The following is a 246,302-nucleotide window of genomic DNA, read 5'->3' as shown; positions in this document are numbered from 1 at the left end:
TCTCCCTCTCTCGCTCTCACACACACACACACACTCTCTCTCTCTCTCTCACACACGTAATCCAACTTTCTAGATGGCCCCCAAGCAGAATAAAGTCTGCCAGAAGAAGTTTATGTTTCTGAAAACGAGAAAAGTGCACTATGATATTTTATTTCTTCAAGATAGTCCCCAGTGGATATGGAAACTATTTCAGTCACTAATTCAGTCTCCCAATCAGTTTTGTGATATGTTTACTGGTTATTTATTATAAAAATATCACTACTCAATGAGATGAAGTAAGACACATAAGGAAGGGAGTACAGAGCCTGATTCACCATAGGAGCAACAACAGATAGAAGGAGAGAGGAGGAGGAGAGGAAGGAATCTTCACATTCCACTGGTAAGAGAGGGAGCTGATTTAATCTCTTTGGAAGATGGTTTGTCATTATCTAATAAGTTTATGCTGCATACACCCTATGACCCCAAAATTCCACTCCTAAGTAAACACTCTAAAATATGCACAATATTCTATATATGTATCATATTTTACCACTTAAAAAAAGTATTTATTGCTTTCTAGCTAGCATTGAGAAATTCACAAATAAATGGAAAACATTGTGTCTGGCATCGAAAGATATAGATGGATGGCTGAGGAGTCATGATAAAGTATCTAGATGTCTCCAGGTCATGTTTTCTTCCAGAGACTTATCTCTGATGCCTCTCATTCTCTAAAAACTCAAGTCTCCATCTGTTGAACTCCTGCCATACTTTATACCTCTTCCTATGTTTTCATGTCTCCTTATTAGACAGTGAGCTCTTCAAGAAAAAGATTTATTTTTTTTTAATTTGTTTTTATTTTTATTGGGCTCTAGGGGATGGGATGGGGAATACCTCTGTAAGTTATGTCCCACTAGGAAGATGTCCATTCTAACTTTCCTGGGATAGCTTTCAGAGCTTTTTCTTTTTCTTGGAGCCACTGCTCTTGCTGGCAGCAGCCTCTTCAGGTTCACTGCTGAGTGGCTCCTCCTAGCAAGAAAAAGATTTGTATCTCTTTCATTTTTGCATCCTCTGCTGAGCGCAGTACACTTGCTGGATATCCGTAGGGGGTAGGGCAGAGCTTACGAACTGAAAGGAAGAACAAAGCTGGTGGAACACATAAAGCCAGGCAGGAAGACTTGATCCTTGAGGAAGTAAGAACCAGTTGTTATTTTCTTATTCTTTTTAATTCACGTGAAGATCCCAGTTTTAGAAAGGAAAACCTGCAAACTCTAGTTCTGCATGCAGTGGGAACTCTTCCTTACTAAAAGATCTATATTGTACAGTTAGCACAGTTCCAAAACTACTGATAAAATCTCCTCAGACACTTAGATTTGCTCTTTTGCCTGGGGCAGGGGGTTGGTGTGGCGGGGGTCGCAGGGAGAGGTTCAGCCAAGGAGAAATGTAACTGTTACTAAGGCATCAATAGAGTACTTTAAAATAGAGAAGTGATCGTCTTAGAAGTACAACCTTTGGTTCTGTCATGTAAGCACAGGACCCAAGTTCTTACATTAAATTATTGGACCCAAGACTCAAAAGGTTGAAAACTCCAGAGACTTCCCTGGTGATCCAGTGGCTAAGACTCCATGCTACCAATGCAAGGGTTCAATCCCTGGTCAGAGAACTAAGATCCCACACACTGCATAGTGCAGCCCCCCCCCCAAAAAAGTTAAAACTTCAGAATTGGTGAGACTGAGTTTTGTTCACAGAACCAGGTAATATTTTTCAGTTATTTAAGTGGTTATTTGGACATCAAGTAGACTTAAGCATTAATAGTTTAGACCTTCTGCACTCTTGAATTAATGCATTCAGTGCCTAGAAAAACTAATAACTTTAAGCTATTATGCTAATACCAGTAACACCACAGAGAGACGCCAACATCTGAGGGATATGCTGACCCGTAATTTTGGTCATCTCAGTGCCATTGTTCTCTCTGAAAACTTTCTCATTACTTTTTTGTCTCTTTAGACACCCGTGGACTCTTGATACAGCTTTCTTAACTCTATAGTTTTTTTCTTTTCATTTATTACATTCATAAAAGAAAGATAAAGCAGCCCTCCATAATTGAATCCTGTATTAACAACAAAAAAAAGAGATGGAATTAGGGAAAAGCAGAGAAGATGAGAAATAAGCAAAGTGTCTGAACAAATGGTTGAAATCATGGGCAATTTTCCAGCTTGATTTATGCCGTTCTTAATTGCCAGTTCCCAGGAGCCTCTTCTGCTTGTTCTTAAATAGGAGAGAGAATGATCTATGCTTAGACCCAGAGTGAACTTGAAATAATGGATGGTACGGGCATTCAACAACGATGTTCTGTGTGTATGTGAAAGAACTGACTCCTGCCTGGGCTGAAAACTTAGCTCAGTCAGTTTGCAACATCCATAAAAGTCAGAGCCCACACTCCATGTGCATTTAAATGCCGCAGTGTCGCTTCACCTATTTTCAAGGATGACATTTGTTGTAAATTCTTTGTCCTGAAATTCATTGAAAATGTTTCCCACTTCAATGCAAAACCAAGGGAGAAACACATTTGGAGGTCATCATTCAACTCTGGGGGCTTCCCAGGTGGCTCAGTGGTAAAGAATCCACCTGCCAACATAGGAGACAGTGGTTCGATTTCTGGGTCAGGAAGATCCCCTGGAGGAGGAAATGACAAACCACTCCAATATTCTTGCCTGGGAAATCCCATGGACTGAGGAGCTTGGCAGGCTACAGTCCACAGAGTCGTGAAGAGTCAGACACAACTGAACACACACTGAGTGACCCCATGGACTGTAGCCTGCCAGCCTTCTCTGTCCATGGGATTCTCCAGGCAAGAATACTGGAGTGGGTTGCCATGCCCCCATTCAGGGGATCTTCCCAACCCAGGGATCAAACCCAGGTATCCCGCATTGCAGGCAGACTCTTTACCATCTGAGCCACAAGGGAAGCCGAGCACACACACACAAATTCAACCCTGAGATGTTGTAGTAGCATGTGTCCCCTTACGTAAAAGTTAAATTTCTTATGAAAAAGACTGCAACCAAGTAAAAACGCATCCCCTCTTCTCCTGTGACACAGAGATAGCCACTGTTCACTTATGCAGAGTGTTATTCCAGTGCATTTTAGATGAGGGTGTTGTTATGCACTGAACGTGTATTCTTCCAAAATTCATGTGTTGAAGTCGTCATTCCCAGTGTGAGGGTATTAGAAGGTGGGCCCTCTGGGAGAATAATTAGGGTGTGGGGCCCCCACAATGAGATTAGCATCTTCACAAGAAGAGGAGAAGATCATAGCTCTCTTTTCCTCTCTCCTCATGTTGCACACAGGTGAGATCAGGTGAAGACACAGCACGAAGGCAGCTGTCTACAGGCTGGCACCCAGGTTTCACCAGGGGCCAAATCAGCCAGAACCTTGATCTTGGACTTTTGGACACCAGAACTGTAAGAAATACATTTCTGTTGTTTAAACCACCCAGTCTATGGTATGTTGTTATAGCAGCCTGAGCAGACTAAAACAAGTATATAATTTTTGAATGTGGACCAAAATTTTTCCATCCCTGTTAGTCCCAGCTTTCTTTCTTAGCTGACTTTGCCCAGATATGAAGTGATCTATAAAGAGAGAAAGATATGTCTGACAGATGCCCCTCTCTGTAGCAGAGTGGATAAAAGAAAGGCTCTAGCCTGTCTGCATTCAAATCTAACATTCACTAGCTCTGTGACATTACACAAGCTATTTAACCTCTCTGTGCCTCAATTTCCTCAACTAAAATACAATGCGTACTGTGCCTTTTTATCCTGTTCATACCTTGGCCACCTGATGAGAAGAGCCAACTCATTGGAAAAGACCCTGATGCTGGGAAAGATTGAAGGCAAAAGGAGAAGCGGGTGGCAGAGGATTAGATGATTAGATAGCATTACCGATTCAATGGATATGAATTTGAGCAAACCCTGGGAGATAGTGAAGTACAGGGGAACCTGGTGTGCTGCAATCCATGGGGTTGCAAAGAGTCTGATATGATTTAGCCACTGAACAACTGTGCCTACTTCAAAGGGTTCTTGTAGGGATTAAATTAGTAAATTTATTACTGTTGTTCAGGTGCTCAGACATGTCCAACTCTTTGCAACCCCATGGACTGCAGCACGCCAGGCCTCCCTGCCCCTCATCATCTCCCCGAGTTTGCCTGAATTCATGTCCATTGAATTGGCCATGCCACATAATCATCTCATCCTCTGCCACATATTAGTAAATATGTGTATAGTGTTCAGAATATCTGTTTTATGGCAATCACTCAACAACAAGTCATGGCCACTATTCTCATTAACTACAATGGAGTTATTGGATGGAGCACCACCAGCATGAGGCTAAAACTTGAGGAAGAGGTCAGAGAGACAAAGAAGAGTATGAGCAGAAGAGAAGAGGAAGAGATACTGGGTCAGGGGTGGGGGGTGGGTGTACTCAAGGCAGCCACCTGACACCACAAAGACTAACAAGCAATGTGAAAGGAAAATTGTCCTAAGTCCAGCCTGGAGCAGGGCCTTTTGATATGATGTAATTCAAACTCATTCTGAAAAGAAATTTCTGATCAAATGCTTGAGCAATTTTCTGATAGACCTTAATGGGATTAAGACTTGTTCTGGGAAACCATGCTTTGCACTGTCAGTCGAGAGTCTAGAGGTCAGGCATCCCTGGGTGCAGGGTAAAGTCCCGGGCTATCTCAGTGTAATCATTAACAGCGTGCCCATGCTCTCTCAAACTATGCCAGCTGGGACAATAAACCCTTTGGACAAGTATTCCTTTCTTTTTATCTAGTATAACATTTTGTGTATAGTTTAACAATGATTAACTAAACATTCTTTTTTCCTTTAAATGTGTCTCCCAAAAGTGAAATCTTAGAATATCTTAATTAACCTTTTCCTTTCAGCGAGATTAAAATAAAACTCTGATTCAAGATCTTAACTAAGTTGTCAGAAAAATATATTTGCTTAAAGTAACTTGGTAGGTAAGAGAAATGGTATCTGGTCTTGTCCTCCTGTATGCTTGTGATCTGTTGGAAATAAGCTTATTAACAGCAATGAACAACTGGAATTTGGAATTAAAAATGCAATAGTATTTACATTAGCACTAAAAAAAAGTGAAATACTTAGGTATAATTCTAAAATATATATATATTAATACAAGACCTATAGAAAAAAACTGTAAAACTCTTGATGAAAGAAATCTCAAAGGAACTAAATATTAACAATTGGAGAGATAATTCATGTTGGTGAATAGATCCACTATTGTCAAGAGGTCAGTTCTTCCTGACTTTATCTATAGTTTTAACACTGCTGCTACTGCTGCTAAGTCACTTCATTCATGTCCGACTCTGTGCAACCCCATAGACGGAAGCCAACCAGGCTCCTCCGTCCCTGGGATTCTCCAGGCAAGAACACTGGAGTGGGTTGCCATTTCCTTCGCCAATGCATGAAAGTGAAAAGTGAAAGTGAAGTCGCTCAGTCGTGTCCAACTCTTAGTGACCCTATGGACTGCAGCCCACCAAGCTCCTCGGTCCATGGGATTTTCCAGGCAAGAGTACTGGAGTGAGGTGCCATTGTCTTCTCTGATAGATTTAATGCAACACCAAGCAAAATCTCAGAAAGGTACTTTGTGAATATTGATGAATTGATTCTCAATTTTATATGGTGAGGCAACAAACATAACATAACCAACACAGTGTTGAAGGAGAAGAACCAAGTTGGAGGGCTGACACTACTTGACTTTATGATTTACTAAAAACTACAGTAATCCAAACTGTGGGGGTGTTGGTGAAAGAACAAATAGATTAATGGAACAGAAAAGAGAGCCCAGAAATAGACTCACATAATTATGGTCAATTGATCTTTGACAAAGAGCAAAGGTAATTCAATGAAGTAAGATGGTCTTTTCAACAAATGGAGATGATGAAACTAATGGACTTGCAGATGCAAAAACAAACCAAAAAAACCACAAAAACAACATCTGGACAGACATCTTTCATAAAAATTATCTCAAATGGTTAATAGACCTAAATGTGAAGCACAAAGCTATAAAACTCCCAGGAAATAACATAGGAGAAAGTCTAGGTGACCTTGGGTTTGGTGATGACTTCTGAGATACAACACAAAAAAACACAATCCATGGAAGAAAAATACTGATGATTTAATGTCATTAAAATTCAAAAATTCTGCTCTGTGAAAGGTATTGTTCAGAGACAGAAATAAGCCACAGACTGGGAGAAAATATTTGCAAAAAAATATTTGATAAGGGATGTGATCCAAAATATACAAAGAAATCTTAAAACTCAACAGTAAAAAAAACAAGCACCAAATTAAGAAATGGGCAACAGACATCTCATCAAAGAAAATATACAGATGGTAAATAAGCATATGAAGAGATGCTCAACATCATATGTCATTATTGAACTGCAAATCAGTTAGATCAATAAGGTACCACTAACATACCTATCAAAGTGGCCAAAATCCAAAACACTAAAACACCAATGCTGGCAAAGATGTGGAACAACAGGAAATTTCATTCATTGTTGATGAGGATAAAAATGGTACATACACTTTGGAAGACAGTTTGGTGGTTTCTTACAAAACTAAACATACTCTTACCATAAAATATGGTAATCACACTCCTTGGTACTTATCCAAAGGAGCGGAAAATATGTCTACCCAAAAACCTGCCGAAACTTGGAGTCAACCAAAAGCCCTCCAATAAATGAATGAATAAACAAACTGTGGTATATCCAGACAATGGATTATTATTCAGCAATTAAAAGAAATGAGCTATCAAGCCACAAAAAGACGAGGAAACTTAGATGCATGTTGCTAAGTGAAAGAAGCCTATCTGAAAAGCTACATTGTCGTATGATTACAACGATATGACATTCTGGAAAAGGCAAAACTGTCGAGACAGCAAAAAGATGAGTAATTGCCAGGGGTTCAGGGAGAAGGAGCAAAGAAGGAATAAGTGGAGGACAGGAGATCTGAGGGCAGTGAAATTATTCTGCATGATCCCATAATTACAAACACACGATGTTACAAGTTTGTTAAAACTCATAGACTCTAAACAGAAGAAGTGAACCCTGATGTAAGCTATAGATTTTATTTAATAATAAAATATTAATATTGGCTAATCAGTCATAACAAATGTACCACTCTAATGGAAATTGTTAATAATAAGGTAAATTAAGGCATTGGGGTGAATGGGCATGAGAACTCTCTATGATTTCTGTTCATTTTTCTATGAATTAAAAGTACTCTAAAAAATAAAGTCTAGAGTATTCTCTGGTGATCCAGTGGTTAAAATTCAGTACTTTCACTGCTGTGGCCTGGGTTCAATCCCTGGTCGGGGAACTGAGATCCCACAAGATGCATAGCATAGCAAAATATAAGTTAAAAAATTTTTAAATAAAACCAAAAATGGTCTACTAATTTATTTTTTAGTTTGTTTTCTTTCTGACAATAAACTGTGCCTGCACACCCTTCCAGATTGTTTTTTACATAAATGAAAAATTTAGTGAACAACAAAGATTCATGTCATCAACATTCTTTTGTAAAGTTTCTCTTTTTTGTAACTGTTTATTATGAGGATTTTTCCAAGCTACTAAATATTCTACAACATTATTTAAGCTATACTGATTTCCATTCATATCTGTGATAAGTGATTAAACAAATTTCCTATTTTAGATATTTACATAGGTGCCAACAGCTGGTAAAAAAAAAAAAAAGAAAAAAGTAACAGTGATTATATTCTTTCAATTACATTCTTTCAAGCATGAGTGATTCTTTAGTTAGGATAAACTCCTAAAAGCAAAATTATTTGAAAAACTCATACACAGAGTTAAGGTTTTTTATATTTATTGCCAAATTTTGCTCCAAAAAGGTCACAGTTTTCACTTCCACCACTTTGTTGTCTTGCCAGATTGAGTACTATCATTATGTAAAATCAATTAACGTAAATGAGGTAAACATATCTAATTATTATTATTTTTAATTTATACTTTACTACTAATGAGCATAAATATATTTTAATATGTCTGACCATTTAGAAGTCCTTATGATTTTATAGAAAGGTCAATGGTAAAGAATCCACTTGCCAAGTAGGGGATGCAGGTCCAATCCCTAGGTTGGGAAGATCCCCTGGAGGAGGAAATGGCAGCCCACTCCAATATTCTTGCCTGGGAAATTCTGTGGACAGAGTAGCCTGGCAGGCTATAGTCAATGGAGTGCAAAGAATCAGACATGTCCTAGCAACTAAAGAACAACAAAATTGTTTAATTAGGCACTGTATTAAAGGAAACGAAGGCTAGGGACCCAGTTAATTAAAAAAGAAAAAAACGAAATCTCAAAATCTAGAGTCCCACATATTTAATACTGGCAATTAAAGAATGTTTTCAAGTGGAAGAAAACTGGTGATATTAATTTTCTTTAAAAAAAACTTTTATAATTTCTGATTTTGTTAGTAGCTATCTACTGACTGAAAAGCAAAGCATAGCAATTGTAAAGCGTGTCCGTCTAACTTGGCAAGGACCAGAAACAGTATCAATATGATGCCTGCTGCTGCTGAGTCATTCAGTCGTGCCCGACTCCGTGGGAGCCCACGGGCTGCCGCCCGCCAGGCTCCTCTGTCCATGGGATTCTCCAGGCAGGAAACTGGAGAGGCTTGCCATGCCCTCCTCCAGGGGATCTTCCTGACCCACAGAGCGAACCCGGGTCTCCAGCACTGCGGGCAGATTCTTTACCACTGAGTCACCAGGGAAGCCCATATGATGCTTATGAACATTTTAATACAATGCAATGCGATATGTTTTATATAATTTTAATGAATTTTCTCTTCAGAATGCCAATTATGGATTTAAATCTGTTCTCTCTAATACATATATATATATATGTACACACACACATATATATATGGCCAATATCTAAAAGTGGTTAATTTTCCATTTCTTTACTAGTTTAACATGGTTACTAGAAAAATTTTAATTATATTCCTGGCTCACATTACATCTCTCTTGATAGTACTGGTTTGGGCTATAAACTCATAAGTAATACAAGTTGACTAATGAAAGTATAGGTAGTTGTATCTATCAGTAATTAAAATGACTATTGGAATTTTAAAAAATTTTTTGATATCTGATGGAGATTTTTTAAACAAGATTTTGTTATACAGCACATGTGTGTGCGCTCAGTCCCCAAGTCCGACTCTTTGCGACCCCGTGGACTGTAGCCCGCCAGGCTCCTCTGTCCATGGGATTTCCCAGGCAAGAATACTGCAGTGGGCTGCCATTTCCTCCTCCAAGGGGTCTTCCTGACCCGGGGATCAAACCCACATCTCCTGTGTCTCCTGCCTTGACAAGCAGATTCTTTACCACTGAGTCACCTGGGAAGCCCACATCTGGTCGAAAAGAATCAATATGCAGGAAGACAATAGAACAAAGTAAATGCCCAAAAGCATGAAGGCTACTTCTAAAATCCCACCATTTTCATTCCCCTGTACCATGGTGAAGTTGTGCTAATTGATTTGAATCAAGTATGTTTGCTGTGGAGAGCTGGCCTGGATTCCTGAAGTCTGAAAACCATCACTCAGAGTGCAGTAGAATGATAAATCTTTCATTTACTTACTTTGAAACCCACCATTCTGCTACTAATAGGCTTACTGCCAAATCTGTAAAGTTTATGAAAGGAATGGAAGTTCAGCCGTAGATAAGAGATTGCCAACACATCTCTGAAAGATGGGGAGTAAACAGAAGTGGGTTACCAGGGAAGCCGAGCTGAGCGTGGATGACTTGGAACCCAGCCCTGAAAGCCTCAGGCTTGCTCTGCAGACAAGCAGGATGTGACCAGAAACAGAGGCTTTATGGAAGGTTCGTGGACATAAAAGTTCTCCACCCATCCGCCCTGACAACCGACACAAAGCAAGCAGAGAAAATATAAGTAGGTGTCCCCAGTCTCCTCCCTAACACACCACCAGAAAAGACAGAAAAAAGAACAAAACATAAACTAGGGACACTCTTTTTAAAAATGAGGGACTTCTGACGCCCAGAGGTTAGGACTCTGCACTTCCACTGCAGGGTGTACAGGTTCGATCCCTGATCAAAGAACCAAGATCCTGCATGCCACAACTAGAAGTTATCATGGCGCAGGGTGTGACCAAAAACATTTTAAAAAAATACACAAACTGCCTGCTTCTCAATCAACTAAGAATAAAGACACCATTTGCAGGGCACTTATGTAACGACTTACCCTCTCTCTAGTTAGCAGGTCACCTCCAAATCAGTCATTTTATTGCCTTGTTTATATGTAAACAAGCAGTCAGGCATTCAAGGAAAACATACGACACAAAAAAGAGAGACAGACAAAGATAGATGTACTAATGGCAAGATGTCATGGGACTAGCTTCCTTTTATCACACTTGCTCTGAACCATGAGCAAAACTACAAGTTTGCTTGCAAATTTCAGATAAACTGCTGGTGTTGCGTCTCTAAAGATACACAGAAAGCCAAAACTGACAGTTTCCTGGGGACTTTCCTGGTGATTCAGTGGTTAAGACTCCTCGCTTCCAATGCAGGGGGTGCCAGCTTGGTCCCTGGTCAGGAATCTAAGATCCCAAATGCTGGATGGTTCAGCCAAAAAGAAAAACAAATATTGAAAAAAGATTGACAGTTACTGTATATGGAGCCTAATAATAAACAATGTCAACCGATTAGAGTTTTCTACTAATATCTGTGGGGTTTCCCTGCTGGCGCAGTCAGTCAAGAATCCATCTGCAATGCAGGAGATGCAGCTTTGATCCCTGGGTCTGGAAGATCCCCTGGAGAAGGGCATGGCAACCCACTCTAGTATTCTTTCCTGGAGAATTCCATGGATAGAGCAGCCTGGTGGGATACAGTCCATGGGGCTGTAAGAGCCAGGAGTGACTTAGCGACTAAGCCGGCACTAATATCTGTAACTACTACAACTCGAGAGCATGGTAGTTCACACATACCTTAACATCCATTTCATCCTCTATGGAGTCAGTGTGGTACTTGTGAAATGTTTGCAAGAACTGGACTCTTGTTCAGTTGCTAACTGCTGTTCATACTCTGAAGTTTGGGAGAAAACTAAACACTATTATTGAGAACTTGTTAGTAGAAAACAAAAGTGGTTTGGATGTACCTGTGTTGATACTTACACTCATTGGAGGAGGAGATGTTGTCTAACAAAGCTTCATCTCCCTTGCCTTAAGGCTCACATGCTCTACCATTTTAATTACAGGAAATAAACATGAGATGCTGGTGTGTATCCCTTCAAGGTTCAGGGAGAATTAAGCCTCCACACTCCCGTAATTAAATTCATGTCCCAGGCAGGCACCTCAGTGCACATCAGAACCCCTAGAAGAGAACAGAGGCAGACCACTCTTTGACATTACTTGTTGAAATAATCTTTTTTGAATTGGCCTTCTAAGGCAAAATAAATAAATTTAAAAATAGTGATGGGTGGGAGCAAGGGTCACGAGGGAGGGGACATATGTATACTTGTGTTTGATTCATGTTGTTGTATGGCAGAAACCAACACAGCATTGTAAAACAATTATAATCCAATTTAAAATAATTTTTTTTTAAAAAAAGCAAAAATAAACAAGTGGGATCTAATTAAACATAAAAGCTTTTGCACAGCAAAGGAACTCATCGATAAAACGAAAAGACAACCTACTGAATGGGAGAAAATATTTGCAAGTAATATGACTGATAAGGAGTTAATATCCAAGCTGTATAAACACTTCTCACAACTCAGTATATCATAAAAGCAAACACCAATTAAATATGCATAGAAGACCTCAGTAGACATTTTTCCAAAGAAGATATATAGATGGGCAACAGGCACATGGAAAAAAAATGCTCCTCAGTGCTAATCATCAGAGAAATGCAAATCAAAACCAAAATGAGATAGCATCATACTTGTTAAAATGGCTATCAGCAAAATGTCTACAAGTAACAAAATTAACAAGGTTGTGGAGAAAGGGGAATTCTAGTACATTGTTGACAGGTACGTAAATTGGTGGAAAACGATATGGAGGTTCCTCAAAAAATAAAAATTGAACTACTATATGATTTAGCAATTCCACCTCTGGATATTTATCCAAAGAAAACAAAAACACCAATTCAAAAAAGGTATATATGCACTCCAATGTTTATTGCTGCATTATTTACAATAGCCAAGATAGGGAAGCAACCTGTGTCCATCGATAGATAAATGGATAAAGATATAAATATATAACAGATCACCAGCCCAGGCTGGATACATGAGACAAGTGCTCAGGCCTGGTGCACTGGGAAGACCCAGAGGAATCGGGTGGAGAGGGAGGTGGGAGGGGGGATCGGGATGGGGAATACATGTAAATCCATGGCTGATTCATGTCAATGTATGACAAAAACCACTACAATATTGTAAAGTAATTAGCCTCCAACTAATAAAAATAAATGGAAAAAAAAGATATAAATATATATATTTTAATGGACTATACTTAGCTAAAAAAATCTTTCCATTTTCCACAACATGGATGAACCTAGAAAGTATCATGCTAAATGAAATAAATCAGAGGAAAACAAATACCATATGATTTCACTTATATGTGGAATTAAGTTTAAAAAAAAAAAAAGAGGACCCAAAATAGATATACAAACTCAACAAAACAGTACAGAGTAATAGGTACAGAAAAGAACCTAGTGGTTGCCATGGGAGCCAGAGAAAAAACAGGTGATTCAGAGGCACAAACTCCAGTTACAAAATGTAAGTCATGCCCTACGTTGCCCATCTAAAACTAATATAATATCGTAAACCAACCTTGTTCCCATTATAAATTGTTTTTTGTCTGTGTCCTAGTCATCGAAAATGATGGCTGGACATTTCTAGCAAAGGCCATTATTTTTGAGGGAAGCCAGAAAATGTCATTCTATTGGCTCTTTCAATTCCTTTTCCCCCCTTTTTAGGAATTTATAAAGCTGTTCTATTTTGCTTTCAAAAATAGAACTTGAAGCAAGTAGCTGGTGTGTTTCTTTGACATTTTATAGAGAACTGTCGCAAACAAACTCTTGGATTTGCAGTTCAGTACTGGACATTCCGGAGGTTCTGCCAGCACTCAGTATAGCTGTTGCTAGACCATGTTCAATACAATGATGAAAACTTCGTTAAGTTGGTGTAAACATCGCAATCAGGATACTAATCTGTTTATAGGAAGTGGACTTGTAGCAATTAGAATGAGTTCTCAGAAAGAAGAATTGAAAGGCACAGTCTCCAGGGTCTTGATTCTAATCTTGGAAAGCAAAAGGCACTTTTCAGAGGCTTCAGGTTACCTTAGGCCAGAAGGAACGCAATTCATGAGTCACCCCACCCTTGTAACTGCTAAGGAGAATATAGTAGTAGCTGTCATATTCTTTAAGAAATATCAATACATAGGGGCATGAATGCATGAGCATTAAACTTGGCTGCATTTCAACCCTGGGCCATACAGCATTAATTGAGAACTTGGCTGACACTGCTATCAGTGTCAAGAATCAGAATCCTTGTGTTATTAACAGAGTTCTCACAGGAAGGTCATGGAATTCACACCAGACACTCCTTTAACACAAAGGGAATCCGCCTAAGAGAAAGCGTGGTGATCTGTATCCTTGACTCTGATCAACCCTTATCAAGTTAGAAAGGGCACAGAGAGACACTATTCCCCAATAATTAACATTCAGAAATGACTCCCAAGTCCAAGTCCTACAGGACAGGTACTATTGTATTCCCCAATAATTAGCATTTGGAAATGACCCCCAAGTCCAAGTCCTACAGGACAGGTGCTACCGTATTCCCCAGTAATTAGCATTCAGAAATGACCCCCAAGTCCAAGTCCTACAGGACAAGTGCTACTGGCGGCATATGTCTATGCAGCAGGGTAATGTTATATATTATAATGTGCATGCATGCATGCTAAGTTGCTGCAGTCTTCAACCCTATGGACTGTAGCCCACCAGGCTCCTCTGTCCATGGGATTCTCCAAGCAAGAATACTGGAGTGGGTTGCTATGCCCTCCTCCAGGGGATCTTCCCGATCAAGGGATCGAACCCATGTCTCTTAAGTCTACTGCACTGACAGGTGGGTTCTTTACCACTAGCAATGCCTGGGAAGCCCATATTGTAGTATGCCATGCTATAATATATAGCTTATATATTATAGCATAGCTATATTATTTATATTATAATTATACTATATTATATATTATAGTATAACTAATCTAATTATAGATTATAAGATAATCCAATTATAGATAACCTAATCTTAGTATAATATATTATAAAATATATATTATAGTTATACTATTATATATAAATAGTATAATATACTATAAAATATACATTATAGTATAATATATAATATAGTATTCTGTAATACTATAAATATATTATAATGTACTTTAACATTTTAGTATAAATTTCATTGCATTTCAGCTATAACCATATTCACCAAGGATAAAAACTTCCAAACACTGATTTCTCAAATCTTTCTTAAGTTATAAGGATTCCATCTCAGATATCCCAAGTGAATGTACTTCCTAAGAGCTAAGCAGAGACTCATCTCTGATGAGAAGGATGAGTCTGTTCACACACTCTAATCTGAACTCACCACTGACTCGTGTTAGTACTCATGGAAGTTCCCAACATCGGTCTGGATTTCTAGAACTAGAATTTAAGTTCTACTTGTAAGCTCTAGGACTCTACGGGAGCAAACAATTCAGTGTTAGCTATTTGCTCATTTAAATATCAAAACAAAAGTACTTGGGGCTTCCCAGGTGGCTCAGTGGTAAAGCCACTGCCAATGCAGGAGATGCAGCAGAGGAGGGTTCAATCCCTGGGTTAGGAGGAGGTTCATTTCCCCTGGAGGAGGAAATGGCCACCCACTCCAATATTCTTGCCTGGGAAATCCCATAACAGAGGAGCCTGGTGGGCTACAGTCCATGGGGTTTCAAAGAGCACACGTACTAATGTATCTAATGTAAAATTCGGTGCCTTAGTAAGAAAACAGATGCAAGCCAGAGCTGAGAGACGAGCCCTATGGTCTCAACAGAGCGCGCTGGGATGTCCTCTCCAAAATGAAAACAAGATGCCGCTCCTCTCATCTCATACCGCTGACAAAGACATGATAATGCTTAGTGGGTCTTTTTTATTTTAAACGGAACATATTATACTGAATATGCTATTTTGAGACATCAGGCTTCCAGTTTTGAGGGAGTCTCAGAGGCCGGTAGGGTACCTGCAGCAGGCTCCAGAGTTAAATGCTGTGTCATTTAGGCCTTGTGACCCAGAAGATCCGTGATGCGTGAGGTTTCTATGGAAACTGACGATGTGGTATGAAGCCTCTGACAAGCTTCAATAGGGGAATCACAGAGCAGAACCTTAAGGTTTAAGAGCAAAGCCTTGTCCTCATCCACAGATTATTCTCCTTTTGAGAATAAGACCTGGACTTTTACTGGGCCTGACAGGCACTGAATCCTTAGCCATGGGATATCCTAGGGCCATGGGGCTCCAGTGTTCTATCACGGACTGACGTTACCTGATGCCCTGTGTCATAATGGCAGGGATGCTGGAGCTCAGAGACGCACATTTCCCATCCAAGTACTAACCAGGCCTGACCCTGCTTAGCTTCCAAGATCAGACCAGATCGGGCGCATTCAGGGGGTATGGTCATAGACAGAGACGCACATTTCCAGGTGGAAATGGTATTATGCAATCAGGCTGAAGCAGGCTCAGAAGGCACAGGTAATTTGCATGAGCAGGTTTCTCAGACTCTCTGACATCTCTTCCTGTTCAGTCCATGTGCGTGGCCTCACAGGGTTGTTTAGGACTCGCTGATGGTGGGGAGAAAGGCCTCGCCCTCGTCACAGATGATGATGTATTCTGCATCACACACAAAGCAGAAATGGCATGCTGCTTACTAACCCAATCGGGAGTGCCCCTGAAGGACAGCAGGAAGAGCTCTAATCAGAACATCTGTTGTTCTCTGCAGAGAGGGAATCAGAGGCACAGGTCCACACTGATTCCCGGGGAGGGGCTGATGGTTTGGCAAGTGGTCAGACTTAGGGCCTTCCCAGATGGCGCTAGTGGTAAAGAAACCGTCTGCCAATGCAGGAGACCTAAGAGACATGAATTCGACCCTGGGTTGGGAAGATCCCCTGGAGGAGAGCATGGCAACCCATTCCAGTAATTTTCCCTGGGAAATTCCTTGGACAGAGGAGCCTGGTGGGGCTGCAGTCCATAGGGTAGCAAAGAGTCAGACACAGCTGAAGTGACTCAGCACATGAGCATGCAAGGACTTAGAACAGGATTGGAAAACTGGTGACTAGAGTGGTCTGATGATAACGAGGTATGTGGATAGATCTCTGACCATAACCATGGGGTGTGGAGATACATGTGCCTGGTGTGAATGTTAACCATAGGACTCACTGCAGTGGACGCTCTTAAAAACTAGGTGTAAGTGACCCAGCCTCTTCCCAGGGACCCATTTCTCTCTGCGAACATACCTGTGCGTGAGCTTCCCAGTTGGCACAGTGGTAGAGAATCCACCTGGGTTTGATTCCTGGGTTGGGAAGATCCCCTGGAGGAGGAATCGGCAACCCACTCCAGTATCCTTGCCTGGAGAATCCCATGGACAGAGGAGAATGGCGGCTACAGTCCGTGGGGTTGCAGAGAGTTGGACACGACTTAGAGACTGAACACACAGGTGTGTACTTGGGCTGGAGTCTCTGGTGCCAGGAAGAGGAGCTCTCCTAGTTCAGGCTGCCACAACAAAAGGCCATATGTGGGGCGGCTTAAACAACAGACATTTATTTTCCACAGTTCTGGAGGCTGGAAGTTCCAAGATCAAGATGCTGGCGGATTTGCTGTCTAGTGAGGGACCTCTTGCAAGCTGCAGATGGCCACCTTCTTGCATGTTATCATATGGTGGAGAGAAAGAGCTCTCTCTCTGACCTCTTGTTGTTGTTTAGTCACTGAGTCGTATCCAACTCTTTGCAACCCCATGGACTGCAGCCCACCAGGCTCCTCTGTCCTTGGGGTTCTCTGGGCATGAATACTTCAGTGGGTTGCCCTTTCCTCCTCCAGGGGATCTTCCCGACCCAGGGATCGAACCCACATCTCCCGCATTGGCAGGTGGATTGTTTACCGCGGAGCCACCAGGGAAACCACCTAAGGAGCGGTAGGTAGCGGCTCCCTACAACATCTTTCTCTATGTTGCCTTTTGGCTTTTTTGAGTTCTCCAACTCCTGTTTAGACAATTCTCTATATTAAATTTTCTCTGTTAAAACAATTTGATTTAGTTCCTGCTTTCCTGCCTGGATCCTCACAGATAATGAACAAAATACATAAACGTGGCTACGAAACCACAAGGCAAGGTGAAAACTGTTGCTTCAATGTGCCAGGCTCACGGGTGCTTCTGTATCTTTCTCCAAATATTTCTAAAGTCCTGGTATGATTTGGTTTCGTAACTGTGCCCTTCCTGGGGACAGAATGTACCCTACGTATGAGGGCCAGCCACTCCTATGCATAATGATAGGTAAGGAAACCAATTTATGTAACTCACTGGTAATTGCCAGATGGGAGGGGACAGAAGGCAAGGGCTGGGAGAAAAAGCAAACAGAACACTGAAAGAGATGCTATCTAACAGAGGGGAGAAAAATGTTTTCTGATTACAGGACAACAATCCCACAGTTCAGAAAGAGAACATTGTTTTATTACATTAAAAGTTGTTGCTTTTTTTCTTTCCTTGCTATTTGGAAGTAGCTGGGGTAACAAGTGAACTGGGGTACTCCCAGGAGAAACGCACTGTGTTTCTGGAAGCATTCTCCCAGGGAGGCTGAAGATCTGGTCATCACTGTCCTGGGAGCTGGACTGCAAGCATCATCGCCCTCTGCTGGACAGGACTCTGCAGATGGGTGGCCAGCACCCCGCATGTTAGCGACTGAATGGTGCCCCCTCCTGAAATCCATGTGCTGAAGTTCCCACCCCGCTACATCGGAACATGATTTTATTTGTAGACAGGGCCTTCAAAGAGGTAATTAAGGTTAAACGAGGTCATTAGGGTAGACTCTAATCCAACAAGACTTCTGTTCTTAAAAGAAGAGGAGATTAGTGCTCGCTTCGGCAGCACATATACTAAAATTGGAATGACACAGAGAAGATTAGCAAAGGCCCCTTCACGCAAATTCGTGAAGCGTTCCGTATTTTTCAGCAAGATCTTCTGTGACCCAACTCCCAGAATATTGGAAATAAAAGCAAAAATAAACAAATGGGACCTAATGAAACTTAAAAGCTTTTGCACAACAAAGGAAACGATAATCAAGGTGAAAAGACAGCCTTCAGAATGTGAGAAAATAATAGCAAATGAAGAAACAGACAAAGAATTAATCTCAAAAATATACAAGCAACTCCTGCAGCTCAATTCCAGAAAAATAAATGACCCGATCGAAAAATGGGCCAAAGATCTAAACAGACATTTCTCCAAAGAAGACATACAGATGGCTAACAAACACATGAAAAGATGCTCAACATCACTCATTATCAGAGAAATGCAAATGAAAACCTCAGTGAGGTACCATTACACGCCAGTCAGGATGGCTGCTATCCAAAAGTCTACAAGCAATAAATGCTGGAGAGGGTGTGGAGAAAAGGGAACCCTCTTACACTGTTGGTGGGAATGCAAACTAGTACAGCTGCTATGGAGAACAGTGTGGAGATTTCTTAAAAAACTGGAAGTAGAACTGCCATATGACCCAGCAATCCCATTCCTGGGCATACACACCGAGGAAACCAGATCTGAAAGAGACACATGCACCCCAATGTTCATCGCAGCACTGTTTATAATAGCCAGGACATGGAAGCAACCTAGATGCCCATCTTCAGACGAATGGATATAAAGCTGTGGTACATATACACCATGGAATATTACTCAGCCATTAAAAAGAATTCATTTGAATCAGTTCTAATGAGATGGATGAAACTGGAGCCCACTTTACAGAGTGAAGTAAACCAGAAAGATAAGGACCAATACAGTATACTAACACATATATATGGAATTTTAAAAGATGGTAATTACCTATATGCAAAACAGAAAAAGAGAAAACAGATGTACAGAACAGACTTTGGGACTCTGTGGGAGAAGGCGAGGGTGGGATGTTCAGAAAGAACAGCATCGAAACAAGTATACTATCAAGGGTGAAACAGACCACCAGCCCTAGTTGGATACATGAGACAAGTGCTCAGGGCTGGTGCACTGGGAAGACCCAGAGGGATGGGATGGGGAGGGAGGCAGGAGGGGGGATCGGGATGGGGAACACGTGTAAATCCATGGCTGATTCATGTCAATGTATGGCAAAAATCACTATAATATTGTAGCGTAATTAGCCTCCAATTAATAAAAATAAATGGAAAAAAAAAGAGATTAGGGGTTTCACTGGTGGTCCAGTGACTAAGACTGCACTCCCAAGGCAGGGTGCCCCAGTATCAATCCCTGGTCAGGGAAATAGATCCCACATGCCACAACTAAAAAAAGGTATATATATCCCTCACGCTGCAACAAAGACCTGGATCAGCTAAATAAATAAAAATAATGTGAAGAAAAAAATTTTTTAAAGAAAAGAAGAAAAGGAGATTAGGACACAGACACACACGGAAGGAAGACCATGTGAGGACACGCGGAGAAGACGGCTGTCTGCAAGCCAAGGAGGGCATCCTCAGGAGAAAGCTTGACACCTCGACCTTGGATTTCTAGTCTCCAGGACTGTGAGGAAATAAACATCTGCTGTGTAAGACCCCCAACCTGTGTGCATTGTTACGGCAGCCCCGTCAAACGAATATACCTGGTCCTTGATACCTTGATCTTGGCACACACACCCCCACCCCAGCTTTGGCTCCACTCCAGAAAAGTGCATATCTTGTTACGACATAGACCTGCGCTCCCACACCTCTATCAGGTCTCCTTCAGTGGTGAATTGGGCTGGGCAATGACCTGCAAGAACTCATCCATTCCTGGGCTGTCTCGTGGCCGATGCGCACTGGCCTTCTGAAGAATAAGGCGCAGGAGGCCATGTGGCATTGCGGGAAGAGCACCAGCTCTGAGTCAGGCAGGTCTGGTTCCAATCCCAATCACAGCACTCATTGCATGAGAAAGAAAATCAAATTCCTTACAGTTTCTTCCTCTGTAAAATTAGGATAATGGTATTTATCTCACTGTTATGGACTGAACGTTTCTCTATCTCAAATTCATGTGTTGGAGCCATAACCTCCAGGGTGGCTGTTTTTGGAGAACCACTAAGGAAGTAATTAAGGTTTGTTGTTGGTCCATCACTAAGTCATGTCCAACTCTTTGGGACCCCATGGACTGCAGCACACCAGGCTTCCGTCTTCCACTGTCTCTGGAGTTTGCCCAAACTCATGTCCATTGAGTTGGTGATGCCATCCAACCATCTCACCCTCTGTCACCCCCTTCTCCTCCTGCCCTCAATCTTTCCCACTATCAGGGTCTTTATCAATGAATCGGCTGATTGCATCAGGTGGTCAAAGTATTGGAGCTTCAGCTTCAGTATCAGTCCTTCCAATGAATAGTCAGGACTGATTTCCTTTCGGATTGACTGGTTGGATCTCCTAGGCGTGTAAGGGACTCTCAAGAATCTTCTCCGGCACCACAATCAGAAGGCCTTGATTCGTAAGTGCTCAGACTTCTTTATGGAGCAGCTCTCACATGTATATGACCACTGGAAAAACCATAGCTTTGCCTAGATGGACCTTTGTCAGCAAAATGATATCTCTACTTTTTAATATGCTGCCTAGGTTTGTCATAGATTTCCTTCCTAGAGGCAAGTGTCTTTTAATTTCATGGCTGCAGTCACCACCTGAAGTGATTTTGGAGCCTCCCAAAATAAAATCTGCTGCTGTTAATTAAGGTTAAACGAGGACATGAAGACGGGGCCCTGATCCAGCAGATTACTGTTCTTTGAGGAGACACCAGAGAGCACTCTCCCTCCCTGTTCACACACTCTGAGAAAGAGCCACGTGACCGCACAGCAGGACGGCGGCCGTCTAGAAGCTGGGCCAGAACTCTCAGCAGAGACTGAACAAAGCAGAACCTTTACCTTGGACTGCTAGCCTCTCCAACTGTGAGAAAATCAATTTGTTTTTAAGCCACCCAGTCTAAGACCCTTTATAACGGCAGCCGAGTTACCTAAAACTCGGTTTCGAGTTTTAGAGAAGCTTCAGGGCAGTGGTCCCAAACCTTCTTGGCACCAGAGACTGGTTTCATGGAAAACAATTTTCCCATGGACTTGGCGGGTAGAGGCATGGTTTCAAGTGATTCGAGCACACTACATTTATTGTGCACTTCATTTCTTTTATTATTACATCAGCTCCACCTCAGATCATGAGTCATTAGAACCCGAAGGTTGAGGACATCTGCTTTAGGGGATAAAACAAAAGAACATCTAACCAGCTCCCAGGGTTCAATAAATACTAGCAGTGATTGCTAAAAATCTGAAACCAGTGGATAGAAATTAACGGTGAGTACCCAAAATAGAGGGGGATGCTTTGGCAGGTATGATGGCCACCATGGAGAAATTCAAGCATGAGTCAGAGAACCTTTGGGGAGTATTGTCACAGAGATAATTCAAGCATCAAAAAATGGTTGGACAGGGAATGGATAAAGACACAATGACACTGAAAGTCGCTCAGTCGTGCCCAACTCTTTGCGACCCCATGGACTATAGCCTACCAGGCTCCTCCGTCCTTGGAATTTTCCAGGCAAGAGTACTGGAGTGGGTTGCCATTTCCTTCAATGTGGTACATATATACAATGGAATACTACTCAGTCATAAAAAAGAATGAAATAATTCCACTTGCAGGAGCATGGAGGGACCTAGAGATTATCATACTAGGTGAAGTAAGTCACACAGAGAAAGACAAATATCATATTTCACTTATATGTGATATCTAATAAAAATGATACAAATGACTTAAGTAAAAACAGAAACTGACTCATAGATCTCAAAATCAAATTTCTAGTTACCAAAGGGGAAATGTCGGGGAAGGTGATCAGTTGGGAGATTGGGATTAAATATACACACTACTGTGGATAGAATAGATGACTAATAAGGACTACTGTCCAGCACAGGAATTCTACTCTGTATTCTATAATAACTTACGTGGGAAGAGGATCTGAAAAAATGGATATATATATATCTATAAATAACTGATTCACTTTGCTATACACCTGAAACTAACATAAGATTGTAAGTCAACTACACTCCAATAAAAATTTAAAAAATAATAAGACATTATTTTTCAAATGGTTGGAGGACATGCCTTTTCAGCTCCTTTTCAGTCACAAGAGCTTTGGAAATTTTGGCGTGGGATTTTAAAGTCCTACCAAAATGCCTTAGTATTCATTTTCTCTGGATGATGCATTCACAAACCTGTAAAGTGACAGTCAACGCTGTAAAACGTTATCAGAAAAAGTGTTCCTGTTGTGTTACCCACTTTCGTATGTGTACATGGTGTGTGCATGTGAATATATGTGTGTGCTGAAAATCCCTGCTCTTATGCTTCTCTGACATCAGTGTAGCAGATTTTTCACAAACCACCTGCCAGATGACAGCAAAGTCATATACGCACCCACAGGAGGGAAAAAGCCAACAAGAAAACAGCTGACTGTGGCTTCCTCATCTATGTGAGACACAGCAGGCCAGCCCTAGCAAATCCCTCCCTGATTGGCATATCAAGGAAATGCTTTTACATTTTCACTGATTCACAGGAATCAGCACATGGGCATTGCTATTGTTGTTTAGTCGTTCATTCGTGTCCAGCTCTTTGCGATCCCATGGACTGCAGCCCGCCAGGCTCCTCTGTTCGTGGGATTCTCCAGGCAAGAATACTGGAGTGGGTAGCCGTGCCCTTTTCCAGGGGATCTTCCCAACCCAGGGATCGAACCCTGGTCTCCTGAATTGTTCGTGGGATTCTCCAACCCAGGGATCTTCCCAACCCAGGGGTCGAACCCTGGTCTCCTGAATTGGCAGGTAGGTTCTTTACTGCAGAGCCACCAGGGAAGCCTGCGTGGGCATTAAGAGCTGATTTTATTAGTTAGCAACCCCAGGGTCTCAGTCAAGGAGCCCACACTTGGCTCCAAATACGTCCCAACATTTTCCCCTGCAGGGAAACCCCTGCTTGGTCTGGACATGCCCCATCACTCCGGCCAGGGGTGTGCCTGTGGAACATAAAGACTGGCCTCTGATCCTGGGATATCCCTCACCAGATGTAAGAATCACCGTGACTCAGAGACCTATGCCCTTGTCAGTGGTTTCCTCTCCTTGAGAAAAGCCACAGGACACGACAGTGAGCAGAACTCCTTCTGTTTTAGTATTTGGAAGTAACGATTATTTCGTATGTGCTTTGTCAAAGATAGACAGCTATGTGAGGCAGGCTACTGATGATGGCATGAACTCAACGTGTTTAAAACCAGAGACCGAGAATCCTGAACTCGGGCATTGTGCTGGCAGCGCCCTCTGGTGGACAAAGAGAATGCTGCCTCTTGCTCTCTGTAAAATACTAAAAAATTGCGGTGGTGGTGGTGTTTAGCCGTTAAGCCGTGTCCGAGTCTTTTACCACCCCATGGACTGTAACCCACCAGGCTCCTCTGTCCGTGGGACTTCCCAGGCAAGAATACTGGAGTGGGTTGCTATTTCCTTTTCCATAGGGTCGTCCCAACCCAGGGAACCCACGTCTCCTAATTTCTTTAGCAGTGAGACACCTGGGAAACCGCCCCAAATTGTGTTAAACCCTGTTAAACCCATTTGATAACGTTAATAGAGTCAAGCATATTTTCTTGCTTTCCAAAATTAATTGGAAACGTTATTCAGTGTTATTGAAGGAGCATAGTGATAGGAGTGCAGGATTGAAAGGCAGACAGCCTGGGTTTGACTCTCAGCAAAGCTACTTTCTACCTGTATAAAAGGCAAATTATTTTAAGTCTTTATGCTTCAGTTTGCTATTCTCCAAGATATATCATACCATGTTGTAATAATTAAGTGTGTAAAAACATTCAAAGTACTTAGAACAGCGCCTAGCACTAAATAAATGCTTATTTTTAATCTTAAAACGTGCTGAGAAGTCAGGATTTTGGGGGACTACCCTGGCAGTCCAGTGCCTAAGACTCCATGTTCCAATGCAGGAGCCCTGGGTTCAATCTCTGATCAGGGAACTAGATATTGTTGCAGTGAAAAGGGGGAAAAAAGGAATGGGTTTTTTTTCTTTCCCTTTCCTGAGAACAAAGATGATAAAAAGAATAGTGAGCAGGCCTGAGCATTCTTCGTTTTCCTAACTCTGCATGTGCATAAAAAATAAACCAATTTCAATTTCAAAAATTTATCCCAAAAGTTTCAATAAAATTCTTACAAATTGATATCAGCCCTCTGGTAAAAATAATAATAATATGCCTGAATTAATTTGATCATAGATCAAAAAGGAAAAATCACAGAATCATGCCAATAGGATTTCTTACAGTCTGGCCACCATTCTTTACAAAAAAAGAATTTTTCCTAAAATAAGATTTAAAAAATACATTCCTAATGTGATAAAGAATATCTGTGTGAACACAATAGCCATATTTGGTGTGCTTAAAATGTGTTCTAAATAATTTTAGCTCTGAGGGATTGGTATGAGTAAATAAGTGTAGAAATGGTACAGTGTCAAATAAGCCTGCGCAATGATTAAGCGAATAAAACAGGCTTTTATGTGTTTATGTGTATTCTAACTGTCCATATGTTCCATACCCCTTTGACTCTGTAGGACACTGTGTTGACAGAGCATCTCTCCAGACTAGCATTTTATAGGAAGTCACTTTGGGAAATGTTGGGGTAGTGGTCTTCCCCCACAATACGGAAAAGAAAATCACAGTGTTACTGGCTCCACTCTAACGTTGTCCTAAAATTTTAGGTCAAAGTGTTCTCGGCTAACATGCGGGCAACCCAGGAATCAAATCTTTGTCTCCTGAGTCTCCTGCATTGGCAGACAAATTCTTTACCACTGAACCACCTGGGAAGCTGGCAGTGAACTGCTTTAGTAACAAAAGAAATCTACACACCCACTTTGCTTTAATACGTAAATCTCTGCTAACTTGGAGTCATCCATTGATCTTTTCATGGACAGAATGCAGCCCATGCACTGGGGAGCTGGAGGAGTGCTTGTTTAGGAAAGGATTATCACTGATTCAGTGCTGCATTCCATTCTCTGTGCGAGCTGCTTCAAGGGCGGGGGACCTCGTATTTGCACAGTTCATGCTCTGCTGCCATCTATTGGGAAATCTGTGCAACTGGCCAGAGCTAAGTTTTAAACCGGCTTCCCTCCAAATTCCTCAACCAATATTTTGTCAGCCGAGATTATCCTCTTGTCATAGGTCTGCCATCTAGGAGGGATGGTAAGCATTTAAAGGCAATCGAGTGAAGGACCATTTTAAGTAAAAAAGTGAGAGAGAATGCCCACTCGAATGGGTGGAAGCAGAGTGGCCAAGCAGGGTGTGGAGAAGATGGAGAAGTGGGAATGAGGAAGAAGAGCAGTAATAATTCCAGAGAAGTACAGTAAGACTTTCACACACCTATGAGTTCCGTTCTGAGAGCTCAGTCACTAGTGCAATTCATCTGCCAGTCCAGCAAGGTTAGCCTAGGTACCCACCCGACACAGTTGCTAATAGTGTTGTACTGGTGCAGGCTTATAATACTTTTTACACACACAAAAAATACATAAAAACAAAAATTAAAGAGAACATTTTTAATCTTACAGTACAGTTCCTTGAAAAGTACAGTAGTCCAATACAACAGCTGGTATACAGGGGCTGGCATGGCGTGAACAGGCAAGAAGGGTTACTGACTAAAGGAGGGAGCAGAGGTGGGAGACAGTAGAGCTGAAGGCTCGTCAGCAGTAGGGAACAGAGGGCCAGCTGCGAGCCTGAGGCTGATGGAGCACACGTTTGCATCTTTGAAAGCCCGCAACATGAAGGTTCATGTGTAGGGGTTTACTGTAACCCTTTATGAACATTGCAGCTGTCCAGACACCCATAAAATTCAATTAAGTGTACACCTAAAACCTGCACCATTGTTTGTCTCTATTCTACCGTCAAGAATAGTTAAAACTAAGAAAAATAGATGCAACAAAACAGTTATCTAGGAGAGTAATAATGGTAGCTGAGATACAAGCAAAGGAGCAGAAAAGGGGATCTGGTTTTCTTTTAAGGCAAAGATGTAGGGGACAATGCTTAGTGAAGATGGGAGTTTATGGAATCATGTAAGTTTGTTGATCATGAAGCATATATATAGAGAGAGAGTTTGGGAGTGGGAGACTTGGTCAAGGATAGAAGTTCAGAAGGACAACATGTGGGAAGATGAGGTACAGTGAACTAGCTTTCCATGGTCCTGTGAAAAAGTAACTGAAACCTCAATTATACACAGCTAGACCACCAGAAGGGGGCGCTCTCATGCCCTGAGATAATCACAGAGCCAACAGGAAGAAGGAAGACTTCTCTCCTGGCAAAGGCTCAGCCAACGAAAGCCATGGACTCGTTGTTTACTTGAGCTTCCCAATTTCCTTCTCCTCGATTAAAAAAAAAAAAGAATTGTTCTCCTTCCTTGCCCTGCCAGAACTTGCACATGGCTTGCCCTGGTTGCAGACCCCGTGATGACCTAGAAGGCTGAGATGGGGAGGCGAAGGGCAAAGAGAGGCTCAGGAGGGAGGGGGTATTGGAATACACGTGGCTGGTTCACTTTGTTGTGCGGCAGAATCTAACACAGCATTGGAAAGCAGCTATACTCTGATAAGAGTACTGCTAATGTTTGATCTGCCTGCGACGCAGGAGACCTGGGCTCCATCCCTCAGTCAGGAAGATCCCCTGGAGAGGAAATGGCAACCCACTCCAGTATTCTTGCCTAGAGAATCCCATGGACAGAGGAGCCTGGTGAGCTGCAGTTAATGGGGTCACAAAGAGTCGGACACTGAGGTCATTAGGAAGTTATAACCCTCTGGCCTCTGACACCTCCCATGATACCAGACAAACATAATTAACATTGTGCTGGGACAGTGGATTTCCCCCCAAAAAAAATGAAGTTAGTTGCAAACCCTGAATGGCAATTCTCAGTTGATCCCGAATAAATCTATGTTTGCTAGAGAAATATCGGGCAGTCTGTTTCAGGTCAACAGCCCTGCGTTGCACAGTAGCACATAGGTTTCCCAGAACTCAAGCCAGGAGGGAGGCCAAGCAGTTAGGAATGGGTCAGGAATTTGCATTTCTCGTGATCTGTCACATGGTGTGGATTGCCAGGGAAGAACTAAGCAATCAGCAGGAAGTCCTTCATCTTGATGGGTTGTGTCTGTTCTTTGGAGTTGTTACTCTGGATCAAGACAGTAGTGCAGACGGCTGCTGGCAGGCAAGGCTGCTGTAGCTGGGGATCCAGAGCTGGGATTGCTTCAGATCAGAACAATTGGAGGACATGCACTCAAGGATGTCGAGGGAGGGACTTCCTTGATGGTCCAGTGGCTAAGACTCCGCGCTCCCAATGCAGGGAGCTTGGGGTCCATCCCTGGTCAGGGAACTAGATTCCACAGGCTGCAACTAAGACGCAAATAAATAAATATTTTTTTAATAAAACATTGAGGGAACTAGTGGGAGAGATAAAATACCCACCATGGAGCATGAGTAGGGTGCTAGGGGGAGGCTAACAGCTGAAAGACAACCAAGTCACGAGACTGAAGGTGTATGTCATCAAAAAGAGAGTGGGGACGTCCTTGGTGGTTCAGTGGTTAACAATCCACCTGCCAATGGAGGGGACATGAGTTTAATCCCTGGTCTGGGAAGATTCCACATGCCACAGGGCAACTGAGGCTGTGTGCTGCAATAGGAGAAAGCCCGCGTACAGCAACGAAGACTCAGCACAACCAATAAATAAATAAACTTTAAAAGGAGAGCAGGGAATATAAAGCTGGGAGCCCATCTCCCTACACCTAAGCAGGACCGCCCCCTCCCCAGAGCATCCCAGCAGGTGGCCAGCCCACCTCCTCCCTGTTCTCTTAAGAGACAAAGTGGTCTTTGACTACATTCCATGCTTTCTCACCTCACACTTAAATGCACAGGAAAAGATGAAGGGTGTGTATCTCCAGCTGATGGAGTGCTACGTCACAGTGAACTGACCTCATTTACCAGGCTTACTGGGTCCCCAGAGGCCTCCTGAATCTTTGAGGGATGGAAACAGCAAACCTCTAGAGTGACAGGAACAACCATTAGACATGTAAGCTCAACCTAAAGGAAATCAATCCTGAATGTTCATTGAAAGGACTGATGCTGAAGCTGCAGCTTCAATACTTTGGCCTCCAGATGTGAAGAGCCGACTCATTAGAAAAGACGCTGATGCTGTGAAAGATTGAAGGCAGGAGAAGGAGGTGACAGAGGATGAATGGTTGGATGGCATCACTGAATTGATGGACATGAGTCCGAGCAAACTCTGGGAGATAATGAAGGACAGGGAAGCCTGGCGTGTTGCAGTCCATGGGGCCACAAAGAGTCAGACACGACTGAGGGACTGGAAAACAATGTTAAGGTCAGGGTGAAGTCCGCCGCTCATCCGATCTCCCCTGAGGAGGGATGGACCCCGGAGACCCGTGAATAGCCAGACAGGCAATCCTCCCATCCTGCCCCTTCTTCCCCGGGGCATCCACGCTTGGGTGCCATCCAGGGTCCCTGGGACCCCCAGATCCTGAGATGAAGCTTACCATCATCACTGAAGGAGGTCAGGCCATTTCCCTCTCGTTTGTTTGTTTGTTCAATATTGGATTTATAACAGTTTGGGGGATCTGCCTTTTCTTACTGGACATGGGTACTACAGAAATTTACAGATAATATAACCTTCAACACATACCAACTCCACACAAAAATATTTCCTGAAGGACATGCATTCCATGTGCTTTTTCTAGATGCTCTAACATCTGTCTTTGGATTAAATCACACCACCAGAGTTATGCACCTCGTCCCGTTGTTCAGCCACATGGCACCCATGGCACGCCCCTCTTTTGAGGACCCACTATCTAGCTACCCACTTTCAGTCCCTTCTTCAAATGGACACAAGCCTCTCCCCAGCGTCTCCACGGACCTCTCCATTAGAGGGCGGACCTCTCCGTCAGAGGGCAGACCTCACGGTGGGTGTGGACGGCCCTTGGCATGGTAGTTTGCTACAGGCTGGGTGGAACTTGGACACATGGGCAAGCAGGCCTGAGCACTTTACGGGGGCTGGAGCCAAGGTGGGGTTAGAGGGAGGTGGGCTGCGGGCCTGGGGTCTCCCTATCAAGGCTTGTCTAAGGTCTCATACATGTCAGGTGAACACTTCTGCCCTCTCCAGGATCGGTTCAGTTTCCCCTGGATGTTGCTGCTCTGCCATCAGGCGGCATTGATGGCGGGATGACAGCCAGCCCAGACACGCAACACCGCAGTCCTTGGACTCAGGACTTGCCCGTGGGGCTGAGCACCAGGAATCTGTATTCCTTTGGAAGGACTTACTTCTCTTTGGGTCACTATGTTATATGATCTTCTGGCCATGTTTCCTTTTTTGCTCTATTTGTTGCTAGAACATTCAGTGTTCCCTCACAAATTTACAACCTCATGGCACTGTGCTGTACCAACCAAACGCAGACCTTATCTCATTTTTCCTGCTCTTAATTTCCCTTTACTCAAACACCCTGTTTATACAAGCTTGGCAGAGTGTGTGTGATTTTTGTAAATCATCTCCTCTCCTGTTTGGGCAGGGCTGGATAGAAGAGAAAAAGGGTTCACCAACCATACAGTGGGCCCAGGGGAGCCCCACTCACATACCCGCTTCATTCAGTATTTTGCAAACCAATGAATCAGTAGTATCAGTGCTAGTTAATAAGCTAACTGTGAGGACTCAGCATCCGGTAGGTGGGAGTGGGCACGGCTCACCAGCCCCTCCAGATGTGCGTTCTTGCACCTCCCTACCGGGGGTAAAGGAACCTGCTTCACATCTCTGGCTTCTGCGATCTTAGTTCCCCAACCAGGGACTGAATCCAGGCCGTCCCCAGTGAGAGCGCTGTGTCTTAACCACTGGACTGCCAGGAAGTCCCTCCGATGAGCTCCTTGACTGAGCTTTTGATGCAGGCCCACATATCTCAGTCTCTCATCTTCTGTACCCTTCTGTGGGTTAAGGATTTTCAAGGGTGAACAAGCTCTAAGGATGCAGAGAGCCCAAGGGGTCACCACACTAACCCACGTGGTCCCACCAATTTCCACTTCCCAACTTGTGTTTACAGCTCGATCCGGGAGGCTCCCTTGGCCTGGCTTAGGGTGGAGTCCGTGAATTTCTGAGACTCAGGGCTCTGTTCAGAATTAAACCTCAGTGGCCTGGACAAGATTACCAGAAACACACAGTGAAAACTCCTGAATTAGCAGTCATCAAAACGAGGCTGAAGACATCCAGAAAGTTCCGGGGAGGGAAGTTTTGAAGGAGGCCCGGGTCAAGCAGCCTGCCCCCTTGAACATCTCAACACAAGACACACCCTGAAACAACCACATTTTGCTTTATTAGGCGTTCCATGGTAATATAACACAGAGTTCTTAAGGAATAATAAACACGAGACTTGTTTTGCTGTTTTTTTTTTTACCATAATTATTTTGCCATTGAGACAGTGGTTACAAAAAAAAAAAGGTACTCTCCTGGCTACACATGTAATGAGCTTTAGCACTGAAAGTTCCTCCACTCGTGGGTCACAATCACAATTCCAAGGGTTAAAATCCATCTATGATTAAATCCTACATGGTTGAGAGCATCAAGTCACTGCAGTTACTCAGTTCTGAGACACTGTCGATTTATTTTAGCATTTACACATGACATTCATTTAACAGACACACAAAGCAAGCCAACAGGAAAACATGCTTACACAGCCTGCAGAAATCTTCAGGTTTTAAGTTGTCTCAAGGAAACAATCGAAAGAACCAAGATGAGCATCATGGAAAAACAGGAAGACTCAAGTGAAGAGAAGAGAGCTGCAAGTGTTTCTTAGAATTGAAACAAAAATCTTTTTTTTTTTTTCTGACTGGTTCAATTTCCCTCGCAGTGCAGGTGAGAAAAAAATAAAAAAGCAAATATATTAAGTTAACCAATGATTCTTTAAAAGTGCAATTTCCTTTTAAAATAACAAATAAACAACAACACCAACAAAAAGAAAGAAACCCCAACCATAACCCCAAAGGCAAAACGTGTGGAGAGACAAGTGTCGTGATGGGATGACCTATTTTTTGATGTTACGCTTTATGAAAGCAGATTTGGTTTTATAAAAGCCTGCAAACGTAACGTGGCTTAGGAGGACCTGTAAACACGTTTGGAAGATGCAACACAGCTCAACAAAGACAGGAATAGGCACATGGCAGCTAGTAGAAAGCAGAAAGGGTGTCTGAGATCAGGACAGGGTAGGGTGTGGACGCAAGGTCGCCTGTGGGCTTTAAGAGGCCACACATCAAATTTACAAGTTTTTTTCCCCCACCACAACTCTGACTCACAAAACAGATTTTTTCCTCTTGCAAATTAAAATGGTCTTTTTTTTTTTTTAAACTCTTCATTGAATTTGCCACAATATTGCCTCTGTTTATGTTTTGCTTCTATGGCCCCGAGCCATGTGGGATTCCAGCTCCCTGACCAGGGATCGAACCCACACCACCCACGTTGAAAGGCAAAGTCCCAAAACTGGACCACCAAGTGAGTTCCCTAAAATGGTCTTTAAGCCAAACTTCCCATGGACTTTCTGAGTTTAGGAGACCTCCGTATATTGCATGATGTCTTTCTAAATAACTGGACAAAAAAAAAAGGTTTTTTTTCCCAAAGTGAGAAGCCCAGTGTGATCTGGTGCCCCCCAAAGATACTTAGATGGAAAACAACAGCCCTCAGGGCCAGACTCCATCAGCTCAGCACCTCTTCGCTGGTGGCTGGCTGGAGACTGGTTGGCTCACAGTTACGGGGGCTCGACTGACAGATCTGATTGTGTCTTTAGCCCAGTTAGCACTGCACAGGGGAAAACCTCTCAGGTCCTAGAGTCTCAGACTTCTCCAGCATCTCAGCACCGTTTGAGGTCTATTCTGGGCCCACGTGTGACAGTGTAGGTAACTCGGCCCTTCCCTGCGTATGGGGATCATCTCAAACTCAAGGCACATCCTGGGGATGTGAGTGTGTAGCACTGGTCTTATACAGACTAGGACAGCATCTTACAATGGCCGCGATGACAAAGCTCACATCTTTCCAGGCAGGTTCTTAGGACCACAGTACAACGGCAGACCTGGTCATTGGCAAAGATCATGGGAGGAAAAAAAAACAAAAACAGAGACGAGGGCTGGAGGAAACACAAAGAAAGAGCAGACATGTGAACGTATCCATGAATGACAAAGCAAGAGGGAGACAGCGTGAGCAAAAAAGAGGTAAAGAGAGAAGGGAATCCTCAAAAGATTTCATCTGCAGCAAAAATCTAGGCCAGAAAGAAAACCTTTCCTTTATTAACAGTTGACCCAGAAGACGATGGAATGGCGGTGTGGATGCTGTGCAGCCTCTCAGGAGGGACATGGTGAGTCTGCCCACCACCCTGATTCAGCTTGATGGTTACACAATTGCATCATTAGGATGTCCAGTTCAAACCCCTTGTAGTAATAATGAATTAGGCTTTCCAATTTTGTATTAAAAAAAAATCTCCCCCCTCCCCTACCCACCCCACCCTAAGCCCCAGAAAGAAAACTGTGCTAAAACTTTAAAAAGAAAAACGGCAGCTCTGGGCAATTCACTTTATCTTCCCCTCCCCTGATGACCAGGAAGATGATGACAAATACAACACGGGTTGGAGATGAGAAACACCCTCACTGTGATCTGCTTTGTTTCGCATGTCTGAGTGTTGGATGCGGTTCTGTGTACGGGCTTGGTGGACTCAGGGTGTGATATTCCTAGATGTGTAGGGAGGTGGGTGAGCAAAATAGGTGACTCCGGGTGAGGGACGGAGTGTGGGGGCTCGAGAGGGAGCCCCAGGAACTGGCTGCCCCACAGTAACTATCACAGGCTCCTAAAAAAAAAAAAAAAAAAAAAAAAAAAAAGGAAGGAAAGAAGGAAGGAAGGAAGGAAGTCTCAGAAAGTCCTCAGGTGTCCCATCCCCCGCTGGCGGCAGCCCTGAGCTCTAGCCCAGGCTGGTGATGTTAGCACGGCCACCAGGGGGCGCCACGATGCGCTGGGTGGTGCGGCGGGGGATGTTGTCATCAATCTGGGCACCTGGAGAGGAGAGAGAGGGTCAAGACAGTTACCCAGGTCCCTGCTTTAAACCCAATTAACGTGGCTCTTTTCTAAAAAATACATTTTTGTTGAAATAGAGTTGATTTACAATGCTGTGTTAGTTTCAAGTGTACACCACAGTGATTCAGTTAACATATATCCATTCTTTTTAAGATTCTTTTCCTATATAGGTCACTACAGAATATTGAGTAGCGTTCCCTGTGCTAAACAGTAGGTCCTTACTAGTTATCTAATTTATATACGGCGGTGTGTCTATGTTAATCCCAATTTTCCAACTTATCCCTCCCCACCTTTCCCCCTGGGGAACCAGAAGCTTGTTTTCCCACATCTGTGACTCTATTTTCCATTTTGTAATGAAACAACATAGCTTAGGAGAAAACCTGATAGGCCCATTCATTGTCCTTCTAAAACCTCACCAAGAGGATAAGCTATAAAAAAAAGGATGGCCTCAAGTGGCCTAAGAATCACAGATGGTATAAAGTCGTCCTTGGAGAAACTAGTTGGATCCACTGCCTGAAAAGTAAAACTATACATAAACAAACACCACATTTCAGGCTTTTGAGAGATTCAGACTACACCCTGTCCCTATTCTCAGTAGGTCAATTAAGTGTGGCTTTTCCAAAGGTACGCTCTGTCCCCCTAACACTATTCATCTTCTAGGTAATCACAGATAGGACTCATCATACTTAATATAGAATACAGTTAATATATAGTTAATATAGTTCCCTGTGCTATAGAATAGGACCCTGTTGCTTATCCATCCTATGTGTAACACTTTGCATCTGCTAACCCCAAACTCCCGGCCCTTCCCTCCTGCTTGGCAACCACAAGCGTGTCCTCTATGTCTGCGAGTCTGTTTAAGTTTCATACATATAGCAGAGGGAATATATTCAATATCCTATGATAAAGCATAATGGAAAAGAATACGAAAAAGAAGATGCATAACTGAGTCATCTTACTGTACGGCAGAAATTAAACATAAAGTTGTAAGTTGACTATACCTCAATATATATTTTTAGAAAAAGGTAGGAGTCATGATGGTCTTTATGTTTTGGGGGGTTTTTTGTTTTTGTAATAATTAAATTTATTTATTTTCCATTGAAGCATAATTGCTCTACAATATTGGGCTGGTTTCTGCCAAACATCAACATGAATCAGCGATAGGTATACCCATGCCCCCTTTCTCGTGAGCCTCCCTCCCACCTCCTTCCCCATCCCACCTGATCTTTACGTTTGAATGGCCTGCTGAAAGACAGCACAGATAGTATCATGCAACATGAGTAACATGGATTACGTTATGGAAAAACTCATGCTCATTAGTTTTAAATTCTTTGCAAATGGATAATCTGTATATGGCACCTTTCTAAAACCCAGTATATCTGACAAAAAAATATATATTTCTGATTCACTGTTTCCTTGACCCATCATAGAGATCCGGGTACATATCTGTGACTCAGGGAGCTAGAAAAATAGAAGATTTCTAACCACTGGCCAAATGAAGGATTGGAAAGAAGTTCAAGTAGAGAAGCTCTAAAACTGGACTCTTTTCCTCTCACCTTTCCTGACATCACATATTTTATCCAGACTAATAGCTAACAATTATCAAAGGACTCAATTCTAAGCATTTTATATGCATATTAAGTCACCTAATCTTCACAACAATCCCAAGAGATAATTACCACCGTTACACCCATTCTACACATGAAAACCAAAGCACCGCTTGCGAGTTAAGCTGCTTAAACTCTAGACTCCACAAGCTGAACCACTCCAATTTACTGCATTTGTGAGGGAGAGGAGAGTCCTAAAATAACACAATATCCTTTTTCATGATGGACATAATACATTGAAAAAATGTCCTCTATTATCCTGCTCAGTGGTAAAGAACCCGCCTGACAATGCAGGAGACGTGGGTTCAATCCCTGGGTCAGGACGATCCCCCGGAGAAGGAAATGACAACCCACTTCAGTATTCTTGCTTAAAAAATCCCACGGACAGAGGAGCCTGGCGGACTAGTCCATGGGGTCACAAAGAGTGGGACGTGACTTACTGACAAAACAACAAAAACACTGTCCTGGATATAGTGTAGCCATCAGAACATCATATGTGATATAGACTCGTGTCAAGATTCTGAAAGCCAACCCACCATCTGCTGTGAATTACATCTCTAGTGAATTACATCTTTGGGAGAATGGGTCTATCATTCATTTCCACTTCTTCTTCTTCTACAAGAGTGATGCCCGCCCCACCAGCAACATGGAACAAGGCCCTGCAGAAGCAAGTTCTGACCCAGCCATAACCATACCGGACAAGCTGAATCCAGACTGGTGCAGGTTCCGGACAGGTGGGGCCTGCTGCTTGGCCGGAGACGTCTTAGCCGAGGAGGCCGGAGTGACCGTCTTGGGTGTCACGGACACCTCGCACACAGGTCCGTCGTACAGACCGCGGGGAACCCCTCTCAGCTCCGCCAGCTGCAGAACAAAAGAACCCCTCAACTCAGGTCACATTCACAGAGGATAGCTACCTGGCAACTGCCTGCCTGATGGGGAAGTAAGAGGTGCCAGGATGGCCCTGTGAGATTTGGGGGAGAAGGGCTCTCTACAGAGCATGGCAGGGACAGATACCAGCACCTCAGCTCCCGTGCAAAGCTCCCTTAACGTGGGTCCCATAAAAACTGATGAGGGGCTTCCCCGGTGGCTCGGTTGGTAAAGAATCTGCCTGCAATGCAGGAGACCCGGGTTCAATCTCTGGGTCTGGAAGATCCCCTGGAGAAGGGAAGGGCTACCCACTCCAGTACTCTTGCCTGGAGAATTCCATGTACCCTGGTAGGCTACAGTCCATGTGGTTGCAAACAGTCAGACACAACTGAGCAATTTAACACACACACACACAGGGAACTAGATCCCACAACTAAGACCAAATGAAGTCAAATACATAAATAAATATTTAAAAAAAAAAAAAAAAATAACTGATGAACAGTTCTTCCCATTTTCTCCCAAGGCACTTGAGCCTAAACTTCGGAGGAATTCCCAAACATGTTGTGAAGAGGGTCTGGTCACATGTTCAAGATCTGGCCCCAGGGCTTCCAATCTTACTTTCCCTTTAATTCCCTGACAGTTCCACCCATTCCCTGCCTCACGGTCCTCAAGCACTGGTGCTGGAGAGTATTCAGCATGTCCTAAATACACTCTACATTTTCTATGCTCATAACTGTCTCTCTACCTAATTCCCCTGTTTCCCTTCTTTGACTTGTACAACTTCTACTTAACCTTCAAGACCCAACTCAAAATGCCCTCTCCCCATGTTACTTTCTCTTATAACTGCAGCAGCAGTCCCCTCCTCGAAGCCTCATCACAGCCCACGCCGCAGTCTCACATCACTCTGGCTGGCTGCAGACATGCCTGACTCCTGCACTGGCATTCTGAATTCCAGGAATAAAAAGACCATGTTTTCCTTCTCCCTAAATCTTCCATACTGACCTCAGTAGTTTGACTCAGAGTGCTCCGTGTTAATGGAACTGAACTTTATCCAGGAGAGAAACTACTCCTAAGATAGGAGGTACTCACCCTGCTCCTTGCCTTGATACGCTTGTAAACGAAGTCAGGGAAGGGCTTCCGGGGGATGTAGCGTCCAGAGCCTTCGGTGACATGAAGGGTGCCATCCTCCAGGACAATCTTCCCCTGGCTGATGACCACCAGTGGGGAGCCACGGCACTCCATGCCTTCGAAGATGTTGTACTCAAGAGACTAAAAGGGAGGGAACACAATAAACTTCAGAATTCGCCCTCCATCCTGACAAAATCTCATCAGCCTGGCAGTACCCACTGCCCAGCCATCACTCAGAAGAAAGAAAAGCCCAGAGATGGGGTCCCTCTCCTGAATGACCACTAGGTCTAAATTTTGTCTGAATTTCAGCACACACACACACACATAAAAATGTAGGGGTAAAGATCACGGAAGAGAAAATTTATACAGAAAAGCAGAAGGGTTTGTAAATGCCACACGAATATAAGAAAATGATTCCTCGTATAAGCGGTGACTTTGCTCTCACTAACTCGGGCTCCAATCAGGTTAAAACCCCAAGAAGCCTTCTCTGACCAAGTTCTAAATTTAATCTTGAAATGAGCCATCCACGAGTCGGTTTTCCCACTGGTTCGCTTGGTTTTCCAATCAGTTAGCGATGTGGTTAAACTGAAGCTGCTAAATGAAAGGACTGTGGTAACTCCAGAGACAGGCCGTCGATAAAACGCTTGAGGTTTAATTTCCCAACAAGGCAGCCATCCTTTTGGTTTCAAGCCTTTCATGGTGAAAGGGGGGATATATCTGTGTGCCCTCTTGGAAAACATGTGGGGTCTCTGTCTGAGTGAGTTTGTTGCTGCAATAACAGTAAAAGCTCCACGTGTTACAGCCCCACCCCACAGCCTCAGCTCACCCACTGCTCCTCCAGATTCCAGACGCCTGCCCTGCTCACAGGTACAGCTGCCTGGACCTGGAGAATTAGCAGGCAGCTCCATGGCAACCCACTCCAGTATTCTTGCCTGGGAAATCCCATGGACAGAGGAGCCTGGCAGGCCACAATCTATGGGGCTGCAAAGAGTGGGGCACGACTAAGCAACTAACAACAGTTTCCATCCACAAAAAGCAGCTGGGCTTCTGGGGTGATTTGGACCAGGTGATCAGCGCTGAAGAGTCAGTCTGTGAACAGAGCTGATGCACTGCCATTCAGGGCAACATCGCCCTTAGTGCAGGAGCTGGTGGGCATGGGGAGCCCCAGGCTGGCTCATCAGCTCACACGGGACCCGTGGGGCTGCCTGCAAACAGCAACGAAACAGCCCTGCTCTGAGACTCCAAGGAGTAACCTGAAAGCTCCTGGAGGAATAAGAGGAAGAGGCACCTGGGGGAAGGAAGGCGACTCTGCACATGGATTCCAAGGACCACAGTGTGTGCCCCCAAGCCCGTCATCGGTTCTAAGACACTGGTCCCTGGAATGAGCCTGTATCTCACAGCAGGAGGAGCTGACCAGTCAATGTCAGCCTAGGCTAAACTGGGCCCTTCCAGGGGATTGGAGTCAGCTTTTCCCACTGGCCTGGGGGATTCCCAAACCTGTAACATGTTACAGGAAAATCTCACCCCCAGGTTTTTTCTGGACCACTGCTGGACACAGCTTGCATAAGCCCCAGCTTTCAGTTCAGATTCTCTAAGCAGCCAGTTTTGCCCTCTCTGCACCAAAAGCCAGTATCAAGAAAGGCAAGCTTCTTTGCCACCCCTTCAGTACCTGGCAGATCTAGCTCTCATGTATCCCGTGCTCAGCACAAGCTGGCCTTTGGCAACACAGCATTTAATTTTAGAGCAGTATCCTGTTAGACTCCTTTTTTGGACATGCTTTCTTTCATAGCAATACCCAAACAGACTATCTTAAAATTGGTGGCACCTTAGATCTGTTTGAAATCGAGGAGTTTTAATCTTGCCTCAGACCTTCGGTTTCTTCACCTGCCTCCTTCGCAAGGCTCATGTAGAGATGACAACCCAAGAAGCATCACATGGGAAAGAATTCTGTCTGCTCTGAAAGGACCTTCAGGAGGGTTATCCTTGAGGACTGAGTCAAGTCCCAGCTCTTCCATGTCCCCCACAGTTAACTGTCTACACTCTGACAAGCTCCTCTCATGCCCTCCTACAGTCATGGAGACAACCCTGGCCATGGTGCCATCCGCCCCGGGGTCCACATCCCAGGTCTGCCATTTGCCGGCTGTATGACTTTGGACCAATTCCTCACACTTCTCTGAGACTCAGCGGCCTCACCTCTAAGGGGACACAGCCCACTTTACAGAAATGATGCTAGGATCACAAGAAAGAAAAGGAACAGAAGCATCTAGCCCACTACTCAGCATTATGTTGGCATTTAGAAGATCCCTCATTCACTGTCTGGTTCTTTATTGCACTTTCCCAACAAGACTGCAAGCGGCAAAGACATCCTGAGATGCATATGCTGAGTTTAGTTGCCTAACAATGACTGATCTCATGGGATGTCACTGGTGGTCCAGTGGTTGGGACTTCACCTTCCAATGCAGGGCGGGGTACGGGTTCAATTCCTGAATTGGAAAGCTAAGCTCCCATATGCCTCGTGGCCAAAAACATGAAACAGACATGATATTGTAACATTCAAAAAAGACTTTAAAAATGGTCCACATCAAAAAAAAAAAAAAAAAAGGATGGATCTCAGCACCCAGAAGATCTATGGGTCACCTCTCATTTTTAAAGGGATGTGGAAGAACAAGTCTTATGGCTCTAAGCGACTTAAAATTAACAAGTTCAATGGTCAGTCACAACCTGGGGTGTTCAGAGCCTATACTCTGTCAAGGGCTTCCCTAGTGGCTCAGGGATTTGCCTGCAATGCTGGAGACCCAGGTGCGATCCATGGGTCAGAGAGGTCCCCTGGAGAAGGGAATGGCTGCCCACTCTGGTATTCTTGATTGGAGAATCCCATGGACAGAGGAGCCTAGTGGGCTACAGTCCATGAACTGCAAAGAGTAGGACACGACTTGAGCGACTAACACACACAAATACTCTGTCAAACAGTGAGGCAGCGAGACCTCGTTGCTTACCAGGTACAGACCTTGATAACTTGCACCCACACATGCTTCCTAAAATGACTCATCTGGCTGGATGCCGGGCAAATCCAAGCAGAGGCTTAGTAGCAACAGGGCTGTCAACAAGAGCTAGCTAAATACTCCAAATTAAAGCTAATTAGCCCCGTGGTAGGAAATACTGTATTACACGGGGAAGGCCTCCTGCTAGTGTTCTTCTAGATAATTAGTGTTGCACAAACATGCTTCGTGCCGGCTCTTTCTAAGAGGTTTGGATGGGCGAGAGGCACTGTTAGAAGTCATGATCTCCAGGACTGCCTGGAGGTAAAGGCAGGGTGTTGCTGTTGAATGTCTGGAGGGCGGAATCTGTCTTCTTGAATCATCACTCCTCTACATCCTCTCCTCTGCCGGGTTCAGAGCTTGCCACGCAGGTGCTCTAGTTAGGTCACCTGCAGATTACACAGTGAGTCCAGTCTGCTCTTTCCATCACCTCCGGGAAGGGGACTCTGTCAGGGAGAAACATTTTTCTCCCTCTGACCCTGACCAAGAGGCTGCGCACACAGTCTGGCAGGGAAAAGCCCTGGACAATTTTGGGTTCTAATTCTAGCTCCACCGCAAAATAGCTATGTAACGTTAGACTGGTCACTTAAGCTCTCTAAGCCTCCATTTTATTTATCTTCCCGATTGAGATAATAATACCATCCCTTTATTGAGAAGGCCAAATGAAAGGGTAAACGGCGCTATGATGCTGAAGGCACAAGAAGAGGTAGGTTCACAAGGCAGGAGCCTCAGTCGCTGTTGTCGTTCTAGTTCAGCTGCTCAGTTGTGTCTGACTCTTTGCGACCTCGTGGACTGCAGCTCACCAGGCTTCCCTGTCCTTCACTATCTCCCGGAGTTTGCTCAAACTCACGTTCAGTGAGTGAGTGATGCTATCTAACTGTCTCATCCTCTGCCGCCCCCTTCTCCTTTTGGACCCGAGGCCCCCTGCCCATAAAGAAGCCAATGATGGGCCCCCGAGAGGTCGTGACCTAAGTCACCAGTAGGGGCCGCTGTCAGGCTCTGCTGGGGAGCTAAGCCCGCCAGTGGGGAAAAAGGGAAAATCCACCATTAATACCCAGAGCTGAGCAGACTTCCTTAAAGGCACCTACCCACCCAGCACCCACGGGTGCTTGTGCAGCCCAAGCCCCTCTGCCCACATAGGAAAGAGGATTAGGATTTAGCTAAGAGTCCAGCAGTGTCCTGGAGAAATGCCAGAAGCCCACCCTGAGCTGGCCCTTGGAGCATGCATCCATACTTCCTGGCCCAGGACACCTGGAGTGAGCAACCTAGAGTCAGATTCCTCACTGAGCCAGCTTTCAGTTTAGAAGTTTATCTCAAAAAGCCTCTTCATTCAGTAAGAATTCACTTCAAGAGTCACACAGGGGAATTCCCTGGGGGTCTAGGACTCACTGCTGAGGATCTGCCGTTCAATCCCTGTCAGGGAATGAAGATCCTATAAGCTGCGATGCTCGGCCAAAGCAAAAGTCATAGAGGTTTCTGACGTGAAAAACTCTCTTCTATACCTGTTTCTTTTCTGAAGTTCTCCCTTTTGCCATTTCTATATTATACAGACCCACACACACAATTTTTTTAATGAAGAACCAATGGTGTCTACATCTCCATCTAATACCTGCTGACTTCACAGAATCACAGGATACTCAGGGGCCCCGTCAAAACCCCTCTTCTCAGCCAACAAGCCCAAGACATGGCATGAAGTCACCTCCCCAGGGTCCTATTACCAAGACAGGGCACCCCCAAGCTCTGCCATCTAGACCAAGAGCCAAGAGATACCCCAAAACTACGGATCCTAAAATCCTGATCACAACGCCTTCCAGGGTATTTCTTCTATTTCTTCCAAATCAATTCATGCCTTTAGGACATAAGAGTATCTGCCTTTTAGGCTTCTGTATGGCCACACTGACAATGAGAAAGCAAGTGGCCTCAAAGAATGAAAGTGCCGAGTAGGCATCTCGGGAGTGGACATTTGAATGTTTTATTTGAATCCCTTGCACCAGGGGATGTCAGGAGAGATGATGCACCGAACTATTAAATTGGAATGCTGCCTGACTTCTAGAAGCTTCTGAGGTCCAGACATGATGCTAGAGGCTCTGAAGGTCCAGAGATAAAGACTTTCTAGCCATAGACAGGCCACTGTACTCCAAAGTGATGATAAGATTAACGGTCATGTTGACCTCACTAAAGAGAAGGAAAGAGCTATTTTTTTCTCAGCAAATTGCAAGTTATAACATATCCTGGGGAAAAGTTCCTTCCGATCACAGCGAGTTCTTTTCATAAATCCTGGGGACTGTCCCTGCCTCTGTCCTTCTATGAGAGTGTTACTGGTCTGGATGGGGGTCCACGCTGTGAACAGGGCTTACGCTATTGTGGGTCTTGGCAGAGATGGTCTTCACGCTGTCGGGGTCCCAGATGACCAAGTCAGCATCAGACCCCACAGCAATGCGGCCCTTCCGGGGATACAGGTTGAAGACTTTGGCAGCATTGGTGCTGGTCACAGCCACAAACTGGTTCTCATCCATCTTCCCAGTGACCTGAGGAGGACGACACACACGCACGTGTAAGAAAAGCAAGTTAAAAGGCTGAAGGGTGGAAGGCCACTTAGCAATAAAAAGAGACGCTGTGGATACACATAACTTGGAGATGAAGGGCATTATGCTAAATGGAAAAAAACAATCTCCAGGGACTTCCATGGTCATCCAGTGGTTGGAACTTTGCACTTCCACTGCAGAGCGCATGGGTTCAATCCCTGGTCAGAGAACTAAGATCTCACACGCCCTGACATGGCCAAAAAAAAAAAAACAAGTCTCCAAGGGTCACATACTGTACGACTTCATTTATGGAACATTCTCAAAATAGCCAAGTTATAGAGATGGACACACGAGGGGTGAGACGGAGACTCCTCCGCAGGCCGGGGGTGGGTGCAACTATAACAGGGCAGGAGCATGGGGGTCTTTGTGATGACGGAGGACACCTCTGTCTTGATTGCAGTGATGGTTACGTGAATCTACATATGACAAAATGACAGAGAACTAGACACATGCACCACACCACTGTCATTCTCCAGATCTGGAAATCACACTCCAAATATACATGAGCTGTAACTGTTAGCAGGTGAAGGGTACACGGGACCTTTCTGTCCATGCTGTCTTTGCAAATCCTCTGAAAGCATAATTATTTCAAAGCTAGAGGTTTTTTGTTTTTTTTTTAAAAAGAGCTGAAGGGGCCTCAATGCCTCTTTAGGAAACATGATTTGATGTGAACGGTTGTTCTTTCCAAAGATACAGGCACAGACCTCAGCTCCTAGTCCAGCCAACCGAGAAGTCTCAGTGCCCCATCCCTGCAGCAAACTCTGGATGTTGATCAAACGCCCCGCACATCCTTCCCCCTACTTTCTCATCTCTACAGTGTGTACTTCGTGTCCCTTTAAATGTGGGATTTGAAGAGATGAATGCACTCTCTGTTAGAAAGCCCACTCTAAATCCAATAGAAAAATGGGCAAAGGACATGAGCGGGTCGTAAGGAAGAAAAAAATAAAAATGGCTGAAAGCATATGAAAGAAATATACATTTTAATCAGTAACTGAAGAGATTCAATGTAAAACAATGAGATGAAATTCACAATAAAATTGGTGATGCCTTGGGTTTTTTGATGATAACCCTGATCTGGACCTGGTAGGAGGAACTAGGGAATGCCATCTACTGCTGGCAGCACACAAATTTGGTGTGACCTTTCTGGAAGGAACTCTGACAAGAGATATGAAAAGCCTTAAAAATATGCACACCCTTTGACCCAAAAATACCACTTTTAGAAACTTCTCCTATAAGCATCACTAAAGATGTGTCCAAGGATGTACCTACAAGGGTGTTCTTCCCAGAAGTAAAATCAGAAATAACCTAAATAGTCAACCAAAGAATTACAAATGAATTATAGTTCAGCATCAAGATGGAAGAGTTAGCTATCAAAAACCAAGTTTCTCAAGTACGTTGAAGGATGTGCAGAATTTTTATACTACATTAATTGTAAAAGATAGGCTACAAAATAGTTTATATGATGCCTGTGTTACACATTCACTCATATATCATTTATGCACATGTAAATGCACTAGCAAAAAATTAAAGACATTCACCAAAATGTTCAGTGTAATTGGATCTGAAACATGATGTCATGAGTGAGTTTTACTTATTTCTTTATTCTTTTTGGAATAAGGAAATACATAGTTTACATAACTGAAAAAATTCCATAAGGTTTTAGAACTTTAAAACCCATAAGGGTTTAGAACTCTAAAGTTGTTACATTTTAAGACATTAAAAAGCCCCAAAGATTCCTCAAAGGTCAATGTATGTTCAAAGCAGGCCGTTCAAAAGCCTGTAGTGAGGATAAATGTTAAACCCAGAGAGTCCAAAAGACCATTTTAAGGAAACTGAGTCTATTTCCAAGAGCAGGAGATTAAGTCATCAGGGTGTGAAGGAAGCTTTCTCTTGATTGATCACAACAGTCATATTTTAAAGACCATCGTGGTTTTTTGTTCCCCCAGTCTCTCCTGTTTCACAGATAATAATAGTGACAAATACATATGGGTATTTAAAAAGAAATAACCTATGGGGAGTGGTCTTAGACTTCCAAACCTAATATTATCACACAAATACTGGTTTCTAGAATTTTCTCAACTGCCATTTCAAGGCTCGCATGAGACCCAAGGCCTCGGATGAGGAGGCAGGAGAAAGCCGAGCCCTGCCCACCACTCAGAGACCACTGTGGTGAGACCACCACTCCTTACCACAGCCTTACCCCACCGCTCAGAGCCCACCACCGTGAGCCCGCCGCCCCTTACCACAGCCTTACCCTACCACTCAGAGACCACCACTCCTTACCACAGCCTTACCCACCCCTCAGAGACCACCACCATGAGCCCACCGCCCCCTACCACAGCCTTACCCCACCGCTCAGAGCCCACCGCCGTGAGCCCACCACTCCTTACCACAGCCTTACCCCACCGCTCAGAGACCACCACTCCTTACCACAGCCTTACCCCACCGCTCAGAGCCCACCACCGTGAGCCCGCCGCCCCTTACCACAGCCTTGTCCCAGATGACAGACATCCGCTCCTCCGTGCCGTTGGTGCCCTCAGGGATCAGGGTGAAGTTGTCCTTTCCGACGGCCTTCTGGGCCGTGTTGAAGGTACAGTGAGCGCTGCCGGTCACCTGGAGATCTCCACTACAAGGAACACACAGCACCAGCTTTTTACTGATCTTTACCTCAGATCATTCTTGAATATATTTTTTTCACGTGTCCGGCCACTGAAGGTTTTTAAAACAGTCATCCTGCCCCCAGGAGACAGGAAATTCAGGAAGACGTGGCCTGACCTTAAAGCTTCATTAAAGGCTGGGTCTCTAAGTCTCTTTCATGAGGTGTCTTATGAGTGACACTACACACAGTGAAACCCTTTCACTTCCTCATTCATCCCCTTTGGTTGACTTTCAAGATGGCCCTGGTTTTTAACCCAGGATCCCCTTGAAAGGATCAAGATGCTAACCCCCTGCTCCCATCCAGCAATCCGAGTTTAGAAGGCAGGTTTCTGCTGGCAAGCTGGCTTTGGCCAGCCATACTGGAACCCAGCGGGTCGGCCTGGTCCGAGGAAAGACCAAGAACAGGAGATGGGAACAAGTCGCCGACACTCACCATGACAGCAAGGAGTTCAGAAAGTCTGGGGTGGTCGGGTCGGGGCTCAGGGGCGGGGAGGTGACAAAGGCAGCAGCCTTGGCCCAGTTCTTGCTCCAGTAGTGAGAGCCGTCGGTCCCCAAGCTGGCAGTGATGGGCTCGCCGTATACCACGGTTCCTGACAAAGAGAAGGCAGAGCTGAGCCCAACACAGAGAGGCAGCGAGGGAGCCACCGCTGCCGGGAGTCCCTGCATCCCCGGCAGCACACCTCAGGTCCAGTACCCCTTCAGAGGAGGAGCCGGCCTGTCTCAGAGCTGAGGAAACGTGTGTCTGGGGAAGTCAAATACCCCAGCCATCCAGTCACCAATACAGTAAGTGCTCCTTAAGATTTCACCTTTGACCCCTGCTCTTCTTTTCTTTCTGTTACTTTTTATTTTATATTGGAATATAACTGATTTACAATGTTGTGTTAGTTTCAGGTGTACGGCAAAGTGATTCAGTTATCCAGATACACATATCTATTCTTTGGATGGCACTAGCGGCAGAAAACCCGCCTGCCAATGAAGGAGACCTAAGAGACACAGGTTCGATCCCTGGGTCGGAAAGATCTCCTGGAGGAGGACACAGCAACCCACTCCAGTATCCTTGCCTGGAAAATCCCATGGACAGAGGATCCCGGCGGGCTACAGTCCGAAAGGTCGCAAAGAGTTGGACACGACTAAAGAGGCTGAGCACAAATACACATTCTTTTTTCAGATTCTTTCCCCATAAAGGTCATTACAGAGTAGAGTCCCCTGTGCTGTAGAGGTCCTTGCTGACTATCTATTTTATATCAGTAATGTGTGTACGTTAATCCCTGGCTTCCCTTGTGGCCCAGATGGTAAAGAATCTGCTTGCAATGCAAGGGACTCAGGTTCGATCCCTCAGTTGAGAAGGTCCCCTGGATAAGGAAGTGGCAACCCACTCCAGTATTCTGGCCTGGAGAATTCCATGGACAGAGGAGACTGGCGGGCCACAGTCCATGAGGTTGCAGAGTAGTAGGACATGACTGAGTGAATAACACTTTCATTTCACTTTCATATGTTAATCCAAGCCTAAGTTGATTGCTTCCCCAGACCACTGCTCTACAAACTCAACCCACTCTCCCTTGGAGAACCCAAACATTCTACCTTCTATTCTGTTGATCCCCAAATCTGTTAACAATCTCCAGCTCAGACTGCATTCAAGCACCCAATCGCAAGCACCACCTAGACTCTTATTCTGGGGTGATCCAGGGTACCTCACACTTGACCTCACTGCTCACCAAACACACCCCCTGGCCTGATCTCCCAATGTCTCCCAGTCCCTTTCCCAGTGTCCAGCTATGATTAATAGGCCAAGACAGAAAATTAGATGTGACATTAGTGGGATGAAGTATTTGAGAGAAAGTATACAGCCCTCCACATCTGCCTGGATCCCTGAGTCACCATTCTCAGGGCCCCCAGATTCATAGCAGACTTTGTCAGAAGGAGAAGTAAAGGACTTCACACAGTTACATTACTGAGATTTCAAGGTTTGCAGAAGTCTAGCCCAACTCAATATACTGTCAGGAAAGAATGTTGATTTCCTGGTGCTTAACTCATATCCTCTTCTCTAGTCACTCATGGCCAAGCCAGAAAGTTGCAATCATTTATGACTATTGAAAGCCAATGCTGTAATGCCTTATACACATCCGTTCCTTTCCACTCTGCATGGTGGTGGTTTAGTTGCTAAGTCGTGTCGAATTCTTACGACCCCATGAACTGTAGCCTGCCAGGCTCCTCTGTCCAGGGGCTTCTCCAGGCAAGAATACTGGAGTGGGTTGCCATTTCCTTCTCCAGGGGATCTTCTCAACCCAGTAATCAAATCTGTGTCTCCTGCATTGCAGGCAGATTATTTACTGACTAAGCTACAAGGGAAGCTACTCGGCATACCTTCCCTTAAATCAGGCCTTCATCATTTCTTCCCAGCTCACTCCAATAGAGGGCTTCCCAGGTGGCGCTAGCAGTAAAGAAACTGCCTGCCAATGCAGGAGACAAAAAAGATGCAGGTTCGATCCTTGGGTCAAGAAGATCCCCTGGAGGAGGAAATGGCAACCCACTCCAGTATCTGCCTGGAGAATCCCATGGACAGAAGAACCTGGTGGGCTACAGTCCACAGGGTCACAAAGAGTCAGACACAACTGAAGCGATTTAGCATGCAGCATGCACCCTCCAACAGAACCTCCCAGTCAGAGTTCGGATTGTTCTCTGCTTTCCCCACCTCCTTCCCTGCCTCTGCATCCATTCTCCACGGCACTTCCAGAGTGATCTTCCTAAAACATAATCTTCATGGGCCATTCTCTTACATAAAGACCTCTGAAGGGATCCTTCTGCCTTCAATGATAGAAATGAACTTCTCACTGAAGCATCTCATGCCTTCCTTGCGCAGCCTTACAACAAAGCTGGTCTTTTAACACTGTCCAAAAACTCAATCCCAGCCTCCACTCCAATAATCCAATAAGCACCCAGTTTTAAATTGTTTTTATTTTTCACACAAATATCATATGATATCACTCATATCTAATGTTTTAAAAATGACACAAATGAAGCTATTTACAAAACAGACTCACAGATCTCAAATACAAGCCTATGGTTACCAAAGGGGAAACATGTAGGGGGGAGAGGGATAAATTGGGAGACTGGGATTAACATGTACACTCTACTACATATAAAAATAGACAAGCAACAAGGATCTACTATATACCATGCGGAACTCTACTCAATATTCTATAATAACCTATATGGGAAAAGAATCTGAAAATGAATGAATGTATATGTTTAACTGAATCACTTTACTATACACCTGAAACTAACACAACACAGTAAATCAACTGTACACCAATACATTTTTTTTTAAATAATAATTTTTTTACTTTTCTATTTGATGGAGATACCCTGAGGAAAATGACTCTGTACTCAATAACTGTGTTGAACTGATTGAAGGGTGTGATGTTTTACGAAGTCAAGGGATCCGAGCTGGAATTTGACCTCAGACCAGCCCCACCACCAGCAGGAATGCACCTCTTCCACCTCCTCCCACTGTGGGGCTCCCGCACCCCCAGAGTGGTCCTGCCAACCGAGCCCTTTTCTCCAAACCCAGCGCCCTCAAGGCCAAACACTTCTCAGTCTGGAATGCGTCTCCTTTCCTCTGCTCGGCCTTTCCGAGGCCTTATCTCTTGATAACGCAGCACAACACCCACTCTGGGACAGTGGCTGCCTTGCAGCTGGCTCTGGGAGCTGCCCCCCACCCCTTCCACCCCCCACCCCAGACTCAGGAATCTCACAAAGAACACTCTGTTCCTCTGGGGAGTGTTAGAGGCCTGGCAGGCAGCTCACTTGAGGAAGTCAGTGACAATCCCCAAGCAGGAAGGAGGGCCCCGGAACGTGGGGACAGCCTCACCCTAAAGGAAGCCCCCAGGAAGAGGGGGGCCAATGCTCAGAATCACCTGTAAGGTCCCTGGCATTCCTGACCTACTCAGAGCTTCCCAGGCAGGCAGGATGGAATCCAGGGAGCCGCAGGGCAGCTGCACAGCCTGTTTCAGCTCATCCCAGAGCAGAAAAACCTGCATCCCGAGAAGGCCCTGGCTGCCCTAAGGGATGTGTGTGAAATGCAAATGCCAAGCCGGCCCCCACGGCCCCGCAGGCCATGGTTTTTGGTTCACGCATCAGCAGAAGTGGCTGAGCTGAGGGTGGCCCTTCCGATCCACCCAGGACTAGAGGTTCCACTGGCTCTTGTTGTTCAGTTGCTCAGTCTTGTCTGACTCTTTGCGACCCCATGAACTGAAGCACGCCAGGCTCCTCTGTCCTTCACTGTCTCCCAGAGTTTGCTGAAATTCATGTCCATCAAGTTGGTGATGCCATCTAACCATCTCTTCCTCTGTTACCCGCTTCTCTTATCTGAGCAGAAAGGTGAAGTCTGGGTGAGGCCTTAGGAAAACAGATCTGTAACCTTACAGGTTTCTGAGGACTTCCCTGGCAGTCAGTGGCTAAGACTCTGCGCTTCCAATGCAGGGGGCCTGGGTTCAATCCCTGGTCAAGGAATTAGATCCCACATGCTGCAACTAAGAACTTGCATGCCTCAACTAAAAAAATCCCACATGCCACAATTTTAATTAATTTTTAAAATTCAGTTAAGATTAAAATTTTTAATTAATTTTAAAATAAAAATGTTTAATTAATTTAAAACTAAATTAAAATTAAAATTTTTAATTAATTTAAAAAAGAAAAAAAGGTTTCCTGGCTTTGTCGACCTGAAACTAATCAAGAGACAGAACTGCCTGGAGAAAAAGAGAGCTGCCGGTCTTTGGAAATCCTTGGATGAGCATCAACGGTTTCCTGATTTTCCCGTAACTCACTATTGTTCATCCTCTCCTTGATCTGCACTTCAGTCCTGCCTTTGGAAACCTGAGGACCAGGAGGGGCCGGTTCCCGGAATGCATCCTGCAAGTGTGAGCGCCCTTGACCTCAGCCTTCATCTCACTCCACAAAACACAACTCAGGTGGGGATGCGGGAGCTGGTGAAGGAGCTGAGGCCCATCAGGTTTATGCACAGGCCACACAGCTCGACACAAGGGAACGAACTCAGCCTTCAGCTTCTGCAAAACCCAGAACTGGGTCGGAGTTTCAAGGCCATGGCTGACCAGATCTGGCTCCTTAGCCCGAGGCTGAGCCAGAACTCCTGGGCCAGGGCCAAGTGAAGATGGGGGACTTGGAGAAAAAGGAAGGCATCTTTGCAGCTCATTCCTGCTTTGCCCTGTTCAGGGATTCAGAAGTCCTTGCTATTTTGGGGTTTTCTTCTCTTTAGCCCCCAAAGACAGGGCAGGAGCTACATGACCCTAGAGGAGGCCTCTACCTCTGCCCATTTTATGAACACTGTACCTGAGACAGCCACGGATGGACTTCCAGACCCCAGCCAGGCCACAGACACCAAGACACTGCATCCCGGAAATAATTACCACTAATAATAATAAACCACAAACTAGGCTTCACTGGCCTTTCTACACGCCTCCAAATACACTGCTGATGTTTTCTTGGCAGCAAGTTAGATCTTCATGCTTTTCTTCTCCGGGGAAAATCTAAACTGAAGGAGATGACCCCAGGCCAGCCTTTGGCAGGCTCCCTAGGATAGCCGGGAACAGGAGGGCTGGGGTGGTGTTTATTCACATCGGCCTGAGCGCATTCATGGAGAATAAAGGCAGGCTGGGGGTCAGAGATGTTTGACAGCTCCTGCCCGGATGGTTAGTCATTTCCCACGAACAAGAAGCAGGAGGACAAATCCAGAGAGAAACAATGGGAAAACGTATGTGTGTGTGTATTTCAAAACACAGCCTTAAAAGCACAGTGGAAAATTATATAAACACTGGGAATTCCCTGGTGGTCCAGTGATTAGGGCTCCACTCTTCCACTGCAGGGGACACAGGTCCCATCACTGGTCCGATAACTAAGATCCCTCAAGCCACGCAGCACACCCAAAAACAAACCAAAAAAAAAAACCCCAAAATACCAAAAAAAAAAAAAACACACCCTACGCAAACATATACAAGCTCCGGGAGTTGGTGGTGGACAGGGAAGCCTGGCATGCTCCAGTCCATCGGGTCGCAAAGAGTCGGACACGACTGTGTGGCTGGACTGAACTGAAACATACACACACACCACTCTCTCTCTCCTCTCAGAGACCCCAGGCCAGAACTCAACACCCCAGGCCCTGTGCACGGATAACCCTGTCAGATTCTGGTACCGAGAGTAATTCTGAAGGAACAGAATCTTAAAAGTTTTCTGGATGGGTCCTGGGGTTTCTGGAATTGGTTCTCTAACCTGATTTAAGGTACTAATGACCCCACTTCAGTAGTTATAAGACAGTGCTGGCAGTGCACAGGATGATGAGGCAAAAGAAACGCACAAAATACCACATCAAGAGCTTACAAGAGGCAAAGTGCTGGGTGACTGTGTATTTGATACCTTAGAACATTTTTGTCAACCTGAGTATGATAGTATTAGCTGGTTGTTCTTAGTTACACTGGACAAAGTGAGGAAAGACAAGGATGACTCAGGGATTCAAATTCCCAGCTCAAGGGTCCCATAAATGAACCAAAAGTTTCTATATCTACCCCAAAAGAGATCCTCATGTCCAGAAGCCTCAAAGCCAAACCCACCGAAAACTGAACCCAGGGTCTCACCCTGCAAGTGGCTGAATTGAACTCCCAATTTGCAAGCATCTGCTATTGAGATGAGGGAGTTGATGGGGGAGGAATTCTGCCTCCAGAGGACTTCCCACTGCAACATCAATGCTTTCCTGAATCTCCAACCAAGCAGCCTACCTGCAGACTTGCTTGCTAGTGCCCACAATGCACGAACCAATTCTTTAAAATCTGTGTGTGTGTGTGAGAGAGAAAGAGAGAGAGAGAGAGAGGGAGAGATTGGTTCTGTTTCTCCAGAGCCCTGCCTAACACAAATTTTGGTGAGATTCATTCACAGCCCAACCAATGGGGCACTCTCTGGGCTCAAGATTACTAGGCTGTGCATTAACTTAACACAAAGGATTCGTCCCCAAGTTGGGATGGTCCTCGCAGAGCCCCTGACCATGTGCTTCTCATTACACCCCCGCCATTCCTACTGAACCTCAGGGCACAGGAAGTCTTGTCTCAAGTTTGGCTTGTGAACATTTCTGCATCTGGGTTTGGGGCTGGGGGAGGGATGCGGCTCAGATGAGGTCACTGGGCACGGCCCACGTGCCACCACTCACACACAGAAGGCATCGGCACCATGCTCAAGCCCACATGTGGATAAAATGCAGTCGGAGGGAACCTACGTGAGAGAAATCCCTACAATGGAGTTTTCATGAAAAGAGAACTGGCCCAGAATCTAGATCTAAGGGTTCTGTTTCCTACAGGCTGGATGATCTGGGGCAAGATAGTCCATTTTCACATTTTGGTGTCCCTTCTGTGACATCGGCCTTTGAAATTGACCAGGGTCTAAGCTCTTTGGAAGGGTGAAAACTGCCCAAGGTATTCTGGTGCTGGCTGTGTCTTCCCTCACTTCCTTGTTTGCAGACTGGGGTTGATGGGAGGCTGTCCTGCTGAATGACAGGATGGAGAAGACAACAGTGGCGAAACAGGCTCTGTGGGAAGCCTGCATGACGCTGCGGCCGGTCAAAAGCCCCTGAAAACAGGCCTCACTCAGGCTCCATCTTGGGCTTCCCTGGTGGCTCAGGTGGTAAAGAACCCACTTGCAATGCTGGAGACCTAGGATCAATCCCTGGGTCAGGAAGATCCCCTGAAGGAGGGCATAGAAACCCACTCCAGTATTCTTGCCTGGAGAATTCCAAGGACAGAGGAGCCTGGCGGGCTACACTCCATGGGGTCGCAAAGAGTCAGACACGACTGAGCGACTAACACATGCTCACTCTTCAATCATCACAGTATCAGGTACAGTTATCATATAGTCCTTGTGGGCAGCATCTCATTTAGGCATCACCCTTGCCTTAGGAGATTATCACTGTTACTATCCTCCCCATTTAGATGGGAAAAAAGGGACCAAAAGATGGTAAGTTATCTGCCCAGCATCACAAGCTAATGCCTAGTGGAGCTGGGAGTTGTCTCAGGACAGGATGCTGATCCCAGAGCACTAATGTTCAAATGCAGCTTTATATTAATTTTCTTCTTGGTCACTGGGGAATCCTGGCTTCCACATTCTCCATGACTTTGCAAAGTGTCAGAGTCCAGTTTCTACCCAGTTTGTTAAGGAACTAAACACCAACAGATACCAAGGAGATAGCCACAGCGTCTCCCATATTAAAACAATCTCAAAACAGGAAGGTGAGTCAGACATTAGTGGGGACCTTCATGGCGTGAGGTCAGATGCAGATGATCAAAGCCCAATTCCACATTTTAGCAGCTCTGACCCCAGTTTACTCAGCTGCAAAGTAAAGCAAGTATAGAGCCTCCCAAAGGAATTATGAAGTTCCCAGAAGACGGAAAGAGCCTACAAGCAGGCTATGATTTCTCCTTCTTGCTAATTAACACCAGGATGCACCAGACATTCCTTTCTGCTGGCTCAAGCTCATCTAAAGCAAAGGCTTTCAAGGTCTACGGGGCAAGAGCTGTTGAATGCAAGAGCCACCCTGGGAACCACAAGCAAGCACAGTTGGACTCACCCTGAAGGTTCTGAATGAAGAGACAAGTCCCTTCTTGGTGCTCAGACCCCAACACACAAGCAGGTTCTAGATCATAAGGAAAACACGGGGACATCCTGGGGCGCTGAATCGCAGAGTATCAGAGGGGGCCTGGACTCTAATAACACACTCCAGCTTCAAATGGAAGAGCTGAGACACAGAGAGGAGAAGCCGCAGCACTGCTGGCAGGGCAGGCCCCGAGCCCAGAACTCTGCAGCCCCAGAGCAGGACCAGGGCCACCAGCCCCAGAGCAGGACAAGGGCCACCTGCCCCAGACTGAGACACTTCCATCTTGCAATTCTGACAAGTGCGAGCTGGAATTGGAAAGCATGGCTGCAGTGTTCAAATTCTGATAAACTGGATGCTTAACTATACTGAAACTATACTAAAATGTTTGCTTAACTTTCTATTTCTTCTTTTCATCTGGGTAGGGTATGGTTTCTAACAAGTTGCCCAGCTTCCCATTTTCAGACACAGCACCAGCTGTCTCCCTTCTACATGGAAGCAGCAATACTGTGATTAGCGCTGGGTGCTGAGGCTGAATCCCACATTGCAGATGTGTGCCTGGGTGATAAAGGGCCCCATTGAGGGAGCGTCACCAGCAGTAATCATCCACATCTCCTAGAAACGTAATTCAAAGCCAATTCTAAGTAAGTGAACAGTGGTGGTGATAGTTTAGTCACCAAGTCATGTCCAACTCTGTAAACCCAGGGACTGTAGCCCACCAGGTTCCTCTGTCCATGGGATTTCCCAGGAAAGAATACTGGAGTGGGTTGCTATTTCCTTCTCCAGAGAATCTTCCCATCCAAGGATCAAAACTGGGTCTCCTCTATTGCAGGTGGTCTCCTGCATTGCAGGCAGATACTTTACCAACTCAGACACCAGAGAATGTTCCATTGCAAAAAGGCAGTTCCTTCTAGCTGCCAGGAGAGGGCAGGTTTCTGAAACACTGGTAAATGCAGCAACCATTTCATGCAGCGCCTGAGGACTGAGACCCCAAGGGCGCGCCAGAGGACAGGGGCCAGGAATTCATTGCTAGGGCCATCTAGAAGCCATCAGCTCCTGGGACAAGCTGACTCAGTGGTCATTGAGCAATCTGTTCTAAGTCTTGCACCAACTCACCCACCAGTGAAAAAAAAATCCTCCTGATCCATGTGGATCACATCCCACTGAGAACCAGAGAACAAACCAGAGAGGTCAGAGGGCTCCCTTGCTAATAGAGAAAAAAAAAAGATATATGAAGAACGATAACAAAGTCAAAAAAGAATGAGACAGAGAGACCAAGAAAGTAATGCAGAGACCAGAAGAAAGCCAGAAGTCAAAAGAGAGAGAGAAATGGAGACAGAGATGGAGAAATGCAGAGACAACAGGGTTGGGAAATATAATGGAGGGAGAGAAGGAAGAAAGGAGGGAGGGAGGGAAGGTCCTTCTATGATACTCTTGTCCAGATCCAGCCAAGATCCACCTCAAGTCCACTAAACAGAATCAGTCTCCCTTTCTGTATACTGAGCTACACTCCCAAGCAGAGGCCACGGTGGTGTGATTACCCGAACTCATAGTCAAGCTGGCTACAGTAGGGCTGTGCTGCATTCATAATGGATAAGGGGATCAGGGCACATGCTCTGGAACGGTACTTAGTAGATTAGTTTCCAAGAACCTTCCCGCTGGAAATAAGAGCCAGCCTCAGCCCAGAATATATCACCACCATCTACAGGGCGCCACTGGGGCACCAGAACAGGATATGATGGTGGGGTGGGGGGAGGGGAGCCGGGGGGCGGGGCAGAGCCACGGCCCCACAAGCCTCTCTAGCACAGGCCAGCGGAAATCACTCCCAGCCACAGAGCGGAAGCGCACTTTGCAATGGAAGGTTCCCCAGGATTCTGCGGCAGATGGAAACTGACGTCGTCTGTGTATGTGCCTGGTTTATTTAGACTGCATCAAATTAAATCCAACTCTTCTACAGAAGTGAGAGCAGGAGGCAAAGCGTGTGGCCCACCCACCCTGCGCTGTGCGTAGCTTTAAATAGATACCAACACGGTTGCAGCCCCGGAACAGAGCGAGAAACAGGAGCTGCCCGCCGCACCCAGATGTAATTAGGTTAATGCTGCAAAGTGATGAGAGCGCTGCGACCCACTTGGCAGCAGGAGCTGGAAAAGCAGTCCTTGCCCCCACCTACGACCCCTCCAGAACCTGCGCTTGCACAGTGAGACCGCGGGGAACACCTACCCTTTTTCCGGGCCTGGGCGATGACTTCCGCTGCGCTCTTGCTCATCACCTTGGTGATGTACAGGGGGCAGTTGGTCTGGTTGGCGATGGTGATGGAACGGTTCACGGCTTCAGCCTCGACCTGCAGAAGAGCATCCCAATGTGAGAACTGTGTCCACTGTTCTGTGAGTTCCCTGAGCTCAGGTCTACCCTTCACCCACAGGGAGGGGCTACGGTGAACCAGAAACCAATGTGTGCTCAGGGCTCTACCCCCAGCGGCACAGAGGGCAAGGGCAGTGACTTGCCCAGCTGACCCTTGTGGATGGTTCTAGGTGTGATAAGCAGCCACCTGGAGTCTGTAAAAGAATGCATTTTCTCATTAGTCTCAGGCCCTTCCACCATATCCAAAGGGTCAGTAGCTCTGCCAGAAGGTTGAGTCTTACCAACTCTAGGTGATTTTTCTGCTTGCTAATGTTTGAGAGCCACCATGCCTGGAAACTGATGGCTCCCAGTTTGGTGCATTCACTCCAAGCGTGTGGTCTCTCCAGTCAAGATATCCACTGATGGAATTTTTGTGCTGGGCTTCAGTCCCATGCTCAAAAATGAGGTCAGACTCACCCAAAGAACAATGCGATCTCACAGCGCTCTGCGAACAGGGGCAGGCAGATCTGTGTAAACCAAAGGTCCCTCTGTATGGGCAAACCCATCATCACCAGCCATAGACTGGTACTCCCTTCCACACGAGATGGGAGGGCTGCTCTAACCAATAACCTGATTCTTTAAACCTGATGCTTCAGTGAATGATGGTCCAAAGACCCCAAGGGATGGGGCTTCCCTGGTGGCTCAAACAATAAAGAATCCGCCTGCAATGCGGGAGACCTGGGTTTGATCCCGGAGTTGGGAAGATCCCCTGGACAAGGGATAGGATACCCACTCCAATATTCTGGCCTGGAGAATTCCAAAGACAGAAAAGCCTTGCAGGCTACAGTTCATGGGATCACAAAGAGTTGGACATGACTGAGCAACTTTCACTTCCACTTGTTCACTGAAAGTGAATGATATTCCAAAGACCCCAAGGGATTACTGCTAACACCTGATCAGGTAAGACGAGTTCTTAGGTCATTGTATCGTACAGAGGAATCAGCAGTACAGAGGAATCAGTGGGCAGCTGAAGGAACAAATGCAATGATGAGACAGAGGACCTCAGAAAGCTTCTTGCTCCCTCCCAAATTCTGGCAAAAGGCTGACTTCCACTAACTCTTCCAGGCAAGGGGCTGGGTCTTCCTTGAATTTTTTGATTCCTCTAGGCAGTTCCCAGGGTAGCTCCTGGTACCCAGCAGGTGCTCAAAAATGTTCACTGAGCAAGTAAGTGACTTCATTTCAGGTTAATGGTTAAGGCTAGGCTGGTTCCATAAAGAGCTGCCACTTTTCATAAGACATGACCAGCTCCAGACTGAATCATCTTAGCTAACCAATCTCTATGGGAGCTCAGCCAAGAACTGAAGTTCTGTAAACTGCGCTAACGGGTGATCTAATTTAATATAAGAGGACAGCATCCTTCATACTTGGTCTCTTGGGCTTCAACTATGTGAAGAGAGATGTCTAGAGACCCACAGGCAAACCAAACAGCCCTTGAAAAAGCTCATTAAACATCCAAGTGTTTTTAATTCCTGGCATAGCTGAATGATCGCCCTCCCCTCTCCGTGGCTCCAGTTACAACAGAAGGGCCTCTGGCCGGGCAGCATGAAGGAGGGACGTCTTGCGTCTCTGCGGTCACCTCAAAAAGTACACAGGGGATGTGCAAACAGAACTCCACTAGAATCTGCATGCTTTCCAGGGGTGCAGGTGACTGCCTGAATTCACGGTCCCTATCTTATAAAACTCTTCTGAAAGCAAACAGAGGCACTATTCATAACTGCCCAGGGCAAGGGGTGTGGACCAGGACTGCCTGGGGTGAACCAGAACTCACAGTCAGGCTCATCAGGGAATAAATGGAGCAGAAGTACCAGTTCCAGGGGGCCCCTCCCTAAGAGGAGTGGTTTCTGTTAAGACTGGTTTGGTGGGAGAATCTGGGTCCCAAAGCCCTGTCTGGATTGGCTCATCTACTGAGTTCTGACCCCTCCCCTTCCCCAGCTGGGCAGTAAGGTCATGTCGTGGAGAGAAAAGGTCATGTAAACCCCACCTCTCCAAGTGTGACCCAGAACCATGGAAGGATTCATGCATACCCTTCTGCAGGTACATATTGTGACCCCATGGACTGTACCCACCAGGCTCCTCTGTCCATGGGATTCTTCAGGCAAGAATACTGGAGTGGGTTGCCATTTCCTTCTCCAGGGGATCTTCCTGACCCAGGGATAAAACCTGGCTCTCCTGCATTGCAGGCAGATTTTTTACCAACTGAGCTACGAGGGAAGCCCGGTACACGTGTATGCCTTTGCTAGAAAACATACATTGTCTCAGGCACACTGAAATCTGGCTTCAGAATTAAGACAACAGTGTTATGTTTAAAAATAAAACTTTGTCTTTGTCTCTTTATAGAGCTGTCAGGGATTTAAGCGGTCACCTGAGCCATGCTTTCTGCTTTTAAAGATGAGCCACCTCAAGTTATGACCATACCCCGGTCATCCCATGCCAGTTAGGAGTTTTCCTTCTCCATCAAAAATTCTGTCACCTTCACCTCTGGGCCCCCACTCTCCACCCAGACAATAGGCTGTGTGTGTGTGTGTGTGTGTGTGTGTGTGTGTGTGTGTGTGTTTTGTTTTTACTTTTGGCCACACAGCGTGGCTTAAAGGATATCAGTTCCCCAACCAGTGACTGAACCTGGGCCACAGCAGTGAAAGCCCAGAATTCTCACCACTAGGCCAACAGGGAACTCCCCCGACACCAGCCTTACATCTCTTACTGGCTCAGAATCCCATCACATGTGCCCCATCTACTTACTCTGCATCTCCCCCTTTCTCCACCCCCCACCCCCCAGCTCATCCACAATTCCCTTCACAAAGGACCACTTTCTCATCCATCTCGACATCCCCTACAGACTGAGCACTGCCTCCATCAAAATAAGCTCTTGGGTATAATTGATGGACAGGAGGTTTCTATTAATAGATTTCTGCATCCCTATTTGTCTCCCTTTCAATCTTCTCTGCTGACAACTGGGGGAAATCCTACCAGCCATCTCACTCGGTGAGTTGGAAAGAGCAGCAGAAAGAAGAGCATGTTTTGTGTGGTTCAAGTCAAGTTCAAGTTAACCATAAGGACGCTGTCAATGGATCATGAAACCAGGAAGGAATTATGTTATTAACTGTGTTTTTTGTACTGGCAGCATCTCTCTAACTTCATACTAAAGCTCAGTTCCCTCAATATGCCGCCATGTTTTATTCTCTTTATTGCTTACGTACAGTATGTGACCTCCCCATATTGGAGTGCTGCTGGGGCTGCCAGCTCCCAAAGGAGGATTCTAGGGGTCCCAACACAGCAGCAGCTGCAAAAGAAATGTCCCATGCCTCAAGGTGGAAAAACAGGTGATGTTTGTGGTCATAATGGCAACCAGGCCCCCTCTTCTCTGAAAGCTGTGGCCTGTTCAGTAAACCCAGGGAAGACTCGCTTTCTGATGGGGGTGTGCTGGGACCTGGGGAGGCAGTGCAGATGGTGGGAAAGGTAAGACGGGAAGCAAGCCCCCAGGAAGGCTCTGAAATGGAAACCAGCAGGCGGCTCTCACTAGGAGCCCTGGGCCACAGGAGGAGAGACGTTTACTCTCGGAAGACAACATCCTCTTCCTCTTCTCTCCTGGACAGTTGGGACTGGAGGGGAGGGGCTCCCAGCCAGGCTCCCGGATAAAGGTGAAGAGTAAACATTCTAATGGAGCCCAGCCCCAGGTGTCATCACCTGGTTACACAGGCCAGTGGCTTCCCATGGAGCCTGGGCTCCCGGCTGTGTGTGTGTGTGTGCGTACACTGAGGGTGGTCAGGGGGGCAGGCAGGAACTGCACTTGCTAGCTCTCTGATGCTGAACTTCACACCCCTGTGATTTCTTTACACAGGAGACCCAGGTGACAAAGGCTTTGCCTCCAGGCAGCACCACACACAGGCAAGCAGAATGGAACGGGTGCCCTGGACACAGCTATCCTTCCATCTGAAGGAAATGTCCTGAGTCTCCGATGGTAATGAAGGAGCCCTGGTGTGCCTGTGTCTATGTATGCACGTGTGTGCAATCATGTGTGCCTGTGACTCTGTGTGTGTGTCTGTGTATACGTGTGGGCATCTGTAACATTTGTCTCTGTGTCTGCGGCTCTTGTTTCTGTGACTGTATGTGTCTGTGTGTCTGTGTATGTATATGGATGTGAGTGTCTGTGACTCTATGAGGCTCTGTGCATACGTCTGTGTGTCTGTGATGCTCCGTGTATGTGTGTGTGTATCTCTGTATGTGTGTACGTGTGCACATATGTGGTAAGAAGATCAGAACAAGGAAATTAAGCCCTCAGTGTGTGCAAACATTCCAAGTGATTTCCGCTTTTGCTTTCTTCTGCCTCTTTCCTACATTCTTTCTCCTTTTTCAGCCTCATCCCTCCCCACAAAGCCTGGGGAAAAGCCTGATTAGACAAGGCACGTCTCCTCACCCCAGGCAGCCTGTTGATGGCACCTTCAACGCCACATGCTCAGAACCCATTTTCTTCTAGGCAGACCAGAGCCCCTGCACCCACAGGTCCTAAGCGAAGTGGGTTAGGGAGGGGCTCCCCAGACTCAGTGGGGATGTCCTAGCCCTGAAATGCTGTGACCTGGGGGCCCTGGTCCCATCCATACCCCTCTGACCCAGCATCTTCCACCACCCGTTTCTGGGAGGAAAAATCCTAATTTTAAGTCGTCATCCACATGGCAATTTTATCTGCCTTCTCTGCCTGTCCCTTTTCCCAGGACTGAGTCTCTTCACTTCCATCAGACTCCTCATCATCCTCTTTGCTCAGAACCACCAGGAACCCCAAAGCCTGACCTTGAGGCTTTCCTCAAAGAGCTAGCTCCTGAAAAGTATTGAGGCCACAGATTCTCATTTAGAAAAACAGACTCTTCTGTCACGTAAGATGTGAGCCCTCCTTCTCACTCACAAGCTTCACCATCCAAAGCAGTGACTCTCAACTCTGGGCCAGCAAGAACCCTGCTCTGCACTCTCCTCCCTCGACTGTGAAAGATTTGGTCTACCACACTCTGCTGATTGCGCTATACTCCATGTAGACTTATCATGGAAACACTTACAATCTCCCTTCTGCCTTCTAGATACTTACAGGAGCTTTTATGGCAGGATGTTGGAGGCCCTGGGTTATGAACCACAAAATCCCTATTGCTGGATGCTAATAAACGCTGTTTGTGTTTGTCTACCCAAGGAAGGGCTTGGAGAATGAGAGCCAGAAAAGGAGTCTTTAGGGTAAACAAGCCAGACTGCTTTACCCCACAGCACATTCTAATACTCCACTTTGCCTGTGTAGACACTTCTCAGTGGCCGACTGTGACTTCTCCAGGGACCAGAATCAGCATCCGAGGGAAAAAACCCAACATTCTCAACAGGCAGGAAGTGGGCGCTTTGTGGCTCTGGCGGGGCCCGCCCCAGAACACGGATTCATCCCCTCCATTCAGCAGGCACTCACCTCCTCAGGCCGGCTCAGTACATGTCCCTCAGGGCCGGTGATGCCCAGATCCAGGATCCTCTGCTGCTCCTGCAACGTTTAAAGAAAACCAGGCTGTCAACCCAGTCCATCCGAAAAGAAATCAACTCTGAATATTCATTGAAAGGACTGATGCTGACGCTGAAGTTCCAATACTCTGGCCACCTGATATGAAGAGTCAACTTCATTAAAAAAGACCCTGATGCTGGGAAAGATTGAAGGCAGGAGAAGAGGATGACAGAGGATGAGATGGTTGCACGTTATCACCAACTCAATGGACAGCAAACTCTGAGAGATGGTGAAGGACAGGGAAGCCTGGCGTGCTGCAGTCCACCGGGTCACAAAGAGCTGGACACGAATTGAACAATAACAAGGCTGTCGGGGGGAACCGGATCCCACATGAGCCTGATTGCCAAGAGCTGGGTAAAAGTCACTCCGATGAGACATCAAAATGGAACTGCTGGGACTTTCCTTCCAGTTCAGTGGTTACGACACCCCACTTCCAATTCAGGGGGTACGGGTTTGATCCCTGATCGGGCAACTAATATCCCACATGCCATGCAGCATGACCAAAAATTAAAATTAAAGTGGCACTTTTGACCCTCATCCCAAGACCCCACAAAGAGAGGGCTTGGTACCCCATCCCTGGTCCTACGTGAGTTATGACAGATCAGTTACAGCCTTCCCAACAGTACAGCTATCCCCTAGGATGCTAAAAGCCAACATATCCCAGTCCTGGGCTTCAGTGTGACATGTCTGTATGCGGGTATCCACATCCGCCTCCCCACAGGCAGCCACATCACAGCGCTGAGAGAAAGGACTTCTCTACGGAAAGCCTGTTCGTCCTGAGAACACATCAAGGGGCGTGTGCGTCTCCGATCTTCATGCTGCCCTAAGACTGTTGCCACGGTCCCCCCGGGAAATGAGCTACGGCAGCCCCTCCACTCCCTCGAGCCTACGTCTCGCCCAGGGGGTCCCATGGCGGTGACAACGCGGAAGCACGCACCTCTGCGATGATGTCGCCGTTTTCCGCGTGGACCTGGGCAATCGCTCCAATATCCCGGATCACGCTCAGGACTTCATAGATCTGAGAGAGGGAGGGCGTGGGATCAGAGACAGGGAACTCAGTGTTCCTGGTCACAAGTACCACCACCTCCCTGACAACCGCCAGGACTAGCGCCAGGACCCCTCGATGCTTCTATGAAGGCCAGCTTTTCTGACACGCCCGAGGGCAGTGTTTCTGGTCACACGTAGCAGAGAAGGACCTCTCAGGAGTTAAAAGATAATCTACAGAGGCAGTGTAACCTACACGGGCTTAGACGCGGAGAAGCTGGTGGGTGGCACCCGCTCTGCACCAGGTCTGCTGAGAGGGATCTGAGAACCCCTCTCAGTTATACCTGCCCAGGCAGGTGGTTGATTCCAGAGCCTGGGAACACCAGTCCCGGGGGGCCAGAGCTCAGGCTTCATACCATCCCCTGAAGGGAGTGACATCAGGGACTTCATCCACCAACCATTCCCGTGAGCACACACTGGAGGCGGCTGTGGAGACAGCAGCAGTCCACACTGAGTTTATTTTTGTGTGTGGTGTCAGGGCGTGCTCCCACTGCATTCTTTTACATGTAGCTGTCCAGTTTTCCCAGCACCACTTGTGGAAGAGACTGTCTTCTCTCCACTGTATATTCTTGCCTCCTTTGCCATAGATTAGGTGACCACAGGTGCATGGGTTTATCTCTGGGCTTTCTATCTTGCTCCATTGATCTATATTTCTGTTTTTCTGCCAGTATCATACTGCCAGGTGTAAAACAGATAGCTAGTGGGCAGCCGGCTTTTCTTACCTGGGAATCCGTGAGCTGGAAGCGATCTTTGAAAGCCATGTACACGAGGAAGGAATTCACCCCTAGAGGACAGACAAAGCACAGAGCTGGAGACATGACTCACAGATAAACCAAATCATCTGGGGAATAAGGAAGTCATAATATGCATATGTGTGTGGAGAGAGAAACTCAGAAGGAGGAAGAAAGGAAGAGATAAAGAGAGACAGAGATAAAGACAGAGGCAGAAAGATAAAGCAAATAAATGTGATAAAACACAAACAACTGGCAAATCTGGTACTAGGGTGCATAAGGGTTCTTTTAATATTTTTACGGTTTTCTCTAAATGTAAAACTATATCAAAATTTTAAATTGCCAGTATTTGCACACCCATTTTCCCAGCAGCATTGTTCAAAACAGCCAAAAGGTAAAAGCAAAATAAGTGTCCATGGAGGAAAGGCTAAACAAAATGTCCATCCATACAATGGAATATTATTCAGCCTTAAAATGAAGGGAATTCTAACACAGGCTGTTAGAATCTAACATGGATGAGCCTTGAGGACATTCTGCTAAGTAAAATAAGCCAGTCACTAAAGGACAAACACTGTAGGATTCCACCTACATGCCAAATTCAGAGGGACAACAAGTAAATGGGGGTTGGGGGAAGGGAAAGGTATGGTTTAACAGAGACAGAGTTTTAGTTTGGAAAGATGAAAGAAAGGTCTGGAGATGGACGGTGGTGATGGCCGCACAACAGTGGGAATGTCCTCAGTGTCACTGAGCTGTACATTTAAAATGACTAAGACAGCAAATTTCACATTATGCTGTATTCTACCATAATTAAAAGTTAAACATTAAAAAGAAATTTGCTCCTGACTGTTGTGACTTTAACAAGAAAGTGAATTCAAAGATCTGTAATAAATGTCTTTTCTCCAGTAAACTGACTGCCTTCTATGCTGATTTTTCAGAAATGTCTGTGGGTGCAACAGCAGATGTCACAATTCTCACCCTGGCATTTTAGAGTTCTTGCTTCCAAAAGCAGCAGACCAAACATCCCTGCTCAACATCCATCACAAGGGTAAACAACTGTACTGACAACCTGCTAGCATTAGAGCTTAATTCAAGCCACAGGGGGTGCTGGAAGCTGCCTGTGTTCAATGCCTTGGGACACTTTGGCCCTTCTCTCCAGCTAGGCAACAGTTGCTATGGGAACCCTCCAGGCTGATGTGGAGTAAATTCATTATTAGCATTTAATCCATTTGAGTCTCAGCATTTGCAAAAGTGAGAAAGGTCAAGGATTACCTAGTTTCTTTCATGTGGGACCTCCATGTGGGAATGAATCTTAGGATATCTAATCCAATATCCTCATGTGAGACTTTTTGTTAAACTGAGACTCATCAAGTTTAAGTGATTTGGCCAAGGTCAGACAGCTAGTTTGTGGAAGAGAAGAGAAATAAGCCCCAGACTACAGATTATCATTCTAAGCTTTTCCCACCATATCTGTAGATATCTACCACATCCATGCCTAGATTTTACTCTCAGCTCATGGTATTTCTGAGTCTAGAAGTTCCAGAGCCATAGAGCATAGATGTTTCCTTGATGATTTGGATCCAAAGAGGTCAACATGTGACCCCATGTGATCTCCAGTCTATAGCCAAGGTCAAGAAGACCCCCAAAGATGATGTTGTCTGATAACATCACCCAACCTCCTAAGGTTCCTGTGGATAAGAGGGACCCAGAGGCACCTGGAGGTGATTAAGATACCCCTAACATCCCTGGGAATCTTTCAGAACCCAGTCCTTAGAAGCTGGCTCCCCCAGATAGTCCTATGGAACAAGAAAAAGACACCTCATGTGGTTCCAGAGCCTCATCACCCTGAAATCTACCCTGGTTCTCCTGGGTTTGCAAACAGAGGCTGCCAAAGTCCTGGACTCAGGGTCCCAGGCTCTCCTCTAAGATTACCCAGAGTCCTCCCTAGGAGGTGCACTCTTCTCCTTTAAGAGCAAATCCCTCTGTCACCCTCAACTCCCCAGCCTGGCTGGCATGCACACGCAGTGTGCTTACACCAATAAGCTGTGACCATTGTCTGACCACGGCCAGGCCCAGCACAGGTTGCAGGCCACGCCCTCCCTCCTGGCAGGTGCAGGGGGCCCCTCGGAGCACCACCCACACAGCTTTTGCTCAGACCTGGGGCAGCTCGTGGTCTGCGAAGGAAACACCGCCAGGGAGCGCCGGGTGGGCACAACCTACCATGGTCCTTCACCAGGGCCTCCATCTCCTCCTGCACGCCCTTGTGCCATTCGGTGATGTCCACGTGCAGAGAGTAGTCGCAGCAGGACTTGCTGTCGGCCCATTCCCGCCACTGGTCGAAGGCAGCCAGCAAGCTCGTCCCAGGCTCAGGAACCACATGGTCAACTAGAAACGAAGAGAAGTATCTTCGTCACCAATAGGAGCTTCCAGGTGTGCAAGCCAGAAGCTGTTTCCCCATTTCAACCCTGAACAAGGGCTCAAAGTTAAGATGGAACTCTACCACCAGGTTCTAAGAATCCACTTAACCAGCAGACTACCCAACACGGAGAAAGCAGAAACTTGGCGTGGCGTGACTGCTCCAGTGAAACCATGCATGACCTGCCCAGATCTGATTTCCCGGCACAAAACTCCTGAAAGCACAGACCTCGGGCACATTTCACGGACAATGAGTCCTTTTGGACAATGGCAGTGTCAAATGGCCAGCCGGAGCCACCAAGCCCTTTTCTGTATTGATAGCTATTTCAGGGACACCCTCCACCAGACGACAGGGAACTTGAAGATGCTGGACCAGAGCCATGCAGACGGGGCCTTTTAAAAGGTCCCCGGCAATTGCTTCTCCGTCTTTCGGCTAAGATCAAATGTAAAGGTTCCCCAGCATATCCACTATCTCATCACCACTCGGATTTCTGCAGCATAATACCACTTTGTAATTCAAGGGCGATTGTTCATCCTAAGAGTTCAAAGCATTTTAAAACTGCGGTTATTGTTATATTATTATTGAAATAGGCTGATAAGGAGTACAGAGGACTAGTCAGGCGCACGTGGCTTTGATTCCTGGTTCCACTCCCCACCAGAAAGGTGAGCCACTTCATCTCCACGACCCTAAGTTTCTGGATTGGTTTACAACAGAGACGTGGGGACGTCCCTGGTGGTCCAGTAGTTAAGACTTTGCCTTCCAATGAAGGGGGCACGGGTTTGATCCCTGGTTGGGGAGCTAACACCCCACATGCCTCGGGGCCAAAAAAACGAAATATAAAACAGAAACAATATTGGAACAAATTCAATAGAGACTTTAAAAAGTGGTCCACATCAAGAAAAATATTTTTTTAAAAAACAGGGATATTACGTACCACATACATTGGTTATGAGGATTCAATGAAACAGCATATCTATCAACATTATGTAATTTAGTCACTAAATCATGTCCAACTCTTTGCAACCCCATGAACTGCAACCCACCAGGCTCTCTGACCATGGGATTTCCCAGGCAAGGATATTGGAGTCGGTTGCTACTTCCTTCTCCAGGAGATCTTCTCCACCCAGGGATCGAACCTGGGTCTCCTCCATTGCAGGCAGATTCTTTTCCAACTGAGCCACCAGGGAAGTCCAACCTTATGTCCCTCCCCAATTTAAATCCCCTTACTCTTCAGATAAAATTTTTTTAATATTTATTTGTCTACTTATTTGGCTGTGCCCGGTTTTAGTACGAAGCAGGTGGGATCTTTAGTAGCAGCATGCGAACTCAGTAGCAGCATGGGGGTTCTAGTTCCCTAATCAGAGATCAAACCCATTTCCTGCCCTGGGAGTACAGAGTCTTATCCCCGATGGCTCAGTAGTAAGGAATCCACCTGCAATGAGGAGTGTGGGTTTGATCCCTGGCTGGGGAAGATCCACTAGAGGAAGAAATGGCAACCCCCTCCAAGTATTCTTCCCTGGAAAATCCCACGGACAGAGCGGCCTGGTGGGCTACAGTCCGTGGGGTTGCAGAGATTCTGACACAACTGAGCGCACTCCAGGGAAGTCCCCAGACAAAAGTTAAAGTTCCCGACAAGATCCTCGCCTACCTCTAGAAATCACCCTGGACCATCTGCCCCTTGCGCTCTGCTCACCAGCCGCTCAGTGGCCGCCTTTGAGTTGCTATAATATTATCAGCCTGCTCCCCTCTGCCACAGGGCCTTTGCATGGGCTGTGGTCTCTCTTAGGTCTTGAAGAGCTCTCGCCCAATGGCCATGATTCTTATTACTCATCTTCTGCCCAGAGACACTCAAATACAAACCAAAGTGACGTGTCCAAGGTCAATTCAAACTTATGCAACCAACAGGACAAAACCGAGGACTCTTGACGCCTAAAGCAATGAATCATTCTTCTATATATTAGATTTTCTACAGCCAGGTAAGCAGTTCTCAGCTAAGAAAATGCCAGCGCAGGCAACACTAGTGAGGTTGAGTTTCTGAACTGGATCAAATCTCATAGACACTGCTCAGCTGCAATTAATTGAGCTTGGCTTTATATACCTGGAAAATATGAACATCGAAGCTGAATTTTCTTCTGATAAAATTTACTTTTTATAAGTAGCAGCATATGTAATTAATAGTAAATACATAGTTGTTATTATAATACATATAACATGTAATGTTACCTAATGAAAGCAATGAGGATGTATATTTTTTTTTTGGCATATAATTGCCTTACAATGTTGTGTTAGTTTTTTCTGCAGGAGGTAGACTTCTAATACAAGTCTGTTCCATTTACTAACACAGAAACTCTGACAAAGTGATTTCAATTTTTCTTTCTAAATTGGTTCCCCCTCCCCTCAGCAAAAAAAAGAAAAAGGACTAAAATTCGACTTAGTAGCAATCATAGTTTTGGCAGAATCTTCCCTAGTCACACCCTTTGCTTCATCACTTGCCCTCCTCCAAAGCCTCCGGTAGCTGCTCATCATCTGTAGAGCAAAACTCTAACTCCTCTTTTTGGTTCTGAAAATCAGCCCCAACTTATCTCTCCAACGTAATCTCTGCTACCTACCCACTGCTCACCACCTCCAGGCCACCGTGGCTGGCCATGTTTCATTCTTTGACCTGCCAACTCCCCCACCCCCAGATCTTTGCAGGGGCAGTGCCGTCTCTTGGGAAATCCATTCACCTTACTCTTTCCTTGGGCATCTCGGCTTTTTTCCCCCTTCTGATTGGGTTACATGTCAGCACCCCAGGGTCACATTCCCATTTGCAGCAGTTTCTGCATCAGGTTTCCCTACTTTATGGCATGCATAGAGGACTGGAGGGCTACAGTCCAGGGGTCACAAAGAGTCAGGCACGACTGAGCAGACTTTACTCTCTGACTCTAGCCCCCACTCCACCCCACCCCACCCTCCTCCATGGGATGTAAAGTCTCCCAGATCAGGGTGTGGATGCACTGATACAGGAAGTGCTCAATACGTATTTTCAACAAATGAATGAGTGCTCCCTTCCAGCTCATACATCACCCTGCAAGATAGGTCAAGCTCAGAAGGGCATGCCCTCCTGGGAACACAACCAGATTTTCCTGTTCAACTCCAAGCGTATGTAAGATCATCGGGTGCTAGGCTCCTCAAACTTCGGAGAAAATTATCTTGAGAGCTAATTAAAACCCAGTTTCCTGGACATCACTCCCAGACTTTCAAAGTCTGTAGGCCTGGGCGGGGACCTGAGAATCTGCACTTTTAATAAGTTCCCCAGGACCTGAGGGATCTTCCTGGGACCACCCTGAGTATCACTTGCTATTATTATCTTTTAGTCGCTCAGTCCTGTCCGACTCTTTGTGACCCTGTGGAAGGTAGCCCACCAGGCTCCTCTGTCCATGGGATTTCCCAGGCTAGAATACTGGAATGGGTTGCCATTTCCTTCTCCAGGGGATCTTTCTGACCCAGGGGTCGAACCCTGTCTCCTTCACTCGCAGGAGGATTCTTTACCACTGAGCCACCAGGGAAGCTGAGTGCAAACCTTTTCCCACTGACTCCCCTCGCCAAGGTCATTCCCTTGTGCCACTTTTACCATCAGGGTCCTGTTTTCTACACAACAGCTTTATCACGTACCAAAAATATCCGGTTCCCTCCCTATCCAAAAACAGCTCTTAGAGTTATGAACCCTTGAAAACTCAGAACTCAGGCAAAGCTGAGGACTTTGGGGAATAAACACATTTCCTGCCAGAATGAACGACACTCAGAAACGTGTCCACGAAATGACTCCTCATGTTTTCCCACAGTTCTCTTTCCACAGAAGGTCTCCTGGGAAGAGCTGCTCCAGAGAACAGGGCAGAGTGTCACAGTCATTTCCGGAGGGAGCAGAGATGCCCCGAGGAGGAGGACAGAGCCTGGAAACGACTTGCATGGCACCCACAGGCCTTTTCCCTGGTGACTGTCCTAAGCCATCTGTCCCTGGGAGGGCCTGGCTTCTGTCTTTAGAGGGACGTCTCATCAACCCAGTCTGGTAGCAGGCAAGGAAAAGAAGACGGCCTTTGGGGCCGGTGAGCCCCACGTTCTGATGGTGACTCCCATAGCATCACCTTTCTGCTGTATATATTCCTTGGAACCACCATCTCTTCACATATGAAACATGGGCATCAAGCATCCATGCATGCAGGGCCTCGAGAAGTTCAAGAAAGCATGTGAAAGCTTCCCGAGGGGCTCAGTGGCAAAGAATCCGCCTGCCAAAGCGAGAGACCCAGGTTCAATCTCTGGTCTCAGAAGAGCCCCATACTGCGGAGCAACTACGCCCAGTTCACCACAACTGCTGAGCCTGGGCTCTAGAGCCCCAGAGCTGCAACACTGAAGCCCATGTGCCCTAGAGCGTGTGCTCCACAACAAGAAAAGCCACCACAGTCAGAAGCCCACACACGGTTACTAGAGAGTATCCCCTGCTCCCTGCCACTAGGGAAAAGCCCATGCAGCAACAAAGACCCAGCACAGCTGAAAATAAGTAAATCAATCAAATTAATTTTTACAAAAAGAAAGCATGTGAAAGCACCTGGAGAAATGTCTGGCACGTACTGAGTTTTCAGGCCCTCAGGAGGAGCATCAGAAACACCGCTGTGGTTTCAGTGGAAGGCCTGTGAATCTGGTTTATGAGGGAGCCAAAACATGCCCCAAGACAGTGGCCTGAATCGAGGCATTCCAACCAGCGTCTGGAAGTGCTTGCAATCTAGAGGACACCAGCTCTTTCCCAAGGACTTTTATTATTTCTCTTAAAACTGTCAAAGGACGTTACACTTTTTTTAATAGCTTTATTGCGATATAAACCACATACCAGTCAATTTACACATTTAAACTGTACAGTTCAATGGTTTTTAGTCTCGTCACAGAGTTCTGCAACCGTCACCACAATCTAATTGTAGAACATCACCCAAAAAAAGAAACCCCATACTCATCAGCAGTCCCTCCCCACCCCATCCCCCCATCTCTCAACTCCCAGCCCTAAAGGACCACTAATTTGCTTTCTGTCTCTATGGATTTGCCTACTCTGGATATTTCATATAAAAAAAGAATCATACAGCATGTGGTCTTTTGTGTCTGGCTTCTTGCAATTAGCATGGTGTTTTCATGGTTCGTCCATTATAGCCTGTATCAGCACTTCATTGTTTTTTACTGCCTTGAGTGGTTTTGGTATCCTATTGTTATGTGTTCTGGATATCAGCAAAGTGTTAAAGCCATGTAAATACATTGCTGCTCCTGGAAAATTCAAATCTAGGGCCTCTTTGGAGTTTGCAGTATTTAAAAGACCCTATTTAAAGTCCATGGGGCTGCAAAGAGTCAGACCAGACTTAGCAACTAAGCAACAACAATGGTATTTGTGGCAGACTAGCCGGCCCAGCAGGTAAAGAATCCACCTGCAGTGTAGCAGACACAGGAGATGCAGGCTCGATCCCTGGGTCAGGAAGATCCCCTGGTGGATCTTGGCAACCCACTCCAGTATTCTTGCCTGGAGAATCCCATGGACAGAGGAGCCCGGCGGGCTAGTCCATGGGGTCACAAAGAGTCGGACACAACTGAGTGACTAAAGCACATGATTGTGGTAATTATAAGCACAACATCACGGTAATTAAAGATTCACATGTAGTTGTAAGAAATGACACAGAGAGAGCCTCAGACCCTCCACCCAGTCTCATAGCCCCTCCACAAGAGCAATATCTTGCTAAAGTGCATACAACATCACACCTGGGAAGTCAGCCCTGACACAATCTAAGACCCCAGATTTTTAAAAGGCCAGCGGTTAGTGTTTCTAATCAGTTCTTCATATTTAGAACATAGAGAGATGCCAGAAAAGTCACCCCCGCAGTCCTTGTCCTGGAATTGAGGGGGCTGAACAAGAACCATACTCCAAGCCTGCTGGGAGGATAAGCAGATGGAGCAGGAGGAAGATGGGTGTGGGGAGTCAGCCCTGCCGGGTCCCACCGAAGGCTCTCCCCCTGCCTCTCTGGAGCCTCAAACACAGACCCCTGTAGCGGCAGGTCTAGGATCTCCTGTAGTCGGTACACACACCACCCGTGCTCCCTGGGGCCTCTACCCTATCAGAACGGCCCCTCTCCAGCCCCCGTTCCAGAATCAGCACTGGGCCTCCTTCTCCAGGCCCCGCGCTTAGCTGTGTGCGCGTTGGCCTCCTGTTTCCATCTGAGATAAATTAATGGACCTGAATTAAAGGCAAACCACCAGGGAGATGGCAGCACAGTCACCACTGGCTTATCGCTGGGGCTGCCGGGCCGGCGTCTCCTCAGCCAAAGGCCGGGCGACCTATTCAGCAGAGCGTGGCTTTTGTTGCTGGAGAGATAACAGCCTTTGGGGAGTCCGGGCTGCCAGTTAGGATAACATGGTTTTTGTCTTCAAAAGAGGCAGAAAAGGAAGAGAAAGCACCTGCGCCGGGGAATATAGGAGACGCAGGGGAGGAGAGGAAAGGTCAGATGATGGAGTTCCTGGCCTGTTCTGCCATCTCTTCATCACGTGACTGTGGGTGAGACAGTCAATCTCTGGGGACTTGACATTCCTCATCTGTAAAATGGGATTGATACGAGTACCTAACCCACAGGTTTCTAGTGAGGTGAAAATGAGTCAATACAGAAACCATCTGAAGAGTGCCTGCTACACAAGCGTGCTCCAAATGACCAGCAGGGAAGACAGAGTTATTAATACAACACTTCATAAGGAACACTCCCTCGTAAATCCCTTTGTGAAATATTAAAATGCCTCTAAACCACATGTTTCCAGGGCTAACTACTCGCCTGGTGCAAATATTCTGCTTCTCCTGCCATGCAAGGAAGCAATTTCCTAAAAGCTAGAACTATCTAGAACAATCACAGGCATATCAACTGCTCAAACCTTGAGGCACCAGGGCTATCCTTTCATTTCTGTCTTTCCCGAGCCTCCTTTAACATTATCTTGCTTTTAAAACTAAGCAAGTATTCCCCAGTGGCTCAGTGGGTAAAGAATCTGCCTGCAATGCAGGAGACACAGGAGATGAGGGTTTGATGCCTGGGTTGGAAGGATCCCCTGGAGGAGGACATGGCAACTCACTCCAGCACTCTTGCCTAGGAAATCCCAGGGACAGAGGAGCCGGGCGGGTCCATGGGGTCACAGAGTCAAACATGACTGAGCATACATGTTCATATCAACCATGTCGAGTCATAAGAAACCATTCAGTGTCCAGTGATCACTGCTAGAATCATTAAGCTAGAGATCTGGTGGGAATAAAGGCCATGGCAGGAGTCAGTAAAATGTATTTATAAAACAAACAAACAGCCTCTTCACTGATCTGATGAGTAGCCAGCTGTGGAGCAAACGAACTCTGCTCCTAAAATACTATTTTAGTATTATTTGGGGGAAAAAAATACTAGGTTGGCCAAAAGCTTTGTTCGAGTTTTTCCACAGATGTATGGAAAAACCCGAACAAACTTTTGGGCCAACCCCATATACTGAAAGCTACACATAAGAATGACACTGCTCCATCCTCAGGCTGCTGCTCACTTCCTGCCCTGCCTCTCCTGCCAAGTTCTGGACAGGGGTGAACGCTGTCAACACCCCATGTTTCCGCCCCCCTTCACTCTCAGCCCACTGCACCCTTGCCTCCCCCCTGCCTGAACCCACCCCGGGTTCATCCCAGCTCTGCCCATACCATCCTGGTGTGACTCCCAAAGCACCAATACCCCATCTCCCAGACACAGCAGTTTCCTGTGTCCTGACTCACCCTTGGCCTCAGACTCAGTACTCACTGGGGGATGGATCTGGGGGCCTGCGCCCTCTTCAGCCTCAGGAAATCCCTATGCCAAGCAGCTGGAAGCAGGTGGGGCGCCAAGGCTACAGCACCTATCAGGGGTGGCCCCTGCTGCCCACAGGCATCTGTGCATCCAGAAGCTGCAGGTGGGCCCTCGGAGCTCCCCATGCCTGCAGCCCATGCCCTCTGCCCCCCAGACTTCCCTTCCCGTGGCCTGGGCCTGCGGGAAGGAGGCTGCCCATTCCTTCCAGGCTGCTGGAAGGCAACCTAGAGAGCCCAGGAATCAGAGCTAGAGACAGAGGGTGGGAAAGGAGAGGCGGGGAGCAGGGCAGAGAGAAGACCCAGATTCCAAACCCAGCATAAGTTCCAATTCGAACGATGATCATGGAGAGGCCTCTTGGCTTTTCAATCCATTTTCACAATTTAGCACAAGGCATAACCAAAGCTCCTCACTTTACGAAAACATATCTACTCCTACCTACAGAAATTTTAAAAAATAGGAACAGGACCATTAGATCATTTTATAATGTCATGCCCATGTTTGTTTGATGGCAACAATATCAACCTCACCTTGGTACAGCTCTATAGCAAGTAGTCCACAAAGAGCTATGGTGTGCCTGATCAGGTGATGCTCAAATCAGGCAGACAGGGCAGTTTCACAACGCTCACATCACAGACAAGGAAACTGGAGGCTACGGGACTCACCTGCAGTTCTGCAGACACTGTCTCAGAGCTCAACTCCCAACCTGCCTTGTTCAACAGCCACAACAAACCACCACCTTCTATCAAGAACACACCTCAACTTTTCAAACCTAAACCCCCTTCCATCATCGAAAACATATGCAGGCTCACTTAAGCAGGGAGCTAATGAACTTAACCCGGTGGACAGAGGGGATACAGCCAACCTGAGTCACTGAAATTCAATTTGGGGCACCAGGTAAGAGCTTGTCAATATGTCAGCAGCTCGTAAAGCCTTTCTGTTTGAGGCTCGGGTATAGTTTGCACACGGCCTCCTTGCATGCATGATCAAAGGCAGAGCTAACGCAATCTTTGTGTGGCAATGAAGGGCCATTTATGATGTGTAAATCCTTGAAGAGGATTTACAAACCAAATGATGCACAGAAATCCTCTCCTTGACTCATCAAAAGCAGACATGGAGAGTTTGAGAGCCCATCTGCAGGCAACATGGGGTCAACCTTCCAGGAAGGGGCCCACCAGAGGCAACTGGTCGGCATGGGGAGGGAAGGAAATCACCTGCTTCACCAGAAAGGGCTTCAAAACCAGCCTCCAGGGATGTAAGAGTTTGCTCTCTGCTCGCTTGAGGTGGATGTGCACAGTAGCGCCTTCAGGAAAGGCGTCATCAAGCCGTGAATGGTGACAACAGGTCCGGAGCCTCCAAGAGTGCTTACGGAACTTCACAGTTTGTGCACAATGATGGCACTAACTGCCCCCAAGTTGTTTGTTTGTTTTTGTTTTTGTTTTCACAAATTGTTTATTGACATAAGCAGTCCAGCAGACTCCACTTGAAGAGACCATTAGTGGCTACAATCGGGCTCAGATCCAGAGACCCTTGGAAATGGTTCTAGTTTTTCACTGATGAGGAATCTGAGTCCCAGGAAGTTTCAAGAGTCGCTAGAGACACATAGCGAGATGTAGCAATACCAGAACTAATCCCAGGTCTGAATCCAAAATCTGCACTGTTTCCTTTACTTTTCTTATTAACAGGAGAAAATATTACCTACAATCCCACCATCCCAATCATAACTATTCATCTTTTTTCTAGATCATCTTCCAGTTTCTAGATCATCTTCCAGATCTGGCATGTATATATTGTTTCTTTTTTTGCTTTTTTCTCTTTTTTATGTTTTAAATTATGAAATTATGCAACACTTTTACAGGACACTTGGAAAATACAGAAAAAAATTACATATAGTTTCATTCTATATTACAATTATTTTTTAAGTAGATAAATTAAGATTTTTTGTTGGAGTTTCAATATAAAACTCTCAAAAATTAATAGAATGAAAATACAGAAAAGTAGAAGGATACAGTAGACCTAAAAAGTACTATGAACAAATTTAATGTAATTAATATTTATACAATTTTCATGTGTATCTGTTTTACGTGGGTATAATCACAGGGCACATTCACTTAACTGTGGCTTTTTTCTTAATACCATGTTGTCTTAGAGTCTTCATAATTCCATTTTTTATGGGAATTATTCTTTGAAGAATCTATTACGACTTTCTTCACCATTCCCCTGTGTTGAGCCTATAGAATGCTTCCACTTTTCCTCTGTTATACATAACGTTCCTATGGACATGTTCATGCAAATAACTTCCCCTTACTTTTTTTTCAGCCACTCCACATGACTTGTGGGATCTTGGTTCCCCTACAAGGAATCGAACTCAGACACCAGCAGTGAAAGCCCTAAGTTCAACCACTGAACAGTCAGGGAATTCCCATCTTCCCCTTACTTTAAATGATTTTCTCTGGAGAGGGTTCTAGCATCGAGTGAGCTTACTGGGTGAGCTACAGTTCTTAATACAGATGAACATGTTGCATTCCAGAGCATCATCACTTCATACCGCCTCTAGGCATGCATCAGGATGTCACCCCAGCCAGCGCTGCTATTTTCACTTTATTTGCCTACTATTTAAGGGAATAAAAACAAAGCTCTTTTCACTATTCTAAGCCGTCTCTGTTTTAGATCAATGGCCACCTTCCAAGACCCAAGCAGGGGACGAAGCAATACTCTTATAGAGCAGATCAACCAGCTGGACAAAGAGGCTACTGACAATTTAACCAGAATATGATGAAATGGTGACGGCCGCCATCTTACTTCTCCAGTCCCCTCATACCTTCTCTTAGCTTCGTCCATCTGACTCACAAGCTGATCCCCTCAAGGCCGCCTTGGGAGGCCAGCAAGCCAAGGCAGCAGCCCAGGCCCCTGGGCCCCAAGTGCAGAGAGCACAGCTGTGCTTCCTCTCAGCTCCATGAAGGCTTACAGACAGATAAGACACTGAACAGGAACTGCCCGCTGCAAAGCGGCCTGATGAAACCACGGCCCGGGGGAGCAGGCAAGGGAAGCCAGAGGTGAGCATTCCAGCCAAACGCCGTTAGAAGGCAAAGCCTGCAACTCCAGGTCCGTGCAGAATTTCTCCAAGAGATGTCGAAATCATTGACTAACTGTGGAGAGGGCCCTGTTTCCTGTAATTAGACCGGCGCGCTGAGTCTCCGTCTGGAGACAAGCCAGGTATGCGGCCCCTCGCATCCAGGCATCGGTGGCGGGAGAAACACCGAGTGTGCCTGAGGCTCGTGCTCGGGTCCTGGAATTCCTCTAAGCCGTCTGAAGTCCTGAGGATCCTCACGGACAGGGACTGCGCAGCCTGCGAGCCAGCTGACTCTCAAACGCCCTGATCAGACAAGGGGCTTCAGCCCCACCCATCAAATGTGCGCGTGTTTGTGAGTGTAGGGACTCGCCTGGTCCTCCAGTGGCTGGGAGTCTGCCTGTCAATGCAGGGGACATGGGTTCGATCCCTGGTCCGGGAAGATCCCACATACTGCAGGGCAATTAAGCCCTTATACCACAACCACTGAGCCTGTGCTCTGGGGCCCATGCCACCGGAATGAGAAGCCCACGCACCGCAACGAGCGACATTCCAAGAAAAATTAATTTTACAGCTGAAACTTAACTTTAGATTAAAAATTAATCTAAAATAATTTTTTTTAAGTTAGAGCACCAGTTGGCAGCCTGAGCCGGCACCCAGCTCTGCCATCCACTAGCTGCACAACTCTGAATCCTTCACGTTCTCCAGGTCTCAGTTTTCCCATCTGTCAAATGGGGCTAACAGCATTCCCTTGCAGTGTTGTTAGGAACTGGTGTTTATAAAGGGCTTATCCCAGTGTCTGCCAGAGTAGGCCTTACACAACCATTTGCAAAATAAATTGAAAGTAAAATAGGAATGTCTTGAGCCTGTAAGACTGCTTGACATAATTCCTGGCATGAAGTCAGTCTTCTCCACATGCTCCATTGGGCTTTGACACAGAATGTGAAGGGGTCAGGGCTTGGGCACTGTGGGGGCACAGAACCCTCCAGCGCTGCTGTGGGCTGGGTGGCAGGGACAGGGTTCAGGGCGGCAGGGGAGGGTGACAGGCTCAGGTGGAGGACCCATGACGGGTAACAATGTAGGAAGGCAGCAGATAAAGACATTATTGAGAGGAGAAGGTCAGAGGCTCCCAGTGCCAGGAGAGAGGCCTAGGACTTTAAGGTATTCATCCAGCCAAACAGTCTCCTGCATAAAACTGAGTTAGACAAAAACAAGCAAAACAAATCTGTCCTGTTTACACAGCAAGTAGGCATGGGTCATAAAATAAAAGACAGTGAACGCTAGAGCAGGAAGCTTCATAGAGACCCTCTGTCAACAGGCATAAATATAGACTTTTCACCCCCCCACCAGGGAACCACCCTCCCCACCCTCTCTCTGACCCCAGGACACCAAGATGGAAACAATCTTCCCGTCCAATGGAATGTCTTAAGCTTGAAGAAATGCATCTATTTGGATTATGAAAAAACGGCCAAGCAGAGCAGAGAACACAAAATAATCATCATGAAGAAAGTCCACGTAATTCCAATCACAAGCAATGAAACCTGATCTTACCCTGGAAACATCACGGCAGTGTGAATCTCCAGCAGGCTTTCAGAATATTGAGGCTGTTTATATTTTCGAACGCCCCCCGGGGATATGGTGACTCCAGGATGCGATGGATGACCTGGTTTTCCCCTTTTGCTCTTCAGGCAGGGAGGAGAAGGAGGTGAGTTTCCTAAATGCTGGAAGCACTGGCAGCCCCAGGATCTGCAGATTTCCTGAGCAGACTCTCCCCTTCCATCAGCATCCTTTACCAGACACAAGGCCCCGGGTACCAGGATGACGACCAGAAGCTATGTGTTGTGCATGAGTGTGTGCATGTGCATGTGTGTGCACACATGTGTATGCCTGCTTGTGTGTGTGCCCCATGCATGTGTGCACATATGAGTGTGTGCCTACATGCCTGTGATGGGGGCGGAAGGGTAGGAGGCAAGCTCCCTACTCTACCTCCTGTGGCCTCCAGGCTGCTTTAAGAAAATGGAAGAGACTTCCCAGTTGTTTTTTTTTCACTTTTAATTGGAGGATAATTACTTTACAGTGTTGTGTTGGTTTCTGCCATACATCAAAGTGAATCAGCCATTAAGTACATGTGTCCACTTCCTCTTGAACCCACCTCCCACCACCACCCACCACCCCTCTAGGTCATCGAGAGCACCGGGCTGAGCTCCCTGCGTTACACAGCAGCTTCCCACTGGCTCGCTATTTTCCATATAGTAGTGTATATACTTCAGTGCTTCTCTCTCAATTCTTCCCACCCTCTCCATCCCCTGCTGGGTCCAGAAGTCTGTTCTCTACATCTGTGTTCTCTATTCTTGCCCTGCAAAGAGACTTCCCAGTTTTCACCACAAAGTCTGCCATAAATAAACTCCAGACTACAAACAAATGATGAAAAGCATGCAGGAAACTAATGAGGGACGGGGACCCTAGGGGCTGGGGGGGCGACCGCTGAAAAGGACCCTGTGTAGGGCTGGGTCAGACTCAGCTCTGAGGAGCTCCACCTCAAAGAGGGGGTGGCCGCTGGCCGTGTCAGGCCAAGATGAGGTGGCGGGGGAAACATGTGAGTAATGACACTTCCTCTGTTTGTCTCAGCCTTTGGTTGCCTGGGACTACGCGACCACAGATTCGGGGCCGGCCTGCCAAAAATAAGAGATTACAGGGCTGTGCAGAACATCACGAAAAAATAAAAGTCACACCACAAGGCTTTCACGTGCAAAGACTGCATCTGTCTGTTTTCCTTCCTGCTGGATCCTTGTGGGGAAGGGAACCTGACCAGAAACTCAAGGACTTACAGCTTCCTAATGAAACACACAGACTGACATACGTAATGTGAAGAGCCATATCGAAACGCTCCGGCCCAAGGTCACTGTCAATAACAGGAAAGGACAGCAAGCCCCTTCATCAAACAAGGTCACATTTACACTCCTATCAAAGGAGATAATCAAACACACCCTGGGATCAAGTGACAGTCATCTTTCTCTGAAAATTCAGACCAGAGTAAGAGTGAGGTCACACCTACTGTAATTCAGGACGGCACATGTGGACACCCACCAGATAACATAATAAGGACGAGAGCACCTCGTTCAAACAAGAACTGTCGTAAACACGGGGCTCTAATTAGCAACTGAACGATTCCTCCCTTGCACAAAGCTTGTACAAAGAAGGGCATGGCCACCCACTCCAGTATTCCTGCCCAGAGAATCCCATGGACAGAGGAGCCTGGTGAGCTACAGGCCATGGGTCGCAGAGAGTCAGACACGACTGAGCGACTAACGCACTTGTACAAAGCCGCTGTGACAGACTCGCTGTGTATAATAAAGAGAACAGTGGCCACCAGGCTGGAGTTCAACCCAGAAACAAAAGCACAGGGGATCCGTGCTCCACTGTTTGTTCCAACGTTGCACAATTCTCCTTGCATCCCCTCCAAATAAAGGCGGCCAGGGAAGGAAGAGTTGGTGATGTCATGTGTTGACTGGGATCTATCTAGAGCCAGCATAATTGACGGGTGTTTTCCTCCTAGGAATCTGGACTGGATTCAAAAACATAGCATAACATCTCTGCAGTCTGAACCACGGCCCTTGTCCCATGATGTGCTGCCCATCTCGGGCTGAGGGCTGGCAGTTCAATGGGTCTTTTTTCTTCTTGTTGATTAAGAAGATTCTGACTAGCAGCCAGTGTATCTGGACAACAAGATCTAAGCCGGATAAGGGACCCAGCTGCTCAGGGAGCTTCCATGACGCTTTATAACTGTGTGGATGGTGGAGAGTTTAGGCGCTACACAAACACCCCAGCGCGACTATACATAAATTTAAGCACTGCCTCACATTATATTTTCTTTCTTCCCAGGAATGACAAGGGTAAGAGATAGCAACCCAGATGAAAATGACAACTTCAAGGGAATTTGCTTTTTATAAAATTCCTTTAAGTGTGAAAGCACTTACATGTCAAAAAATTGAAGGAAAAATTTTTATTATTCCATCATTCAAAGAAAATCACTATTAATATGCTGATGTATGCTTATGCAATCTTTTTTCCTACCCACTATACATACATATATATTCTTTATGAAAATAGTGTAATTTTATAGTTTAAATTACACTTCAATAAAGCTTTTCTCTAAAAAAAGGTAAAATCAAATTGGACACGTGATCAAGCCCTGCTTTTTTCCATCAATACACTGTGAACATACTCATATTAATAAATATTTTCCACAATGTTTTTTTAATGACTCCATACCATTTTGTTCAAGAAGTGGCCATAATTTACTTAATCAATCACTTATTTTGGTCACTTAGGTTGTTTCTAATTTTTTCTCACAATTGCAGTGAACATCCTTACCACTAAATGTTTGCTCATAGATTATCCTGGATCAAGGGGTATGAATATTTTTTCTTCATAAACTTTTTCTTTTTTAAATTTATTTTTTAATTGAGCATAATTGCTTTATAAGAATGTGAATCAGCTATGTATGTACAAATATCCCCTCCCTCTTGAGCCTCTTTCCCACCCGCCCCCATCCCCACATCTAGGTCGTCACAGATCACCAAGCTGAGTTCCCTGTGCTATAGAGCAGCTTCTCATTGGCTATTTACTTTGTGCATGGTAGTGTATATGTGTCAATGCTACTACAATTTTAAAGTTCCTGTTAACTAGTGTCTTACTGCCCCCCACAAAGGTCATCCCAACGTAAACACCTATCAGCAGTCTATGAGGCCCATTTCACGGAAACATTGGGTTAAACATCTGAAAATTTGGTAGACAAAACTTAGCTCATTGCTAAGTTAACTTGTATTTCTTTCATTATTCATCCAGATGAATATTTCTGCTTAAGTTTAATAGGAGATTTATTTTTCTTTTGTGAATACCTTGTGCATACCCTTTACATTCACTATTAAAGCATCTTTCATTAAAATGTCATGATTTCATATTTTAAATATTATCAACTCTAAGTCGTATATTGCAAATAAAATTTCCTACTGCTTGTTTTTCTTTTAATTATTTTACTGTGATGGGGGTTTTAATTTCTGTGTAGTCCAGTGTCACCATCTTTTGTGATTTCTACCTTTGATGAAATACCTTCTATGACCCTTTGATTATATTTTTTTTCTGCTTCTCTTTTGACTTTGTTGTTGAAATTTAACATTAACCCATTTGGAAGGTATTTTTGCATATGACTTGAGGTAAGGAGTTTACTTTTCCTTGTTTTTCAAATAGTTAACTATCTCAGCATAATACTGTAACTACGCTATCATTCCACTATGAGTTAGAAATGTTATTTTTTTCATACACCAAATATTTAAATACAGTTGGCACTTACGGATTTTCTATTTTTTCCTACTGATGTATGTGTCTCTTCTGGAGCTAGGACCATGCCACCTAAATTATTATATTTTTAAAATATCTAGAGGTCTCATCCTTTTCTTCATTATGCTTCTTACAAATTTCTCTTAGTTCTTATTACCTATTGATTCTTCCACCAGAACTTCAGATTCAGTCAGGTGTCCAAAAAAAGAAAAAAAACAACAACACTTTTTTAAGTTTTGGTTGGAATCACACTGAATTTATAATTAATCTCTAAATAATCTGCTTCTTCAGAGTATTAGGTCTTTTTATTCATTAACATAGCACTTTTTTAATTGATTAAAGTATTTTCTTGGGTCCAAAACATACAAATGTATTCTCGTAATTCTTGGTTACTTTATATTTTGTGCTGCTATTGTGAATGGGATTTTTAAATTATATTTTCCAATTGGTTCTTTCTGGCATATGGCAAAGCTATTAATTTTTAATAATATATTTCCATACTCAGTCATCTTAATAAGCTTTCTTCTTAAAGCTAATTATTTTCTTCAGTTAATTCCTTTGAGTATTTAAGGTAAACCACCTAACAAATATCAATCATTTGGTTTTTGCTTTCCAACAGTGTTACTTCTTATTTTTCCTGTCATATTACATTGACTAAGACTTTCAGGATAATGTTAAATAACAGTGATAATAACTGGCATTATGGCCCCATAATCATCAGGGTAATATATATACACCCAGCAAAACTGATCTCCTTGTAAATTCTAAAGCATTCCACACTCTTATTTACTTAACTCCACATGCCTCAATCCACTCACCCATGCCTCTCTTTTAATTGGACACCTCCTCCTAATGTCCACTCCACAATCAGACTCCAGGACAGAATACTGGCCAGCCTTCAGCGCCTTCATCCAAGTCTTGGGCCTATTTGGGGAAGCTTTTCCATAACCATCTCTGGCCCATTTTAAATATTTCTTCGTCTCTGTTGCCCCTGACCCTTCATCTAAAAATGGTCACATTTTGGGAAGTCCCCAGAAGTCCAGTGGTTAAGACTCCACACTTTCATTGCCGAGGTCACAGGTTCGATCCCTAGTTAGGGAATTAAGATCCCACAAGCCATGCAGTACAGCCAAACAAAATTTTTCTTTTATTTTAAAAATTAAAATGATCACATTTTATTGTAATCCTTTCTTTGTGGGTCTCCCCAGTAGGCAGCAATAGAATAGAATAGAGCCCATATCTGCCATCCTAATGGCTAGACCAGAACCTGCCAAGTGGCCTAATAAAGACCACGAATGTGTGAATGACTTGATGGATGAATGAACAGGGTTTCATAGTGGAGGAAACCACAGAGATTACACAGACTAATACCGAAACGGCACTGGGAAGGACCACATCCTCCCAGGTTGTTATCTCTCTCTCCAACCACATCAATGCAGCCCCAGCCACCCAGCACTGTTCTCAGCTCACAGTTTTATGAGGTGTTCATCACTATGACATCAGAAGCACCCGGAAAGCGACAACAGAGTCCTCTGAGATCCAGGGCATGCACTGAAACCATGCGTCACACCTGATGACCACAGCAACATGCCAAGCAGGACGGGCGCTGACCAGAGATCCAGATGACCAGGGTCTGAGTCATCTTCAGCCTCATGTTAGTTGGGTGGATTTGGGCAAGTCACTTAACCTCTCTGTTCTGCAATTTCCTCAGAAGTGGGGGTTATTTCCCACCTTCTTGATCAAACCAGTCAATCCTAAAGGAAATCAATCCTGAATAGTCATTGGAAGAACTGATGCTGAAGCTGAAGCTCCAATAATTTGGCCACCTGATGAGAAGAGCTGACTCGTTAGAAAAGACCCTGATGCTGGGAAAGACAGAAGGCAGGAGAAGGGGACAACAGAGGATGAGTTAGTTGGATGTCATCACTGACTCAATGGATATAAGTTTGAGCAAACTCCAGGAGATAGTGAAGGACAGGGAAGTCTGGCATGCTGCAGTCCATGGGGTTGCAAAGAGTCAGACATGACTGAGCGACTGAACACCAATTGATCTTACAGAGGCAGAAAGCAACCCTGAGTAAAGACTGTGAGCAACAGATGCAGGATGTGATTAGTTTTATTATGCTGGCCTATGGAAAGCAGAGATGTCCGTCTGAGGCAGGCACAGACTAGCCTGGGAGATCTCCGGTCCTCGGCAGAGACTGCCCTGGCCTGGCAGTCTACAGAAGGTGTCAGAGAGAACACTGGAGCAATGAGGCTCCAAGGCCTTGGCCAAGTTACCTCCCCGGCACAAGACCTCTTACCTGCCCTCTCCACCATAAAGCAGAATAAACACTGTGAAATCATTCAGTCATGTCTGACTCGGCAACCCAGGGACTGAAGCCCACCAGCTCCTCTGTCCAAGGGATTTTCCAGGCAAGGATGCTGGAGTGGTTTGCCATTTCCTTCTCCAGCGGATCTTTCCCGATCCAGTGATTGAACCCGGGTCTCCTATACTGCAGTCAGATTCTTTACCGACTGAGCTACCAAGGAAGTCCAAGCAGCATAAAGGGTACTCATAAAAGACAGCAAAACAGGACTCACTCCGGGACCCATGGTGACACAGCAGTGCATCTGGAGGGGCAGAGAGGCGTCTGAAAGGGAAGGAAGTGGCCATTCCAGCCAGCCAGGGACAGTGAACCCCAGAGTGAGGATTTCTGGGACTGTCAGGGGTGAGGACAGAAAGCCCTGTTTTTCTGCATGTATGCATGCTTAGTTGCTCAGTCATGTTTGACTCTTTGTGACTTCATGAACTGTAGTCCACCAGGATCCTCAGTACATGTGATTCTCCAGGCAAAAATACTGGAGTGGGTTGCCATGGCCTCCTCCAGGAGATCTTCCCGACCCAGGGACCCAATCCACGTCTCCCGCTGAGCCATCAGGGAAGCCTGTTTATCTGGGACATTCCTAATTTCAATTATTCTTTCTCATCTCTAGGAACATCTTTACACTTTTCATATCCGATATCCCCATGCAGAGTGAGGAAAACATACTCAAAACCAAGTTCTCACGTCGTGGGTCAAGAAAAGTGTGACTAAAGGTCCATGAACAAGTGGACTGGCTTTACAGTAAAGCCTAGAGTCAAAACCACAATGAAATACCACCTCACACCCCTAGGGATGGCTGTAATCCTAAAGAGAAAGCAATAGGTGTTGGTGAAGGTATGGAGAAATTGGGGCCCTTGGACGCTGTCGGTCAGAATGTAAAATTTCACTTTGGGAAAACAGTTTGAAAGTTCCTCAAAAAGTTAAAGACCGAATTACCATGTGAGCCAGCAATTCTGCTCCTGCAAAGATACCCAAGGGAAAGGAAAATGTATGTCCACATAAAAACTTGCCTACAAGTGATAATATTCATTCAGAAAAGCCAAAAAGTGGAAACAGCCTTAAATCCATCAACTGATCAATGGATAAGCAAAATGTAGTACATTCTACGACATATTTTTTGTCCATAAGAAGGAGTAAGGTACTAATACATTCAACAATGTGCATCTTGAAGACATCATACTAAGGGAAAGAAGCCAGACAGAAAACACCACACATTGTGTGATTCCATTTCTATGAAATGTCCGGAGCAGGCAAATCAGCAGAGAACTTTCTGTTTTCGTTTTTGCAATGGTCTGGGAAATTACAAGTAACTGCTAATTAATATGGAGCTTCTTTGGGGAATAGTAAGAATGTTCTAAGGGCTTCCCTGGTGGCTCGGTAGTAAAGAATCTGCTTGCAACGCAGGAGACTCTGGTTCAATCCCTGGGTCAAGGAGATCCTCTGGAGAAGGAAATGGCAACCCGCTCCAGTATTCTTGCCTGGGAAATCCCATGGACAGGGGAGCCTGGCGGGCTACAGTCCATGGGGTCGCAAAGAGTCAGGCACGACTGAGTGACTGATGAACAACACAAGGAACGTTCTGAAATTAGAGGAGTGATGTTTGCACAATCCTGTGAATACCCTAAAAAAAATGTGTGCACTTTAAAAGAGTGAATTTTATGGTAAATAAATTATATATTTTTTTATTTTTAAAGAGCCAATATAGTGTGTGTAAGCCAATACATTTATTCACACATAAATAATGACAGAATAAGTGAATGAAGCCTAAACCGATGAGACTCCAGTTACTGAGCATCTCCTCTTGATGCAATTCCTAAGAAGAAACAATAAGAATAGACTGTCTTTTTGCAAATTGCCTTAAAGACAAAGAGAATGAGGAAAAGACAGGGCCAAACCAATCCACGAGGAGGAAAGGTAATCAGGAAAATAGCATTTTCTGGCAGAATCATGGATGGAAAAGCTATCAGTCGCCAGAGGACATCTTCAACTGGCAAGAGGACAGCACAAAGAGAGGATTTCTGTCAGAGAGGCAGAAATGTCTCACAGCATGTGACTTTTGGATCCCCTGATTCTATCAAAACAAAAGCCCGTCCACACAAGCCAAAGGACCCAGAATGAACAACAGCCTTCCATCTCCTGACGTAGCAGAACCTATTGCCTTTTATTGATCAACTTTTCCAGTTTGTCTTTCATTAAGAGGCCTTGTCATTTAATGAAAACTCACATTTCAAAGTGGGACAGCAAGACCACTTTCAGGTATCCTCTGGAAAGTAGGCTTACTATTAGAGATGCATGTCTGTGCAATGGGCCAGCTTCTCTGGCCATTATCAGCACTCACTGTCGGTAGGCGGCTAAAATACACAGAAGCTGCACCAGCTACAGACATAAGTGTGCCCTACAGAGAAAGGGCACAGACCTGGAGAAAGCCCTGGGCCTCAGTGTTCCAGCTGCAAAATGAGGTGACTGCAACAAATCACCTCCATGTCCCAGACACAGCCCACGCCTAGAGCCTGGGGTCAGGTGTCCATCCCCCAGCAACAGAGATTTTGATGTTGAGGCTTTACCTGCCCTTTGAGCCAACCATCAATTAAAAGCACCTTTTTCTAAACTATAAAAAGAGAACATGGGACATCCCTAGTGGCCCAGTGGTTAAGACTTCGCCTTTTAATGCAGAGGGTTTAGGTTCGATCCCTGGTTGGGGAGCTAAAAAGATGCCACATGCCTTGCGGCTAAAAAAAAATCAAAATATGAAACAACAGAAGCGATATTGTAACAAATTCAATAAAGACCTCAAAAATTCTCCACGTTAAAAAAAAAAGCTTTAGGATTTCCCTAGTGGTCCGGTGGTTAAGGATCCGCCTGCTGACGCAGGGACACAGGTCCCAAGGAAGATACCACGCGCCTGCGCACCACAACAGAGCCTGTTCTCGGCAACAAGAAAAGCTGCCACAGTGAGAAGCCCAAGCGCCAAAACTAGAGCAGCCCCCACTCACCCCAACTAGAGAAAACGAGCGCAAACAAAGACCCAGCACAGTCAAAAATTAATTCAGTTTTTAAAATCTTTTTAAAAGAGAGAAAATGATCAGATATTCTGAATACCCCACTAAGCAGGATATAAAATTCAGCAAAGAAAATCTTCCTTTACCAAACTAAGATGGAAAGTATGTTTTCTTGGGGAGGGAATGGCAGAACTCGCCAATAAACAGAGCTGAATGCTTTCAGCCAGGAAAGAAATTTGGGTGACAGTAAAGAGCTACCTCTGTAACGCCCAAGGAAATGTCATGTCGGAGCCACACTGCCCATTTTAATTGAGTCTCAGTGAAAAAGAATAAGAGGAGAGGTGTATAATGAAATGAGAAATGACTGCTAAAGTCAACTGCCACCAGGAAGCAAAGTTAGCCCTTCAAAGCTCTCAGGATCCAGGTGTCACGATAGAGGGTTTTGACTGGGCTTTCCTGCTAGCCCAGTGACTAAGACTGGGCTTCCATTACAGGGGGCCTAGCTTCGATCCCTGGTCAGGATACTAGATCTTACATGCATCAACAAAGATCCTGCATGTTACAACAAAGACCCAGTGCAGCCACATAAATGTTCTTAAAATAAAAAAAAGTTTTGACTGTCAGGATCAAAACTGGGCTGCAGGGACTTCCTTGGTGGTCCAATGGTTAAGACTCTGAGTCCTCAACACAGAGGGCACGGGTTCGATCCCGAGTCAGGAAACGAGATCATGCACACTGTAATTAAAGATCCCACAGGCATCAAGTAAGATCTGACGCAGCCAAAATAAAATAAAATTTTAAAAAACTGGACTACAGGGCCTACTCCCCTCCTACACAACCTGCCCAAGCTGTGTCACACCCACCGTCTCACAAAATCCTTACAGCAACCCTATTAGGCAAGACAGGCTGATCCTGGCCCTTTTGACAACTGACAAAACCAAGACAGAAACGTGGGGTAACTTGCCTGAGCTAATGAGCAGAGGGTCAAGACCCGAATTAAGATCTCTTGATTCCTGGCTCTGTGAAGACGTGTCATCAAGAAGTTGAGGCCTCAAATTCTTTCCGTTAGACCTCATGCTTCTCCTTAGAAGATCTCCATAAAGGAAAAAACAATGCAGAGAGCTGCAACCCCAAGTCTGAGAAACTGTTTGATCTTCCCTGTTCCTGCTCCTCCTCGAAAAATGCCATGTGCCCGAGATGTTCCCCAGCCAGGCTTGTGAAGGGCTGAGCGTTATGACCCTTGCAAGTGGGGGCCGAGCCAAAGTGATTCAGAGAAATGGGGAGAGATGGGGCCCAGGCAAGGGCGAGGAGACCTTTGAAGCAGCTTGCGTGCCGCCATCTGGCTGTGCACAGAGAAGGGCTCCTGGGCTCCAGAAGAGGGATTAAGTTCAGTTGATGAATGCATGGCATGAGTCATTCCTCCTGGTTGCTCTCCAAATCCCTCCTGGGATGCAGGAGGACAGCTAAGGCATCCATCCTGTGCTTCTGTTGGGAGATCAGAGATGCTCGGCACACCACCATCTCGGCGAGCATCTTCCCCTGCTGGACGCAGTCTCCCGCTCGGTGACAGACAATCACTAGCTGATCACTAGTTCTTCCTTCACATCACAGAAAAATGACTTCTACATACAAGCTGGGTCGAAGGATCTTTCTGTGTCTTGGGGATGGGGCAGCCCAATGCCCCATCACAAACTGCAGGTGGGCACCACATCCAGGACGTCTGTGAAGCATCCGGATGCCGGGGACAGAGCAGCATTGGTGAGCACACTCTTTATCTTGGGGAGGGGCTGGATTTTTGGTTTGTTTTCATTTGTTGGTTTGGCCATGCAGCGTAGCTTGCAAGATCTTAAGTTTACTGGCCAGGGATTGAACCCACACCCTCCACAGTGAAAGCGCAGAGAACTAACCACGGGGAGCTTCCCACGTGGTGCTAGTGGTAAAGAATCCACCTGCCAAGGCAGGAGACTTAACAGATGCGGGTTCAGTCCCTGAGTTGGGAAGATCCCCTGGAAGAGGGCATGGCAATCCACTCCAGTATTCTTGCCTGGAGAATCCCGTGGGACAGAGGAGCCTGGCTGGCAGGCTATAGTCCATGGGGTCACAAAAGAGTCAGACACGACTGAAGTGACATGCACTAACCACTGAACCACCAGAGAATTCCCGTGAGCACGCCCTTTAACTGTTCAAAAGCAAGCAGTGCCCTTTATTCTGTGGTCCAAGAGTGCCAAGAGCCCAGCCCTAACACGTGCACGCTCCACGGTTTTAGGCAAGTCAACTGGCTTCTCTGGACTTCCCATTACTCATTTACAGCCTGAGGATGCGTATGTGCACGCTCAGTCGTGTCCTACTCTTTGTGACCCCAGGGGCTATAGCCCACCAGGCTCCTTTGTCCACGGGATTTCCCAGGCAGGAATACTGGAGTGGGTTGCCATTTCCTCTTCCAGAGGATCTTCCCGACCCAGGGATCGAACCTGCGTCTCCTGGATGTCCTGCACTGGCATCCGAAATCCTTACCACTGAGCCACCTGGGAAGCCCCACAGCATGAAGACAAGCCCAGCTATCTTCAGGGTGGACGTAAGGATTAGAAATGCTGTGTACAGTCTACAGCCACAACACCCTGAACACGCCCGATCTCATCTGATCTCAGAAGCTAAGCAGGGTCGGGCCTGGTTAGTACTTGGATGGGAGACTGCCTGGGAATATCAGATGCTGTAGGCTTTAAAAGAAAGAAAGAAAGAAAAGAAATGCAGTGTACAGGGTTTGCACTGGGGCACAGACTCCAATAAACTGTATCCGTTTTCTGTTCCTTCCTAATCATCTTACCTTCTTCTACTGTATCTTGTGCAAAGGATGGAACCATGCAGCTCCCTGCTACGATTCCTTGCAGGTTGGTGCATGGGTCCAGAGAGCAGCCACTGGGTCATTCCCCTTCAGAGGCATTCAGAGGACAAGAGAACTCCATGCAAGCCCCTTGGAGGAAGAGTGACGCATACTGGGGCGTACCTGGGCAGCCAGCTCTACGCTGTTGCCCTGGCGTAACAATCGCTGTTCTGTCGCTCAGTCACGTCTGACTCCGTGACCTCGTGGACTGCAGCTCACCAAGCATAACAGTTAGGAGCAGCCTTCTCACTCTCAAAAGTGCATCCAATTTGGACAATAACTAAATGCCCATTCTACACACAGGGCTGAAGCCCCCATCCAATTATGTTAAAAGATGCTAAAACAAACCACCAGCTCTGAGCCTGTTGTTGGGATACTCTGTGGGGCTTGCATTTAACTCTGAAGCAAAACCTACACTGTCTCCAAAATACAAAGTCCACCCCCCTCCACAGGGCTCAATGAAGTGAAGTGAAGTGGAAGTCGCTCAGTCATGTCCGACTCTTTGCAACCCCATGGACCATAGCCCGCCAGGCACGGGATTTTCCAGGCAAGAATACGGGAGTGGGTTGCCATTCCCTTCTCCAGGGGATCTTCCTGACCAAGGGATCAAATCTGGGTCTCCTGCACTGCAGGCATCTTCTTTACTGACTGAGCCACGAGGGAAGCCATGAGGGAACCGGGCTCAGAGCGACCCCCAAATTATCTGCCAATCCCTCAGGACATAGTTTTCTAACTACACTCTCTTTTTGCTTTAACCAAGGATCTGTTCTGCCATTTTTTCCTACCTCCATGATTTGTGGAGCTAAGGAGCCAAAGCAAAAAATAAATAAATGACAATAATAAAGATTCCCAGCTGCATGAAAGAAGCAGAAGCGAATATAGGAAAAAAAGCATTGTCTGCCTGGATGGACAACATGGATGAACCTAGAAATTATCATCCTAAGTGAAGTAAGCCAGACAGAGAAAGACAAATATCATATGAATTCACTTATATGTGGAATCTTTTTTTAAAAAAGATACAAACGAACTAATTTCTAAAACAGAAATAGATCCACAGACATGGAAAACCAATTCACGGTTACCAAAGAGGAACGTGTGGGAAGGGATAAATTAGGAGGTTTGGCTAATATATACACACTGAGATATATAAAAACGGGGCTTTCCCAGTGGCTCAGTGGGTAAAGAATTTGCCTGCCAATGCGTTAGACGCAGGAGTCAAGGGTTCGATCCCTGGATTGGGAAGATTCCCGATAGAAGGAAATGGCAACCCACTCCAGTATTCCTGCCTGGGAAATCCCATGGACAGAGGAGCCTGGCGGGCTACAGTCGGGCACACCTGAAGCAACTGAGCACAAAAGCACGTTATAAAACAGATAAACCAACAAGGACCCACTGTACAGCACAAGGAATGATGCTCAGTATTTTATAGTGGCCCGGAAGGGAAAGAATCTGAAAAAGAATTGCATGTGTGTATGTGTAGCTGAGTCACTGTGCTATACACTTGAAACTAACAGGTTTATAAATTGAGTATATTTCAATAAAATACATTTAAAAACAAAACACATTCTGTGTTTCTTAAATACATTTTAATACATTAAAAAAAAAAAAAAATACCAGGCACCAACCATCAGGGCCCAATGCTGTCACCTCTGAGGGATCTGACACAGTCCCTTCATTTGATCCCACAAGAGAGGAACAGGTCCCTGGCCAGTCTGCCAGAGAGGAGCAAGCTCTGAGTCCCATAGGACTGTTACGCCACGCGTCTCTGAGTGTGAGGCCCTCTAAGGCTAAAAGTTCCTTTGCCAAAACAGCCCCTAGAGAAGAATTTGTCACCAGCACTGCCAGAGGACTGACCCGAGGCCAGGCACTGGAAGCGCGACAAGTCTTGAGGCTGTGGGAAGAGTGATGCTTGTGCAAGGGAATGCAGACCTCCTTGCATGAATCCACCATGAAAAACGAGGGGTCCAGGTGCTCAACAGCATGATAACAACCCATTATAAAACTGGCCCCATTTGAATTCCTTTTTTGGCTAAAAAGTCAAATCTAGCAAGAGTTATTCACTGGATGAGCTGCTTGTTGATGACACTGCTTTGCATCTGTGGGGTCAAATGAATTGTCAAGAAAATTAAGCCCCAAATTCTTTCAGCGATTATTCAGAGGGCAAAAAAAAAGTGAAAAAAAAATTTTTGTATAAGAAGTCATTTTAAAGGGCTTTTTATAGATGATGGTTTCTCCTGCTGGGTTGGAAACATGAATTCCATTAACATGGGGTGAAGATTAAGCTTGAATTTCTTTCTGATCTCCCCAAGCGGCAGGAAAGGGAGATAACTCATCTGGAATCAGCTGGTACGTGACTGCATCCTTGGATCGAGAGAGATGAACAGTACTAGAGAGACTGTTGTTCAACAGTTAAGTCGTGTCTGACTCTTTGTGACCGCCTGGACTGCAGCACACCAGGCTTCCCTGTCCTTCACTATCTCCCAGAGTTTGCTCAAACTCATGTCCTTTGAAACAGTGATGCCATCCAACCATCTCATCCTGCCCCATGTCATCCCCTTCTCCTCCTGCCCTCAATCTTTCCCAGCATCGGGGTCTTTTCCATTGAGTCAGCTCTTCACATCAGGTGGCCAAAGTATTGGAGTTTCAGCTTCAACATCAGTCCCTCCAGTGAACACCCAGGACTGATCTCCTTTCGGATGGACTGGTTGGATCTCCTTGCAGTCCAAGGGACTCTCAAGAGTCTTCTCCAACACCACAGTTCAAAGCACCAATTCTTCGGCGCTCAGCTTTCTTTATGATCCAACTCTCACATCCATACATGACTACTAGAAAAACCATAGCTTTGACTTTACAGAGCTTTGTTGGCAAAGTAATGTCTCTGCTTTTTAAAATTTTGCCTAGTTTTGTCATAGCTTTTCTCTTAAGGAGCAAACGTCTTTGAATTTCATGGTTGCAGTCACCCTCTGCAGTGATTTGGGAGCCCAAGAAGACAAAATCTACCCCCGTTTCCACTTTTTCCCCATCTATTTGACATGTGATGGGATGGGATGTCATGATCTTGTTTTTGAATGTTGAGATATCAGATTAGATAGAGGGATTAAACAGATGATATTGATTTACATAGGTAAGAAACAGCTAGAAATATGAACTAGATATATAAGAAAAATGACAGATGATGATAGCTTAGATGCCATGCCATCTGTCTCTGGGTTACGTCCAGCTCTTTGCAATCCAATGGGCTGTAGTTCACCAGGCTCCTCTGTCCAAGGGATTCTCCAGGCAAGAATACTAGCGTGGGTTGCCATTTCCTTCTCCAGGGGATCTTTCCAACCCAGGGACCAAACCCATATCTCCAGTATTGGCAGGCAGATTTTTTACCACCTGGGAAGCCCCAATTGATATTGATATTTAGATACAGAATAGAGATGCTGGCTAAATCATAGATTAGATAGGTAGACAGATCCATTGAACATTGATCCACTGACTCACATAAGTGCCAAAAGTGTCACAATAATCATGTACAGCACAGTCTCACTTACCTTGCATATAACCCTAAGTAACAGGAATTTATTATCTTCATCTTACAGACATGGAAATTGCCATCTAGAAATATACTGAATGACTGAAAATCGCTCAGTCGTGTCTGACTCTTCCTGATCCCATGGACTGGAGCCCACAAGGCTCCTCTGTCCATGGAATTCTCCAGGCAAGAATACTGGAATGGGTAGCTATTCCTTTTTGCAGGGGATCTTCCTGACCCAGAGATCGAACTCAGGTCTCCCGCATTGCATGCAGATTCTTTACCTCCTGGGCCACCAGGGAAGCCATAGAAGTATATGAGATCACACTCAAACAGAAAGTACTAGAAAGGGAAAATTAAACTTTGGGCTTCTGATTGCTGGACCTCTCCCAGCCCTGCCTGGGCTGTTCTTTGCAATTCCACCCTCTGGAACATGCTCCAGTTTCTCCCAGCTGAGAGAAAGAGAGAGAGGAGCTGAGACAGACCATATGAATGCTTGCCTTAAAAGTATCTATGTTATTACCAGGCCCCTTTGATTTTTCTCTCACAGGCTCTCCACAGGGAAGGATTCCAGGTCTGACCTATCATTAGAGGGAGATTAGGTCATAAACACTATTGACTCAACCTAAAGACAGTAGGGTTTCCTCGGGGAAACCAGCACAGCAGGTGGTCCACAGGACTGGGCCTGGCAGTCCATATCCCAGCTCCACTCTGCCTTCAGCATCCCCTCTCATCCCACGCTGTACTGTCCATCATCTCTCACCCACCCTGACTCCACGTCATGTGCATGAGTGCTAAGTCACTTCAGCTGTGTCCAACGCTGTGTGATCCTAAGAACTGCAGACTGCCAGGATCCTCTGTCCATGGGATTCTGCAAAGTCCTACCAGCGCCCTACTAGGTACCAGCTAAACAAAACCTTCCAGGACACCGAGGACAGCACCTGAAGGAGGAGACCCTTTTCAGTGACCTGAGCTCAGCCCCATCCCGTTTCCTAAGTTTCTGAAGGGTATCCAGCTACAGGATCCACACACTCCAGGTCACGCCACTGGAATCACCCTCCCATGGCAAAGAGGCCAGGATACAGCAGAGAACTGAGGGCAGAAGGCACCTCTAGCTTTTAGGAAACCTTGGCAGATCTTCATTAAGTTTCAACAGAAATCCAACCGCTGGACTAGGCACCTAGATTTGACTCTTAAGGCTGGCCACCAATGGAAGCTTTAAAACTACCAACCTACCTACTTAGAGGGCTTTCCTGGTGGTTCAGCAGTAAAGAACCCACCTGCAATGCAAGAGACGCGGGTTCAATCCCTGGGTCAGGAAGATCCCCTGGAGAAGGAAATGGCAACCCACAACAGCGTTCTTGCCTGGAAAAATCCCATGGGAGGAGGAGCCTGGTGTGCTGCAGTCCACGGGGTCGCAAAGAGTTGGACATGAGTTAGCGACTAAACCACCACCACCGCCTACCTAGCACAGTCAAATCAGAAGTTCTGGTCTCTGGGCTTGGGGAAAACTCCCCAGGGGATTCCAGTGTGCAGCCGAGGTTTGCAACTGGCTCATCGCAGAATTTCCCTTCAGAGAACAGTCAGCCTCAGCCACAGGGACCCCACCCCCGCAGCATCCTCCCTATCATTAGGGGAACATTTAGTCACATTCAAAGAGCGCTAGCTCCCATAGGGGTTAACCAGAAAGAACTCTAATTTCTACTCACTGTCATTCCCCTGGGTCATTACCATGGCAGTTCAGACAGACTAAAAGCAAGGAATTTGGGTAAATGGCTTCACCCAACAACAGCAGCCAGTTGGAGGCAGAGCCCTCAAAGCCCAGAGAAAACAATCATTTCCCGAGAAGAAACAGGGAAGTCCTTTCAAAGAGGAGAAAGGGGAAAGCCGGGAAAAGGGCCCCCAATGGAGTGATCAGGGATCAGAGCGATGGACAGCAGGTAGAAAAAGGCAGACCCTTCTGCCAACCCTTGCCTATGACAGTCATTTATCCCTTTAAGACACCGTGTACGATTAATCGTATAAAGAAGGACAGAATGTTCACCTATTATGAAAAGACACCCTGATGAAAACCATAGCAGTCCGGGGCCAAACTGGGCAGGGAGATGAAACAGCTGCTCCGTCCTAGTTCCTGCCTTGAACAGGAGGTGCCTTCAAGAAAACCACTGAAAACGTACCTCATGGTTAGTTTTCCTAAGTGACTAGTGGGTATGTCCCATCTTACTAATCACTTCTGACTTCTCCCCTGCAACTCAGCACTGAGGCTGTCCAGGGACCAGTCACAGCACCAGGCTCTGGAGAGAAGGTAAGCAGGCAGGGTGGGGGGAGTTATGGAACGCAGTGGGGTGGTTTCCAACTGTGCTTCCCCAAGCCCTAGGATTTCCCAGAGGCAGAGGAGCTGCCAAGACGGAGGGGAAGGAAGAAGTGGAAGAGGATCCGGGCTCTCCCATGGCCCACCAGCGAGCAACAGCTGCCCTCTTTCATCAGTCTCACTTGCCACGTAGGGGCTCCCCTGTCAGATTTCACATGAGAAGAGGAGAACAGTGCTAAAGATCCCAAGAGAAGAAGGAGCCAGGGGGTCAAGGCTTTGGTCCAGACTCATGCTGCTGTTCATCAGGCAGCCAGCTTCCGTGGATGCCGCGGGCCATGTAGTAATGGGTAGCGCCAGATCCATGCACTCCGGAAATCTCTGCCAGCTCACTCAGCCAGCACAGGGAACAAGGGTCTCCTTGGACACATATGTGTCAGGCAGGCTCTTATCTAGCCATGCAGAACCCTGAGCCCATGCGATGCTGACTGTCAGAAGCCTGTCCCTCTCAACAAAGGTCAGAAAGACCTTGCTGAAGTCTATCACAGGCATATTCCCAACCACACCCCCCAGTTCTAGCTGTCACTCTGGGCAACAAGGCTAACAGGACATACCCAACCACCAGGATATCCTGCTCCCTGGAAACTCAGAGAATAGGCTCCAGGAGCAACCAGTAATGGGACTCTCCACCCTCTGTGTACAGGAGTTAGACCTGATCACGTAGGATGGAGATGCCTTCTTAAGAGATGACGTCACCCTTCTGTGGCCTGGGGTGACTCCTAAAGCTGTAACTGCCAGTTCTCAGGGCCAGAGGCCAGGCAACACACCCTGAATAGATTAGGGTAAATGCCACAATGTCCATGAAATAGGGTCTAGGACCCAAAGAGAACTGTCTCTGCTTCCAGAAGGGCCTCCACGTGTGTGTGTTCAGTTGTATCCAACTCTTGTGATCCTATGGACTGCAGTCCACCAGGCTTTTCCAGGCATGAACACTGTAGTGGGTTACCATTCCCTTCTCCAGGGGATCTTCCTGACTCAGGGATCGAACCCAGGCCTCCTGCATTGCAGGCAGATTCTTTACCGTCTGAGCCACCAAGGAATGCTTGTATGTTAAAGTGCAATTATTTTGGATACACTATTGTTGTTGTTCAGTCGAACAGCTGTGTCCAACTCTTTGTGACCCCAAAGACTGTAGCCTGCCAGGCTCCTCTGTCCATGGGATTTCCCAGGCAAAAATACCAGAGTGGGTTGCCATTTCCTCCTCCAGGGGATCTTCCCAACACAGGGGTCAAACTCGCATCTCCTGCATCTCCTGCACTGGTAGGCGGATTCTTTACCACTGAGCAACCTGGAAAGCTCCCAGAAGGGGCTAACAGACTCTAAATCCCACTGGGCTATGAGCTCAACTCATGAATGGCCTCCTTCACGAGAACAGCATCTATGGATGTGTGTGCTAGCCCTTCAGGAAGCCGGGGCTACAATCCAGAAGGATTCATCTTTTTCACTCTTTTCCTCTGCTCTGCTTGGCACCAGGCAATAGGTAGTCAGGCCAAAATATCCCAAGGAGTGCATGGGTTCTTGCAGTTCCAGCAATTCGTGGCCAAGATTTGCACAGCGACATCTGAGCTGGCCCCATTCTGTGGCGTTGGCTTCAGAAGGCACTCATGTCCATAGGTGAAATGTACACTTTCACCCACGTGGGGCTTGGGGGGGCTGTGAGGCGGAGCGGACAGAAAGAACCCATGCCCACAGCCCATCAGATAATGTGGCTTTCTAACTGCCAGCCCACAGGCAGATGTTGTGGGGACAACTCAGGTCCTGGACTCAGAGACTTTCGTCTGATGTGGTTGGGTTTTCCTGTAAGCACTTTCTAACCCAAGTCAAATGAAATGATGCAAAGGGAATAATCAAAGTATGGATTACAGACGCATTCATATTCCAGTGCATGTGTGTGTTCACACATGGACCCATCAGAGGCAGGGAGCAAACCCAAGCGCCACGTGGATGAGGAAATGACAAGCAGTGGCTGTGCCCCAGGGACGCTCCGAGCCAGGAAGGCCCTTCACCTTGATGTAGGCCTTCTGCCTCCACCAGCACGGCTCTCTAGGAAGAGCTGGATAAGCCAAGGGGCTTCAGAGATGACTGCTGAGTCCTCCGTGGTGCTCAGGGACCACCCTGCGCACTCAGAGAGCAAGCTCCCTCATGAGAGGACCAGCATCCCCACTTCCTTCCAAAAGATAGAAGGAGCAGTCCCTATTCATGACCTCAGGCTGATGCTCAGGCTCCGGGTTTTCCCCTCCAACTTCCCTCCTCCAACCATTCCAACAGTTGATTGGGCCGCAGTGGCCAGGGGCAGACGACAGAAATGAGGGCAGTGCTAAAGAGACAGTTGCTTCGGGAAAAATGAACACAACCAGTGAACGTTGTCAACACCAGACCCTCCTCCCCACCCCCAGGATTCTTGGTCCACTGGCACAATATGCAGATGAAGCAGGAAACCAAGTCCCATGAGCAAATAAGCTCATCACATCATTCATTCAGCCATGCATCAGTGGAGTGGCGAGGGGCGGAGGGGGTGGGGATGAAGACGAAAGAGACAGGGCTTCCCTGGCGGTCCAGCGGTTAGGACTCCACTTGCCAATACAGGGGACACAGATTCCATCTCTGGTCCAGGAAGATCCTACATGTCGCAGAACAACTAAGCCGATGTGCCACCACTACTGAGCCTGGGCTCTAGAGCCCGAGAGATGCAACCAGAGAAGCAACCACAATGAGAAGCCTGTGTGCAGCAACCAAGACCCAGAGCAGTCAAATAATTTTTATAAAGACAAAAGAGGCAGAGGAGCCATGATCAAACCGTAACACAGGACAAACGTCCTGAGGACTAAGGCAAGATCCTTAGCCATCTAGAGCCTGCAGATCTGGCATGGACCTCCAAGAGCCCGACTTTCCAATAGCTCCCCAAGCTCACGTGACAATCACCAGATTCAAATACAGATTCACAGGTCCCCTCAGCACCCTCCAGGTCAAGAGGTTGGGTAGGGCTCAGGAAACTGAATGTTTTAAGAGGCACCCCAAGTCACATCAGGGAACCCAGTCTGCTGACCACACTTAGAGAACCCCCGCTCCCAGCAAACAGTCACGTCAGAACTCCTGTAGTTGGAACCTCTTTCCTCTGGCTCTGTAGAGAGTAGCGATCCAGAGGGCATTTCCGTGGAGATGGGAGGTTTCTGGTACCTGATGTGAGATGGAACAATAATAACCACCACAGCTGAGTGCTGACTGAGGGCCGGGTCCTGTTCTGATGCCTCCACAGTCGATCTCTGCGACAACTATCCCCAGTCTGCAGCTGGGGCTTAAAGCAGAGGTCACACAGGTGGCAGGGGGTGGGGCCACAGTTGCAGGTGTGCACTCCCACACCTGTGACCTGCACTGGTGAACGGGGTGAGTGTCTGGCCCTCTGGCACCGGTCTTCCCCTCTATAAAATGGAGATAACTGTTCTTGCCTGCTTCCTAGAGACTCTGGGGTCTGAACTCTGACGGTCACAGAGCCCCCAGGACACCAGCAGCACTTTCAACAAGCGGCACCCTTGCCATCTCCATGCCCCCTCAGCTAGCCTGGATGCCGCCTACCGGGTGTGTGTCTAGAGCCTCTGCCCACCCATCACCAGACGGAAAGGGCAAAGGACGTTCCCTCTGCCCCGCATGGAGGGCCCCTTACAAAGATCTCATTGTACTTTTCTCAATGACAGCCTCTGTTTCATGGCAATAATATTATTTTCTGCCACTGACGTGTCACCTCCATTTCCAAACTGGGACCATTTGGCTGCATTTTGCACTGCAGGCTGTGCCTTGCAGACAGAAATGGAGCCTCTAGGTCCCGTGACCTGAGAAATGCACAGCAGGTAGCAGGTGAAGACACATCAAGTAACATGACTTGGAGCAACGCAGAAAGATGGGAGAGAGGGGTTACAGGAAGCATGGTGCCAACTTCCTTCAATGGCTTATTTCTGTTTTCACTTGAAATTCTTCAAAGTGTCCGAAGTATTTAGTGCTGGCCTCAATATTCATTAAAGAAGCTACAATCTCATTGAAAGAGCAGGTCACAGGTACCAACGAAGTCTCACTAAGCTAGCTATTATTCCTCTTTGCAAGGCTCCACTCTGAAGCACACTCTAGCCACTCACTCACTTGAAGCAATACAGAATGCATAATCGGCAAGCAAAAAAAATAATTCTGATGTCCTCATCTGTATTATTACCACGTGTCTCTTGAGGGAAGGGCAGGCAGTGGTAATTCTATACAGGTCAGTAACCATGGGTGGGCGCTTGCAAGAGCAGTTAATATTTCTCTAAGGATATACAAGCAGTGGAGTTTGGAGTGTGACAACTTGGGAACATAACCCCACCACCTCTGTTTACTTTCATTCTTTGAGATTTGCTCATTAAATCTCCCCACTTTTTAACTGTGCCAGCAACTCTGCCTTAAAGGATGCTTGCATTCTGCCTAACTGAGTGGGTCAGGCAGTCAGATTTTTTCCCCCTTCTTTGTTCCAACGCACAATAAGGCCATCTGCTGCCTATTCTGGGCCTGCGGTCCAGAGGCAGGACTCTGGAGACATCCCTCATCCCTCCACAGAAGGAACCCACCAGAAAGTCAGGGAAAGATGCTCACGCTGCTGAGAAAGAAGGCCAAAGGGAAGATGAGGATATCAGCAGGAAGGGATGTGCTCATGAGTGAAGGTGGGTGGGGGAGGGAAGACAGAAAGAGACAAGAGGACTTCCCTGGTGGTCCAGTGATTAAGACTCTGCGCTTCTACTGCAGGGGGCAAGGGTTCAATCCCTGGTCAGGGAACTAAGATCCCACATGCCACACAGCATGGCCAAAGAAAGAAAAGGACAAGAAGCAGGAAAGGCGCCAAAGAATGGATCAAGTGTAAAAAAAATTTAAAAAAAAGAATGGATCAAGTGTGAGGAGTGAAGAGGCAGAATCAAGAAAGCAGGATGGAGTCTTTCGAGTAAGTCGGAGAGAAAGAGCGTTGACGGACCTGTAGAACGAAGTGCAAGTGATTGGAGGCAAACTGCGTCTCTGAGCTCAGTGAGTTGCCCAATGTGGGAGCTGGAAAGGACATCCAGGATCCTCCAGTGCAAATCCTTCACTGTGCAGACGAGCAGCCGCGAGAACTGAGGGGATTCCCAAGGTCCCACAGCAAGCTGGTGTGGCAGGTAGACCAGATCTCCAGATGCCTCGTTGGGTATATTTGTACCTCCTAGGGCTGTCCTTTGGCTCAATGATAGGCATCACTGATCACTCCCTTGAAGTGAAATGAAAGTCACTCAGTCATGTCTGACTATTTGCGACCCCGTGGACGGAAGCCCACCAGGCTCCTCTGTCCATGGATTTCTCCAGAATACTGGAGTGGGTTGCCATGCCCTCCTCCAAGGGATCTTCGCAACCTAGGGACCAAACCTGGGTCTTCTGCATTGGAGGCAGATTCTCTACTGTCTGAGCCACTGGGGAAGCATTATTTGTGACTTACTAACAATCTGTGACCACGGTAGGGGCCTACAGACTGAGGCAGTTTATAACCTTGACTTGGTCTTCCAGGCTGACACCCGAGGAGTCTGTGTCTCTAAGGTCCAGTGTGGCTCCACGGCCCGCCCTGGAGGAGGTGCGGAAATTCCCACTGGTGCCGGTGAGTCCTAACAGACACCACTGACAAAGCAGCAGGCATCCACCCTAGGCCAGTGTCCCAAGGTGTGTGTGGACACCACCCGCAACCACAAGAATGGTACTCTCTAGGTTAAGAGGTAACATGTGCAGTAAGAAAGAAGTAAGGCTTAAAAAAAAAAGCTTTTTCTGGTCAGTGATGACACCCAGAAGACCAGGAAGGTCACAAGAAGGTGACTGCTTGATTTAAGAAGTCAAAGAGCTCGGATGAGAAGGGGCTGGCAGTGTTCTGCCAGGAGGTAGGGAGGACAAGAGGAAGCTCAGAAACAGATCCTTCAATCACACGTTAAAAAAAGCATCAATTCAAAAAGTAACCAGTAAGATAGGTTTTTCTAAAGCATAAAGCACTAAGCTCTTTCCACATTGACCCTCTTCTAAACTGAACTATAAGGTTTTAAGGTAGACTGTATATTGGCTTTCACTCCTGGATAAAATCTTTAAAACAAAAAAAGAAATAAAATAATGCCAACTGCAGCAACATGGATGGACCTAGAGATGACCATACTAAGTGAAGAAAGTCAGACGGAAGAAGATAAATATCATATGATCCTGCTTATATGTGGAATCTAAAAACTGATACAAATGAACACATTTGCAACATACAAACAGACTTACAGACATAGAAAACAAATTTATGGTTACCAAAGAGGAAAGGAGCAGTGGGGAGGGAAAAATAACTAGTTTGACATTAAGGGATACACACTACTATACATATATATTAATAAACAGATAAACAAGGATTGACTGTATAACATAGGGAACTATATTTACTACCTTGTAACAACTATAATAGAAAAGAATCTGAGAAAGAATAGACACACATAGATATATAACTGAATCACTCTGCTGTACCCATGAAACTAACACAACTTTGTAAATCAACTTCAATAAACAAATAAAAATTTAAAAATTATGTGTCTAGTGGGTCACTGTACAACTTGCCTACCTCCTCAAAATCAAAATGATATTTGTCAAAAGGGCAATAAACAGGTATGCTGGAAACAGACCATTCACAAACACTTCACATTTGTTAGGAAATATACTTTGGATTCGGCTGAATGAAAAGCACACATCCTATAGAGCAATATTCATGGGGCACCAAGGTGTCCATAGCAGAACAATTTTCATATCTTGACAACAACTGAGATCTGCAGGTGCTTCTCTGAGCAGGACTGCCCAACTCCATTTATGTCAAACCCCAAGCAGGAAGTAATCCTTCCATTTGATGTTCTTATCAGTAGAATTAAGTTCCTGGTTCAACAATTCATCTGCTGTACCCTGGCCTCATTCCAAAAACATACACCCTTTAGGTATTCTTTAAAAGTCAAAATCAAATACTTAGAAGCAAAGGCTCAAAACTGATAGCTCTGAAGATTCCTCCAAGGACTGTTGCTTTCAAAGTGATCACAATCAAATCGCATTTTCAATCTAAGAAAGACAAAAGCTCTAGAGCAGAGAAAGCAAGAAGCCACTTTTTTTTTTTAATCCTACTGAAATTCTCAAGTTCAACTGAAGAACCTTAGAGCTGGACAGAAAATGAGCCTAAGGCTGGCCTGCCCCCATCACTCCCCTTACTTGGAAGACCCATCCACTGTTCAGTCTGGCAACCTTCAGAAGGAAAGACAACAACACACGCTCATGTTCTCGTGATAATGGTTCTCAGGTACTAAGAATATTTGTCAGCTGTCTTACTGATCATGGTGGTTCCTCCAGCCAGGGCCGCCTTGGTGCCTTGGAAGAAGTCATCAGCAGAGGTCATCCCCTGATCAGGCATCTGGAAGCGGGTGTGGACATCAATCCCTCCAGGGATCACCATTCTGGAATGGGCTTCGATGGTCTTCACTCCTCCCGGCACAATCAGGTTTTCTCCTATTTGCCTAAATAAACAGGGTGGGCAATAATGACTGTAAATGAAATGTCCTAAGTCAAACAGCATCTGACAGACACTTTCCCCAAGCCCATAAACATTCCTTCTCTATATTCCAAAGACCTTTCAGGTTATTGCTATTATTATTATTCATAATGTCTGTGCCCTGCTCCCTACCCACAAGAAGCAAAGTAGAGCATAAGAAAACAAAATTTAAATAAGGCACCAGAGGCCGATTCAAGGTTTAGTTACCAGAAAATCCATATGACCAAATGATAACAAAGTCCCAAGGTATTTACATAAAATCCTGCCATACTTTATCACACACCCGGTTGAATTACTTATCCTATAACAACTTTCTCCAGATCTGCTTTCACTTTACATTTATTTTCACCATATCCTTTTCAACAAAGAGAAATGAGGATTAAAAGGGTATGGAGTAAAACAAAACAAAGCAAAAAAATAATAATAACATTCTTATTATGAAAAGTAAACACTATGATTGAAACTACTTAAAAATATGATTAGCAACTCAGATAACAGAGGTAGAAAATTATTCATTCATGATGAATAATGAATATAAATTAAATTTATTAACATGCATTAATGAATATTCATGGATGCCATGAATTCCCTTCCCCATTTTTAAAAAAGTACCTCTGCTACATCTGTCTGCCAGTTTTTTGAAAAGGTAAAACTAATCACGAAGGAGTTGGTCAAGTTCTAAAACAAATTAGCGATGACTAAAAATAGCACATGGGCTTATTCACTCTTCCGACAGAGTCTTACGGACCAGATCATGCTGCTTTCCAGTTGGGGGAAAATGGAACATGAAAGTCATGGTATTTGAGAGCCTGGAGCTGAGACTGTCACAAGCAAACACACATGGAGAAAACATTAAATGTTGAAATGTTAAAACCTCTTTTAGGATCATAAATCAGGGTGTGAGTTTCCAGGCAACACACCCGTTCACTACACTTTTCCACTTCTCTGGATTGGTTTGTTGCTGGCCCTTGATAAATGCTGCTTATTTAAAAGATGTCACTTGCTGCAGTGTTTGTCTTTAAACAGATGTGCTATTTCTCCAGGGCCCTGTGAGTTGTCCCAATTGGAAGGGCATGAGGATACTGGGATGTTCTCAACGCACTTAACCCTCTAGGGTCCAAAAATACCCTAATTCAATCACTGTTCTGTTGTTTTCTCCCTTGAAACACAGTAAACACAAGGGCAGTCCTATTTGTGTTCGTTGACACTTAAAGAACGAAACCTAAAATTTCCTTGAATGAGGCAGTAATTTTTCTCTGTGGCCTAGTAATTAATTGGGTTCCCTTTGGCCCCAACAACTTGGATTCTTGATTAAGAAAGCAGATGTGCTATCATGACAATGAGGCTGTATTTTGTACCTGTGTCCTCTGCCTATCCTACCCTCCACACACAGCAACTACGTTCTAGGAACACCTTTAATATAGTCAATGGGTCATAACCCAAGTATTTGGCAACAAGAAAACATTGTGTCACATTGGTTAAAAATAGTCAATTATATAACACGTAAGGAAATGGATGTGCATCCAATTGTAGCTTTGAATTCCCTAAATCTGAGCTTTCAAATTCACTAATTACCAGCAATCAAGCTGTGTTTAAACAGATATTAAGTTAGTGTCTCTTTGTAGTCACTAGAGCTGATACTAGACGTCTGAATTGTACATAATGCTTAGGAACACTGCAAGGTACCCAAATTTGTCAAGATGATGAGTTACACTTACTTGATCAACCCATCCTCCATGTATATGTCTGCATAGAATGACTGGTCATCATTAACAATTTTACCTCCTTTGATCAGAAGACGATCACTCTGAAACAAAGAAATAGTAAGGTCATAATGCATTCCTGATTCACGATAAGACAAATGAGCTAAGAACACTTTCATTGTTCCAAAGAGATGCTCAAAATGAGCCAATTTGGGAAAGACTCAGTGACAAAGGTGAACCTGTATGTGGCAACCTATTCATCACTTGATGAGTCAGAACATACTGGCAAAATTCAAAGCTTATCCTAGAGGAAAAAAATCTTTCTCCATTAGACCCAAAAGCAAAAAAGAATTAAAAAAAAAAAAAAGCCCGACAATCTCTCTTTAAAGAGCTATTTAAAAACATTTCAGATAAAGAAGGCAATTACTTTAAATAGCTTTAGGTTAAACTTCATTTTAAAACAAAATACACCCACATGTAGGGGAAGTCAATTCTTGGCGAGGTTTGTGTGGGGGAAAAATTAACCAAAGTCTGTTGTCATGGGATACTCTACACAAACACATTTGGTTCAATCATAGCAAGGTTTCAATTCAGTATGTTATCTTTGTGGTAAATCACAGCAACTGTAGGTGGGAAGAAAATACTTCAAAGATGCACCATTTTAACTGTTTAGCTGTTAAGAAAAAGGTAAAGTTTTCAGATAAAGTAGATGAGAAGACAAGTTCTAAAAATCTCACACCATTATTGACTGTACATGTACTTATATTTTAATTGGTGCAAAAAAGTATATGACAAGCAGCTCGTAAGTCACAAGAATGGAACAGAAATGTTACACTATGATTCTTCTCTATAGAAATGCTGTTGATGGAATCTTATGCTAAATCCTGTGTTCAGCGGACACACACCTGTATTATTCCACAGAAGCGTTAAATGATTGCCCTTTTTATATGGTTTTAATATGGTCCATTTTAACAATGATTAACTCAAAATTCAATTAAAAATAATATTCTCATCAAGTGCAATTTATGTTTAGCACCTACCAAAATGAGAAAATTAAAGCAACTCTTTAAAACAAAAAAATGCTGCCTGAGAAATAGGGGAAAAGACTTTTACACATAAATGCACACACACTTGGGTTTAGAAAGCATTTATTGTTTCTCTAACATAATAAAAAACATTAAGATTATTTTAATTGTGTACACTGTTGGGGCCTCCGTTCTGCTGCAGACTTTGAGAGACAGAATAAAGAGGCAGCAACAATTCCTGTATTTACATAAAATAAATGTAAAAGCCTTTACAAAATCCTGCCCTGTAAACCATGTCACCCCAGCTGCCAATCAAACCTGTGAGGTGGATGGAGCCAGATTCTTGTTCCCAGGACACAGATAGAAACTGAGACTCAGAGAGGTTAAGCCACTGGCCCAAAGTCACCTGATCCAGTGCATGAACTGTCTACAATGACCTCCCCCTCTTCCCCAGTACCCAGCTTTGACAGGATAAATATCCCTGGGGAGGCAAGGAGAAGCCCTGCCCTTCACCACCTGCTCCCTTAGTCACTGCGGTACCTGTCTCAGCCATCATGCGAATCCCAGAGCCAACAAGATGTTAAGAAAACAAGAGAGAGAGAGAGAAACATCACAGCCCAGCTCACTCGTGTGGCTTCTTACATAAGAGGTTGGCCATGCTGATGGAGGGAGGGAAACCATGCTATAGGTCCCACTATCCTGCAACCAGATTTTGTTAAAGGGTAAAGGGGGAGCTCTTTTGGGGAGGAAAAAAAATTAGTCTTGTTGATTGTTTGCTTTTTACATTTTTTTCTCCCCACACTGTCAAACCGAAACTGCCTTTTTCATTCACGAAGACAGCGGATTACTTCAGGCTTGCAGCAAATCTGCTCTCCACCCGCCCCCCACCCCACGCCCCAGATTCCTTTCTCGGGCGCAATGAACACATAATGTGGGGTGCCCCCACGCTCGGCCCTTTGGGATTCTGGGTCTCTCGCCCTCAAGAAAAAGCTAGCAGCCACCGCCTCTGCTCATCCTCTAAAACCCTCCGGAGCACACGCCCCCTCCCCCGTGAGTTTGCTCCCACATCCCTCTCTCGCGGATGGGTGTGCCCTTGTGCATCCAGGGGAAGCCGGGGTGCCGGGGGCCAAGGAGGAAACCACAGTGAAAGCGCGCCCTCAGACCCAGCCCTAAACGCATCGTGACTTTTCAAAGATTCTTTCTTTCGGTCACCGTCTCAGCCCTGGGTTCTACCAGTTGCAATCGCGTTATCATTATATAACAATGAATTTCCCTCGCGTTCCTCCCTCCGCGGGATATCATTCGGGGATGCAGACAGCTAAGATTGGCGAGAAGAGAAGATGGGGGCGGGGGAGCAGCGGGAACAGGAACCTGCGTTCATCTCCCAAGCATCGGAGAGTCATCGTTTGGAGCTCCTCCTGGTTTACAGACTAAGGACCCCAAGCCCCAGGGCTGCGCCCGCACCTCCGGCTGCCGCGATCATTGTCTGGCCGAGGCCGGGCCGGGCCATCTGCTCCGCACGTCGCGCAGCGCCATTACCTCCCCGAGCCCGGCTTCGCGCTGTCCCCAACGCCCACCTCCCTAGCCCGCTTTGTATAAGCCAACACGGAGGCCTCCCTGGCTGCAGAAAGACACAAGAAAGCGAGCCCAGAGCCCCGCCAGGATCCCAGCCCCAAACTCGGGGGCGAGAAAGCCAACAGGGCCATCAAAAATCGGTCCTGGTCAACAAAAAGCCCACGCCTGTCCGTCCCTACTCCCCCCCCCTCCCCGCCCCCTCTGCTCATCATCACGTCCCTGTTTTTCCTTCCAGTTTCTCCAGGACCCCGGTACATCCAACCCTTCTCAGCATCCCTCCGCTGTCATTACGCCTCCGGGCTGAAACCGCTCCTTTTTCTGAAGAACCGGAGGAAGGCTCCAGAAAGCCCCTTATGGTGGGGGCGGGAAATGGGGAAGAATCCATTTCCCCGTCTTCCCCCTCAGGCTCCAGGAGTCCAGCCCCGCAGCACGCAGCCGGGAGAACAATATCCGAGCTTCAACCATGCATATTCAATCTGAGATCCATTTGCTTACACCCCGCAGACCAGCACCGCAGCATCCCGCTCTGACAATAAAAGGATACAGCGGATCTGGCGCGCAACCTAAAGAGACCTTAATGCACTCACGCTCCTATTTTAACGCCTTAGAAACTATGCAGCTTACAATTCCATAGGATTGCGTCTCCCATCACGATAGCCTTCCTCGGTAACAAGGGGGTAAAGAGAGGAAAAAAAAAAAAGTTGGGTTCCTCTTCCTCCCCCTGATTTAAAAAAAAAAATATATATATATACATATATATATATATATGTATATATATATTCTTTAGACCATCTGTGCTACAAAAAAAGGTTGCTGGCCGATCGCATATCGCCCAAGTACCCAACTCACCGTGATGCGTGGAATATTTTTCTTCCCCTGATAAGACATCTCTCTCCTGGGAAAAAATTAATTTCAAAAGAGCAGCTTTAAACAAAAATTGCCAGGAAAGACACTTGGTTATTTTTTGCAGGATTGAAAAATGTGCAGTCGAATAGCTGGTCTTGCTGATAGAAAATATCAGGAACGTAAGAGATAAATGCAATCCTCTGTCTCTTTTTCTTCCTCTCCTCCAGCACTGCCCCAGCTAGGGCGGAAAAAAAGAAAGAGAGAGAGAGAACAGGAGGGAAGGGGGTGGAAATAAACTACAGCAATAAAAGCCTCGGTTCAAGTCTGCCACCGCGGCGCATGCGCCGCCAGCCACTCCCTTTCCTCTCGGGCCAAAGCCATCCGCTTCGAGAGAGGCGAGTCCTGATTGGTCACAATCGTGGGATATGCAAATGAGTGCAGGCGGGGAGGGGAGCGGCGCGAGTGCGCGAATTGCTGCAGTGCAGCCGAGGGCGGCGGTCGGTGCGTGCGCCCGATCGGGGAGCGCGCCTTTCGCGCCCTTTCTTTGGACCAGGGCCTCGGCAACCGGGGCTGGCAGAGGCCCCAAATGCAGCATCAGCAATGCAGGGATAGCGGAGGGGTGGTCATTACCGACAGGGGGAGTCCAACCCCTAGACGGTGGGCTTAGATGGGGCCCCGGCGGCACGCACCCGCTCGCGCGCGCCCCGATGGATGCCCGCCCGCGCGCCAATCCGCGGAGGCCGCCGCTGCAGCCCCGCGTGGGGTGACTGCGCCGAGCCAATGGCTTTGCTGGCGGCGAGCGCGCGACTGCACGGCCGGCCGGCGCCGCGCCGCCCGGGAGGGGCGCCCGAGCCCTCCTCCCGCCGTCCTCGCCTTTCGCGAAGGCTCGCTCGGCCTCCGCCCAGGAGTCGACGGGGGAATTCAGATGGCAGCGAGCGGAGGGAAGGGGAGCGGGGCGGGAAGGCTCCGCGAGGCGCCGCGCCGGCCACGCCCGGCCCTGGAGAAGGGCGGCTGGACGCGGGCCTGTGGGCGGCCGGCGCCCGGCTGGGCTCGCCGGGGGCGGAGAGGCGCGGGCCCGAGGTGAGGCTGCGGAGAAGTGGAGCCAGAGGCCAGGCTTCGGGCATCCTTGGCCTGGCAGCTGGAAAAGAAAGTCTGAAGCCCTCACTGCTCTAAGCTGGGAAGGAAAGCAGCCAAGGAAGACGTAGTTCGCTGCTGGGGATGGAAACCCCTCCCTGAAACATCCTTTTGTGCCTTGGGGTCGCCAGGAACTTGGGGCAAGGGAGGAGCATCAACCCTCTGTTGAGGCCAAAAAAGGCTCTGTCTAGGGCCCGGGTCTCTTTAATAGTCTCTCACCTACACGATTTAGGGGGATGAAGCAGGAGGCAAGGGATGGGGGCAGGGCTGGGGAGTACGTTTCACTGCTGCCTGCAATTCTGTTGAGAAACTGTTGGGATTAAAAGTGCCCAGGGGAAAAAAAAAAAAAAGTGTCCAGGGAGCCCAAAGGATGTGCATTGTTATAGACTGGCCCCCCAGTTCACATAATGAAGCCAAAAGCCAGGAGATGAACTGGAGAAGCTGGAGGAATGAAGGAAAGGCGATCTCAAAAAGAAAGGTATCCTGAGTCATGGAGAGAACCACCCAGAATCCGTTTAAAACATGGGGAGTCTTAACTCCCCAGCCAGAGATCCTACCACACAGGGCTTTTAAGGCCTCTCTTCTTGGGCTAGAAATTAAACAGGTTGGGACCCATTGGCTCTGTCCAAGTCCTTCTCTGATGCTCTTACTTCAGAATCCTTGTAGAAAGAAAAAGCTGAACCACTTGATCTGGAGCGGTCTATCAAAAGTCATCTCTTAGGAAGGTTGCCCAGTCAGGTACAATAACTAAAACATCTGGGCTGGCCTTGAACTTCTCTACTAGAGATCAAACAATAGATAGAATCCTCACGTAATTTATGCCTTCCGGCAACCATGGAGAGAGAAAAAAAAAAAAAAAATTTAATTGGCTCACACCTGCTCAGCAAAGATTAGCCAGATAAACGCAAAATAATCCTGAGGCTAGGATGGGCTCACGTTTCAAAGTCTCTCTGCATCTGGCTACTTTGGATGGTTGTTTGTCTCTCCAGAAGGTGTAAGATGCACCCTTTCACTCCTCTTTCTGTAAATTCTAAAGACCCAGAAAGAGGCTCTGGGGCACCCAGCAATCTTCCCAGCTGGTTAATTCATTGCAGTTCCAATTAGCTCTGCATCTTAAAAATTGAAAAAAGGAGCACTTGCCCCTCCAACTCTGCGATGTGCTAAGAGCCAAGTGAGTTGAAGTCAGCAAGTATTGGTGTCAGCCTGAAAGGGTCAAAGTCACAAGTCTGAGAACACACAGAATGTACCTTCCTACCCAGAAAGCCCTCTGTCATTTCCAACCAGGAGTGGGTGAGAGGCAGCGGAGGATGAGTATCCTATTAAATAAGGAGAATACTACTGGACAAACAAGTAAATGAAGGTCAAATTAATTAAAGCAAAATAACCACTAATGACATTATTTGTTTATATTCTTATTCTATGTTCCTGCTCCCGAATTGCTTGATCGTAAAGGCTTTAACTATACCTTGCTATTTATGAGTTTGCCATTGAATATTTTGCTCCCAAGAGCTTTTATATCCATCTTATTTATATCAACCTTATTTCTATAACCACTGATACGAGGTTCCTAGACCACGAGAACTGACATTACCGCTCATAAATATCCAGAGATGTGACGTTTAATTTCATTTGTCTGCTCTGAGTAGAGCCTAAGAGTATTTGGCACGTAGAAGGTGCCAAATAGATTTAATTGACCAAGGACAAGAACTGTCAGCAATCTGCATTGCTTACCATACTTACCGCTCAATAACAATGCAGAGAAGGAATCGATGTGGGGGAGAATTTTCCACCCACTCTGCATTGATTGACTTGTTAATATACAGTATTTTTACACTGTCTTTGGATGAACACTCAGTGAAAATTGCCTGTAAAGTTACAAACCATTGACTCTGAACCAAATAGGTGAACCGATTCTCCGGCCTGATTTTTCTGAATTTTTTTAAAAGTTAAAGCATTATAAGCTGGCCTATTCTACATTCACGACCCCTTCCCAGTCCTTGCCTTCCCACTTCCCATAGGTCTCCCCCAGCATCTAGAAAGAGCCAGAAGTGATGTTGTTGTTTAGTTGTTGTGTCCGACTCTTTGTGACCCCATGGACTGTAGTCCACCAGGCTCCTCTGTCCATGGGATGTCCTAGGCAAGAATACTGGAGTGGGTTGCCATTTCCTGCTCCAGGGGATCTTCCCAACCCAGGGCTCAAAACTCAGTCTCCTGCATCGGCAGGCAGATTCTATACCGACTTGCCACCAAGGAAACCCGAGAAGTGATGGACAATGAGTTAATGAAATAGTTCTGCTGCAGACATCCTGGTGCTCTGGAGGAAGGGAGACCCTGCCTCCTGATCCGAGAGCAGCAGGAGCGGTATCCTATATCCAGCGATAACCTATATCCAGGTGGTATGTGTGTGCTTTGTCGCTTCAGTCCTGTCCAACTCTTTGCGACCCCGTGGACTATAGCCCACCAGGCTCCTCTGTGCATGGGATTTCCCAGGCAAGAATACTGGAGTGGGTTGCTGTTTCCCCCTCCAGGGGATCTTCCTGATCTAGGGATTGAACCCACATCTCCTTCATCTCTTGCATTACAGGCAAATTCTTTACCACTGAACCATATCCAAGTAAGCACCAAGTAAAGTTTGAGCTCTCAGAGCCTAGAAGCTCTTTCAAAAGTCTTACTCATCTTTTACCCGAATAAAGAGCCTGACGGAGAAAGGGTTCAAGAAGGATGGGGTACATGGAGTGATGACATCCAGCGTGTTTGAGATGTTCCAGTCCTAGAGCATGCCAGGAACCGGGGGTGGGAGGTGAGTCCCAGTCACTCAAGCACTCCAGCGTGACGGGGCTGCTTTTGGTTCCTCGGCAGCAGTGTCCCCTCCTGGACCAGCCCCACCTCTGCTCTCAATTTCTTCTTCCCCCTTTGGGGAGCAGGGGTAACCATTTCTGCTTCTGTGACCCCCCCACCCCCACGCCTCTGCGGAAGTGAAACCTTCAGGATGTCACCGAGCAGGGGGAGTCCAAATATAAATAGTTGGCAAAGAAGAAAAGATTTCAAGTGCTCACTTTGCTGCAGTACAGACGCCAAGGGCAGTGGCCTCGGAAGCAGCCTGCTGCTAAGGTTAAAATGAATGCGGAGGTAAGAGGAAGGACTGGAATTCTGCCTTGCCAAAAACTAAGGGCATCAGCTAGGACACTGAGAGGGGAGTGCTGCCTGCTTCTCTGCGGCTGGAATTGGGCCAGTCTGCAGGGGGACAGTTAAGGACCAACGGGTCCCAGCCTGCCCACTGCCTTTCCCAGTGGGGGCATCCTTTACCACAGGGGACAGGGTGGGGGCTGACGAGGATCAGAGGGACTGGTCCTCTGAGCCAGATGCTGACTTTGCTGGAACTGGAAGTTGGAGCTGTGAAGGGTCCTAAGGAAGTCCTTACTGTATGCGGAAGAAGCAAGTTTCATCGTCCAAATCCTGCCGACATCAGGGCACAGAGGAAGTCATGCACTTCACAGAATCTAGTAGCTTGGCTACGTTGGCTCTCTCTTCTTATCTCCGCTTGGCTCACAATCCTCCCAAATGACCCCCCGCTTTATCTGCCTGGCACAGCACCCTCTGGGGGGGTACAGATTTTCCCCGGGGGTCCCTCAGTCAGAGCCAAGACAGACGGCGTCTCTCTCTGACCGTTGTGCCTCAAGCTCGCCCTCTGGTGGTGAATGGGGAGAGTGATCTGGTCCCCTTGGTCCTTGTCTAAAGTGATGGATGATGATGACTCAGGACTTGAAAAGGCCCTTGGAGATGCTTATTCCAGCATACCTGGGTCTTAATCACCTAAAGTGATTTTGCCTCTGTGTTAGAACCATCTGGGGCTCCAGCTCAGATCATCTAATTAGAAACTCCAGAGACAAAACCCAGGAATGTTTTTAAACTAGTCTACCTCTGGCCTCTAGACCCAGGGATCCCCAATCTCTGGGATCTAATGCCTGATGAGCTGATGTCATAATAATAAAAATAAAATGCACTATAAATGTAATGTACTTGAATCATCCCTAAACCACCCCCACCTCCACTGTCCACAGAAAAGTTGTCTTCCACAAAACCAATCCCTGGTGCCAAAAAGGTTGGAGACGGCTGGTCTAGACCACTCCTACCCTCCTTTTACAGAAGAGGAATCTTGGAGAATATGAACCAAAATGCAATCCCTCCCCAGGACTTTCCCCTCCCCAAAGTACATTGATGGTCCTGCTCTTTCCCCAGCAGGAACGTCTTCTGAAAGAGTCATTAATATCATCATCATGATCTTTCTACTGTTTGTTTTCTAGTAAAACACTGTTATGGGTTTACCAGGTGGAACTAGTAGTAAAGAACCCACCTGCCAATGCAGGTTAGACATAAAATATGCTGGTTCGATCCCTGTGTTTGGAAGATCCCCTGGAGAAGGGAATGGCAATCCACTCCAGTATTCTTGTCTGTAGAATTCCATGGACAGAGGAGCCTGGTGGGCTACAGTATATAGTATTGCAAGAGTCAGACACACCAGAAGTAACTTCATTCCCTGAGCACCTACCAGAGTCTAGATACAAGAACTGGGTGCTTTAAATACATCTTATTCAATCCTCCCCCAAATCTTACTAGGTAAGTCTCCATATCCTTAGTTTCTGGACAGGAGTGTAAAGCTCAAAGAAACTTCTTGTTCAAGGCCCGGGTTCACACGAGAGCCACAGAAGGATTGTTGCAAATGTTGTTGGATTGTGTGTAACTGGATTGTTGCACACAATCTAGGTCTGTGTGGAGACCCCAAGCCCAAGGTGCTCGTTATCTGAATGATTAAAGTATTTGTGTAGCAGTAACCAGGACCCACCATGAAAGAAGTGAGCATAGGTGGTCTGCAGTCTCTTCACCCCATTCACAGTCTCTGGCTGCCACTCGAGGCACCGAGAACTTCCATCAGTCAATCAGGACCTGTGTGCGTTAGACACTTGCCCTTGTCCCCAGATTAATTCTCCATCTCTTTCTTTCTTCATCACCCACTGAGATTCAGTTTCTCTCAGCGACCCAGCTTTCCTCTGATTGGAAACATGATAGATCAACACCAGAGTTTAAGTGAACAAAGAATCCACACTGCACTGCCCCTGGGCTGAAAGGGGAAGAGCCTGATGGGCTGCTCCCATAAATCAAATGCAAACTATCACTTCTGCACTGCAGACTCTTCCTGGGTTCCCTCGCCCCACCCCCATGGGCAGCCCCCTGGTTTCTGCCTGTTTCCTCCTCTTCTCCCATTCACAGCGGGGCCGGCTCCTCCTGACCCTCCAATACTCTCTGCAGGACGCAGAGAACGGACTTGTGGAGACAGCGGGAGAAGAAGAGCGTGGGACGAATAGACAGGGTAGCATTGGCATATACACACTACCACGTGTAGGACAGAGCGCTAGTGGGGGGCTGCCGAGCAGCACGGAGCTCTCAGCGTGATGCTCCAAGGACCTGGAGGGGAGGCGGGTGGGTAGGAGGGAAGCTCAGGAAGGAGAGGATATATGTCTGTACATATAGCTGCTTCACTTCATTATACTGCAGAGACTAACACAACCTTGTAAAGCAATTATCCTCCAATTAAAAAAAATTTTTTTAAAACTCCCTCTGCAGGAAGCTCCTTCCTGCCCACCCTGTCTGAAGTCAGCCCACAGTCACCACGCTTCCCTATCTTAGTACCATCTCCTCAGCACCAGTGACCACAAAGCTGGAAGTATTTTGTGTATTCATTTACTTCCCTCTCACCTGCAAACTGTCTAAGGGGCCTTATTCTCCACCCCACGCAGCACAGACCTCACAGTGCTCAATAGCACACACGCTGATTGAGCAAACCTATGGCACGCCCTTCCCCACAACGGCCTTGCGCAGCTGTCCTCAGGCCACCCCGTCCTGCTGAGCCAGCTGCAACCTGGGTGATAGCCTCTCCCACCCTGATGCAAACCCCAGGGTTTAAAATGCCAGATGGAGAGGGGCTCCCCTGGTGGCCCAGTGATTAAGACTTCGTGCTCCCAATGCAGGGGGCACAAGTTTGATCCCTGGTCTGGGAACTAAGAGCTACCCACCTGCTTTGGGTTTGTCACAGAAAATAATAATAACTATAATATGATAATAATATACTGTATGATGCAGGGAACTCAAACCCACTGCCCTGTGACAACCTAGAGGGGTGGGATGGGGTGAGAAATAGGAAGGAGGCTCAAGAGGGAGCAGACATAGGTACACCTATGACTGATTCATGCAGAAACCAATGCAATATTGTAAAGCAATTATCCTCCAATTAAAAACAAATTTTAAAAAAAGATTAGCTAACAAAAAAGAGGGTAAAAAATAAAGGTAAATATTTTATTAATAAATATATATATATATAATCCTTGCAAAGTGTGTGTTAGTTGCTCAGTTGTGTCAGACTCTTTGCAACTCCATGGACTGTAAGCCCGCCAGGCTCCTCTGTCTATGGAATTCTCCAGGCAAGAACACTGGAGGGGGTTGCCATTCCCTTCTCCAAATCCTTGCAAAACTTATAAGAAATTCAATTATGCCAGCAGCATTTTAGAATGACTGTTCATTAAGATACTTCTTAATGCAGTATCTTTTCTAAAAAAGAAATATCTTTTCTAAAAATATATATATATATATATGTGTGTGTGTATATATATATATATACACACACACACACATACATAAGATAAAATGCCAGGTGGTGAGGATTCATCTCACTGGGTAGGGTCATGTGTCTGGGCTCCAGTTATCCACTGCAGAGCAAGCAGATTCCTTCCCACGGGGATCTTCCCTCCAAAAGCATTCTACCGCACAGGTCTACCTGCAGGCCAGTTGTGGGCACTGCAGTCAGCTTCCTTTCCCAAGCCCACTCATGCTCCGCCACACCCAGAAAATAACAGCAGATCCTCATCAACCTGGGCCCTCCTTGAATCAGAAGCTGTGTCAGTTTCAAAAAGGACCGAGAAAAATGGAGAACTCTGTGCCCATAGAGTGTCAGTGATATTTCAGGAGTTTAAGTCCCTTAAGAGAACCCCAGCCATGTTCACAGACTGAGAACTACTCGCTGATTCAAAAACACTCTAAGCCTCTTGCCTATTTGCTCAAACAGGTTCCCAAGAGACCTCTTTGGGGTGATTTGTTAGCTTTAGTCTGTGAATTCTTGGAAGTAGTCCAGTTGGATATTGTAAAGATGTCAAGAAATGCAGAATTTCCCCTTAATCAGATTGCTCTGCCTTCCCCTCTTCCTCCCTCCTCTCCTCGACCCACCCACTGTTTGTTTTCAAGTGGGCCAGAGGTTGGGCTCCCCAGGTGGCACGGTGATAAAGAATTCACCTGCCATTGCAGGAGATGTGAGTTTGATCCCTGGGTTGGGAAGATCCCGTGGAGGAGGAAATGGCAACCTACTCCAGTATTCTTGCCTGGAGAAGTCCGTGGACAGAGGAGCCTGGAGGTTACAGTCCATGGGGTCACAAAGAGTCTGACACAGCTGAGCGGTGGGGCACTCACACATGAGCCAGAGGTTATCATCCACCATGGGCCAGCCCAAGGAGATCGCAAGCTCCACACACACAGCCCCTCCTTACGCTTCAAAGTGCTGTGCTGGCGAGGCCATCGGGCGAGGCACGTGCACTTGACGAGCTCCAGAAAAGGGTGCCCCTCTGCTCCAGGCCTGGGCTGGGGGCTCTGTGTCCCCAGAGACACATCCAAAGACTTAGGAGCACAGCCGGCCTCGGTGCAGAATCAGAGGAGGCCCTCACAAGACAGAGGCGGAGAAGAGTCAGCAAAGGACGAACAGCCGACAGGTGCGAGTAGATGCCCCATAGAGGACGTGGGCTTTTAGACCAGATGCTATAATCACTGGCAAGGCTGACTTCGTGTGGGCGCGGCAGTCCCACTGGGGGAGGAACTGGAGAGCTTGCACTGGTGTCTACCCAGCTCGGCGGTTCCCCTCTGTTCCTCCAGAATTGAAAAATGGAGCGAAATTGGTAAAATGGCCACTTCAAAGTGAGTGAGCTGAGAAAGGATAAAGGTAATCCGGGAGGGCTGAGAGGAGGTGGTGTCTTTCCTCTCTCCTCCTGTCTCCTCTCCATCTCAGGCCATGGCGCTCATCTGAGTTGTCACCATCTCTCACAGGCCTAATTCACTGGGACCCTGCTTCTGAGTCTGATTCGTTCCTGAAGTCAGAGTACTTTTACAGAAGTGCAAAGTTGGCCATCTCATTTACGCTTCTGCTTATATTGGAATTGCTCATAATCCCTATGGGATAAGACCCATAACCCTTAGCATCACATCCACGGCCTGTGACTAGTCCAGCCTCTGCTTCTGCCCTTGCCTTCCTCAGCACGCTCTGCAGTCCTAGCGCTCACCCCATGCTCCACACTAAAGCCTTCACTTCCCTTGCTTATAGCCTCTGTGTTTGTGCTCACATCTGTGTCCCTCCAAACACACCAATCCCCTTGCTGACACCTCACACCATCACCCATTCGGGCATCCATTCCTGCGTACAACTGACCACTCCTTCTGTTATACAGTGCTGACGTCTCACAAAGTACCTGAAACAGTTTCCTCTACCTATTTCTTTACACATTGTCTTCTTCTCCTGGACAATAAGTTTCTTGGGGACAGAGATGACACTTTCTTTTTTCAGCACCCATCATCGTACCTTGTAGACAATAAACACACAGCAAGCTCTGAAAGAACGGATGGGTGGGTAGATGGGTGGATTATGGATGGATGAACGGATGAAAGGATAGATAGATGGATGAAGAGATGGATGGGTGAGTGGATGGATGGATTGACAGGAGGGTAAATGATGGATAAATGAATGACTAAATAAGCTCCTTGAACAAATCTCCCAGTAATAACATACAGTTACACTGGAACTTGAGTCTAAAATGATCTTCTACTGCACACAGTTTACAACCAGGCTCTGTCTTAGGTCCCATCTATTTAGTGAAAGCTGCTAGGAGGACCAACGGGCACTCAAGACAACCACCTTCTCCCAGTAAGGGAGGCTGTGGAACCGTCACTAAGGCTTGGGCAACTTAATCTGCTACCAGTACCACCCTGTATTCATGGATGGATTATGTCCTCTTGGGGAGAAACACTCTCCATGTTGCAGAAACCTCTAGGATCAGTGCATGTATCTCCAGACACTTCCCCTTCATGGGAATGGGATAGGAGAGCTTGAACAAAGAACACCTTGATAGCAGTAGCATCCTCCAGTGTGACAGAAATCCTTCTAGGTTGGTATGTGGGAAGTTCAGATAGGCAAAGGCAGGACAATCAAGGTCACCTTGTGAAATGTCCTTTCAGTCCAGCACTGAGACGTAAATTCCTTATCCTGCCCACTCCCATTCACTATCCTTCCTCTCGTTATGCCATATCAAGTCATTTGGCCATTTTTCCTACAGAATACCAGAAGTGTTCACGATTTGGTGGGTGATCAAGGTTATGATCAGAACAGAAGGAGTCTGAATTCTTAAACTCATGACCCCTGGAAAGCCACTGGTTTGAGCCCCTCCCTTTCAGCCTCCTTTGGGGTCAAGGCCAGAGCTGAGAGACACAGTGCAAGCCTCAGGCAGATCGTCTCCTGAGTCATCATCTGCTGGGGAGACCGAATCTGGGCATTCACAAGATGACCTGTGTATCAGAGTGATGGAGAAGAGCAGTGGGACAGAGTTCATCAGAGCCACTGTCATTTCTCCTACAAGGATGCAGCAAAATGCTATCAGGCTGCAAAGTCATAACAAAAATCACAGCATGCAGAGGACTTCCCTGGTGGTCTAGTGCTTAAAAATCTGCCTGCAATACAGGAGACACGGGTTTGATCCCTGGTCTGGGAACTAAGATCCTACACGCCTCAGGGCAACAAAGCCCCGCAGGCCGCAACTTCTGAGCCCAAGCACCGCAACTAGAGAGTCCGTGCACCACAAGGAAAGATCTCACACGCCACAACTAAGATGCAACACAGCCAAATAAATAAATAATACTTTTTAAAAAAAACAAACAAAAGAAAACACAGCATGCAGCATTGGGACCCATAGCCATTGCCAGCTCAAGCTACTCTCTCCAGCCATGCATATCTATATCTCATTGGCCAAAATGCAACTGGCTTACATCTCTATTTCAGCCTACCTAGGCTAATACTCTTGCACTGGCATGGCAACCCACTCCAGTATTTTTCCCTGGAGAATCCCACGGACAGGGGAGCCTGAAGGGCTATAGTCCATGGTGTTGCAAAGAGTCGGACACAACTGAAGCAGCAATGCAGGCTAATACTCAGCAGCAATTCCTACTGCAACAACCCAGGAAGTGTCGCCTACTTGCTTGTGAAGGTTGATTTGGTTCTTTCTGATGACAGCGAGAAGCAGGACAGCTGGCCATAATCCAACCTGTCTTCTGCCTCGCCATGAACAACAGAAGTGACTCAGCCTCTCCGTAGTTTCCGACCTTTTACAACTCAGACAGCAACACCTGACCAAATGCTTGATTCTCCCTTCCCCAACCACGGCAGGTCCTTCTGATACCTTTCTCCAGGTCTGTTTAAATTACGACCCTGAGTTGCTCTCCTGTGACAACTGTGTCTGCTCATAGCAGTCTGAGCCCAACCAGCTAATACATGGCTGAGAGAGACGGTGCCATTTGAAACATGACAAGCTATGGCTTTCATCAAAGCATGAAGAAGACAGCGGTCCCAGATGATTTCAGGCTGTGCTCCAGGTGGGCGGATTACTGGTGGGAGGACCTCTTGAAAAATGGCAGCCCTCCCCTGGAATAGCTGCCTGCATCTACCAACTGGTGCTTCTCAGACCCTATCCCAGGGTTAGGCTTAACTGATGAACCACTGGCCTTTGCACCCTACAGTGTGTTAGTTGCTCAGTCGTGTCGGACTCTTTGCAACTCCATGGACTGTAGCCCACAAGGCAAGAATAATGGAGTGGGTAGTCATTTCCTTCTCCTGGGGATCTTCCCAACCCAGGAGTTGAACTCACATCTCTTACGTCTCCTGCATTGCAGCCAGATTCTTTACCATCTGAACCACTAAGGAAGCCCATTTTGCACCCTAGAGATGCCCCCACAAATGCCACTTATTGCCACCATTTTGCCTGAAAAGTGACCCCAAAAGGAGCTGAACTCTTTGAAGGATGGTACCTGCCCAACTAAGCACCAGAGTCAACCTCCACATGAGTCAATATCCATATCCATCCTATTGCAGGAGGACCTGGGACAGACCACAGCCCCTTCCCACTGCAGGAACCAAGAGTTCTGCCTCAAGGTGTTAGCATAAAACTCCTACTCCTCCCAGGGATCGAACCTGCATCGCAGACTGTTCACCATCTGAGTCACCAGGGAAGCCTCCCCACTCCTCACACAGGGTAGAGTGGATAGAAACAGGGCGGAAAGGTGAGATTCTCCATCTACTGTCAAGTGCCCAAGACTCACAAAGTTACAGCCCTGAGAAGCCTGAGACAATATGAAACTCACGTGAATTGTCCTTCTGACCTCCACCCTGGCTGTATGACAATAGCTAATAAATCAACAGTTGTGTGTCTATGTCTAAGAAAGGGAACCACTTCTGACATGACATCGCCTTTCATGCCCTTCTATCCTGGTGTTATTGTTGTCTTGTTCAGTTCCTAATTTGCGCCCGACTCTGTGACTCCATGGACTGTAGCCCACCAGGCTCGCCCGTCCATGGGATTTCCCAGGCAAGAGTATTGGAGTGGGTAGCCATTCCATTTTTGAGGGGATCTTCCTGACCCAGGGATTGAACCCGGGTCTCCCACATTGCAGACAGATTCTTTACCATCTGAGCCACCAGGGAAGCCCCCAAAGCCCTTCAAGTTCCCCCAAATGAATCCCCAGACATTGTGGAGCAAAAACAATACAGTCTTGCTCCATTGTATCCAAATGCCTGACCCACACAATCCGTGAGCATAATACCATCCCTCATTTTTGCCACTAAATTTTGGGGTCATTCGTTAGATAGAAATATCCACCTTGTACAGCTGAAGTTAAAGCAATAGGTAAGGGCCACGTATGGAGAACTTTCTAGGCCATGTAAATACATTCGGATTTTACTCCATGTTTACAAAGAAACCATATAAAGGTTCTAATCAAGAGGCCAACGAAATCTGATTCATACTTTATCATTCTGGCTGCAGAATTAAAGGATTAAAGGGGAGAGTTCATCATGGCTAATATTGGGGGTAGGGGCAGGTAGTCCTGAGACCAATGGACAGATGTACCATTTACATTGGAGGTAATGTTTTTTTTAAGATTTTTTTGATGTGGACCATTTTTTAAGCCTTTATTGAATTTGTTACAGTATTGCTTCTATTTTATGTTTGGTTTTTTTGGCCCTGAGGCATGTGGAATCTTAGGTCCCCACCTCCCGCATTGGAAGGGGATTCTTAACCACTGGACTGACAGGGATATCTCTACATTGGTGGAGAAGGAAATGGCAACCCACTCCAGTACTCTTGCCTGCAGAATTCCATGGACAGAGGAGCCTGGCGGGCTGCAGTCCATGAGGTCACAAAAGAGGTGGACACGACTGAGTGACTCACTCACACACACACACACACACACACACACACACACACACACACTGAGCCAGGCATTGTTCTAAGTACTTTACATGTATCAGCTCCAGTTAATCCTCATAGTACTTGTATTTGATACTCACATAACTCCTGTGAGGTAGGGTGGGAACAGAGAGAGATTAGGGAACTTTCTCCAGGACACAAAACTAGTAAGTGGCTGAGCCAGGAATCGGGATTATATCAGGTACCATTAAATTAAATAACCATGGACAAGTGCTCTCTTCCCCACTCTGAAAGGTTCTAGTTCAAATTCAAATTCCTCTTTAGACCTGGAGGCACCATGAACACTCATTATATAGTTAACGGTGTTTTTTTTTCCCTTTCTGGTGAGAAGTAAGTGGGACCAGCAAATTGTGCTTAACTCCTAAACTTCTGTCAATTATACTTAGATGGATCACTCTAAGGTCTACATGTACTTTATATATACAAAAATGAACTCGAAATGAATCAAAGGCCTAAATATAAGAGATAAAACTACAAAACTCTAAGAAGAAAGCATAGGGGTAGACCTTTATGCCCTCAGATTAGGACACTGGTGTCTTGACTATGATACCAAAAACTCAAGCAACAAAAGAAAGATAGGTAAATTGGACTTTGTCAAAATTTGAAATGTTTGTGCATCAAAGGACACTATCCAGAAAGTGAAAAGACACTTCACAAAATGAGAGAAAATATTTGCAAATCCTATAAGTGCTAAGTGTTTAGTATCCAGAATATACAAAGAACTCCTAAACTCAACAACAAAAAGACAATCTGGTTTAAAAATGGACAAAGGACTTAAACAGATCTTTCTCCAATAGATCTTCTCCAAGAAGATATACAAATGACCAATAAGCATACAGAGAAATGCTCGACATCATTAGTCATTGTTGCCGCGGTTTTTCAGCTGCTAAGTCGTGTCTGACTCTCTGCAACCCCATGAACTGCAGCATGCCAGGCTTCTCTGTCCATCACTATCTCCCATCATTAGTTGTTAGGGAAATGCAAATCAAAACCACATCCAGTAGGCTAGCTATAATCTAAAATGCTAAAAAAAAGGGGGTGGGGGAAGGGGGACTTCCCAGGTGTTCCTTTAAGAATTCATTCTTCAATGCAGGGGATGTGAGTTTGATCCCTGGTAGGGGAACTAAGATCTCACATGCCCTGAGGCAACCAGACAAGCTCATGCACAGCCCCCCCCCCAAAAAAAAGAAAGAAAGAAACCACTAAAAAAGTGTGTTATTGAGGACGGGTAAAAATTGGAACCCTTCATATACTGCTGATGGGATTGTAAAGTGGGACAGCCGCTGTGGAAAACAATTTGGCAGGGCCTTAAAAAGTTAAACATAGAGCTACCATATGAACCAGCAATTCAACTCCTAGACATATATTTAAGAGAACTGAAAACATATGTTCATACAAAAACTTGCACATGAATATTCATAGCAGCATTTTTCATAATAGCCAAAAAATTAAAACAATCCAAATGCCTGTCAACTGATGAAAAAGTAGTACATCCATACAATGAACTATCATTCAGTCAAAGAATAAATAAAACGAATGAAGTAAGTAATACATATTACACCTGGATGAACTTTGGAAACATCATGCAAGCTCACACTGCGGTACCAAAATGCCACAGACTGAGTGGCTTAAGCAGCATTCATTACTCATAGTTCAGGAGGCCAGAAGTCCACGATCAGGATGTCAGCATGGTTAGGTTTTGGTGAGAGTTCCCTTCCTGGTTCATGGAGAGCCATCTACTCATTGTATCCTCACATGACACACACACAGAGAGAGAGAGAGGACTAGACCGCTTTGTCTTCTTAGAAGGGCACTCATTCTATCGTGGGAGTCCCACCCCCACAACCAAGTGCGGTAGTGTTAGTCGCTCAGTTGTGTCCAGCTCTGCAACTCCACAGGCTGTAGCCCGACAGGCTCTGCTGTCCATGAGATTTCCCAGGCAAGAATATTGGAAGGGATTGCCATTTCCTTCTCCAGGGAAGGAATCCAACCAGGATCTCCTCCTGCATTGCAGGTGGATTCTTTACCATCTGAGTCACCATGGAACCCCCCACTCTCATGACCTCACCACTTCTCAAACTCTCCACCTCCTGATACCATCCCAAAAGGGGTTAGGAATTCAACACATGAATTTTGAGGGGACACACACATGCACGTGGTCCATAAATCTAAGAGAAGGAAGCCAATCACCAAGGGCCATACATTGTATGATTTCCTTTATGTAAAAGGTCCAGAGTAGGCAAATCCATAAAAATAAAAAGCAGATTCATGGTTTCCAGGGGCTGGAGGTAGAAGAAATAGAGAATAACTACTTAGTGGGTTTCTCTGGAGGGAATGATAGAAAAGGTTTTCATTTATTTATTTTATGTTTTTGTTTATTTTTGTCATTTTTGGCAGTGCTAGGTCTTCGTTGCTGTGCAGGCTTTCCCCCTAGTTGCAGTGAGGGGTAGCTACTCTCCAGTTGCAGTGCCTGGGCTTCTCATTGTGGTGGATTCTCTTGTGGAGAGCAGGCTCTAGGCCCACGGGCTTCAGTAGTTGGAGTTCCCAGGCTCTGGAGCACAGGCTCAGTATTTGTGGCTCATGGGCTGAGTTGCTCCACAATATACGGGATCTTCCCACACCAGGGATCAAACCCATGTCTCCTGCATTGACAAGTGGATTCTTTACCACTGAGCCACCAGGGAAGCCCAAAAGATGTCTTGAAAGTAGACTTTGTGATAGTTGCACAATTTGTGAATAAACTTAAGCCACTGAACTGTATACTTTAAAGGGGTAAATTTTTATGGTATGCGAATTATATCTCAATTTCAAAACCACTTTTTACCAAAGCTCGCTCCTCTCCTGAAGTCCACTCTGACCTCTTGCCCTTGGAAGATATCCTCCCCTCTTCTTTTACCTAAAAATTGAACCCACCAGAGACAAACTCCATTAAATGCCTCTCTTCCCCTTCAGCCCCATCCCTGGGTTCGCACCAGCACCTCAGTCTCTTCCGCGCTGCAAGGGAAAGCCCTGATCATCCCCCAGGCAACCACATTCACCTCTGTGCTGGAAGCCAACCCCCTCCTCCTTATCAGGGAAACACTCCCAGTCTCCATCAGTCCTGTCCTCCTCCTGGGGCCTTCCTCTCACTAAGGTCAGGGTTGCCCATCTTCCAAAAAAGGAATGAACTTACAAGCATGCAAGGAGCCCTCCTTGTGCCTGTCTCCCTAGCAAACTCCTTGTCTTTCCCATGGCACCAAATTGTGATTTCCCCCACCTGCCCCCACCACTTCATTCCCAATCTCCCCAACCTCACATCACACAGCAGTTGCTGCCTGCCCTCCACCAAGACCACTCCCACGAAGATCCCAGAACCTAACAGACACTAGTGGTGCCTCCCTTACAGGCTTCATTGTACTTCAGTTCGGGCTTCCCTGGTGGCTCAGTTGGTAAAGAATCCGTCTGCAATGCAGGAGACCTGAGTTTGATCCCTGGGTCAGGAAGATCCTCAGAGTAGGAAATGGCAATGCACTCCAGTATTCTTGCCTGAAAAGTCCCATGGACAGAGGAGCACGGCGGGCTACAGTCCATGGGGTTGCAGAGTCAAACACAACTTAGTGACTAAACCACCACCACTTCAGTTTATTCTGCCTTTGGCACTATTGACTATCCTGCGATCTTCTGAAATTTCCTTTCCTTCCTTCCCTATCTTAACTTTTTAAATATTAAATAACATAATATGGCCATTGCTTACGCACCTGCTAATACCAGTCACTGTATCTCTACAATCCTTACGGTTAATCAGCTCTGCTATGTAATAGAAATTGTCTCTGTTTTTCTTATTAGCTCCAGAGCCAGTAGATTTGCTACACTGAGGCCTAGAATTAAATATCTGACTCACCCCCAGCTCTAGATGGCTCCAAAATCAGTGCTTTATCTACCATGCTGCCACTCTTGTCTACAATTTATCCTATTACTATGGCTTGTGATCCTTAACCTCTTTTAGACACTTTGCAACCAGAATTATCACACCCCTAAGAAATTCTTCACCCTCCTGCTAAGTCATATAGAATGAATAATGGATCAATTCATCAAAGTGGTATAATTGTAAATATATATCCAGCCAACATTAGAGCACCTAAATATATTAAGCAAATACTAACAAATCTGAAGGGAAAAATAAACAATACAGTAATAGTAGGGAACTTCAATACCTCACTTTCAACAATGAATGGATTACCCACTCAAAATCAACAAGAAAATGTTGCATTGGAACTACACCTTGGACCAAATAGACCTAACCGACACATACAGAACATAATAAAAGCCTTTTATGACAAATTCACAACTGACATCATATGCAATACCTCCCAGCACTGAAAGACCTATACATAGCAATTAGGCAAGAAAAAAAAGTATCTAAACTGGAAAAGAAAAAGGAAATTTGTCTCAGTTTGTAGATGATACAACTTTATATATAGGGAATCCTAAAGACTCCACCAAAAAATTATGATAACTTATAAAAGAATTCAGTAAAGTTGCAGGATACAAAATCAACATACAAAAATTATTTGTATTTCTATACACCAACAAAAAATTATCTGAAAAAGAAATAAAACAGTCCCATTCATAATAGAGTCAAAAAAATAATAAAATACTTAGGAATAAATTTAACCAAGGAGGTTAAAAAACTGTACACTAATAACTCTATGACTTTGATTAAAGAAATTGGAGGACACAAATGGAATGATATCCATATTCATGGATTGGAAGAATTAATACTGCTAAAATGTCCACATTAAAAAAAAATTTTTTTAATTAAAAAAAAATTAAATGTCCATACAACCCAAAGTCATCTACAGAATCAATACAATACCTATGAAAATCCTAATGGAATTACTCACATAAATAGAAAAAAAATCCTAAAATTCATATGGAATGACAAACCTCCCAAAAAGGTAAGACAACCCTGAGAAAGAACAAAGCTGGAGGCATCACATGTCCTGAGTTCAAACTATATTGCAAAGTTTAGCCTTCTAAACAGCATGGTACTGGCATTAAAAACAGACCAGCGAAATGGAATCTAAAGCCTGAAAATAAATCCTCTCATATGTGATCAACTAATACTTGAAAGGGAGCAAGAATACTCAATAAGGTGAGAATAATTTCTTCAACAAACAGTGCTGGGAAAAACTGGATAATCACATGCAGAATTTTCTAAAATACTAGGCTTAAATTATAAACATTTGTGTTTTCAGAGATTAACTCTTTTCTCAGGACTTTTCTCTGAAGCCACCATCAGTTACACCTGCTGTAATCTCTGTAATCTCACTGTCATAGTACAAACAGCTATTCTGAGATCTCAAAGTTTTCTTGAGCTGATGTAGAAACATAACTAAAACTAAGTATACTTTGTTCCTTGTTTTGCATCATGTTTAAAAATTTCTAAACTATTTTCTAAATTTTATCTCAGACTGTTATAATTTTGAAAACCATTTTATTCTAAAATAAAATTTATTTATAATACTTTTATTATATTTACAGATGGATTGTTAGCTTTAAAAAAAAAAAGATAAGACAATTTCTAACCACTGAGCCACATTGCCCACAATTAAAGATGATGAAGAAAATGAAATTGAAATATCAGAAGGTTCTTTGAGTCACCTGTTTCGTGCAAAGCATGTTATTTATGCTAACTGGTAATGAGTCTATTATTGCTATTTTTAAATGAATTAATCAATATTTTAAAATTCCAAGCTTTAATTTCTAATATGGTAAATATAGAAAGCTATAACCTACAAAAAGAAAGGCTCCTTGGGGTCATCGTTTTTAGGAATGTAAGGGTATCCTGAGTGCAAAAGGTTTGAGGAGCACTGATTTAGAGGACAAACATAGTGTGAGTCTGGGCTTCCCTGGTGGCTCAGATGGTAAAAAATCTGCCTGCAGTGCAGGAGACCCAAGTTTGATCTCTGGGTCGGGAAGATACCCTGGAAAAGGGAATGACTACCCACTCCAGTACTCTAGCCTGGAGAATTCCATGGACAGAGGAGCCTGGAGGGCTGCAGTCCATGGGGATGCAAAGAGTCAGACATGTTGAGCAACCAACACTTAACACTAGAGTGTGAGTCAGCAAAGAGGATTGAGAAGGAGGCTGGTGATTGGGAGGAAAACTAGAGGCATACAGCATCACAGAAATCAGAAGGGTGCTTCAAAGGAGATGGTATTAAATAAATGGGCTCAAGGTGGCACCTATACTTGGCCCTTATGTTATTTACATCTTCACAGTATACTGGGACTTTTGGCTCAAAGCCCGCCCACACCAAACTCAAACTTTCACACATCCGATTGCTTTAAGTCTAGCCCCAGTAAACATATATTTTTAGCCATTTAAAGCCTGCCTGCTGGAGAAGGAAATGGCAACCCACTCCAGTTTTCTTGCCTGGAGAATTCCATGGACAGAGGAGCCTGGCGGGCTACAGTCCATGGGATCACAAAGAGTCAGTCGGACATGACTGAGCAACTAAAACTTACACTGACTCACTTACTTACTACTCATATGCAGCAATATCCATGACATATTGTGGAGGCTCTTAAAAAGTAAACTTTCTATGTTGTTTTTATTCATAATGGCCAAAAGTTGGAAGCATCTAAGATGTCCTTTAGTAGTTGAATGGACTGTAGAACATCTAGACGATGGAGTAATATTTTTAAGCTGGAGAACATCCACACATTGGAGTATTATTATTCATCACTGAAAAGAAATATTATGGAGTCATGAAAAGACGTGCAGGGAACTTAGATGCATGTTACTATGAAAGAAGTGAATCTGAAAGACGTCATATTGAATGATTCCTGCTATATGTCATTCTGGAAAAGGGAAAACTATGGATACAGTAAAAAGATCAGAGGTCACCAGGGGTTGAGGGGCAGAATGAATAGGCAGAGTATAGAAGAATTTTAGGGTAGTGAAATGATTATGTATAAAACAGTGGTGGATACACTGTTTATACATTTGTCAAAACCCATAAAATTTCAGCAAGAGTGAACTTTAGTGAACACTATGGACTTTAAGTGATAATGATACATCAATGAAGGTTCACAGGTTTTAACAAATGTTCCATTGTGGTGAGCTACCAGCAGTGTGGAGAGGTTTTGCCTGTGTAGCTGAAGGAGTTATGTGGATACTCTGTACTTTCTTCTCAACTTTGCTATGAATCTAAAACTGCTATAAAATATAAAGTCTACTTAAAATATGAATTGCTCAGGAGGATTTGATTGAAAAATTTCAGGAGCTGACAGACTGAATGAGGCAGTTTGTAGAGACCTGATACTTAAATGTATAAGCACTAGGGAAGGTTTTACTTAGGATTTACTAGATTTGGTTTGGAGTTTGTTCTAAAAGTCTAGATGTCATATCACTGCATGTTAAATATATGCAGTATTTTTTCCATTTGTATACGATAATGCACTTTAAACAGTACTCTTTTTGTTTCTTACTTAGGTGGAAATGTCTTTATATGAACAGGGGAGGGGAAAACCACTTGTTTTTCTTAGGGCTGTATATGTTTATGTCATTGAAATGAAGGACAACACTTAAATCAAGAAAATTGAAAACAGCCAGACTCACAAGCGGTCTCAAAACAAAAGCAATAAAGTTAAAAATTTTCCTCTTGGTTTAGAATGGGGACAAATAAAATGATAGCTTTTCAGTATCAAATAATAGCTATTATTTATACAAGGATGTTTACACTATTATCTGAGAGAAATAAATAAATACTCCATTTGGATGTTTCCATAGAGTAGGTAGAGGTAGAGGTTGGAGGTTTCCCTTCAATCAAAACAAAGTGCTAGCAAATTTTGGGTAGAAGGAGAAAAAAAAATTCAGCTGTCATTTGCCTGCTGGTGACTTAAATGAATTGCCTGAGTAATTTCTTATCATTATTTGACTGACAAACAACAGTTTGTTGCATTTTGAAGGAAGAGTGAGAAAGATCAAGGGCCTGAGAAAGAAGAGATGGCTTTTACGCAGTTGTTTTTACTAACTCTAATTTAAAGTAATTGTGCGGACAGAAAAAAAAAAAGAAATATTTTACAAATAACTTTAAAATTTTTCCCGATAATATCTAATATTTTAAAAAGTCACTACAAGACAAAAACAAGGACCATCTCATTTTGACAAGATAGCACTTGGTTTACATTAGGTTTTTTTTTTCCCTGTCCCCTGCCAGTTAAAACATAGAATTATAAACTTAAGCCTAATTTAAAACAACGTACAAAGCTATAAATGAATGTTCTCAACATTAAAGAGAGGTTTCATAAAAAAAAATTAATAATAAAGCCTGCCTGCATTGCACATCCTGAAAAACTACACCCAACATCTGCTAGCCATAGATTTAAAAATTCTTGTGTCTATTGTTGTTCAGTCGCTAAGTCAGATCGGACTCTTTTTGACCTCATGGACTGGATCACACCAGGCTCCTCTGTCCTCCACTATCTCCCAGCGTTCGCTCAAACTCACATCCATTGAGTTGATGATGCTACCTAAGCATCTCATCCTCTATAAAAAGCACTAAAGGTTAGCTGCCTTTGACCCAAACACACAACTGTACTACTGAATAACATCATCTAGAGTCTTAAGTCCCCACTCCCACTCTGGAGGACGCCCCTCTCCCCATGGAGTCCCCTTCCCCTCTTTCCCTTTTTGGTGGCAACCCACAGCTCTGTCCTGGGAAGGGTTCCTGCTGGGAGAGACTTCCCCTCTCTAGTAACTTGTCAAAGTGAAGTGAAGAGAATCTGCATTGCAGGCAGATTCTTTAAGGTCTCCCAGCTGACTCAGCGGTAAAGAACCTGCCTGCCAATTCAGAAGACGCAAGAGATGGGGGTTCGATTCCTGGGTGGGGAAGATCCCCTGGAGGAGGAAACGGCAACCCACTCCAGTATTCTTGCCTGGAATATCCCACGCACAGAGGAGCCTGGCGGGCTGCAGTCCAAGAGAAGGCAGGGAAGCCCGACCTGTATAAGCTCCGCCCAAAAAGCCGAGTGTGAGCTAGTGCCATCTAGTGGTCACGTTTGTCCTTCACCAACTTGTGTGCTAGTCGCTCAGTCGGGTCCGACTCTTTGCAACCCCACGGACTGCAGCCCACCAGGCTCCTCTGTCCGTGGGACTTTCCAGGCAAGGATAATGGAGTGGGTTGCCGTTTCCTTCTCCAGGGGATCTTCCCGACCCAGGGACTGAACCCGGGTCTCCTGCACTGCAGGCAGATTCTCTACGACTGAGTTAGGAGGGAAGCCCTAAACTGTCCTCAAACCCACTACAATCGACGCCGTCATAAATCACTGGGCTACAGAGTAAAATGACAGGAAAAGGTCCCACTGAATTCACTCCATGGAAAATGGTATCATCTTAACGAGTTTCAGTAGCTATAGAAGTCACATTGGAGTCGGTTGAAGAGTGAGTTGTGGTATCTCAAATACAGAAACAACTCTTAGAAAGCAAAAAGAATAAGACACACATTCCAACAGAAAAGTAAGATTATAAACAGGCAGTTTGCAAAAGAAATACTATACATGACTAGAAACTTTTTGAAAATATGTTCCATCTGCTAGCACTCAAAGTCAAGTGGAAATTATGAGCTACGATTTTTAACCTATGTGACTGAAATTTTTTTCTCTTGGCCACATTGCAGGGCATGTGGGATCTTAGTTCCCTGCTGCTGCTGCTGCTGCTAAGTCACTTCTGTCGTGTCCAACTCTGCGTGACCCCAGAGACAGCAGCCCACCAGGCTCCCCCATCCCTGGGATTTCCCATGCAAGAACACTGGAGTGGGTTGTCATTTCCTTCTCCAATGAAGGAAAGTGAAAAGTAAAAGTGAAGTCGCTCAGTCGTTTCCGACTCTTAGCGACCTCATGGACTGCAGACTACCAGGCTCCTCCATCCATGGGATTTTCCAGGCAAGAGTACTGGAGTGACGTGCCATTGCCTTCTCCACTTAGTTCCCTGACCATGGATCAAACCCGTGTCCCATGCATTGGAAGCATGGAGTCTTAACCACTGGACCACCAGGGAAGTCCCACAATGTTTTATGACTTCATATCAAGTGTTGGTGAGATCATGGGGAAACAAGATTGCTCCCATAGGACTGATGGGAGTGTGAAAAGGACAATCCTTTTCAAGGGTGGTTTGACAGTATCTATAATAAAGTTAGATGTGCTTATCTTGGGCCTCAGAAGTTTCCCTCTTCAGAGTGTACCACACAGGAATGCGTAAGCCTCCACAAACAAGCAAGCATGTACAGGATGCCCCCCGAGCATAGTTTATTGTCAAGAAAAACTGGAAACAAGAAACATGGCTAAAATATGCCATGGTACATTCAGACTATGCTTCCCAGGTGGCTCAGTTGTAAAGAATCCACCTGCCAAGCAGGAGACTCCCGTCTGATCACTGGGTCGGGAAGAGGCCCTGGAGGAGGAAATGGAAACCCACTCCAGTATTCTTGCCTGGGAAATCCCACAGACAGATGAGCATGGCAGGCTACAATCCACGGAGTCACAAAGCGTCGGACATAACTTAGTGACTAAACAACAAGAAAACAACAATATTCACACTAAAAAACAATGTCATAATTAGGAGCACAGACTGGAGCCAAATGCCTGATTTTATATCCTGACGTCATCACTTCCTGAGCATCTAATCTTAAGCAAAGTCCTCTGTCTTTTTCTGCTTCAGTTTCCTCCTTAAAATGAAGACAATAATATCTACTCCCCAGGAGCCATTAAAAGTCCTAAATAGGTAACCTCAGTAAAACAATTGGAAATACAGAATAGGTCATGGTCAGCACACAATAAATATCAGTAATTATTAGTAGCATCAGCAGTTAAAAAAAAGTGAGTTTAAAGGAACTAACAAGGATCTTCCCTGATGGGCCAGTGGCTAAGATTCTGTGCTTCCAATGCAAGAGGCCCAGGTTCAATTTCTGGTCAGGAAACTAGATTCCACGTACCACAACCAAAGATCTCAAAAGCTGCAACTAAAAAACCTAAAGACAGTTCGGCCAAATAAATAAATAATATTTAAAAAATTAAAATGTTTAAAATAAAAGAATTAACATAATTCACACACACTAACATAGACCTCTGAAACACACAGAGAGAAAAGGAACAGGTTGACAATATAGTGATACCACTTGTGTAAAACAAACACACACATGCATGCAAATAATACTATGCATTTTCTCCAAGTATATATGCACAGGTAAATATGTAGGGAAGGGGCTGGAAGGATACAAAGGAATGGATAACCTTGGTTATCTCTGGTCAGGGGAGGGGACTAGGATGGGGAGAATGGTCAAAGTGGGCCTTAGCCGTATTTCTGTGTTTACAAATACATTCCTCTGTGATGTACAGAAGGTTCATTTAAAAAGAAAAAAAAACAAAAAAAAAAAAACAGTGAATAGGACAAGAGGAAACAGCAAATAGAGATTAGACTGTAGAAAATTTTGCTAACAAAGGAGTAAAAAAGTCTCAGGATCCGGAGAGGACTATGGGGTCAAGAAAGGACTTTGTAAGGTTTACTTTGTTGTTTTATAATGGAGGTGTTAAAGGCTGTTTATGCTGATAGAAATGATCCAGTAGATGACCATGGGGGTGGACAGTTTCCAGAGGTGATGGTATTCAGGGCATACATGAGCAGATGGTCATGGGCAGACTAAGGACTTCCTTCCGCTGTGAGCTTAGGGGAAGGGAGGACTGTTCCAGTGATGACAGGTGACAAAATAAGTGGGTTCCTCCCTGAAGATCTGCTCCCAGGGAACAAAGTGGATTCATCCACTGAGGAAAGGCAGAAGTAAAGAGTATGTATAGTTTGAGAGGAGAAAAGATGTAGAGCATTTGTCTTTGAACTGGAAAGGGGTGAATGTCCATTTGCAATTTGTGGCCATTAATTAAATGAAAACAAACTCTTCCCACTTTGATGCTCCATGTAATTTCACACCTTTCCTGCGGATCTCATCAAATGGTGCTATATTTATACATACCATTAGATGGGGAAACAATGGACAGTGATAGACTTTTTATTTTCTTGGGCTCCAAAACCACTGTGGATGGTGATTCAGCCATGAAATTAAAAGAGGCTTGCTCCTTGGAAGAAAAGCAATGACAAACCTAGACAGCGTATTAAAAAGCAGAGACATTACTTTGCCTCAAAGGTCTATATAGTCAAAGCTATGGTTTTTCTGGTAGTCATTTATGGAATGCTGAAGAACTGATGCTTTCGAACTGTGGTGCTAGAGAAGACTCTTGAGAGACTCTTGGACAGCAAGGAGATCAAATCAATCAATCCAATAGGAAATGAACTCTGAATATTCATTGGAAGGACTGATGCTGAAGCTGAAGCCCCAATATTTTGACCACTTGATGCAAAGAGCTGATTCACTGGAAAAGACTCTGCTGCTGGGAAAGATTGAAGGCAGGAGGAGAAGGGGATGACAGAGAACGAGATGGTTGGATGGCATCACCGACTCAATGAACATGAGTTTGAATAAACTCTGGGAGATGATGAAGGACAGGGAAACCTGGCATGCTGCGGTCCATGAGGTTGCAAAGAGTTGGACATAACTGAGTGACTGAACAACAAAAATTTATATACACGTCTATCTCCTACTCATTTTACAATAACAGCTAAGATTGCTGAGCCGCTATACAGGCCAGGCATTTTACATGCAATACTCCATTCAGTCATCCCAATAGTGACCCGGGAGGTCACTATTTCAATGTCCAGGTCTAAAGGAATAGGTGATTTGCTCAAAGCCATCATCTGGTATAACCAAAAAGCTCTCCATAACAGGGAAAATTCTCCCAACCTTTTGCATACAATACATTCTCCACTGATATTGAAGAAAACCTCAATAATTGAATGCAAAACACACCTAACGTCAATACATCTTCTTACCTAACTAAATGGCCAAAAGGAAGGAAAAATAAAAACAGCTGGTAATACTATCAAATATTTAAGGATTCTAAAAGCAATCCAGAGTCCCATCAAGTCCTAGAAGTTTGTAGCACATCTCTGCATTGCTGTATCTGACTCCAAACTGGGATAACACCTTAATTCCTGAATCCTGCATGATCATTTCAGAGGCCACACCTAATTAGGATATGACCAGACATGCCACAGATCAGTTAGGGATTATTTCAAGAATAACATTATAAAGATATACTGCTTTTGGTGTACTATTGTTAAGCTAAGGTAGTTCCAAGTGAGCAAGCTAAGTCGACTCAATTGTGTCCAACTCTTTGCGACCCTATGGACTGTAGCCCACCAGGCTCCTCTGTCCATGGAATTCTTTGGGCAAGAACACTGGCGAGGGTAGCCATCCCTTCTCCAGGGGATCTTCCCAACCCAAGGATCGAACACGGGTCTCCTGCATTGTAGGCAGATTCTTTACCATCTGAGCTATCAGAGAAGCCCTTACAAATACAAAAGCACCCAATAATTCTGTACATTTAAGACCAACAGACACGTAAGGAGGAGAAGGGGACAACAGAGGATAAGATGGTTGGATTGCATCACTGATTCGATGGACATGAGTTTGAGCAAGGTCCGGGAGTTGTGATGGACAGGGAAGCCTGGCGTACTGCAGTCCACCGGGTCGCAAAGAGCCAGACACGACTGAGCTGCTGAACTGAACTGAACTGACACGTAGGGCCGACTTTTGTAATAATCTTAGGCCTACTATTACCAGAGGGTATTGTTATATCGATCATGCTTTTGTAGGCTCTGTATTGCTGGTCCTTGGACATCTGGGGCCTTGTGGACCCTGGAGAGACTGTCCCTCCCAGGGCGAGCCAGTTTTTAGATTTCTAGACTCTCCTGGGAGTGTAACTTTCACATGCAAGCCAGTCAATCCAGAAGCCATAATTCCATCTGCCTTCTTTTTATTTTTTAATATTTTTTTGCTATAGCCTTATGTTGGAGGAGGAAATGGCAGCCCACTCCAGTATTCTTGCCTGGAAAATCCCATGGACAGAGAAGCCTGGTAGGTTACAGTACATGGGGTTGCAAAGAGTCGGACATGACTGAGCGATTTCACTTTCACTTTTCACTTATGTCAAGCAGGATCTTAGTTCCCTGACCAGGGATTGAACCTGCATCTCCTGCATTGGAAGCATGCTGTCTTAACCACTAGACTGCAGGGAAGTCCCCCATTTGCCTCCTTTATGAAGCTCTTAAACTCAGGGCCACCTCACCATCCCTGAAGCAAATATCAGACAACTAGAAACAGCCTCTATGTGTCAGGACTGACTACAGTTATCCAAACCAGCCAGTCCTATCAATGATGCTTTGCTTGTTCCTTCCTAGAAGCCAGAATAATGGCTCCTGTCCTCGTCCTCCCCTCACTCTCACTGCCTCCTGACTTGCTCTTGTGCTTCCCCACGTAGGCTTGCATTCATATCCTGTCCCCGCCTTCTAGGAATCTGTGAGCATAAAACTTCATATGTCTTTGCTTCATGACAGTAATTTCCACACTTCTGTGTCTTTCCATACTTGATTGAAACAAATCCCAGGTGCATTTTGAAACAATTGCCCATGCTGGCCTGGGAGAGGTCATGTCTCTTTATCCAATGGAGATAAACACTTCTGGAAAGAGGCTGTGTGGGAAAGGTCAGACAAGCAGAGGTAAGAGATATGCCACCTCTCCAGGGGGAAGGGTGCCAAGGAGGACAGTTAGGGAGTTTGGGATGGACATGTACACACTGCTGTATTTAAGACAGATAACCAACAAGGACCTACTGTATAGCACAGGGAACTCTGCTCAATAAACTGTAGTAACCTAAATGGAAAAAGTGTTTGAAAAACAAAGGATACATGGATATCTATAACTTAATCCCTTCACTGTACACCGGAAACTAATACAACCATTGTTAGTATATAAATACTAATATAAATATAATATATAAAATATAATTATATAAAACAAAAAAATTTTAAGAGATATGCCACCTCAACCAATGCTGGCCTGGGGGCCAATGCCAGGGTGCCTGGGGGGCAAGGTGTTCACAAATCTAGGTCAAAATGAGAAAAACAAGTATCCTTGGAAGGAAAGCTATGACCAACCTAGACAGAATATTAAAAAGCAGAGACATTACTTTGCCAACAAAGGTCTGTCTAGTCAAGGTTATGGTTTTTCCAGCGATCATGTATGGATGTGAGAGTTGGACTGTGAAGAAAGCTGAGCGCTGAAGAATTGATGCTTTTGAACTGTGATGTTGGAGAAGACTCTTGAGAGTTCCTTGGACTGCAAGGAGATCCAGCTAGTCCATCCTAAAGGAGATCAGTCCTGGGTGTTTATTGGAAGGACTGATGCTGAAGCTGAAACTCCAGTACTTTGACCATCTGATGCGAAGAGCTGACTCATTTGAAGAGACTCTGATGCTGGGAAAGATTGAGGGCAGGAAGAGAAGGGGACGACACAGGATGAGATGGTTGGATGGCATCACCGACTCGATGGACATGGGTTTGGGTGGACTCCGGGAGTTGGTGATGGACAGGGAGCCCTGGCATGCTGCGGTTAATGGGGTCACAAAAAGTCGGACATGACTGAATGACTGAACTGAACTGAACTGAATACATTTAATCTTTCGTAAAGCTCAATTTATGCACATGTTTAAATTCTAGAGTTATTTTTTCCTTTTAATAGTTTTGGTGCTAAAACAATCTTTATTTTGTGAGATGCTACTACAGAGTCATGTCGGGGTTATTTGGATGATTACTTTTGTTTGCTTGTTTGTTTGTTTTAGCATCCTTATTTTGGCAACATAAAAATTTGGCAACCCTTAAGATGTTCCCCAAATTTGTTTTTGAAATTTAACTGCAAAGTGAAAGCCAAAATCTGCAGCTTTGGCACCAGAAATGGGAGTTGGACAAGGATTTGGTGTTTGAATCAATCCACAAACTCTCAGCCTAATAAAGAAGATTCCACTAGTACATGTAGTCAGGGAATGAGGCCAAAGACTGTTCACACCCTCCTCCAGTGAAAACATGGATTCTGAAGGGACTTCACCTGAACTGAAGGTAAATACAAAGGAAAAATATCAAGTTTATGAAAAATTACTACAAGACAAGGAATAAGAGATCCCATTTCCTGGGGGGTAGGAAGAAGGAGTTCAAGAAATGATTTGGCATCTTCAGTGGAGGACAGAAAGATATCTCTAAAATAGAAACAGACATAAAACACTACAACATAGACTCTATCACACCAAGTCCTGATTTTAACAGTATGTTGAGAAACAGAAAATAGTTGCCAAGAGCTGGCCTGGCATTCACAGCAAGGCCTGGGCATTCTCTTGTCGAATGTAAATTTCACAGAGCATCAGTATCAGAGAAAGCCACTCAGTGACCATGGTGGATCAAAAACAAAGACAAGACTCCTCCAGAAAATCACAGGTAACAAAATATGAATATGTCTTCTATGCTGTCTGTTTTATTGGCATGTAGTTGTTTGTAGTAGTCTCTTATGATCCTTTGTATTACTATGGTGTCCGTTGTAACGTCTCCTTTTTCATTTCTAATTTTATTGATTTGAGCACTCTCCCTTTTTTTCTTGATGAGTCTGGCTAAAGGTTTATCTATTTTGTTCATCTCCAAGAACCAGCTTTTAGTTTCATTGATCTTTGTTATTGTTTTCTGCATCATTAATTATCAGCGAAATGCAAATCAATACCAATGAAGTATCACCTCACACTGGTCAGGATAGCCATCATCAAAAAGTCTACAAATAAATAATAAATGCTGGAGAGTGTGGAGAAAAGGGAACCCTCCTACACTGTTGGTGGGAATGTAAATTGGTACAGCCACAGTGGAGAGCAGCATGAAGTGAAGTGCAAGTTGCTCAGTCGTGTCTGACTCTTTGTGACCCCATGAACTATACAGTCCATGGACTTCTCCAGGCCAGAATACTAGAGTGGGTAGCCTTTCCCTTCTCCAGGGGATCTTCCAAAATCAAGGATCGAACCCAGGTCTCCCACATTGCAGGTGGATTCTTTACCAGTTGAGCCACAAGGGAAGCCCAAGAATACTGGAGTGGGTAGCCTATCCCTTCTCCAGTAGATCTTCCCGACCCAGGAATTGAACTGGGGTATCCTGCAGGCGAATTCTTTGCTTCTTTACCAGGGAAGCCCAGAGAGCAATAGGAAGGTTCCCTAAAAAACTAAAAATCGAGTTACCATATAACCCAGCAATCTGACTCCTGGGCATATAACTGGAGAAAAACATAATTTGAAAAGATACATGCATCATGGTGTTCATTGCAGCACTATTTACAATAGCCTAGACATGGAAGCGAAGAAGGCAATGGCACCCCACTCCAGTACTCTTGCCTGGAAAATCCCATGGACGGAGGAGCCTGGTAGGCTGCAGTCCATGGGGTTGCTAAGAGTCGGACACGACTGAAGTGACTTAGCAGCAGACATGGAAGCAACTTAAATGTCCATCGACAGGTAAAAAAGATGTGGTAGTTATATATAATGGAATATTAGCCATAAAAAAAGAATGAAATACCTATGGCTAATTCTTGTTAATATATGATGGAAAACCACAAAGCTCTGTAAAGCAATTATCCTTAAATTTAAAAAATAAAGAAAGAAATAAAAAGAATGAAATGTCATTTGCAACAACATAGATGGACCTAGAGATTATCATAGTGAAGTAAGTCAGACAGAGAGAGATGAATATCATGATGTCACTTATGTGTGTAATCTAAAAAAAAATGATACAAATGAACTTACAAAACAGAAATACAGTCACAGATGTGGAGAACAAACTTATGGCTACCAGGCAGGAGAGGGGAGGGGAGGGATAAATTGGGAGATTCAGATGGACGTATACACACCACTATATGTAAAGCAGATTACTAATCGGGACCTACTGTATAGCACAGGGAATACTTCTCAGGACTCTGTACTGATCTGTATAGCCCAGGGAACAGGGAACACTTCCCCATCCTCTGTAATGATCTGTGTAGGAAAAGAATCTGAAAAGACTGGCTATGTGCATATGCATAACCAACCCACTTTGCTCTACACCTGATACTGACACGAAACCAACTCTATTCCAACACAATTTAAATAAATAAATAAGAACGTTGTCCAAGTCACAAAATACCAAACAAAATCCCCCCATTCTAGTTAATATGAGTGCCTGCTGCTTCTTCAACAACCACAGCTTTAGCCTCAGTCTAATCTGCCCTTATACAGATAAGGGGTACTGAGATGCCCAGTCACAGAACTGCCGTCACTTTATGACAGCACCCAGTCCAGAGGGAATGCTCACTTCCTTGCGCTTTCCCCAAAATCACCTCCCACAGCCCAAATCTCTCACCTCCTACAGACACCCTACAGCTCCCTATGGTATGCGGTTTTTCTAACTGCAACAAGTAATAAACCCAACTCACTCAACCTCTCATTAAAGTCAGAAATCAAACAGGAAGCCCTAATAAAACCACCTCTACTCAGCATAGCTCTAGTTCAAGCAACGTCATCAGACCAGGAAGAGAAATAATAAATAAAGGCATTGGGGAAGAAGACATAAAAGCAATGTTATATAATTAAATAGTCCCAAGAGAATCAACTGAAAACGATCAGAACCCAAAGTGAGTTCAATAAAGCAATCTGTTATGAATTACCATAAAACTCAGGACTTTCCTGGTAGGCCAGTGGTTAAGAATCTGCCTTCCAGTGCAGGGGATGTGGGTTCGATCCATGGTCCAGGAAGATCCCACATGCCTCAGGGCAACTAAGTCCAAGCACAACAAGTACTGAGCGCTCCCTCTAGAGCCCATGTGTCACAACTAGAGAGGCCCACGTGCTGCAACGGAGACCCTGCGTGCCACGACCAAGGCCCGATGCAGCCAAGTAAATACACAGTTTATGCATTATGAACCCAAGGGTCACCAGAAGGTAAACCACAATATGCAGTGGGGAAATTTCCCACTCACAATAGCAATAAAAGAACTGGGAATGAATGTAAGAAAAAATTTCAGAGGAATAGAACGAAATACCTGAAAAATGGTAATACATACTATAAACTGAGGTAGAAAGGCTTACTGTCTTAAAAATAAATATGATTTATTTATATTCATTATAAATTATAATTCAATATTTAAATTTAATATAATTCTGGTAAAATCATATCAGGTTTCTGTACTGAAACTATCTTTCATGAAAAAAATGAAGAAAAGTAAAGCTAGTAAAAAGTTGCAGTATAACACAGGGAATGAAGTCAGTTTATAATAACTATAAAACTTTTGAATCACTATGTTGTACACCTGAAACTAATATTACATTGTAAATCAACTATACCTCAATTTTTAAAAAGTTATAGTAACTACAGTGGTTTTGAATCTTATGAAATTAGAAACACAAATCAGTGAAACAGAGCAGAAAGGCAAAAAACATGCAGAGATATATGAAAAGTTGAGTATATAAAAATAAGTGGAGAAATATCAGTTATTCAAAAAAATGCCATTTGGACAAGTGACTAACTATTTGGAAAATTAAGCTATACCTTACTTCAAGTTATAGACAAAAATTAATTGCCAGATTTAAATATAAATAAACACAAAACCCAAAATGATTTTAAAAGACATCCAAGTTAAAAGCAATCATGAAAGGCAAAACACATGTTATAAGAGATGAACTGACTTAACTATGTAAAAGTTAAATTTGGATGTCAAAAAATAAAGGCAGTAAAAAACACTAGAAGCAAACTAGGAAATAATGTGTAATAAGCAATTTAAAAATGTCAATTTTAATATATAATTTTTTACAAATCAGTGTTTACAATATGAATATATTAAAAGGAAAATCTGCAAAAAGCAGTATGCCACTTGTCATCTATAAATTTTGGAAATATCTATAGGAGCTATAATGCCCAGTAATGTCAGGCATGCTGATAAACAGTGTTTCTCATTCACTTTTGGTAGGAGTATAAAGACAGAAAAATAATACAGGAAATGCTATCTGGGCTCTGACTTTGAGGCAGTTCTCCAATGGAAAGAGTTCTGGGATTAATCCTTTGTCTGTTGCTTCATTTGCTATTATTTTCTCCCAATCTGAGGGCTGTCTTTTCACCTTACTTATAGTTTCCTTTGTTGTGCAAAAGCTTTTAAGTTTCATTAGGTCCCATTTGTTTATTTTTGCTTTTATTTCCAATATTCTGGGAGGTGGGTCATAGAGGAGACGAATGGATAAGGAAGCTGTGGTACATATACACCATGGAATATTACTCAGCCGTTAAAAAGAATTCATTTGAATCAGTTCTAATGAGATGGATGAAACTGGAGCCCACTATACAGAGTGAAGTAAGCCAGAAAGATAAAGAACATTACAGCATACTAACACATATATATGGAATTTAGAAAGATGGTAATGATAACCCTATATGCAAAACAGAAAAAGAGACACAGATGTAGAGAACAGACTTTTGGACTCTGTGGGAGAAGGTGAGGGTGGGATGTTACGAGAGAACAGCATCAAAATATGTATATTATCTATAGTGAAACAGATCACCAGCCCAGGTGGGAATGCATGAGATGGGTGCTCGGGCCTGGTGCACTGGGAGGACCCAGAGGAATCGGGTAGAGAGGGAGGTGGGAGGGAGGATCGGGATGGGGAATGCATGTAACTCCATAGCTGATTCATGTCAATGTATGACAAAACCCACTGCAATGTTGTGAAGTAATTAGCCTCCAACTAATAAAAATAAATGAAGAAAAAAAAAAGAAAGAGTTCTGGGCTGGGGTTAGGAAGCCAAGCTTATAGTCTTCTCTTTGTCTTCACAAGTTTTCTACTTGCAAGAGCACTTATCTGCGTCTGTCATCAGAATCAGAGCCCAGGCAAGCTGTTTGTATGTCTCAAACGCAAACCTCAAGCCGTCTTCAAGACCAGGTGCTTTCTCGTCCAGGCACTATCTGTGTGCAGCTCTTGGCCTCTGCTACCAGTCTTGGCCACAGGCTGCAACCAACCCAAGTGCCCATCAACACACCTGCCAAGGCTTCTATTGACTCTCTCATTATTTGTTTGTAGTTTATGATGTACGTCGAGTGAGAAAATCATCTTGTCATCACATTGCTCCAATCTTAGAAAAGCATGCCATTCATACGGTCAGAGTTGGCCTCTGTCCAGTGATATCTGAAGCCATGTCTTGGGTTTACGAATATCATCAGTGTAGGACACATTCATAAAAACAGATCAATGGTCTTTTTCGTAAGTGGCTTCAGAGTACATGGCAAAACAGAAACCAGAAAAACAAAACTACTCAGAACTATTTTTGCAGCAGTTCAATAGTTAAGTCTTTGGAGGTAAAATGAGAAAAGACTAATGAATATAGAAAACAACTCAGTATACCATAGTGATTAAGATGTTCTTTAATCACAGAGTGAAACTCAGGGATCACAGGTTCAATCCCTGGTCAGGGAATAAGATCCTACAAGCCACGCAGCATAGCCAAAAAATAAAAATTTTTAAAAAATTTAAAAAAAAATTTAAGTTAATTTAATTAAAATTTTTTTAAAAATCCAGGATCTAGACTGTAAATGTACATTCCAGGGAGCAAACAAGTTGGCAGGTTCATAGGACGTGAAGTTCACCTCTTCCCACAAATACTTTCTAAAGTTACTTAGTGCCACATAAGTAACAAGGTTTTTGCCATCCCCTCTCCAGGGGATCAAACCCAAGTTTGATCCCGCATTGCAGGCATATTCTTTACCATCTGAGCCACCAGGGAAGCCCTAAGTAATAAGGTTTACTGGTGTAGGCCTGCAGCGGGCCCGGTGTGGGACTGGCATATGAGCTGCACAGGGTGAGGAGCTGTCTTTCTGGGTATCCAGTTCTCCACCTCTAAGACGAGATGATCAAACAGTCATTAGGTCTCTTTCAAGCCTGGACATTCAGTGGAAGTACACATGTGAATCCATCACCTGACTCTCCTTTCATTCCTAAAGAAGCAGAGAGTGTCACCAAAGAACCCATAAGACCTTGTCTTTACGAAGGGTGGGAAATGCCTTGGCCCTGCCTGATTTCCATGGCCCCCAAGTTGGTGAACCATGTAATATTCAAGAGGTCATGGCCAGACATTGTCACTGGAGGTTCAATAACAGCAATTGTCCTCTCCACCCTCAAGCTACAGGGAAGGAAGATGGAAGAGGCTGTTTAGTTGGTAGGAATTTCCATCTGCTCAGGCCTTGGGCCCCAGGCTGGGTGAGTCTACTTCATCCCAACGATAATTCCTACTTCCTCTCACAACAAATTCATTGTAGACCCATTCATTGAGTAACAAATTTTTCAATCATCAATAACTTGTGAAAATTGAACTAACTCTAAGAATATCACTCAGCCTTAAAAAAGAAAGAAATCTCATCGCAGGTTACCACATAGATGAAACTTGAGGGCAGGATGCTAAGTGAAATCAGCCAGTCACAAAAGGACAAAAACTATATGAATCCACTTACATGAAGTACCTGGAGGAGTCAAATTCCTGGAGACAGACAGTAGGAGGGTAGTTGTCAGGGGAACGGGGAATTCAAAATTTAATGGCATAGAGTTTCAGCTTTGCAAGACAAAAAAATTCTGGATGATTGCATGACAATATGAATATATTTAACATGACTTAACTGTACCCTTTAAAATGGTTGAGGAAGTAAATGGTATGTTATGTGTATTACACCACAATGACTTTTTAAAATTTAACTAATTATATGATCATTTGGGAAATCAAGAGTAACCAATAATTATAGATCATAATGATTTCCTTCATCTCCCCAAGTACCCCCACCTCCTTCAAACCTAGATGGATCTTAGGGTTTTTGGCACCCTGAACACACAAATGTCCATTTTTGTGTCTCCCCTTTTGAAATGATGTGGCTTCTAAAATATCAAATTAATGCCCACTTTCTAGGCTCCCAGCCAAATCTCTACCACACAACCCACTAACTAGACATCTATTCTGTTGAACAGGCCAGTCTATTATCAAACAAGTATCTCTGGGGACAACTTGTATATTGGTTACATAAGAGATGGATGCCTTCAATCCTTGGGATTTCTTTCCAGTTAAGATTAATACAAGGAAGAGATTTTGAATGGGAGAATGAGGGGGGCAAAAGAGGAGACAGTGATTTCAGAACTTGTTGCTTTTGGAGAAAGAAAGATCTAGAAAAAGCACCATCAAGGGATGGTGTTGACCAGTTAGAGGGCAGCAGAATTACTGGGCACTCAGGGCTGGGGAGATAATTAACACGAGGAGAAGGGATGGGGACACAGAATAGAAGGGAATATCGGAAATCACTATACAGACTTGGGGATTTTGTCAAGTTCAGCAAGCTACTGTTTAACCCACTCACTGGCACCTGCCCATGGAAGTGGCGAATCACTCCCTAACAGTCTAGTGCTCTAGTCTATGTAGGTTGTTTGCTGCTGGGAAAAGACCCTGAAAGCCCCTTTGGAAAGGATGCTTATTGACCCAGTACCCCTGGCTGAACAGTTGGTTCTGGCTAAACTGTGTCTGAGTGGAAAGAAAGAAATTCCTAAGAGGAAAGGAAGAGGCTGGGAAAACCCTGGGCACCAGCAGGGAGAATTAGGCTCTGTTCCAAGAGGCTCGGAGTCCCGTCATGGGTGGTGATCTATTTAACCTCACTGCAGGCCAAGCTGAATGTCCCCAAGGACACAAAGGAAAAAGAGGGTAATGAGATAGCCTTCCTCATTCACGTTCATTACACCAGCATTTTCCTTTCACCACAATCTACCAACTCAAACCAAGCCACACCCATTGCTTTTGGCTGCCAACCTGCCTGCAAATGCAATTGCAAACACTCAACCTCCCCTCATCTCCCACAAACCACATGGCATCTGGGCTAAGGAAGCCTGTATCCTCCTTTCCCAAAGCCTTACTAGAAAAACAGCAGAACCCACTAGAGCAAAATTCACTTTGGACCATACAATAAGGATATGTATAAATACAGGTTCAGAGGAGGATAGAAACAGAGTGAGGGGCCCCAGGATCCACTCATTCTAGTTCTCTGCTACCTCTCTCTGTTCCAGGGCATGAGATAAGAACGACCTGGGATGCTGGCAGTTACCTTGCTCATTAGCTGAAAACTGAGCTAATTCCATCAAAGTGGTGGGTCCAACCATACTTTTAGAAATAAGCATTACTGCTATATATATGTGTGTGTGTGTATGCGTGTGTGTGTCCCCAAATCCCTTTTTCTCTCTTGTATAGATATGAAATCATCAAACACTGATCCTGGTAAATGCTCTTAGTCATGAATGAAAAAATTCCCACAGGAATGGCTGTTATGTGATATGGCAACATCGAAAATGAAAATTCAGGGAAGCCTGCTGAAAGATCAAGCCAGAATCACTCTGTTACTAGTAACTGAATACCTACAGCAAATGTGGTTTGCAGAGGCTAAAACTGCCTGGGTTATTGGTTAAGAATTTCCTCTTCGAATCTCCCCCTCCATGTCCCCTAGGTTTACAATTTAGAATTTCTATGAAATTCAGAGAGTGTTCAAATAAGTAGCTCTGATGATCAACTATCCAAGCTTCTAAATGGGCAGGAAAAGAGATGTGTTATTCAACCCAGCGAAACTTTGCCTTTCAAACTTAATTCACTGCCATATTTATCAAGATGGCCACTTTCAACCTTTGCCCTCGGATCTGCCATTTTTAAAATGATCTCTTCCTTATCTCAAGGCATTTTTTCTGCTCCCTTTAGGACACTAGAATCACCATCACCACTAGTTGAAGATGAGGTGATTACACAACCATGATACCATATAATCAGGGTCTAGTCCTCACCCAGTGTATTTCACATCCCTCAGCTTTCAGTGTAAGTCGCATTATTAGAAACGTGTACTTAGATTGTCTGATCCTGTGAAATAACACAAGTTCTTGGATTAAGTACTTCCGACTGACCCATAGTGATATAGGGGTGGCAGGTACCCCCCACATGTGCATAAATCAGAGAACGGAGCTGGGCAAGGAGGAATCAGTTAAGTAACTAATTCTCATTAAAAAGTGACAGCAAAAGGTTTCTCTCTCCTAGAACTGGTCCTGTGTAAGGCAAAAGCTGCAAAACCCTATGCCACATCAGGAAACAGGAACATGGTCAGACCATTGCCATCAACCTTTAGTTGTTCTCTGATGAGTTCACTGTCAACCTACAACCTGAGTGCCAGATAAATGCTTATCACTCAGTGGATTTGTCTGGAGCACTCCCAATGACTCTCGAAGATCTTTAAGAACTTTTTGTAGCTAATCTCCACCCCACCCACACACAATAGGTTGTTAATAAATAATCGATTGTTGACCAATTTCTCATCTTCACCAACGGGCATGGAAGACAAATGGCAAACAAGAGTTGAAACCTTTCACACTATAATTTATCACTGGAGACATTAAGGCCGAGGGGAAAAAATTGTACAAATATGAAGGTCACCCTGATAAAGGAAAGCACATGTGGTATGCGCAGACAAAATGCACACTGTACTTATTTCCCAGAGATGACATTTTCTGAAATTCGGTTTACCAAATTGGTCTTCTTTGTTTCCTCATTTAACCCAGTATGGGGTGGGGAGCGTCTAATTCATCTATGACAATCTATTCAATCTATTCAAAAGGGCTTTCCCCTTTTCTTTTACCCTTTGACTATAATGCACCTAGTCCCCATCCCCAAAGCCCTCCCAAATAGTGGCGGGGTGTGGGGGAGCGCTCTGAGACGCCCTTGCTCAGATACTTAGCGGAACTCTGTTCTCCACACGGGCTATTTGGGAGAGTCGCGGTCTCCTCGCTTCACCCACTGCCTCCTGGGTTCTTCTCTCGCTTCGAACGGAGTCAGGGTGATGAGATAGTCTCCCTTGCGGTCCGGGGAGGCGCTGGCCATGGTCCTGACCTCGAGCTCGGGACTCGAGCGCGGAGGGCGCCCAGGAGCGGCGCTGGGAGAGCGCGCAGGGCGCGGCGGGGAGCGGCCGTCGAGGCCCCCGCCCTTCCCGACCCCGGGGGAGCCCGCCGGCCTTCGCGCGAACCCTTCACTGCATGCTCGGAGCTGCATCAAAAAGGGTGGGGCATGCAGCCACAGCTGCAATCGGAAGCCACCCGGGAGGACTGAAGAAGAATGGAAACCCGGCCCGTCCCCTCCCCCTCCAACCATGCGACCCCCCCGCCACAGTCGGGGATGGGCCCATCCTTTACCCCCCAGCCTCCACCTCCCAGGCCCAGGAGGCGCGGGCAGCCTTTGTGGACGCACGGCCGCCCACCACCGAGCCCGAGCACAGACAGGGGTCGGGCAGGGTGGGGTGGTGTGCACCTGCAAGAAGCGGCATTCGAGGCGGGGCAGGACTGTGGGTACGCTGGGATCCTCGGTTCTCCGCCGAGCTGGAAGGGGGCGAGGGAGGGGCGATCCCCACGCCCTATTCTCGGTCTCCAACATCGCGCCCCCCCCCCTCCCCCATACCAACCTGGTCGTTGATGTTCTGCAGGGCTTCCTTGCCCGAAGCCCGCCGGATCTCCACCTTCCTGCTCGATTCAACAGATGGCTCCCCGCCGGCGCGCCGTCCCTGCCGGGAGTAGGGCGTCTGCGGGTCGGGGCCCAAGTGCGCGACGTCCCGCTGCTGGGCCACCACCTGCCCCGAGCCCCGGCCCACCGTCAGCGAGTCGAAGTCGATGGTCTTGTTCTCCGAGGACCCCTCCACCGGGCAGAACATGCCACAGAATTTCTGCCGAGGCTTGGGGCTGCCTGAGCCCAGGTTTTTAAAAAAGGCAGGGACCTCTTCGTCCTCTGTCGCCTTCCCGGATTGCTTCCTCTCAGCCATGGCGTGGGGGCTCGCGGAGGGTCCTTGCCGTTCGTCCGTCCGTCTGCCGGTCCCTACGTCGGCCTGTCTCTAGGCACAAACCCCCTGCCCCGGCTGCAGCCGCGGCTGCCGCTCTCTGCCTTCCGCAAGGTGTACAGAAAGGAAGGAGGGCTGGCGAGCGAGCGACCCACCCCTCACGGTCCCTCCCCCTGACCCCGCTTTCTCCCCTCCCTGCCCACGCCCCCCGCCAGCTCCCGCGAGCAGCAAAGTTGGGTCTGGGCGGGTGGCCGCTGCGGCAGCGAGAGCGGAGAGGCTGCCAGTTCCCGGCAGCTGCGGGAGGGGCGAGGCGCGGGCGGGGCGGAGGCGGGGCGCGGCGCGCGGGGAGGGGAGCGAGGAGCCGGGGAGGCCAGGGAGGGCCTCGCTCCGGAAGTGAAGCTGCCAGACCACCGGCTAATGGATGCGCAGCGGAGGGCCCGCTGAGCGCTCTGGGCGCCACGGTAAGTACCCTGCAGGGCACGCGGGGGCGAAGATCGTGGGGCGCAGTCCCTGTCCCTGCGCCCCTCTCCCGGCCCGGCCCGGCCCAGGCGCCTCTCCCTCACCGCACTGCGGAGGTGGGCCCACGACGAGTGCCCACCGTGGGGAGGGCTCCCTCCCCCTGCCCCGGGTGTGAGCTGATGGGTGGGGAAAGTGGCACTCGCTGGCGGGCGCCAGGACACCCGTGGTGGAGGGGCGGGGGGAGAAGGAGGGGCGGCACTGGGGGTGGGGAAGAGATGGCGCAGGCCGCGCGGAAAAGGAGGGACCGTAAGGGGCGCGGGACACTAGAGCTTCGGTCTAACCACCGGCCGTGGTGGGATACTGGGAGCAGAGATAGAAATGAGATTCTCGCTTACTGCGCCCACAGTGGTGGGAGGTGGGGGGCGCATCATGGCGGGGAGAGATACAGAGGGGCGTAGCAAATACGAAGTGGGTGGGTGTAGAGACAGAAAATAGATCTACAGTCTGTGTAAGTGTAGCAAGGCGAGGAGTCGGCAGGTACAGCCCAGCGCGGCAACTTAAGGGTATAGTGCGAGGGGATGCAGGTGGGCGGTATTGGCCGAGGGCGCCGTGTACCGTCGCTGCGCGACCCTGCCAAGAAGGGTCCGGCAGAATGTCTTCATTTGATATCTTCCGCCCCTTTCTCCCGCCAAAGGGGGAAAGATACACATGGAAGCCCCCCCCCCCCCCCCGCCCGCGCCCGCCCAAATCTCTAGCCCTACCCGGGGCCACCGGCGCCCCGCCTCATTCCACCGCCTCTGTAGCGCACTGCGCCAGAGCCGCGGGGTTTCCTAGGCTGCCAGAAGCCGCGTGCCTGGGCGCTAGTGCGCGCGCGTCCAGTGCAGGATCAGCATGTGGGGCGCGGCTGTGATTGTTGCCTTGAATTGTGTGAGGCCACGCAGCAGAAGGGTGTATGGGGACGTGGTGTGTATGCACGGGTAGATCAGCCTCAGCCATGGGATTAGTGGGCATCCAGGGGGCAGTTTGATGTAACGCCAGTACATCAGGCCAGTAACACGCCCTCCAAGAACCCCTGATTGCTTACTTCTATTCCCCGTGTCTTTTCCACGTCTCAGTCCCTGCCCAGGGTTGATTACAGCCCCGCCCCTCTCTCCACAGTAGCAAAACCCTGCAGAAACGATGCCCATCCTTTGGCAGCTCGAGAAGGAGCTCCGGGCATGCTCAGTGATCAGGGCGGGTTTAGACTAGGAAACTGTTAACCACAGGAGCGTGGTGCTGGGCTGAGCCACCAAAGAGTCGGTCCCATTGTCAGCCCTTGCCCTTGGAAGGACTAAATGCGGATCCCCAGCCCTCCTCCACAATTGCCAGGGAAAGGTGAATGGAGTTAAACTTAGAGGACAACCAGTCCCAGCTGGAAGATAAGCCCACTATGATGGGATGAGGAGGAAGGACGGAGGAATGTACCTGTGCAGGGGATAAGAGAAGTAGAGGCGAGCATTTGGACCTAGCACCAGATGTGCTTTGCATTTGAATAAAGTGCCTCCACACGAATTACATTTCCTACTCCTAGCAGACCCCTGGGATGAGTGCTTCCTTATCCCCACTTCCCAGGGTAGGAAACAGAGTTAGATGCTTTGCCCAAGGTTACTATATAGTTAAATGATCCAACAACTCCAGTGGGGTCTTCCACCTGAAAGTCTGGTTCCTTTTCCACCTTGTCCTATCTTTATGAGAGATTTTCACATTTTTCCCCCTTTCCTAGTATTTCCAATCTTGGTCTTATCCTGAAGCACCCAGGTGGCTCAGACCATAAGGAATCAGCCTGCAATGCAAGAGACCCAGGTTCCATCTCTGGGTGGGGAAGATCCCCTGGAGAAGGAAATGGCAACCCATTCCAGTATTCTTGCCTCAGAAATCCCATGGACAGAGGAGCCTGGAGGGCTACAGTCCACGAGGTCACAAAGAGTGGGACTTGACTGAGCTACTAACACTTTCACTGGCCTTACCGTGTACCAGGGGTGTTTCACTTACCGTCTTTTTATTTGGAAGGTTGCATTGCAGGTTGAGATAGCCTTTGGAGGAAGAAGCCACTCAAAGGTAGCGGGACAGTTATGTAGACCTTAAGAGGTGTTTCTTCCTGGGTATGCAATGTCTTTTGACATCTCTTGTTTCCTCTAAATATTATAACTGGGAAGAAGGTCACCCCCATATCTTAGAAGAAGATCATGAGGCAAGAGGGAGGAGTCAATGTACTCAGATCCCTGGGGCTGCTGGGCAAGGACTGGATCCAGCATTTTGCCCTCCCTGCCCTCTGGCACACACACCTCCTTTCAGCACTTTCGAGAAGAACTCGGGATATGTGCCTGCAGCAGGAGCAGCTCCCCTGCTTTAGCTGCAAGTTGGTGTCTGTGGCATATGGGCCCCATTTGGACTGATGGAGAATTTTAGGGCAAGAATGATCACAGCCACTTAATACTCCATGATAGCAATTCAAGATAGACGCTCTTCGCTTTTTAAATCAGCCGATCTCCACTGCTCCTTCACAGATGTGCCTCCTGTCTTTTTCTTTGTTTTCAAATGACCCATTCAAGTTCAGATGCTATGAAGAAAGCATTGTGCTACTAACTTAACATTTATAGCAAAAGAAAACCCCTAGCTGTGCATTTGCAAAGCATAACCAGGCATAACCAAGGAGAATTAATTCATAACTTCAAGTTTAATTTATTTGGCTCTGAGTTTTTTGTAGATTGTAAAACCTATATTAAGTTGTATCTATGTTATTATATTAAAGCATATTATGCAAGTTATATTGCTAAACCCATATTAAGTTGATTTTAAATGTTTGAATGATTCTAATTGGATTTTTAATCAAAGGAATGAAGTAACTCAATATTGTTTAGTAGCTCTAATTAGATTATGAAGGATTTGGGGGGGATTTTTTTTTTGGCTGCATGGCAATGCTTGTGGGCCTGGCAGTGAAAGCACCAAGTCTCAACCACTGGACCGCCAGAAAATTTTCAAGAATTACTGTATTTTTGAATAAGTGTGTTAATAGTCTTCACACTGGGTATTGTCATTGTTGAGTCCATAAGTTGTGTCTGACTCTGCTTCCCTGTAACCTGGCAGGACTGTAACCTGCCAGGCTCCTTTGTCCATGGGATTTCCCAGGCAAGAATACTGAAGTGAGTTGCCATTCCTCCTCCAGGGACACTGGATATTATCATCATAAAAATACACTATTTATTATATTTATACAGGGCAGCTTGGCTTGGCTGGAGTGGAGAGACACCCAGACACACCATTGTGCTGAGTGGGTGACATCATCTTCCTGTACCAGAAGCTGAACACATAAGCGCCTTGGCTGTCACAGAACATTCTGGAACACACAGGTACCTAACAAACAGCCTCCTGATTTCAGTTTTCATGTGGGAAAGATCTTGAGTCCTGTCCATAACTGGAGCTCCATTAATGGCATGCCTGATGAGTGTATGGTGGGGAAGCCCGACTGCAGGAGGGTCCCCAAGAGAATAAAAAGTCACTGTAAGCAAAGAAGAGCAATGACTCAACTACAACGTGAGGCAGTCTCCCTGTTTCCCACTCCCGCTTCCATCCCTCACCAGGTATCCATGCTTCCCGGAAAGGGGAGGGCTGTGTGGTAAAACTGAGCCTTGTTTCCCTAGGAGCCCAAGCCACTCTGCTGGGAAACTTCCCTCCAAGAGTTCTGGCTGCCAGAGTGGAGGCGTCTCCCCACTGGCTAGAGAGAGGTGAGGCGGCAGAGACCCAGAGACGGGTGGAAGGAACTCACACGTGCTTCCAGTGCTGCAGGTCCCCACCCCGCCTCCTCACCGTGACTGCAGAGCCTCTGGCCGTGGTCCTGTCGTAACAGATACTAACCTGGGGCAGGCCTGGAGACCTCACGGAAAGGGCCAAGTTCTTGCCACTGAGCAGCAAAGGTGATTGGTCCAGGACCTGTTGACTGGTGGGTTATAAGTCTAGAAGCTCATCTGGGATATTCTCAGTTTGAAGTCAGTGCCAGTCTGTCCCATAAGCTAATCAGTAGCCATAGAGTTCTGGCCAGGCAGTATCCGGCAATGGCGCTGACCCTGTTGGAGGACTGGTGTAGAATTCTGAGTGTGGATGATCAGAAATCACTGATGGTTATGGGGATCCCAGTGGACTGCAGCGAGGATGAGATTCAGGAGGTCCTGCAGGAGACTTTAAAGCCTTTGGGCAGGTACAGACTCCTTGGCAAAATATTCCGGAAGCAGGAGAATGCCAGTGCGGTGCTGTTAGAGCTGCTGGAGGACCCTGAGGTCTCTGTGATCCCCAGCGAGGTTCAGGGCAAGGGGGGCATTTGGAAAGTCATCTTCAAGACCCCTAACCAGGACATGGAATTTCTGGAAAGACTGAACCTCTTTCTAGAAAAAGAGGGACAGACGGTCTCGGGAATGTTCCGGGCACTTGGGCACGAGGGGTTGTCTCCAGCAGCCTTGCCCTGCATCTCACCAGAGTTACTGGCCCACGTGTTGGGACAAGTGATAGCACATGCCACTCAGCCTCTGCTCCCCATGAGGTACCGGAAGCTGAGAGTGTTCTCAGGGAGCGCCGTGCCTGCCCCCGAGGAAGAGCCCTTTGAAGTCTGGTTGGAACAGGCCACCGAGATAGTCAAAGAGTGGCCGGTAGCAGAGGCAGAAAAGAAGAGATGGTTGATGGAAAGCCTTCGTGGACCAGCCCTAGACCTCATGCACATAGTCCAGGCAGACAATCCATCCATCAGCGTGGAGGAATGTTTGGAAGCATTTAAGCAAGTGTTTGGGAACCTGGAGAGTCGCCGGACCTCCCAGGTGAAGTACCTGAAAACCTATCAGGAGAAAGGAGAGAAAGTCTCAGCCTACGTGTTACGGCTAGAAACCCTGCTGCGGAGAGCAGTGGAGAAGCGGGCGATCCCCAGGAACATCGCCGATCAAATCCGCCTGGAGCAGGTCATGGCCGGGGCAAGCCTCAGTGAGGTACTCTGGTGTCGGCTTAGGGAGCTGAAAGACCAGGGCCGGCCTCCCAGCTTCCTGCAGTTAATGAAGGTCATCCGGGAAGAAGAGGAGGAAGAGGCCGCGTTCGAAAATGAGAATACTGAAGAGCCAGAGGGAGGGGATGGCTATGGTCACTGGGGTAACGAGGCCAATGACTAAAACCCAACTCCGAGGGCGACCCACAGACGGTGGGTGGAGGGACAGCCACGTTATTAGGCTGAGACCTTTTCAGTCTTTTTTTCTCTATAATTTGCACAGTTGAAATCACAGCATTCAAGCCAGGTTTTATTTTGTTTTTCTTTAACCTTTCTGGCTGCATCATGGGGTATGTAGGATCTTAGTCCCCCAACCAGGGATTGAACCCATGTGCCCTGCATTGAAAGTAGAGCCTTAAACTCTGAGTGGCCAGGGAAGTCCCTTGAGTCAGGAAGGTCTTGATTCTTCTTTGTAAGGAAAAAAAAAAAAAAATCTGAGAGTTTCTTGGACTCTACATAGACGATTGCGAAGTCTCTTCAGTTGTGTCTGATTCTGTGCAATCCTGACCTTATGGACTATAGCGCACCAGGCTCCTCTGTCCATGGGATTCTCCAGGCAAGAATACTGGAGTGGGTTGCCATGCCCTCCTTCAGGGGATCTTCCTGATCCAGGGATCGACCCTGCAGTTCACAGATGATTATTAATAAACAAAAAGTTAACTGCCAAATAGGAGATCAGAAGCCTAAAGGAATCTGAACCAGTTGTCCTTTAAATCCCTCCCAATAGACCAAAGAAAGCAATGATGTGAGAAAATAAAAATCTCTTTTGTCATCTATTTAAAAACCCCAGCTCTTTGAATTAATGTGTTTTCCTTTCTCAAATCCACAAGCTCTCTCTCTCTGAGTACCATATAAGACAGTGTTCAGAGAGCATGGTGTGAGGGACATTCTCAAGAAACGGTAGTTATCACAGGAGGGCCTGCAGAAGCAGGGGATGCACCAACCATGTTTTGATTCAGGCCAGTGGTTAGAGAAGAGGATTTTTAGTGATGACAAAAGACAAAGAAGAGAGGAAGTGAGCTGATAGTTACTGAGAAAATGCTCTGTGACAGGCATTTTACTTGTATACATTTTTCATGTGTACATCCTCCCCAGTGTGGTATAATTATGCTCATTTTAAAAGAGAGGGGGGACTTCCCTGGTGGTCCAGTGGTTAGGACTCCACAGTTCCAATGCAGGGGTTGAAGATTTGATCCCTGGTTGGGGAGCTAAGATCCCACACTGCCAAATGGCACAGCCAAAAATATATAAATCATAATTTTAAAAAATGTCTCCCAATTAAAAATAACTAAATAAGTGAGAAGGAAAAAAAGTCCGTGTGGGTTACATGGTCTGCTCAACATCAAAACGCTAACAGGTGGCGGAGCACAGACGGAAGTCGGGACCTCTCTGACTTCCTAATCCGCTCTCCACTGTGACCATAGTTTTCAAATCGTGCTTTGTAGTTCTGCAGGGACTTTTCAGCAGTTCCATGTTGAAATTGTATTTTACCCTCTTTAAATCTCTACTAGATAACAGGTAGACAGACACAAGTGTGCTGATATCCAGATTTTAACACACTGGCGTTTGCCAGCAGGCTCACTGTTGTTTCCAGATCGACTCATTTTGTGCAGATCTTGGAAAAAAGATTCCCTGGTGAGATCCAAGCACACAGCCAAACTTCTATTCATTCTTCGTAGATTAAGGAAGTCATAGCATTTCAGAGGTGTTTCAGTCAGGCTTATGCCTGTCCTGTGATGCCAAGTGTGCTTCAAGCATAAATGAGCATCATTCAGTTAAGCACTACACAAGACTCCAACACAACTGATGTCTCACATCCTGGCAGCTTTGTATATACAATAAACAAGTGGCTTAGCTTCTCTAAGTATCAGTTTTCCTCATCAGAAAAGTGGGAGGACAATAGAATAGGGTTGTTGTTAGGATCAAATGACATAATGCCTTTTAAGCACTGAGCATGATGTCTGGAACACAGAAAGCCCTCAATACATGGAGGCTCTTTTTCTTATCTTTCCCATGCTTATTGTCTGATCAGTGCATGTTCTCTTCTTTTTCTAACAGTCCTGCAATAATGAGTAAATAGGTAATCTGTTCGGTTGTGACAACATTGCATTAGAAACCATTAAGTGCTTGTGGTAAGTTGGAGCTCTTATTGTCTGTTATCTTTGTGATCAGTTTTCCAGCTATTGTTGACTATTGTTAGTGATTATAAAAAATAAATTATTCTTTCTGATGGTAAATAATTTTAACTGAAGGAATATTCTGAGATTGTAAGAAAAGGCTTTTATTTTTAAAAAAAAAAAAGATACCATTTGTGAACACTTACCTTTCTAAGTTCAATTTTTCAATACTGTTCAAACAAAGTGATACAACTGTCAGCCTATACACCCGGATTTCATCTGTTTTTTGTATTTGTAAAAATGGCCTCATTGTTCTCATGTATTCTCAGTATACAAAGTAAAGTGTTATAAATGTGAAGTTATAAAATAAATCCATTCTGGTAAGATTCTGAGTTTTTTGTGCTTTGTATATTGTGGTTCTGTACAAACTTTTGCTTAACAAAGGGATTTAATTACTAAAAAAAAAATTTTTTTTGAGAGATAGAGATTAGAAAATCAAGCTAAAACCACAAAAGATATTGAACTCTTCTAGAGGAAAAAAAAAAAAAAAACGAGAGCAAACTGCTGGGATGGAAATACTTGGATTTGGTCTCCAAAGATGAGAGGGAGCTCAGTTCACCCATCACTGACTTCCCTTTTAACCTACAAGAAACGACAGATGGAGGCCGGGTCCCTCGGAGACCTCCAGCCCATTTGCTTAGACAAGTAACTGTACCTTGACATTTACCAACCTCTATTCTGCCAAAGGGGAAGTGACCCAAAGGTGAAATACTACATTTCTTGAATGAAGTAATTTTTTGCTATATAGATATATTGTGCTGATGCTCCAGTCATGTCTGACTCTTCACAACCTCATGGGCCAGGCTTCTTTGTCCATGGGATTTTCCAGGCAAGAATACTGGAGTGGATTGCTTTTCCTGCTCCAGGGCATCTTCTTGACCCAAGAATTGAATCTGAGTCCCCTGCATCAGCAAGCAGATGCTTTACCGCTGAGCCACCCGAGAAGCCCTATATAGATGTATGGAGGGGTTACAATTTCTCTTGCCTTTAGCCCTCTTGAAAAGAGGAAGAGAACTTCCTCTTTTCTACAGCACAGTGGGGAAGCATTCCTCAAGGGCCGCACATAGTGCAGATCGACCCGCTGTAAGTGTCAGGAGGGATGCTCAACACTCTCTCCCAATCATTTGAACCAAACCTTCCTGGAGATTGGTCTCACCTCTTACTTAATCTGTCTCCAATCCTGACCCTTGGAGGCCAAGGCTTCCAAGATGACATAGTCCACTGCTGAAGTTAGCTTTTCATTAGGGGCCTCTCAGGCTGTAGGTGTCGCCTGACATCTCCCCCTGTACCAGCCAGTCCTGCCAAGCTTCTCTTTTTGTGCATCCTAAACACAAGATCTCTGGTCATCAGTTCCCAACTTTACTTTCATGTCCACACTACACTGTGCCGCCTCCCCAGTGCTGATCTTTAAGACCCTCTCACATGCCTACTGGATTTTCACAGTGTCCCGAAAGACTAGCCTATATGACCAGAGTCCTTGCTGGATACTCTATGACCGTATTCCTTGACTGAACTCCGGTCCTCCTGAGAGTCTATTGCCCTCAGACCCCTTGAGGAGAAGCTGCACACTCTCCCCCACTTCCGGAGAGATTGGAGAAGGGTAACAGCATCTCTTTCTCTCACCATCATCACATCTCCCCTTGCAAACACGTTTGCTCCCTCCTGGCAAATGCTCACTCGCTCTGCCCCACCAGCCACTGTGGATCTGTCCTGACAAGCCTAGACAGAGCATTGGCAAAGAAACTAATGTTGGTGGGGGTTGGTGGAGTTTAGGACCAAATCTGGCTGCGTGTTATCTAAAGAAATAGGAAGAAAAAATTAATGAACCCAAGCCATGTCCAAGGGAGACCTACAAGCAAGACTGATAAAGCTGTAGGGGCGGGGATGGGGGGGGTGTGGTTGTTTTACTTTTAATTTGGGCTTCCCTTATGGCTCAGCTGGTGAAGAATCCGCCTGCAATGCAGGAGACCTGGGTTTGATCCCTGGGTTGGGAGGATCCCCTGGAGAAGGGAAAGGCTACCCACTCTGGTATTCTGGCCTAGAGAATTCCATGAACTCTATAGTCCATGGGGTTGCAAAGAGTTGGACACGACTGAGCGACTTTCACTTTCTTTCACTTTACTTTTAACTGGAGGATAATTGCTTTGCAGTCTTGTCTTGGTTTCTCCTCTACAATGAAGTAGATCAGCTATGTGTAGACACATGTCCCCTGCCTCTGGAACCTCCACCCGCCTGCCACCCCTCTAGGTCATCACAGAGTGCTAAGCTGAGCTCCGTGCTATATGGCCGCTTCCCACTAGCTGTCTGTTTCACACATGGTAGTGTAGATATGTCAACACTACTCTCTCAATTCCAAAGCAGAGTTTTGAAGCTAGATGGTTGAAGGTGGAGTTTTGAAGGAGTGGAGCCTGAGATGAAATATACAAGTGGAGTATGAGAGGATCTGAATATAAGAGGATCTGAGACAAGTATTGTCAAACTCATTCAGGGTTTGTTTTGCTGCTGTTGTTGTTGCTATTGTTTGATCATCAGCATAATCTTTGGATGGTCTAAAGGCCCAAGATCAGAGCAGACATCTCTCCCATCCCCCACCTGTTTGGGGGGACCAGGAGCTCCTGAGTTTGCCCAGGGAAGACTTAACACTCATTCAGACGGTCTCTCAGAAAGGAAGACAGTGTCCATTGGTGGCTATCACAAAAACTAGCCTTCCCACTGAACAGGCCCCAGAGTTGTCCCCATTCAGGATCTACATTACACAGCTTTCCCTGCCCAAGTGGCTCTTGACATCCCAAATGGACATTTTTTTAAAAACCAGAGTAACTCCAGAAGCGCATGCCAGAATCAATTCTATCACAGGAGAAAAGCACCGTGTAGGATTTCAGTCTCTCTTTCAGGCCACCAGCTGGAGCTGTCCATTAGTCTAAGAGACAGCTGAGACCTTCCCCCATCTTCCCACCCCCACCCACCCACGAAGGGAAATGTTTCCAGAGGGAGTTACCCAGACTTTGAGGGGATGCCACTGCTGGGAGCCATTGCAAGAAGTCCCCAAGGAAGGTTGGGGACGCTCACCCCCACCTCCCATCCCATCCCAGACCTGCCCTTGCTCTGCATGGACTAAAGGCAGAACCCCACTGAGGGCCTTTCCTGGCTTCTTGGCACAACAGTTTTGCCAACAAACTCAATTACTATTATTACTATTAAAGAATATTACTATTCTTGAAATAATAATGGTCAGAAAAGGAAACTTCATGTTTTTCCAGCTTTTCTGAGGTATAATTAACAAATACAAATTGTATATATTTTAAAAGTACAGTGTAATTTAAAAACTTTGTATTTATTTATTTTTGATTGTGCCAGGTCTTCATTTGTTTGTGCCGCTTCTTTGGTTGTGCCGCTTCACACGGACTTTCCCTGGTTGTGGCGAGAAGGTGCTGCTCTTTATTTGCAGTGTGTGAGCTCCTCATTCCGGCAGCTTCTCTTGTTGAGAAGCACGGGCTCTAGGACACGTGGGCTCAGTAGTTGCTGCTTATGGCTCAGTTGCCCCAAGGTGTGTGGAATCTTCCAGGACCAGAGATCAAACCCAGGTTGGGCTTCTCAGGTGGCACTAGTGGTAAAGAACCCGCCTGCCATGTGCAGGAGATGCAAGAAACTCGGGTTCCATCCCTGGGTCAGGAAGATCCCCTGGGGAGGAAATGGCAACCCACTCCAGTATTCTTGCCTGGAAATTCCCACAGACAATGGATCCTGGTGGGCTGCGGCCCATAAGGGTTGTAAAGAGTTGGACACAACTGAAGTGACTTAGGACAGACAGACAATACATGGTGAAATGATCTCCACAGTGAAGATAATTAACACATTCATCATCTCACACAGGTACTATTTTGTCTGTGGTAAGAACACTTAAGCTGTCTACTCAGTAAATTTCCAGTGCACACTACAGTATTATTAACTATAGTCCCATGTTATATCTTAGCTCTCCAGAATTTATTCATCCTGAGTAAGTGAAAGTTTTACCTTTTGACCAGTATGCTCCCATTTCCACTTCCCAGCTCCTGATCACCACCATTCTACTGTCTGCTTTGGATTCTACATATAAGTGAGACCATACAGTATTTGTCTTTCTGTGTCTGACTTATTTCATTTAGGATTATGTCCTCAAGGGGCATCCATGTTGCCACAAATGGCAGGATTCTCTTCCACAAGAGCCGACTTTGTATTTCAAATGAACATGTGTAAGACAGTGGAAACCAGGTTGATGAAGAAAGGATGCTGAGTTCTGCTGACAGGCCATCATAATGCATTCCCTAGTAACATCCCATCCAAGGATGTGAGCCTCTGATAACACTTCCTGAGCTTGTTATTGTTGTTCCGTCCAACTCTTCCACACCATGGACTGCAGCAGGCTGGCTTCCCTGTCCTTCACTGTCTCCCAGAGTTTGCTCAAACTGATGTCCACTGAGTCAGTGATGCTATCCAACCATCTTAACCTCTGCCACCACTTTCTCCTCCTGCCTTCAATCTTTCCCATCATCAGATATACTTCAGTTTTAAAAATTAATCAAATAGTAGCTAGTGAACATTTTGAAGTTTCTAAATAGAAAGCTGTTATACAAGCTTGAGGCAACTGTAAATGTATAGGTCTGGGTGTGTTGCCGTCTTGGGAAAAACATCTGCCAACCAATCCAGACTTATCAGGGTTGTTTCCAATTTGAAGGTGATTTATGGGTCTAAAACTAAGATGGGGACTTCCCTGGAGGTCCAGTGGTAAGACTCTGCACTCCAGTGCAGGGCGTGCAAGTTCAATCCCTGGTCGGGGAACTCAGATCCCCCACGCAGCAAAGCATGGCCAAAAATAAATAAATAAGCAAACATAACTAAGATGGTGATCCTTTGGACTCCCATGCCCCATCAAAAGTCTGGATTTATGGCCTACAATAGGCAATGTGGGATGAGGACCCAGCATCAGAGGTTAGCCATGCCATATTCAGGGCCTTAGATGGGCTTTTCGTTGATGACTAAGATGGAAATTTGGCAGAACCATGGAATTCCTAGGCTATTCCTCCCCAGAACTGGTAGATTTTATCAGCAGCAGGAGTATGTGGAAACTAGTCCTTGACCAGAGCCTGATCAGCTGCTCTTTGATGTTTCAGAGTGCTCGGGGCATGGATCTGAAATATATTCTACCTGTAATGGGAATGGTTCTGGCTCTGAAATCCATCAAAGTTGTGCTACAAGGGGTAAAGGCCAGGCCCTGGTACCTTCTCTACCAGGTGGGCTGCCAGGAATGGGCAGGTCAACCTGAACTGAGCAATCTGCTTACAAAGTGGGCAAAGTTCTCAGGACACAAGAACCGGTCCTGATGCTTGGGCTCAGTTGCTCAGTCTTCTCTGACTCTTTGTTACCCCATGGACAGTAGCCACCAGCCTCCTCTGTCCATGGACTTCTTCAGGCAAGAACACTGGAGTGGGTTGCCACTCCAGGGGATCCCCTTCGCCAGGGGATCTTCCTGACCCAGAGATCGAACCCAGTCTCCTCCATTGCAGGTGAATTTACTGTCTGAGCCACTGGGGAAGCCCCTTTCTATGCAGAGTAATTGCATATAACTTACCCACTTCCTCCGATACACTTTAAATCATTTCTGAATTACCTATAATACCTACTATAATGTAAATGTCATAATAGTTTTGGGTTTTGGAACTGTCTGGATATTTTTTCTTAATATTTCCAATTTGCCTTTGGTTGAATTCACAGATACAGAACTCGCAGATATGGAGAGCTAACTGTATTCCTGACTTTTCATAAGAAAATACAAAAGCCAGAAGGGCGATAACATTTAAACCCATAATTTTGGTTTATAATACTTCAAAGATATGAATAACATTTACTTCCCATAAGTTTATTATACAATACTCCAAATATTTTCATTATCATTTTTTCCATAGACCATCAACTGGATAACTAAACGTTGTTCAGCCAAGATTTAGTACAAATTTGTCTTTAAAATCATCTGAACCTAAAAATATTTGAAAGTGGTTAGAAAGGTAGAGGGACTGAACTACTGATCAGATTTATTTAATGGCTATTGAACTACTTGAGTTTTCTGTCTTCTTCTGAAGTCAATTTTAGTAGCTCAGATTTGTAGTTTTTTTACATTTTATCTAAGTTTTTTTAAATGCACAGGCATAAATTTGTCAGCATTCTATCCAGATGATTTTAATTATTCTTGCTTCTGTAGTTATGGCTCTTTATTCTATTATTTGTCTTTTGCTCTTTCTTTCTGGGTTAATACTCTCAGAAGTTTACCTACTCCATAGATTTTCTTCAAAAATCAGCTTTTGGATTTGTTCAAGCTCTCCATCATTATTTTAGCAATTTCTACCCTTACTTTTTATTATTTCTTTCTCCTCATGTTTAGAATTAATATACCATTTCATTTTCAACTTCTTGAGGATTGTTCCTTCTTTTCTTTTTTTTTTCAAATGCACACAGATTTATTAGGGTATACTTGTACATTCAACTGTACATGGTTTAAATGTACATTTTGGTGAGTTTTGACATGTGTATTCTTTTTTGTGTGTGAGTTAACTTTTTATTTTTTTATTATTATTTTTTCATTTATTTTTATCAGTTGGAGCCTGATTACTTTACAATATTTTAGTGGTTTTTGCCATACATTGACATGAATCAACCATGGATTTATATGCGTTCCCCATCCTGAACCCCCTCCCACCTCCCACCCCATCCCATCCCTCTGGGTCATCCCAGTGCACCAGCCCTGAGCACTTGTCTCATGCATCCAGCCTGGACTGGTGACCTGTTTCACACTTGATAATATACATGTTTCAATGCTGTTCTCTCAGATCATCCCACCCTCGCCTTCTCCCATAAAGTCCAAAAGTCTGTTCTATACATCTGTGTCTCTTTTTCTGTCTTGCATATAGGGTTATCATTAACATCTTTCTAAATTCCATATATATGCATTAGTATATATGTACTGGTGTTTATCTTTCTGGCTTACATCACTCTGTATAATGGGCTCCAGTTTCATCCATCTCATTAGAACTGATTCAAATGTATTCTTTTTAATGGCTGAGTAATATTCCATGGTGTATATGTACCACAGCTTCCTTATCCATTCGTCTGCTGATGGGCATCTAGGTTGCTTCCATGCCCTGGCTGTTATAAACAGTGCTGCGATGAACATTGGGGTACACGTGTCTCTTTCAGTTCTGGCTTCCTCGGTGTGTATGCCCAGGAGTGGGGTTGCTGGGTCATATGGCAGTTCTATTTCCAGTTTTTTAAGGAATCTCCACACTGTTCTCCATAGCGGCTGTACTAGTTTGCATTCCCACCAACAGTGTAAGAGGGTTCCCTTTTCTCCACACCCTCTCCAGCATTTATTGCTTGTAGACTTTTGGATAGCAGCCATTCTGACTGGTGTGTGGTTTTCATTTGCATTTCTCTGATAATGAGTGATGTTGAGCATCTTTTCATGTGTTTGTTAGCCATCTGTATGTCTTCTTTGGAGAAATGTCTGTTTAGGTCTTTGGCCCATTTTTTGATTGGGTCATTTAGTTTTCTGGAATTGAGCTGCAGGAGTTGCTTGTATATTTTTGAGATTAATCCTTTGTCTGTTTCTTCACTTGCTATTATTTTCTCCCATTCTGAAGGCTGTCTTTTCACCTTGCTTATAGTTTCCTTTGTTGTGCAAAAGCTTTTAAGTTTCATTAGGTCCTATTTGTTTATTTTTGCTTTTATTTCCAATATTCTGGGAGGTGGATCATAGAGGACCCTGCTGTGATTTATGTCGGAGAGTGTTTTGCCTATGTTCTCCTCTAGGAGTTTTATAGTTTCTGGTCTTACATTTATATCTTTAATCCATTTTGAGTTTATTATTGTGTATGGTGTTAGAAAGTGTTCTAGTTTCATTCTTTTACAAGTGGTTGACCAGTTTTCCCAGGACGACTTGTTAAAGAGATTGTCTTTTTTCCATTGTATATTCTTGCCTCCTTTGTCGAAGATAAGGTGTCTGTAGGTACGTGAATTTATCTCTGGGCTTTCTATTCTGTTCCATTGATCTATATTTCTGTCTTTGTGCCAGTACCATACTGTCGTGATGACTGTGGCTTTGTAGCAGAGACTGAAGTCAGGCAGGTTGATTCCTCTAGTTCCATTCTTCTTTCTCAAGATTGCTTTGGCTACTCGAGGTTTTTTGTATTTCCATACAAATTGTGAAATTATTTGTTCTAGTTCTGTAAATAATACCGTTGGTAGCTTGATAGGGATTACATTGAATCTATAGATTGCTTTGGGTAATATACTCATTTTCACAATATTGATTCTTCCAATCCATAAACACAGTATATTTCTCCATCTATTTGTGTCCTCTTTGATTTCTTTCATCAGTATCTTATAGTTTTCTATGTGTAGGTCTTTGATTTATTTAGATAGATATACTCCTAAGTATTTTATTCTTTTTGTTGCAATGGTGAATGGCATTGTTTCCTTAATTTTTCTTTCTGTTTTCTCATTGTTAGTGTGTAGGAATGCAAGGGATTTCTGTGTGTTAATTTTATATCCTGCAACTTTACTATATTCATTGATTAGCTCTAGTAATTTTCTGGTAGAGTCTTTAGGGTTTTCTATGTAGAGTGTTCCTTCTTTTCTGTTTTGTGATTGTTTTAAAAAATATATACTTAAGCATAGAAATTTATGTCTAACACCACCTTAACTACATCCCATAATTTTGTTATAAAATACTTCTGAATGAAATATTTTCATTATGATTTTTCACATAAACCATGAATTCATTTTGAGTACAACACAAAGTAGTAAAGATATTGTGATTTACAGTAAATACATATTTCAGTCTTCCGGCTACAGTTCATAGCTCACAGCTCCCAAAACTCTTGTAATATCTTGAGGAATAAAAGCATTGAGAGTATCTTTTGTTATAACATTTGTTTTCAGTTCCTGAAATGGCTTCAGGGCCATAAAGGTGAAATAGGAATCTTGTTATTCAAAAGCCCATTTTCACCAGAATTGGGGTTATGTTAATGAGGTGACTTTTGGAAATCCCCTTTATGAACTGCTTCACCTGCATTCCACAACTTTTTATATTTTTTAATGTTATTCATTTCAAAATATTTCCTAATTTCTTTTATGATCTCTTTTCTGATGCATGAATTATTTAGTAATATGTTGTCCAGTTTCCAATATGTGGATTTCCAACCATCTTTTCGTTACTAACTTTTAACTTAATTCTTTTGTGGGAAAAGAATACACCCTGTATGCTCACAAAGTCTTGTGATCTAACATATGGTCTGTCTCAGTGAATGTTCCATGCGCATATGAAGATAACGTGGACTCTACTGTTGTAGGTTGTAAGTTTAAGTCAAGTTGGCTGAAAAGCTGTACATTTTAAAAATTTTCCTTGCTCATTTTCTGCCTACTTGTTTTCTGAATTACTGAGACAAGGGTGTTACAATATGCAATTATAATTGTGGATGTGTCTGTTTCTCTTTTTTGGTTCTTCCAGGTTTTGCTTCTTTTTTTTGTCTTGTGCATATGGATATCCAACTGCTCCTGCACCGTTTGTTGAAAACACTATTATCATTTCTCTACTGAATGGTTTCTTTAATCTTTGTCAGAAATCAATTGACCATACATGTGCATGTCTGTTTCTGGACTCCATTCTGTCCCGTTGATCTATTTGTCTACCTTGGCACCAGTGCTAACTCTCTTATACAGTGTTATACTCTAACACTATAATAAGTCTTAACATCAGGTAGCGTAAGTCCTCCAATTTTGTTCTTTCTTAGAGTTGTTCTAACTGTGGTCCTTTGCATTTCAATGTGAATTTTACAACAGACTACTCAATCTCTACCCCCAAAAAAAGTCTTCTGGAATTTTGTTGGAATTGCTTTTAATGTATGGATCAACTTGGGGTAACTAAAATTTTTATAATAGTCAATTTTATTATCCATGAACATGGTATCCCTCTCCATTTATTAGATCATGTTTAATTTTTATAGCAAAATTTTGTAGGCTTGAATATCAAGGTCTTACACACATTTTGTCAAATATATTCCTAAGTACTTAATTTTTAATGATGTTGTGAGTCATTTCATCTTTTGTTTGTGCTAATATATAGAAATAAAATTAATTTTTATATATTGATACATATCCTGCAACCTTGCTAAACTCTAGTAACTTTTTTTGATGTTATGAATTTTTTTACATAAATGATTGTGTTATATGGGATTAAAGATAGTTTTACTTCTTTCTTTCCAATCTAGATACCATTTATTTCTTTTTCTTGATTAATGGCACTGGCTGAAACCCTCAGTACCATATTGAATAGAAGTGGTGAGCACAAACATCGTTGTCTTCCTCCTGAGTTTAAAGGGAAAACATTCAATCTTTTACCATTATATTTGATGTTAGCTGTAGGTAAGTTTTTTGTAGATAACCTGCAATAGGCAGAATTTCTAAAATGGCTCCCCCAAAATATTCTGACTACTCCCTTGAAAGACTGACAAATGGCCAGATCATATATGAAAAAATAGCTCTCTGACTCACAATCTCCACAGCAGCCAGCTCACAAGAGTCAACACTTGATCAGTAACTGCTAGGTTCCCTAATTTTTGCTCCCACTTCCAATTTAGGAACAAAAAGAGAAAGTCAAATATACGCCATGGAGCAATCACATAGGATGTTCTGCTTACAATTAGCCCACCTCTAGCTTCTGCATGTCAAAAACCTTCAATAAGAGCATATGTTAAGCCTTTCCTTTTCCCACTCCTTTCTTGACTTTGAGTCTGAGATCTTGCTCCTATGATTATGTTAAATGCCACAGCTGTGGTTTCCCCTGTGGCTCAGTGGTAAAGAATCCTCCTGCCAAGCAGGAGACATAGGTACAATCCTTGGGTTGGAAAGATCCCCTGGAGAAGGAAATGGCTACCCACTCCAGTGTTCTTGCCTGGAGAATCCATGGATAGAGGAACCTGGAGGGCTACAGTCCACAGGGTCGCAAAGAGTTGGACATGACTCAAAGCAACTGAGTACATGCACATATGGTGCAGTTGACCATAGAGGGAAATTATCTGGATGGGCCTTATCTAATCATGTAAGCCCTTAAAATGAGAGAACTTTAGGGGCCAAAATGAGAGAACTTATGGGCCAAGGATGTTAATAGACACTTCACCCAGGAAGATTTACAGACAACAAAGTCTATGAAAAGATGCTCCACATCATATGTCAATCAGGGAAATGCAAATTAAAACAGCAATAACATACCACTCACACTTATTGGAATCATCTGAATTCAAAACCACACCAAGTGCTCACAAGGATGTGAAGTAACAGGAATTCTCATTCATTGCTAGTGGGAATAAAAATGGTGCAGCCACTTTGGAAGACAGTTTGGCAGTTTCTTACAAAACTAAACACACTTTTACCCTAATATTCAGCAGTCATAATTCTTGGTATTTATCCAAAGGATCTGAAAACCTGCTCATGCCAAAACCTCTGCACATGGATATTTGCAGTGGCGGTGTTCAGTCGGGTCCAATTCTTTGGGGCCGCGTGGACTGTGGTCCATCAGGCTCCTCTGCCTCTGGAATTTTCCAGGCAAGAATGCTGGAGTGGGGTCCACTTCCTACTCCAGGGAATCTTCCTGACCCGGAGATTAAACCTGCCTCTCTCTCCTACACTGGCCGATGGATTCTTTACCACTAGTGCCACCTGGGGAGCCAACATGGATGTTTATAGTAGCTTTCTTCATAATTGACAAAATTTGGAACCTGCTAAGCAGTCCTCCAGTAGATGAATGGGTAAATCAACTGTAGTTCATCCAGACAGTGGAATATTATTCAGCACTAAAGAGAAATGAGCTATCAAACCATGAAAAGACATAGAAAAAGCTCAAATGGGTATCACTAAGTGAAAGAAGCCAGTCTGAAAAGACTACTTGCTGCATGATTCCAACTATATGATGTTCTTGGGAAGGCAAAGCTATGGAGACAGGAAAAAGATCAGTGGTTGCCAAGGGTTAAGGTGAGGGGTCGGATGGACAGGCAAAGCACAGAGGATTTTTAGGACATGAAAATACTCTGTATGATACTATAATAACAGATTCATATTATTAGACATTTGCCCAAACCCATAGAATGGAATAAAATACCAAGAATGAATGTAAAGTAAACAATGAACTTAAGGTGCTGATGATGTCAGAGTAGATTTATCAATTATAACAAATTATTGATAATGGTAGGGACTGTTGAGAGGGAATGCTCTGATAATGGAAGTTGATGGATGGGGGAAGTTTCTATGCATGGTGAGATAGGAGGTACGTGGGAAGTCTCTGTACTTCCCTCTCAATTTTGCTGTGAAACCAAAACTATTTAAAAAAAAAAAAACCTGAGAAAAAAATAAGAGGCCTTTCTCTAGTTAATAAAAAAGGCAGTCAGGCATAGTCAAGATGTGAGAACGAGACACATCCTTGTTGCTCTGAATATGGAGGGGACCATGCGAGAAGAAATGTGGGTCTCAGGAAACTGATGCCAGAGCCTGGGTACCAGCCAGCAAGGAAATGCAGACCTTAGACCTTCAGCCTACAACCTAGAACCAGGTTCTGCCAACAACATGAATGAGCTCACAGACAGATTCTTTGGCACGCCTCCAGAGCCCAGCCAACACCAAACCGTGAGATCCTGGGTTTCCTTGGTGGCTTGGTGGTGAAGAGTCCAGCTAACAATGCAGGAGACATGGGTGTGATCCCTGATCAAGGAAGATCCCACATGCCACAGAGCAACTAAACCCGTGCCCCGCAACTATTGAGCCTGTGCCCTGAGGCCCAGGAACCACAGCCACTGAAGCCCACGAGCCCTAGAGCCCATGCTCCACAACAAGAGAAGTCACCACAATGAGAGGCCTGAGCACCACAGTGAAAGAAAGCCCACACACAGCAGTGAAGACCCAGCATAGCCAAAAATAACAAGTAAATAAATAAAATTGTTTTTTAAAAGGAGCGAAATCTATTTTTTTAAAAAGTGAGATCCTAAGCAGAGGGAGAAGTCCAGCCCATACTGATTTCTGTGTTCAGCATTCTTTTAAAGGATTTTAAAAAGAGAGACTTTCCCTGACAGTCCAGTGGTCGACTCTGTGCTTCCAATGCAGGGGACTTGGGTTCAATCCTGGTAGGGGAACTAACCTCCTACATCCCACAAGCTTCTGGGTTCAGCCAAAAAAATGACTTAAAAATGAGAACAAATGTCTTTTGTATTTATTCACTCATTTAATATTCCTAGTACTCTTCATTTTTTTATATACATTTGAGTCTCATGTCATTTTCCTTCAGCCTGAGGAAACTCCTTTTACAATTTTTTGTGGTTCTAGTCTACTGGCAATGAATGATCTCAGCTTGTTTTTATGAAAAATGTCTATTTCACTCTACTTTTTTTTTATTTCAGTCTACTTTTAAAGAACATTTTCACTACCTACAGAATTCTAGGATAGAATTTTTTTTTTAGTTTTAGCACATTAGATGTTATTCCTTTATCTTCTGGCTTGTACTGCTTCTGACAAAAATTCTGGAGTAAATCTCGTTTTTGTTCTCTTGAATATGATGTGTCTTTTTTTTTCCCTGTAAGTCTCTAAAATTTTCCTCTTTTGCACTGGTTTTCATCAGTTAGATTATGATGTGCTTTGATGTGGTATTTATTTGTGCCTTTTCATGTTCATTGAACTTCTGGCAGAAAGGCAAGTCTGATACTAGGGTGGCACAGTGCTAAAAAAATCCACCTGCCCATGTAGCAGACACAAGAGACACGGGTTCAATCCCTGGGTAGGGAAGAACCCCTGAAGAAGGAAATGGCAACCCACTCCAGTATTCTTGCCTGGAAAATCCTATGGACACAGGGCCTGGCGGGCTATGGAGTCACTAAGAGTCAGTCACAACGGAGCATGCAAGCATGCACACATGCATAGGAAGGACTCATTAGAAAAGAATACGCTGAAACAAAAAAAAAAAGAGGAAGAGGGGGAGGCTGATGGTCAAGGTCCCTGGAGAACAGAGCTTTGTGCACACGTGTCCTCGGGGAGGAGGAGAGAAAAGAGTTGGGAGCAGTACAAAGAGACAGCAGCTGTTTGGTTGATGTGCAGTCAGAGTGTGAAAGCTGGAATTATCTCAAGGACTGCCTAGTCTAAATTTCCATTGTATAAATGAAGAAACTTCAGTGTCAGGGTCTGTGACTTGCTCAAGGCCGTAGTTTTTGTGAGTGGCAGAACCAAATGAAGCCCCTCAGTTTCCATCCCTCCCCATTTCTTTCCTCACTTGTAGCCCTATTTCAGGATGCTTTGTAGATTCCTTCTCCACGCATGTCTTCCATACTTCAAATATTTATTGCTTTTATTTGTGCACCAAGCCAAAAGGACGGGGTGGCTCCACTTAGGCTTGAATATGTAAGCTACTTCAGGATGGACAAATAAGAGAGAGAAGGGTGATCTGAGTCTGGGGGAAGGACCAGAGGGGAGTCACAAATGATGCATTCTTCTGGAAGCAGAGAAACTGAATCAGCTAGAGCAAAGGATTTTGTCCATGAAGTTTGAAAATTAGGCTGCCAAATTATGGAGAGCTTTGAATGCTAGAGGGAGGAATTTACGGATTATTTCTGCTTTCATCTATTCATCAATTTATTTTTTTAAGTGTTTAGAATGCTCATTATGTGCTGTCTCTTCTCTTGAGACTCGATTAGGAGCCACAAAATGAAAAAGGCAAACACCAGGAAATACAGAGAAGAGTATCAGGTCCTTTGAAACACAGTAGGTAAATTCACATTTGGATACTGATCCTAAGAGACTATGCTTACACCCATGCTCAGTCGCTTCCATCATGTCCAACTCTCTGCGGCCCCATGGACCATACCCTCCAGGCTTCTCTGTCCGTGGGATTCTCCAGGCAAGAAAACTGGAGTGGTTTTCCATGCCCTCCTCCAGGGGCTCTTCCTGACCCAGGGATCCAACCTGTGTCTCTTGCATCTCCTGCATTACCGGTGGATTCTTAACTGCTGAGCCACTAGGGAAGTCTCCCTAAGAGACTATGCTTACCTGAAAATATAGGTGTTGTCTTTGTTCTCCTGACATGGGTATATACATGGCCAGCTGTGTATTAAATTCAGTGCATGGCACAGCAGAAAGACCCCTGGATTTGGATTCGTTAGAGCTTGGTTTTGGTCCTGGTTCTGCTTCACTTTACTTCCTAAGCCTTTGTCTCCTCCTCTGCAAACCAAAGAGTGAATTTCCCTGGTGTCCAGTGGTTAAAGTTCTGTGCTTCCAATGCAGGGCATGCACAGGTCTGATCTCTGGTTGGGGAACAAAGATATTGCATGCTGTGCGGCACAGTCAAAAAATTAAGAAGAGTGAAGTAGGGGGAGAGAGGAAAAAAACAAAAGGAAGGAAGGAAGAAGAAGGGGAAAAGAGACCAGCAATTTCTCTTTTGATTTAAATCCTAAGGCTTCCTTCTCTTGAACAGAATATAAGATTCATTTAATTTATTCAGAGACCCTTATTAAGTGACTTCATGCGAAGCACAGTCCCAGTGGCCAGGATACAATTGGAAAAAGATAACAGCCCAGCTTCAAAGCATCCCATTCCAGGATCTCATATGCATTAAAATACGGTGAAGATAGCAGCCCAACCTCAAAGCATCCCACTCTGGGATCTCTTAAACATTAAAATACGGTGAACACGGGTGGATGGAGAGGCAAGGACACATCTGCTTAGGTCACCCAGCCTCCCCACCCTGAATCACTCAGGCCTATCCAGCCTCTTTTTCCATAAAAGGTGAACTCGGGGCCTCCATCAGTCACTTCGCAGAGTGCCGTATCCCGTGAGAGAAGAGACCTGCAGACACACCAAGGTCCAAGGGTATCACATGGCACATGGTGAGCGCAGGGAGCCTGCGGGAGCTCCTTGGGGAGCCCACCTCCTTCTGTAGGGAGTGTAAAACAAAGGATCTTAGACTGATATTCCTGAGCCCTGGGCTGACAAGCGGAGCTTCTGCAGCCCAGAGGGAAGTGGTATAAGTGGGCTCAGGCTGCCACAACAAAACACACAGCCTGCGGGCTGGAAGTCCAAGATCACGGTGTTGGCAGGGTTGATTTCTCCCGAGGCCTCCCTCCTTGGCTTGCAGACAGCCACCCCCTCACTGAGTCCTCACACCACCTTTCCTCAGAGCCCGTGCATCTCTGGTGTCTCTTCTGTGTCCAATGACCTCTTCTTACAAAGGCAGCGGGCAGCTTGTATTAGGGCCCACCCCAGTGGGCTCCTTTTAACTTCCGTCATTCAGTCAGTTCAGCTACTTTTGTGACCCCATGGACTGCAGCACGCCAGGCCTCCCTGTCCATCGCCAACTCCCAGAGTTTGCTCAAACTCATGTCCATCAAATCAGTGATGCCTTCCGACCATCTCATCCTCTATCATCCCCTTCTCCTCCTGCCTTCCATCTTTCCCAGCATCAGGGTCTTTTCCAGTGAGTCAGCCTTTCTCAGCAGGGGGCCAAAATATTGGAGTTTCAGCTTCAGCATCAGTCCTTCCAATGAATATTCAGGATTGGTTTCCTTTAGGATGGACTGGTTTGATCTCTTTGCAGTCCAAGGAACTCTCAAGAGCCTTCTCCAACACCACAGTTCAAAAGCATCAATTCTTCAGCACTCAGTTTTTTTAATAGTCCAACTCTCACATCCATACATGACTACTGGAAAAGCCATAGATTTGACTACATGGACCTTTGTCAGCAAAGTAATGTCTCTGCTTTTTAATATGCTGTCTAGGTTGGTCATAGCTTTTCTTCGAAGGAGCAAGCTTCTTTTAATTTCATGGCTGCAGTCACCATCTACAGTGATTTTGGAGCCCAGAAAAATAAAGTCTGTTACTGTTTCCATTGTTTCCCCATCTATTTGCCATGAAGTGATTGGACCAGATGCCACGATCTTAGTTTTCTGAATGTTGAACTTTAAGCCAACTGTTTCACTCTCCTCTTTCACTTTCAAGAGGCTCTTTAGTTCTTTGCTTTCAGCCATAAGGGTTGTCCTTTTAACTTGATCACCTCTTTATGTGATTCTTCCAGTTGGTGCAGGAGGGGGACCCCTTCCAGGGCCCAAGAGAGGGCTTTTGTCTGACACTCGGTAATGAATTGTCTGAGGAGACACACATGCTAACAAAACACAAGGCTTTATTGGGAAGGAGCGCCTGGGCAGAGAGCAGGAGGCTAAGGAAACCCAGGAGGACTGCTCTGCCACGTGGCTCCCAGTCCTGGGTTTTATGGTGATGGGGTTAGTTTCTGGGTTGTCTCTGGCCAATCATTCTGACTCAGGGTCCTTCCTGGTGCCAAAAGCATCACTCAGCCAAGATGGATTCCAGCGAGGAAGATTCTGGGAGGTTGGTAGGACATATAGACTGGAAACTCCGCTCTCTTCTTGACCTTTCCTGAATTTTTCCCATTGGTGGTAGCTTGTTAGTTCTGTATTCCTTACCAGGACCTCCTGTTGTAAGAACTACTACAAGCGACTACTATGCTGCCTGTCCAGCGGGGGAGGCTTCAGTCAGTGTTCCCCCTAACATTTAAAGGCTCTGCCTCCAACGTGCACAGTCATTTTCTGAAGTCCTGGCGGTCAGGACTTCAACAGACGAATCTGATGCATGGTGAGAGGACCACAAGTCAGCCTATAACAGAAGTCAGGTCTGGGTCTCACCACTTAGCATACTGAGGTCAAGGTCAAGGATGAGGACAGCTCTCCTCTGAGAGTACTGCCCATGCACCAAGGCACCAAAAAACAAACAAAAAAAAAAACCAGTAAAAAATAACACAAGGAAGCCAGCAGCTTCCGGGGCAGGCACTGTTGCACAGAATGTGCGAACACGGTCCTCTCCCAAAATTAGAGAGCTCTGCCCGATGGTGTGGCTCGAAATAGTGCCTGTTGATGATGCTGTCAGCTTTTCTCAGGCCTCCTCCTTGGCATCTCTTAACCCTTTGGTGAGCACCCTAAGGACAGAGGCATTGAGTTCTGCCCTCCTGGGCTCTGGCCTGCGGGATCTTCTCTCCTTGTCTGATCTCATTTTCGATGCTGGCCATTACTCCCAAGAAGAGAAAGGCGGGGGACTGGCACACCGAAGGAGAAATTATTTCAAAGAAAGCCCGTTGTCATGGGAACCGGTTGTCAAATGCTTTTCTGCGCGGGAGGTGTCAAGAGTGGGGCCACAGCTTTCCCTCAGCATTGCCTGCTTTTCGTTTTAATTTGTGACAAGAACAATGAATGATGGGAGAAGGGGGGATGGGCAGGAAAGCACTTGTCTGTCAGAAATTCACTGACAGCCAGGGACTTAAGGTATGGCCTGTTCTGACCGAGCCTTCGAGTCGCAGTGCTTAGGGATGGGCCGGGGGCCATGTTGCAGACGTGATGAGGAAGCAGTGGGAAGCCTCCTTAGATGGATCAGAACGTGCTCCCAGGGTTTTTACTCTGTGTTCAGCCTCAGGCTGGGCTCTGGTGGGGGTTCCTGAGTAAGTCAGATTAGTCTGGAGCTTTCCAGCATCACAGCTGCCCTAGGGAAGTGGAACCCAGACAGAGAAAGAAAAATGACCGAAGACAATGCATGATACTGACAAGTGCTATCTCTGTGAAGATGCTCAGTCTCCATATGCAGCTGCCTGGAGCAGGTGTGGTAGACTTTGAGAACTGCAGGGCTGCACATGACCCATACCACGGAAGGGCTGTTTCCCTTTGTCTGGGCTTCCTCCAGGGCTTAGCAGTAAAGAATCCTCCCGCAATGTAGGAGAAGTGGGTTTGATCTCTGGATCGGGAAGAGCCCCTGGAGAAGGGAATGGCAACCCACTCCAGTATTCTTGCCTGAGAAATCCCATGGAGAGAGGAGCCTGGTAGACTGCAGTCCATGGGGTTGCAAAGAGTCAGCCACAACTGAGTGCACACACACACACACACACACACACACACACACACAACCAGTCTCCATCCTGAAGCTATTTAGGGGCCCTGCCATGAGTCACCTTGTTAGCATAAACTCAGGTATGGTTAGAAGGGATTCCTTATAGGGACTTTCTTGGTGGTCCAGCAGTTAAGACTCCCAGCTTCTGCTATGGGGAGCACATGTTCAATCCCTGGTTGGGAAACTAAGATCCCACATGCCACCTGCTCAAAAAAGAAAAAAGAGGGGGCTCATTATTAACAACAAAAGATGCTCCCATCAACTGGAAGGTTCAAGATATTTTTTTTTTCTTTTTCTTTTTTTTTTTTGGTCATACCATGAAGCTTGTGGGATCTTAGTTTCCTGACCAGGGACTGAACTTGGGCCCTCGCCCTCAGCAGTGAAAGCACAGAGCACTAAACACTGGACTGCCTGAAGATTTTCTGGGAAGTCCAAAGGTTTCTGAAGCTCTGTGCCAGGGACTGAGGACAAAGACTGTGGCTTTTTCATTGGTTTTGTTTTCATTGTTGTTGTTGTGTTAGTATCCCATAGGGACCTGTGAAGGCAAGTAAACCCAGGGAGCCATCATGCAGTCCTTGAGCTGTGTTCTCAGGGCCCAGGGAGCCAACTAGGGCCCACCCCACCCAGCTGTTGTCACAACAACCCACATCCCAAGATGGTGCTTCTCTGAAACCCCTCAAACCTAATCTGGTTTAAGTTGATCCCCATCCAATCTCCTGCTTTGCTGAGCCTTCCGACCTGCTGCATTGCCGAGGCATGGGGACCCTCAGTGCAAAATGTGAATTTGTCACCCCCCTCCTGGCTCAGGGCTCCCACACTGACTTTGTGACTTTCTGGTCTCAAGATACTCATAAGCTACTTCCGTGAGATTCAGACTCCCTCCGCTGGCCTCTGCCCTTAAATGGTCAGATGTGAACCTAGTCTCTTTGGGCTTGTTTTTCTGTTTGTTTTTGTTTTTAATTACTTTTTATTAGAGTACAGTTGCTTTGCAATGTTGGGTTAGCTTCTATTTACAGCAAAGTGAATCAGCTATTCGTACATATATTTGTTGTTGTTTAGCCGCTAAATTGTATACAACTCTTTTGTGACACCACGGACTGTAACCCGTCAGGCTCCTCTGTCCATGGGATTCTCCAGGCAAGAATACTGGAGTGGGTTGGCATTTTCTCCTCCAGGGGACCGTCCTGACCCAGGGATTGAATCTGAGTCCCCTGAATTGCAGGTGGATTATTTACCGCTGAGCCACCAGGGAAGTTCATTACGTGTGTATGTATATCGCCTCTTTTTTTGGATTTCCTTCCCATTTAGGGTACCACAGAGCATTGAGTAGAGTTCTCTGTGCTATACAGTTGGTTCTCATTAGTTATCTATTTTATGCTGAGTATAATAGTGTATACATGTCAATCCCAGTCTCCTGATTCCTCCGCCTCCTACCTCCCCTCCTTGTGAGGCCAGTCCCTTTAAATGGTTTCCACATCAGAAGCAATCTCGCATCCTCCTGCCTTCCCATCAAGTCGGCTGTCTCCTCAGGCACACACCCTCGACTCGCTATCTCAGGCCAGTAATGTGGTACCAGAGAAAAGGACAAGTCTACAAACCAGTCCCAGCTCCCGTATGTCTCCAGGGGCCCCAGGCTTGTTGCAGGTCCCACTGACAACTTCATCTACTTACATTCACCAGGAACTGGGAGATTTTAGTAAGGGGAGAAGAAAAAGCAGTCATCCGATTTTGGAAGTTCAGGCACTCTGACAGCTGGTGAGAGGAGATATTTGGGGTCAGAAGAAGTAGCTCAGATCACACATCCCAGAAGGCTGCCTGCACTGCCTCCTCAGGCAGCCAGCCCCATCCAAACACCACGTCCTTTTAGGTGCCAAGAGCGATGCTCAACATAGCATGTACTTTTGCTTAAAGTAATGACTTTATAACTGTTGACTTGAAGGCCTTATAATACATGGAGATACAATACAAAGAGAAGTGAACATAAATGATCCCTGCAATTAACTTGCAAGAGAAGAGAACTCTGGACTTCTCTGGTGGTCCAGGTATTAAGAAGCTGCCTGCCAGCTCTATGCTAATAAAATGGACAACTTGGAAGAAATGGACAAATTCTTAGAAAAGTATAACTTTCCAAAACTGAACCAGGAAGAAATAGAAGATCTTAACAGATATATCACAAGCACGGAAATCGAGACTATAATCAGAAATCTCCCAGCAAACAAAAGCTCAGGACCAGATGGCTTCACAGCTGAATTCTACCAAAAATTCAGAGAAGAGCTAACACCTATCTTACTCAAACTCTTCCAGAAAATTGCAGAAGAAGATAAACTTCCATACTCATTCTATGAGGCCACCATCACCCTAATTCCAAAACCAGACAAAGATGCCACACAAAAAAGAAACTACAGGCCAATATCACTGATGAACATAGATGCAAAAATCCTTAACAAAATTCTAGCAAACAGAATCCAACAACACATTAAAAAAATCATACATCATGACCAAGTGGGCTTTATCCCAGGAATGCAAGGATTCTTTAATATCTGTAAATCAATCAGTGTAATACACCACATTAACAAATTGAAAGACAAAAACCATATGATTATCTCAATAGATGCAGAAAAAGTCTTTGACAAAATTCAACATTCATTTATGATAAAAACTCTCCAGAAAGCAGGACTAGAAGGAACATACCTCAACATAATAAAAGCGATATATGACAAACCCACAGCAAACATTATCCTCAATGGTGAAAAACTGAAAGCATTTCCCCTAAAATCAGGAACAAGACAAGGGTGCCCACTCTCACCACTACTATTCAAGATAGTTTTGGAAGTTTTGGCCACAGCAATCAGAGCAGAAAAAGAAGTAAAAGGAATCCAGATAGGAAAAGAAGAAGTAAAACTCTCACTGTTTGCAGATGACATGGATCCTCTACATAGAAAACCCTAAAGACTCTACCAGAAAATTACTAGAGCTAATCAATGAATATAGTAAAGTTGCAGGATATAAAATTAACGCACAGAAATCCCTTGCATTCCTATACACTAACAGTGAGAAAACAGAAAGAGAAATTAAGGAAACAATGCCATTCACCATTGCAACAAAAAGAATAAAATACTTAGGAGTATATCTACCTAAAGAAACAAAAGACCTATACATAGAAAACTATAAAACACTCATGAAAGAAATCAAAAAGGACACAAATAGATGGAGAAATATACCGTGTTCATGGATTGGAAGAATCAATATTGTGAAAATGAGTATACTACCCAAAGCAACCTATAGATTCAATGCAACCCCTATCAAGCTACCAATGGTATTCTTCACAGAACTAGAACAAATAATTTCACAATTTGTATGGAAATACAAAAAATCTCGAATAGCCAAAGCAATCTTGAGAAAGAAGAATGGAACTGGAGGAATCAACCTGCCTGACTTCAGGCTCTGTTACAAAGCCACAATCATCAAGAAAGTATGGTACTGGCACAAAGATAGAAATACAGATCAATGGAACAAAATAGAAAGCCCATAGATAAATCCACGTACCTACGGACAGCTTATCTTCGACAAAGGAGGCAAGGATATACAATAGAAAAAAGACAACCTCTTTAACAAGTGGTGCTGGGAAAACCGGTCAACCACTTGTAAAAGAATGAAACTAGAACACTTTCTAACACCATACACAAAACTCAAAATGGATTAAAGATCTAAATGTAAGACCAGAAACTATAAAACTCCTAGAGGAGAACATAGGCAAAACACTCTCCGACATAAATCACAGCAGGATCCTCTATGATCCACCTCCCAGAATATTGGAAATAAAAGCAAAAATAAACAAATGGGACCTAATGAAACTTAAAAGCTTTTGCACAACAAAGGAAACTATAAGCAAGGTGAAAAGATAGCCTTCAGAATGGGAGAAAATAATAGCAAGTGAAGAAACAGACAAAGGATTAATCTCAAAAATATACAAGCAACTCCTGCAGCTCAATTCCAGAAAAATAAATGACCCAATCAAAAAATGGGCCAAAGACCTAAACAGACATTTCTCCAAAGAAGACATACAGATGGCTAACAAACACATGAAATGATGCTCAACATCACTCATTATCAGAGAAATGCAAATCAAAACCACACACCAGTCAGAATGGCTGCTATCCAAAAGTCTACAAGCAATAAATGCTGGAAAGGGTATGGAGAAAAGGGAACCCTCTTACACTGTTGGTGGGAATGCAAACTAGTACAGCCGCTATGGAGAACAGTGTGGAGATTCCTTAAAAAACTGGAAATAGAACTGCCATATGACCCAGCAACCCCACTCCTGGGCATACATACCGAGGAAACCAGAACTGAAAGAGACACGTGTACCCCAATGTTCATTGCAGCACTGTTTATAATAGCCAGGGCATGGAAGCAACCTAGATGCTCATCAGCAGATGAATGGATAAGGAAGCTGTGGTACATATACACCATGGAATATTACTCAGCCATTAAAAAGAATACATTTGAATCAGTTCTAATGAGATAGATGAAACTGGAGCCCATTATACAGAGTGAAGTAAGCCAGAAAGATAAACACCAATACAGTATACTAATGTATATATATGGAATTTAGAAAGAAGGTAACGATAACCTTATATGCAAGACAGAAAAAGAGACACATGTATAGAACAGACTTTTGGACTTTATGGGAGAAGGCGAGAGTGGGATGATCTGAGAGAATAGCATTGAAACATGTATATTATCAAGTGTGAAACAGGTCACCAGTCCAGGTTGGATGCATGAGACAAGTGCTCGGGGCTGGTGCACTGGGATAACTCAGAGGGATGGGATGGGGTGGGAGGTGGGAGGGGGTTCAGGATGGGGAACGCATGGAAATCCATGGCTGATTCATGTCAATGTATGGCAAAAACCACTACAATATTGTAAAGTAATCAGGCTCCAACTGATAAAAATAAATGAAGAAAAAAATTAAATTAAATTAAAAAAAAACACTAAAAAAAAAAAAAAAGAAAATGAAAAGGAATCATTTTGGGATATTTTAAGCAGCCCCAAGAGTCACAGAACTAGACAGTCCTTTAGAGATCAACTAATCCAAGCAGGCCTATGGTTTTATTATTGAGGAAAATGAGGTCAGCAGAGCAGGAAAAAAAAAAAAGCTGCCTGCCAATGCAGGGGACATGGGTTCGATCCCTGGTCCGGGAAGATTCCACACGCCTCAGGGCAACTTATTCTATGCCCTGCAACAGCTGAGCCCAAGGGCCCTAGAGCCCATGCTCGTCAACAAGAAAAGCCATGGCAGTGGGAAGCCCATTCACCGCAACTAGAGAAAGCCCACCCACAGCAGTGAAGACCCAGCACGGCCAAAAAGAAATAAATAAATAAAATTAATTTTAAAAAGAGAGAGAGGAGAACTTCACTGACTTCTGCTGGGTGGACCTCTCTTCTTTTTTTTAATGTTATTTATTTATTTTTTGGCTGTGCTGCAGTTGCTGGGCACACTTTTCTCCAGGTGTGGCAAGTGGGGGTTACTCTCTAGTTGCGGTGCCTGGGCGTCTCATTGCAGTGGCTTCTCCTGCTGTGGTGCATGGATTCTAGGGCTCACGGGCTTCAGTAGTCGTATCACATGGGCGCAGTAGTTGCAGCCCCTGGGTTGTAGATCACAGGCTCAGTAGTTGTACATGAACTCAGCTGCCCCGCAGTAAGTGGGATCTTGCCAGATCAGAAATCAAACCAGCATCTCCTGCATTGCAGGTCTATTCTTAACCACTGAGCCACCAGAGAAACCCTGGACCTGTCTTCTCAACATAACTTTACCCCACTTAATTAATTTCTCCAAGTTTCCTCATAGGGACCCCATGCATTTCTTATCCTCTTACAACAAAACAGAGCAGAGAGGAAAGGGGGTGGGAAGTGGTGAGTTCTAAGCTGCAGAAAGCAGTCTACCCATGGGAAGACTGGGTAGTCAGTCTCTGTAAAGTCAGAGGCTGGGAGAAACTACTTTGCTTTAGGGTCCAGTAAAAGGAAAGTACAGTCTGGCAAGCCATGTTGGCTCTGAGATAGCAGCTGTTTCCAGTGGCCGGCCAGGCAAACAGTTGGCAGTAAGTGGTGCAGGGTGGGGGTTGGGGGTGGAATTCTAAAAAGTAGAAAGGAAGAGACTGATATTTATTTAATTCTTTCCATATAACAAACACTATGCCAAGAACTTTGCAATATTATTTCATTTAACCTTATGGCAATCTCTATCAGCTGTCAATGGCACATATATAATGGAACATTGCTTAGCCATAAAAAAAGAATGAAATAATGTCATTTGCAGCAACATGAACGGGCGTGGAGATTATCACACTAAGTGAAGTAAGTCAGAATGAGAAAGACAAATGCCACATGATATGACTTATAGGTTGAATCTCAAACATGATACAGATGAACTTATCTACAAAACAGAAACCGGCTCACAGACATAGAGAACAGACATGTGGTTGCCAAGGGGAAGAAGAGGTGGGAGGGGGTGGATTGGTAGTTTGGGGTTAGCAGACGCAAACTATTACATATAGGATGGATAAACAAGGTCCTACGTCATAGCACAGAGAGATAAATTCAATATCTTCTGATAAACCATAATGGGAAAGAATATGAATATGGTCTTCCCAGGTTGCTCAGATGGTAAAGAATCCACCTGCAATGCAGGAGACTCGGGTTACAATCCCTGGGTCGGGAAGATGCCCTGGAGAAGGGAACAGCATCTCACTCCATTACTCTTGCCTGGGAAACCCTATGGACAGAGGAGCCTGGCAGGCTACGGTCCAAGGGGTCGCAAAAGAGTTGGACATGACTTAGCGACTAAACGACAACAAACAAGATATAAGTTCCTTTAGCATTGTTTGTGTCCCCAGCTGGTCAGCTGGTGGTGCAGTACCTGGCTCCACCAGGGGTAGGCGCATCATAAATGGTGGGATGTATGAGTGAATGAATGAATGAGTCCTTAATTAAAGGGCAGCATTGCAGAGACTACTTATTCACGCAGTGACTGAGTAGACGAGGCATCACGGGGAAGCTAGAGTCCCCCCAGCCCCCTACAGGAACTTCAGCATCTCCTTGTTAGAATTCTCTCCTAGGATTTCTTGTACTTCTGAGTGACTTTAACCACTCAATTTTTTAAAACTCACACACTTGATTTATTAAATAAACACATGGTTTATTTTATCCTACAAATGGAAGGCTGAATTGACTCAGTTTTTCATTTCACTTGCTTTCTGTATATCTGGTGGGAAGGGCTGTACACGACTTTAGAGAAAGTGGAGAGAAGGTTCTCAGCTTCTCAGAAGCAACCAGCCCATTGTTTACCCAAGGCCAAAAGCCTGGAATCCTAGCATCCTCCTTTGGAGATGTTGCCATGGAAACCATGCTTGGGCTATGCTTACAGAAGGGCAACTTCTAGCACAATCAGCCTTGGCTCCTGAAAGAATGTAGTGCCAGAGGTAGGAAACTGCAGACGACTCATCAGAAAGAAGCAGCAGAAAGACTGCTTCTCTACAATGAGAACATACATCTTCCTCTTTCCTCCTCTCACCCCTGCTTCCCCAGGCATCCCAGTGGGAAACGTGCCAGCCCCTTAATGACATGAAGCACAGACCTCCCCTGGCCTGAGTGATGGATTTAACAGGCATTTGCCTTGAAAGGCTGTAACGTTAATTGCACCCTGTCATGTCAGCGGAGGAAATGAGACAAGGTGGAGGGGCTGAGGAGGCATTGTGCACAGGGCAATGACTCTGATGCACTGTGCCAGGCGGATGGATGGTGATCGGGTGTAACCAGGACAAGAAAGAAACGCTGCTGCTCCCCTGGACAGGGAGACGATGTCCACCCCAGCCATCCCCCCTACTTCTGGTTAGTCGTTAAGGCAGGAGCCACTGGAGTTGACCTCTTTGTGTTTATTTTTTTTAACTTTTCCTTTTATTTTGGAGTATAGTCAATTAACAATGTTGTGAAAGTTTCAGGTGGACAGTAAAGGGACTCAGCCACACATACACACGTATCCGTTCTCTCCCAACCCCGCCCCCCAGCCAGGCCGCCACATAGCCCTGCGCAGAGTTCCCCTGTGCTGGACAGTAGGACCTTGTTGATGATCCATTTTAAATGTAACAGTGACACCTTTGCTTTTAATGCCAGCTCCTTATCCGCTTCCATGCCGCCTACTAGGTGTGAGACCTAGCGACATTGCCTGATCTAAGTCTCCGTTTCCTTCTATAACATCTGCTGCATAAGGTACTTGAAATTTAGAAAGTTGGTGATAGGTGGGTGCATGTGTGTGTGTGCTAAGTCGCTTCAGTCGTGTCTGACTCTTTGTCTGACCCTATGGACTGTAGCCCGCCAGGCTCCTCTGTCCATGGGATTCTCTAGGCAAGAATACTGGAGTAGGCTGCCATGCCCTCCTCCAGAAGATCTTCCTGACCCAGGGACCGAACCCCCATCTCTTACATCTCCTGCATTGGCAGGAAGATTCTTTACCACCAGTGCCTCCTGGGAAGCCTGACATATGGGTAGTCCTCACCAAACCTCTGTGTCTGTTTATACAGCACATGCTCAAGCATAAATTAGAATCTATTGGCAGGATGCAGGGCGGTCTCATAGGACATTGGGAGGGGAATACACCCAGGCCCCTTAAGGGTCTGGATCCAGAACTGGGACCAAATGGCCTCCTGTCTCTTGCATTTGATCCTCTCTCTGCTCATCAGCGTGCCCTACTTCTCTGTGTGAAGGGAAGAAATAGTCATGCCAGCACCAACTCCATGGAGGCTTCCAACTGGTAAGCTCAATTGGAACTAAAAGAGTCTCTGCGCCAGTCCTCTGTTCCAGGAAGATGGTCTCATTCACGCACACTCATCAGAGGTCTCCCTACAGTCCAAGGTGTAGGGTCACCCCTCTCCTGTTGGCAGCAGGAGGACAGGCGGCAGGGGAAATCTCAGACAAGGAAGCACTGAAGTATTTTTCAAGTCTCCCTCAGTGGAGTTCTCCCAAAATTTTTGGGCAGATGACTCAGCAGGAGGGTGCGGTCCAGACTTTCTTCTAATAAATACCCCAGCCTTGATAAGACAGGCTGCAAGTTCCTGGGAGAAACAGAGGGGCCCCATCTGCGCCTATCACGTGGCCACATCATCCATATGCGAAAATAGGCAGACAAAGCTGAACTCGGCAACTTCCTTCCTGCTAGTCTAATGTAGGGTACAGAGATTCAGATCTGACAAACGTGTCCAGATTTTAGCATCTGGAATACTGAGAACTTCCCTGACACTCTAAGGAAACGGTGATGATGTAAAATACAAACTGACATCAAGTATTTCAGACAGAGTCATATGCTGGGAGAAAGAAACATTATTTTATTATACTGGATCTTTTCCCAGAAAGCTAAAACCCATTCTTCATTGCTGAGTTTAATAAGATTCATCTTTTTTTAGAGTCGCTAGCATTTTGGGGCAATTGTTTTAAAATAATTTGATTTATTTATTGATGACTAGGTCTTCATTGCAGAGCACAGGCTCCAGGGCACGTGGGCTTCGGTAGTTGCAGCACCTAAGACTCAGCAGTTGCAGTTCCCGCGCCCGAGAGCACAGCCTCAATAGTTGTGGCACACGTGCCTTGTTGCTCCTCGGCATATGGGATCTTCCTGGACCAGGGATTGAACCTGTGTCTTCTGCACTGACAGGCAGACTCTACCACTGAGCCACCAGGGAAGCCCTTGGGGTGATCTTCTGTCTGCGTTATTATGCCAGCCTCAGAAGGCAGTCAGATATAAAACTATTATACTTAAATTATTAATGACATCATTCAAATGCTCCTATTCTTATCTTTTTTCTGTACTTGATAAAATACTCTCAGAGAAATGTTTTTCTTTTTCCCATATTTCCTCTGATTTTTTTGCTTTATGTATCTTTGTTCCTTTGCTGCTAGATGTGTAATGGTTTATGATGTCTATCTTCTTTGTGAATTGTACCTTATATCACTAAAAACATTCATCTTTGTTTCATTTAAAATAAATAAATAATTTTTTTTAAAAAGGCAGTCAGGAGGATCAGTCAGTCTTATATTGAGAATCCCATAGGAAAGTCACTCACGTAGTCGTTCATTCACTTGATAAATATTTATAAGTTCTCCTCTTAGGAGAGTGATGGTGTATCAAGCGCTGGATAAAATGATGGGCCACAGCAGGCAAAATCTCCAGTCTCATAGAGTCCACATCTGATGGTGAAACAGGCACTGTGAAAACCGCACAAGCTTTGTCCCAGCGCAGCTATGACAGGCATTCCGCACGGCAGAAAACCTGTGTTGCAAGAGGGAGGTCTGTCCCACTCAGGGAGTCAGTTTCCGTGCCAGGTGATGCTTGAGCAAAGTGATGAAGCCCGAGTAGATGTTCCCAGAAATCGAGGTGAGGAAGAAGCTCTAAGTGGAGGTAAGTGCAGTGAGTGGAGTGGGGAGGGAGGGTTGTGTGCAGGGAACCGGTGAGGGTTTTATCTGTTCTGGAAGCAGGAAGGTCATGTGAGGAGGTGTGCATGTTGAAGAGGTCCCTCTAGCTCTTGTCCCATTTGCAGTCATTTAGGTGAGGAAAAAAAAAGGCAGCCTGGGGCTTCCCTGGTGGCGTAGAGGTGAAGAATCCACCTTCCAATGCAGGAGACGTGGCTTCAATCCCTGGTCTGGAAGGACCCCACACGTAGCAGAGCAACTAGCCTGCACCACAGCTGCTGAGCCTGCGCTCTACAGCCTGGGAGCGACCAGGCTGGAGCCCCTGCACCCGAGAGCCCGTGTCCCATAACAGAGAAGCCGCCACGATGAGAAGCCTGCACACCGCAACCAGCAGGCCCCAGCTCGCTGCAGCTAGAAAAAGCCCCAGCAGCAACAAAGACCCGTCACAGCCAAAAATAACCAAGTAAAATATAGATAAATAAATAAAAATGTGAAGGTAGCCTGAACGAGGCTCTTGTTGTATTTGCTGGTGGTGGTGGTGGCAGGGGAGAGAACTGGATGGACTTGAAAAATATTTTGGCTGAGAGGATGAGCCAGAGGAGTGATGAAGGCTAACTGTGAGGGCTCCGGCTTGCCCAGAAGGATGAGACCGAGATGGGGACCGCTGGAAGAGGACCAGGATTTGGTGTTAAGCATTATAAATTCCTCCACTTCTGTAAGTCTTTCTTTGTCTAATCTAAGTTAGATTTATCTCAAAGAGGGATGAGCACTTGCACAGAGCGTTGAATAAAGGGGTTAATCAATCTTCTCTGACTTTGAGGGATCAGCGGAACCTAGCCGTCAGCTGGGTTACATATTTTGTGAAAAGAGAGTAACAGATGGCAAATAAGCATGTGAGCAGATGCAAAACATCATATGTCGTTAGTCAATTAAATCCACAATGACATACCAAGACACACCTATTAGAATGGCAAACACCCAAACACCTGACAATAGCAAATGTTGACAGAGCAGCAGGAACTCTCTTTCATCACTGGTGGGAATGCAGAACTGTACAGCCAACGTGGAAGACAGTCTGGCAGCTTCTTACAAAATTAAACAGTCTCTTACCGCACTGTCCAGCAACGGGGCTCCCTGGTATTTATATCCACGTGAATTTAAAACTTATGTGCAAAAAAAAAAAAAACTTATGTGCACACAAAAACGCACACACGGATATATATAGCAGCTTTACTCAGAATTGCCAGATCTGGGAAACTACCAAGATGCTGTGCAGTGGGTGAGTGGATAAACCAACTGTACTGCATCCGGGCAATGGGAAGTTATTTGGGGCTAAAAAGAGATGAGCTATTCAGCCATGAAAAGACCTGGAGGAAGTGCAAATTACTAAGTGAAAGAAGCCAATCTGAAAAACTTCATATCATATGATTCCAACTATATGACTTTCTAGAAAAGGCATAATGAAGACAGTAAAATGTCTACTTGCCAGGGATGGAGCCATCGGTGCTAGGGGGTGGGGGAAATGGGAGGAGAGAAAACAGTGATGAACATGTGGAGCACGGGCACTTTTTCTGGCACTGAAACCAGTCTGTTTAATACTGTGGTGGTGGATACATACCATTATACTTTTGTCCAAACCCACAGAATTTCTTGTACAACACAAAGATTGAAACTTGATATAAACGAGGGAATTTAGTTAATCATAGTCTATCAGCATTGTTTAATTAATTGTTATAAATATACAATACCAACGAAGACGTTAGTAACACAAGAGACTGTAGGGGAGAGGAGTATTAAATAAGAAATTTCTGTACTAGCTGCTCAATTTTTTTGTGACTCTAAAACTGCTAAAACATAAAACATGTTAGTTGAAAAACAGAGAGAAAATAGACAATGTTTATTTCTGTGATGAAACTATAAGTGACATCTATCTTTTCTATTTGACTACGATGCCATAATTTCACTATAAGGCTTTATTATATATTTTTAAATAGTTAATTACACAACTGATACATAAATACTTCCTTACTGAAAATATTTGAAACACTACAAAAATTTTCATTGTGAATCCCATTCTACGGTGCATGCATTCTAGAATTCCATTCTAGTGGTGCGTGCATGTGATCTAAGTTGCTTCAGTTGTGTTCGAGTCTTTGTGACCTGATGGACTGTAGCCAGCCAGGCTTCTCTGTCCATGGGATTCTCCAGGCAGGAATACTGGAGTGGTAACCATAGACAATTTGGCGAGACTCCTGCTGGGTAGTTTCTGGATCATCTCTGGATGTATATGTATCAACACGCAGTTGTGTTAGTTGGAAATGTACCCACCGAGAAACCTTTGCTAAAAGTGACTTAAACAAATAAGGGTTTGATCTGAGTCACAGTCCCTGGTGGCTCGGTCGGTAAAGAATCTGCCTACAATGCAGGAGACTCGGATTCAGTCCCTTAGTTGGGAAGATAGCCTGGAGTAGGAAATGGCAACCCACCCCAGTATTCTTGCCTGGGAAACCCAATGGACAGAGAAGCCTGGCAGGCTACAGCCTATGGGGTCCCAAGAGTTGGACGCGACTTAGCGACTAAACCAGCACCAAGAATTCTGGACACAGTCAGCCATAGTCGGCTTCCCAGAAGCCCAGTAACATTAGGCGGCAATACTGTCGATGACGCTCTGGAGCTTTCACTCATGCTTGTGACCTCATGGTGCAAGGTGCCTGTACCCTTCTAGCTGTCCACCTGCCGGATCTCTGTGTTCAAGATGGGAAGGAGAGGAGCGGAGTGCTGTATCTGACCTTTTCATCAGGAAAGCAAAGATGTCCAGAAACCTACCAATAGACTTCCATGTATGTTTCACTTGTCAAATGGGTCCCAGGCCACCTGTAGATGCAACGGAAGCCAGAAAGGCAAATACTTAACTGTTCCAAACATCCAAGGAGATGGCACCAAGGAGATAGTTGAACAGTTAGTTGCTTTTGGGTCTACCAACAGCATTGCTGACAAAAGAGCTAATTTTTAAGAGCTAATTTTAGTTTGTGTATGTTTTGTGTTTTTAACTCATTTGTGGATTTTTTTTTTCCTTTAGCCGCTTCATGCAGCATATGGGATGTAGTTCCCTGACCAGGGATTGAACCTGTGCCCCTTACATTGGAAAGGCAGCCTTAATCACTGAACCACCAAGGAAGTCCCTATATACGTTTTCAATGAACAATATTGTATGTCTTAGAGACTCTCTGTCAATCATTTCATATCATGTTTAAAAATTGTGTGTGATATCCCATAGTACAGACAGATTATAAACATTTATAAACATAGTATAAACATTTTATGGTTTCACACTGATAAACATTTAGATTGTTCTTAAATTTTCCCTGACTTCAAAACAATGCTGCAGCAAACTCCTTGTACAAGTTTCTTTGAGCACATGCAAAAATATTGTTCTAGGATAGTTACAAGTGCAACTGTTTGTCAAAGGATAAGTGCTTTTAAAAAATAAGTTTCAGTTCAGTTCATTCGTTCTGTTGTGTCCGACTCTTTGTGACCCCATGACCTGTAGCACGCCAGGTCTCCCTGTCCTTCACCATTTCCCTGAGCTTGCTCAGACTCATACCCATCAAGTCGGTGATGCCATCCAACCATCTCATCCTCTGTCATCCCCTTCTCCTCCTGCCTTCCATCTTTCCCAGCATCTGGGTCTTTTTTAATGAGTCAGTTCTTCACATCAGGTGGCCAAAGAATTGGAGTTTCAGCATCAGCCCTTCCAATGAATATTCAGGGTTGATTTCCTTTAGGATTGATTGATTTGATCTCCGAGCAGTCCAAGGGACTCTCAAGAGCTCTCAAGAGTCTTCTCCAACACCACAATTTGAAAGCATCAGTTCTTCAGCACTCAGCCTTCTTTATGTCCCAACTCTTACATCCATACATGACTACTGGAAAAACCATAGTGTTGACTAGATGGAACTTTGTAGGCAAAGTGATGTTTCTGCTTTTTAAAACACTGTTTAGGTTTGTCACAGTTTTTCTTCAAAGGAATAAGCATCTTTTATTTATTATTTATTTTTGTCTGTGCTGAGTCTTGATTTCTATGAGGGTTTTATCCCTCTAGTTGCAGCAAATGGGGGCCATTCTCTAGCTGTGGTGCACGGGCTTCTCATTGCAGTGGTTTCTCTTGTTGTGGAGCTCAGGCTTTAAGCACTTGGACTTCAGTAGCTGTGGCACATGGGCTCAGAAGCTGTGGATCCCGGCCGCTAGACCACAGGCTGAGTAGCTGCGGCACATGAGCTTAGCTGCTCAGCAGCATCTGGGCTCTTCATGGATCAGGGATCAAACTAGTTTTCCTGCATTGGCAGGTGGATTCTTTACCAGTGTAACCACCAAGGAAGTCCAAGGCTAAGTCCTTTTGAAACTGACAGATTCTGCTGACTTGCCCTCAAAATGGGGCAACTTATATCCCTACCAGTCCTGAATATGAGTGTCTATTTCCCACATCCCTACAAACACTGGAAATTCTGAATATTACCCAAAAAAGGAACAAAAATATTACACTCTTTTATTCTTATCTATTGGATTATGAGGTTTCAACTGATTCTCTAAGATATTTATAGGAGATATTTTTAGCACCTGCAAATAATTGTCTCTTTAACATTTGAAACTTTTATTTAGATTAGCCTTTCTTTTGGTTTTGGGGGACTTTCCAAAAGCCCTTTGCAGTTAAACACTTAGTTCACTTATGTTCTGTTTACTATTTTCTAATATGTGCATTTGAGTCTGTACATTTACTCTGGCTATAGCTTTGCATTCATCCATGGATTTTAGTATATGATGATCTTGGTGACTGCATTTCTAAATAACTTATTTTTTTCAGTGTTTTTTAAATTGAAAGAAGGAAGATCTTGCTCCTTGTATATCTTATTCATGTTATTTTCCATATTGTTACTTTAGACACTTCAAAATTACACAGAATAGTAAAAAATTCAAGCAAATATTTCCTATATGAGGCTATATGTAAAAATTCCCAGACCGAGTTCTAACTCTTCCCCAGAGGTAATCACCGATAGAAGCTTTTGATTCTTTCCTAAATTACCTTATAAATTTCATTGTTTATATTTTCTTTTGCAGTCATTTTTGTTATTGTGGCCATGCCGCATTTTTGAAATAGAGATTGTGTATGTGTATGTGTGTGTAAGACTTGGTAGCTAATTTTTATTCATGTACCTTATGTGTGTAAGCACTTCCCTAGTAGCTTCCCTAGTACCTAGAATCTGCCTGCAATGCAGTAGATCCCAATTTGATTCCTAGGTCAGGAAGATCTCCTGGAGAAGGGATAGGCTACCTACTCCAGTATCCTTGGGCTTCCCTGGTGGCTCGGTTGGTAAAGAAGGTGACTGCAGTGTGGGAGAGCACAGTTCGATCCCTGGGTTGGGAAGATCCCCTGGAGAAGGGAACAGCTACTCACTCCAGTATTCTGGCCTGGAGAATTCCAGGGACTGTATAGTCCACGGGGTCGCAAAGAGACACGACTGGGCAAATTTAACATTCACTTTAAGTGTTTAAAAAGAATAATTTTTCTTTATTGAGTATAAAATTCTACACACAGTTATTTGTAAAATATCTTCATTTATTCAAATCCTCTGTGTCCTCGCCACTTGATTTTTGTTAATTTCAGATAATTTCAATATCTGAAGGAGGTGAATTTTTAAATTTCCTACTGCAATTAATTATCATGATCAAGTACCTGGTCCTGGGGTGATTAGGGCAGGCAGACAGTGGCCCACAGTGTGCAAACAGATAAAGGGGGTGGTTGGGGTGTGGACTCTGGGTTGGTTGGATATATGAAAGGTGCATTTGCAGGCAAGACTTTATGAGATGCAGGTTCGATCCCTGGGTGAAGAAGATCCTCTGGAGAAGGAAATGGCAACCCACTCCAGTATTCTTGCCTGAAGAATCCCATGGACAGAGGAGCCTAGCAGGCTACAGTCCATGGGGTTGAAGAGAGCTGGACATGATTGAAGCGACTTAGCAGCAGCAGAAATTGCCTAGACTTGGAAGGGACAGTAGCTCCAAGATCAGCAAAGCCATAGATGTCAAAGCATCAGAAAATATAGGAAATAAAAAGACGTGATGAATACAAAATTCTCAGCTCAAAGTGGGAACTGAGAATCAGGATTCAGTAACAAAATCAAAGTGCTGACAAAATGGACGATAAGAAATGGTTGTGTGTCCTCTCTAAAGAGGACCTTAGGTCTTACTGTCCAACACAGGGAACTCTGCTCACTGTTATGTGGCAGCCTGGATGGGAGGGGAGTCTGGGGGAGACTGGATACATGTTATATGTGTGGATGAGTCCCTTTTCTGTCCATCTGAAACTATCACAACATGGTTAATTGGCCATAGTCCAATATAAAAGAAAAAGTTAAATAAAAAAAGAAATGATGGTAAATGAACCAGAGGAAACAGAAAAAATAAATAAAATAAAAAGGAGGAACTTAGGGATGCTTTCAAAAGGCTGCTTATTAATGGGGTAACTCTAGCCTGTATGGGGGCTTCCCTGATGGCTCAGTGGTTAAAGAACCCCCCCCAAAATGCAGGAGACTCGGGTTCTATTCCTGGGTTGGGAAGATCTCCTGGAGGAGGGCATGGAAACCCTCTCCAGTATCCTTGCCTGGATAATCCCATAGAGACAGGAGGCTGGTGGGCTATAGTCCCTGGGGATGCAAACAGTCAGATACAGCTGAAGCAACTGAGCATGCATGCACAGCATTCTGTCCAACCTCTAACCTTTTATTTTTTTCCAACCACTAACCTTTTAGAGGAAATTCCTGACGTCACCTAGAGACAGAAAATTGTGTCCCAGCAGGAACATCTTACGTCTCACTTTCCCCATGGCTCACACAACACAAAAATAAGAGCAAGTGGCTGTCCAAAGGATTTTGTAAATTAGTGAATTTACAGGAAAGATTTTTACAAGGATACAACCTTTATGTGACCTTTAACTGTTACATTTAGCACTTCATCTCCATTCCAGTGAATAAAATAATTATCATCTTAACTATTCCAGATAAACCCAGACCTCACTCAGACTGCTGCTTGGTGTACAAGGCAGTCTGGTTTCCGTGAGGTCGTGGACGGAGCCACCTCCACTGCCAAGGAACCGAGGACAGGGCAGACAGGATGGGGAGCTGCCGGGCTTGCAGACGGGCACACGGACAGGATGCCAATGTACAAATCAACCAGAGTGGGCCGGCCACATCCCCTGGGATTGCCAACTCTGCCAAATCCAGCTGAGACTTTACACAGAGAGACCATGGGTGACAGGAAGCCCGGCCAGCCTAGAGCCAACCTGTCTGGTCTAATGAAAAGGACTTTGGCTGGTGGTGCTAGAGGCTACAAGGACAATCATCTGCAATGGCTGAGAACGTCCCTCATCCCTTCTCTCTGCGGTCTTGGCAGCTAGCTATACTTGTTCCAGAACAAAGAAATGCTGGAGCAGCAGGACAGCGAAGACCCAGAGTTCACAATTCATACAGGGCAGGAGAAAGTTCCTTCATGCTTCCCATCAGGGACAGAGGCAACGAAGCCTGCAGCTAGGAATCCTGGCCTATGTTTATAACCATCAAACATTCACACAGCCCCTCCAAGCCAGGCACTGGGCAAGGCACTGTGGGCCTTGCAGAGAATAAACTCCAAGTTCTGTTCTTCGAAAACTCATGGACCAGAAAAGGGATTAGATCAGCGCCCAAGGCTGGAACAGACAGAGAGAGTCAGAAACGGCCTCATGGGGCTTGCCTGGCGGCTCAGTGGTAAAGAATCCACCTGCCAAGGCAGGAGACACAGATTCAATTCCTGGTACGGGAAGATCCCACATGCCGCGGAGCAACCCAACCCCATGAGCCACAACTATTGAGCCTGTACTCCAGAGCCTGGGAGCCGCAACTACTGAAGGCTGCATGCCCTAAAGAATCTGTGCTCCACAACACGAGGCGCCACCGCACACGACAAGTGGAGAGGACCCCCTGCTCGCGGCACCTACAGAAAAACCCGAGCAGCGATGGAGACCCATCACAGCCAAAAAGAAAATACATTTTTTAAAAAAGAGAAACAAACAAACAGCCTCGTGGGGGAACAAGGAGACCCCTACCCCAAATCAGCAGCCATCTACTGCTGGTGGGACCACTCTGTGCTGGGAGCAGGAACAAACACGGTCCTCTCCACCCTCAGGAATTGAGCCTAGTTAGAGGAGGAGATGGTTGGCTGGCATCACCGACTCAATGAACATGAGTCTGAGCAAATTCTGAGAGATGGTGAAGGACAGGGGAGGCTGGCGTGCTTCGGTCCATGGGGGTGCAAAGAGTCGGACACTGGGCGGCTGAACACCAACCACACGGGAGCTAAGGCAGCAATGCATGCAAACACCTCCTACTGGGGCCATAGGGGGAGTACCAGCAGCGTGTACTGTGCTCAGAAATAGCATCATGGAGCACTGGACGTGGGGCTTTAAAGCACAGGAAGGGTATCAGCAGGGCAAGCAGAAGAGAGCATCAGTCTTCTGGCCAGAGGGAGCAGAGGATGCCAAGGCCGGGAGATAAGACTTCTCCGGGAATGCCCAGGTGAGGTCAACAGAGAGAGCGGGTGAGAGGGCCTTGAAAGCCGGGGTGCAGAGGACAGATTTAGTCAATTGATCCAGCAGGTTGTTTGGTTTTTTTTTAATTGTGGTGAAAAGCACATAAAGTGTATCATCTTAACCACTTTTAAGGACACATTTGGTGGTGGGAAGTATATTCACATTGTTGTGATATAAGGTCTCCAGAATTTTTTCAGCCTGTGAATCTGAAACTCTGTAGCCATTAAACAACTCCCCTTCTCTCCCTTCTCCCCACTCCAGGTAACTCCTATCCTACTGTCTGTCTATATCTGACCACTCTAGGTACCTCATTTAAGTGGAATCATATAGTAAAAGCCTTTTTGACAGGCTTATTTCACTTAACTGTATCCTCAAGTTTCATCCATGTTATAACACATGACAAGATTTTCTTCTTAAGGCCGAATATGATTCCATTGTATTTATACACCACGTTTGTTTAGTGTAGCACGTGGGACCTTCAGCTGTGGCATGCGATCTCTTAGTTGCGGCATGTAGGATCTAGTTCCCAGACTAGGAATAGAACCCAGGCCGCCTGCATTGACAGCCTAGCATCTTAGCCACCGGACCATCAGGGAAGCCCCTAATCTCCTTTTTTTAACTCAGAACTCATCAGCAAAAGTCTGTCTTCTTCACTCAATACCAATAATCTATGTCTACAAAGGAGGTTTCCAGAATACCTGCATTCATAGCGGTCTGAATTATAATAGTCAAAAGATGGAGCAATGCAAATATCCATCAACAGATGGATGGATAAACAGTGTAATGTAGACACAGGATGAAATACTATTCAGCCTTACAAAGGAAGGAAAAGACGATGCACGCTACAATAAGGATAAACCTTGAAGACATTAGGCTAAGTGAAATAAGCCAGTCACAAAAAGACAAATATTGCATGATTCCACTTACATGAGGTACCTAGAATTCAGAGGGACAGAAAGTAGAATACTAGTTACCAAGAGTTGGGGGAAGGGAAAATGAGAGTTATAAGAATGGGTATAGGAACTTAACCAGTGGTCCAGTGGTTAAGACTCCACCCTCCCAATGCAAGGGTCCCAGGTTCCATCCTTGGTCAGGGAACTAGATCTTGCATGCCGCAACTAAGACCCAGTGTGGTCAAGTAAATAAAATTTTTTTTTTAATTAAAAAAAAAAGAATGGGTACAGAGCTTCAGTTGGGGATGATGAAAATTTTCTGAAGATAAATGGTGATGGCTGCAACATATTGTGGATGTATGTACTACCACTGAACCATATACTTAAAATGACTAAAATGATACATTTATGTTATGTATATTTTATCACTAAACATACATTTTTTTTTTTTAAGTTTCCACACTGTCAGTAGGAACGCTAGCAAAGAAACCTCTTCCCCACCTTGAACTCAGTCTCATCATCTTTAATAAGCAGGCTGACTAGAGGCTTCTGGGTCTGCGGTCTAAAGTTTCCATGGTAACCAGAAGAAGCAAATGCCTGGTGAGCAGGCTCTCATCATCAAATCAACAAGGCCCACCCTACTGGTCTCCCTCCCATTCGCCCCATTCTCTAAGTTGCTACATACAGCTAAAAATCTATCAATGTGCCTCTCTCTGCATCTCACACCAGCACTCAGGCATTCTGCACAGCTTCAGCAATGCTGTAGTTAATTCCCACTTGTTCTTCCCTCCATTCTAGAACACCTTCTCCTCATGCCCCACTCCCCTAGCTTGTTTATTTACTAGCCCTTGTTCGCCTTCAAATTCTTCCGGGCTAACTAAAATGTTGCTTCCTCCAGGAAGTCTTCCTTTTCTGACTGCCTGTAGGAGTCACATCCTTTGTTACGTGTTCCCATGGCTCTCTGCCTACTCCCAAGGGAAGACATTCATGGAACAAACCACAGAGTGGGTGAGAAAATCAGGAAGTGGGAGAGGGGAGAGTCATCCCAGAGGTCTTTTATCTAAATTAGAGAGAAGCTTGTGAGTATTATGGACTTTGGAATCAGAACCCAACAAACTGGAAACCCCAGATCTCATTCTCTGGTGCTGTGTGACCATAACCAAATTACTTAACTGCTTCAAGTCTGTTTCCTCTTCCGTAAAGCTGAGATAAAGTTTCCTAACTCTCCATGGTGTTGAAAAGTTGATGAGAAGTGACATAGCCCAATAGCTCTTGACTTGGGTAACTCACCAGCAGTCAAACATCCTCACCCCTGCTTACCTAACACCTGGATTCCTGCCTGCACTCTGCTTCCTCCCCAGCTCATTTCCCAAGTTGCAGCCAGAGCATCTTTCTAAATGGCACCTATGATAACCCCCTACTTGCCACTGGTCATTCATTCTCCATTGATTCTGGGATAAAATCTACCTTCATAGTTGTTTCTCTGCTATGCTTTCTTGCCTCATGTCTCTCTACTGCCCCCTATGGCCTGAGTTCCAGCCACGCAGAATCTCAGCCCAGGTTCCTTCCTGCCTGTAGTCTTTGCACCCATTTCTTCCCGAGTGTGAAACATCATCCATAATCCCACGCTTTGCCTGACAACAGGTATTTGTCCTTTGACCCTACCCTGTGCTCCATAGAACCCTGTGATTTTCATCTTCCTGCCCTTTATTGCATTCTTTGTATGCATTACAATTTTTTAAAAACTGGCTTTACCAGTTTTATCAATGTATAGTTGGCATACAATAAACTACACATGTTTAAGTATATAATTTGATTAGCTCTGACATGTACACACCCATGAAAGAATCACCACAATCAAGATAACAAATTTATCTATCAGCCTTTCAGATTTCTTTGTTGTCCTCTATTGTCCTTCCTCCTGCCTTCTCCAACCCTCCTCTCATGTGCAGGCACCCACCGACTGACTGTGGCTTCCCCGATGACTCAGAGAGTAAAGAATCTGCCTGCAGTGCAGGAGACCAGGTTCAGTCCCTGGGTCAGCAAGGCCCCCTGCGGAAGGGCATGGCAACCCACTCCAGTATTCTTGCTTGGAGAATCCCATGGACAGAGGAGCCTGGTGGGTTACCGTCCATAAGGTCACAAAGAGTCGGACACAACTGAAGCAACTGACTGAGCGAAGCTTTACCATTTTAACTGTTTTTACGTAAACAGTTCAGTGGGCATTAAGTACATTCACGTTGTTTTACAGTCATCGCCACCATCCACCTCCAGAACTTTTGTCATCATCCCAGACCGAAACTCTGTAGCATTAAAAACGAATTTCTCATTTCTCCCCACTCCTTCCAGCCCCATGGAAACCAATATTCTGCTTTCTGTCTCTATGAACTTGACTACCCTAGGTACCTCAAATGAATCATACATTTCGTTTTGTCACTGGCTCATTCACTTGGTGTAATGTCTTCAAATTCATCCATGTTGAAGATATGGCAACATTTCCCTCTTTTTAAGGCTGAATAGTATTCTTTTGTATGTAAATAGCACATTTTGCTTCTCCACTCATCCATCAGTGTACACTTGGGCTGCTTCCATCTTTTGGCTATTGTGAATAATGCTGCTATGAACACGGGTATACAGATATCTGAGTGCCTCATTAATTGCATTTTAAATTTTTAAATATATTTTAAATTAATTGCATTTTAATGGTTACATACCATTGCCTGCAACAGTGTCTGACACATAACAAGCATTTAATAAATATGTGACACTGACAGTCAAATGGATGGAGTGAGTGAATCCCAAACTGCACGCCAACTCACATAGACTTGTATCACTTGTCCTGTGGGTGCCACTCACGGCATTCTAATGCCAGGAGTCAGTTAAGAAACTGATCTCTTTGGATCCCATCCAAGAATGAGGAAAACACTTCTCCTGCTTTAATTTGTCACCCTTGCCTCTGCTTGCTGTCCCACGGGAGGCTCAGCTGACTGAGGTCTCTGGGTCAGTCACAAGATACTCAGTGGGAGGCATAGTCGAGGCTGCTCCGAGAAATTCTTTCCTCTGAGACATCTGAGGAACCACTCACTACCTCCCTTCCCACGAAATAATAACAACATTAATAGCTAACCTTTTCTGTGCTTACCCCGGGCCAGGTGCTTTATAAGCATTATCTCATTTAATTGTTAAATAACCCTTAATTAGGTACCATGAGACTCCTCACCCCACAAAACAAAACAAAACAAAACAAAAAAACACAGAGCAGTTCATTAACTTGCCCATGGTCACTCAGCTAGCAAATGACAGAGCCAGGGTTTGCATGCAGGCACTCTTGATTCCAGAACCTACCAGGGAGAATAAAAATTCCCCTGTTGTGCTATGTGAATAAAGAGGGACCTCACAAGCCACTCTACTCACTCAAAGTTGCCTCTAGAGTTCACCGGGTGTTTCAGTAACATTAAGAGCTGACTCAAGCAAAGCCTGCTCAGCCTCCCATTATGTAAATCTCTGCAGAAAGATGGACCTCCATGAATGAGCCTGTCATCAAAGCAGGGCCCACCTGGTGTGCGTCAGTCACTCACTCGTGTCTTTGCGACCCCATGGTCTGTAGCCCGCCAGGCTCCTCTCTCCATGGGATTCCTCAGGCAAGAATACTGGAGTGGGTTGCCATTCCCTTCTCCAGGGTATCTTCCCAACCCAGGGACTGAACCTGGGTCTTCTGCACTGCAGGCAGATTTTTTACTCTATGAGCCACCGGGGAAGCCCAGGGCCCATCTGGAGAGGGAAACAAAGGTGGAAGCCAGGTTCAGGGCAGCTGGGCGACTACCACTCTTAGGAGAGAGGGCGCACATTTATCTGCATTTATGGCCACGCTCTGTGGCTTAGCCTGACTGTTCCATCACTCAAGCTGCTTCCTAAATCCTGGTCCCACAAGGGCAAGCTTCACCTGCCCTGACGAGTGCCCAGGCATTTAGGCAGCCTGCCCTGCCCTTGGGGAGCTCCAGTGTCATGACACCTTTTCTGACAAGTCCACCACACCTCTGCACCTTCCTCTTCCCCTCCCTCTGGGGGTGCCACCCTGCCTGCCAGGCTCCTCTGTGTTGTTTCAGCTGTGCCAGGGCCCTGATCTCAGTGGGAGGCTGCACCCACTCCCATGCCACAAACATGACCGCCCCACCCACAGCTGTCTGGACGTGGGAGGAGCTATTTAAAGGCTGCACCTACCCTCAGGGAAACTAAACAGCAAGGATCCTCCCTCCTGGGATGCAGGTGGAAAGACTGAGTCATGGAAGCACCTTGCTAGGGCATTCACAAACCCTCCGTGACTCAGTGAGGTCACAGTTCCCCGACGCCCCGCCCACAAGCTGTGGGACTTCAGGCGGGTGCTCTGCCCTGTGCGTTCTCGTGGACACGGGACCTGCCAGTGCCACAAGTTTTGCCCAGGGCTCATCAGTGACGGTTCTGGGATCCCACCTCTCAGGCCCTGTTATGTTCAATCCTGACGCCGGCACAGATGGCAAATCAAGGCATTCTGGCTGAAGATAACCCAAATGGTTCTGTATACCTGTGAGAGAGATAAAGTGTGTGTCTGTGTGTCTGTCCATTCTAATGCAATCGGCACCAGCGAACTCCCTCTGCTGTGCTACATGACAGTCCCTAACAAAGACTAAACAAGTTGAGACTGTTGCTGGCCAAAATCTTGGCCTTCTCTGCTCACCGAAGTCAAATGAAAAATACATCTGGAGGAAATAGAAAGGTGGCTTTAATTCTCAGCTGGCAGACAGGGGAACACAGTAGGCTTATGCCTCAAGAATTGTGCCCTCCCCCCTCCATGAAGAGATGAGGGGCTTATATAAGATGAGGGCTCACAGTAATGAATCCGTGATGAGGAACAAAGGTACTAGGATCTCGATTTTCTTCTTCTTGCTCTGTTTCAAAGACAGTCATAAGTTGGCATCAGTAACCCAGTAATTGAGTCTGGCAGTTCTGTGGCCTTCTTTCAGATATTTGACTACAAGGGGAAGGGTGTTGTAAGGCTAAACACCAAGTACAGGATGTATTTAGCATAGAGTCAAAGGAAAATAGGTGCCAAGTGTAGCTCATGCAGAGTTAGGAGGCACAAAAGCATACTTGGTTATAGACATGCAGAGTTAGGAGCAGTTAAAGTAAAAAAAACTAGGAATGTTCAAGTCTGCTCACTGTTCTGTTTATCTTCTTTGTTCTCAGGAGAGGGAAAAGAGAAAAATTCATTCCTCTCTTTTTTTTCTTTTTCTGCAACAAGACCACAGTTCTAAGGGATGTGCTTCTGAGAAGCAGATGATGGACTTCACTGGTGGTCCTGTGGGTAAGACTCTGTGCTTCCACTGCAGGGGACACAGGTTCAGTCCCTGGTTGGGGAACTAAGATGGTGGGGGGAGAAGGGGACAAGTTCTTTAGCTTAAAACAAAAAAGACAGTTGGAGAAGCAAAGATGTCAGTTCAGGTCAGGCGTCTCTTCTGTTTGACTCTTATATACCTATTCTGTTTGGGGAGGGATTGGGGGCAGGAGGAGAAGGGGATGACAGAGGATGAGATGGTTGGATGGCATCATCAACTCGATGGACATGAGTTTGAGTAAACTCCAGGAGTTGGTGATGGACAGGGAGGCCTGGCTGCTGTGATTCACGGGGTCGCAAAGAGTTGGACAGGACTGAGCGACTGAACTGAACTGAACTGAACTGACTTATTCTGTTGAACTCTATGTGGCTCTTAGCTGTGTTTGTCAAGTGTCCCGCAACGCCTCATAAGTTCCCTTTCTTCTCCTTCCAGGAGGGAAAAGGACCAAGTTATCAAGTAGCGCCAGGCTGGGAACAGCTCTAGTTTTAGGTACATCATAAATCTTCACAACAGTGAGCTGCTGTCCCACCTACAGATGAGGCTCAGTAAGGAGTCTCATCTCTGAGCTGGTAGCTCAGAAAGGCTACCAGCGGGTCACGCTGCAGGCTCTGAGTGGGCGGGGCCTTCCAGCTCGCCTCCCATTCCTCCGGCCCTGGACCCCCGCAGGCCCGTACCCCCATCACTTTGTTTCCTCGGCCTGGGGAACCTACATCTCCACTGGCCAGACATCTTGCATTTTTCAAAGCCCCAACCTTCTCCGCCCTGAGGCTCACAAACCCTGAGGTCACACCCCCGTGAGACTTCCCTGGTGGCCCAAGGGGTTAAGACTTGGAACTTCCGAAGCAAGGGGCTCAGGTTCAATCCCTGGTCAGGAAACTAAGATCCCAGAAGCCCCAGGTACGGTCAAAACGAAACAAAACAAAAAGACAAAAACCTACAGCTACCCTCCTCTGGGGTCCTCCTGGTTACCGTATATTCCAGTTCTACAGCCCACAAACCGCACCCAATACTCCGGGAGGTCCCGCGGCCGGCCACTAAGCGCCCACGCCTCGGCCCGCCAGCCAGCGCCGGGGACAAGACCTCCCTCCCCTCCCGCTTGGGGCAGCCGCCAAGGGCGGGAAGGGCGGCGGCTGTGAGAACGGCCGGCCAGGGAAGAGCCCAAAAGCCCGGAGACGTGCTGTGACCGGAAACCTCCCGGCGGCGCAGCGGCGCACGGAGCCCAGGCTGCGAGGAAGGCTGCAGACCCGCCCCCGGCCTGGCGCCCCCGCCGGCCCCTCCCGCTCCGCGCCCCCTCCGCCAGCAGCTCAGGCCCCGTCTGCTCCCCTCCTGGACCAGTGATGAGTCACCAGGGACACCGTCCTCGCCTGGGCAGGGGTGGGACAGGCCGGGACCAGGTCTCCGCCGCGGCCCCAGGAAGGCCCCCCATCCCCGTGCCCCCTCCCCACCTAGGCCCTCCTCCCTCTTCGCACCCGCCCCTCCTTCCCTACCCGGCGCGTCCACCGGGTCACTCTCTCCCCTCCCCACCTGGTTCCCCCTCTCCTCCACCCTCCGCCCAGTCTCCCCCCCACCCTGCTCTCCTCTCCCCCACGCCCCCGTCTCGCCTCTTCTCCATCCCGTCCCCGTCCCCGTCTCCCCCTACCCCGCCCTTCTCCCGCTCTGCCCCCCTCCCGCCCCGCCCCGGCGCCCCGCGCACCCCGCGGCGCAGTCTCCCCGGCTCGGCGCGTCACTGCTCGTCCCACCTCCGGCCCAGCCAATCAGGCCTCTCCTCCCCACCCGGCCTGCCCTCCCGGAGGAGACCAGAGGCCCGAGATGCCAAGTCGGGCACGGCGTGTGCAATAACCGGGCGAGAGGGCAACCGCCAAGTGCAGAGCAAACGGGAAGGCGGCTGGGGTGGTTGGCGGGGGCGGAAGGAGTAAAGGCTTCCATCCGCCAGCCAAGATCAGCGAGCTGAAGTTAGCCCGGGCATTTAGCACTCTGTCACTTAACAAAAATGCTTTCCTTCAAACGCTCTCTCGAACCTCAGAACAACCCGGGGAGGCGGGTGTTATCTCCTTCTCAAAGCCGAGGAAAGTACCGCGTGGGGAGATCGAGTCACTGCCCACGAGGTCCCAGGCTGGGTGGCGGAGCCCGTCTGGGTCAGACGCGCACCCAAGCCGGACTCCATGTCCTCTTGCCCAGAAACCAAAGACCACCGGAGGCGCGGGTGATGGGCTAGGCCGGCCCCGTTTGAGAGCCACTTGCCTGGGTTCCTTTCCTGAGTTTCGAGGGTGCAGGATGGAAAAACGGGGATGAGAGCAGGGATGCGAGGAGGAGCTGAGGGCGGGACGTTTAGGTAGAAGCCGGGAGAAAAGGGTAGATTCTAAGGTTTGCCTTGGGATTTCTTCCGCTGCTAGCCTGCCTGGTGTAAGGCGGGGCCAGAGAACTGTATTTTAAAAAGAAAGTCTTGGGAGCTGTGATGGGGCGGCAGAAATCCTAGGCAGGAGTGCATCACTCGCCAATGCCCCCGAGTTAGCGCAGCGCACGACGCTCCTTAACATCCCAGCGCTCGGAGATCTTACAGCGCCGCGCTCGGAAACCGCGAGGCCCCGGCGCAGCTAAAACAAAAGGCCTGGGATCAGGGCCCAGTGAGGATCGGCGCCTCCTTCACCGGCTCACTCTGCCTTACTGTTTGCGGCTGCTTCTTCCTCCCGGTATCTACCGGAGCTCACGGCCTGTACTCCAAGGCCCCCTTCCCAGCGAGGGCCCCCTTCCCAGCGAGGGCTCCCTAACCCTTTGACTGTCTCCTTTTCACCCTAGCATTTAGCAGGGTCTAAGCAGTGCTCCAAGCAGTGCTCCTCAAACACGAATGTGCCGGTGGATACACCTGGAAAACTTGTTACAATGTTACAGGGAAGAATGTATCTGTTTTATTTTGGCTCCCCTTGCTTTTGTTCTTTAGAAGGATAGGTCTGTATACATAATGGCCTCCCATGGGGAACCCTGCCCCTCTGCCTGAATTTAAATCTCAGTGCAGTGGGTTAGGGAGACATCCTGACCCAGTCCAGCTATGAATGGCCGCAGGACAGAAGAAATTAACACATCCCCTCGCTGAGGCTGATCATTCCGGAGGTATTTGCAAGATTAATGGTTGTTTTACTTTATTTCCTACCTCCCCGCCACTTCTATATAAAGAAACTGGCATCCAGACCCCAAGGTGATTTTGAGACACTAGTCTACCATCTTCTCTGCCAGCTTTCCGAATGAAGTCACTATTCTTTGCCTCAACACCTGTCTCCTGACTTACTGGCTTATCATGGGGCAAGCAGACCAAGCTTGGATTCGGTACCAACAACAAAGATACACACTCCGTTGGTCCAAGGTGGATCCTCATGTTTCTAGCCTGTTCCCATCTTGTGTCTTTGGATCTGTGAGAGACCCTTTAAATAGAAAGGACTTAAAGCACTAGACCATATCCTATGTATTTTAATAATAATTATATAGGCATATGCCCATACACCCATTTACCCAATAATCTTATTCTGTCAACATATCTCTAAGAATAAAATAACACTATGTAAGCATAGATATTTAAGGCTGCTTATTGCAGCATTATATGTAAATTTAGCAAAATAAAAGCAAAGGAAAACAGAAGAAAAAGTTTCTTTAACAAAATAGCCATTTTTTCAATGAACAAAATGTTAATAAATCATGAAAAAAAATTTAAATAAAACATTAAAAATTGGAAAAAATAGATCATATTTTTCATATTTATCTTGTTTTACTTTCTCCCACACCAGAATATAAGTTCCAGGAAGTAAAGATTTGGTTTAATTTCTTGTCTAGTCTATCTTCAGCACCTAGAAGGGTACTTGGCACACAGTGGGGACTTGTGGTTATTCATGGAAGGGTGGAAGGAAGGAAGAAAGCAAAAGTGATAAATCCAATGTCACACAAAGTAGAATTCAAGGTGAAAACTGTAAATGGAACAAAGGAGATGAGGGAAAAAATACATTTTTGGTATTTACTTTTTATATGGGAGGAAATATCACAGACCCTTAGATCATGAGTAGTATGATATCAACTTACTTAAAGTAAAAATCACCCAAATAACAAGCAGAATCATAAATATCACATTAAGTATAGAAACCTTAGCTCCTCTGTCTTGGTCACTTCTCATAGGAAAATGGTGACATAGAAGACCTGAAGACAAAATTAACTTGATTTAAGAGTTCTGTAGTTACCATTTTATTGTGGAAAATGTCACATAAAATTCTGAATTTTTGTATGTATGAGTCAATGACATTAAGTATGTTCACATTGTTGTGCAATATCACCATCATCCACCCACAGAAAATTTTCATTTTCTCAAACTGCAGCTCTGTACCCACTAAACTCTATCTCCATCATTCCCCCTTCCTCCCCAGCCCCAGGCAACCCACATCCCAGCTTGTCTGTGTGTCTGACCGCTCTAGGTACCTCACATAAGTGGAGTCTACAATATTTGTCCTTCTATGTCAGGCTTATTCACTTCGTTTCCAAGGCATCCATGTTGTGACATGTGTCAGAATTTCCTTCTTAGTTACAATTGAATAATATTCCATTTTACATATACATCACATTTTGTTTATTCATTCACCTGTTGATGGACACTTGGGTTGTTCCCACCTTTTGTTTACTGTGATAATACTGCTCTTTAACTCTTGGATCAAAGAGAAACTCAAGAAGAAATAAAAGAGTCTTTAGAAAATAACACTGAGAACATTTAACATTTGAAAAATAAATTTAAGGAAATCAAAACAAATAAATTAAGGCAAATATTAATTACTACAAAAATTTTAAAAAGCAGTGAACAAATTAAAAAATAAAGCTTTTTTTTCTAATTATGAAAAATGGCTAAGACTCCCCTGATGGTGCAGTGGTTGGGACTCCATGTTTGCAATGCAGAGGGTTCAGGTTCAATCCCTTGTTGGGAAACTAAGAGCTCACATGCCGCAGAGCGTGGCAAAAAAATAAATAAAAAATAAAATTTTTTCAAAGAGAAAATGCTATAGGAGATGGCCAGAAATAGGAGATAAATGCAGGTGGTGCTAAGGAGAAGAGAGAAAAGGAACCATAGGCATATTTGCTTCCTGCTCCATGGCCTGAGGCTGACCTATTCAGAGCTCAAGTCTGACAGTCCTTTCACATACTAGATTTGTGAACGTGGACCTATTACTCAATAGGTCTGAAAACTATTGTATTGAATAATAGTATTGAATACTCTCTGAACTTCAGTGCATTTATCTGAATAGTAGACATACACCTATCTACTTGTAGGGGCTTCCCTGGTGGCTTATATGGTAAAGAATCTGTCTGCAATGTGGGAGACTCAGGTTGGATCCCAGGTTTGGGAAGATCCCCTAAAGGGAATGGCAACCCACTCCAGTATTCTTGCCTGGAGAATCCCATGGACAGAGGAGCCTCGCGGGACTGTAGTCCATGGGGTTGCAGAGTTGGACATGACTGACGGACTGTCATCTACTTTTTAGGAGGGCGAAGTAAGTGAGCTACTGACCAGAAAGGACTAAATACGAGGCTTGGCACATGGGGATACTTATTACTAATAATTTTGTTGATGATTATATTGTTCATGAGAATATTTATATTTTGTTTCACCCTAGGAGAGGTGCTCAAGAGGAGAATGTGAGTGGTGTAAACCTTAAAAAAATATCATTGACAAATTAGAAAAAGCAAAATGGAGTTTATTCGGAAGAGCTGAGGAAAAGCAAGCCGGGAAAAGCAGGCTATGGTGACCAAACAGGCAAGTTGGAAAAGACAAAAGAAAGGTCAGCTTTTAGGAGGAAATTGGGGAGGGTCATTTTAATCGAAAGTTGATTGGAGGACTTGTTGAGTTCAGGGTTGAGGCAGTTTCTTATCAGCTGCCAGAGGTGGTTAGACTGTTGTCTCTAGGGCAAGAAGGGATCTTCCTTCTTATTCTTAAAAACAGGAGATAAAATCCCCTAGTGGAAAATGCCTTCCCTTGTCAGAATAATTCTCATCATTTTTCTCCCTGCTGGTGTCCTGGGCTGAGTGTGTGAGAGCTTCCCTTCAGGACTGCCCAATTCCATTTTAAATGAGGCTTCCTTTGTTTCTTTTCATGCCAGCAATTCCCCCACTGGGCATATACTGGGAGAAAACCGTAATTCCAAAAGATACATGTATCCTAATGCTCACTGCAGCTCTATTCACAACAGTCAGGACAGGGAAGCAACCTGAGCGTCCATCCACAGAGGACCGGATAAGGAAAATGTGGGACATACATACAGTGGAATATTACTCACCCGTAACAAAGAACGAAATTGTGCCACTTGCAGAGACAGGACCTAGAGACTGTCACACAGAGTGAAATTAGAAAGAGAAAAACAGATACTGTATCTTAACACATATGTGTGGAATCTAGAAAAATGAAACACATGAACCTATTTGCAAAGCAGAAATAGAGACACAGATGTAGAGAACAAAGATGTGACCACCAAATGGGAAAGGGGATGAACTGAGGGACTGGGACTGACAGATACATTACTGTGTATAAAATAGATCACTAATGTATGGCACAGGGAAGCCTCCTCAGTGCTCTGTGGGGACCTAAGCAGGAAGGAAATCCAAAACAGAGTGGAGATGTGTGTATGTGTAGCTGATTCACTTTGCTGTGCATCTGAAACTAACACAACATTATAACTAAAAATTATAAAAATAAAGTTTTTAAGAAATAAACTCACTCTTTTGGGTCTGTTGAAGACAGCTCAATAAACTATCAGGCTGGCAACTTGTTTAAAAAAAAAAAAAAAGCAAGTGCCCAGTGGAGGGTGGGAGTGGGGGCTGTCCACCTGGGACCAAAGGAAGACAGGCATCCAAGGAGGACAGCAGGTCTGCAGGGTCCAGGAGGCTCATGCTGGTCAAGGCACGACATGCCCTTTCTCCCTCTATCGCCCCACAGGCAAACAAGGGTGAAAAGGAACATGTCACCACCTACACTGGGAGAGGCCTAGTGGTCCCTGGCTTTTCCTAGCTCTGTTGGCCTCTGTACAGGGGACTCTTAGGCTAAGCAACATAGAAGAGAAGCCGGACAGAGGGAAATAGGGCAGGGTTCCAGCTCACACGCTGATTGTGATGAGCTGGTGGTAGCGTGCTTGCAGAACCATGACCCAGGTACGGACTTCAAAATGTCTTTAGCTTCTCACTCGTCTAAGCTAGGAAAGGTAGGAGCAAGCCAGTATGAAGCACTCGGCAGACTAGGTTCCCTGCACTCCAAGGAGGCCTGTGAAGGGAGAACCTGATGGGTGGCAGGCAGTCCCAAAGGATGTGATGCAAGGAAGAGCATCCAGTCACCAGCCACCCCATTGCCAGCCACCCCTAGTGCCATGGCCCCAGAGGCACAGACAGCAGAGAGCCTCTAAGCACAGCCCATTCATTGGGTAACCGCTTGCACTGGGTCTTATCCCCTCTGGACTGGTGAGGAAATGGGGGAAATGCTAGATTCCTGAGCAGAATAAAGTAAAAGCTAGACAGAAAATAGCCAGTGGGAACCTGCCACACGGCACAGCAAGCTCAGCTAGGAGCTCTATGATGACCTAGACGGGCGCGGGCAGGCGGGGGTGGGAAGGAGGCTCAAGAGGGAGGGGATGCATGTATACATCACTGACCCACATGGTTGTTCAGCACACACAACATTGTAAAGCAGTCATACTCCAATTTAAAAAATGCTAAAAAAAAAAAAAAAAAAAAAAAAGCTGGACAGAGACGCATCCATCAAAACCACATGAACAGAATTCAGTGGATACAGAGGCTGTCCATCGTACAAGCTGCCCACAAAATCAAGATGACCAGGAAGCAGCTGGTATTTACAGCCGGGACTCTCCCCTGGCCCTCACTTGGGCGGAGGCAGAGAAACAGCATCGACCGGCGGCACTTTGGGGAACTCCCCCCAGCCACACTCTGGGATAAGCTGCCTCTCTTGTTATGATCGGAGCCAGTTGCCTCCAAGGATGGGCGTGTGACCCATGACTCCTGTGGAGAGATTGCCATGGATGTTGTTGTTCAGTCCGTCGGTCCTGTCTGGCTCTTTGCAACCCCGTGGACTGCAGCACGCCAGGCTTCCCTGTCCTTCACCATCTCCTGGAGTTTGCTCAAACTCATGTCCATTGAGTCAATGATTCCACCCAACTATCTCATCCACTGTTGTCTATTTCTCCTCCTGCTTTCAATCTTTCCCAGCATCAGGGGCGTTGCCAATGAGTTGGCTCTTCCCATCCGGTGGCCATGAATGTAGGGGGGATCTTCTTTCTGAGATTACCTTTGTAAATGTAGATATGATCAAGGTGGGTGGAGGGCAATTTTAGCCACCCATGGAGAGTTCCTTCCTGACAATGAAGCCACCCTGTGGACAGCAGAGCCACGCCTGCATGCTTCAATTATGCAAGTAGGTAAAGTGTCTTTCTTCGCTTTAAACCAGAGGTTGTCTGAAACTTTCAACTGGAGTTGGCTTAATATTCCTGTATGGGTTGAATCTCATACCCTGAAAAGATGTGTTCAACTCTTAACCACTGGTACCTGCACATGTGTGTGTGTGTGTGTGTGTTAGTCATTCAGTCATGTCCAACTCTTTGCAACCCCATGGACTGTACACTGCCAGGCTCCTCTGTCCATGAAATTCTCCAGGCAAGAATACTGGAGTGCGAAGCCATTCCCTCCTCCAGGGGATCTTCCTGACCCAGGGATCAAATCCAGGTCTCCTACATTGCAGGCAGTTTCTTTACCATCTGAAACCATCAGGGAAGTCCTGGTACCTGGGAGTGTGAGCTTATTTGGAATTAGGTTCTTTGCAGATGCGATTGGGCTAAGATGAGGCCATAAGAGACTAGGGCAAGGACACAAACACCCACAGGAGGGAGCACCGTGTAATGGGGGCAGAGACTGGAGTGATGTATCAACAAGCCAAGGGATGCTAGGAGCACGAGGAGCTAGGAGAGAAGTGTGAAAATTCCCTCAGATTCTCTCCCAGAACTTGCAGAAGGCACCAATCCTGCTGATATCTAAGTTTTTTAAACATTTATTTGTCTGCACCAGGTCTTAGTTGCAGCAGGTGGGATCTTCAGTCTTCACTAAGGCATGCAGGACCTTTTTCAGTTGGGCCATGAGAGATCTTTAGTTGCAGCATGTAAACTCTCAGTTGTGGCATATGGGATCTAGTTCCCTGACCAGGGATCGAACCCAGGCCCCCTGCACTGGGAGTGTGGAGTCTTAGCCACTGAACCAACAGGGAAGTCCTGACACCTGAATTTTCACCTTGTAGCTTCCAGAACCCCAAGAGAATAAATTTCTGTGGTTTTGAATCATTTACTTAGCAGTGCTTTTTACAGCAGCCCAAGAACCTAATACAACTCTCTCACAGATGGTGCTGGGTATGGTATCAAGTTCTACCCCTTCCCTCTAAGAAACACATGCAAGAGACTTTTAGGAAGTGTTATCATTGGTACAAGGCTTTCTAGGTGGCTCAGTGGTAAAGTACCTGCCTGTCAATGCAGGAGACACAGGTTCTATTCTTCAGTTCAGTTCAGTTCAGTCCCTCAGTCGTGTCCAACTCTCTGTGACCCCATGAACTGCAGCACTCCAGGCCTCCCTGTCCATCACCAACTCCCGGAGTCCACCCAAACCCATGTCCATTGAATTAGTGATGCCATCCAACCATCTCATCCTGTGTCGTCCCCTTCTCCTCCTACCCTCAATCTTTCCCAGCATCAGAGTCTTTTCAAATGAGTCAGCTCTTCACACCACGTGGCCAAAGTATTGGCCACTGAAACTGGCCACTGAAATTGGCCATTGAAACTGAAGTTTCAGCTTCAACATCAGTCCTTCCAGTGAACACCCAGGACTGATCTCCTTTAGGATGGACTGGTTGGACCTCCTTGCAGTCCAAGCGACTCTCAAGTCTTCTCCAACACCACAGTTCAAAAGCGTCAATTCTTTGGCACTCAGCTTCCTTTATAGTCCAACTGTCACATCCATACATGACCACTGGAAAAACCATAGCCTTGACTAGATGGGCCTTTCTTGACAAAGTAATGTCTCTGCTTTTCAATATGCTGTCTAGGTTGGTCATAACTTTCCTTCCAAGGAGTAAGCGTCTTTTAATTTCATGACTGCAATCACCATCTGTAGTGATTTTGGAGCCCAGAAAAATAAAGTCAGTCACTGTTTCCACTGTTTCCCCATCTATTTGCCATGAAGTGATGGGACTAGATGCCATGATCTTAGTTTTCTGAATGTTGAGCTTTAAGCCAACTTTTTCACTCTACTCTTTCACTTTCAAGAGCTCTTTAGCTCTTCTTCACTTTCTGCCATAAAGGTGGTGTCATCTGCATATTTGAGGTTATTGATATTTCTCCCAGCAATCTTGATTCCAGCTTGTGGTTCTTCCAGCCCAGTGTTTCTCATGATATACTCTGCATATAAGTTAAATAAGCAGGGTGACAATATACAGCCTTGACGTACTCCTTTTCCTATTTGGAACCAATCTGTTGTTCCATGTCCAGTTCTAACTATTGCTTCCTGACCTGCATACAGGTTTCTCAAGAGTCAGGTCAGGTGGTCTGGTATTCCCATCTCTTTAAGAATTTTCCACAGTTTATTGTGATCCACACAGTCAAAGGCTTTGGCATAGTCAATAAAGCAGAAATAGATGTTTTTCTGTAACTCTCTAGCTTTTTTGGTGAGCCAGCAGATGTTGGCAATTTGATCTCTGGTTCCTCTGCCTTTTCTAAAACCAGCTTGAACATCTGAAAGTTCACGGTTCATGTATTGTTGAAGCCTGGTTTGGAGAATTTTGAGCATTACTTTACTAGCATGTGAGATGAGTGCAACTGTGCAGTAATTTCAGCATTCTTTGGCATTGCCTTTCTTTGAGATTGGAATGAAAACTGACCTTTTCCAGTCCTGTGGCCACTGCTGAGTTTTCCAAATTTGCTGACATATTGAGTGCAAGCACTTTTCACAGCATCATCTTTCAGGATTTGAAAAAGCTCAACTAGAATTCCATCACCTCCACTAGCTTTGTTTGTAGTGATGCTTAGGCCAGGAAAATCCCCTGGAGAAGGACATGGCAACCCACTCCAGTGTTCTAGCCTGGAGAATCCCATGGACAGAGAAGCCTCGCAGGGCTAGAGTCCATGGAGTCACAAACAGTAGGACACAACTGAGCAACTAAACAACAACAACAACAATCAGTGGTACACCGAATCTTACCTAGAGATGAAGCTTTGGCACTTGTTTTCATCAGATCCCAGCTGTTGGGCTATCCTCCTCAACTCCTCCCCCAGGGCCTATGCTATTGGACATCTTAGCAGAAGCCCTCAGCATATCTTATCTAGCTTGCCAAGTCCCCTCAAACCAATGGGTTTCATCATTCCTCTTGTTAAAAATCTCCATTGAGAGACTTCCCTGGAGATCCAGTGATTAAGAATCCTCCTTCCAATTCCGGGGACTCAGGTCTGATCCCTGGTCAGAAAACTAAGATCCCAAAATGCTGCAAGGAACTCAGCCTGCACCCAGCATTGAAGACTCAGCATAACCAAAAAAAAAAAAATTAAAAATCTCCATTAGTTACCCAGGCCTAAAGAAAAATTCCAAGTTCTTTAACGTGTGACTGGAGAATCTGAGTAATCTCATCTCATCTCTATCCTGTCTGCCCTCCTTCCCTAGCCATGTGCCCTATACCTTGATGACACTAAATGTGTTACTGTCTCCGGAGTTGTCATAGAGAAAACAGTAGCTCTAGGGGACAGACAGCATAAGCAGATGGTCTGAGAAGGCCTTCATCCTCGATGGCCCCATCCTCAAGTCAGAAGACCCAAGCTGCCGTCCTGATTTTGTCTCCAATTCGATGCACACCATGAGGATTCCAGACACAGGGCTGGCATCTCACCCACCTGCAAACCAGATTTGTGTCAAGTTCCCATCCCGTTCCTGACTCTGATTTTTCACATGAGTAGCCTGAACACCAGGCCAGATGCATGATGAGTCAGGGAAGGGCAAATGGCCACTGGGAGTTTGTTCGCTAACGGCCACCACCTCCGCTGTCTTGTCCAGCTCTCCACGACGCTGCTGCTGCCCGTGCTGGCTTGGTGACCATACTGTGTAACACACAGGAGGAGGGGGAGGAGGGGGAGGAGGGAATTACAGAGAAACGGGGTCAAACACGGGGCGATCAAACCACATTGTGAAACAGAAGCTGTGATGCACCTCCCAGAACCACCTCTCCTCACAGCCCCCCAGGTCTGGAGGACAACCCTTCACTTATACTGATGGGAGATCCCTCGGCCATAAACTGATGGATGCGGCGTACACAGCTTACCCCTTGCCTCAAGGTGGATCAGCTCCGCGGTGTGGTTTATGTCCCAGAACCTTCCCCAAATGGATTAACCCAAAGCTACATGTGACTTGAGACTGCATCCTGGCTGGACCCTGGCCCTTCTGGATCCTGCTTCCCTCTCTCTCTCTTAGGTTTTTTCCCAGAGAAAGTGAGTGAAAGTGAAAGTCGCTCAGTGGTGTCTGACTCTTTGTGATCCCAAGAGCACGGTCTTAATAAATTATGTTCAGAACCTCCCTGGAGGTCCAGGGGCTAAGAATCCACGGTGCAACCTACTGCAGAGCATGTGCAGCTCTGCTGGACGTTATATGGCAGCCTGGATGGGAGGGGAGTCTGGGGGAGAATGGACACATGCATATGCATGGCCGAGTCCCTTTGCTGTTCACCCGAAACTATCACACCATTGTTTATTTTAATTTTTTACAATATTGTTCTGTGTTTTGGTTTTTCGGCCTCAAGGTATTGGGTTCTTAGCTTCCTGATCAGGTTCTTAGCTTCCCAATCAGAACCTGTACCAATGAAGCCTTAACCACTGGACCCCCCAGGGAAGTCAAACACTGTTAATTAGCTGTGATTCAATACAAAACAAAAAGCTAAAAAAAAAAAAAATCCAGGACTTCCCGGGTGGTTCAGTGCTTGAGATTCCGTGCTCCCAATGCAGGGGGCCTGGGTTCAGTCTCTGGTCTGGGAACTTGATCCCACATGCCACAACTAAGACCCGGTTCAGTTCAGTCAGTTCAGTCGCTCAGTCGTGTCCAACTCTTTACGACCCCATGAACTGCAGCACACCAGGCCTTCCTGTCCATCACCAACTCCCGGAGTCCACCCAAACCCATGTCCATTAAGTCAGCAATGCCATCCAACCATCTCATCCTCTGTCGTCCCCTTCTCCTCCTGCCCTCAATCTTTCCCAACATCAGGGTCTTTTCAAATGAGTCAGCTCTTTGCATCAGGTGGCCAAAGTATTGGAGTTTCAGCTTCAACGTCAGTCCTTCCAGTGAACACCCAGGACTGATCTCCTTTTGGATGGACTGGTTGGATCTCCTTGCAGTCCAAGGGACTCTCAAGTCTTCTCCAACACCATAGTTCAAAAGCATCAATTCTTCGGTGCTCAGCTTTCTTTATAGTTCCGGTACAGCCAAATAAAAAATAAAAATAATAATAAACTAGAAGTTACCCTGCTAAAAAAAAAAAGAAGAATCTTCCTTACAATACAGGGGACTCAGGTTTGATCCCTGATCAGGGAACTAAGAACCCACACATCACAGGACGTCTAAGCCTGAATGCCTCAACTAGGGAAGTCTACATGATACAATGAAGACCCAGCCCAACCAAAATTGAAAAAAAAATTAAAACTCAGTGACTTTCACAAGAATATCCTTCTCAGGGTCTGCTTCTGGGGACTTGATCTAAAACAGGCCCTTTTAATAAGTAAATAAATAAAAGTAAAATACCATGAATGGGTAAAACGTATAGGGGAGCGTGGGGATGAAACTCCAGATTCATTTTGAAAAGGAAAAGGCTGTGTGTGTCCCTTTGTAGGGGAAGGAAGCTCAGCTTCCTGTTTGTCCTTGGAGTGCAATAAACTGAGTACTTTCCTGGTATCGAAACCCTATTTTCTCCTGATTCATTTCCTACATCACAGGGAAGCTGACAGCTTCCAAAATAAGGATCAGTCCCAAGTTCTTGAAAAGCAGCAGTGTTGATCCATGCAAGAAAGTCCATCCTCTTTGAAGATATTCTAAAGGGACCAGAAACTGCTTTGAGTGAAACTCTAGTGTAAATGTGGTCCTTTTCCTTTCACTGAACAGACTGATCTGTTGAGTCCAATTCAAAAAGGCCACAAAGGCCCAAACTGGCCAAAGTCACAAGTCTACAGTGGCCACTCAGGTTCCAACTGAGAAGATCACACCTAATAAAAAGGTCATTCATTGGAAGGACTATTCATTGGAAGAATTGATGTTTTAGCTGAAGCTACAATACTTTGGCCACCTGATGCAAAGACCTAACTCATTGGAAAAGACCCCAATGCTGGGAAAGATTGAAAGCAGGAGGAGAAGTGGGCAACAGAGGATAAAATGGTTGGATAGCATCACTGACTCAATGGACATGAACTTGGCAAACTCTGGGAGACAGCGAGGGATAGTGAAGCCTGGCATGCTACAGTCCACGGGGTTGCAAAGAGTCGGACACGACTGAGGGACTAAACAAAAACAAAATAAAACATAAATATATATAAATACAATATATATATAGTAAAAGGGTCTCCTGGGCCTATGCCCTGCTCTCAGGCAAATCTATTATATCTTCCAGCCCGGTGGTTAAGGATGCAAGCTCTGGAACCAGCCTGTTTGTGACTCTTGGCTCTGTCCCCTGGTGGCTGAATGGCCCAACCTCAGCATCCCTGTCAGTTAAATTAGGGGCGCCTGTATTATTAAATGCATTAATACAGCAGTTGAGCAGAAACCCATGTACATTCCATGATGCAGTTTTGTAAGTTAACTTGTTATTATCATAATAAGCAATTGCTCATTCATTTGAGGGCATGTGGGTCCCCCACTAAGTAGCTCTACATATCTGAGCAAAACACTTAAAGTGTTTCAAGCTCTTAAACACTAGGTTCAGCCCTATGCCTTCTGAAGTCCTTTCCAGACCTAAAATAGAGCTCAGCCTGGTTCCTATTCCAGGTCCTGAGCTACAGTTATAACCAGGACATATTTCTCATTGATTCATATGAGACTTGTCTTTTTTTTTTTTTAATGCTCATTTTATTTACTGATTTTGCTGCACCAAGTCTTAGTTACAGCACACGGAATCTTCAGTCTTTGTTTTGGGGTCTTTAGTTGTGGCATGCTAACTCTTACTTGCGTCATGTGGGATCCAGTCCCCTGACCAGGGATGGAACTCGGGCACCCTGCATTGGGGGTGCAGAGTCCTAGTTATTAGACCACCAGGGAAGTCCCCATATGAGATTTGTGACGGATGACTGTGTGTGTCAGCTGGACTGGGCCTGGATATTTGGTTAGACCTGATGCTGGGTGTGTCTGCGATGGTCTGATGAACAACACTGCTGGGATCCTTACAAGAGGATGTGAGAACCAGGAAGAGGGGGACCTTGAAGACCCGGCAGGCCTTGCCTCCCAGGCTCCACCCTCTCAAGGCCAACTGACATCCGGGGAGACCTAGATGACCCAGCTTCCCCAGACCATTAAAATAAACAAGCAGCCAGGGCACTTCTAAGTATGGTCAGCTGTGTCCTGACTCAAGTTTTATCAACAAAACTGATGGATTTATAACTACGGTTACAAATTGCTGAGCTCATGTTAACAAGTCCTTCCCGTTCTCCCAAGAACGAGACACTTCAGCACTATTTACAGTAGCAACTGGAGGGCCACATGGGGGCCAGGCAGGGGATGTGCCCAGACGGCAGACTCTTGAGAACAGCTGTCCATAAAAATGAGCATCTTTTTAAGGAGAATCTGTCCACAAAATAACAGTGACTGCCATTCACTGGGCTTGGCTCCACACTCTTTACGTGTATTAGCCCATCTAGGCCTCCCAGAAAACCTGCCAGGCACATATTATGTGGAATCTTAAAAATACAACAAACTAGTGAATATAACCCAAAAAGAAGTAGACTCACAGATCTAGAGGACAAACCACTGATTACCACAGGGGAAAGGGAAGGGAAGAGGGGCAGGATAGAGGTAGGGGATGAAGAGGAACAAACCATTATGTATAAAAGGAAATACTGTACACCATGGGAAATCGAGTCAATATTTTATAACAACTATGCTACGCTATGCTTAGTCACTCAGTTGTGTCTGACTCTATGCAACCCCATGGACTATAGCCCTCCACGATCCTCTGTCCGTGGAATTCTCCAGGCAAGAATACCAGCGTGGATAGCCATTCTCTTCTCCAAGGGATCTTCCTGACCCAGGGATTGAACCCACATCTCTTGGGTCTCCTGCATTGCAGGCAGATTCTACACTAGCTATGGCTGATTCATGTTGATGCATGGCAGAAACCATCACAATATTGTAAGGTAATTATCCTCCAATTAAAAGTAAAATAAAATTGTTAAAAAAGATTCTATGCTTCCCATGCAGGGGATGCATGGTCAATCCCTGGTTGGGGAACTAGGATCTCATATGCCGCTTGGTGTGGACAGAAAAAAAAAAAGGAAAAATTTTGAGATGAAGCGCTTGTCTTGGATTATCCAGTAGGCCCTAGTGGCCACCACAAGTGTCCTTATAAGAGAGAACCAGAGGAGATTAGGTGAACACACAGGGGTGAAGGTCTGTGAAGATGGAGTTGGAGGCTGGAGGGAAGCAACCACAGAAAGCCTGGAGCCTCCAGAAACTGGAAGAGGTGAGGAGAGCTCCTCCCCCTGCCAACAACTTGATTTCAGACTCTGGAACTGGAAGAGAGTCAGTCTCTGTGGTTTTAAGCCTTTACATTTGTGGTGAATTGTTACATCAGTCACAGGAAACTAATACACAACCCAAACTCATGGGTGTGTCTGGGTTGTCACGCCGCATGTGCATTCCACCTGGCCTAGCTGAACTTCAAGTGGCCAGCTCTTTCCTGTCTTCAGATCTCAGCACAAGTTTAGGTCTTACCTTCTCAGAGAGACCCTCTTCAACCCCACAACCTCTCCTGATGGGCCCTCAGCATTCTCTATTACATTATCCTGTTTTTTTCCTCCATAGCACTTGTCACTGATGTTATTATTGTTTGCAACTTATTGTAAATAAGGCAGTTATAACAAGCCACTTACCCAGTGGCTTAGTGGTAAAGAATCCATGTGACCATTCAGGAGACGCAGGAGATGTGGGTTTGATCCCTGAGTTGGGAAGATTCCCTGGAGGAGGAATGGCAACCCACTCCAGTATTCTTGCCAGGAGAATCCCATGGTGGGCTACAGGCCATGGGGTCACAAAGAGTCAGACATGACTGAGCATGGAGCATGAGCATCCACGAACAAGCCACAGAGATAATAAAATGTGAATGAATTACTTATTTCTCCATGACCTAATTCGTAAGAGCAAGGACTTTATCTATCTTAGTCAAATGTTTAAACTCCAGTGCCCAGAACACTGCTGTGTTTCTTAGGACGGCTGTAACAAAATACCACAGACTGAGGGGCTTAAACAGTAGACGTTTATTTTTCTCACAGTTCTGGAGGCTGGAAGGCCAAGATCCAGGTGTTGGCAGGTCTAGTTTGTCCTGAGACCTCTCTTCTTGGCTTGTATATGCCACCTTCTCCCTGCGTCCTCCCGTGATCTTCCCTCCGTGCATCTGTCCTCATCCTTTCTTCTTATAGGGACACCAGACACAGTGGATTAGGGCCCACCCACATGACTTCATTTCACCTTAATTATTTCTTCCAAGGGCCTATCTCCAGTCCATCTCTGAGATACTGGGGGATGCAATATATGGATTTTTAGAGGACAAAATTGCCCATGACACCTGCCTAACACAGAGTAGGCAAACAACAATGTGCTCTTGGGTGAATGGCAGAACTTTAAGAATGGCTGTGAAAAACAAATGAAGGTGACAAGTTGGAAAATCAAAAAGAAAACTCAAATGGAGAGTGAAAGTGTTAGTCGCTCAGTAGTATCTGACTCTTTGCGACCCCATGGACTGTAGCTCACCAGTCTCCTCTGTCCACGGGATTCTCCAGAAAAGAATACTGGAATGCATTACCATTCCCTTCTCCAGGGGTTCTTCCTGATCCAGGGATCAAACCCAGATTTCCTGCATTGCAGACAGATTCTTTACCGTCTGAGCCACCAGGGAAGCCCCAGATGAACAGTAAACACATAAAAATATGTCTGATCTCGCTAGAGTCAGGAACAAAAATTAACAGAAAAAGGAGATATTATTATCATTTGCCTATCAAGACAGCCAAGGTTAAAAAGAATGGATAGCAAAGTGGCCAAGGTTAAGAATAGACAATGGGGGGCTTCGCTGGTGGCTCAGTGGTAAAGAATACACCTGCTTGGATCCCTGACACGGGTTTGACCCCTGACCCAGGAAGATCCCACATGCCACGGAGCAAACAGCTGTTGGGCCTGTGCTCCAGAGCCCGGGAGCTGCAACCACCGAAGCCTGTGCATCTACAAACTGCGCTCCACAACAAGAGAAGCCACCGCAATGAGAGGGGCCCCAACTCGTCGCAACTAGAGAAAGCCCGAGCAGCACTGAAGACCCACAAGAGCCACAAATCAATCAATCAGACAAAACAAAGAGAACAGACAATGGCCATCTGTAGGTGTGGGAACACGGGGAAGCGGCCCTTTGATGTTATGCTGGTGAGGGTGTACTTGGAACACACCTTCCGCCAAGCAGCTTAGCAGGATGTACTTTGCAACCCATAGTGTTCTGAAGGGTGAGCGGACTTCCTTAAAGAAGTGACCTAAAGGGTAGGTCTTAGTCAAATGAAGGGGCAGAAGGGAGCAAATGAGGCAGAGATAACCGTTTGTGTGAAGGCCCAGAAGCCAGGAAGCACGGTGCCTTCAAAGACCTGAGACAGTGGAGAGGGAAGGTGCCCGATTATGCTGTCCCTCATAGACCAAGGTCAACACCAAGGTCACCTTCCTCCCCAAATCACACCTCTACCAACATCTACATTCACATCTGGTGCATCACTCTGTTTTCTTTTCTCTCTCTCTTTCTTTTTCTTTTTTTTTTTTTTAAATGTTTCTCTATGGTTAACAATGTCTAGATTCTTGGATCTGATGGTGAACAAACCAGGGAAGATACCTACCCTGGGGGACTTCCGTTGCCATGGGGAATGCAACATTATTTTTAAAATATGTATTTATTTATTTGGCTGAGTCAGGTCTTAGTTGCAGCATGCAAGATCTTGTTCCTTGACCAGAAATAGAACCTAGACCCCTGCACTGGGAGCATGGAGTCTCAGCTGCTGGGCCACCAGGGAAGTCCCTAAAATGGGCTTTTTAATAAAATTGATTTAAATGTCTATTTGTTTATTTTTATCTTTCCCTGCTTGACAAGAACAGACCAGGAGTCTGACCTTTACACCAGAGGCAGCTGAAAGCAACTGAAGAGAGTTAAACAGAAGACTGTCTGATCAGATTTGCATTTTAGAAAACCACTCTGGCTGCCACCTACAGAATCCTTTGAAGGCCGGTAACATGGAGGCAGGGAGACTTCTCAGGAGTCCACTCCATAATCCAGACCAAAGTTTAGAATGAGCAAACCAGAGGCGAGGCAGTATGGAGAAGCAGATTGACGAGAGAAATGCGGGAGTCAGGACCAATGGACTTGTGACACATCTGACCAGGGGAGGCGGGCAGAGAAGGAATATGAGTGCCACTCAGGTTTAGACTTGAGCTGCTGAGTGCTGGCAACCTTCCCCAGGGGAGAAAAGAACAGGAGAAGGAGCCTGGGGGGGGATGGGTTAAGTTCCTTCTTTGATATAGTGAAGGACTAGGAGATCTCCTCATTGGAGAAGTCCCAGGAGGCAACACATGTATAAAGATATTATCTAAGTAAAGTTGGGGGCTTCCCTGGTGGTCCAGTGGTTAAGAATCTGCCTGCCGATGCAGGGGACATGGGTTCGATCCCTGGTCCAGGAAGATCCCACACGCCTCAGAGCAGCTAAGCCTGTGCGCCGCAATCCGGAGCCCGTTCACCTGGAGACTGCCCTCCACAGCCAGAAGAGCCGTCACAACAAGAAGACCACGCACCACAGCTAGAGAAAGCCCGCACACGGCAACAAAGGCCCAGCACAGCCAAAAGTAAATAAATATTTTTAAAGAAAGAAAAAAGAATTTTTTTTTTTTAAGGAATAAAGTCAAACTGGAAGTCAAAACCCACGGTTGGAATGAGATCCTCCAGGTTGGATGTTACGACTTCCAAGGACCTGTCCACCCATCTCCACCTCTAGGGTCCAAGAACAAGAAATCCAAGCGGGGTCAGGGGGCTGCCAGAACCTGGGGGTGTTACACATTTTAATGGAGAACCATAGGAGCCGAGCACGGTCCCCACAGAAGGCGGATTCTTTTCAATTTTTGAAAAAAAAAATTTTTTTTAATTGGAGGATAATTGCTCTACAGTGTTGTGTTGGAGAAAGTTGATTCTGACAGAAGGGTTTCACAGATTTTATGAACTCCAAAAATTGTCACACAGCATCTCCTGTAAAGGCCTTTCCTGAATCACAACCCTCTCCCTTATCCCCACTTCGTCCACTCACATGTAAATGGAATGGGGAGCAAGGGGGTGCCTTAGAAGAAGAAGCAATTTTTCTTTTGTCATATTTGTTCAATGATCTTTTCCCATTTTATCATTTATCTATTGACTTTGTTTATGTTATTTTTCACATATGAGTCTACAATCTTTTGATAACAAAATGTCAGTCTTCAAATATTTTCCTTAGGATTTTTGAGCTCAAGTCTGGGGCTCTGAGTGTTTGATAAACCTCCTTTTTCTTTGTTGTTGTTCTTCTTTTTCTGACCCCATGGCATGTGGATCTTATTTCTCTGCCAGGGATCGGATCCATGCCCCCTGCCTTAGAAGCAGGGAGTCTTAACCACTGGACCACCAGGGAAGTCCTCTCTTTGTTTTTCATGAATCAATTTGGAAGATTATAAAAAACTAAGAGCTCACAAAGACAAGATCGGCGATATCTTAGGTAAAGCCAGGCTGTGGTTTGCTGCCCCACTGACTTTCTAAAAAATTTAGTACTGTATTTATTCTGAAGATAACTGGTGAGCATGCAAGTACTGACAGGACACTGTGTCTTTTTAAAATACTTCTCGGGGAAAAACATCTTTCAGGCATCACTGATCAGAACTGCACAATTAAAAAAAAAAGAACTATGCAATTGACTTGTTTTAATTTTTTGCACTGTCTGAATGATGTCTTGAATTATGTTTCCCCCTTTGCACTGGACGCTGGGATGGTTAGATCCAATTTTCCTTTAATAAAAAATGTATCTTCCCAAAGCATGTGTTTGGGGAATTCATATTTGCTCTAACTTTAGAGTTTTCCTCTATCTTTTCTTTTTCTTCCTTCCAATTTATCTTTTATACTCATCTTTAATATGGTATACCAAGTACTTTTTGAAAAGGGATGGGAAAGAAAAGAATGCAGAAGAGAGAGAAATGAAAGAGAAAGACAGACAGAAAATTTTCCCAAAACATATACTTAGCAAGTGCATTAATTATTTACATTGCCAAATTACATTTAACTTCACCATGGGATTCCTTCATGTAAAGTTCTCTGAAAACATTTACATTTTCATTTGCTTTATTAAAAAACCATTCCTGATAAGCACAGTATCTCTTCAACACATCTGCTATATAAAGTGAACTTTATCTGTATTTCAAAATTGAGAAAACCACCCATATTGAGCAAAAACTGTAACATGGAAAACTCAGCTATGGGCTGAACTTGACTTTTATCTACCCAGCTCCCTTTTGGTTTCCCTTTATTTACTCTAGCTTGCCTTATTATTAAGTGTTTGATACGTGTCAGCCCGTATATTTCTTTTAATCCTCATTATGAAGGGACTGAGGGGATTCCTGTTGGCAAAGTGGTAAAGAATTCCCCTGCAATGCAAGGGACAGAGGAGATGTAAGTTTAGTACCTGGAACAAGAAGATCCCCTGGAGTAAGAAATGGCAACCCACTCCAGTATTCTTGCCTGAAAAATACCATGGACAGAGGAGCCTAGTGGGTTACAGGCCGAAGTGTCATCAAGAGTCAGACATGACTGAGAACACAAACATATGAAGAGACTGAGAATTCACAAGGTCACTCACAGAAACTCAAGTCAGTGGCAAAAAGACAAGAATTCCTTTCTCCTCTGCCTGGGTTTTTGCCACCAGATCACCTGTATCCTTCATTCTCAAATAATTCCAATTATTTTCTCCATGCTAATTAGCAAAAATAGGCAGTTCATACCTATGCATTCTGTCTCTCCCCCTTTCTCTTACACTCACACACATATAAGTGTATGCTAACTATGTTGTATATCTAACTTAATGTAAATCATTTCTGGATAAAAATTGAAAATTTGAGTACTGATCACCTTATGAAGATTTAGGATGGCTATTGTCAAAAAAAAGAAGAGGAAAAAAAAACAAAAACAAAATAACACCTGCTGGGGAGTGGGGAGGATGTGGAGCAATTGGAACCCTTGTACATTGCTAGTGGGAATGCAAATTGGTGCAGCTGCTGTGGAAAATAGTATGGAAGTTCCTCAGAAAAAGTTAAAAATAGAATTACCATATGATCCAGCAATTCCGCTTCTGGGTATATAGCCAAAGGAATTGAAAGTGAGGCCTCAAAGAGATATTTGTACACACATGTTCATAGCAGCATTATTCATAACAGCAAAGAGATGGTAGCAGGTCAAGTATCCACTGGCATTTTAATGGAAAATGTGATATATGCACAACTGAATATTATCTGACCTTTTTAAAGAAGGAAATTCTGTCACATGCTACAGCATGGATGAACCTTGAGGACACCGTGCTAAGGAAAATAAGCCAGTGAGCAAAAGACAAACACTGTGTGACTCCACTAAGCTGAGATATCTAGAGCGGTCACATTCGTAACGACAGAAAACAGAAGTGTGGTTGACAGGGGCTGGGGTTTGAAGGAAATGAGGAAATGTGATGTAGTTTAATGCATGCAGCTTTGTTTTCTGGATGAAAACGTTTTCTAGAACTGTTACACAACAATGCACACACAGCACCACTAAACAGTACACTTAGAAGCGGTTACGGGTCTACGGCCATACCACCGTGAACGCGCCCGATCTCGTCTGATCTGGAAGCTAAGCAGGGTCGGGCCTGGTTAGTACCTGGATGGGAGACGCGGTTACGGGTGTGTCCTCAGTCATCAGTCGTGTCTGGCTCTTTGCGGTCCCTGAACTGTAGCCCACCGGGCTCCTTTGCCCATGGGATTCTCCAGGCAAGAATACTGGAGTGGCCATTTCCTTCTCCAGGGGATCTTCTTGACCCAGGGATCGAACCCACATCTCCTGTGTCTCCTGCACTGCAGGTGGATTCTTTACCCCTGAGCCACCGGGGAACTTTTTAACTTAGATAACACCCTTTTCTCTTGTGACTTAAGCAAACAACCCAGTTTAAAAATGGGCCAACGACCTCACCAGACACGTCACCATGGAAGATGTGCAGCCGACAAATAAACATATGTAAACATGTTCTGCATCATATGTCATCAGGGAAATGCAAATTAAAACAATGATGAAGGGCTTTCCTGGCGGTTGAGTGGCTGAGACTCCACCTTGCAATGCAGGGAATGTGAGTTCGATCCCTGGTCAAGAACTAAGACTCCACACGCCTCAGAGCAACTAAGCCTGCGAGCTGCAACTACTGAGCCCTTGTGTTAACTAGAGTCTGGGTGACACAACAAAAGATCCTTCATGGTGCAACTAAGACATGATGCAGCCAAATAAATAAATATTTTAAAGGAACGAAAGCAACAATGAGGTACCACAGCCCAATAGTTAGAATGACCAACATCCAGAACGTTGGAGAGGGTGTGGAGCAACAAGAACTCTTAGTCATTGCTGCTGGGATAACCACTTTGGAAGACAGGTTGGCAGTTTCTCACAAAACTAAGCATACTCCTAATATATGACCAAGCAGTTGTGCTCCTGGTATTTACACAAATGACTATGTTTACACAAAAACCTGCACACACATGTTTATAGCAGCTTTATTCATCATTGCCAAAACTTGGAAGCAACCCATAGCAAACCATTCAGTAGGTGAATGGACAAATAAACTCTGGCAGACCCAGACGATGGAATGTGATTTGCTGCTAAAAGGAATGAACCATCAAGCCATGAAAAGACTTGAGGAAACTTACATGCGTACTACTAAGTGATAGAAATCAATCGGAAGAAGTTACATTTGGTAGGATTCCAATTATATGACATTCTGGAAAGACAAAACTATGAACAGGGTAAAAAGACGACTGGTTGCCAGAGGTTAGGGAGGATGCAGAGAAAAACAGGTGGAGCACAGAGAACTTTCAGAGCAGTGAAACTATTCTAGGTGAAATTGTAGGGCCTTTCCTGGTGGTCTAGAGGTGAAGACTCTTTGCTCCCAGTGCATAGAGACCCAGCTCGATTCCTGGTCAGAGAACTAGATCCCACATGTTGTAACAAAAGATCCTGAATATGATAACTAAGACTTGGTGCAGCCAAATAAATAAATATTAAAAAAAAAAGAAAGAAAGAAAGAAAGAAACTGTAATTATGGAGACATATCCTTATCTACTTATTCAAAGTCAAAACTAAGAGTACACAATGGACTCTCAGTGATCACTATGTATCAGTGTAGTTTCATCAACTGTAACAAACTCAGTCACTCTGGTGGGAGATGTTTTTAGTGTGGGAGGCTTTCCTGAGGGCTGAGGGCAGGGTGCAGGGTGCATAGAGAAGTCTGTACTTTCCACTCAATTTTTCTGTGAATCTAAAACTGCTCTAAAAAAGTAAAGCCCATTTAAAAATAACACTTTTTAAAATGGTTCCAATGGTAAAATTTTATGTTATGTGTCTTGTTGTTTAGTTGCTCAGTCGTGTCCAACTCTTCTGTGACCCCCATGGGCTGTAGCCCTCCAGTCTCCTCTGTCCATGGTATTTTCCAGGCAAGAACACTGGAGTGGGTTGCCATTTCCTCTTCCAGAGGATCTTCCTGACCCAGGGATCAAACCCATGTCTCCTGGATTGCAGGCTGATTCTTAATGCTGAGCTACCAGGGAAGCCTGTTATGTGTTTTACTGCAATTAAAAAAGAAAACTTCTTTGGCATCAAAGAGACTAATCAAAGTCTATCAGTTGGAGACACTCAGAATTTGACTTTAATGAGAAAAGATTGATAAATTCATGTTTGCAAATGTAATTATTTATATCAAGAAAACCACCTATTTTAATTTAAGCATTAAATCCTGATTAGTCATATTCTAACTCAAAAAGTTGGAAGGACTTTATTCAGGAGATGTATCCATCTGTCTAACACTTTAAGCTCTGAAATGTTCATTTGTCTCATTCACATCTCCCCACTCCACACACACGCTTCTTTCTCCTTCCTTCTCCACCCCCAACCCCACCACCGTCAGGAAGTGCCTTTCTCTACCCTCCCCTCTCCCCGTGCCCATCTTTCTTTTAAGTTATTTTATTTTCTTTTTTGGCTGTGCCATGAGGCACCTGGGCTCCTTCCCTGGTCGCTCAACAATAAAGAATCCGCCTGTAATGCAGGAGACTTGGGTTCGATCTGGTTAGGAAGATTCCCTGGAGGAGGGCATGGCAACCCACTCCAGTATTCTTGCCTGGAGAGTTCCATGGACAGAGGAGCCTGATGGGCTACAGTCCATGGGGTCACAAAGAGTCAGACATGACTGAAGCGACTTTGCTTGCAAGCTTGAAATCTACAATAGGAACAGAAGCGAGTTTTATCTGAGCCAAACTGAGGACTACAGCCTGGAAGACAGCCTCCAGGTAACTTCGAGGATTTGCTCTGGAAAAGCACGATTTTCAGCACAGTTTAATCTCTTGTCAGAACAAAGAATATCAAACAAGCCAGGGGCACATTCTTTCAAGGCTTAAACAAAACAAAATAAAACAAAATCAGATCAGTACACACACAGTATGTCAGTACCAGCTCCGTCCTGGGGAAGGAAATCTTATTGAAGAGGACCCACACTGGGATCCCAGGAAGAGAGGCATTTAATTTTTTTTTTTTTTTCATTTAATATATTTTTAACACGGATATTCTTTACTTCTGGTCAGTGTGCCCTTTTCTTTATTAGTTAAAACAGAAAAGTGAAAGTGTGAGTTGCTCAGTTGTGTCCAACTCTTTGCAACCCTATGAACTGTAGCCGGTCAGGCTCCTCTGTCCCTAAGCTTCTCCAGGCAAGAATATCGGAGTGGGTTGCTATTCCCTTTCCCAGGGGACCTTCCCAACCAAGGAATCAAACCCGGCAGGACTGCAGACAGATCCTTTATGGTCTGAACCACCAGAGAAGACCGGATGTAAAATTAAAACAGATGTACAATGTAGGCTACCAAAAGGCTGTTGTAGTCAGCAAACATTCCAAGTTAACTCCTGTATATGCCACAATGACTTCCCCAGACCTCAATATGTGAAATTCTCTTTTATCAGTGTGTGTGCACATGTACACATTTTAGGATAAGAGCAGAACTTGGCAGGCAAGCAAGTCACCCTGGAAGCCACTGAGAGATCTCTGTGTTTCAAAGGTAGAGATCTACCCAGGCGATTAGGGTGGATGGCCCATGGGGTGCCAGAGGTCAGTCTTTTGGTGAGAAGAGGGAAGTGATCCAACTTCAGGCAAAGTGGACTCACTGAGTCTGAAGGAGGAAAGGCTAGTGATTCAGGACAGGGTCAGTGATCTGAGTCCCACTCATGTACAAATGAATCCAGTTACGTACGTCAAAATTCTTCAGAAAGCAGCACTGACATATATACACTACCATGAATCCGGGAGTCTGTGATGGACAGGGAGGCCTGGCGTGCTGCGATTCATGGGGTCGCAAAGAGTTGGACACGACTGAGTGACTGAACTGAACTGATGTGTAAAATAGCACATGGGAAGCTACACCATAAGCTATCATCTTGCGGACTTGTCCGGGATCTTCAGGACAAGGTAAGGACACTCAGAGCTCTACCCTCTCTGCTTTCTCAGTATACACATTTTCTGCTTTATTTTACTAACTCTACTCTGTGCTTGTGTGAATGAATGACACGCCCTGTGCAAAGCAAGTGATGAGCCCTGCTCTTCAGTTTCGAGGTGCCTCGTCATGACTGAAGGCAGCCCCCAAAAGGGGAGCCTTGACAGGGTTTACACCGACCTGCCAATGCCACAAGACACCCAGTGGAGCGGCCAGACATGGGCAAAGCGTGTGGACCGAACTTCCCTTTCTCAGTCACCTTTTCCTGGTCTCTTTGACCATTTCATAATTGTGTGGGGAATTATAACTACTTACCTAATCTGTTGGATCACAGACTTTCAAGGGACTTGGGATCCATGCTGTTACTGTGTACGTTTACTTAGACCCCATGTATGGAAGCGCCTAGCCTTGCTACGAGCCAAAAGGTACGTGAGTACATTTGGGAGCAAGGCAGAGCTCTAGCTCCAGGAACATCTTTCAGGCTAGAGGTCACTCTCTTGGCTGCCTGCCTCAGGGGCCAGAGCCCTAAAAGCGAGTCCTTCTCAGGGCTGTGCCTCCGAACTATGTGGAGGGAAGCGCTGCTAGCGAGCCTGAGGTGTCTAAGAACATAGTCAGAAATCCCAGGTGGGAAGTACAGCGGGGATCTTCCTCTGGTAATGCTAGCTCTTAGCGGACCACAGAAAGCTCTCCAGTGACTTCTGTCTCAACTCCTTAGGTATTTCTTTTGTGAAATCTGTGGAAATGAACTGGAAGGATTGGTCCTAGTAGCCTGAGGACAAAAATCACTTTTTCTTCTCTGGTCAACTATTCACAACCTCTTTTGCTATCACATATACTGGTGTGGTGACGCTCAGAAGCGACATCTTAGTTACTGTCCGTCTCTTTATGACTCACTGCTTCTACTGCGGTCAGGACTGTACTCAGCAAAGTGCATAAGCTCATGGAACAAAGATGCGTCCCCTGGTAGTCGTAGCTTGGGAAACATTCTGGGAAAGCGACTCTGCTCCCCCCCAGGTGGCATCAGAAGAAAAGGGAAAATCAAACAAAGGTATTGGTGGTAAGGAACTGGAAATCAATTTGGGATACCATCAGGTCTACCCCTGGTACATCACCCCACCTCAGTGGTAGAACCAGGAGGGACAAGTAAGGTGCCTGTGTCAGTAAGGGACAGACTGAGTCTGGCCAGGGAAGGAAAGCTTTGGTGGAAAATCTGTCTACACCCCTCTCTAGAGCAAGGAGGGACACCTCCGGTGGAAAGAAGCCATGGCTGTGGATGCCGCTTTTTTCTCTCCTACAGGTAGGAGTTAGCAGTTCCAGAACCACTCCTTTACAGTATATTAAAAAAAAAAAAAAAAAACTGGGGCAAATTTGATCCCCTTAAAAAAAAAGACATGCTTAATCTTCTTCTGTGATACTGAATGGCCACAGCATCCTTTGGAAGACGGGGAACGCTGGCCTGTTGAAGGGTCTCTTAAATACAATACTGTTTTACAACTAGACCAGTTCTGTAGAAAAGAAGAGAAATGGGCAGAAGTGCCATATATGTTGCTCTTTATCCCTCTGCAAGACATGGTAGACTTATGGCTTAAGGGTGTAGATCTGGGTGTGAAACCTTCAGCTCCCTCCTGTCCTCCTCCTTTGCCCCTGTATCTGGGGCTCCCAACTGAACAGGCTGAGAATCAGGGCACCCTTCCAGCAGGGGTTGCCTCAGTCTCAGGAGAATTTCAAACAGTCCCAATTGTGGTCAAGACTGTTTAGAGGATCCAAAAAGTACATAGAAGACTTTATGGGACTAACTTATGACCTTACTTGGGCTTCCCTTGTAGCTCAGTCGGTAAAGAATCTGCCTGCAGTGCAGGAGACCCCGGTTCAATCCCTGGGATGGAAAGATCCCCTGGAGAAGGAAATGGCAACCCACTCCAGTATTCTTGGCCTGGAAAATCTCATGGACAGAGGAGCCTGGTGAGCTGCAGTCCATGGGGTCGCAAAGAGTTGGGCACGACTGAGCAACTAACACAATTACTTATGACCTTACTTGGAGAGATGTAATGTACACCTTCGGACAGATGCTGACTCCTGACTTGAGAGCTCGAGTTTTGGGGGAAGCTACTTTTGGAGATGAATGACTTGAGCGTGAGGCAAGGGGAAAGAAGGAACACGAAATAGCCCTCCTCCCTACTGGGAGCCAAGCAGTTCCCATAACAGAGTCACTTTGCTAGAAGTAATCTTGAAGGACTCAAGCGAGCACACACTAAGACTTTAAACTATGCCAAGCTGGCTGACATAGAACAGGGAGAGAAGAAAAGTCCTCATAAATTCCTAGACTATGGGAGGCTCTCTGAAAGTTTACTGACATTGACTCTGAAAGTTCAGAGGGAGAAATAATCTTAAAAGATAGATTTCTTAGTCAGTTGGCTCCAGATATCTGCCATAAGTTATGAAAACAGGTGTTTGGACCAAATCAGTCTTCAAAAAACTGTTAGAACTGGCTCAGACAGTATATTACGTTAGAGAATATAAGGAGGAAAATAGGAGGCAAAAAAAGGAGCCAGGCAAAATACTGAAGCCCAGCATGGCTGTTAGATCGGCTCTGAAACAGCCTGCGGAAAAATGCCCAGAGGAACCCAGGTGTAAAGGGACTTGTTGTTACTATGAAAAGGAGGGGCATCTAAAGCAGGATTGCCCTCAGGCATCTAAGCCAACCTGCTCCCTGTTGGGTCTGTAAAGGACCACACCTGAGGAGAGACTGCCCTCCGAGGCACGGGCCCCAGGGGTCAGGCTCTCAGGACAGTCAGGACTGAAGGTGCCCGGGGGTCCCCACACAAGCTTCTGTCCTAATTACACCTAAGGAACCCCAGGTATCAATAACTGTGGGGGGCCAATCAGTCAATTCCTTTTGGACACTGGGGCAACTTTCTTGGTGCTCCCTGAAGCCCCTAATTCTCCTGATCCACTACCATAATGAGATTATCTGGATGGGCCAAATGTTATTATTTCAGTAGTCCTCTAAGCTGCAACAGAGATTCTGTGCTATTTTCTCGAGTTATCATCCCAGAGACTCCCTCACCCCTTCTGGGGAGGGATATACTGAGCAAGCTTCAGGCCTCTGTTTTCATGAGTATGGAACCTGCTCTTTTTAATTGTCAAAGTGTAAATCCTGGAGTGTGGGCTGATGAAAAACTTGTGGGTTGAGCACAAAATACTGTTCATGTTGTTATCAAGCTCAAAGACCCTCATCTATTTTCACATCAAAAGCAGTATTCGCTAAAGCCTGAGGTTAAGGAGTGGGTGAAATCTTACTGTACCGACTTCTCATGATGTAAGTGGGATCTTAAACTCTGATCTTAAGTTCAGAGCAACAATGTTGCATCTTTAAAGCTACTGTAACTCACGGAGTGTCAAGAGTTCTAGGAATAGAATATCACTTACTCTGTTCCTGGAGACCCCAATTTTCAGGAAACGTTGAAAAGGCTAATGCCATTATTAAAAGACATCCGCACAAACTAACTCAGCAAACACAAGACAGTTGGTTTAAAGTTTCACCCATGGCTTTAATGAGGGCTTGAATTGCTCCTAAGAAGAAGGGACTGTCTCTGTGAGAGACTGTTTTGGCTCACAGATATTGACATAGATCCTGAAACCTTAGAATTTAACTATGTGACTCAGTTTTCAGCTTCTCAACCTCCTCATCAATTGAAGACTTCCCATGGTGAGTTTCTCCACTTCAAGAAATGGACTTTCTTCAGCTCTGCGAATACCTTCACCAACAACAATCATATGTGACCTCTTCTTGATCTGATGACTTCTAATAATCCTAAGATGGACTGATGTCTTTTAATTTTGGTTATGTTTTAACTTGGTTTAATGACTATTTTGCCTTACATCTGTAACTGTAAAATGAGGTTTGTTTCTAACAGTCTGGAGGCTTTTAAGTTAAAAATGGTTGTTCAAGCTCTTATGAGTGCCACAACCTCCTCCAATTATTACTTGGGGCCCCTAGATAGAGACCCTCAATATGAAGGTTAGGAGAATATGTTGCCTCAACAATTTAGGGATGATGCCCCCAACAGCAGGAAGTACTTATGGAATGAAAATGACACCTCTTTCCCTTGGCAACATAATTCTCCTAAAAGAAAAGGGGGGAATGAGAGAGTCAATTCCTAGGCAGGTTGATAAGAAGTTCAGGGTCCCCAAGGAGGAAAAAGGGGTCTGGAGTTCTCAAGAAGGAGAAAGGGGTCTGAGGCTCTCAAGCAGAAAAGGACCAACTTTTTTCCTACATTGCTTTGTCCTAGTCAATATAACAATCCATGTATTTTGCTCAATGACATGGTCTCCTTAACTGACTAATCTTGTTATCTTAAGACTTATATTGTGGGAGTGGGTCTGGTAACACCTTTCTATTTTAGTTCTAATCTTGTTAATTTAAGATGTATGTTGTAGGAGTGGTCTGGTAAAAGTATATCAGACCTTGATAAGACTAGTGAGGCTTTCTCCATCCCCCTCTTGATGTCTGTGTCAGACACTTTCTCTGTCCCTTTTCAGACTTTAATAAAACTCTGCTACACAAAAGCTCTTGAGTGATCAAGGCTGGTCCCTGGTCCTGAAGCTAAATCTTCTTTGGAGATCACAAATCCGACACTGTTAGGAGTAAGCTATCACAAGTACCTTCCAATTAAAAAAAAAAAAAAAAAATCACAGCCAAGGAATATTGGGACTTACCTGGTGGTCCAATGATTAGGACTCTAAGTTTCCACCATAGAGGGTGCAGGTTAGATTATTGGTCAGGGAACTAAGCTCTAGTATGCCTTGTGGAGCTACCAAAAATTTTTAAAATAAGAAAGTAGAAAGAAGAAAAAACCATGGCCAAGTTTTGTTTATCCCAGGAAAGGGAGAATGGTTTTGCATTAAATCTCCTAATATAATTTGCCAGGTTAACATACAAAAGAAAAATATATCATCTCCTCTCAAAAGATGCAGAAAAGATGTGCAATATAGGTCAAAGTTCATTATATCAAAATTTCTTTTTCTATTTTTTAAAAATACACATGCACATGCATAGAGGTTTATGGAAATGGGATTATATCATACATGCTGTTTGGGGCAATGACCTTCCCTCTCCCTCACCTTCTTCTATTTCAGGTCCCCCATTGCCATATCTCCTATCAATCATTTTTCTCCACAGTCTAACAGTGCCACACACACCACATTTACATATGTACACTGATATAGGAATGAGAGTGGACACTATTAAATAAAAATAATAATATTTACAGACTGTTCTGCATCATACTTCTTTCATAGAACAATACCTCAAGGAGTTCCTTGCAAGACAACTGATATGACCTTAATTTATTCTTTATTTTCTTCCAGTTTTACTGAGACATAATTGACACACAGCACTGTATAAGTTTAAGGTGTAACCGTTTAAGCATAATGATTACATACTGAAATGATTATCCCAATAAGTTTAGGGAACATCTATCATGTCAGATGGATACAAAATTAAATATATTTTTAAAAAAGTGTTTCCTTGTGATGAGAATTTTTAGGATTTTGCCCAAAAACTTTCATATATAACATACAGCAATTTCAATTATATTTATCATGTTGTACATTCCATCCTAGTACTTATTTATTTTATAATTGGAAGTTTGTACCTTTTAACCGCCATCGTCCAATTTCTCCTCCCCATTCCCCACCTCTGGTAACCACAAATCTGATCTTTTTTCTATGAATTTGTTTTTGAAGTATAATTGATCTACAATGCTGTTATTTCCTTTTACACAAAATAGTGGTTTAGTACTTCTATACATTTCAAGATGATCACCATTGTTCATCAGTGATATTGGCCTGTTTGAGAAGGATAGGTATTAACTCTTCTTTAAATGTTTGGTAGAAATCACCTGTAAAGCTGTCTGGTCCTGAACTTTTGTTTGCTGGGCATTTATTTTTAAATTACTGATTCAATGTCATTACTAGCAATTGGTATGTTCATATTTTCTGTTTCTTCCTGATTCAGTCTTGGGAGGTTGTACATTTCTAGGAATTTGTCCATTTATTCCAGGTTGTCCATTTTATTGGTGTATAACTATTTGTAGTAACTTATCATGACTCTTTATATTTCTATCCTGTTGGCTGAAACCTTTCCTTTTCCATTTCTGATTTTATTTATTTGGACCCTGTTTTTCTCTTGATGAGTCTTAATAAAGGTTTATCAATTGTGTTTATCTTTTCAAAGAACTAGCTCTTAGTCTCACTAAACTTTTTTAGTCTCCGTTTCATTTATTTCTACTCTTTACGACTTCTTTCCTTCTGCTAACTTTGGGTTTTGTTTGCTTCTTTTTTTTTTTCCTAGTTCTTTTATGTTCAAGGTCAGGTTGTTTATTTGAGAATTTGTCTTGTTTCCTGGGGTAGGTTTGTATCACTCTAAACTTTCCTCTTAGAACTGCTTCTGCTGTATCTCATAGGTTTCAGACTGTTGTTTTCATTTTCATTCCTCTTGGGGTATTTTTTAAAAATTTCTCCTTTGATTTCTTCTGTGATCTATTGGTTGTTTAACCTGCATGCATTTGTTTTCTGCAATTTTTTTTTCTTGTGGTTGATGTCTGGCTAATGGCTATTTAACTAACATTCCACAGTGTGGGTGAACCATGGCTCAGCCATCTCCACTTACAGGCTCATGCTCAGTCACTTCTGTCCGACTCTTTGCAATCCCATGGACTATAGCCCGAGGCTCCTCTGTCCATGGGGGTTCTACAGGCAAGAGTAATGGAGTGGGTTGTCATGCCCTCCTCCAGGGGATCTTTCCAGGGATCAAATCCGCATCTCCTGCATCTACTGCATTGCAGGCAGACTGAGCCATTACTGTGAGCTACGGGAGCAGCCCCTCCCCACTTACAGGCCTTTGCTTCTTTCTAGTTCTGGCCTCTACAAACACCACAGGCAAACACTCTTGTGTTCCTGTCATTACAAACTTGGAACTTTTTTCCCCACAGGAAAGATTCTCAAGAGTCAGATTCAAAGACCAAAAACTATACATACATCAAATGGTAAATGCTGCCAGATCATCTCCTAATGGCCTCCAAAATCCCCTCCTCCCCTCCTGTCATGAGAGAACTCTTTAAGTTTTGCCAGTCTGCTGTATATAAAGCAGTGACTCATGTCTATTTCAATTGCAATTTTCCTGATGGCTTATAAATTTGAGCTTCTTTTACTTTTATTTAGCTTTATTTTTATTAAAGTTCTACATCTACAAAATTCAACAAAGTCAAATCGAGGTCTTGGATTGGAGAGGGCAAATCCAACACACTCATCTACCTCTGTTACCCCCTGAGAGCCTATTAAAATGACAGTAAAGACGGGTTTCTTAAAGGCATAAAGGAGCTCCCAGATCGCGCTTGTCTTTTTTCAGTTGGCCAGTGGCATTCATTCTATTATTTTGCATATTTTTCTCTTTTTTTGCTGCATTGGGTCTTGAATGCAGTGTGCAGGCTCTCCAGCTGTGATGTATTTCAACTATCCTCTGGTGCAGAATATTAAAGACCTGTTTATATATTTTCTTTGTATACTTTTATTTCTTTATTTTCGGCTGTGTTGGGTCTTTGTTGTTGCACTCAGGCTTCTTCTTGTGGTGGTTTCTCTTGCTGGGGCTCCGGGCTCTGGAGCAAGGGCTCAGTAGTTGTGGCCCAAGGGCTTAGTTGCTCCATGGCATGTGGGATCTTCCCAGATCAAGGATCGAACCCGTGTCTCCTGACAGGTGGATTCTTTACCACTGAGCCACCAGGGAAGGCAGCCCCGGGATTTTGTTCTTAACATGAGAATAATATGAACAATATGAGGATGTGCAGATTTGGGGGTGGGTGATGGAACTGTTGCTGTCTTGATTACGGTGGTGGTTATACAACTCTATGCATTTGTCAAAATTCAAAGAACTGTATACTGAAAAGCTTTACTTTACGTAACTGAAACCTAACTTTTTTTCATGAAGAAAAACAAGTTATCTGGTAAGTATAGCTTTCTCTGAATTACAGTTCTGACTCAGTTGTGATATACAACATCCCTTTGAGTACCCCCCAGATAATCTACTTAGCCTCTGGGACAAGCAGGGCAGATTTCACTGGAGATTTTGCTTGGGGAAAAAGAGACTTACATTCCAAAGTGCCTCTCAGATAGAGAATATCTGCGTCCTCTTTCCTCTTCCGGGCTACTTCTCCGTCCCCTAGGGACCTGACCTCTACACTCACCCCAAATTCCTCTGCCCGGATTTTGAAGAACAGTTTAGCTTTCTGCCTTGTGCTCTCAAACTGACAGACCAGGTGTGATTGCATGGTTGGGTGTAGTTGCACATTCGTTATTGTTCAGTCGCTTGGTCGTTTCTGACTCTGCAACCCCCTATGGACTGCAGCACGCCAGGCTTCTCTGTCCACATACACCTTTAAAAATCATTTTAGAGACTTCCCTGGTAGCCCAGTGGTTAGGACTCTGCACGTCCACTGCAGGGAGCAGAGGTTCAATCCCTAATCAGGGAATAAAGATCTTGCATGCGTCAAGGTGCAGTCAAAAAATAAATCACTTTAGAAGCAATATTTTTTTGTTTTAATGGCATTGATGGTAACCACATCACTGTCCTCAGAAAAACTGCACTCCGCCCCCTAGCCCCCACTCACCCAATGCTAGGCATTGGGCTATGGAGCACTCAGGGGCTTGGAGGAGAGAGTCCCCGTGAGACATCTCAAGGCAGCTTCCTCCTTCTCAGGGCCACTGATCTTTTTTTTATTATTATTGGAGTATAATTACTTAACAATGTTGTGTTGTTTTTGCTGTACAATGAAGTGAATCAGCTGTGTGTATACACATAGCCTGGCGTGCTACAGTGAAGGGGTCACAATGAGTCAGACATAACTTAGCAACTAAATAACGATCTCCCTCCTGGACCTCCCTTCTACCCACACCCCCACCCCACCCCTCTGGGTCATCACAGAGCACCCAGCTGAGCTCCCTGCACCGCTAGCTGTCCTACACGTGGTAGTGTACATATGTCGGTGCTATCTCTCAGTTGTCCTCCCCTCCCCTTCCCCGCCGTGTCCCTAAGTCTGTTCTCTACATCTGCTTCTCTATTCCTGCCCTGCAAATAGGTTCATCTGTAACATTTTTCTAGTGATCTTTATGTCCAAAAGGGGACTAGAGCAAAACCCTGTCACTTGTCTTTATCTTCAACTTCTTTTTCTACTAGATCCTTCTCTTACATATTTAAACATGCTGAAATCTGTTCAGCTTTAAAAAAGAAAAAAAAAAAATCCTCCCTCAAGTCCTATGCCTCAGTCACCATCCTACCTCTTCTCCTTTGTGGCCATGTGTTCCAGAAAGGACTGTCCCCGTTCCTCCACCTCAGTAAAGCTCTCTAGTCCAGCTCCCACCCCCAGCCACTTTCCAACTGGGCTGCGGTTCCGATCAGTGTTTCCATGTTGATGAAACCAGCAAAGGCTCTGCAGTCCCTCATGTAAATTGATCTTGAAACAACATTTGGCATCGCTGCTCTATAAATACACTCTTCTCTCAGTTCCCACGCCTGGCTTTCCTCCTCCTCACTGGCTCTTCCTTTTCAACCTCCTTTTAGCTTCTCCCCTGTCCAAATCGTTCCACGTTGCCATTTATCTCGGGCTCTTTCTAGACTGTCTTTCCTCTCTCCCTCTAGACCAGCAGTCCCCAACCATTTTGGCACCAGGGAATGATTTTGTGGAAGACAATCTTCCCACAGACCGGGGGTGGGGGGATGGCTTTGGGACGATTCAAGAGCATTACATATACTGTGCACTTTACTTCTAGTCTACGGCTGCTGGTGATTTGCTAGAAGGTACCAGTCTCTGGCTAAGAGGTTGGGGACCCTTGCTCTAGGTGGCGCCTACGCCATGGCTGCATCTGATTAAGACCAAACTCTAGGTCAGTCTTTCTTATGAGTTCCAGACTCATCCATCCACTGATCTGGTGTGCAAGTCTGTTTGGTGATCTGAAAGCGCTCCATCTCATTCTGGACCACTAGGCTGACAGTCCCTCAGGAAACTGGACTCTCACCTGGTGGCACTCTAAGAGTAACCCTTTTCATCTTTGGGTGACAGCCAATTATTCATTCCAACCTGTTGATTTTACTTCTCAGATATTCGTCAAATCCATTTATTCTACCATCTCTTCAACCACAGATTTTCTGTTGTTTAGTCGCTAAATTGTGTCCAACTCTTTTGCAGCCCCATAGACTATAACCCACCAGGCTCCTCTGTCCATGGGATTCTCCAGGCAAGAATACTGGATGGGCTGCCATTTCTTCCTCCAGGGGATCTTCCCGACCCAAAGACTGAACCCATGTCTCCTGCATTGTCTGGTGGATTCTTAGCCACTAAGCTACCTTCATGTTAAACCACTATAATCTCTTTGTCCTAATTGGGCAACCCACACCCATTCTTATCCTTCTCAAGTTCATTCTCTAAGCTCGAAAGAGTGGTCTTTTAATTATGCAAACCTATGCCTGTCGATTTTCTGATTAAAATTCTTCAATGACATCCCTGAACTCTTGGAATGTGAAGTCCACAGTTGTTAGCCTGGCCTCCAAGACTCTGCATGTTCTGTTGTCTGCCTCTCTGGTTTCCCTCCAACACTCTAAACCACACCACTCTGACCTTCTTTCAGTCAGTCACACACATTTTCTTTTACCTTCAGGGCACATGCTGCTCCCTGTGTTTACAAAGATCTCCTCCACCCTTTTCTTCCTGCAGCTGTTTCTCAGTTTCCAGGGCTCAGTTTAATGCCACCTCCTCTGCTCCTTCACATTCACATAAATCTCCATGACAGGCTCTCCAGGTTTCCTGTTCTTAACACTTATTGCAATGATATGTACGATTATTTATTTGTTTCCCTGCTAGACGGACAGTTTCATGTCTGTTTTGTTCAGTCATAGATGCCATTTGTCTTTCCTTTTAGCGACCTGACACCTAAACTTTCTAGCTTAGAAGAATCAATCAATCAAACAAACAAAAAAGAATCAACCATTTAGGGACTTTCCTGGTGGTTCCAGGTCACACATTTGGTGAAGAATCCACCTGCCAGCGCAGGAGATGCAAGAGACGTGGGTTTGATCCCTGGATCGGAAACACCCCTGGAGAAGGAGATGGCAACCCACTCCAGTACGTGAAGTGAAGTCGCTCAGTCATGTCCGACTCTTTGTGACCCATGTACTGTAGCCTACCAGGCTCCTCCGTCCATGGAATTTTCCAGGCAAGCGTACTGGAATGGGTTGCCATTTCGTTCTCCAGAGGATCTTCCCGACCCAGGGATCGAACCCAGGTTTCCTGCATTGGAGGCAGATGCTTTACCATCTGAGCTATTCTACCCTGGAAAATTCCATGGGCAGGGGAGCCTGGCAGGCTAAAGTTCCTGGGGTCGCAAAGGGTCTGATATACTGAGCATACACATACATATACTATGCATTGGTGGTCCAAGACTTTGCATTTCCACTGCAGGAGGCACAGGTTCAATTCCTGGTTGGGGAACTAAGATCCCACAGATCTCAAGATGCAGTCAAAAAAATAAAGAACCAACAATTTAGTGAATCCTGGTGGGAGAGGCAGGAAGGTCAAAGACCACTCATTTGCCTTTCCATTCACCTTTTGAGGCTCCCCTGCACCTGAGACATGAGCATCCCCCCATCAGGCACATCAACAGAGGGTTTGCGATCAAGAACTGATCACACAGGAAGAATCGTAGAGTTGGAAGCATCGTGCCTCTCCTTCTGGCAGAAGCAGTGGTGGTGGCTCCAAGAGTGAGTGACAGGGACAGAGGCGGTTTTGGTCCCGGCAGTGACAGGGACCGCCAAGTGAGGTCCTGGCAGTGGGACTGATGTACAGTGGAAACTAACACAACGCTGAAAGTCAACTGTGCTCCAATAAAGCGAAAAAAAATAAAGTGACCATCAGTTAAAAAAAGAGAGAGAGACAGACAGAAAAATGGAGTCCTAGGATTTAGGAACTTCACTAGTTCAGAGGTGTGGCTTTCCAGCCCTCTCCATGGTTCTGTCACTTGTAATGAACTTTTTAATAGACCCTACGTGCATCAGACTATAACGATCCACTAGCCGGAGGTGACGAATGAATGCAGCAGCTATAAATCTAGCATCTCAGAGGAGTTCCTGACATGAAACACATACACGATTCATATTCACTGATTAAAGGAAAGCATGAAACAAAAGGATCATGAATGTCTTTGTGGACCGAAGAGCCTGTATACTTATAGAGGACAATTTTCAAACTTCACATCTACCTTACATTTAAACGAGGCTTCTCTGGGGGCTCAGATGGTAAAGAATCTACTTGCAGTGCAGGAGACCTGGGTTCGATCCCTGAGTTGGGAAGATCCCCTGGAGAAGGGAATGACATCCCACTCCAGTATTCTTGCCTGAGAAATGCCATGGACAGAGGAGCCTGAGGGGCTACAGCCTACAGGGTCTCAAAGAGTTGGACACAGCTGCGTGACTCACTTTCACTTATATTTAAACGGCAAAAGTCACCAAAGTTAAACCAAAGTTTGCAAACACTGCATTTGTTGATATTGGAAATTCATTTAAGACTGTGCTCACTGTATTAATACCTGATTTCTTTCCCCACTAGGAAAAAAAAAGGGGACTTCCCTGGTGGTCTAGTAGTTAAGAATTCGCCTTGCAATGCAGGGGGTGAGGGTTCGATCCCTGGTCTGGGAACTAAGATCCCGCATGCCGCAGGGCAACTAAGCACGTGTGGGACAACTAGAGTCTGTGTGCCAAAATGAAGATACTGCATGCTGCAATTAAGACCCGATGCGGCCAAATAAATAAATAAATATTTTTTAAAAAATCACATCCTCCAAAGAATAAAAAGTTGACCCAGCAACCAGGGAGTTTGCATTATAGAAAGGGCAGTTCACCTGGAGCTAAGGCTCACCAGGCTTATAGACTAAAACCCAAAGGAATTCAGAAGTTGCTCTATGAGCAAGAACGTGGGTGAGATCTGGGTCATTTATTGAACCTAGATTTTCTCTTCTGTAAAATCGCAAAAGCAACAATATGGGCTGTTGTGAGGATTAAAGAACGTAAGAGCTCAAGCCTACTCAGTGCTCTGTGGTGACCTAAATGGGCAGGAAATCCAAAAAAAGAGGGGACATATGTAAACACGCAGCTGATTCACTTTGCTGTGGAGCAGAAACCGACACAGCATTGTAAAGCTACTATACTTCAATAAAAAAAAATTTTTTTAAAAAGGATATAAGATTCAATTTCTGGTCAGTGCTAAATGGTCCCCCAGTGTTTTCATATATCCTTCCTCCCTCCAGTCTTCCTTCCCTTGCCCCTCACTCTTCATCTCAAAAGCGATGTATTTATTAAATCACATGGCTAAGATGGCAATGTTTAAGAAGCCAGTGATACTGACAGTTTCTTCATTCTGTTCTCAGCCTGAATTACACACCACCCAAAATACAGATTCTTTGGCAGGAACGTTATAACATGGATAAAGGCACATATGATATGAAAATTAACTTTCAGAAATCGTTAAAATGTGTATGGGCTTTCTTTTTCAGATTTAATCCCGATGCTGAACTTGGCGATGCCCCCACATGGATGGCTTGAAGATTCAAAAAAATCTATCTTTGCACAAGGCGTGTTAATGTTGCCAATATAACAAAATACGCCACTCACTCTGACAATACTGCCCAGGGTTTGATTCGATTCTGTTATTTCCTGGATTTGGGCTTCCCAGGCGGCTTGTTGGTAAAGAATCTACCTGCCAATACTGGACATGTAGGAGTCGTGGGTTTGACTCGTAGGAGTCAAACCCAGTCAAAGCCTGGGTTGGGAAGATCCCTTGAAGGAGGAAATGGCTACCCACTCCAGTATTCTTGCCTGGGAAATCCCATGGACAGAGGAGCCTGGCAGGCTACAGTCCATGGGGTCACAAAGAGTCAGACGCAATTTAGCGACCGAGCCCATGTGCACCATTAGAACAGCTGGCAGTATTTTCAAGAAAATTAGTTATTGCAGAAATCTAATGTTTGGGTTAGAAGCTGTGATTTTCAGGATATAAATAGACACTTAAGAAACTCTAGACACTTGATTTTAAAAAGAGCCCTGAAAAGTGATATTTTTAAAATTAGCATGTCAACTCTAATTTATGAATGGTGTAATACAGGTGAATTATTTAAGACCTCTGAGCCCCGATTCCCTCATCTATAAAATTACCTAATATAGCAGTCTATTAAGTAACAGCAACCACAATGTTCAGCTAAAATAAAATCCTCACCGGATGCAGTTTTTCTCAGCAGGCAGTGAAGACGTGTTAGAAACACTGATTTAAAAAATTCTCAGGAAATCTTGCCATCTGCAACAACATGGATGGATTTGGAGGGCATTATGCTCAGTGAAGGAAGTCAAAGAAAGACAAATTCTGTGCGATATCACTTATATGTGGAATCTAAATAATACCACAAACTAGTGAATATAACAAAAAAAGAAAGACTCGAAGATACAGAGAACAAACTAGCAGTTACCAGCATAGATGGGAGGGGCAGTATAGGGGTAGAGGAGTAAGAGACACAGACTGTTAGGTATAAAATAAGTTACAAGGATATATTGTACAACATGGGGAATAGATTCTGGGTTTAATTAGAAGGCTAAATAATCAGCTTCACCCATGCAGCTTCAAGAGATTTCCATGAGCTTTATTCTTTCTCTTAAGTGTTTCTTTTTTTTTCCATTTATTTTTATTAGTTGGAGGCTAATTACTTTACAATATTGTAGTGGTTTTTGTCATACATTGACATGAATCAGCCATGGATTTACATGCATTCCCCATCCCGATCCCCCCCTCCCACTTCCCTTAAGTGTTTCTTAAACATTTTCCTCTTCTCTCTCCAAAACGAAACTTTTCAAAAATCTGTTGCCACTCTATACAATTTCCCTAGAGTTCAATCCTCCCTAATTCTTAAGTTATCTCGAAATACTTGCTACTCCACTTCAGGTAAATTCAATAAACCTGGCCTGAAACTAGCTCTGTGGTGTGTGTATTTAAAAAAACAAAATTCACTTGGTAAATCCAAGAAATGGGCTTCCGTGGTGGCTCAGCGATAAAGAATCTGCTTACAATGCAGGAGACACAGGTTCAATCCCTGGGTTGGGAAGATCCACTGGAAAAGGAAATGGCAACCCACTCCAGTATTTTTGCCTGGGAAATCCCATGGATAGAAGAGCCTGGTGGGCTACAGTCGATGGGGGGTCGCAAAGAGTTAGACATGACTTAGCGACTAAACAACAACAAATTCAATAAAACTAGCCTGAAACTAGCTCTGTGTATATGTGTTGAACACAAAATTCAGTAATTTTCACTATTTTTAGCACGCATGTGGTGACAAGCATTGTCAGTTCTGGGACGCTGTGGAAAACAAGCCAGATACAGCGCTTAACTGAGAGAGCCTCAGGGCCGGTGAGGCATGGAAACAGACTGTCCTATTTCAGGCTGAGCTGTGCTGCAATGGGTAAATGCCAAATGCGAGGGGGAAGGGCGATCCTGGCAGGGGAAACCATATTCACAAGGGCCAAGAGTTAGAAGAGCATGAAGATCTGGTCAGTCTGACCTGTGTGGGGGCGGGAGTGAAGAACAGCCACTGGAGAGTTGAGGCTGAGACGGGCTGAGACCTGATGGGAAGGGCCTGGCAGCAAACTCGCCTGCTCATCACTCAGTCTATTTGAGACCCCATGGGCTGTAGGCCACCAGGCTCCTCTGTCCAGGGAATCTTCCGGGCAAGAATACTGGAGTGGGTTGCCATTTCCTACTCTAGGAGATCTTCCCGACCCAGGGATCAAACTCACATCTCCTACACTGGCAGGCAGATTCTTTACCACTATGCCGGCCAGGAATCCCGGCAGCAAATTTAGGAAACTTTACCCTTAGGATAACAGGGAACCATTTAAGGGTGACACCGTGATCTGATCAGAGTTGCACTTGAGAACAATTACTCTGGCTGTAAAGGAGACCAGTTAGGAAGCTCTCACAGTGGACCAACAACGGGGGTTGGGAGGTGGCCTAGATTAAGGTAGGGGAAAGTGGGGAGAAGTAGGTGGAGCTATTTTGAAGGTGGAATTAATAGCCCATGGTGACAAACTGGAGAAGTGGAGAAGAAAAATAACTGGTGAATTGTGGATTTGGGCAGCTGAAAGGATACTTGTGTAATTCACAGACAACATAAGAAGATGTGGAAGGGAAGATGAAGAAGATGAGTTCAGGACATAAGAAATTTAAAATGCCAGTGCTAGGACTTCCCTGGTGGTCCAGTGGTTAAGAATCCACCTTGCAATGCAGGGGCACAGGTTCAATCCCTGCTCCAGGAACTAAGATCCCACATGCTGCAGAGCAATTAAGCCTGTGTGCAAAAACTACTGACCCCACATGCCCTAGAGCCCATGCTCTGCAGGAAGAGAAGCCACTGCAACGAGAAGCGCAAGCACCACAATGAAGAGGAACCCCTGCTCATGGAATGCAAGCAGAGAAAGCCCAAGTGCAGCAATGAAGACCCAGTACAGCCAAAACTTTTTAAAAAGAAACAACAATCTTAAAATAAAATAAAATGTCAATAGTAGCTGGATATGTGGATCTGGAGTCCAGTAGAGATCTGCCATGATTACAGCTGTGGGCATCCTTCCCATGTACCTGTGAATCAGGGAGTCAAAATCTTAGCTGCGCAGAAGAATCATTTTTAGAGCTTTTTTTGAAAAGCCTGTTATTTTTTTCCTTATGCAATATATCTACAAGTTTTCCATATTCATTGTATGAGTGAGAATGGAGGACAGGACATGATGTGGAGGTCAAATTCATCGAGGTTGAAGAAGTAAAGACATTTTTGTTTGTTGAGCATTTCAAGAAATGATATGAGCTGCCTGTGTGTGGGGGGGTGGGGGGTGGCGGCAGGGGTGTGTGTGTGTATATCCTTTACTAAGTGGTAAGCAAACGATTTCTGATGTGACTTGTAGCTCTTCTTCCCTCACCCCAAGCTTCCAGCCTCATTTCACTTAGGCAAACTTCAAATTTGCATTTGCAAGTCTAAGCCTTGAACAGCAGCTTAACTATCGATTAGCACTTACTCAAAACTCTTGGAAGCAGCTCAGACGCTCTTTCTGGCTGTTTACAGGACTGAGCACGGTCCACTGGCTTCTGACTGAGTGCCTCCTGTCTTCTCAGGGGGAGAAATGAGGCCTTTTTCTTTGAACTTATAAACTGATGAATTTCATGACCTTTCCATCTGTGTTTCTAAATAAGAAATAATAACAAATGAAGTAGATGACATGGTAATCTTTACAAATTCTCCACTCCAAAGTTTTCACTGTTTTAGAATTAATCTAGA

The 246,302-nt window shown here is 45.2% G+C and overlaps 2 protein-coding genes and 2 pseudogenes across 3 annotated transcripts; 3 read left to right on the top strand and 1 right to left on the bottom strand.

Moving 5' to 3' along the window:
- The first annotated feature begins 18,166 nt into the window (after positions 1-18,166).
- Positions 18,167-18,263, top strand: LOC136143904 (U6 spliceosomal RNA; annotated as a pseudogene).
- Positions 18,264-30,627: 12,364 nt separating this feature from the next.
- Positions 30,628-149,754, bottom strand: DPYSL2 (dihydropyrimidinase like 2). Of its 2 annotated transcripts, none has more exons than XM_065946688.1 (14): positions 149,401-149,754; positions 105,730-105,818; positions 103,792-103,976; positions 65,831-65,995; positions 63,605-63,666; positions 62,776-62,856; positions 61,752-61,820; positions 56,138-56,258; positions 45,704-45,860; positions 45,097-45,238; positions 42,385-42,555; positions 36,951-37,130; positions 35,690-35,855; positions 30,628-33,366 (listed from the first exon to the last, which is right to left on the bottom strand). In XM_065946688.1, exons 1-14 carry the CDS (start codon positions 149,752-149,754, stop codon positions 33,275-33,277), a joined length of 2,034 nt encoding a protein of 677 aa, XP_065802760.1. In that variant the 3' UTR covers positions 30,628-33,274. The 2 variants fall into 2 exon arrangements, with proteins under 2 accessions (XP_065802760.1, XP_065802761.1); XM_065946689.1 differs by lacking the exon at positions 149,401-149,754 and adding an exon at positions 109,164-109,482.
- LOC136143882 (5S ribosomal RNA) lies at positions 90,261-90,379 on the top strand (annotated as a pseudogene).
- Positions 149,755-150,122: 368 nt separating the features above from the next.
- Positions 150,123-157,776, top strand: PNMA2 (PNMA family member 2). Its single transcript, XM_065946771.1, has 3 exons — positions 150,123-150,230; positions 153,486-153,617; positions 153,909-157,776. Exon 3 carries the CDS (start codon positions 154,320-154,322, stop codon positions 155,412-155,414), a length of 1,095 nt encoding a protein of 364 aa, XP_065802843.1. The 5' UTR covers positions 150,123-150,230; positions 153,486-153,617; positions 153,909-154,319; the 3' UTR covers positions 155,415-157,776.
- The last annotated feature ends 88,526 nt before the right edge of the window (positions 157,777-246,302 follow it).

The sequence above is a fragment of the Muntiacus reevesi genome, chromosome 10 (assembly GCF_963930625.1).
Source record: "Muntiacus reevesi chromosome 10, mMunRee1.1, whole genome shotgun sequence".
In the NCBI taxonomy this organism is placed as follows: Eukaryota; Metazoa; Chordata; class Mammalia; order Artiodactyla; family Cervidae; genus Muntiacus; species Muntiacus reevesi.
Note: the sequence above shows the minus strand (reverse complement) of the source record. Positions and strands in the feature narration are given on the sequence as shown.

What these genes read in the sequence shown, in the direction of transcription:
- DPYSL2 (XM_065946688.1), bottom strand. Translation starts at nt 149,754, where the DNA reads ATGGCTGAGAGGAAGCAATCCGGGAAGGCGACAGAGGACGAAGAGGTC. An exon ending in TGCAGAACATCAACGACCAG is followed by an intron (nt 105,819 to 149,400) that starts GTTGGTATGGGG and finishes TCTTTGTTTCAG; the next exon opens with AGTGATCGTCTTCTGATCAA. An exon ending in TCATCTGGGACAAGGCTGTG is followed by an intron (nt 42,556 to 45,096) that starts GTAAGGGGCGGC and finishes CGTCCTCCTCAG; the next exon opens with GTCACTGGGAAGATGGATGA.
- PNMA2 (XM_065946771.1), top strand. Translation starts at nt 154,320, where the DNA reads ATGGCGCTGACCCTGTTGGAGGACTGGTGTAGAATTCTGAGTGTGGAT.